Source organism: Musa acuminata, chromosome BXJ2-9 (genome assembly GCF_036884655.1).
Source record: "Musa acuminata AAA Group cultivar baxijiao chromosome BXJ2-9, Cavendish_Baxijiao_AAA, whole genome shotgun sequence".
NCBI lineage: Eukaryota > Viridiplantae > Streptophyta > Magnoliopsida > Zingiberales > Musaceae > Musa > Musa acuminata.
In genome coordinates this window covers 213,942-457,734 of record NC_088346.1, presented here as the reverse complement: position 1 = coordinate 457,734, position 243,793 = coordinate 213,942, and the positions used below count along the sequence as shown (strand labels likewise).

The 243,793-nt window shown below is 38.3% G+C and overlaps 31 protein-coding genes and 4 pseudogenes across 62 annotated transcripts in view; 19 read left to right on the top strand and 16 right to left on the bottom strand.

Annotated features, from left to right (window-relative positions):
- The first annotated feature begins 4,419 nt into the window (after positions 1-4,419).
- On the top strand, positions 4,420-4,893 carry LOC135623958 (protein NEGATIVE REGULATOR OF RESISTANCE-like). The gene has a single exon (XM_065127429.1). It carries the CDS (start codon positions 4,420-4,422, stop codon positions 4,891-4,893), a length of 474 nt encoding a protein of 157 aa, XP_064983501.1.
- Positions 4,894-10,344: 5,451 nt separating this feature from the next.
- Positions 10,345-11,720, bottom strand: LOC135623926 (LOB domain-containing protein 40-like). The gene is made up of 2 exons (XM_065127391.1): positions 11,231-11,720; positions 10,345-11,138 (listed from the first exon to the last, which is right to left on the bottom strand). The coding sequence occupies exons 1-2, from the start codon at positions 11,418-11,420 to the stop codon at positions 10,519-10,521; spliced, it is 810 nt and encodes a 269-aa protein (XP_064983463.1). The 5' UTR covers positions 11,421-11,720; the 3' UTR covers positions 10,345-10,518.
- Positions 11,721-14,337: 2,617 nt separating this feature from the next.
- LOC135623957 (protein CUP-SHAPED COTYLEDON 2-like) lies at positions 14,338-15,503 on the bottom strand (annotated as a pseudogene).
- A 2,281-nt stretch (positions 15,504-17,784) lies between these two features.
- On the bottom strand, positions 17,785-20,050 carry LOC103996677 (transcription factor BEE 1-like). 2 transcript variants are annotated; one of them, XM_065123846.1, is made up of 6 exons: positions 19,664-20,050; positions 19,458-19,559; positions 19,223-19,288; positions 19,074-19,142; positions 18,906-18,983; positions 17,785-18,224 (listed from the first exon to the last, which is right to left on the bottom strand). In XM_065123846.1, exons 1-6 carry the CDS (start codon positions 20,021-20,023, stop codon positions 18,156-18,158), a joined length of 744 nt encoding a protein of 247 aa, XP_064979918.1. In that variant the 5' UTR covers positions 20,024-20,050; the 3' UTR covers positions 17,785-18,155. The 2 variants fall into 2 exon arrangements, with proteins under 2 accessions (XP_064979918.1, XP_064979917.1); XM_065123845.1 differs by lacking the exon at positions 17,785-18,224 and having other exon boundaries at positions 18,399-18,983.
- A 3,018-nt stretch (positions 20,051-23,068) lies between these two features.
- Positions 23,069-31,159, bottom strand: LOC135622251 (uncharacterized). 15 transcript variants are annotated; one of them, XM_065123928.1, is made up of 13 exons: positions 30,390-31,156; positions 30,178-30,241; positions 30,003-30,075; positions 28,526-28,658; positions 28,220-28,338; positions 27,673-28,129; positions 27,067-27,111; positions 26,840-26,987; positions 26,703-26,772; positions 26,550-26,598; positions 25,882-25,979; positions 24,001-24,139; positions 23,069-23,426 (listed from the first exon to the last, which is right to left on the bottom strand). In XM_065123928.1, exons 6-13 carry the CDS (start codon positions 28,039-28,041, stop codon positions 23,268-23,270), a joined length of 1,077 nt encoding a protein of 358 aa, XP_064980000.1. In that variant the 5' UTR covers positions 28,042-28,129; positions 28,220-28,338; positions 28,526-28,658; positions 30,003-30,075; positions 30,178-30,241; positions 30,390-31,156; the 3' UTR covers positions 23,069-23,267. The 15 variants fall into 15 exon arrangements, with proteins under 15 accessions (XP_064980000.1, XP_064979992.1, XP_064980002.1 ...); XM_065123920.1 differs by having other exon boundaries at positions 28,220-28,658; positions 28,780-30,075; XM_065123930.1 differs by having other exon boundaries at positions 26,703-26,742; positions 27,673-28,658; positions 28,780-30,075; positions 30,390-31,158.
- On the bottom strand, positions 30,007-31,031 carry LOC135623956 (uncharacterized). The gene is made up of 2 exons (XM_065127427.1): positions 30,390-31,031; positions 30,007-30,102 (listed from the first exon to the last, which is right to left on the bottom strand). The coding sequence occupies exons 1-2, from the start codon at positions 31,029-31,031 to the stop codon at positions 30,007-30,009; spliced, it is 738 nt and encodes a 245-aa protein (XP_064983499.1).
- A 5,425-nt stretch (positions 31,160-36,584) lies between the features above and the next one.
- Positions 36,585-37,423, top strand: LOC135622250 (18.1 kDa class I heat shock protein-like). The gene has a single exon (XM_065123915.1). It carries the CDS (start codon positions 36,609-36,611, stop codon positions 37,176-37,178), a length of 570 nt encoding a protein of 189 aa, XP_064979987.1. The 5' UTR covers positions 36,585-36,608; the 3' UTR covers positions 37,179-37,423.
- A 2,923-nt stretch (positions 37,424-40,346) lies between these two features.
- Positions 40,347-41,255, top strand: LOC103996583 (16.9 kDa class I heat shock protein 2-like). Its single transcript, XM_009417510.3, has one exon. It carries the CDS (start codon positions 40,550-40,552, stop codon positions 41,021-41,023), a length of 474 nt encoding a protein of 157 aa, XP_009415785.2. The 5' UTR covers positions 40,347-40,549; the 3' UTR covers positions 41,024-41,255.
- A 2,837-nt stretch (positions 41,256-44,092) lies between these two features.
- On the top strand, positions 44,093-44,882 carry LOC135622249 (16.9 kDa class I heat shock protein 2-like). Its single transcript, XM_065123913.1, has one exon. It carries the CDS (start codon positions 44,247-44,249, stop codon positions 44,718-44,720), a length of 474 nt encoding a protein of 157 aa, XP_064979985.1. The 5' UTR covers positions 44,093-44,246; the 3' UTR covers positions 44,721-44,882.
- Positions 44,883-45,578: 696 nt separating this feature from the next.
- Positions 45,579-51,792, top strand: LOC135622246 (putative metallophosphoesterase At3g03305). Of its 3 annotated transcripts, none has more exons than XM_065123910.1 (4): positions 45,579-46,451; positions 48,360-48,601; positions 49,817-51,358; positions 51,458-51,792. In XM_065123910.1, the coding sequence occupies exons 1-4, from the start codon at positions 46,151-46,153 to the stop codon at positions 51,608-51,610; spliced, it is 2,238 nt and encodes a 745-aa protein (XP_064979982.1). In that variant the 5' UTR covers positions 45,579-46,150; the 3' UTR covers positions 51,611-51,792. The 3 variants fall into 3 exon arrangements, with proteins under 3 accessions (XP_064979982.1, XP_064979981.1, XP_064979983.1); XM_065123909.1 differs by having other exon boundaries at positions 48,330-48,601; XM_065123911.1 differs by lacking the exon at positions 45,579-46,451 and adding an exon at positions 46,495-47,671.
- Positions 51,793-51,927: 135 nt separating this feature from the next.
- LOC135622248 (uncharacterized) lies at positions 51,928-56,184 on the top strand. Its single transcript, XM_065123912.1, has 8 exons — positions 51,928-52,345; positions 52,504-52,629; positions 52,709-52,867; positions 53,789-53,907; positions 54,022-54,213; positions 54,297-54,387; positions 55,300-55,416; positions 55,811-56,184. Exons 1-7 carry the CDS (start codon positions 52,094-52,096, stop codon positions 55,390-55,392), a joined length of 1,032 nt encoding a protein of 343 aa, XP_064979984.1. The 5' UTR covers positions 51,928-52,093; the 3' UTR covers positions 55,393-55,416; positions 55,811-56,184.
- Positions 56,185-59,549: 3,365 nt separating this feature from the next.
- On the bottom strand, positions 59,550-64,429 carry LOC135622245 (protein cornichon homolog 1-like). The gene is made up of 4 exons (XM_065123908.1): positions 64,096-64,429; positions 60,935-61,116; positions 59,936-60,058; positions 59,550-59,851 (listed from the first exon to the last, which is right to left on the bottom strand). The coding sequence occupies exons 1-4, from the start codon at positions 64,159-64,161 to the stop codon at positions 59,818-59,820; spliced, it is 405 nt and encodes a 134-aa protein (XP_064979980.1). The 5' UTR covers positions 64,162-64,429; the 3' UTR covers positions 59,550-59,817.
- A 2,256-nt stretch (positions 64,430-66,685) lies between these two features.
- On the bottom strand, positions 66,686-69,423 carry LOC135622244 (uncharacterized; annotated as a pseudogene).
- Positions 69,424-69,473: 50 nt separating this feature from the next.
- LOC103996576 (probable ribosome biogenesis protein RLP24) lies at positions 69,474-72,638 on the top strand. Its single transcript, XM_009417500.3, has 5 exons — positions 69,474-69,609; positions 70,017-70,125; positions 71,874-71,987; positions 72,086-72,222; positions 72,341-72,638. The coding sequence occupies exons 2-5, from the start codon at positions 70,045-70,047 to the stop codon at positions 72,510-72,512; spliced, it is 504 nt and encodes a 167-aa protein (XP_009415775.2). The 5' UTR covers positions 69,474-69,609; positions 70,017-70,044; the 3' UTR covers positions 72,513-72,638.
- Positions 72,639-74,956: 2,318 nt separating this feature from the next.
- Positions 74,957-76,190, bottom strand: LOC103996575 (uncharacterized). The gene has a single exon (XM_009417499.3). It carries the CDS (start codon positions 76,084-76,086, stop codon positions 75,115-75,117), a length of 972 nt encoding a protein of 323 aa, XP_009415774.2. The 5' UTR covers positions 76,087-76,190; the 3' UTR covers positions 74,957-75,114.
- Positions 76,191-83,385: 7,195 nt separating this feature from the next.
- On the top strand, positions 83,386-93,042 carry LOC103996574 (uncharacterized). The gene is made up of 9 exons (XM_065123907.1): positions 83,386-83,604; positions 83,678-83,895; positions 85,091-85,578; positions 85,658-86,386; positions 87,192-87,207; positions 89,989-90,061; positions 90,135-90,352; positions 91,546-92,033; positions 92,113-93,042. The coding sequence occupies exons 1-9, from the start codon at positions 83,472-83,474 to the stop codon at positions 92,873-92,875; spliced, it is 3,126 nt and encodes a 1,041-aa protein (XP_064979979.1). The 5' UTR covers positions 83,386-83,471; the 3' UTR covers positions 92,876-93,042.
- A 1,026-nt stretch (positions 93,043-94,068) lies between these two features.
- Positions 94,069-97,065, top strand: LOC135623897 (G-type lectin S-receptor-like serine/threonine-protein kinase At2g19130). The gene has a single exon (XM_065127359.1). The coding sequence runs from the start codon at positions 94,297-94,299 to the stop codon at positions 96,913-96,915; it is 2,619 nt and encodes an 872-aa protein (XP_064983431.1). The 5' UTR covers positions 94,069-94,296; the 3' UTR covers positions 96,916-97,065.
- A 2,208-nt stretch (positions 97,066-99,273) lies between these two features.
- Positions 99,274-107,346, top strand: LOC103996572 (uncharacterized). Its single transcript, XM_065123905.1, has 9 exons — positions 99,274-99,497; positions 99,577-99,660; positions 99,798-99,907; positions 99,991-100,041; positions 100,589-100,732; positions 100,808-100,897; positions 104,060-104,166; positions 106,815-106,899; positions 107,040-107,346. Exons 1-9 carry the CDS (start codon positions 99,386-99,388, stop codon positions 107,136-107,138), a joined length of 882 nt encoding a protein of 293 aa, XP_064979977.1. The 5' UTR covers positions 99,274-99,385; the 3' UTR covers positions 107,139-107,346.
- A 12,618-nt stretch (positions 107,347-119,964) lies between these two features.
- LOC108952824 (phosphoribosylamine--glycine ligase-like) lies at positions 119,965-128,207 on the bottom strand. The gene is made up of 5 exons (XM_065123904.1): positions 127,988-128,207; positions 126,981-127,276; positions 124,468-124,841; positions 122,840-123,370; positions 119,965-120,564 (listed from the first exon to the last, which is right to left on the bottom strand). Exons 2-5 carry the CDS (start codon positions 127,267-127,269, stop codon positions 120,151-120,153), a joined length of 1,608 nt encoding a protein of 535 aa, XP_064979976.1. The 5' UTR covers positions 127,270-127,276; positions 127,988-128,207; the 3' UTR covers positions 119,965-120,150.
- Positions 128,208-132,044: 3,837 nt separating this feature from the next.
- LOC135622243 (uncharacterized) lies at positions 132,045-137,905 on the bottom strand. The gene is made up of 4 exons (XM_065123903.1): positions 137,765-137,905; positions 137,288-137,506; positions 137,059-137,202; positions 132,045-132,431 (listed from the first exon to the last, which is right to left on the bottom strand). Exons 2-4 carry the CDS (start codon positions 137,465-137,467, stop codon positions 132,288-132,290), a joined length of 468 nt encoding a protein of 155 aa, XP_064979975.1. The 5' UTR covers positions 137,468-137,506; positions 137,765-137,905; the 3' UTR covers positions 132,045-132,287.
- Positions 137,906-137,925: 20 nt separating this feature from the next.
- LOC103996569 (pentatricopeptide repeat-containing protein At4g08210-like) lies at positions 137,926-141,244 on the top strand. Of its 2 annotated transcripts, none has more exons than XM_065123900.1 (5): positions 137,926-140,208; positions 140,293-140,366; positions 140,482-140,653; positions 140,760-140,847; positions 140,957-141,244. In XM_065123900.1, exon 1 carries the CDS (start codon positions 137,926-137,928, stop codon positions 140,086-140,088), a length of 2,163 nt encoding a protein of 720 aa, XP_064979972.1. In that variant the 3' UTR covers positions 140,089-140,208; positions 140,293-140,366; positions 140,482-140,653; positions 140,760-140,847; positions 140,957-141,244. The 2 variants fall into 2 exon arrangements, with proteins under 2 accessions (XP_064979972.1, XP_064979971.1); XM_065123899.1 differs by having other exon boundaries at positions 140,747-140,847.
- Positions 141,245-141,795: 551 nt separating this feature from the next.
- Positions 141,796-144,181, top strand: LOC135622242 (uncharacterized). Of its 2 annotated transcripts, XM_065123902.1 has the most exons (3): positions 141,796-142,714; positions 143,429-143,660; positions 143,739-144,181. In XM_065123902.1, exons 1-3 carry the CDS (start codon positions 142,117-142,119, stop codon positions 144,019-144,021), a joined length of 1,113 nt encoding a protein of 370 aa, XP_064979974.1. In that variant the 5' UTR covers positions 141,796-142,116; the 3' UTR covers positions 144,022-144,181. The 2 variants fall into 2 exon arrangements, with proteins under 2 accessions (XP_064979974.1, XP_064979973.1); XM_065123901.1 differs by having other exon boundaries at positions 143,429-144,181.
- Positions 144,182-147,517: 3,336 nt separating this feature from the next.
- Positions 147,518-158,713, bottom strand: LOC135622241 (protein trichome berefringence-like 7). 6 transcript variants are annotated; one of them, XM_065123892.1, is made up of 5 exons: positions 158,523-158,711; positions 157,461-158,420; positions 156,910-157,068; positions 152,188-152,465; positions 147,518-147,863 (listed from the first exon to the last, which is right to left on the bottom strand). In XM_065123892.1, the coding sequence occupies exons 2-5, from the start codon at positions 158,255-158,257 to the stop codon at positions 147,841-147,843; spliced, it is 1,257 nt and encodes a 418-aa protein (XP_064979964.1). In that variant the 5' UTR covers positions 158,258-158,420; positions 158,523-158,711; the 3' UTR covers positions 147,518-147,840. The 6 variants fall into 6 exon arrangements, with proteins under 6 accessions (XP_064979964.1, XP_064979967.1, XP_064979968.1 ...); XM_065123895.1 differs by having other exon boundaries at positions 157,461-158,292; XM_065123896.1 differs by having other exon boundaries at positions 158,546-158,711.
- Positions 158,714-162,353: 3,640 nt separating this feature from the next.
- Positions 162,354-170,796, bottom strand: LOC135623295 (chromatin assembly factor 1 subunit FAS2 homolog). 2 transcript variants are annotated; one of them, XM_065126090.1, is made up of 12 exons: positions 170,548-170,796; positions 169,638-169,749; positions 168,163-168,189; positions 167,987-168,059; positions 167,812-167,915; positions 167,514-167,728; positions 167,330-167,432; positions 164,507-164,579; positions 164,072-164,160; positions 163,859-163,997; positions 163,620-163,720; positions 162,354-162,766 (listed from the first exon to the last, which is right to left on the bottom strand). In XM_065126090.1, the coding sequence occupies exons 1-12, from the start codon at positions 170,659-170,661 to the stop codon at positions 162,552-162,554; spliced, it is 1,365 nt and encodes a 454-aa protein (XP_064982162.1). In that variant the 5' UTR covers positions 170,662-170,796; the 3' UTR covers positions 162,354-162,551. The 2 variants fall into 2 exon arrangements, with proteins under 2 accessions (XP_064982162.1, XP_064982161.1); XM_065126089.1 differs by having other exon boundaries at positions 163,859-164,006; positions 170,548-170,787.
- Positions 170,797-171,483: 687 nt separating this feature from the next.
- Positions 171,484-181,113, top strand: LOC103996564 (uncharacterized). 2 transcript variants are annotated; one of them, XM_065125456.1, is made up of 5 exons: positions 171,484-171,933; positions 172,035-172,140; positions 173,110-173,270; positions 173,363-173,569; positions 179,574-181,113. In XM_065125456.1, the coding sequence occupies exons 1-5, from the start codon at positions 171,745-171,747 to the stop codon at positions 180,777-180,779; spliced, it is 1,869 nt and encodes a 622-aa protein (XP_064981528.1). In that variant the 5' UTR covers positions 171,484-171,744; the 3' UTR covers positions 180,780-181,113. The 2 variants fall into 2 exon arrangements, with proteins under 2 accessions (XP_064981528.1, XP_009415758.2); XM_009417483.3 differs by having other exon boundaries at positions 171,485-171,933; positions 173,059-173,270; positions 179,574-181,112.
- A 2,116-nt stretch (positions 181,114-183,229) lies between these two features.
- LOC103996563 (ABC transporter G family member 5-like) lies at positions 183,230-185,619 on the bottom strand. The gene has a single exon (XM_009417482.3). The coding sequence runs from the start codon at positions 185,401-185,403 to the stop codon at positions 183,391-183,393; it is 2,013 nt and encodes a 670-aa protein (XP_009415757.2). The 5' UTR covers positions 185,404-185,619; the 3' UTR covers positions 183,230-183,390.
- Positions 185,620-190,708: 5,089 nt separating this feature from the next.
- LOC103996562 (uncharacterized protein At4g06598) lies at positions 190,709-197,498 on the top strand. Of its 5 annotated transcripts, none has more exons than XM_065123888.1 (5): positions 190,709-190,826; positions 191,479-192,196; positions 195,471-195,550; positions 195,646-195,768; positions 196,962-197,498. In XM_065123888.1, exons 1-5 carry the CDS (start codon positions 190,769-190,771, stop codon positions 197,150-197,152), a joined length of 1,170 nt encoding a protein of 389 aa, XP_064979960.1. In that variant the 5' UTR covers positions 190,709-190,768; the 3' UTR covers positions 197,153-197,498. The 5 variants fall into 5 exon arrangements, with proteins under 5 accessions (XP_064979960.1, XP_064979959.1, XP_064979962.1 ...); XM_065123887.1 differs by having other exon boundaries at positions 190,710-190,826; positions 191,464-192,196; XM_065123890.1 differs by having other exon boundaries at positions 190,715-190,998.
- A 1,724-nt stretch (positions 197,499-199,222) lies between these two features.
- LOC135622239 (ABC transporter I family member 6, chloroplastic-like) lies at positions 199,223-209,574 on the top strand. Its single transcript, XM_065123886.1, has 7 exons — positions 199,223-199,603; positions 199,693-199,743; positions 201,185-201,406; positions 205,203-205,325; positions 207,415-207,591; positions 208,982-209,079; positions 209,168-209,574. The coding sequence occupies exons 1-6, from the start codon at positions 199,283-199,285 to the stop codon at positions 209,066-209,068; spliced, it is 981 nt and encodes a 326-aa protein (XP_064979958.1). The 5' UTR covers positions 199,223-199,282; the 3' UTR covers positions 209,069-209,079; positions 209,168-209,574.
- Positions 209,575-213,576: 4,002 nt separating this feature from the next.
- Positions 213,577-214,542, bottom strand: LOC103996560 (glyoxylase I 4). The gene is made up of 2 exons (XM_009417478.3): positions 214,217-214,542; positions 213,577-214,086 (listed from the first exon to the last, which is right to left on the bottom strand). Exons 1-2 carry the CDS (start codon positions 214,387-214,389, stop codon positions 213,783-213,785), a joined length of 477 nt encoding a protein of 158 aa, XP_009415753.2. The 5' UTR covers positions 214,390-214,542; the 3' UTR covers positions 213,577-213,782.
- Positions 214,543-217,238: 2,696 nt separating this feature from the next.
- On the top strand, positions 217,239-219,651 carry LOC135622238 (multiprotein-bridging factor 1a-like). Its single transcript, XM_065123885.1, has 4 exons — positions 217,239-217,471; positions 217,576-217,659; positions 219,169-219,251; positions 219,325-219,651. Exons 1-4 carry the CDS (start codon positions 217,330-217,332, stop codon positions 219,442-219,444), a joined length of 429 nt encoding a protein of 142 aa, XP_064979957.1. The 5' UTR covers positions 217,239-217,329; the 3' UTR covers positions 219,445-219,651.
- A 2,812-nt stretch (positions 219,652-222,463) lies between these two features.
- On the bottom strand, positions 222,464-224,546 carry LOC135623648 (E3 ubiquitin-protein ligase ATL42-like). Its single transcript, XM_065126842.1, has one exon. The coding sequence runs from the start codon at positions 224,529-224,531 to the stop codon at positions 223,158-223,160; it is 1,374 nt and encodes a 457-aa protein (XP_064982914.1). The 5' UTR covers positions 224,532-224,546; the 3' UTR covers positions 222,464-223,157.
- A 1,251-nt stretch (positions 224,547-225,797) lies between these two features.
- LOC135623955 (probable ubiquitin-conjugating enzyme E2 24) lies at positions 225,798-230,644 on the top strand (annotated as a pseudogene).
- Positions 229,903-232,350, top strand: LOC135622237 (probable ubiquitin-conjugating enzyme E2 24; annotated as a pseudogene).
- Positions 232,351-233,104: 754 nt separating this feature from the next.
- LOC135584865 (putative ubiquitin-conjugating enzyme E2 38) lies at positions 233,105-240,712 on the top strand. 2 transcript variants are annotated; one of them, XM_065123883.1, is made up of 8 exons: positions 233,105-233,291; positions 233,398-233,506; positions 234,927-235,064; positions 235,187-235,624; positions 235,718-235,781; positions 239,484-239,623; positions 239,726-240,037; positions 240,220-240,712. In XM_065123883.1, the coding sequence occupies exons 1-8, from the start codon at positions 233,239-233,241 to the stop codon at positions 240,508-240,510; spliced, it is 1,545 nt and encodes a 514-aa protein (XP_064979955.1). In that variant the 5' UTR covers positions 233,105-233,238; the 3' UTR covers positions 240,511-240,712. The 2 variants fall into 2 exon arrangements, with proteins under 2 accessions (XP_064979955.1, XP_064979956.1); XM_065123884.1 differs by having other exon boundaries at positions 233,109-233,270.
- Positions 240,713-241,513: 801 nt separating this feature from the next.
- LOC135622236 (large ribosomal subunit protein eL43z) overlaps positions 241,514-243,793 on the bottom strand; it is a 2,729-nt gene continuing 449 nt past the window's right edge. Inside the window, exons 2-5 of the mRNA XM_065123882.1 lie at positions 243,013-243,052; positions 242,841-242,929; positions 241,993-242,075; positions 241,514-241,906 (exon numbers count right to left, since the gene is read on the bottom strand). Coding sequence (XP_064979954.1) covers positions 241,843-241,906; positions 241,993-242,075; positions 242,841-242,929; positions 243,013-243,052 — 276 coding nt within the window. The 3' untranslated portion in view covers positions 241,514-241,842. The remainder of the gene's footprint in view (positions 241,907-241,992; positions 242,076-242,840; positions 242,930-243,012; positions 243,053-243,793) is intronic.

Below are 243,793 nucleotides of genomic sequence, written 5' to 3'. Positions count from 1 at the left end.
GTTGAGTGCTCGAGATTTACCCCTTGGCGTTGGCTAGAGGATCGGCACATAGGTTGTTAATGACTATAAAAAATCCAAGCGATTGGTTCATCTACGTCGGACGACACGGATTGACTGTTCTGGTTCCGCGCTACACTGGTTGCTTTGTACGATCTCGGGCACGACTGTGTATTGTTCTCGAGTCCGTTGTGTCGCTTTAAGGTCGTATCGAGTGTGTTCGCTATGTCGACTCTGAGATGCCATATTGATTCCAAGATAACTATCGATTGTAGTTATAGGGTGATATTGAAATACTCCCTATCACCCAATTCTTCACTTAAGAGAGCACACTACCATGATTGACATGAGTTGGTGGTCACGTAGGGCACAAAAGAAAAAAAAATTGTTGATGTTAATATAAAGGAGTTGAGGTGAATACGGAAACGTAAAACGTGGTCATGTATCACCACTCATCCTATATCTCTTGTGCCTTAGGTCGAGTAGATTTTGTCTTCCATGAGGTGCATAATATATTATATGGATTTGCCAGAGTGTTTGTATTGAGTAGATTAGAAGTGATCCCTTACTCTACAAAAGGTTTTATCGAAACTTAGGTTTTTTTATTTTTTTAAGATAATATCCTCGTGCCTCTTAGATTTTTGAATGTGGCCTTAGAGATGACGAACTAGGTCGATACACAAGGTCACGAGCAAGTGGATCCGGATGTTATCTAAGAACCAAATGAGATAGAAAATAGTTTTTTTTTTTTCATGAAGATTGCATGACATGAATTAGAATCTCGTCCATTGTTTCTTTAATCTCTTAATTAAAATTTTAGTTTCTTTTATATCTAAATGAATTGTCTGACCTTTCACGTTAATTTTGCTATATATTAAGGAAGAAATTGAGCGAAACAAAACCTTTCATGATACATGAGATGAACATGGCATATAGGACTATCATTGCAGGAATATTTTTTAACTTTTTCGTGATTTTTATTTTTTAATTATATTAGAAGAGAAAAAAAAAAGTATATCAAACAAATAAATAACTACCGATGGGATTCCCTCTTTAATCTTTAATCTTGTTTATAGCGACATGCAAGTTTCCAAATTGGCTGGGTTGAGTTGGGTTGTGTTGGGTTGGGGGTCGAGCTCTCTTGGCTTTTGGGAAACCAAACCGCCGGTGATGATGATGGTCGTTCTTCGATGACACCACCACCCTTTCTTTTCCGTTATTTCTTCTCCTACGTATTTTCTAGATATATATATTTGCTAAAAACACTCTTTGTGACACTATATTAATGCCTTTATTGTAATAATATTAATATTTATTTTCGGTAGCATTCGTCATTCGGAGTCCATGATCGTGTCGTATCATACTGACACCTGTAATAACAACAAATATTTGCCATAAGGCTGAAATGAAAGAATACTATATTATATTAGCGATCATCGATTTCTTTAAGTAATTAATAATTAATTCATTCGTTCTCTACTGTTCTACCGCTCTCATTTCGACCCCACAAGCCAATAAAATCATCTAAATGACGCCTACTAATTAATTGATTAAATAGTGTAAAAGGAACTAAAGCAAATGCATGGCAGCCAAAGCAAGATTCAAATTTCCAAGGGATTAAAGGGAGAGAGCACCTGACCGACCACTCACTCACTATATGAGTTAATTACAAGGGAAAAGACGGCGGTAGGCTCGCCTCGACTCCTCTCTGTGTCTTCCACGACAGTGGTATGAAGCAGCGTTGATTTCGACAAGTCTAAGAAATCGCAAAAGCCTTTCGTCATGGTTCGGCTGCTTGTGCGAGCAGCAAAAAGAAATGAGAGGATGATGATACCAAGGTTTTGTGCCACGCGGTACACACGCATGCATGAATCCCACCTTCCACGACTCGATGATTGATTGATGGGCGTTTGTTTGGATCTCATCTATCTACCTCTTCTGCCATTTTTTAATGCATCGCCCAGCCAACTTGAGCTTATCATGTACTCTGAAACAACAAAAAGCAATCTCATGTAATGACATCACAGTGCATGCGGCTGCCCTATCTATAAAGTCCCATAAATAATAATAATAATAATAATAGAAAAAATCACTATATATGCTTGCATGGTGTGCCTCCTTTCTTTGAGTATAGCAAAATATAGAATGGCACGCCCTTGGGATTGATTCCTCATCCCTTGTAGCCATCCAAAAGCCGATTTGGTGTCTCCGCAAGGAAGAGGGAGACAGCACGCAGTAGTGACTTGGATTCCTCGTCTCTTTTTATCTTTTTGGTGGAGTGGCTCTTGGCCGTCTTCTCTAAATTCCTCATCGAAACATGAACACTATTGGACACGTACGTGTGTATCTTTGCTCGCTCGCTTGCTTGCTGCGACCGGCCGATGACAATATTAAACACGGCCGACGACCAATTAAGCGTGCTGCCGTGAACAACAACTACCTAATGCTGTGGTGGACATAATAATAAATGCTCCTCACGTCTGGTCTCCATCGTGTCATCATCATACTAGGTGAGCGATGATAAGATGCCTTGAGGATAGATAGATAGATAGATAGATAATAAAGGAAGGAATCGCGTTCTTGCTTTGCCGTCCAGAGAGATGACGCTTGTGTTATCAGGTCTCGAACATGTGTTGCAAGTCCAGTTAAACCCATAACAGGGCACCTCGCATCCTTAAAAAGATGTTGAAGGAAGGACATCAGCAGTCGTCGACCTAACAAAAACCAAACACGCATTCAAGCATCGTATTTTGTTGGTTAACTACACACCCAAAACACTGTTTCTTCGCTTCTTCCGAAACCCCGCATCATGCGCCTAGCGGCCACCGATGTGATCATTAGCGAATGATATCACGAGTAATTGTGTTAAGAAAGGAACACAGCCAGCATTTTGATGAGGTGCTCATCGTAGAGCAGTGCGACCTGTGCTGTCATTTCATGCGTGATGCACTAGTTTTACCCTCGCTCGTTTCGCATCGGCCATAGTTTCAGGCAATACGTTTATTTATTGGCAGTGCACGGTTTGGTATCAAATCAAAACAAATTAGCTTTGGAGGTAAAAGAAAAAGGATGGATGAGCACGCAGGGTTCCATAAAATATTGAAAGTGCTGCGTTCGTATGGTTGGGATCGAATCACTCAGTAGTAATGTAATGTGGGAAATAATGTTGGTGTGAAGCTCCACTAATACTACCTTTACTTTTCCTTTGATTCTGATGTTGCAGATGTCCATCGTTAGAAATAACAGCAGGGAAGGGAAACGGGAACCCACATGTCATGGATCCGTGACTCCACTACTGACTATATATTTAGACCATTGGGAGGGTACGAATCAGTTGAGAATGAATTGGGCATATTATAAAGATAAGATGTAATTATTGCTATGGAAAATATATATCTAATCTATAAATACATCATCGTTCGATTTGAAAGCTACTATGATATCAATCTATAATAAGAACTAGACTCAATCTTTTTTTTTTCTTCCTATCCCTCACGGGATCGTTATAAACGACGAATTAAGGACTAAGAAGAGATGAGAGAAGATATATAATCTCTCAATAACATCACGTAACTATGAAGAGATAAGAGAAGGTATATTCTATCTTAATAATATCACGTCACACTATGCATTATGTTATATTGAGTCTATAAAAGATCATTTTTATTTATAGATGAGAATAAAGGGTATAGAATAATTAATTGAAAAAGTTCTTCCTATCAAGATTATCTTCTAAAAAATTTTATTATAATTAAAATTTTCTTTTATTTACTGATAATCATCTTCAAGATCTAATCATATTTATAATATATCTTATTCAAGATCTAATTTTATTGATCGATAATCGTATTCTCCTACTATATAGTCTAGGATTCTCCCTGATGTCCCACTGTCGAAGGTAGGCTACTACTGTATGATGCAGGAGAGGAGAAGAAATATGTTAAACCTTTTAACTATATTTGTGCTTTCCTAATAAAACAAACAAAATTTGTCATCCTATTTTTGATCGACATAGAATGCTAAAAAAAAAAAAAAAGGTGACTCATATGTTGGGTTAAGCAGAACCGTCTATGTTTGAATGAGAATAATAATTAGACTCAACCAATCAAGATTGGGTTTCTGGCTTCGTGGGCTCACATTTCATCAAGATTGGGTTTCTAGCTTCGTGGGCTCACATTTTTTGTTGTTGATATTATCTCTTGATGTCCAAAACAGGTTTCTTTCTTCCGTCATTCCATGTGGAGGCGAAGCTATCCCCTCCTCCCCCAATGACGAAACTTTTCATTCGTCATCGGCCCCGGTCATTACCCAAGACTCACCACTGTCGCTTTTGGTGTCTGCCCTCCCCTCCTTCTATTATATATATATATGTTCTCCATTCATCGTCTTTACCTGCGGATTCTTTTCATCATCTCGCTGAAGATGGGAGGGAGAGAAACTGAGAGGAGGATAATTATTCCTTCGTCCTATCTTATGGCGACGGCGGCGGCCAAGAAGAGGCCGGGTGGCGACGGCGCCGAGGAGGAGAGGTGGACACGACGGTGCAGGGCCGAGGAGGCTCAGGTGACCGACGACGAGGTCGAGGAGTTCTTCGCCATCCTCCAGCGGATGCGGGAGGCCGCCAGATTCTTCGTTGCGACGAGGGGTGGTGCTGCTGGTCGTGAGGGCGTCGGCGGCGAAGCCAAGGGGGAGAGGGTGAAGCAGACGGCTCGGCGGTGGCAGCCGGCGTTCGAGAGGGAGGACTTCGAGGAGTCGGGCGCCGTCGAGAATGCCGCACCGAGGGGGATGGATGCGGCGGTATCGGAGGGGGTTGAAGCGGTGGTGGAGAGCGGGATCCCGAGGGACTCGCTCGATCTGAACGCCGTGCCGGTGACGGAGGAATTAAATCGAGCGTGACATGACGCGCTGTTCTCCCACCCATTTAGAGTCTCAGTGGTTGTGTTCTTTCTGCATTCAATTTGGTGTAATCTTTGAGTTGTAAACCATATTCTAACACAGGATTTGGTATTTGCGACATATATAATATATATTGGGGTTTTTGGGTAACCGTGAGAGGGTTTCTTAGTTGTCTCATGGCCCATTATTTCTCATCTGGCTTGCATTTCACAATCTAAATGTCGTCTAAATGTATGATGCTGCTCAATATGTAGCCAGACATTATTATTATTATTATTATTATTATTATTATTATTGACCCAAACAAACACAGATTGTTTAAGAAAAAGGTAAGTGGAGTCAATTTGTGGTGAGCGTCAAACATGGCAACTCGGAGCATTATATTTATTATCCACCGCGCGTCAACTTTGAAGTCGGCATGCATGGGTTCTTACCTCCACAGTCAAACAAATGCTATGTATGTCATCGACGAGGAAAATGAGATCGAAAAGATGGAATGCCTTTTGTCGAAAACAGATTTGGCAGCCAAGACTCCGAACCAGAGAGAGATAAAAGACTAGTAATCGTTCGAGGGAAGTCGGAGTTGCTTGCTTAAATGAAAGATGGTGTTGTTCTATGTATTCTTACTAACTTATTATACCAATAAAGAGGTAGTGCTGAGAATGTTCCCGGAGACTTCCAATCATCTCCAGCAAATAGAGACAAAACATTAGCAATTAAACAAGTGATCCGCAGCAGGGAAACTACAAGGAGGCTTCGTTCCAACAACCAAGTAGTGCAATTATTCTATGCACCGATCGACCGCGGCTTCTTCGTGAGTTCGCATGATGATGATGACGATGATGTGTGGTGGCTCGACAAGGTCCGAGGTCTTTCTTTTTTATTTGTTGTAGACAGGAGACCTACGGAATATTATTGTTGTTATGCTCGAGACACGAAGGTCGGACGAGAGTATTGTATCTTTCCTATATTTTGTACATAAAAAGACTATAAAAGTGTTTCCATTACTCGCATCCAAAGATGAGAGACAAAAATCTAGTTTTCCTCAACGTGATTTATAGTGTTCTTTCAATAATTTTCATCTTATGTTTTTCCTTTAATTTATTTATGCTGCAACATCTCATGCCCACAAACAAACGAGGAGAAGATTTTTTCGACGAGGGCTGCATGAAAATGGGAAATACATCTTAGGACAATGATTCTTGTCTTTTTTTTTTTTTTTAATTTATTTCAAAATGGCATGTTTCTTAATCTTTCTATTTACCATTTCTTTAACAGTCGGTTAGTTGATTAATAGAGCACGGCCCAACAACTCAAAATTTGTGGTGAAGTACGTTGATATGGGCCCAAGTTTCGGGCCCGTTTTATTAGGCCCATTTATGACACGAGGGGTGTGTTTGAAGAAGCTCTTTTGTTTTCACGACATCAAACGGGATACTGACGCATGCCAAATACTGCATGTGAACAAGCCAAAAACAAAAACAAGAATTAGGGTTGTGTGCTAGCAAATCAAAGCATGGGAGAAACTATAAGAGTTACTAATTAGTGCGACCTTTTTATGCAGCCATACTTAGAACACCACGTCCGGCAATAACTAGCTATCGTACTACCTTAATCTGCTAAAGAATCAACCCCACGTTATTCTTTGTTTTCTTAATTCGACTCATGAAATATAGCATTCGCCGTGTCGAAAGGGTCGAGTGGCCACCACGCGCCCTTTTATTAAACAAGTGCAGGCGAGTAGGTCCTCGGCTTGATTGTTGGACTTGCACGGCCTCCTGGTACTTAGAAATCTTATTTGTAGCAGTAGTCGTTGGACAGATCTCACAGATTCCAGCGAATCCAAGGATTAAGATAATGTTGTGATTACGTCATTGCTTAGGTTTACGAGTGCTATATATTATTGAGTATACAAGAAGCTCAAGTGTGAAGAAGGGGGGGGGGGGGGGGGTGGGGGAGGGTAGAGATAGCGGATAATTCCGCCCTAGGTTTTGCTACCCAAACCATGACTCGACTGCAGTCGGAGGTGTAGATATAATGCGTACGGCAGAACAATTATTACGTCGGAGAAGGTTTAGTAGCTCGTCTGTCTTTCTTAAGACCGGGATGCACTTCAACTAATGGCGCATTGGGGGATACAAATAGCATCAAGCGAACGAATCATTTATATAGAAATCCTGGAAGAATAAGAAAGAGCATCATTTCGATAGGGCACGTTTTGGTAACCCGTCCTTCAATCACTGTTTATAACCACATCATGTCAACGTAATAGACCCCACCCCCCCGATCAACATCGTCTCACTAAAGTCGGGACGATATTAACCAAGTACAACGCCACCCCGCAAAGGCCAGGACGATGTCAATCGAGTACGATGCCACTTTGCTAACGTCGAGACGGTGCCAACCGAGTACAGCTCTGGCCCGCGAAGGCTGGGACGATACCGACCAAGTACAACACCGCCCCACGAAGGTCGAGACGATACCAACCAAGTACAACGCCGCTCCGCAAAGGTCGAAACGACGCCGTCCAAGTATAGCATCGACCCGCAAAGGTCGGGACGATACCAACCAAGTACAACACCGCTGTTCGACGCCATGGCACCGAGGATGCTAGATATCTACTCCAGGAGTAATCCCGCCATTCGATGAGTCGACAACTGTAAATATGTCAGGTACGACTAGTCCCTAGGGAGAGGATAAAAACCCATCATGGGGCTAGCGATAGGAGATCTTTTTCAATCCATTTTCAATCGAGTACGATGCCACTTCGCTAAAGTCAGGACGGTGCCGCCTAAGTACAGCACCACCCGCAAAGGTCAGGACGGTGCCAACCGAGTACAGCGTCGACCCGCAAAGGTCGGGACGATGCCGATCAAGTACGACACCTCTCCACAAAGGTCGGGACGACGGCAACCGAATACAACGCCGCTCCGCAAAGGTCGAAACGGCGCCGTCCGGGTATAGCGTCGGCCCGCAAAGGCCGGGACGACACCAACCGAGTACGACACCGTCGTTCGACGCCAAATATCTGCTCCACGAGTAAGCCCGCCGCTCGACGAGTCGACAACCATAAATATATCAGGTACGACTAGTCCCCATGGAGAGAGATAAAAACCCATCATGGGGCTAGCGATAAGGGATCTTTTTCGATCCATTTTCCACCTTGTTCTAACAAAACCTTTAGAAGGGTTAAGTCGGGAAAGCCCCTTCCTGACCCCGACCTGTGTGCAGGGACAGGTGATAGAAAGAAAGGCGACTGACCAAAGGGGGAGTCTCCATATCTTGAAATCGAAGTCCAAGCTCGACCCCTCCAAACGACGACTTCCGCTGCCCGAGTACCGATATAAACGATATTACGCATCGGGACCGAACCAGGACGTGCTGACCCCTCAACCATGGTGTAAAGGATCACAATCACATTGGAACATAAATACAAACAAAATTGACAATCGATATATCTCAAAAGAAATTGTGAAACATCGCCTTGTCATTTCCTATTAGCTGAAAAATGTAGACATAAATAGGTAGGTTGAATTCTCGGGTCAAAGTTGACTATCTTCAGAAGTTGCAAGGCAGAAGACGTGATCATGGGGGTCTGCTTCCTAGCTGAATCCACCGATTAATTGATTTGTTCAACTCGTTTTCCTTTTCTTCCCCCATAAATCCTGACTTGCTTCCATCTTAATTTTGTAGTAGAGCAGTATGAACATTAGAGTAAGAATAGTGTGCATGTAAGATTGGACATGGAGATTGCAAATTATGTTTTTGCCTCTTAAATATGTTTGTTCCATGAAATACCGCTATTGCAGCCACATCACAGATGGGGCAGACCACGAGACTACTGATCTCCAGAAATTGTCTGCTCCAAACACGGTTTCCTTCGTCAAACCTTTGACGAGATAAAATCCAAGTGCCCACGACGATAAAGACGGGAGAACGAGAGAGAGAGAGAGAGATTTGAGCCACCGGATGCTGTAGGCCGAGGAGGCTTGTGTCAGCCACGCGCCAGGTTATTAGAAAATACTTGAGGTGCATCCGCGTAGGCGCGGAGCGGCGACGGCGACAGCGACTTTCTCCTACTCCCAAGTCTCCTTCTTACTAGAGATCTCTGGAAGAGCGTTTACTTGATTGATTAAGCAAGAACTTGAGAGTGCGGCGGATCCCACCCACTGACATGCTAATAATCTAAACCTTTGATCCTGACTCTGCGTCACCGATGATGTGTGTGTGTGTTGGGGCTCTACTCCAATCTGTATAAAATTAGATGGACGGTGGGTTTCTTTTTCTATCGTCGGTCCGTATAATTAAACAAGGCATCCTCCGCTCCATATTGCTTTCACAAATGGAGAGAGCAGCAGCAGGAGAAAAGTAAAAAATGGGAGCACTCATCAACCAAAATGCAAGAATTACCTGCAGATATACTGTCCGATTAAGCTTAATCATAAAAAGTATGCTTCTCCTGCTCAGGAGAAAAAATAAAAATCATCACCAACTTGGACATGATGATTACGATAGCACTTGCCATTTTGTATTGTTATATTCCTAATTTTCTTCTGCACTCGACCATCAGCACGAAGCGTGGCTGCTGACATCTCACACCACACCAGTGAAACTGAACACACACCCTCTCTCTCTCTTTTCTTATTCTAATTAATCGTGACAGGGATTTTTATCACGGTTTCCATCTGCCTCGCCCTCACTGTTTCTCCTTTGTAATGGAATACGGTCTCTCTTTTATCCTCTTCCTCTTCGGGAAGCTTAATTTGCTAATTGCAGTGAACCCTCGAAGCCGCTGCCTCGAAGAAAATAAAAAAGAAACTTGCTAGATCTTAGCCTCGGCCGCCCTTCTCCATCCTCCTGCTTCTACGTATCTCACCATTAATACAAGTCACAGCGCCTCTGTTTGATTCTACAAGTTTGCATTGTATTCACCAATTCCGTGAAGTCTTCCATTATATTGGCTTTAACTATATATTTCCTGCATGAAGTGCGAACTGCTGCTGCGCGATGTAACCATGAATTAGATGATACATTCCCTCTTTAAAGGTAACAAATATAGACAGACCTTCACCGTATATTCTCACACAAACGTTATCGCATGAAATCTACTGGATTAATCACTAGCGTCCAACTGCAGATGCTGAGCTATTACAGATATGTCGCCAGTTTCATCCTTTTGATCCATATCGTGGAATAAGCAACCGCGAACACAAGGGCGGTGGATGGAGACTACATGCGTGCATCCGAGCGTTCTCTTCTTACCATACATGATGTTACTTGCGCACTGGAGCTGAGCTGGAGAGAGCGAGTGAGAGGTTTAGAATTTTAGCAAAAGACCAATTGCATCCGCAAGCAACGGCGAGTACGTTTGCCGTCAGCAGTTCTCCTGTTGATCACACAAACCGCCAGTTCGCATTAGAAACTATGTAGGGACGAACCGTAACACGCAGATGAAAAATGGGCATGTCTTATATAGATAGTACGCATGTATAGTACACGACGCATGGAAAGAACGGCATAAGAGACAATCGCAGAGCCATTGCCACCGTCAAACTGATGGTGCCTCGCTGCTGCTGCGAGCGGCACATGGTCAAGAGCACGGGTCCAAACGCGAACTCGCTCACTTCACGCAGCCAAGCTGAGGCCCAACTCCACTCGGCACGGGTCCGCTGCCGATGCTTTCCGCCTCTCCATCTGCGGTACTACAGCCGGCTCGCCCCCTGCGACTCCTCCCCCGTTCCGGCTTTCCGGCTCCAGCCCCAGCCTCAGATCGAGCCCCACGTCGGCGGGTTCCGCGTCCGGCTCCCCCTGGCTCACGTGCGACCGCTCCGCCGTCTCCCCCGAGAACGCGCTCCCGTTCTCGCGGCTCTCCTCCGAATCATGGCTCTCCGCCCGGCGGAAGAGCCCCGGCTCCGAGACGGCAAGCCCCCCCGCAGACAAAGCAGCTGGCCCGACGGCTGAGCGCTTGAACCGGGTGCGGGATCTGGCTGCGACACTGTGGAGACCTCCTGGAACGGCAGCAGCGTCGGACTTCTTGGCCACGTGGCGGATGTCGTAGGCCTTGAACGCCGGAACAGCAGCGGCAGCGGAATTTGAGGAGATCTGGGTGACGGGCGCCCCCTTGAGCACCGCCTCAACGGCCGCCTGGCAGAGCTGCCAGCTGCCGGACCAGAGTAAGCCCACGGAACCATATATCGGGTTCACGATCCGCCCACAGGCCTCGTACAACAGCGACTGGAATATAGCTGTGAGAGGAACACAAGCATAACCCTATGAATTCCCATCCTTTACTGGAGTTCAATCATCATCATGATATAAGAAACAAATAAATATATACCAGGGCGGAGATGCTCGGGGCCAGCGTCGATAAGGTTGGCGAGTCCTGCGCGGCCGTAGAACTTGGCAAGGAATACGGTGGCGTTGGCCTGGGCTTCGGGGCTCTTGATCCACTGCAGGCAGGGGCGGATGGTGCACCCGTCGCTGCAGCCTTTCCGCAGGACTCGACATCCATTGCAGCTCATCCGCATCTTGCGCTGACAACTCGTATGCGACCGCAATCTCCTCTCAACAGGCTACTAGAACTAGACTACAGCCGGCTAGCAGAAACACCAGAAGAAGTAGAACAGAAAACAGAGCATAAAAAAGCACCGAACGCGATGGAGTGATACAAGTCAATGGAAGAGGAGGGAGAGGGGCGAGGGGGGGGGGGCGCGGAGGAGCGAGGATGGCGGAGGAGGGAGGGGAGCTATATAAAGCTCGGAAGGTGGGGTGGTGCTGCTGCGGTTTCTGAAGCACTGGAAACGATAAGCGGTTTCCTCCCACAAACAACAAGGCACTTTGCTCACGTTCACCAAAATCCCCTCCCTCAGCCAAGATTTACGTATCTTACCACACCGCAAACTGATGATGTTGACAGGGGCATCTCGGGTATTTCAGGTGAGTGGGAGAGATTCGATGACCCCGGGGGCGGTGGCGGAGGAGATGAAACGGAGATGGCGTGTGGCGTCCACGCTTAACGGTGAGCCCGCGTCCCCTCATCTTGCGGAGGAGACTTGGGGACGGCTCCACGCTTCGGGTGCGGTCGTCGGCACGGAGAGCTCGCCTCGACGTTGTGTTAGGGGTGGGGGGTGGAATTCCGGAACAGGCAGCCCCAGTCCGGTTTCGGGGACCGTGGGCGCCCTACGGTGCGTAGCAAGCGGTTTTCTGATGGGAAACATGGACGGCTCAGCTTGGGCTTCTAGGGAATGGACGGTGGATGTAGGATCCGGCGTGACGTCCGTCCCGTTCTACCTCACGCGCAGATGAGCTCCGTCGCGACGCGGGTGACGTCATACGTGACCTATAATAATGGATGAGTTGGACGAGAGGGGATAAATCCCCAAGGATGCATGCACTGGAAAATGATGGGAGTTATCCTGCAGCCTCCTGGTTGACTCCGGACGAATTATAATCATTACAAGAGCTCGTTGCTCCGTGTTTCACGTGAATGGTGCCGAGAGCGAAGGGAAAAATCGAAACAATTTTAAATATTACTAACAAAACCAACAAGAGCTTGTGAGTCTCTCTACTATCTGTTTTTCTCGTTTTATTATTATTATTATTATTATTATTATTATTATTATTGTTAATATTATTATTTCTCTTCCCAGTAGGGGAGGGTTACTATTAAGCTTTTCTGTGAACGTAATTGAGTTGGTAGATCCGATTCTGTCCATCGTGCGAGCCAAATCGGAGGCCTATTTCTTTGAGGACATGGTGGTGTCATCTTAAATTATTCATCGAGTGGCTCTATTAGAAGCGAAATCATCGTTGTTCCTCGCGCTGGATAAGTTCACAATAATATGTAGGACCCCAAAAGAACCTCCCCTCCCTCTCGGGGGGGCCTTTAAAGAGGAGAAAGCAAACTTTGTCATGTCTGTCCAATAAAGAAGAGGAATATTAGGCATGTAGCGTGTGTCGCCCAAGGGGGAATGCACCGACGACGTAAAACCTCGGTGCATTTCCTTGTCCATGATCTGTTAACCGGAGAAACCAAATTAAGGTACCAAGATTCATATCCTAATGATTCTCTTAAAGGCAAACGGATGTATTGGAATAGACATGAAGCATGCGATGGATGTCCCCCGACACCATGTTGCTTTCAATTTACCGTAAATGGTCGAATCATCCGCCAAGTTCATTGTTTTCAATGAACTCCACTTGCGATGAGATCCTTTTATGTTCCGATCCATCAATCTCCATCAAAATTGTCTTCCCCTTTATTATATACTCCCTACGACAAATCTACTGCGGCTGAGACGAAGCACGAGAAGGCCACCTCCCTCATTCATTGCTTCTCAGCCGTGGGTCGCACCGAATCCAATCACCTGAGCATTCTGGAACCTCCCGTGTTGGGCCGAGGCATCCTTGGGTCGCCAAGAGAGCATCAGGCACACGTCTAAATGCATGCAAATTTAGGGGAAAACCGGTACGTCCAAATGAGCTTTTCCTTCCCAGTCGGGCCATGTACTACCGCTACGACTATTATTACCACGTCGCACGTACCTGACCTGTACCGCATGTTCATCTTGAGCCTACGGGTTTTGACTCCCTCCCCGGCTGTGCTGCGCGCCGGTGTTTCGTCCAAGGAGGAGGCACCTAAACCGTACGATCGTAAGGTGTTAACACATGATCAAGACTTGTTCCGGGATAACTATGATTGACCTCGTTCGTGCCAAAGGTTTGGCTCCCTTGACACCAATGGTCGCGTAACTAGCTGTGTAGGTTTAGCATTTCAGCTCTGAGTTGAAGCTGACCACAGTTGCGTTATGTAATCGGCTTGAAAGCTCATATATAGTTCGACAAACCTCGTTTTTCTTTGTCTCATTTCTGGGTGCCGGTCGCTGCCCTTCCGGACTCAAATTTCATACTACTTCTTGATCATGGATTGCTGCTGTAATATATCGATTAGTTCGATTGATCTCGTATCGGATGCATCCGACAGTCACATTTCTTCCCCCCATAAATTACCGACTTCGGGGTATTCAAGCTGGCGTTGATTACGTGTTCAACTTCTTCTGTCCAATCTCCTTTTTTCCCCTCCTTTATTATTTGTATGCAAAATACAATATCTATGTGTACGTTGACAGAGAGCAGAAACTACATTTCAGTCAAACTTAGACGCCATAAACGATGCACAGATCGATGCCAGCTTCGAGCTTACGTTGCCATCGATATATCAATTGCGAAGCGGGTACCTACGATTGCCACACTTGCACCATGAAACCAATACCGCATACATGAGCTATTAGAAAAGGGAAATAAGGTTACAGTAGCTTTGGTTCTTCGAGAGTGGCACATTTTTTTACACTTGTTTCCTGCCAGTGACTCCAACCAATCTTATGTCAAGGGGCTCTTGAATCTTGATGGTTAATATAGTTTTTCTTCAAACAATTCCTCGCCAAATTGGTTCTGGTTCTTGTGAACCCTCCGCCACTTAGTTGGAAGAGGCAGGGAAGCTCAACTTGGATTCGATTCCTAATGAAGTACCCTCTGCAGAAGAGTTCAAATCAGCTACCCGTCGCGGATGATTGCCATTGATCAGCGGCAAAGTCCTCGGAATAGCTGGGCTTGGTGAGAACGCCGCAGAGCCTATGATCCCCGAAAAGCATGGGAGCAAAGGTTGGCTGGTGGCCTCTGATCCGGACAAGAACCAATTCCTGGACAAATCCGCCTTGTGATTGATGTGGATCTGATCATTAGCTTGCGAAGCGTAATGAGAGTTTGAGGTGTTAATGAGATCGTTTCAGATGAGATGCGCCCAGGCCTCCTAGCTCGCTGAGTGGGGCAGTCCCGTTGCATGCGGATTCCATCAGTGGATGCATACGTGGCTTTTTTCCGGTGCAGCTATTCCTGAACACCCCACACACCACCCTTTCATCCTGCGAAGAAGATACCAGTTAGTCGACTCACGAGGAACATGAGACCGTTGCGATGTGGTGGTGCGTTGATTGCCTAGTGACCTTTGTAGATCGGTGGGGGAACTCGCTTTGGAGCCTATATTCGTGCATCACCCAGTTGGTCCTCTCACCCCTGGGAGCCCGTCCTTTGTAGAACACCAAGGTCTTTGTCATGCCAACCGACACTCCACGGCGAAAGATCTCTTTGTCTTTCCCGGTGGCTTTCCAGTAGCCGGAATCCGTGGCTCGATTGGTCCGCAGCCCCGTCGGGTTCTTGCGATCCTTCATGCTGAAGAAGTAACACTCTTTCTCCCCACGGCCTGGCCTTCCCTGCAGAGGACATCAGCAAAACACCGAGTAGGCAGTAATTCCTTACTACGCTTGAGTCTGTCATGGAGTCGAAATGCTTCGGAGAAGAAATTAAAAGCTAGGATTAATCTTAAAGAACAACAGAGTGCATGAATGAGAAAATCATGAGTGAGTACCCGGCAGATCCCAATGCTCGCACTTATTAAGATCGTCATCAGCATTGTTTCTGGCCACAAACCCCATATCTGTTACCTTCCGGGTCAAATAGTAAGTGATGAGCTCTTCATCGGTGGGGTTAAATCTAAATCCTGAAGGAAGGTAAGGTTCTCCTCCATTTTGAGCTAGAATTTCTCGAGCGTACATGTCGCTGTAAATTAACAGTGTGTAAAATGAATAAGATCATCAGTGATGACAGAACGACGTGGAAAGACGAGTATTAATATATGTAGGAGGAAGGAGTGGCACTGACACCGGAGATTGTTCTTCTGGGACCTTCTCTGTGTCTCATCCAACTCCAAGCAAGTCAGCATTAAATAAGGCGTTCGTAGGGATATTACAATCCAAGGAACGAATTTGGATCAACGAATGGAAGTTTGGGTCATTCGGATCAACAAAGTTGGAGTATGGAGCGGACTCCGCTGGATCTCCTCATCCCCTTACCCTTCGTACCATTCCCGACTGAATTCTACCCACTAGGAAAAGGTCGTGAGCGCAGTACCAACGAATGCAAACGCAACACGTACGTTCCCTACGATATAATATTTTTATGATGCAGAAAGCCTCTGCCGCCTCAAGTATATCGACAAGAACAAAGTTTGGGGTCCCCAAGAACATTCCTGCCAACACTAATTGCTCCGTGAAGCAGCACATTGGCTCACCTAACAACAAGACCTCTCACTCTTATCCCGATCCATCCTTTCCTATTGGATTCGAAATAGTGGCTTTATAGATGTAGCTCTCGGTGACGGCAATTAACGACGCGGCTTAAAATATTGTTCTTAGCGTACATCGGTGTCCTTTATGTAATAAAAGCATTAGTGTGCATTGGTGTCCTTTCTCTAGAGGAGGTGGAAGTTCCCTTGGATGCAATTCAACATCGGTTTCCATCAGAATTGTGCTCGCTTTACCGTTTGGTAAGACCGACTGCAACGAAGGGCAACCCTGTTGCTTTATTTTCCGAGATCACCATGTTATGAAATGATATGGATCCAAATAGCATTCACGTGTGACGTGCGAGACGGAGCGATAGCGAAGAGGATCTTTTACATACAGTCTTCGTTGATGCAAAGAGTGTACATACAGTCTTTTAGGTGAGCAGGTATAGCGATGAGAGGTAAAAAGGACAACGCAGAGTAGCTCATACATCCGATGCCTTGGAGTGCTTCGCATTATAACCAGCTTTTGCTGTGAATTTAATCGACACGGCAAGAGTTCCACGAACGCGAAGCTTAATGGGCCTTTGCAAAGCATAAAATAGGCTTTAATTGACACAAAGGTGACAAGCTATTGATGGATCAGCGCAACCGGTTTCCGATGATACAACATTAGTCTCCAATCATATGATCGATCAACACCACGTTGGCAAGAAAATTTTGTTGAGAAAATGACCCAAAGCTTCGCATTACATGAAATATTACGCTGCATATCATACAAAGGCTTTATTGTGCATGCCAAGGACAAATTACTTAACCATTTCTGGCATATCAACTACTCTCAAGCTAAGAGTACCACAAATTAAAGATGTACCAAAAAAGTTGAGTTACAGTATTCCTGGAAAGAAAGACAACATGGCGTGGCGCTCTTATGTGAATAAGACCTCATGCTTTGGATTCTAGTGTAGTCCAAAATAGCATGTTGACGCTCTCTTGACTCGGTCTCCAGGATTAATGAATAAATCTGGAATTGCATTCATGATGTACTGTGTTGGAGCAGCGACAACAGAGTGCTGTCTTCCTCACCGCGCGTTCCCCACCGCGGCCCGCGCGCCTGCACTCGTGCCGCCCCGTCCACTATGCTCCCTGCCGCAGTGTTCATCGCTGCAGCCGTCCGCGTGCTGCTCGCCGCAGACCGCCCATATGCAGCCGTACCTCTCCGCTCGCGGGTAGCGAACCCTCCAGCTTCCCTCACTCCAATAAATAGAGCTTTGGGCGGAACGGCAGAGAGAAGGAAGTGGGAAAGAAGACGCAAGGAAGAGTGCAGGAAGACTTGAAAAGGCTGTGTGAAGTCTCACTTCATCACCCAAAATCGACCAAAGTTTCTAGTCCTCGTTTCCAAAGTCCGGTCGTCGATCTCCGTCGCCGACCGGCCATGTGCTCTCGACAATAACCGATAAGAGAAAGAAGAGAAGTTAACTAGTCAACAGGTCAACATTAGTCAATAGAAATAATTATGTAATTTTCTGTTTTATTATATTTGAATAAATTTTTAGATTTTCTTCGGAAAAATCATTATCGACTCCCTTATTGCTGTATAATTTAAAATTTTTATTAAGATTTTTTTCTTTTCATAGATGTAGGAACAATATTTGTGTCGTAATTTGAATCACGTTAAATTACATATGTTTGTTTTGTATTTTATCATCGATTCGATAATATTTAATCTATTAATTTTTTATTATATATATTTATTTAGAGAGAGCGAGAGAGAGAGAGCGAGAGAGAGAGAGAGAGGGCGGTCGGGGGTGGGTGGAGAACGACGATGACAAGAAAGAAGATGAAACACAATCAGATGAAACCGACAGAGAGATTGACTACAATGATAGACTGACAAGACGACAAAGGAAAGAAAGGAAGAGATTGGGTAGTGTTCGTATTTGGCTGAGCCCCACACATGTGCGTAGGGAGAGCATATAGCCCATATGCACGTGCGCCATGCATGGGTGCCTGCCGGGGCACACACTTCCTGAGCTGGATTTGGGAAGGGAGTGAGAGGTGCAATGTATGTGGTCAGAGACATGGCAAAGCCAAGAGCCGAAAGCATGCATGCAGCTGTGTCAAAAAGGAGGCATCGACCAGTCTACTGCAATCCCCATATCCCTCCCTCACCACCTTCTCTGCCACTCGGGCAAGCTTCGTATGCTTCTGCCTGCACAATCATGAGAGACAAACATGACATGATGATCCCTCCAATTATTGACCTCCGTCACAGATAAACATATTGACATTTCAAACATTTCATCATATATATATATATATATATATATATATATATATATTCTATTTTTTTTTCTTTTTCTATTAAGGCAAAGTGCCGTTGTACCTTTTTTTTTCTCTACTTTACATCTTCCACGGATCTTCTTTCTTTAATACTTTTGGCTTAAGGATACATGAAAGAGAATAAAGCATGATCGAGAACTATGTGTGTATCGTGCAAGCCCCATCTTCCATGGTGTTTGCTAGGCCACAGAAGAGTTGTGCCGTGTCCATTCAGCTTCAGGTCCAGTTATGCTTCCTCCTATGGATACTCGCAAGATTTGAGGATTCACAACCTCCATAAGTTCACTTTTCAGCATTTAGGTGTTTGGTGATTTCGGAACTAATTCAACTTCCTTCACATAGGATTCTTAGTATAGCAGAAAACTGACAAGACGGTGAGAATCTTTCCCTCTCCGACCATTCAAACTGGACTCTATCTACGCCAGATTTCGTGAAGGAACAGTCCTTCGACTGTTCTATTAGCTTAGGCAGCATAAGAACAAGAACAAGCTCCTCCCCTATCGACATTGCACATGAACAGACAATTTAAATGTTCCGTGCAAGGGTTCACCTGATTTGTTGTGATCGCTTCGACTCCCATGCCGTAGTCATAAAAAGAGCTGGCGGCAGAAAGTCTCATGGAAAGAAACTGTATCGTCAACACCAAGAATCAGATATCTAAATTGTGCCGATCGATTGCGAAGAAAGACGAAAGTTTGAGGAGCGAGAGATGGCTTACCTCAACTTGGTTCTGCAGTGACTGCACATAGTTGATTATCTCATCCAGCACCCCTGCCATGCCCATCGTCTGCAAAGACAAGGGTTTATTTCAGAGAACCGAGGAGGAAATAACCGAAACCTTGGTAACTAAGCCATCGCCAGGAGTACCTTGTAACATCCAGGAACAAGGTCTTGTAAGCATCGCATTCTTTCATTGATCTTCTTCCTTCTCACCTGATACCATATCTCAAGTGTTACATCCTAATGAATTTAGTCTGTTAGTAAAACAAGTTTGTCTCAAGCGAAAAGTTACATTTAATCTTTACGTACGGCAAGAACCGTTGGCACAGACGCGAATAAGATGATCTATCAAATGCAGTCATGTTAGTGTTTGCTTACGTACCCTCTCGGCTAGGCTGTGGCTGTCAGTGGCTTGCCCTCTTCTCGCCCTCACGTGAACCACCTCCTTGGAATTGCTTTTGTGTGTCTTCCCACTCTCCGAGCCCTGAAAGCCGAGCTTCGGTAGAAAATAAGGCAACCTTAGACAGGTATAATCTCCATGTCATCCATCGTATGCAAACAATCAAACCGTTCGCTACGAGATACAACCTTACATACATTCTTCTTCCTCCTTGTGACCGAGCAGAGACCTGCACAGTTCACGGAACTTGTATCGGGTGCTGCGATCGCCTTCCTTTTGCTGGCTCCATGACTCTGTTCTTCGGTAGGGCCCACAGGCTGCGGCTCCGCGACCGGCTTTTGGCATTCCGCAGGCACACCGGACGAGTCCTCCATAAATGGCACCGAGAAGTATGGCTGATGAGGCAAGTAGTAATCATCGGAGTTGTCCATCAACAATCCCATGCTTGGGCTCTCCGTAGCACACCCGTCGAGCTCTGCAAGCTGCCTCATCAGCTCCAAGTCGGGGTCCATTTCCACGAAAGGGAGGATAGGCGCAAACTCCCCCATGGATGCGGAATAGCAGACTCCTATAACGGAATCAGAAGAGGGTTTAACGAAGAAATGGATGGGAGGCGGGGGAGGGAAAGACTTCCCCGGAAGATCCCCTATATATCTTGGCAATTCCAACGTGAAGCCGTGAGGTATATGAACCGTATCAGCAGCATCTAGAAATTAAGCGGGGCACGCGGCACCTCCTGCTCGGGTCACTACTTCTCATGCGGGCCCTCCTCGTTCCTCCCCGAGAACGTCCACCACAACCGTCGGATTCATAATATAGCATTTTGCAAGCCACTGTGGAGAGTTGAGGCGGAATGGCCTGTAGAAAATTTCCCAACAGTAAGCATGCAGGTCATAATCCCAAATCGACATATGTATTATCATTATTAGAAACAAATTATTAAAAATATAAATCATGATAAAATTATCATGATCTTTTTAATATTTTAATAATATATTTGATAGTGTCATGAATACTATCGATCAGTGAGTTGGTCCGATTGGTTCACTGTTGCTAGGGATGATTTTATTCTATGTCAGCTCAACCAAGATCGATACCTAAGTAAGGCTCTAGGTCACCAGCCTCAAATAGCATTGTAGTACGTCCCGATATACCACACATCAATGATTGACGATAATAATTTTTATTAAGATTAGAAATCAGAATGATCAAATGGTTAGCCTGATCTTATCCCCAATCAATTAGTAAGTAGACTTAGGGATTAGGTATAAAAAGCTCACGCTAAAGGGGGGTTGGGGAAGCTCTCTACACACTAACTTAGTCATATAACTTATACTGTTGTCTTTTCTCCTTCGCTAACTTAAGCATAGGAGGGGTTATGTCGGGCAACCCCTAGCACCGGCCTATCATGTAGGGTTATCGGTCACCTACAGACACTCAGACGACCTAACCCTAAGGAGAAACCTCGCAACCAGGAAGATCCTAGTCCGCCTACGTGGCCATCCTAAGCCGGGTCCTCACCAACAAAATGACTTCCAACTAGGGAGCCTATGCGGTCTCACATCACCAAGTTTCCCATGTCAGCCAGGAACAGACACCCGAATGAGCTTGCACCTTTGGCAATGGACCAACCATGCTGACTCAGTAGTCGACAGTACTTATGACATCATCATTTTGACACAAGAAGGATGACTAAATGTCGTAGGCATACCCTTCTACCGCTCTTCTTAATGAACGTTTTGGACAAGGTGAGCAATATGCTTACCTCATTAGAAGTGCCCCTCAAGCTTCGACGTCAGGCGGCTAGGCATTTGTGACTTTGCGCTCTTGTCGCACCCTTGGCAACGCCAACCCATAACCCCTTCAAGCCAGCACCCAGCCTCCCTCGCCTATGAGAGAGTTGGAGCCAAACCCTTAACAACTCTCTGAGAGATACTTCGATGACAACCAAGACTTAAGGGCTCCTGCCCCACGAAGTAGCAAGATGAATCGAGGAAAAAAGATTCCAAAAATTATCAACCCTGTTCAAGAATCATTCCAAAGGCAAATAATATATTCCAAAGATGTTTTTATTAAACCTAACAAAACGAGTTATAAGCGAGATGACTTTGATGGGAGAAACTTTTCTAATTACTTATCCTGAACCCTCTACTCTCGTCTATAAATAGATAGGACATCCTAGGGACTAAAGACAAGAAATATAATATGGAGACATAAGACCACGAGACAGTGGATACGTGTCAGTCATTGAGAGATTATGGTTCCTTTCTCATATTTTTTTTTAATCGATCGATCATTGTGATCCGATGAAAGGATACAAATGTGAGTCTAGTTCTTTTTGCACATCGATATCACTATGATTTTCAAATCCAAGAACGATGTCCCTGTATATCAAATAAAGATTTTTTGAAATAATATGGAAAGATATGCATCGCCAAATATGATCTATTACTATTTGATTTTAATTTAGATATTAAAACTTTTCAACATATTATAGTTTTTTATAGTTACACAGGTTTGATCTCTATAAAGATACAAGTACAGGTATTCGAGAAAGAAACATGAATCAGTATAAACTCACGAGAAAAAAAATAATTAGAAGGTGGATAGTAACAACTTGTCTTCTTGGGTTTTAATCATGTTCATGAGTTTAGAAGTACTTATTCTGCTCCTCTGTCCGACACACCAGTCAAATGTCTGAACAAGTTGCCCACAATCTTATTCTGGTGGGAAGGGCTCATTACACCCGTAAGACATGCATGTAGTGCCTGAGAATTTGATGAAAAAAAGAGTCCAGTTTGGTGAATCTCAACGAAAAATATTTGCAGAATTCCACACTAGCTAGCTGTTCTCTTTATTTTATTGTACAGAGAGATGCAATTGGAAATTGAGCTCTCACAATTCTGCCATGACTAGCCACTAACTGCTGCGTATCAAACTCGCTTCATCCACATCTAATTTGATGAATGATTGCTTTTATTCAGGTGGATTGGATGGAAAGACGCAAGCACGAGCGACAGGACTTCCCATAGACTTATTATTGAGTGGGTCCCGTGTGTGTATATGAAACATTTCGGGGTGGGGTGGGGTTCGTCTTGTCACCTAAATGTCATTTTCGATAGCGTAATGCATGGAAAATGACCGCATTACTTACATACACTTACACAGGACGATGTGTTAAAAGTCCGCAGCAGCTTTCACATCTTTTGCACAACCTTTAGAAACCGAGACATTTTCCACAGGACCCGTTTGGCATTATCGTTTATAAGAGCGTTAAATGTTCATAAACTGCACTGGTATGTCTATTTCCATTTTTGGTTATTATATAATTTACTCAATTAATTTATTAACTTTTAGGTGAAGAAATTGTTAAAAAGAATTATTAATTTGTTTGGTGAAAATTGAAAGAGCCAATTAAGAATTAGCTTATATATATATATATATATATATATATATATAAAATCTTATATAGCATAAATGCAAGCAAATAGCAAACTCAATAAAACAGGTGTATACTCTAAATAACCTTATTTTAGCAAAAAACAACCTCGATCATGATAAACATGTCGGCGACTAGAGATTGCAGCTCGAGGTTTGAAAGTATACTAGTCATGGAAATTTTCAACTGTCATAACCACACATGAAACAACAAAAGAACAATAATAGTTTGGCTGAGAGGTTTGAGCACATTTTAAGAGGTACATTGAGGCAAAACTTCCAATAGTTACATTTTTTTAGAAGATTCTTTCAGTGCACTGAGATGAAGAAGCTTCTGAAGATTCATCAAAAGAATCAAGAAATCTGATCTCTTTGCAATTCCTGCAACCACGATAGAAACGTTTGTGCACCTTTCTCCCACCTAGAGTCTAGCATCACATCATGGGCGACCCCTTCCACGCAAACTGCTTGTACACCATAAAACGTAGCCGTCTCCTGGAGCCCTTCTGTGTCCTGCAATTAGGAAGCTTTACTTATAAAAACATAATGGATTCAACTTAATATGTTACTAGTATGACAAGTCACAAATTTTCTTTGTTTTCCTTTACTCTTAAAAAGATTATTCAAGGCTACAGATAACCAGGATCATAAGCCAAAATTTCACTGTTATGTGCTCCTACCCAGTCATAGAACGAAAATATAAATTCAGAACAGATTAATTACAAAGCACTTCTTGTGTAATAATGTGTTTCTAACCTATCATCATCATTGTGAAGTTGTTTCTTCAGAACATCTCCAGGGTAACATTCACTTAATTATCAATATACGATCGAGCCCATGCAACAAACTCCCAATAGGATTCTATTTTCTCATCAATCCAATCACCGTTCACCTTTTTTCTTTTTCTTATCAATGCAATTCATCCCATTGAATTTACAGGAATCAAATTTCTCATCCCTATGGGATTAGATCCTGAGTTATTGCGAAGTAACATGATCCTTCATACGATTTCCTGTTCGAGTTAGTAAAGTTTTATAAAACAGGAAACAAAAATTAACATCCTTCAACAGAAAATCTAATAACTCACAACTATAAAGTCATCACTTGCACCCATTATGAGGAGCTTCACTGTGCCTTTTGCTGGTGGAGATACAGGTAATGATGCATTAAGCTTCCTCAGGTCAAATAGTGGTAGCTTTGAGCTAGCTTTCATGAGCTCCTGATACCTGTAATACTGGGCCAAATTACAATACGGAACTAGCAGCAGAAGAAGTGTCAGAAATTTACATTACTGATAAATGACTGATATTCCTATTCTTTGTAGAACTTGAATTCAACAAGAATATAGACAACCAAGAAATCATGAAACCAATTTAAAAGTTAACATATATTGTCTATTATGCATATTACTCTAAGCTTGTCATTATGCTTATGCTTAATTGATTGTCCAAAATAGTAATATTATGATATCATGATAATTTTTTCTCCTTGTGTCTAAGGAGATGGTTTTCCTGTGTGTGAGAGTTTGTTTGTGGGCATTTGTCAGTGTTGCTATACATGTCCATAATCCAATATTCACTTTAGAATTCGTCATTATTATTTTTCTCTCTTACAACTATGGCAATGCTGTAAAAGAAATGGCATAGAAGATCGGTAGTAGAATGTTGAGCCAAGTTGTACAAGTCCAGTCATGTGCCAGGCATGCTACATCAGACATCAGAAACATGTTGTGGACAGTGCAGGCATACATGGTAGGAACAATACAAAGTCATGCATCCCTGTATTATGCTTGTGGCCTACATGTCCATTCAGATATTGACAGCATGCTACAGTAACAGTTGAGCATTGATGTATTGGTGGTGCATACCAGTTTTACAAGTGAATGCCTGGTGCCTATCATACTAGACACATATCGGTTAAGGTACTGTATTTATGGTCGATATAAAAGTTTTGGCTGAAACCCAATAGTTTTAGTTGCATAAAGATCAACATTCCAGAGTTTTTTGACTGGATCTAAAGATACATACTCTTGGAATCCCACATGAAATTTGGATCATCCATAATCTCCCTTGTCGTAACTCAGGTAAATGTTCTGTCTAAAGATGTATTCAATCTTAAACTCAAAGTTTAAGGCTTAAGAACTCAGGTAACAGGGATCCATTGTTTATTCTCTCTCTCTCTCTCTCTTTCTCTCTCTCTCTACAATTTTACCTCTCTTCTCTCCTTTTCCGTCAATATAAGGCTTTGGGAGGGCAAATATATGCAGTCTTACCCTTGCAAGATGTCATAGCCATAATATGAAGGCTGGTCACTCAAGTCACAAAGGTAACAACTTTTCCATTGTGCCAAGACTCGCTCTCTAATCCTTTGTAATATATATTTTATTCAATTTTTATCCTACACTGACAACTAAATGATGCATGTTTACACAAAATACTAGTTTCAAGTATGTGAAGTTGTCAACACAAAATATTAGTTTCAAGTATGTTTACACAAATACCAGTTTCAAGTATTTCCAAGAAATTTACATGGAAAGATTCATTGGGACAATCCATATTAAGCCATGTTAACACTCGATGCTATCTACTGCTTTGTACACAAAGATAACTTACAAACTTGCACAAAGATACCCTAGTCAAATGAAATGTTACAAAAAATGATGCAATTTGAAATTTGTCAATAATAGTTTAAACATGTACACAATTTCAGACAAGGTAATCTTCCATTGTCGAAGAGAAATGAGACTCCTTTGGGCATATGACCGTGTGTATTTTGTAGGTTAATGAATTAAGCCAATTAGAGGTTTTTCTTTCATGAAATTGGAGACTTGAATTACTACAAACTTGAAAATATAAGTAAACAAACATTATCCAATATGCAGGAATTATTTTAATCATGCAGTCAAATGAAATGTTAACTGAATGATGCAATTTTAAATTTGCCAATAATAGTTCAAACATGTACACACTTTAAGACAAGGTGATCCTCCATTGTCGATGAGAAAAATGTTTCTTTGCACAGTGGCAATGAATTTGCAAAAGCTTTGGCAGCCAAGCTGAGTGTCACCTGGTAAACAAGGCCAAAAATAATTAAAAACCAGTTCAGCACCAAAACTAAAGCCATGAAGAAGACAATTACTATCCATGGAATATATGATGTAGTAGTTAAACTACAAATAATTTTCATTGTCCATTCATAATGCATTTGCTTTAAGCAATTTTATGAATGCACAGGCTATATCTGGAAAACCTGCATAAGATGTGTATACATGTGCATATTGTAACTTAAGTAAAACGGACAGCACTAAGGTTGCTAAAAAGATATCACAAGGGTTTCGGGACATGCAGTCTTGAACATTAAGGTTCCATGGTTTAGGTAATTCTAAAAATATGACAAGTCAGTTGTATTTGAACGTAGTGTAATTAAGGAGCCGATAAAAGGTTAATGCAAACCATTACTTCCATGACGGCAATATCCTTTGTTCTAACAAAAGAAAGGTAAGATCACCACACAAGGTCACAATCAACTAAAATGGTAAGACAATACGATAATATAACTGCATCTTCACTTCAGATAAATTTATGATATGCGCATACAGAATGCATAAATGTCGCAGATTAATTAGACATGTCATACCTTGATAGCAGCAATTGGCTTGGTTAAAAGATATCGCCAGACAAGACCACTGGAGACAGAAAGAATCAAAAGACAAGTCACATAGTTTCACATGAACAATTAAAAAAATTCACAAGTAGATTAGATGACAATGTAGCTGCTTCGGATATTTACCTGTTGCCTGTAGGAGGCACAGAACATACAAGTACAGCTCCTGCAAGCAGTGGATGTGCAACGAGATTCTCTACAATTGACAGTCACCAGTTAAAAAAAGATCAGGAAATTTAGCATGGAGTGAGGTGTGTACAAACCAGAAAGAGATGGTTGTTCGGAGGAGTAGCTATATGTCATGTTTGAAATATAAGACTGAACAATGAGGCCACCAAACGAATGCCCAATTAAAACAGGTGGTGATCTGACTTCTTTTCGGATAAAATCAGATACGTCACTTGTATGTGTCTACTGCAAAGATTTTTATTGGCCCTAATAAGTTTGCATTAAACTAATTTTAAAAAAAACATATATTACGAGAAATCACCTTAAGAGTACCAGCGGCCGCCCCTGATGGAACATCACTTTCACCCTGACAATGTAAAAAAAAGTGAACATAATCAGCACATGTGACGACTTATTAAGCTGTACAAGATCTTTGGGCATATGTTGCCAGTCACTATAAATGAGCACCAGAATTTTCCGTTGGCAGTGAGAATACAATAATCCATAAAGAAATGGCAATTAGTTGCTCATGGAAGTATATGCATCCCAAAAGAACCTAGAATTATCTAGATTTTATAAATTACTAGAAATTGATTTATCTAAGCAACGAGTAGCCCGAACAGAGGGATGGTTTCAAGGACAATAAGGATATGTGATGGGATCATCCTCCGAACTATCCCATTCTTGTCAATTCTACACGAAAAGATTCAATATTAAAGACACAAGCACAACAAAATACCAGTTGCACTCCATCCAGCATTCACATTGTGAATCTATTCACTGATGTTCCTCTTACTCAAAAACAAAAAAAGAAGCTGTTTTCATGAACACTTTCAGGGAAATAGCGTAATTCATAACAGCAAGAACCCAAACGAAATATCAACTTGTCGAATAGTACATCATTCAAGCAACACCGCAGGTGATTTACCTGACCCAAGAGACTGAGGGCGTAGCAGTCGTAACCGGAGTCGGAAAAGAAAGGCAGCCAATGCTCGACCCAGCACCAGGCCGCGTGGAAGCTCCCATGGATGAAAACCAGCGGCGGATTCCGGAGACCTTCTTCTGCCGCAGCCGCGGCCTGAGCCTCCTGGAAGATGACCTCTATGGCCAGGCCAGAGGGCAGGCGGTGGAAACGGCGAAATTGCCCTTCCCTCAGCTGGTACGAGCAGGCCTTGGCTCTCGCGGAGGCGGAGGCAGAGACGGCGGCTCGGGGCACCGCGGATCGTTTTCTGGGTGGTGGGAGGAGGGAAAGGAGCGGGGATGCGCCGACGAGAGGAGGAGAAACAGCTGCTGCCATGGCGGTGGAAAGCAGTCGCTAATCCCTACTACCCTGCGCCGTCTCCCATTGCCGTATGCTGCTTCAAGACACGGGCAACTGTCACGTGCTGAGGGTAACGTATAACGCGAGATGTTTAGCCCAATGGAAAACGGGGAGTGGCCCATCATTATAAGCCCATCTGTAGTCGGAACCCCACCTTGAGTTGTTGTGGTCACTCAAATTAGATCTTTGCTGCTAGAATATGCTACCAATCCGATGCTATTATGCATGCAATGACACTTAAAAATAAATCTCCATCACTTTGCACTATGATCCCTGTTGGAAGCATCTCCCAAATTCCATGTTAAGATGGAGGTTAATAATAATAATCCTTGACTATTGATAAAAAATAAAAAAAGTCATGGGATGGAATCCTGTACTCACCGCTTATCATGTGTGAAAGAAAAAAAAAAAAAAAACACAGTATTTCCCATCAGTATTCAAGATGAGTTTTCATGCTTACAGCATATTATTTCCTGCTATGACCATTGTGAATATTTATACAAGTATTCTTTAGCTCTTTTCTTCTTCTCATTCCACAAAACTTTGGTCCATTCACCTGGTTTCGAAATGCTGCAGCAGCAAGTTGTCAATCCCTGGAATCGAATTAAGAAAGTTTTCTGTAATGTCAGAGAAACTAATTTTCCTTGGAAGCAGAGAATAGCTCCACAAGAAAACAATAAATTTAGTGAATAGCATCAAAGAAGGTGCACTAACATGTAGGTATCATAGGAGTTTGAAAACTATGGCCTTTTTGTGTGTGTGTGTGTGTGTAGCACATTCATAATTAGACCTCAGGAAATTTAATTACTTTTGTACCTGCAACAGGGAAGAAAGAGATGGATCCGGACAAGAGTATTCCTTTTTTTTCAAAAAACTGTATGTTAGAAGCTAGAACTACTAAAACACAATATAGCAAACTCAATATCAAAAGTCAATCACCGGAACTTCATTAATTCTTGACAGGCATCTTTAAATAATGTCCATTTACAATCCAAGTTGAGCCCAACTGAAGAAAGCCATAAAAACAAAAAGAACTTGAACATGCACTAGTAAGAAAGCTAGACGTTAGAGCAACCCTCACCTTAAAAATACTGAAGCAACAATGAGTTTGTAAGAATGAATAAGGCAGTCATATAAATCATTATAACACAGAACCAACAATCCCACTAGGTGTCACTCAGCAACAAAGACAAAGCATTCAGATCCTAGAACTCAAGGTAATGGTAATTTTCCTTTTCACAAATAGTTTTCATTTAAGTGCTAGTACCTGTTCCTCTGGCTGTGACCCATAATTACATAGTAACAAATAATTGGCATCCCATTGATTAATCTTCCTAACAAATTACTTACCATGTCTACTCATGAGCAAATACAATAAAATATCTTGAGCATTTTCATTTTGCAAGATATCATCATGGAGTTTAGCGTCACAGGTTTGAATATCCCAAGTTTCTAATAATGAACTTGGCCTGAGGACATCAGAAGAAAGAAAATTCACGAAAGAAAACTACATTCTCAACGTTAGAGAATTGTCTTAGATTAAAACGAACCCACTAGGAAAACATTCTTACCATCTAGCATCTTTGATAATGGCCTCATTCCTAATCTTTACGACTCTTCCGAAATAATTGAACAATGAGATAGATACTCCGGTACCAATGAGTATGAACTCACACTATAAAGAGCTAAAGACAAATTTCATCGAACAAGAAGTGGAATACATTATACATGATTCCTAACTGTTCCATGATACTTTTTTCTGTTAAAGCAAAACAATTTTAAAATTTCAAAGAAAGCTAATAAAGAAATAGATTGAAACGGACAGCCTTGCAACGTAGACAAAAAATAATAATAATAATCATCATTTAATCTAACCGTATAATTTACAGAGTAACAAGGTGTGCTACATAACCAAGTTGCCATGATTGCAAGCGTACAGGATTAGGCAGCAATTGAAAACCTTAAGGGTTTTCCCGGAAAGGCGCCTCTCTTCATCAGGTTCTTCAAGCTCTGCAGGAAAGCAATTGTAGCTTCTAGCTTGAAAATTCAAATATAATTGAAAAAGACATTGTCTTTGTGGATGTACTACTACCAGAAAGGATTTTGCACGACCTTATTCAACAACTTCGTACGAGTCGGGGGTTATTTCTGACAACGACAAACCAGGGAAAAGTGACTGCAGATGAATCCATGGGCGATGGGGAATCAGAAATTAATTAATAGGACAGAAAGCACAAAGAAATGATCGAATGATTACCAAAAGGAAGAAGTCGATTAAAGATCAAATGAAAAAAAAAAATATTTCTCCAAGTAGAATCTCTTACGTCTAGTTCTCGCTGAACAATCTTAGCCCTTTTCTTTGGTCGCCGAGAGGGCTTCGTCCCTTTGATAGCGAAAAAGTCCTCCTCAATCTCCGAACGAGACAGAGAGATCGAGAACTTCTCCATCCCACCCTTCTTCGACTCATCCGATTGCAGCCTCACCGTCTTCATCGGAGGATCAATCGTCTCCATCGCTGTAGCCCCATAAATAGAACCATGATTACCATACCGGTCAGCTGGGAAATTACAAGCGGCCCTTCTCGTCCTCAAGTTCCAGGGTCTTGTGGCCTCTGCCACGGTAGCCGCACAAGAGGATGCCTTGTCCGCCTCCTTTCCTTCCCTCCCTCTTCTCGCCTCCTCCTTCGGATCCCGGGCGACCGGCAACGGCCTCTGCGGGGAAGATTTCATCTGGGAGGTCCGGTGGTCCTGATCGGCCGATCTAGCGGGCTCGGTTGTGGCGACGTCGGAAAGTTTGGAGCAGCGGAGGAAGCGCTGGCCACGCCAGCTGAGAGTCGGGAACGAGAAATTATGGAGACGTCGGTTTTGGGAGAGCAGCGGAGGAGAAGGCAAGGCGGCCCGGGGATCTGCCGCTGCCGGGTCTCCGGCGTCTTCGGCGATTCCTTCCTTCTCTGCGGCGATCATCATCAACCACAAAGGTTTCTTTCGTTCTCGATCCAAAGAAAGAAAGAAAGGGAGACGAAAGCAATTTCGAGGGCTTCCCCTAAAAACGAACGTTCAGATGAGCTTTCCGTTTCCTTCTCGCGGGTTTATATAAACAGACAACTTGCACAAATTAGAAGGAATTGGGAATGGGAATTAACGTAAGGGGACCACCCACCCTCCCTCACTTGGCTCGTATCGTCTCGGACGTACCTTTGCTTTTGTTATATTTTGGGGAGTTGGGTACGATTGCAGGAGTTATTTATGGGGTAAAGCCATGGATCATTGTAGAGAAGGGTCACCACTTGACGGTACTAATTAAACGGCACCCAATACAATACCTGCCTCATGATTGGATCCCGTACACTTGTCATGAGTAAAACAATTCCTCTCGATTGTAACGCGATTAGTTTGTATTTGGTTGAGATCCAGAAATTGACAATGTCAAACATGTTAAATCATTATGTACTTTCCGTTTTTGCGTGCCACTTATAATGCACACACGAAGGGCTTCCACTTCTTCTCACGTGTAATTAATGGAAGCTGACAGCTACGAGCCTTAATAGGCCACGTTAAGCTGGTGGACTACTTTTGTGGATTATTTATCGGCAAATCAAAACTGTCAGATAATCGTTATGGATTCTTTTTTTTATTTTGTTTTAAAAAAATAAAAATTATATTACTTCAATGAGTTCTAATGCCTCCCAAACCTAATTTCTCGGAGCTTAACAATAAACATAAAATTGTTACCTTCGATATGCCATTTCAATGATACAGGAACCCAACACCGTAAAAGCTGTTTAGCCTAATACTAAGCCGAGGCTAACTTTAGTGTCGGGTTAAAACCCATTTCCGAACGTGGTGGTCAATCAATTAGTCCGTCCTCCTTAACGGATCTACGTTCGAAATGGAACAGGGGTTCAGGCTTTCAGACCCATTACTTGGTTCCATCTTTGCTGTACACTGTGCAGTATTCTGTTCGGATATTATTGGGTCGGACCCGATAATCTGATTATCAGCATCCGAATTCGAACCACAAGACGAAACCAGGTCCTGTCGAACAACCTTCTCAGTGCTCCTCTTACGTCTCCTTCCTCGGCCCCTTCGCCTTTGTCCGACTACGATAATGAAACTCTAATGTTCCTCGATCCCGAGGACCCTAATTTCCCTCTCCCCTCTCGGTCTCCTCCGACGAGCCTTTCGGAATCTCCCTCGTCATTAGCCCAGCCAGCATTCATCTTGCCCCTCCCTCTATTGGCGTTTTCTTCCTTTCCCGCCAACGTCGAGCCCTAAACCTAGCCCTTTCCCTAATGATCCTTACGCTTGTCCTCTGGAAACCTCATTGGCAGAATTTTCACCCCTCCGAGCCCTTTCAAGTTTTTGTCCTTCGTTGTGATCTCTGACGTCAGGCAACGGCGCTTCTCTTCTTCTCCAGTTAATAAGTCATCTGCTGCGCCCCTCCCTCTTGACGCGGAAGCCACTGCAAGTAACCGTGTTCAGTAGAAGAATCTTCATCTCGTGTTTGTGACTGACAAAGTCTCCTTCTGCAGCAGCAAGAATTTGATCGCTTTCAGCAATCCTTCATTCTCCTCCGGAGGCCCCCTTCAATGCTGCAGGAACTTTTGTATGTTGGGCCTGGTAAGCAAGTTAGCACTACAAACAATTTCTTTATCAACATAAGATGAACACTTCCTTTGTTTATTGAGGTCTTGGAGAGAACAAAACGTATGCCATGCAAGTACATACGGGATGGAAATTGTTGTACCGTGGTCGTCCTCGGCGGATTCTAGAGTCGAGGGGGTTCGGTGCCAGGTTTGGTTGGGGCGCTGTCTGCTGGGTCGACCCAAGTTAGGGCTGGGAGTCAGCTTTTCCATGTTGGGCCTTCCTGCGCCGGAATCCTGTACACAGGCCGAAGTTAGGGGTTCCGGCTTGGCCTCTCTGAAGTCGAAGTCAGTGTAACGTGGAGTTTTAGGGTGTTGTTTAGTGTTTGAGCTTCCCTAGCATCGGCCGGGGGTCGGCTTTTATACCTATTGTCGGACCGATCATACGTGATTCGTTAATGGCCGCCAATGTCTCGGGCGGTTGACTCGTACAATCCATGCAGCACGGGTCGGTCTGCATGGTTCCGTGCTGTGCGGCAATGCCCGTGCATCCTCGCGCGGTGCAAGAATCGTCTACTCTACGCCCGTATGTCCTATTTACTCCGAGGTGCCATGTCGGGCCGAAGCGCTACGTCGGCTCTGAGGCGTCATGTTCGGTCTGAGGTGTCTGCCAGTTGTTGCGTCGGAGGTGCCAAAACGTTCCCTATTAGAAATTGTCAAAACTAGGAAATTATGATATTGCAACAACTCCGTTGAATGAACCATTCGTCGCTCTCATCTTCATATACAGTTGCTTGGCAGCATGTTTTATTATGGTTTTGAGTCATTTTGCTTGTAAAAATATAAGTTCGAACAAGTTGCAGTGCTACAAAGCGATCGCTCACCGAACCGAGCAAAACAACCCCAAAACAGCTCCGTTTTTGTATGCCACGGGCTGTTTTCTGCAGTCCGCCTCCGCTCACAAAACGTCAGCCATCTCAGCCCCTTGGAACCACCCGTGTGGCACAAGGCTGGCTGGATGGGGCTTCGGTATAGTGTCGGGCGTTGAACAATCTTTCGCAAGTTTCCACGTTACTTTGACGGGAACTTGTTGTCGCGTCCGGCACCCGGTGAGCAGCTGTTTGTAGACTTGCAACTGTTCGTTCAACCTTCTAAAGGCCTTGTTTTCTCCCTCTCCCTCTTTTCTCTTGTGCACGCAAGGTGCTTGCTGAATTGCTTGTAAAGCTTCCTCTTTTCGCGAGACGTCGGGACTTGTCCGTCGCTCGTTCTTCGAACTAATCAACTTTCTCTTTTTACAAGTCCTTCGGGACCTACGAGAGGTTGCAAGTTGGCTGATCTTTGCGGACGCAAATCGCAAGGGCGAAGCGCGACTTAGGCAACGCAAGCTAAGTTCGCATCTTTGCCGCAAGGGTGCCTCGTGACTTAGGCAACGCAAGCTAAATTCGCGTCTTTGCCGCAAGGGTGCCTCACGCTTTAGGCAATTCCAGCTAAGGCCGTGACAAGTTGTTACGTCGGAGGTGCCAGAACGTTCCCTATCAGAAATTGTCAAAACTAGGAAATTATGATATTGCAAGCATAAATATTTGATGTTTTATTCTTCACAATAATCTATAGGCCTGATCATGGTTGTGATGAGAGTGGCTTAGAGTAGCACTTCAGGCTATCTGTCAGTGCCACCTGAGCAATATGATGATTTGGTTACTGTATAGAAAAGAAAGCAAAGAGAAGCAAAATTACTAGGAATTTTTTTATCACAGAAGGAACTACATACTTTAAAAGGCTGTGACTATATGAAATTTTCACAAATAAGTATGATTTGACAAACACTGTAAACAAATTTAACACAATGTATATACATGATCTTTTCTTACATCCTACAGGTGGAGAGGTTTGTTGTGGAAGCGGCTGTTCCATGAACACTGGCTTTGACTTCATAAGATTGCATCAAGTCAGACCTGTAAGTGATATGAAAGCCATTACATAAGCGAACAAAGGGATCAAACCATCTTCTTCTTGGAACAGAGCTCTCGCTTCCCCTCCTTCCATTCTGTCTCTAGGCACTTTACTACGTTTCCTTTTTTCCTAATTGTACATGTCCTTATTCTATTCCGGCTGTTCCCTATGAGTAAGTCTCTGACTACCCTCCCGACTACCTACCTACCTACCTTCAGATTCCCTGGTGCCCCAAAGAGCTCTTCTAAACTTGTGCTTTTCCAAGACCAATTGGAACCCCCTCAGTCTCCATTCCATCTCTCCATGGAGAAAGCACCAACGTTGGCAGCCAATAGGTTTCGTGACGACTCCAACAAAGAGCCTGAAACCTTGGAGGTTTCGTGACGACTCCAACAAAGAGACTGATGCGTCGCCTATCTTCATTCTCGACGTAAGTAATTCTAAGTGCCTTTTTCTGGTGTCTGCTGAATGGTTCTTTGTTACAAGAGAGGAGCAAGAATTCAAAATCCATGTTATTGCAGATTGTTGTATGAATGAGTTGTTAATGTGTGATTTAATGATGAACAAAGAAACTCTCAGATGACTTCTGATTTAATTTACATTGAAGCTTTAGCCTAAAATGAATTTTCAGCAAGCTAGTCCTACAAAACTCATTTTGTTGTGTTTACCATGTGCCAGTTCTTTAGAAATGATATCGATGGTTATTAACCTCCCCTTTCCTTTTGACAGGGTGATCAGAGAGGCTGCGATGACAAAACCTCTGCAGAACCTTTTCGGAGCCACTGCTTTGCATGGTGGTATGGTACGATGGAATATCTCTCAAGGCATGCTAATATCATGGCAGTATTTAGACTGATCACATTCCTGTGATTAATTACTCCATGAAAACTTCATGGATTTCTGACAGCAGGGGATCGGTTATTGTCATTACAGTCACCAAATGCTATCACCCCATCATCCTATTAATAGCTAAAAATCGAAAATGTCCATAAAAATAACAACAAAAAATTATGACAGTATTATTTGCTTATTTAGTGCAAAGGACCTGAACTAATTATTTGTTTTTCTCATGTGAATTAGGTGCAAGAGGAGGTGGAATGAGGAGTATTCACAGCTTGCGCTCGCTTCAGAGGTAAGAGAATGTGTGTATGGAACTACAGGGCTTGGCTGATTCAACTTGTAAAATTTAATCCTTTTTCTATTACAAAATTAATCAATGCCAATAACATGTAATCTCACAGGTTGACAATTAGGCCTATATCTGCTGGGTCCAGCTCCAAGGCAAAGACTAGACGAGTCTTGTTGTATCTTGGACGTTTTGGCCTTCAAACTTTGCCAGGGTCTTCATACTTTGCTTAGGAAGACACACACCTTCCTAAGCAATCCTGTCCGGGTGATTATGAGTTTGTTCCCCCTTCCTCTCTTAACGGAGATGCATAGGGAGATTTCCAAATAGATGAAGTATCAAGATTGTATATTTTCCAAATCTCTAAGCTTTGGCAGTCGTTGCTGGGTTTGAGGGTGTAGGTACTCCTCCGTGCTCATCATCGGACATCCATGGAAGGCAAGTTGTTGAAAGTCACATCAACTATAATTTCCTTATATATTAAAGCTTCATTGAATACGATTAAATGAAAGTTTTTAGAAATACTCCTGGGTATGTGCGTGATAACTTACAACCGTGAGACTACCACGGCACGAGTTTTTGCTCATCTATTTTGATCAGAATATTGAAAGAACTCAATATAGTGTGACTGATTGATTCTATTGAGTGTGTATATATATATATATATATGCAGATAAATGGGGCAATCTACTAGTATTATTCGATATCTGATTCAAAGAAATGAGCACGGTGGAAGAGGTTGGAAGCTGACTTCGCATTGCTTCTAGAGTCATCCCGACGTGTCCAGGCACCTTCCGGTGATATTTTCACCTCAGAAACGAGGAGAACAGTCTGGAGACTTCAAGCCCCCCGTCCCACCCGAGAGAGACATAAGTATTCCACATGACCCTCCTTTTGCATCCTCGTCAAGAACGGGAGGAAGAGACGATTTGCAGCTTACAGCTTCTCGACAGCTTCCTGATCCTTAAAGGCCCATTTCCAACCATGTCGATCGTGAGGCGCAACATCTTCGACCCCTTCTCCCTCGACGTCTGGGATCCCTTCAAGGGCTTCCCCTTCGATGCCTTCCGTTCCCTCTCCGAGACGCGCCCCGGCTTCGTGAGCGAGACTTCCGCCTTCGCCAACACCCGCATCGATTGGAAAGAGACCTCCGAGGCGCACGTCTTCAAGGCCGACCTGCCGGGGGTGAAGAAAGAGGAGGTGAAGGTGGAGGTGGAGGAAGGCAGGGTCCTCCAGATCAGCGGCGAGAGGAGCAAGGAGGAGGAGGAGAAGAGCGACAAGTGGCACCGCGTGGAGCGGAGCAGCGGCAAGTTCCTGAGGAGGTTCAGGTTGCCTGAGAATGCCATGGTGGATCAGGTGAAGGCGTCAATGGAGAACGGTGTCCTAACCGTGACAGTGCCTAAGGAGGAGGTGAAGAAGCCCGAGATGAAGTCCATTGAGATCTCCGGTTGAGTTCCGAATGTAGCACAATCCTCTGCTTTCGGCCAACTGATCCGAAAAATAAGCGTGCTGTGAGAGTTGGGTGTCATACTAGCTTCTGTTTTCTGTGCGAGTGTGCTCTCTGGTGTGTGTGCTATTAGCCCATAGTCAACGATGGTCTTCTCGTCAGTCTGATTCCGGAACTGCGTCTGTTTTTGTATCAATCACTTATGTAAGTGAAGCATTCTATTCCAAAATACAAGTTGGTGTGACGCCAAGCATAGAGAATATTCTTCTTCTGCCTTGCTCTCTGCTATTGCTTGCAGAGGTCACAGATCTTTTGCATGATGTGTCTTCTTGATTGCTCTTCGCCGGCAAATTCTCGAATGGAGCCATGTAGACTCTTTTCTTAGAGAAAAAAGTTACATATTTTTGCAGGAGCTCTGTGGAAGGTTCAGATGTCTGAACATGCCAGAAAAATTGATGAGTCTAGCAGTCATCAAACCGGTTGGCTCGTGCTCGGATATTGTTTCTGAGGGTTGGGCATACATCACGAGCGGGGTGTATAAAATAATCAATTTTATTAATGGAATTATCAGTTTATTATTTATTTTAATATTTAAAAACTAATTTGTACGAGAATTTGAATAGTTTTGACTGAAAATTAAGAGGGTTTTGATATATCTCAAAACTAATGAGATAATGATTCATATATTTTTCTCATGTAAACCTGTGTTCATTTTATTAAACAAGAATGATAATAAATAATAATTAAATATTATTTAATTATAATATATATTATAATTATATTAAAATATATTATAATTATTTATATATTACTAAGTATATGTAGTTATATCCTCTCAAACATACATACCAAGTGTTTATAAATTTTACTTACTTTAAAATATTGGTCAAGATTTTTTTCAATATATCATTAAAATAATTTATTGGAGGAAATAAATATTAAGTCATAAAAATTTATATTTCATTTTATGATATATAATATCTTAAGTCCGCATCACATACTTTTTAACTAGTTGGATCTGAAAATATCGATATACAATTGAAACTAGTCTTACCCTTTTACACTAAACCTTAATATAATCAATCTTTTGGTTAACAACCTTGTATACTAATCTTTTGGTTAACAACCTTATATACCGTTAGAAACGAGTTGGCACTAAAAAGAGGGGGTGAATTAGTGTAACGGTAAAACCTACGTCGATTCTAAAAATTCTTTCGTTTTGTACGATTAAAACTAAATCGTAAAGATACTTAGATTAACTTGAAAGTGTATGTGAGCGTAGACATGGTAAAAGCATAGTAAGGAGGAGAGACAGTTTGCTATAAAAGTAAATTGCTCAAAGTAAATGTAAATCAAGTTTATAGAGGTTCGGTCGTCGTGACCTATATCTACTCCTGATTCCTCCTTCGTCGAGGCCATCGACATCCACGGTCTTCCTTCAATAGGCGAAGACTAACCACCTTTTACAGCTATTTATCTTTTTATTGGGTTTAGGAGATAACCCTTACACCCCCTCTTAAACTTCTCTCTTAAACTATTCTAACACAGTGAACTTTGAGAGAAGTTTCACACAATTACAATAGAGTTTTCTTTCCTTTTTGTTCTCAGTTATGTATTGTTCAATCAGGGATGAGAGGGGTATTTATAGACTTTAAGTGGATTCAAACTTGGAGCCTAAAAAAGTTTCATTCCGGGTTTCTCGGGTACAAGCGGTACCACCACCTAGCACCCTGCCACTAGGTGGTACCACCGCCTGACAGTCTTTCGGAGATTGTGTCTAGACGGTACCACCGCCCAGACGGGTGGTACCACCGACCGACAATCTCGGAGACTGTGCCACGACGGTGCCACCTCTTAGGTGCCTTTTCATTGGGCCCAACATAGTTCATACATGGGCCCAACTAGCCCCTAATTGGGTTGACCCAATTCCAATCCCAATTACATGTAAACTACGATTTCTAAGATATTTACTAAGCTAAACAAGTCTGTAAATCTAGTTTCTTCCAGCGAACTTCCGACGATCTCTCGACAATGTTCCAACGGACTCCCGGCAAGCTCTTGGACTTCACGATGATCTTCTTGGCAAGTTCTGACGAGCTTCTTTGGCAAGCTCCAGGACTTCTTGGTCAATTCCTGTAAAACTTCCGATGAACTCTCGAGCTCCCAACGAAATCGCGTTCTTGACTTCGAAACTTTATTTTGCTTTATATCTTGCTATCGTAGTTAATCCTGCACACATAAAATCTACTTCGATCTAGACAATTAATACTAAGCTAATCAGATGTTGTCCAACATGTCATTGTTTCATCGATACTTCGTGCGATTCTTCGGCACATCGTCCTCTCTTGTGGCCTATTGCCCAATCGGTCAGAGAACCTTTGCAACTCCGATTTCCTTGGCATAATATTCGCTCTTGTTGGTTTGATGCTCGAACTCATGGCCCGAAGCCTTCTATCGATATGTCGACCGATCCTTCGACGTGACATCCAATCTTTTGATATATTTTTCTCCAGCCCAACATGATTCTTCCTGCTTTAATTATCTCTCACCGATCGAAGCATTCTACGTCACTCAAAACACAGATCAAATCATAAGCACTTACTAATTAGTTTCATCATCAAAATTTAAGATTCAATATAAACTATAATCTATCTTATTAATCCTATACTATAATAATATATTGAATTAAGAAAGAAGTTGCTAAAGATATGATCTTTATTCGTTGAGGTAATAAATATTTATATTGGAGGGTGAGATTTTTTTCAATTAATCACTTAAATCACACGATCAAATCAGTTATTCAAATATGAGATTATTTTTACGTTATTTAAATTTAAAATTATGTCTATTATGACCTTCGATCTTCTATCATCATGATGATTTAAGGTAGATAGTTACAAGTTATTTTTTTTTATTGTCCGCATGAATAAAAAAACTAAAAAAAATTATTGAAGGTGATTAGAGATTCTTTTAAAATATTTTTTTTTTTAAATCATCTTAAATTTATCATTAAAAATAGAATTTTCGTTTTCTTTTCGGTACACGACAAACAATATCTGGAGTCTTCGAGATGATGGTGGAAAGATCATGAGTCTTCGAGAACATGTGGCCCACCGCGCATTTCAGGGATTCACTTCTTCTCCTCTCATTGGAGCTTCCTGCGTCGTCGAGCAGCTTCCGGAGGCGAGAGGAGACTCGGAGCCCTCTGCATCCGACTCTATAAGTACTCCACACCAACCTCTCGTCGTCGTCGACCAGCAACACCGCGCCATCAGCAACAACACATACCACCAAACTCGTCCGATTCCCTCTCCTTTACTTTCGTTTCCTTTTCTGCAGCCAGCCAGCAGCAGCGGAGCATCATCTCATAACAGCAATGTCGATCGTCAGACGCAGCAACATCTTCGACCCTTTCTCCCTCGACGTCTGGGACCCCTTCCAGGGCTTCCCCTTCGATGCCTTCCGTTCCCTTGCGGAGACGCGCCCCGGCTTCGTCAGCGAGACCTCCGCCTTCGCCAACACCCGCATAGATTGGAAGGAGACACCCGAGGCGCACGTCTTCAAGGCTGACCTGCCGGGGGTGAAGAAGGAGGAGGTGAAGGTGGAGGTGGAGGAAGGCAGGGTCGTCCAGATCAGCGGCGAGCGGAGCAAGGAGAAGGAGGAGAAGAGCGACAAGTGGCACCGCGTGGAGCGGAGCAGCGGCAAGTTCCTGAGGAGATTCAGATTACCAGAGAATGCCAAGGTGGATCAGGTGAAGGCGTCCATGGAGAACGGTGTCCTGACCGTGACGGTGCCCAAGGAGGAGGCGAAGAAGAAGCCGGGGATGAAGTCCATCGAGATCTCGGGCTGAGCTCGTATTGGAACACACAACCTGTGTTGTCAGCCAATCTACGTAATGTGATTGGAAAAATAAGCTTGCTCGAGACTTGTGTGTCCGTATGTCCAAGTCAGCCGTCCGATTTGTGTGTTGTTGTCCGTAGTCGACCTTCTCGTGTGCAGTCCGCTTGGAATTGAAGTCCTCATCAATCGTCTTTGTTAAAAGTATTAATGGTTATACATCATCATCATCATTATTATTATTATTAATGGTTATACATCATCATCATCATCAATCGTCTCCGTTCCATCTCATCCTTACTAGTAATTATTAGCATCATCAGCAGAGCCTGGAAGGATTCCTTCTTTTTGTTTGGAAGACAAACATGATTTTACCCTCTTAACTCTTTTAAGTCTTTGATGATGTAACATTTATATGCTCGCTGGATATATTTTCATAGACTTATTTTATTTTTTTTAAAAATCTTTAGCTAACGTATATACACATCAATCCAGCATAATAAAATGATTAGATTTTAATTATTTTTTTATTTTAGTATTTGATAAGGAATATATCGTCAACTTATTCCACATATGATTATCAGATAAATATATATATGTCATCTCCTCCCTTATTGCTAATCTGGATAAGAGATTAATGAGAAGCTATTAAACATGATTAACGGCTACTCCTCCTCAAAATATTTTATAAATATTTGTTATATTTTATGATCAAATATAAAAAATATCTTTAATATAATAAAAAAGATATCATCTTTTGATTACTTGTGTCCATGTTCACAAACCTTAGATTATTAACTTAGGTGCAGAAATTTCTTTCAAACTTCGATTTTTATACAAGTGATAAATCGGAAGCTTAATATTTTTATCTTGAAAATATTTTGAATAATCTTACGCATATATGTCTGAATCACATTCAACTGATCAAAATATTAATACCTTTTTCCCTTAAAGATTTTATGTGCCTATCATAATTCAATGATGCATCGTAGTTAATTAAGAGATCTAATATACAATTTAGAAAATATCCTATTTCTCAATCATGGGCTTACATGTCAGATTAAGTCACATTTAAGTTTCATTGGTGCGATGGGCTTGCGAGGGATTATTTACTTTGGGCGATGAGTATATCTATACGATTTTGTCCTTTCGAAACTCGTAAGTTTTAAAAAACATATTTAAGGATAAATATGACCCGATAGACTTAAAGGTCATTGGTTCTCCTACTCAATCAATGTGGGACTAAATATATTTATCTATGCTCTCTCTCGTAGAGAAACCAATGACTTATAAGTTTACCGGGTCACCATTACCCTTAGAGGTGTCTTTTGGAGCTCACGAACTTCGAAAGGGCAAAATTGTGTGTGTACATTCATCGTACAAAATGAATAATTCTTCACGAGCTTACGGGCCGCACCAATGATGGACCGACAAAATGTTGACTTATCATGTACTAAAATTCTAATTATTTATTAATATCATTTAAGTGCTAAAGGTAACATTGAAGAAGGTGATTAGAAGAAATGGTGGCAAACTAATCCAACTCAATTAGATAATTAAATAATATACAATGAAATCTCAACTGACCTTTGTTTACTTGTAAATGTCATGGTTATGCAAAGGCATACCACTAATATGAACATAACAAATATAATATCTAAAACATATATTTGTTAGATTACGTCATCTATCTATCTAATTAATAAGATATATTATAGATTTGATTTGGTTATAATAAAAATTATAAACAATAGAAAGGAAGTTTATATTATAGTAGAATTTCTTAGGAGATGTTCTTCATCGGAGAAACTCTCTTAATTGCTTATCATAGATCATTTATTCTCGCCTATATATATACATGACTCATTAGGGACTAAACGGTATATGACACAACGTGTGACGATACGACATATGTGATAGTTATTGAGATATTATGATTCCTCTTCCTCTCTTAGCCTCCTTAGTCCCTAAAATATCGATCTAAGCGATCTCGTGAAAGGATAGAAAGAGAGGAGAAAGAGACTCTAGTTCTTCTTGTAGATCGACATTATTATGATTTTGATGATGCGCTTGTAGATTAGGTAAAGTTCTTTCCGACATCGAAAAGTACATGTCATAAATCGGATCCATTGTTATTTGATTACAATTCTAATATTAAAAAAATTTCACATAATATATAGCATATTATGATTTTATGTTTCCAATATTATGTATATCATATAAAATATAATACGTATGGTGTGGCTTTTCCATAAAAACTTTTCATTCTGAGTTTTTTTTATTTATATATATTTTAAAATTTATTTTTCAGTACTCTTATTTTTTTCTTCAAAACATCCTTCCTTCTTTTATTATTTATTAGGGATCTTATATATGTATTTTATGTGAGTTATAATATTTTTTAATATTATTATGGTGCTTTTGTCACATGTATAAAAATACTATAAATTGATAAAAAGTTGGTGGAATAGAAAACATCCTTTTTGTGGGTTTCAAATGTTTACTCTTATTGATTTGAGAACAAGACATAAGCACTTGATCCTAAAAAATTTGCTATTAACCAGACTAGTTAGTATCTTAGAAAATATGTTGGATGAGATCTTGAATTTTCAACCTTTAATATATACCATTATCAATATATAGAAAACTTATATGTCAATTATATTATTTTGGTATCTTCCTAAAAATATTATAGACTTCTGTAAAAATACCAATCTTATTGATTGATCGACTGATGCCATACCAAGAATGGAATACTACTTTAGATATTCTCTCAAAAATATTTTCAAGACCAAAGAAAATAAGATCATAAGGGAGAAAAAAAAAAAGCACCTTCATGCAAAATCCAATAAAAAAATTCGTCCATACAAATTTTTATAGGATGAAAGTAATCCTGAAAAACTAGAATACCTTTTTCTATCCAGATTTTTCTCCGTAATTAAATATTTTTTTAAAAAAATATATTATTCTTAACATATCCCAACAAGATCGCGATCCTTCGAGAAAGTGATAGAAGATGATAAGCCATCTTCCAAAACCCAACAGGACTACTCCTACATCGTCGAGCGACTTCCAGAGGCGTGACGACACTTGCGGTCCTCTCCATCCCGGTCTTTATAAGTGCTCGACACCGGCAACGGCGACGAGTCATACTAGCAAATTCTTCCGATTTGTTCGTCCATTCGTTTACATCTCTGCATTCAGCAGTAGTAGCAGAACATTACCTCATAACAGCCATGTCGATCGTGAGGCGGAGCAACATCTTCGACCCCTTCTCCCTCGACGTCTGGGACCCTTTCCAGGGTTTCCCCTTTGATTCCTTCCGTTCACTCTCAGAGACGCGCCCCAGCTTCGTGAGCGACGCATCCGCCTTCGCTAACACACGCATCGACTGGAAGGAGACGCCTGAGGCTCACATCTTCAAGGCCGACCTGCCGGGGGCGAAGAAGGAGGAGGTGAAGGTGGAGGTGGAGGAAGGCAGGGTTCTCCAGATCAGCGGCGAGCGGAGCAAGGAGAAGGAGGAGAAGAGCGACAAGTGGCATCGCGTGGAGCGGAGCAGCGGCAAGTTCCTGAGGAGATTCAGGTTGCCAGAGAATGCCAAGGTGGATCAGGTGAAGGCGTCCATGGAGAACGGTGTCCTGACCGTGACGGTGCCCAAGGAGGAGGCGCAGAAGAAGCCGGAGATGAAGTCCATCGAGATCTCGGGCTGAGCTCGTAATGGAACACACAACCTCTGTTTTCAGTCAATCTATGTACTGTGTGATCGGAAAAATAAGCATGCTGTCTGCTCTTTGGTTTGTGTCTTTGTAGTCTGTCGTCGATCGTCTTGTGTTCAGTCTTCTTGAAATCGAAGCGTTAAGTTGGTATGTCAATTCTTCATCCTCGCCATTCGTTTTGCCAGCATAATAATTGTAAGTCGGTGTCTGCTATCTATACTCTTTTACTTTCGTTTTACCCATTTGATGCGTTATAATGTTAATTGTTCGATGCTTCATCCCCATGCGTCTGCCAAGACAGGATGCAAAGTAGTTCGTTCGTCCCGGTCGCTTATGGTTGGTTGAGCAAAAGCACACGGACAGTGTGTAAGGAGATCCCCATAAACATAAAGAACCGCAGAGTTTGTCATATTAATCATCGTACTCGTGATATTATTTAAAACTTCAACTTGATTTTAACATTTTAAGTATTTGGAGAAATTTAAAAGGGAGGGTGCTATCTAAGAATTATTAATTAGTTTAAATTTTTATTAATCTTATTATATGATTTGATGTTCCATAAGATGGTTTATCTTATAATTTAGATTGTTTTGGATGAAAATTAAAAAAAAGATTTTGATGTGTTGAAAAAATAATAACAAAAATCTTTTTTTTTATTTATCACATTTGCATTAATTTATAGTAGAAAAATGAAATTAAATAATAATCTTAAATAGGTAAACAAGTCCTAAATAGTATAAATCATTTTAATTATTAATTTTTATTATAAATATGAAGATTTTAAAATATTTTTCTTAAAAAATATCCTCATTTTAATTTGTTTAAATAATATCCCTAAATATAAAAAAAAAATCCTTTCTTCCTTCTCCTCCTCTCCTCGCCCATCTGCCGTTGCCTTTCGCCGCCGTCGCCACCTGTCCTTCATCCCTTCTCTCCCACGCCCGTCCTTCCCCGTCATCTCCTCCTCCTTCCTTCTCTGTGCTCCTCCTCCTAGCCTTGCCCCTGCCATCTCCTCCGTTCTCTCCTACTCCCCTCACGTTCATCTCCACCAGCGATAACACCTTCGATCGGAGCAAGGCACGGAAACGGATGAGGCGACGATGACGAAGAAGGGGTAATTTTGGATATGTCGAGTTTATGGGTATCGTTTAGGAAAAGAAAAACCAAAAGAGGATACTGTTTAGAAAAAAAAATATATTTCTCTAGAAAAATCGTCTAAGATTTTATGAAGTAATGGATGTGGGAAAGTGAATGATCTTCGACGGAAATTTGGAAGGTCTCCTTTTTATGATACGATCGGAGGACGCGATTCGGAAACACTCGAAACGGCACGTGAGAAAATCATCAAATAAATTTCCGTTCGCCATTCGCATGTCAAACTCTCCGACCGCCCCTTGTCTCGTCGCTGTCGTCAAGAAAGAACGATGGCGTCTCCGATCTCCTCCGCAATCTTCTTCTTCTTCTTCTCCTCCTTCTCCTTCGCCTTTGCTCTCTCATGGTCGTCCTCAATCGAGGTGGAGAGCAAGGTTGTCGGAGGGGAGGGGGCAGAACCGGTGGCGAGGGAGTCGTTTCCAATCGACGGCGACGTCGCCTGGGTCGTCCAAGTTTCGGACCTCCACCTTAGCACCTACCATCCCGACCGCGCCGACGACCTCGTTCGCCTCCTCGCCCCAGCTCTTCGCGCCATCCGGCCCTCGCTCCTCCTCATCACCGGCGACATCACTGGTTTGCTGCCCCTCACCCTATTCTCCCTATTTTGATTATTTTCCTAAAATTCTTTGTCGTCTGGTAGGTTCCGGAATCAGTTCGGCATAGAGTTTGTGTACTGCTGCCTAGTCTAATTTGTTCTTTCACAAATAAGTTAAGCTTTGATACTAACATCGAGGTTAAAATGCAGCAAGTCCTGCTTGTTTACGACTTCTTAGATGCTGCAATTGTTCAAATCTCCATTATCTTATCCTAGCTCCCTGAAACTTAATAATTATTGTTCATGATTTTTCATGTTTTGTCTAAAGTCATTGTACAATTTGACTAATTATTTAAACATATGTAAGAATGATCGATTAGGCTAGAACCCTGAACGTACTATGAAACTGCCTATTTACTAATTAATATTGTGATTTGCTGATTTATGTACCTCAACGTGTAAATCATCCAACTTGTTATGATCCACGTTCCAACAAGGATGTTTGTAAGTGTTCGAATGAAGTCGCTCTGGCATCTTTATACATGTAGTTCTGTTGTGGGAAACAACCTTGAGCCGTGGTCCCGGGGCCGATGTGGCTTAGTTCGGGTCCGGATGATGGGGATCTTCCCAGGACGGCCCTTGAGACCGCTAAGGTGGCCGACTGCTGTGGTCCGATCGGTGCGCGGTCGCCTTTTCCTCCGGGGGGAACTCCTCGCCTGGACGTTTAGTGGGAGGCCTCTGTCTTCGCACCTGCACACAGGTCGGGTCGGGAGAGCTCGGCCCGACCCCTCCGACGATCAAGTCAGTTGGTAGTCACAGAGGGTTTTTCTCTTTGTTTTTCCTCCTCCTCTTTTTCCTTGGAGCACGAGGGTTTTTATAGTGAAAGTTACTGTTCCCTGAAGTTCCTGCCTGCAGGGAGCAGGATCGTACTTCTGGTAGCATCTGACATCGACGTTGGCATGGCGTGAGGGATCGAGCCTGAGCAGGATGTTAATGTGCCTCGGTCGGTGTTCCGGTCCGAGTTGACCAGGTGCTGTCGTGAGGTGTCATCTGGGGCAGCTGACGTCACCCGAGTCTTATCGCCATTATTACCCTCATCAAGTTCTTGGTTCTTTTAGCCTAGAACAAACTGTGATCTGAATGATATAGTAGACTGTTTATGCATGCTACTTCAACCATGCATAAGATCAGTAATGCTCTGTGCCAGACCTTCCAAAGTATCGGTTTTGAACATTCACAATCTAATACCCCTTTCCAGGTATGCTGATGGCATGTCATGCAATAATTCAAAGCTTGTTTGAAGTGTCATGCAGCAGATATAAAGTAAAAAGGAAAAAGGAAATCTGCACCAAGTTTCTAAATTCTGTAGTTAAAAATTAAAAGGATATTCTTTTTATAAGATCCTTAGGTGGTTAAGAATCAAATGTACAATGAACTTACAAATGTTACAATGTCATGCCATGTGTTCAATTTCTGAAGGTGACATATACTAATTACATGGTTCTTGGGAAATGTGTTTTTTTTTTTAATGTACCAGCATCGTTTCATGGCTCAGGAAGGCATTGGTTATGTCCTCAAACAATTGAATGTAAGAATTGATAAAAGTATTTCTGCATTATTTCACTATCACTTTTTGTATGATGCCCTTGGATTTGTTAAAGGTATTTTTCCTGTTTCCACCCTGATTTCTCATTGGCAGCAAACATATATAACATGTACTTAAAGGAAGCTTTGATGAGAAGTCACTAGATTTGTTGTGTGCTTTCCTTTACAATAAATATTGGTGTGGGCTAAAAGTATCTTGAACGGTATCATTGTATGCTTAAATAAATTGATAAAGTTTTCTTAACCGTTAGGTGATTCTATATTGAGGATAAATGATTGAACAATGCTTCTCTGGCCTTTTCTTTATACAGTAAGACTTTTTCTTCATTTTCTGCAATCAGATGCCAAAAACAAAAGACGAACAAGCACAAGGCAAGATATATCAGAATGGATCCAATACAGTAACAGCATGGACGGAATTGTCAAATATAGTGGCATAGACAAGAGAAGAATATTTGATATAAGAGGCAATCATGACAAATATGGAGTTCCATATGTTGGTCATGAATTGGATTTTTTCTCAACTTACAGTGTTAGTTCGCAGCTAAGAAGGCAGAGTACTGTTCAGAGTATCTCTCTTGTGGTATTATTCCCAATCTGGTTCTCATTTTTTGGTTTTTGAGTAAGTGGTGATGTTGCTTTAGTGGTTAGAACAGAAATTAGGTGGAATTTCGCTTGCGAGTGGAATTAAAATTGAAATATTATCCCTTTAATCTGCATTTTAAACTGCCAAATCTGGAGCTTGAATGGGAGTCTAAATATGATTCTTCCCAGCCGGTCATTAAAATTGAAATTGCTCATTCTAGTTTCCAATCATTCTTATGCAGAAATCCCCTGAATTAAATACCTTATAGACAGAGTATTTGTCATGACTGATTTAACAATTTGCTTGCAAGTTCTCGTAAATCCACATTAATGCCATATCTGCATTTCAGTAACCACCATAAGATGACCATTATGCTATATCCCATGTAATGAAGGCATTTCAGTTATCCTTTTATCTTCTAACTTGTTGAAATTTATATTTTCTGGTTCATATGGAACTTCTGGGATTTTGTAAGATAAATGTTCAGCATGTTACGATGAGCACTAAATGCAAAATTTTATAAGGTTGTTGATGATGTTACAAATAATTGTTAATGTTTTGTAAAACGAAATTAATGTATAAGCAATTGATAGTGTTAGCACATAATTGTTTAAATTTTATTGTGATCAACATGACATTTATTGCATTATTCTGCTGTACCATATAAATTTTTTTACAGTTGTATGCTTATTACTGTGTTTTAATCATCATGCAAACCTTAATACATAATTGATCTAGTTGGTAGTAGTTTTCTCATTTTATGCATATTTTAAGGAGGTTCATGTATTACAGTTCCTTTCCTAAATCTCCTCCATCATTTGTGAAGGTTGCTCCATGTATTTTCAGTTAATGAAATGCTTTCTTGGTTAACAAATATTTGTTTTATATCCTTAATAATTTAATCAATAACTTTTAACATGTTTTTGGCCAATGTTAGTGCATACGTAGTTATGAGTCCAGTTATTCTATATGGGTTATCATTATAGAAGGATTCCCAACCATGTTATTGTAGTTGGTTGTTACAGTTAGAGCTTGTTGACCAATTTGAGATTGATGCTGTATTCAGGTTATTTATCAAGTGACATCACTTCTAATGCTTATAGACAATTATTTAACATTCTTTATATGTTCTCGTATGTGTCTAGACAGATATTACGTATATCTATTTTTCGCATATAAAGTATGGGTTGACATTCTTTTGAGATTCTCTAGGGTGATGATAGAAAGTACATCTTCATTGGTATAGATGACACACTTAGCATCGGAATTCGTGGTCCATCAAATTTATTTGGTCATCCAACTGAGAAGAGAATGGCTGTTGTGGAGTCTGAACTGCAATATTGGGATGTTTATCCCAGTGATTCAGTAACAAAAATATTATTTGGGCACTTTCCAATGTCTTTTACAGCTTCATCTGAAAAAGGACAGCGTTATGAAAGTTTATTTGCAAGGCAATCAGTTTCCTCGTACATTTGTGGTCACCTGCATGGAAATTTCAGCAGACAACTTTGGAGACTCCATCCGTCAAAATTGTCATCTGATGTTTTAGTTCCAAGAAAGGCTAAAGGCTTTTGGGAATGGGAACTAGGAGATTGGAAAGAGTCCAGATTGATCAGAATTTTGTCCGTTGATGGAGGGGTGGTCTCTTTCCATGATATCGAGCTTCTGAGAAAACATGATGTCCGGGATGAATTCCAAACAACTATTGTCATAACATATCCTGCTGACTCGAGAAACATGAACAATATGGAGCAAAATAATCAGTCTTTTAGGAATGATATCAATGCTCTTGTCTTTTCTACTCAGCAAATAATTAATGTGACTGCTAAGGTTTTTGACGCATTCAGGGAGTACAAAATAATGGAAGAAGTGCCGCTGCAGCTTATTAGTGCAGTTGACAAGCCCCTCTTTCATGGAAAATGGAACGCTGAAAGTTATCGGAGCGCATCAGCAACACGTTACCTTTTGCAGGTGTCTGTGGTGGACTCTCAGGGCAAGGAGACTAAAAGCAATCTCCGACCATTTTCTGTCGAAGGTAAACTGGCACATTATGCAAGTACTTGGCTGGCTTATTTGGTTTTCCAAGTTGAGTGGCAGAGTCTATATATGGTTCTTTTGTGGAGCAACTTCTCCTTTCTTGTTGTATTTTTGTGCCTTCCAAAAGTACTAAATTATCTTATGGAGAGAAATGCATCATATCAGAAGTGGGCTACGTCTCACGTCATTTCCTCGCCTATCAAGCGGAGGAAGAGCCTATTTGTGTTATTTTGGTTCTTGATGGAGGGTTCAAGGAATAGAATTTTGTGGTTTTCCATGGTGATGTATCTTCTTTGCCTGCTCAAGTTACCATGGTTCTGGGGTTATGCAACATCCGAGAATGAGAACATTTCTGCTATGTATTTGTCTGGCTGGATGGTGCAGTCTCCGGATAGTCATGCAATTTTAGACAAGCTGGGCAACCCTGATCTGATGGTTATCACATTGCCTTTCATGTATTTGGTGGTCACACCTATGTTTATTCTCATTTATAGTCTCTTTGCAGAAAGATCATCATTTTATTTACAGTTCTGTAGGAAACTGAGGCACCAGAATGGGCCAGTGGCTTCTAATATTGAATTAGAACAGGTGACTCAATTTGTTCCACCGAATTTGACGAGGGGCATAAGTACATCTTCAACATGCAAGTTTTGTCAGGGTTGGACCAGAGGGTCTCTTCTGTCGGGGAGTTTAATCATTACTCTTGTTCATTTCAAGGTAATCAATTACCAAGTTGTGCAAAATATTTCTATATATTTGGAATTTTGTTGGTTGATGTGTTACATACATATGTGCTACATTTCTGGTTCTGTACAGATATGTTTGGCCCTCATGCTTGCTTATGGAGTAGGACCTGTTTCCTTGTCACCTGCCTTGTCATGGGCACCACCTGTATTTTTGGTGGCAACCATATATTCTACGAGTGCCAACATGAATACCGAACAAGAGATGAGAACCAAGAAGGGATGAGTCTACATGTAAATAAATAAATTGGATTGTAAATCATTCTATGATTTACATCTCGGCCTTGAATAGCTTTGGTGAGTGCATCACAGGACAGCCCGATTGGTTCCACTTGTGGAAGACATGATATTGTACAAGACATTGTCCGTTTGATACTTGGTGCAATGCTAAGACTTCGCTTAAGGCTATGCTGTGATGATTGCAATACTAAATCATTTGTTGTTTAACATGGATTAATTAGGTTGTTTATTTAGCTGTGAGGTCTATGTTTTGGTCTATAAGATCATCCATGGATGATGCTGAATAGTAGTAAGCACAGTGTCCTCAGCAGCATCACCTCAATCACCTTTAGTTACTACCGGCCAATTTTTCGTGGTCATCAACGTCGCCGCGTCGGCGGGTGAGGGACCCACTCAACCGCACAAGGACGCTGCAAGTCCGCACCCGCCCCCGCCCCCGCCCCCATCCCCTTTCCTCCGCAAATCTGCCATGGCGCTCCCCAGCCTGACCCTCCGCTGCTTGTTTTCCTCCTTCCAACGTCACCCCACCACGGCCGCCGCCACCAACGGAGCTTCCCTCTCCCCTTCTCCATCTCTTCCATCCCCTTCCCATCTCCAACCGTCCATCCGTTTCAAGCCTAAAAGTAATTTCTGTTCCGCTGGAAGACTCAGGTCGTCCTCTTCAGCAGTCCCTGCCGCGCTCGCACAAAGTACCAAACCCATCAAACTCACGTATCTGGAGGTGCTCTCTCTCTCTCTCTCTCTCTCTCTCTCTCTCATCACCCCTTTGATGCGTCTCCAAAAGATCTACCAGCAAGTCGTCCTCAACACCAAAACGTCAGGTCGTCCCCTTCGGCAGTCCCTGCCTCACGCGATGCTATCTGTACATTTTATGCTTAGGGCAACAGCTGGTTGTGGGATTTGGGCGGGGTCAACATCTTGGTGGACCCGATTCTCGTGGGCAACTTGGACTTCGGTCAACCTTGGCTTTTTGATGGAGCTAAGAAGATCCTGAAGAACTTTAAGGTGATGATGATTTCTTCTGCTCGTAGCAAATATTGTTGATATGACGATTAGGGTTGATCGAGTTGATTTCCTGAGGCAGCTGCAGGACCTTCCCGACCTTGATTGCTTGCTGATCACGCAGAGCCTGGACGACCACTGCCATGTCAAGACCCTGACACCCCTCTCGAAGATGCTTCCTGGCTTGCCCGTCATCTCCACTCCTAATGCAGAGGCCATCCTGAGCAAGCTATTTAAGAATGTAAGTCTCTCGACCTTTCTTGGACGAATTAAATTAGCTGACATGGTTCCATAATTGTTGACATGTGCCTCGGTTGTAACTTTCACCATGGGTCTCTGGACTTACTGATGATGGACTTCATTCTTGTTGTTAGTGATTGCTAGTTTGCAAAGTAATGAGATCTTGATTCTGAATGATACCCGACAGCCAAGATTGTAATTTTCATGATTTGTTTTGGTCGGGCACGTTGATGCAAGAACAGGCCAGTGAAGTCTGCCAAGCCGATAGCCAATAGAGTTTAAAATTTTGGCTAATATCATCTGAATCCTTGTTTAAGTTTCTGGATGGGACGTCCCATCCAGACCAATTATTAGATCTGTGTTACATTAACGAGGCCCAGTGCATCACATACTGAAGTGGCATTAAGCTGCTTGGCTCTACTTAATTCCGTTGCAGAGCTTCTAAAGTCTCTGGAAGATTAATGGGGCTATCCACGATGGCTTTTGGGTAGTATGAAATGTCTGAACAGTTTCATGCTAACTGATGGATTGCATTAGTATATGTTTAGAATAATTTAGATTTATGAAATAAGGAACAGTTATCGTTATGATGGTTAACGATTGAACTTTATTACCTATTTTTTTAGCTTTTTCTGTTGAACAATCAGTCTCCACTTTGAGTTCAGCACTGTTATCATTCTTGTCTGTTGGTCTCCTGGAATTCTTCAACATCACATTCTCAAAATACTTCGAAGCCCTATATACTTTGTGTAACCTGAATGAATTATATATTGCTATCAAAGTGAATCACCACAAAGACGATCTGGAGATGAAAGCAGTGGCACCATATAGATAACTTCATCTATGGCTGAGTGAGCATCTTGTCATTGCATGCAATTTTTTTTTTGTGCTTATTCTAGTGCATTTGAATTTTTTTTTACAGGTTACATATTTAGAACCTGGTCAAAGCATTGATGTGGAAGTGAAAGATAGAGGTATGGTCAATGTCTGTGCAACTGCAGGTCCAATATTAGGGCCTCCTTGGCAGAGACCGGAAAACGGGCAAGTAGATTATATCTTAGGCTGATGGTTGCTACTCTTTTACAATTTCCTATAAATTTTTAGGTTTTCAAACTTCATTTTAGCAGGAGTGTTTTACCTGTAATTTGTGGACAGGTACATAGTTGAATCTGGCCAAAGTCATTTAACTGTATACTATGAGCCGCACTGTGTATACAACCATTCCTTTCTACAAAATTACCAGGCTGATATAGTCATCACACCAGTCATCAAACAAATGCTTCCTGCTTTCACTTTGGTCTCAGGACAAGAAGATGCAGTGCAGCTTGCTAAGTTGTTGAAAGCCAAGTAACTTACTACAACCGAAATTGTTCTTTTACTGTCATATACATCAATATTGACTAGCAGAAAATTATGTCTCTCTTTTTTAGGTACATTGTTCCAATGAAAAATGGTGATCTGGATACTAAAGGAATTATCACAAGTATACTCTATGATGTGGGTACAACAGAATCTTTCAAGGTAAATAAACTGAAACCTTGGGAGTCGAAGCATGCAAGACTATATTGCCAAATGTATGTTTGCACCTTTGTGAACAGAACTAGATATGACATCGAGAAACCTCCATAACAAACATAAATCATACAAATGAGATTTTAACTAGGCCATGAGCTTTTACATCTAGTTTTGTCTCTAGGAAAATTTTGCTTGAACTAACATTTTTTCCCTCAAGGAAGCTTAAAATAATATCTGAGATATGTAAAGCAATAAACTGCTATCAAAGCTGTCTCGAACCCTCGAGTAGTACCAGTCTGCTATCAATTCATAAGGAATTAAATAAATTCACATATTATGCTATATCTCGATGCTTAACCATTAGGGATCAGGTAGCACAGTGCTAAAATTTGAAACAAACAAGTGATGATTAAACTTCCAGGAAGCAAACTTGGCCTTCAACCTCTTCAATTTTGTTGTACATGAGAACTCCAATAGTGAGTATTAAGTGTTCTGTAGTTTCTTTATATAACACAAGACCTTTGTTGATACTTGTTGGTAGGCTCGTGATTTGGTTTATCATAGCAATAAGCTTATGCATGATAAACCTGGTACCTAACTTTGAAGTCCACGATGTCTGGGTTCAACCATCTGTGCTAACTCTATTTAGAGTTTAATTTTCTGGAAGATGGTGCTCTTTATTGAGCATAGCAAATTTGCCTGTGCTTAATAAATGATTACTACAGTAGTTGGGAGGAAGGATCAAAAGAGTTGACCTAGATAGATAATCCTGATTAAGCCAACATCAACCTTTTTCAGGTGTCTGTAACTAGCTATCTGGCAAAATGGAATTCTTGTTATACCCATGATGCACTTCTATCATTAATCTGAAACAATATTCTTTGGAACATGTTACTGATATCCACCAGAATCATGCAGGAATTGCTGTCAAGGGAGCTACCAAATGTCCGAGTGTTGGAGCCTACCCCCGGTATCCCTCTGGAGATACCTGTGGCTTCGGTTGTCTCATAGTGTAGAAGGAACTAACAACGACATGTAAGTGTCTTCAAATGTTTCATACCTCTGTCATATACTCCGGAAAGCTCTTGGTCAGAAGAGAATTAGAATTTTCTTGGCATCATTACTCTGACAAATAATGATAGGCTTCATCACTGCACCCAGCAATCTCATTTCTGCAAGTAGGACAACTGTGTGTCTGTTTTCAAACAACTTCCAAGTTTCAAGTAAATAACTTAATTGCTAGGATGGTTTTGCACGTTGCAAGTAGCCATTTAATTTGTATAAATACACAGAGATATCATTCCTACATAGGAACCTACAAACAAACAAGTCATCCACTGCAGAATTCTAGAGCTGTAATTTAATGTGTGTATTTTAATAACTGGAATAATCAGGTAAGGAATTCTAATGCAAACTTTGGTATTTGCAGCATCCGATGTTTTCAGAGCGTCGATCCTATCCTAATTCAAAGAAATATGGGAATTCAAATTCCAGTTACGAGTAACAGAGAACAGATGACCGGTCTTATGACAAGAAGCTGGATATTGAATGTGAAATATACAATTTGACCATCATTAATTGCATCATGACATGATCTATTGGTTCTACTGGCTCGAAGAATTTCTCTACCACCCAAGTTGTGGCAGCAATTAATGATTGTAACGTGTCATATCTATAAGCATTCCTCAAATTATTGAGCCTTTCAATTATACAATAATTCAACATTTTTGATGTAAAAATCCGACGTTTCTGAATTGTGAAAGGAAATGAAAATATAGTGCTAAAAAGCCATGCAGAGTTTCATTGTGACTTTCGTTGCAAGAACTCAAGTTAAAATAATTTTTTTTAAAAAATCATGATGACTTTCATGGTAATAATCATGAGTTAATGTCATCAAAATAGTTATACATCTTAGAATAAATATAATAAATTATCATTATTTCTCTTCCTTTGTTATAAGAAAAAAAAAAAAGAAATGTGTAAACTATTACTTCTTTCTCCTCCTTTGGCATCATAAAAAAGATTTTGTCATCATAAAAAAAAGAGAAGGATCATGGTGCTACTTCTCTTCCTTTACATCAATTTGTCAATTATAAAACTATTTTGATATCATAACATCACGGTTATTAATATTAAAGATAAATTCCACCGTTCTCTTCCTTTACATCAATTTGTCAATTATAAAACTATTTTGATATCATAACATCACGGTTAATAATATTAAAGATAAATTCAAAGAGGTTAATTGATGATGGGGTATTAAAGTCATGAATATAAACGAGTCATATAAAATAAATAAATATGAATATCGAGAAATCAAAAGAAAGATTATGATTCATTTGGATAAATCTCCTCTTTAGTAAATAGCAAAAATAAAGAATCATAGAATCATAGAAGATCAAATAATAAAAGATCTTGATTCAATCTCAAGTAATGAATATTGAGAAATTAAGATCATGATTTATTTGGATAAATCTCCTATTTAGTAAATAATAAAAAGAATAATCATAGGAGATTAAAAAGTAAAATGTTTTTTTAATAACATCATCAATACATTTAGGCTCAATTCAAGATAAAAAAATAATATTTACATAAATTTTTTTAAAGAAAAACGAGTTTGAATACCTTTTAATGTATCTCTAATAATAAGCTCCTTGGGGTGTGCATCTATATATTTTCATTCCTCGGGTAAGGTTTCTATCGAATAGATGTGTCCAAGTTATTTTGGAAAGAAGAATTCTTATTTAAATTCGATTTATCAAATCTAAAATCATCATCAAAATTATTTTCTTAGTTAAAGAGATTCATAAAAGATAACATAAATAGATTCATCATTGACTAATAATCTTTTATTAAAAACTCGTTAAGCTTCATAGAAATTAAAAAAAAAAAATATTCCTGTTACAAGTTCTTTAGTTTCAATTTATGATATTGATTTCATACTAACATGCCATATTCTTTTATGCCAAATCCATGCATCATCGTTTAAAATTAAAAAATAAGTTTCGCCATGACAATCATCAAGATTAATAGTACAACCATTATTGCTCCTTAGAGCGATCATAGATTTATTATTATGTTATATCTTTATGATACAAGTATGAGATTTAAATTTAAATTTATATCATTTATCACATAATTGACTAATACTTAATAAGTTATATTTTAAACCATCTACTAACAAAAAGATTTGATTTGTTACCAAGAATTTCAATACCAATAATCTTTGCTTTATTTTTGTTATTTTAGTTAGTAAGCTTTGAAAAGTGTGTTGGATCTCCAATCATATGCTTTGAGCATCCAATATCAAGATATCATCTTTTTCTCTTAGCTCTTATTTAGAGATATACCTACAAAAAATGATATGTTTGTTTTAAGTAACGATTTAACTTTGGGATCTTCATGATTATATATATTTTTCTTGACTTTTGGCATCAAATCATTTATTTATGAACCCAAATTAATTTATGAGAACTATATTTTTTAAAAGAATATGTATAAGTATACTATGCAAATCTTTCACAAAAATTATATTTATCTTTTAGGGGGACATGTAGTGTAGGTCCTTTTATGAATTTTATTGTTTTTGTTGAGTATTACTATTCACAAAGTCGATTTCTTTCTTTGTATGCACATTATCTTTGTTAGCAAGAATCATATTTAATGATTTATTTCTAATTTAAAATTTTTCTAATGTTTATTGTAATAACATATTTTCTTTTTTGAACGAGTCTAACTCTTTAGATTTAGCACCAGATGTTAATATGCAATTGTCATACATTTTTTAATTTATCAAATTTATTAGAGAGAGAGAGATACATGATCATTTTTTAATAATTTATATTTTTTACTAATTATTTTAAATTCATCATATAAATTATAAAATATATTAAATAATTCATAAGGAGATTTTAGGTGAGTCACGTACCACGGTTGAAAGCCATCAATACGTAATTAGTCACTTCGTTTCGTTGGCTTGCTCTTTATCTTTTGATGCTTACTTTATAATCATGGATTACTAAGGAAGTAGTCTTTGACGTGGAACCTTGATCGGTTTTAGTTGGTAAACTTGTGGACTGAGACGTCATCATGGGCACTTTCATTTATCTACTCATGAGCAAATTAACTATTTCTAGGTGCTTGTAATGCAATTTTTGTAGTTATATATATATATATTTTTACGAAATAACATCTATACTATTTCTCTATTGTTGTATTATTGTGCTGAAGAGAAATTCTACCTTTTTGAGACTATGCAGTAAAATAGCATTAATTTTTCACTTCATTTTGTTATTATGGTGTTTTTTCTAGCAAAACAATATATGTTCTTCTCTGTTAAATTTTCACCAAAATTCTACGTTGTTGATGGTATTGTCGTTGTGCTTAGAATTAATTTGCTTTTTATTTAATATGATACGTCAAAATCACACCAACTTTTCACTTTTGGTCATGTATTTCCGTGAAACGATCTAAGATTTCGCTCGTGTCATACTATTAAGTCAAAAAGAAATTGAAATCGTGCGACTTCTTATAAGATTTTTTTGGTATCTCGTTTTCTACTAAACAATGTGTACGACTTCTTTGGTAACGCATTGTTGGGTCAGGTGAAAATAGTATTATTGTTGCCATATTATTACAATTTCAAGTCGAGATTGCTTGAATTTTTCATTTTCGATAACTTTTTATTTGTCAAACTTTTTTTTTTTTCTGTAAAACAACATTCATACGTACTGAATAAATTTATATACGTACGAATTTTCAATCCATGCAGTTTAATTTCATAATTTTGTATGCATACCAAACGAAACGAAACGTAAAAAAGAGAACATAGAAGTTGCTGCACCCACAATTGTATAAAACAGAGGCAATTTTCGATCATAAAATTAGGAAAAAACACTGTTGAAACTTGTTGCCGAAGCAAGCTCTCAGATGGATGACGATGAGCTTTTCCCTCGCTGCGATCGACACCGCATTTGCATTGGATGTCGTAGGCAACACCAAACTAACACCAAAATTCAGAAGCATCTACCAGAAATTTTCTTTTGTAGCATAATGTAAATTACTGCGAGACCGAATCTTTCAGTTACAGAAAGAAAATGGTGAGTTTTACATCGTTCTAACGACGGAGATCATAAAGCACAATGGGCCATAGGAAAGATAAGTTCCCATGAAGAAAATAAAATCAGAGTTGCTAAAGAAGAGCTTACAAACCAATCGAAAGCTTGTCCTTGTTTCTGGTTTCAAAAGTTATTTAACACCAGCAAATTTCATATAGAACAAGAGATAAAGAAGCTAGCTTATCAAGGCTACTACAAAAGCAACAACCAAAAAAAAAATCTTCCCTTATGCTGACACATGGTATATGCATGAATGGCCAATATGATACCTAACAGTCGACCACCCTTGCAGAGGAAATAATCATCACGTAAGCACCGATTATTCATCATCCTCCAATATGCTCCAGATCATCCTACACAATTTTACGCAAGAAAGCAACAGTTAGCCTATTTTGCACTAGTCAGGATCTTATTTGAACAACATATTTCATTTTTACCAAAACAAAGTCAAGAACAGAAGGATAACAAGAGTGACGAGCTTGAAAAGGCGCCGTTTCTTTTCTCTATTGAGCTGATTAAATATCTCAGTTACATCTATCAGATGTTGCCGTCGCTGATACCTGTAAAATGGATCACAAATCAGTCAGTGATTCCAAATCTTTTTAATCCACATGATACATGCAGCAGCTTTGAACAATAATGATTAGATCTTCATCACTTTTATAGTTCATTTATTTAAAAATAATATAGGTGGAAAAGATAGTTTTGATTCAAAATTGCATAAAAGTAAGATATACAGCTTGTTCCGAATTGAAAAGGATATATTGCTTGTTGAGATGCATGAACGTGGACATTTCATCATTTTTTAGTCAAGTTACATGCTGGTGCCAAGAGTGTTTTACTGGTAAGATTCAAATATTTATCCAACCATTCAGACTGACAAGGAATCTAACTATGTTATATAAAATCCAATAACTTAAAAAAATTTTACCACTAAACTATTATTTAGGTTTAGTGACACATCTGTCTCGTCTCTAATATTGGTTATTTCACATAAGGTCTTGACAAGTTGATGCCTGAACAGTTCTAAATCTCTGGATCCTTCTTGACTTGGAGTTATGCTCTATGACAGACGTATATAGAACAAGGCTTTGATGATGATCTCCTATTTAATTTGCTCTGCATGGTTGTAGTCCATTGAGAAAAAGCCATCGCCTTTAGTCAACATCTATATCTGGATACTATCTATTAAAATAATCTGTACAAGCACGGAAAGGAACGGCATTGGTGCACAGCGATTACATTGTTCGAACAATGTACAGTACAACCACATACCACATAAAGAGGGCTTTCAGCCATCTTTTCAATATTACACTTACACTATAAGATATTTAAGGATCATATGACATGGTTAACAATAAGTTAGGAATATTTTTTTATTTATCTTTCATGCAATGACATATTATATGTATAAAAAAAGTATGAGAGCAACTTACAGTCTCACATTGTAGTAAAGATTTGGAACACAAAGCAAGAACATCAACCAATTTCCAGATAAGAGAAAGAGTAAGCACAAGGCTCCTTGTAAGGCAAACTCTGGATATATCACTTTATTTATCCGTGAAGCTGAATCATATGGATTGATATAATCAAACTCTAGGTCTGCAAGGCACATGAGCTGCAAAACACAATATAAAATACATAATTATTCAGCAAAAAAGTGATTCGGTGTGGTATCAAAAGGTAAGCAAAGCATACCAAGTTATCGAACACAACTGGAATATTTTATAGAAGCTAACTACTACATGGACAGGCAAAAGCCACCTTATTAAAGGTAGGGATCATCAATGTCCAGTTCACAACTGATGTTTCAAAAAATAAAATGATACAGAATGTTATATGAAAATTATAATTATTCTTATGCTTTGAAACTTAATCTCAGCAGTAATAAGTTACCAACAAACTAGCACCTGTTAAGTTAATCGTAATGAAGCACAATATTATACAGAAACTAATCTCAATAGCTTACACTACTGGGATCCATCCTAATTTCCTGTGATCACAATTGCAAATGAAGCAGACAATGACAAAAACAAAGTCACATAAGGACAAGCACAAGATTTTTGTGAAATCTGGACTGAACTTAAATGGCTGAATCAGATGCTTGCTATTATTTCAACCTATGCAACACTATGAAATTAATTGTGGCTCTTGCGAATATGGAAGTGTGCTTGGAGAAGCCCATAGTGATGTTAAGAGCTAAAAGAAGATGGATGAAGTAACAAATTACAGTTTTTTTTTTAAAAGATCAAATCACTTTTCTACTAAACAATTTTGGGAAAAATATTTGGCTCTGTGAGCCCCATCAATTTTAGTGTCACATATGATCATCATCATTATCATAATTAACCGATTTAAGAAGAATACATTTGCAATCAGCATGCTAATCCTAAGAATTCTGGTGTGCATGATAAAAGATTATCCTTGTAACTTAAAGCAGCATTTTGGTCTTGTAAATATGGACAATTCATACTAGTTGTGACACTTGCATGACAGAAATATACGTTGGATACTTCCTGGATATGCATTGTACACTTCATTGTAAGTACTCAATATTTTAATTAATTTTTAAAATGCTTAATAATTATAAAATTTTATGATACTTTGGATACACTTTGTGGATCATCCTTGGAAAATATTTGTTTTCCTTTAAGTGTCAAAGTTTCAAGATAAATGATGAATAGGTATGTACTAGATAAGTTATTTCTAAGTTGTATAAGGTATCAGATCATGATCAAATCCATCATCAGTTACTATCTTACCAAATATAATTTTTCACAAAGAATTGTTTAGGTTGCTAGTTCATTACTTCTGACATCTAACTGCATGTTCCAACACTACAAAAGAAACATCAAGTTTTGTCATATAATAACTTCATATGTTGTGTCCATGGGGTATCTTACATTGGTTTTCCATGTTTTGATGTATCAATGTATTTATATTGTCATATCAGTATCAGAAATCTGTGTCCATGCCTCATAGTTTCGGTTAATCACATTCAAGGCAAAAATCATCCAAAACCACCATATCCAAGGAATCCTCCATCAAGGAAATGACACTGATAGGGAACGATGACAATGGGCATCGATATGAGGCTTAGGAGAAGGTAAAGGTAGACCCTAATAGCTGAGGACTATCAGATCCAAATCTTATAATAATAAGATAGTTGGAGGAGATGAGTAACTAATATTATGGATGTTGTTAAAAGCGACAAAAGTTATTAACTTCCACAAGGAAAAGATATAAAGTAGTTGTCACAATTATCAAGGATTGTTTGTAATGAAGATGTTTGATGCAATGTTTGTGCTTTTTGATTTTGTTCATGCCTTAGACAACATGTAAGGGTCTTGCAATAGGCTTGGGAATCCTATTTTGGTTGAGTTTTATGATCCTCTTTGCTTGTAAGTGTAACTTGTGTGTGAACATCATGTGAAAGCAAAACTATCCAAAGCGGAGCATTCAGCCCACAAATTGTGAGGTTTTTCATATGCAGAGAGTGGGCAAATATGTCAACCATCCTCGGGAACCTAAGATGGCATATGGTTCGATGAGGCTCCTCGGTTGTGTCTAGGGAGGGTTTGTTGCTTGGTTCCACAAAGATGTCATTAAGGACACTTATGCACGGGGACTTTTGTGAGCGACGGGCTGCCTTGGACTCTTTTTTACACTATGCTCAAAGCTTGTGATGTGATCTTTGTAACTTTGCATAACCTATAAAGTATTCGCTTTAATATCTATCTGCTTGTGAGATCTAGAGCAATGATGATTGTTTTCCCGTGCATTTGATCGTTCACTAACCTCTTTTCTCTCTTGTAAGTTCTTAGGGAACCGTTGAGATTACAAGGAAATTGACCCTTTACAGACATATGTAAAGGTGTCACATGACCAAGGCAACATCAACCAAGTCCATGACAGGATACTCCACAGATGTTTCATAAAATTGTCAAATAACTGAAACTCTCTCTCTCTCTCTCTCTCTCTCTCTCTCTCACACACACACACACACACACACATTATCCAGCATAAAATACTTATTTGTTGCTAGCATATGTCACTAGGTAACAATAGACGTAGGGCTCCATAAAACGAAACTATTTCAAGAATTTCATTTGGATTCAAGAAAACAGAATCCTTTTGCAAGCAGTCCATATAATCACCGGACAACCAGCATTAACATTTAGGAATTTTATATCTTACACCCCAAACTAAATAGTAGATACCAAAGATCTGGCTCTCAATAATTCTATTGGGAGGTCATAGAAAAACTGAGCCAACTGATTCTTCTCGTAAGAAAACCCACTAATTCTGAAAAACCCAACTAAGTCGAAATCAAATTGACCCAAATAACATCGTGACTAAACCCAGGACATATAACTGACCTTGTTACTTTAAGGACAATCATTCGATTCCAAATTGACTCAAATTTGGCTGGCATCGAAGCGACGACGAACTAAAGATTACTTTTCGAGAAATCGATCTGAGAGATAAATTGAAGGATTCGGATCTATCGCGTCAGATCGGCTTTTTTTTCTCTTCTTCCAAAGGTCAGAAAGGAGGTCAGTGGGGCTAATCGCCGGGGCAATAAATGGAGAGATACCTGATAGATGACGAGGGCGATGAGGACCACGACGAGGAAGAAGGCGGTGAGCCAAACGAACACCATCACCGCGCGCGCCCCTCCGCCGTCGATGTATTCACCGGAGACCGAGGCGGTGGCGGCAGCAAATCGGCCACTCGCTTCGATTCCGACGAGGGTTGGTTGGTCAAAACGGCAGCGAAATCAGCGTATTATAATACTCCCGAGAGAGCCGAGACCATCGTCGTTGCCTCGCATCACCGCGCAGATAAAAGACTCGGGTAAGCTATCAATCGGTAGGAGTTCTTTTTAGGGTTTGTCGACAAATTAAAGGGCAATTTACTAAGAAAAACCCACCCTTAAATCGTTTTCCCACTGAAAATTATCCAAGACACGTTGTTTTTGTTTGGACAAACATGTCATTATCCACGACACTTAGTTTTGTGGTCTGACATTAATTATCTTCACATCCTAAATTATGTTGGGGTGATTTGGTTGTCTGACATTAATTTTGTGGTCATATCCACCATATATTATTATCTTTTTGGGTGTGCATGTACAAATAATTTTGAGTGTAGTGTTAATAATATTATTATATACATATAATCAATCGTACGATAATAGAAGCTAATAATACAATTAAAAGTAGATGACGAAGATTCATTAATCATTTACCTTTTTCTTCTATTACGATGCACGATTACTAACTTTCACTCAAACAGTTGAACTGTCAACAAATGCAGAGATGATTTCATATGAGCGAACATTTTCTTCTTTCAACCTTTGCTTGAAACGTGTGCCCGAGTAGTTCAATATATTATATCTTTACAAGGAATTGATCAAACCATGTGGATTGGATGATCAGTATGATGCTTGGCCTTCAATTGTCTCTTCATATTCATATTCATATTCATTGGGATGAACATTTGGAAATAAGTGAGAGAAAGAAGTTTAACTCTTTTTACATGTAATTAAATACGTTTGTTTTGGAAGCTACATTGGTTGGGTTTTATTTATTTATTTATAATATTCTTCTAATTTTATTATTCATCCTTTTATCCTTTGCACAAAGTATATTTTATTACAATTTGAGAAATAGATGGAGATATTGGTAATGTTTACGGTGTGCACTATTTTATTGGATTTACACTTTAGGAAAGAGGAAAATTTTTCTGACCTCATCATAATTCAACACATACTATACTAGGTGTATATTAGTTACCATGATATGATATTAAAGCTTGAGAGAACATTAGAGATATTATAAAAAAATGATTATCATAATTACTAAAAAGAAGGTAGCTTTTTAGAGAGTCTTTAAATTATTTTACCTAAGATATAAAAAGATGGACCAGAATAAACCTTTATAATGCTTCATGATGTATCTTTAGATAATAATACACATGAAATTGATAAAAATACTGAAAACAAAGTAAGCGAAAAAAACAAACACACAAGGGAGGTCCAAATGTAAAATACTATTTATTTGAGTTGAATGCTTCACTACGCATCGTTGACTTTAGTCAAACTATCTTTAACATAAGATTTTTATTTATTCGTCTATAATATTGCACACTCCATTACATTATATTGAAGAAGCTCTCAGCTTCCCTCTTATGTAATACTTGGGAGTGAAGAGGGCCAACTCATTTTCTCGATTCAACTTTAAGCACCCTAGAGATGCGGTGGTGTGAGTTTATCAGCACCTCTACGACTCCACCCAAATGGGCGTGGATTATTTTATTCAGAAAAAAGGGACCCTCTTGCAGTGAGCAAAATAATGATAATTAGCCAAAGATGAAAGAAAGGAGTGACTAATCCAGTTATACAGGGTTTGCGGGGGGAAAGCCTTTACCGAGAGGTGAGGTCTGCAAGGCTTGGTGGCTTCGATGACTCTTACAAAGATTGTGGTGGTGGAACCGACCGGCTTGAAAGAGAGGAAATCTCGAAAGCGTCGAAATGCAATAGGGGTTGAAACAGGATCCACCGTCTTCATTCAACAGGGAAAAAGGAAGGGTATATATATATATATGCTGCTGCATCAGCCTTCAAAGAGATTATTGCGGAGAAACAGTTCCTGGAGAAAGAAAACTGAAAAGGGAATTAAAGCATCCAAAGCAGAAGGAGTGCAGCATTTTATGGCGTAGGAAGGGGATTGATTGAACCCGTTGCTTCGTTTGCTCAACCCGAATAACGCTGGACCGCTTCAGCAGCCAGACCGGTCCAGTGCATTTGGCAAATAGATAAGATTTACTTTCTGCAAATTGAGGGGCTCTCTGCAGAAAAAAACTGGAAATAGAAGCCCAATCAGAGGAAAGTTATATGCAAAATGATGGAATACTACAATGAAAAGCAATGGATTGTTTAAACATGTTACATATGTTCATCCGATGAAGACAATGAATGGTGTAAGTAGATACACCTAGAAAAACTACATCGGATTTAACACTGTATCTGATTGGATAGTAATAAGTTATTAGGCACAAGTATTCACCTGTTGAATAGATTCATTTTTTGGGTTAACTATGGTGAGCAACCTTGAACGATCAGTCAATTTGGCCACAGCTTATACACAAGAGAGCCATGATGGCAGAGTCAACAAACACTGGAAAAAACATTGCAAAGTGCATGATGAAGTTTCTTACCCTTTTTTTCTGAATCCAACTCAAATAAAATGTTGCAAGCATCCTTAACTGGCAGTGAAGTGATTAGAACAAACCTCGTGCAGTGATCAGAACAAACATCAGGGAGGAAGCAAAGTGGCTGCTTAGAAGCAACAAACATCTCTATCTAATCGGATGCCTCTGCAGGTTTTGCAGTTTCCATTTCCTTCTGATTTTCCAAAGCTATGACATGCCTGTGAAGGGCCTTCATAGCATTCATCAAATTTTTCATAGATGCCTTTCACCTGGGAAAACAAGCATCTATTCATCATTATGAATAAATATAAACTATCATATAACAGGCAAGTTCGAGAATGAACTAAATAGACCAATAGCCATTGCAAAAGCAGCAGTTTTCTTTTGTAGTTACTGAAATTATTAGTCTGCAATTGAAAAGTAAATGAATAAATAGAATCTATGTTAAAAAAAACACTAAGAATTTAAGCATTTCTAGCATATCAGAGTACCCCTTTCTTAGGTCGGAATATCAAAAGCAAAATTGACATCACAAAGGTCAATTTTAAGTTATTAACATATCAAGAATATGCTAAACATAGCTAGCATGATCTTCATAGCAACACACTATAACATGGTTTTGAAGATGAAGCGGAAAATAATAAATCACTTGATGTCATGAATTTCCCATTCCTAGAGACATGCACTTCCACTGCTCAGTACTCCAGTTTGGTTTTTTTTTTTTTGTCAGGGAATAGGAGAATGTGATGCAAAAGCATAGGGTTCTTATAAGGAGCAAGCATATGATCTCTCCTCTTCTCTTTTTCACATCCTTAGCTTCAGATTCTGAACATAAAAAGAGACTGGTTAAATCAAAGCGTACAGAGCTTTTTGCGAAGATCTTTAGATATTTACCTCTCGTTCAAGCATAATGCAAAAGTTCCCACTTATCTTTATTAATTACCACACAAATGCATGTCATCATGTGGCCACATTGCATAAAATCTGATGGTCTCAATATATGCAACCATATATGCAGTCACATAAGCATAATAACATATTTGAGCATGTAGTTTGTGTTTACTTTGCATTACCATTTTTCTAATACTGGTCCACGATACCAAGGTTTTTAATCTCGACCAGTTCAGCACAATTTGGCTTGTATTTATTGGACTGATCCACAAATGGGATGCAGATCCTAAAGCAGGCATGAAAATTAAGTACTTCGGCCAATTTAGAGTATTTAAGCAAAAATATCTTATACGAGATTAGGGAAGATCAATTATTGTCGATTACTAAGGTACCTTGGTATCAGACCAAGGTATTAAATATTAGTTGAACTAATACATACATACAACAACAACAATTAAATTGTAAGTTCTAATTATTTGGGGATGACTATATGGATCTTTTGCCATCATTGAGATATGTAAAATAATCATATGTTTAGTTAAGTTAAGAGTATTTAAATATTTATTTATAGTTTTTATTAAGGTCTTTTTAGGTCATCCTTTACCTCTCCTCATGCCACTAACGGTAATCATTATATATTTTCTAACTACCTCATTCATAGATCTCCTAAGCACATATTCATATCATCTTAAACGATTCTTGCAGATATTTATTTATCAATCTGACCAAAGATCAATAGTAAACCACATAGCTCACTACCATTTGATATACATTTTTTTATTTTTTTTAATGATGTTTAGTGTTATACGTTGACATACCACCTGGTGTATTGTCCTATGCCAGCCCAACAAATTGTGAAAAGACAAGTATTTAAACCTTGAAACATCTAATATGGGGCTCATGGAAACAAATTTCACTATGTGAATCATCTCAAGAAGACATGAGAAGAACCAGAACATAAATGCACATAATCACAATGCAATTGCGTTGCAACTCCCAACATCTACCCATATAACCGTTGCTAAACTATATTAAATACGAATTATCAAGCACCAACTCGTTTTCAATGCCGTATAACATGTGAGGTGGACATCTTGCCAAAGTGATACAACCTTGCCTTTGGCAAGGTTTCACATCTTAAACATTTAGGTTCTCCTTTTCAATTATTAACTCAGGCACAAACTATGAGTCCTAACCTACGCTGATACAGAAGGAATCACATTAAAAGTCAGCCAACCGATTTCTCTATCACATTAAGCTCTCCAAGGCCTTCCAAACTAATCCTGCTTTGGAGTCAACCATTCTTCGTGATTGATGGATCGATAGGTAATGGGATGTTAAAACACGATTTATAGCATTCACAGAGGTCTTAGTGGAGATATAGAAACACAGGATTTTCGCTCTATCAATCTATCACCTCATAGAGTACGCGCGAGCAAAAGATCTGAATAAGGTGCGAAGACAAGAAAGGAGAACCTGCTGGGCGATGGCGTCGTGGGCGAGCATATAATCTTTGTCAAGGAGACAGAAACCAGCAACGGACGCCGAGGCGGCGCCCGCAAAGAAGGACGCCAACCTCACCCGGAAGAGGAATCCCATGTCTCTCGTCACGCCTTCTTTTCTCTCTTGGGATCGCCTTCCTCGCCCGCTTTGCTTTCCGCCGATTACCCCGACAACGACGGCGAATCCTCGAACTACGGTCAGCCAAATATTCTTGTTCTTATGGGTTCCTCTCATTGAGAGACACTCGACAGATCGAACCAGTTGGGGACAGCTGCGGTCTCTTTATGTATTTGGCCCATTCCGGCTCAACGCAGTTGCGCTTCAACTCGAACGAAACTTAAACCCGAATGGAACGGTCCAAGTGGCCGTGTCACCTGAACCGGTTGTTCGAAAACCTACTAGATGTACCTCGAGTCGCTCCACCTCGTCCGCCGCCTCCCTCTGCCCCCTCGGCTGCCGCGAGAGAGCCGTGCCCTCCGTCCTCTTGCCGTCATTCTCCAGAGTTACTTCTCTCCATCCTCTTCTATTTGTCTCCCTGTGTCTTGCTTTTGCTGTCTCTTTCCGCATATCCTATTCTGTATTGCCGTCACTGGGTTTTTTTAGGGTTTGCAATGCCGTTGGGTTATAATCTATGCTCGATTAGTTGATTGAGGTGGCAAAAATGTTTTGGTTTATGCAAATTCTTTCGTTCTCCCGAGTTATCGTGCTTTGATTATAGATCTCTAGAATGTTAGTTACTCTCAATTCTTTGGCGCATTGCTAAGTGATCATCTGTGAGCATCCTGGTTGGGAAGTCTATAATCTGGTTGATGCTATCTTACTTTACTATAAATGCAGTGGTATAATTCAGGCGATGGCTTAACCTTTGTTTTATTTCTTATGTTTATTGATTTATCTTTTGATACTCAGGAAAATTGGTCCCTGAGTTGGATTGAAGATGAGAATAGAAAAGTGTTGGTTCTGCTCATCGACCATATATCCGGGACATGGAATTCAATTTGTTCGAAATGATGCAAAGGTAAGTTTTTCTTTTCAAATTTCATAAGCTGATTTTCATACAATGACATCGACCATATATAGACGATTAGTTTTAAGCCTTCTTTCATACAACTAGAAAGATGATTTTCATAAGCTGGAGACTTTCACCCCATGAGAATATGATTGTTATTCATGGTATAATAGAATTGGTTGTTTTGCCCTGGTGCTTTAATCTTCTTTACCAGCTGACAGACATACTTCTTTTTGGTTGTTTATTCCAAATTGGTAGTGCATTATTTGTGAAGTTATGTCGATGTTATTTGGATCTATTATGATCAAATGAGAATGGTCCTAAATTATCCTGGTCCAACCCTTGGATCATAATTACATAGAATCCTAACAATTAGGTCTCTTTTATGGGAAAAATAATATTATAGATGACAAAGTTCTGTGTGATTATTCTATATTTGTAGGTCTTAATTGCACCACTGATTGTTAAACCTTTCTAATGATTTTTATAATAGTTAGAGAGAAACTCTGATACTTGAAGTTACTAAAGTAGGGAAAATCGAAGTTGCTAGTTTAATTCTGGAGTCAGATTTGATGTTTGAGAATATTCTCGAATTTTGGCAAAATAGGATTTACAATGGTTTAATATATTGTTCAAAGAGGTTTTAGCTGAATCTGATCCATCAATGTGTGGCTGGTACTGAACATTTTGCCGGTAGCTCATCTTGATCCTGATTTTAAAAGATGGGCTTTTGTCAGAATTCTAACATGCATTATGGTCTTTAAGGTTCTCAGCAGTCTATGTCATTCCATGTACTCCATGTGGCAGTTCAGCACTTATAAAGATAGATTCTATTCCAATGAATTTCCTGTAAAACCAGTTAAATGGTAACATTTTATTCAGTTTTGTCAAAATAGATGCTATACGAAGAATTTCCTAAAAGATGAGTTGAAATTTGATGTTATCATGTTTTATCTTGGTGGTGCATGCTAATATGGGAGGTTTAGAATCTTATGTTTGTGAGCTTGGCCACCAGACTTTGAAGGAACTTCCATCCTTGGGTCCATATCAGGTTGTGGTTGATTTGGATCTAATCCGAGCCAAAGAAAAACTGATCGTATCCTATCCAATAATCCCATTGGATTGACAAAAACCAGTCAAGTAAGAACAGGAGTTCTAACTTGGAACCTGATCCAATCCGGTTGATCTCGACAATATTTGTATGTTTTTCCAACATTTGGATTATGTTGGCTATACTAAGATAAAATTTCTAAAACATTCTATGTATTAGTTCATCAAATTGGGTCATTAGTAGATCAAATTGATGTTGACAAGTATCCTGATCCAATTATATATTAGGTAATTAGAACAGATAATTAGTTTGGTAGACTATCGGATAAAGATTCAATCCATATGCAGTTCTTATTTGTTTAGATCACATCGTATCTGGTTCATTGGCAGCACATATGTAGGGGAACAATATGAAGAACAAACTATATAGGATCTTAGAGCTAACACATCCTGATGTTCTATAGCCGTTTTATGTGGAAAGCACAAGACTAAGGTTCTGCTGCTTGTGATTATTCATGATTCCCTTGTTTATACTCGTGTAGTTTGCTTCTGTTCTTGTGGAATAGCTTATGCTGGTGCTCCATGTGTTGTCCATTGCAGTTTGTCAAGTCTAGTCTAATGCACAATTAACCATGAACCTTTACTGCATAATGGTGAATTTCCTGTTTCTTAGCCTCCTGTGATCAATGGTGAGTATTTTTCTGCAGATATTCCGATTCTGCCGTTCGAAATGCCATAAGAATTTCAAAATGAAGAGAAATCCTCGCAAGGTGAAATGGACAAAGGCATATAGACGATTGCATGGGAAGGATATGACTCAGGTTAGAAATGCTAATGAGAGACACTTGTGTGTTTGTTTTTTACATTGAGAAAAATATATTACATGATTCACTATCAATGACTCTTTATCATTATCAAGGACTCAACATTCGAGTTTGAAAGGAGACGTAACAGGCCTGAAAGATATGATAGAAATGTTACAGAGATGACACTGAAGGCTATAAAGAAGATTGACAAAATCAGAGTGGATAGGGAGGTTAGACACCACAAAATGAGGTTGGTATCTGCTGCAGAGGCAGCATCTGATTTTTGTTGGCAGTTGATGCATGCATGATTTTTTTCCTCTTTCAATCTGCAATTCATATTTCTGATCTGTCATTTTCATATCTTGTAGGATGAAGGGTAAAAAGACATTTGAGCAGCAGGCAGCAATTAAGGAGTTGGAGAACAGTATTGATTTGGTCAAAGCGCCTGTTGCCCTGCAGCAGGATTCACAATTTACTCTTGCAAAGATTAAAGTCAAGGTTTCTCAATCACAGCCTGAGGGAGAGCGCATGGAAGAATAATGCATCCCTGAATCTTAGGAGTCTCGTTGAGTTTTGTTTTGTGTTTTTTGTGTGCTTGACTGCTTGTCATGGTTAATATGTGGTTCCTTGAATATTCTTATGTGAAAAATGGATGCTTTGCTATTATTTTAGCTCACAAAGTTATTTTTCTTTTGGTAAACAAATTAGTCACCTCACAAAGTTATTTAATATAAATCACTTATAATTTTTGTGATGTACCAAAATTTGGATGCTATTATATCTCATATCTAAATCAACAACTCACCTCTTCCAAATTCGCTGGTTCCATTGGATGGTGAGAACTCGAGCTGCCTCAACTCGAGATGCTGATGCAGGAATCTGTGAACTGGAAAGAACCATAGCTTTCCCATGCTAATGGGCAAAGAAACATCTGAAATCTGAAATCAATTTATTTGTGAACTCGAGCCTCAACCATGGCCTTCGCCATGACCTTGAGTTATATATGCAGCTGGCCAAAATATTTTAGCTCGTGCACTCCAATATTTTACCCATTATCTCGGATCGATCAATTGGTTAATACCACGTATAACTAGATTCGAGTGATACATGAGGATAATAAAAATACTTCTTTTATCATAGAAAATAATATATATTGCTATCGTATCATGCCCAAGGATTGAAGAATGTCGAAGCCACCTACGAACGAATGATAAATAAAATGTTTAAGTCATATATTAGATAAAATATGAAGGTTTATATAGACGACATGATCTTCAACAATTTGGTTGAGACTTACAAGACTCTCAAGAGATTTAGAATGTGCCAAAATATAACTCAGTGTACCTTTAAAGTCCAATCGAAAAAGTTCATAGAGTTCATCATTCACAACTATTTGCCACCCCAGCATAACTCACCTCTCCTGACCGTTATCTCTACTTGGCTATCACCTCTTCCACAATTAGTTTGGTTTTATTTTGAGAAGTAGAAGGTGTCTAGAATCCAATCTAACATGTCAATCATATGGTGAGTGAGGAGGAGGAGTTGTATCTGACCTATGCCCTAATACCGGCTTGAAAACTTCGACCATACTTTCAAGTGCATACCATCTATGTGATGATCAACCAACCTCTTCGATTAATTCTTTCGAAGCTTGCTTGATGTCTCAAGAAGGCTATTGAAGTGGTTAATTAAGCTCGAAGAATTCAACACCACTACGCTCCAAGGATAATAATCAAAGCTCAATGCAAATCAGAAATAGGTTTTATTCTATAAGGACCCAACAAGCAGACCTACAAGCACACCCTCTACTTCGACTTCAAAGTCACCAACAACAAGGACGAGTATGAGACATGGCTGAGGTCAAAAAATTAAGTTGTCTTTTATATACGTACAATTATGATAGTACTTTTTTTTTAACTTAAATATCTTGGAAACTTATGAATGTTATTAATAGATAGCAAATTTTCAATTTAGTTACGTGGGGTCATTCTTAAGAGCAGCATCATACAGTAAGCACCTTTTTGCCTGGAAAATGTGGAGTCGGGGAGGGCCTAACGAGGAGGTTGATATTAATTATATATATATATATATATATTGATAATTAAAAAAATAGGTGAGTGACTGAACTAGATTATGAAGGATTACCCTTCATAATCTATTGTCTTTAGCTTATTTGAAAGGCAGGAAATGAGACTGTCTTAGATGATGTTAAGGGTATACATATTTGAACTAGTCCGATGGAAATTCGAGGGAATGTCAAATCTTTATAATAACATGGGCTAAGCTAAAAAACCAAGTGGTTAGATGATCTTATGATTTGTGGGATGATCTAATCATGCCAATATTGGATTGGTATTGTCGAGAGTTGAGACCCAACTCGGCCCTCGGGGCCCAATCGACACCACCGCCGTCTGGTGAAAATGAACAACACTACTTTATGGTTTTCACTTATATGTTAATCCTATCGTATGTATGTAATATTTAATATATGACTCCAATGAGAACATGCAAATATATCCTTCTATATAGTATAGTATAGTACAGTACATAGAATAAATAAATGTAGAAAGAATTCATCCATTGTCTCCGTGTGAATTAGACGACTCGGTTGCGCACCATCATTAGCGTGTTGATGAAGTAGTCATGCTATCACCATCACATTACGTTCTCTGTGTGACCCATTGCATTGCGTGGGGAAGAATAGTTTAATGTACCTTAACACTAACTGTACTACGTGGAGATCCAAATGCACGTAACGTGGGTGATCGGAAGGAAGTCGCCACCAAAACTAGTTTCGAGTCGAGTAATTCTTCGCTTTAAAGATAAGCTTACCAAATAATGACGTAAAAGGAAGAGGGATTAGAGGTGGAAGTAAAACGAAGAGGAGGGATTGTGTTTCTTAATCCGTCCAAATTCATGTGCTCATACCATACATCAACCGACCTCTACAAGCGCTACATCATCAAAATAAAAATATAATCACATCTCATTCAATTGTACAACTTCACATTAATAATTATTATCATTATACATACATAAACATATGGTGTTGATCAGCAGCAAATCATACACTCTTTTTATCACACAAATTTTTATCTTCTTTTGAGGAGAAGATAGCAAAAAAGAAAGCAGTAGAAGCAGATTAATAAGAGATGGGTGGCTTCGGGGAGAGGACCCAGTGCTGACCGTGCGGCCGGACCTGCACGCCCTTAACGCCGGCGAAAAGCGTGACGGCGCGGCGGACGCCGTGATCGTCGGCAGCCGTGTGGTAATCGTGGCCGAAGAGGACGCCGCCCGGTCGGAGAACCGCCCAGGCCATGTTGATGTCCGCCCAGGCTGAGTGGAAGTCGTGCCCCGCGTCCACCTCGATCAGGTCTCCGTACACCCCCCACTCGCACAGAGCCGCCAGCGCCGACGCGGTGGAGAACGGCACCGGTACCACTCGCCCCGCAGCCGCTGCACCTGCCGCCGCCACTCCGGCCATGAACTGGTGGAGCAGCAGCGCATCGCCGTGGCGCGGACGTGGCAGGTCGCGAGGGAAGCGGGCCCGGGCGCCCGGCCACCCCCGGAAGTCGTCCACGCAGAGGATGACGGCAGGGAGCGACAGATTGGCGGCCACGGTCGCCATATGGAGCGCCGACGCCCCGAGGAAGGTGCCGAGCTCGATGATGGTGAGGGGTCGGATGGACTCCATCAAGTCGCGGAACACCGGCATGGTGGAGCCCCACCCTCGGGGCCGCGCCGCCGGGGGGAGGAGGTGCTCCGACGTTTCCGGCGACGGGAAGCCGTCGAAGGGCGACTTCCCGTCGTGTACCCTCTCCAGAATCGTCTTAAGCACCTCGGACTGGGGAATGGGGTCCGCACACTGGGTTCGGAATCTTAGGAGATCATGCGGCGGAGGAGGAGGAGGAGGAGGCGGCGCTTTCACTATCCGCTCCGCCGTCTTCGTCGGCGCCGTGGGCGAGAGCGGGGCGAGCGGAGAGGAGTTGGAGGGGGCAGAGAGGAAGCCGAGGATGTAGCCAAGGGAGAAGACGAGGAGGAAAGAGATGGCACCGGAAAGGTGGCCCCGGAGCTTCTGCGGCAGGGCGGCGGCTGATGGAGGAGGGGGTTTCATTGTTTTCGGTACGGTGTTAAGCGATAGATAGATCAAAGTAGAAGAAGGGAAATTTGGGCGACTTGTAGGCGTGGACTACAATCGACATGTTTTAAGGATCATATATGTGTGTATATTAATTATGTTTTTACTCGTTGGATGGCGACTCTTGAGGTTATTATTATGCTTGGAAATATGATCCCGATAGGAAATGTTTTCCCATGTTTCCGATAACAAGCAGAATTATGCTGAACCTATAAAATATGAACGAAAACCGCAACCTAATAAGGGGGATGAAGAAAGATCGCGGGTCCTCGTAATCCGATTTTTGCGTAGCGTCCATCATGATCATGACCATGATCATGATCATGGTCATGTTAAAATTGATCGGGAGCCGTTCCCATGGTTTCAGGTAGACTACTACTACTACTATACGGGGCAAAAACCAAAACAGTGATGCTAAAAACGAAGACCAAGAGTTTTTTCTTTTTCTTTTCTCCAGGAATTCATCTTATATATTTTATCATTAATTCTCTTGATTATTATTTTTTAAATCAAAATCTTGTTATAAGAAAAGGGTCGTGTCGTGCTTATCTCTTTCGGTATAAAATCTCGGACATGTTTTGCGTCGAGTATTGTATTTTTTTTAATATGACCACAAGTCGTAGTTGGTCTCTCTGCTCATGTGTCTTTTGTAACATCTGTAGCTCGTTCAAGTGCGGCGGTAACGATTGCTCATCCGACCGGTAGCTCAAAAGTTCCGTTAGTTCGCTTACACCTATTTTATTAAGTATCTCTTCGTTACTAATTTATTGTGATTTAAAACGCCAGAGGAGTAGTAATAGCCACATTGTTTTTAGAACATGAGGTTCAATCTGAAAGTGAATCAAAAACATATTCAAAAAATATTCGAGAGTGACAATTTCTTAATTGAATAGATAAAACAAACATAACTTAGCTTAGAACGTGAGGAATTCAAGTTTCAAAACATCGCAAAAGTTGCTCTTTAAAATTCTGTTATGCACCTTTGTGTCGTGGCCTAGGGTCGGCCCAGCTTAGTCCCGTCTCGAAGACACAAGGTCAATGCGAATGAGTGACAGAGTGAGGTCAGATCGAGAGATTGACTATGAGATGGGATCGAGTCATGCTCGATTTATGTATCGTACAATGTCATGTCAGGAATGCTAGACACATTTGGACATTAGACGTACCGTACAACGACATCTAGGCCTCAAAAGCCATGATGTCTTATCTCGGGTCCGAGCTACTATCAAAAGCTTTTAACGTCAATAGGTGGAAGCTGGTTGGGATGGCTCCTCCTCGATATCTTAGACGAAGGGGGAGCTACTCGAGGTAGATCACTAGCCTTTCCTTTGGTTTGTTGGAATTCCCTTTGCACTATAGTGCTAATTTACTAGCTATAGCTGGGCCTTGAGCGAGTCATCAATTGAATTTGTCAACTGTGTATTTGTCTCGGGAAGGGTTGAGATAGCAAAGCGATGTGGGGGAGCACTATATTCCACCATCGAGGATCACATATCCTCGGGTTGCCCTCGGTTGATTGGGGGCAATCTTGGGCTGATCCGTCGAGGTGGCCCTAGGGGCATGGTGATGAGCAGAGGTTGGACCACTAGTTGTAATTACGGAGGGGGTGCTGCTTGCTAGGCCAGCTGAGATAAAAGGAGAGCGATAGCTTGCATCATCCCAGCCAAGTTCTACACTTGGTGGGTGAGACTCAGAAAGGTCTCGATGAGGATGACCAATGAGGATGACCAATTGCCCTTCATTGGCTCTTGGACGGGAGAGCTCGAGGTCATTGAACAGGCACCAATAGTGGCTTGAGGTCTGGGTTGAGGTGGTCCCATCTACTTGCATGAGGATAGGTAGTTGCCCTCCCTAGCCAAAGGCATGGTGTGGGGGTGGAACCTCCTCGTTGAAGTGCTCGTTGAGAGGATTCATCAGCATACGCTCTTACGATGTTCGACCCTTTTTCTAGCCCCAAAAATGTTATATACCTTTATGCCGTGGCCCGAGGGTCGACATGACTTGGTCTCATCCTAAAAGTGCAAGGTTGTTCGAATAGGTGGGAGAGTGAGGTCAAGATTTATGTCAAGATTTTGCACAACATGTTGATGTCCGGGGGGATTCCTGACTTGATCCCTTCGATGCTTAAGTTAGTAATTAAAAATGTGTGAAAAGTTCATCCCTCGTCCCGAAATGGGGGACCAATATTTATACCTATGGAAATGGCCCAAGGGTACGATGGTCAATAATGACTGCCAATACCTCCCATGGCGTAGTCATGGAGGCGACTGACTCGTACGTCCCCTGCGATGTGGGTCGACCTTTTCGGGTTCTTGTGGCAGGGTATCGACTCATATAGTCTCATGCAACACAGAGTCGGTAGGTGGGGCACCGTTTGCCATGTCAAATTTCTTTTGTGTCAAACAGATGTAGGGTTATATTCAACGTCGACTGTCCACCGACAACTCGGGCTGATGTTGGAATATTCACTATCACTATATATAATAATACCTTGGTCTATGTTGCCTAAGAAAAATAATGTATGTGTGAGATGTAGATTAGCTTGAAAGAGAATTTTCTTCCTTCTATTTACTATTATTATAGTTATTCTTGATGGATATAAACAAGCTTTTGAACATAAGGCTTACTATTATTATAGTTATTCTTCATGGATATTACTATTATTATTGTTATAGTTATTCTTCATGGATATATTTACTATTATTATAGTTATTCTTCATGGTTCCTCTGCTGTGAACCATGATAAGCGATGAACCTGGAAGCATAACTGGTCCCTCCCCTCACACAAAAAACCCACCTACCGCAACCCCCCCTTCACTGGTCTCATTGCCAACCTTTTTGTTGGATTGAATATGAAAGCAGAGCTGGTCCCTCAGGTTCGTTGGATGGTATATTAAATTGACCGGTGGGAAAAGTCCACACGGTGCAAAACGTTTCGAATCTCAAAGCAACAATTTACACAGATGTTGACCGTAAGTTGTGATCCAAATCGGAATAACAAGCAACTCCTCGCTCGGCGTTACCCGTTCGGTGTTGCATTAGCTTATGCAAACTTTGTCATCTCTAATGGTTGCAATCCCCTCTTAGTTGAGCTTCACCAGCAGAGTGGTTGGGGAGAGACTCTTTTGCTGTCGATGAGAAAGAGACAATGTCTTGGCTTGTTTAAATGAAGCCACTCTTTTCCCACACTGACTTTATAGATGAAGGTCTTCGTGTCGGTCATATTTAGTTTCATGATAGAGGAGTCAGCCGGTCCACATCAACGGTGACATCGTATAGCAAATTTTTACTCGAAACAATACCCAAAAACAAGAGATGCATTAATATCTGAGTTCATAATGAGAATTAGATATATAACTTAATCTGAAGGCAAACGAGGACTACTATTTATACAAAGTTAGGTGTAATGTCTTACTTCACAAACAAGACAAAGGTTGCTTCTGGTGAGGGACTATATAATATATATATATATATATATAGGACATAAGAACATTAGATTAAAAAAACTCAGCCTCCTGGCATCATCATTTAGAATGAAAACAAGCATAACAATTCGAGCAGAAAGATCTATCAACTTAGCTAAGCAGAAAAAAGATAATACTTGTTCTTTTTTGTTTCACTTTCTTTATTCATCGATGACATCCATTTTTTTTCCATCTTATTTCTACTGATCATTCATTTTATTCTTTCAAAACTTACAATAGAACCATTTGGGATCTTTGGTCAACCAGTATTTGTAGTGAAAAGAGTGTGAATGAAATAAGATTTCAAACAAAACAAGAAAATGCAGTACTACCAACACATGCCATACGTTTCAGATAAGTAAATATATAAATGTTCTTTTATGCCTTCTTCCAGTCGATTAAAATTAATCCATTCCTTTAGGCCTTTAATTATTTTATTGGCATTCAGGTCGTCCTGTCACACTTGCTTCGATTATTTATTGGCAACACTATACAAGGATGCCATTGCATGCATCATTTTCGGAATCACGGGCCCTAATATCAGTCGTGATGATTTGAGTACCACTGGTTGTGACAGTATAACCAGTGAGAGTTGTTAGCCAAGCTTTCATCGAATGGAATTAGGAAAAGATTTGTGATGATTCGAGTACCACTGGTTGTGACAGTATAACCAGTGAGAGTTGTTAGCCAAGCTTTCATCGAATGGAATTAGGAAAAGATTTGAGGCCATGGAGGTCACCAGCGCATCCTTTCTGGTGCCATTTGCTGCGAGTGTTTGGTGTCCATTACGTTGGAACATTTATGGGGAATTGGTGATGGGCCTTAACATATCATATAATAGAGTAAAAGAGATAGCATTCGAAGTGTTATGTTAGCCTTTTCAAGCAGTGGAACCGTTTTTGTGTATATCAGTTCAAGCTTGCAAAAATATATTCTTGTAATAAGATTTTAAATTGCCCGATTGCTTCTTCTGCATGTTTATTTACCAGTGATCTTATAGCCCACTCTATCAGTTGCAGACAAGAACTGCATGTGTTTCCATCAAATGAGAGAGAGAAAAGTAAGAACTGCATGCTTAAGTTTCCATCAAATCCGAGAGCTCTATCTAGTCTTATACCACTCGAGGGGTTTCAAGATGTTGAAATAACTAACGTTTTCCCTGAGGTCACTGTAGCATAAAAAAAACCAGCCCAAAAACATGCCAAAACAAATCATTTTTTATCGTCCGAGTGAGCAGTGAGCAATAGACATAGAACCCTGTGTTATATGAGAGCTTCATAGAACCCTGTGTCACCCGGGGGGCTTCAGGTTGACTGACGTTTCGTGCTACTCACGGTGGTTGCCGCAACATACAAAAACGAAGAGATGCTATGCAATGAGAGTCTTGGTCATCTTTTGAATGTGAAAGAAGGAGGTCAACAACAAGACATGGTGTAGGCGACTCAAGTGGTATTTTAGGTGCTAAGATCTTTTCCAATTTCTGTTTGACCTATGTTTATTAGTGATAAGTTTATTTCTGTTCGATTTGAATGTCTTTGTTGGCGATGAAAGAGGTTCTTTGTTTGCACTAGAGCTTGCTTTAAGAACCTATTTTCCTTTTCAAGTTCAAGATAGGAGGATTTTGAGTTTTCACGTATAGTACCAGGAATAAAAGATTTTGAGTTACATTTGTCATTTGCTTTTTTTATGTATCAAACTCATTAATGAGTAAAGCATATATCAAACTCATTAATAAGTAAAGCATGATCCTTTTTCAATAAATTATATTTTTATCAATCTTTTTAAATTTATCGCATAAGTCATGAAATGCTTCAGGTAATTCTTTGTACGATAAAGGAGTTTTCAACGAATTAGTTACCTCATTGTTCTTCTTCAATAATTTGCTCTTCCACCTCCAACCTATCAGAGCTTTCTTAGTTTAAGCATTCCTCTATTAATAAGTTCTCTTGTTCTTTTTTTATGTACCTTGTATATTATTTCATAGATCATTAGTAACCTTTTGAATTCTTCAAATGAAAGATCGTTATTTATATCTCTAATTATAGTTATCATTGCATCTTGGAAAGTGACTTAAAATTTTTTTCTTAATAAATTATTATTAGAAGAAGATATACCAAGAGCTTTTAATCCACAGTAAATATATATTAATGGATTCTTTTGGCATTATCATAAAATGTTCAAGTGTTCAAGTAAATTGATGCCATTGGTAATTTTTAAAGTATGTCAAATATCAAAAGTGATTTCAGAAATTCTATTAAACTTATTTCGATCTAAAGCATAATATAAAATATTCATCATTTTAGCATTTAAGTGAAATAATTACCTTTTAGAATCCATCCATTCATTAAAAGTTTGCCATTTTAGAACCATCTATTATTTTAGAAGATTTTTTAAAATTATTTTCAATAATAAACCATCAATCATGATCGAGTGAATGCAAAAAAAAAAATTATCTTTCTAATTTTTTTAAAAGTATAATCGAGTGATCCTCTTGATTATTTAAAAATATCTTTATTTCTCTCTTATCTCTCTTGGGTGGTAATCCAAATGAGATAATCGAGCTATGATATTAATCATTTGGATTTTTATAGTACTAAAATGAGGAGTTGCAGGGTGAATTAGTATTATAATAAATTTGAATCGATGTTAAAATTTAATTAAAAAATATATATTAGAAACATGATCAATCAAATATGGAGTGTGAATAAAATTTGCAAGTGAATGATCATAAGCAAAAAATCAAAAGTAAGAAAAATGATATAAATTAATTTATAGTGATTCAGTCTTATTGACTTATCCTCATTCCTCTTCTCCTTAGGTTATCAACTTTCACTAATGATATTTCTAATGATCGAAGATCAATTACCATTGTTACAATTTTTAACTTTTTCAGGCTTAAAATTTTTTTCATACGAGAGACCTTTTACCTCATAATATTTAATATTATAATTAAACTAAAAAAGAAAGAAGAGACTTTAAAAACTATACAAACTTTATAAAATTTATAAAATATAATTAAAAAGGGAGCTACAAAACTATACAAATTTAAGATTAGATACTCCATCAATTAAGTTTGAGTGGGGTATTTATAGTCTCCAAACAAACTCTAAAAATAAAACCAAAATTAACTGAATATCAGATCGAAAGATTAAACTAAGTTAATGAGAAGTCAATGTTTCTTTTTGTTAACTATTAAAGATGGCAGATGACGGATGATCAAATAATTTGATCGCATAATTTTAATTTGAGGATCACATTGACATAAAAATTAAAAAAAAAAACTTAAATATTGTAACCAAAGGCTTCTATTTGTGTTTGCTACTTATGCTTTGAATGGGTCGGTTTGCTTGGCAAGGTGCTAGTTTGAAGTTTTAGAATTTATTTTTCCTAATAGTTCTTATAAAAGAAATAAATTTAAAATTGAGTGAGAATTTTTTTTTTATTTTTTTATCAAAAGATAAATGATAAAAATCAAATTAAGTCATATTACTAGTATATCTACAGTAAATAACTAAGTAAGCTGACACTAAGAAAAATGATTCTTCATCCAATAAAATTTTGTTATCAACCAGTTGAAACTTAGCCTTGTACGGTGGGTTTAACGAAGCCTGGCTGATGGCTGGTTGCCGAAGAGGCCGGGTGAGAAAGCCTCCAACCTTTTCGTATTTGCGTAACCGGACGTGTAACCGGAAGTGGTGCACGAATCTCGGAGAAAGGGATATTTGGGATATTTTCCGGTCTGCACGGAGGGAAGTGACGCTCACTGCTGCGTCACTGCGATTTCACATGCTTCGGCCTAATTTATCGCGTCCCTCCCGGAGCTAGCGGAAGTGGTGGCGTGCAAGCGTGGTATGGGCGAGGAAGGGAGAGATTAAAGCGAGCAAGGGAAGGGGTGCGATGGGCAACACGGATCCTCTCCTTGCCCTGCGTCACCGCCCCTCAGATCTCATGGTGGACATCGTCGACTACCGCGGCCGCCCCGCTAACAGATCCACCTCCGGCGGCTGGACCTCCGCTCTCTTCATCATAGGTATTAATTCCCCTCTTCCCCTTCCTCCTCCTCGATCTCTGTCGTCCGTTTGATCTGGATCGGAGGTATGCAGGGGTGGAGATAGCCGAGAGATTCGCCTTCTACGGGATATCATCCAACCTGATATCCTACCTCACCGGCCCGCTCGGAGAGTCGACGGCGATGGCGGCGGCGGCGCTCAACGCGTGGAACGGTGTGGCGTCAATGCTGCCGCTCTTGGGGGCCTTCGTCGCCGATTCCTACCTGGGGCGCTACAGAACCATCGTCATCGCCTCTCTCCTCTATATCGTGGTGCGTGCGTGCTTCTACCCCTCTTCTTCTTCTTGCCCTCGCTGTGCATTTTTCGAGGTGCGAATCGTAGGAATCCCTTCTGCTTCTTCTTACCCCTAAATTCGAAATCCTTCTTTCCGTCGTGCGAGCCCTCGACCACGGTGAAAAGTAGTACACGCATCCGTCGGTTCTCCTAAGTGGCAATGCCTGGACGCATGCGCGCCTTGTCAGAGTAGTACAAAAATAGAAACGGTAACAATTAGGACGTTTCAAATTTCAAACTATCGGATTGGAAATTAATTAACAACTCCGTGCTTCCGCCTATTTCAAAATAGATAGATTTAAAATTTTAGGCAAATTTAAATTGGTCAGATGGATGTGTACATCCTAGAAAACCTTTGATTTAATACCATATAGCAAGAATAATTGATACAACCTCATGAATTCCATCCATCTTACATAATTCACTTGACAGGCGCCTGAATTGTTTCAAAAATTTTCATTGATATACCACTTATTCTTCTTTCATTCAAGTCCTAAGGTAGATGAGTATATATTTAATTTAAAATAAAATAAGATTAATAAATATAATTTATTACCATTCGAAGCCTCTGTTTAGTGAAATAATAGCAGCATCCGTCGATTTCCTATTGTCTGATATGTGATGGGATGACGGATGTCATATAAAACAAATAAGTCGTTACAGTTCCATCCACTACTCTTCAATTTGATGAGAGTTAAAACACTTGCTTGATTGTGAAATAGTGAAAGAAATGCAAGCATCTGATCCCATTGTCGAACCATATGATGTCTTGTACGACAACTCAAGTTGTTGTCTGATTTGAGACACAGCACCCGTTTTCGTATGGATGTACGGCAAAGCAGCCCACGGCCCACCTCTTCAATTGATGACTCAAGTTTAATAAAAAGCTATTCAACTGGGTCATCATATCGAACATCAAATCTCATATCAGTGGGTTATTGGTTAAATCAACGAATTGAATTTTTAATATATATATATATCCATAGAATATATAAAAATTATACAACATATTATATAAAATTATTAAAAAATTATTTTGATAATATAACGAAAGATCTTTGTAATATAAAAGACATGCTGAGTGATTGCCTTGCTTGTCTTCATTTGGACGCAGACGCACGTCTCATGATTTCTATCGCTTGTAAGTGTAACTATTTTCTTGTTCTTTAACAGGGTCTAGGCACGCTGACGCTGTCATCTATGCTACGTATCTTCCATCCGGCGAAATGTGGAACGGCTTGCCCACCTCCTCGGCTCCAAGTGGCAATGTTCTACGTCTCCCTCTACCTGGTGGCAATCGCCCAAGGAGGCCACAAGCCCTGCGTCCAAGCCTTTGGCGCGGACCAGTTTGATCAGAACGACCCCCAGGAACGCGTCGCCAGGAGCTCCTTCTTCAACTGGTGGTACTTCGGAATTTGCTGCGGCGTCGTGGTCACCCTCGTCGTCCTCAGCTACGTCCAGGACAACATCGGCTGGGGCCTTGGGTTCGGAATCCCCTGCATCGTTATGCTGTGTGCCCTCGTGTTGTTCGTGCTCGGAACCAGGACTTACCGCTTCTGCCTCTTGCAAGAGGAGAGCCCCTTCGCTCGGATCGGCAGAACGCTCGTCGCATTGGCAAGAAAGAGGCTGGGAAAACTTCCCATTACCGAACTGCAATCCGAGTAAGAGTATTATTCTGAAACCTGTTGATACTAGTATCCTCTGGTGGTAGATTAGCGAAGACTAATGATTTCTGGGCAGCATCGAACGTGTGGAGGAGACGAAGGGGCTGTTTCGACTGTTCCCCATATGGACGACGTGTTTGATCTACGCCGTTGTGTTCGCGCAGTCCTCAACTCTGTTCACCAAGCAAGGCGGTACATTGGACAGGAGGATCAGCTCCAAGCTTCAGGTGCCGCCGGCGGCGCTGCAGAGTTTTATCAGCGTCTCCATCATCGTCTCCATCCCTATCTACGATCGCATCCTCGTCCCCGTGGCTCGGAAGTTCTCCGGGCTTCCTTCCGGCATCACCATGCTGCAGAGGATTGGCACCGGGATGGCTCTCTCTCTCATCTCCATGGTGATAGCATCTCTGGTGGAGATGAAGCGGCTCAAAACTGCTCGAGAGTTCGGTCTGGTGGATCATCCCAACGCTAGGATTCCGATGAGCTTGTGGTGGCTGGTGCCTCAGTATGTTCTTTTCGGGGTTGCAGATGTCTTCACCATGGTTGGCCTGCAGGAGTTCTTCTACGACCAAGTCCCTGATGCATTGAGGAGCCTGGGGCTGGCTCTCTATATTAGCATCTTCGGCATCGGCAGCTTCATCAGTGGATTCCTGATCTCTGTGATCAACAAAACGACGAGCAGAGGTGGAGAGAGCTGGTTTTCCAACAATCTGAACCGTGCTCATCTCGATTACTTCTATTGGCTTCTTGCGGGGCTCAGCATGATCGAGCTAGTTCTCTACGTGTACTTTACGCAAGCTTACGTGTATAAGAAAAAGCAGGATACTGCAGTCATGTAGTTTATTTTCCAGGTCGATTATATAAGGTAAGAATGATGCTGCCGGCATGTAATATAGTTTCCGGGGCTTCAATAAATTGGACGCATTGTTACGGTTCTTTGGATTTTTCTTGTCCATTCCGTAATTAATTATTTAGGTGGAAAAATTCAAGCCAAATGGCAAACTCTTAATGCTAGGAAGGGAAAGAAAAAGAAAAAAACTCATCCTATTCATAGTGGCTTTTAAATATTTCTTTATCTTACCGTAGCACTATAACACTGCTACACTACAGTATAACATTGTAGTACTATAACATGGTCCGTCCGCCGATAATATGTGGTCCGCGTATCGATATGTCATCGGATCGGTACGTATCGATCATACAAAATCATCTGAAAAATTAGATTCCCAAGACTTGATTGAGCCAAGTTAATCAAGAAATTTGCTATATAGTCAAGCCTCCGAGGCGTATAGTATCTTTGAAGTGCAAGAGAGTCGAAGAGATCAATAGAATCTCCTTCGGTTCGTGGAGAAGAGGAATCAAAATAGGGAGTTTCATATAGATATCGGTAATAAGAGGTAAGAGAAAAGATTCAATTCCAGTAAAGTTTTACTGTGACATTCCTATCCTCTGGAACATGCGTATCAAGTTCAATTGTTCAATGATTTGTTGCACTAGGGGAGTTACTATGTGAATTCTGGAGTCTGAATTAATCTTTAAAAGGAGTAGGAACGAGTTTAATCATTTCAAAGAATCAGAATAAAATACTAGCATTGAAGCGATAATTGTAGTTTGAGAATCAACGGGATCAAGATAATCTTCAGTAGTAGGATCTAAAGCTACAATTGGGTTTGTCTGAAAGGGAAGTTTGGACAAAAGAATAAGCTGTCTATTGGTGCATTGAATACAAAGGGTAATTATTATAGGTGATTGGTTTTCTGTCGGTCGTGGAGAGAAGCTATTGTCTGACTTGCGCACAACCTTTGATTCGAGGTGTAGTCCTAAGAATGAATGGAGTTGAGCTCAAAAGATTAAACTATTTCTGAGGTTTGATAGGTAGGTAATTTGCCATTAGCAGAGTCACAAAGAGAAAGGTAAGATTGAGAATGTACTTCCTCAATGCTAAGGCCTAAAACAGAATCATTTGCTATGTGTTATAGAAGAATGGAGGCTAAAGCAGAAGCTGGAAAGTCTACATCGACAACAGAAGTTGCTACAAGATATTGTGTTGGCAACTCAAGAGGTGTTTCTTCAGTACTAACATCTTTTTCTATTTCTGTTTGACCTATATTTGTTTGCTATTTCTGTTTGATTTGAATATTGTTTTTCTTGGCGAAAAAGGTTCTTTGTTTGTACTAGAGCATGCTTTAAAAACTTATTAGATATTTTCGTATTTCTATTTGACCTTTGCGATGAGCCTATTCTTGTTGGATTTGAATATGTTTTTATTGGCCATCAAAGAGATTCTTTGTTTGCACTAGAGCTTACTTTAAGAACTTATTGCCCTTTTTAAGTTCAAGATAGGAGGATTTTGAGTTTTCACATGTAGTGCAAGGAATAAAAGATTTTAAGTTACATTTGTCATAATAATTTTTTAGTATATCAAACTCATTAATAAGTAAAACATGATCCTTTTTCAATAAATTATATTTTTATCAATCTTTTTAAATTCATTATATAAGTCATGAAATACTTTAGGCAATTCTTCGTACGATAAAGAAGTTTTCAAGGAATTAGTTACCTCATCGTCGAACACAGCAAGAGTATAATTTGTCATTTCTTCTTCAACAATTTGCTCTTCCAGCTCCAACCTATCAAGCTTTCTTCATTTGAACATTCCTTTATTGATAAGTTCTTTTATTTTTTTTCATATATCTTGCATATTATCTCATAGGTTATTAGTAACATTCCTTTAAAGATCGCTTAGGTCATTTATATCTCTTATCTTTGCATCTTAATTCCTTGAAAATGACTTAAAAATTTTCTTTAATAGATTATCATTAAAAGAGGATATGCCAAGAGCTTTTAATCTACTGATAATATCTAAGAATTGAGTAAATATATATCAATGGATTCTTTTGGTATTATCATAAAATGCTAAAGTAAATTAATGCCTTTATTGGTAATTTTCGAAGTATGTCAAATATCAAAAATGATTTCATATATAGAAATTTAATTAAACTTATTTCAATCTAAAGCATAATATAAAATATTCATCGTTTTAGCATTTAAGTAAAATAATTACCTTTTATAATCCATCTATTCTTTAAAAGGTTTTGTCAATTTAGAACCATCAATTGTTAGGATCTTCATAGTTCTAAAAGGAGGAGTTGGGGGGTAAATTAGTAATATAATAAATTTTAATTGATGTTAAAATTTGATTAAAAAATATATATTAGAAACATGATCAACCAAATATGAAGTGTGAGTAAAATTTACAAATAAAGTGAATGATCATAAGCAAAAAATCAAAATCAAGAAAAATGATGTAAATCAATTTATAGTGATTCTATCTTTTGACTTGATTCATCTTCGAGATCATTAGCTTTTACTAATAATCCAATGATTGAAGATTAATTATTATTGTTACAATTTTTAACTTTTCCAAATTTAAGAAAACATCTTCGTACATACTCTTTTACAAGAGACATTTTATCTTATTTAATATCATAATTAAATTCAAGAGGAAAGAAGATACTCAAAATATAATTAAAGAGAGCAACAAAACTATACAAACTTAAGATTAGACAGTTCATCTGCTAAGTTGGGTGAGGTATTTATAGGTTCCAAAAAATTTAAAAAATAAAGCTAAAATTGATTGAATATCACCTCGGAAGGCTAGACTAAATTAACAAGGAGTCAATGTATCTTTTTGTTGACTATTAAAGATGACATATGACACATGATCAAATAATTTGATCCCTACATAATTTTAATTTGACGATCACATCGACATAAAAAATTAAAAAAATCAACTTAAATATTGTACCCGAAGGCTTCTATTTGTGTTTGCTACTTCAGCTTTTAATGGGTCGATTTGCTTGGCAAGGTGCACAGTTTGATGTTTTAGAATTATTAATTTTCTTCTAATAGTTCTGATAAAATAAATAAATTTAAAATTGAGTGAGAAACTTTTTTATTTTTTTTATCAAAAGATAAATGGTAAAAATCAGATTCAATCATATTACTATTCTATCTACAGTAAATAACTAAGCAAGCTGACACTAAGAAAAATGATTCTTCATCCGATAAAATTTTGTTATCAACTAGTGGAAACTTAAGTCTTGTACGGTGGCTTTAACGAAGTCAGGCTGATGGATGGTTGCCGGAGAGGCCGGGTGAGAACGTGGTGCACGAATCTCAGAGCAAGGGATATTTTAATTGGCACTCACTATTCATTGACATCGCTGCGTTTATCACATCATTACATACTTCGGCCTACTTGATCGCCTCTCGTCGAGAGAGCTAACGGGGAAGTGGTGGCGTGCCCGAGGAAGGTAGATTAAAGCGATCAAGCGAAGGGGTGCGATGGGCAACACGGATCCTCTCCTTACCCTGCGTCACCGCCCCTCAGATCTCATGGTGGACATCGTCGACTACCGCGGCCGCCTCGCTAACAGATCCACCTCCGGCGGCTGGACCTCCGCTCTCTTCATCATAGGTATTAATTCCCCTCTTCCCCTTCCTCTTCCTCGATCTATGTCCTCCGTTTGATCTGGATCGGAGGTATGCAGTGGTGGAGATAGCCGAGAGATTCGCCTTCTACGGGATATCATCTAACCTGATATCCTACCTCACCGGCCCGCTCGGAGAGTCGACGGCGATGGCGGCGGCGGCACTCAACGCGTGGAACGGCGTGGCGTCGATGCTGCCGCTCTTGGGGGCCTTCGTCGCCGATTCCTACCTGGGGCGCTACCGAACCATCGTCATCGCCACTCTACTCTACATCCTGGTACGTGCGTGCTTCTACCCCTCTTCTTCTTCTTGCCCTCGCTGTGCCTTTTTCGAGGTGCGAATCGTAGGAATCCTTCTCCTTCTTCTTACCCCTAAATTCGAAATCCTTCTTTCCGTCGTGCGAGTCCTCGACCATGGTGAAAAGTAGTCAAGCATCGGTCGGTTCTCCTAAGTGGCAATGCCTGGACGCATTCGCTCCTTGTGAGAGTAGTACAAAAATAGAAACGGTAACAGTTAGGACGTTTCAAATTTCACCCCATCGGATTGGAAATTAATTGACTACTCCGTGCTTCCGCCTATTTCAAAATAGATAGATTTAAAATTTTAGGCCAATTTAAATTGATCAGATGGATGTGTATGTCCTACAAAACCTTCGATTTATTACCATACAGTAAGAATAATTGATACAACCTCATGAATTCCATCCATCTTACATAATTCACTTGATAGACGCCTGAATTGTTTCGAAATTTTTCATTGATATACCACTTATTCTTCTTTCGTGCATGTATTAAGTTAGATGAGTATATATTTAATTCAAAATAAAAGAAGATTAATAAATATAATTTATTACCATTTGAAGCCTCTGTTTAGTAAAACAATATCTGCTCTAGCAGCATCCGTCGATTTCATATTGACTGATATGTGATGGGATGACGGAGCTCACTTGAGATGACGGATGGCATATAAAACAAATAAGTCATTACAGTTCCATCCACTACTCTTCAATTTGATGAGAGTTAAAACGGTTGCTTGATTGTAAAAAAGTGAAAGAAATACAAGCATCGGATCACATTGTCGAACCATAGGTGTACGACAACTCGCGTCGTTGTCTGATTTGAGACACAGCACGTGTTTTCCTATGGATGTACGCCAAAGCAGCCCACGGCCCACCTCTTCAATAGATGACCCAAGTTTAATAAAAAGCTATTCAACTGGGTCATCATATCGAACATAAAATCTATCAGTGGGTTATTGGTTAAATCGATGAATTGAATTATATATATGTAGAATATATAAAAATTATACAACATATTATATAAAATTATTTAAAAAATATTTTGATAATATAACGAAAGATCTTTGTAATATAAAAGACAATGCAGATTGATTGGACGCAGACGCACTTCTCATGATTTCTTGGCCTTTCTATCGCTTGTAAGTGTAACTATTTTCTTGGTTCTTTAACAGGGTCTAGGCACGCTGACGCTGTCATCTATGCTACGTATCTTCCATCCGGCGAAATGTGGAACGGCTTGCCCACCTCGTCGGCTCCAAGTGGCCTTGTTCTACGTCTCCCTCTATCTGGTGGCAATCGCCCAAGGAGGCCACAAGCCCTGCGTCCAAGCCTTCGGCGCGGACCAGTTCGACCAGAACGACCCCCAGGAACGCGTCGCCAGGAGCTCCTTCTTCAACTGGTGGTACTTCGGAATTTGCTGCGGCGTCGTGGTCACCCTCGTCATCCTCAGCTACGTCCAGGACAACATCGGCTGGGGCCTTGGGTTCGGAATCCCCTGCATCGTTATGCTGTTTGCCCTCGTGTTGTTCGTGCTCGGAACCAGGACTTACCGCTTCTGCCTCTTGCAAGAGGAGAACCCCTTCGCTCGGATCGGCAAAACGCTCGTCGCATTGACAAGAAAGAGGCTGGGAAAACTTCCCATTACCGAACTGCAATCCGAGTAAGAGTATTATTCTGAAACCTGTTGATACTAGTATCCTCTGGTGGTAGATTAGCGAAGACTAATGATTTCTGGGCAGCATCGAACGTGTGGAGGAGACGAAGGGGCTGGTTCGACTGTTCCCTATATGGACGACGTGTTTGATCTACGCCGTTGTGTTCGCGCAGTCCTCAACTCTGTTCACCAAGCAAGGCGGTACATTGGACAGGAGGATCAGCTCCAAGCTTCAGGTGCCGCCGGCGGCGCTGCAGAGTTTCATCAGCACCTCCATCATTGTCTCCATCCCTATCTACGATCGCATCCTCGTCCCTTTGGCTCGGAAGTTCTCCGGGCTTCCTTCCGGCATCACCATGCTGCAGAGGATTGGCACCGGGATGGCTCTGTCTCTCATCTCCATGGTGATAGCGGCTCTGGTGGAGATGAAGCGGCTCAAAACTGCTCGAGAGTTCGGTCTGGTGGATCAGCCCAACGCTAGGATTCCGATGAGCTTGTGGTGGCTGGTGCCTCAGTATGTTCTTTTCGGGGTTGCAGATGTCTTCACCATGGTTGGCCTGCAGGAGTTCTTCTACGACCAAGTCCCTGATGCATTGAGGAGCCTGGGGCTGGCTCTCTACATGAGCATCTTCGGCATCGGCAGCTTCATCAGTGGATTCCTGATCTCTGTGATCAACAAAACGACGAGCAGAGGTGGAGAGAGCTGGTTTTCCAACAATCTGAACCGTGCTCATCTCGATTACTTCTATTGGCTTCTTGCGGGGCTCAGCATGATCGAGCTAGTTCTCTACGTTTACTTCACGCAAGCTTATGTGTATAAGAAAAAGCCGGATATTGCAGTCATGTAGTTTATTTTCCAGAACATGAATAGGTTAATTATATAAGGTAAGAATGATGCTGTCGTCATGTTATATAGTTTCAGCTTCAAATAAATTGGAAGTGTTGTTACAAATTAGACGTATTGTTTATTTTATAATTAATTTAATGATATCGAGAACGGATGATTTTTTATCAATACTTACTCTTATAAGATTGATCTGATGATCGACTATACTGGAACTTTCAAACTTATAAATCTGAAAGAGATTAGTACTGATACAGAAGGTCTCTCGAGTCTAATGGTAACATACAATATGTCCAATTATCTCAATATTTTTTTTGAATAATCTATAATCAAGATTATTTAGGGTATGTGTTTAAAGACGACTCGATCTCGTTATCACGATATCATCATGATCCGATTCTTATTGATATTACTCTTAAGTCCATTAGCATTTGAACTCCTAATAAATAAATCTAAAATAAATCCCTATCAAATTCTTAATGAACTAGATAAATTTAATAAAATATTATTCAAAACTCAAAAAATAAAAAAAAATCATAACATAATGGTATAAAAAAATATCAAATCTTTTAGTTGATTTGAAGCTGTAATCTAAATTAATAAAATTCTTAAGAAAAAGAAACTAAAATCTTTACAGACAATCTATATTAGACTGTTACGAGCAACTCAAATTTAAAACGGCATAATTACACCAAGAATCATTTGCTTCATCCATCCAGATATGATATGGTTTTTATCATGAAAATAGCAGCGTAAAACTGCTCACGTGAAATAAAAGAATCATTTGGCCTGCATTTAAATCCATATCGGATGGAAAATTCGTCTTTAATCTAGCGATCAAAGAACACAAAAAAGGAGATCCGTTGAATTCTGACATCAGATGTGACTAAAGTTTTTGTTGATATATTTATAATTCAACCTCAAAGAGAATCTTCAACTGTGCCTACTTCCTTCGTGGACAATGATTTTGAATTGCCATATAAATGTTCTACTTCTTAATCCACACACATAAAATAAAAAATCATTAAACAATTTCTTGACTATTCTCGTTTCGACCCAAATAAGAGGGTATGTGGAATCAGTGTTTTAGACCGAGTCCTCCTCGTTGACTTCTTATCGCGTTTCTCCGTTCCACGCTAAGTCTTCGAAGATGCCTTGAAGATGATGTGCGTGGAAACAGTGCTTTGGACCAATGATACATGGTGTTAATCACAGGTGGGCTTCTGTAAATAGAATCACTGTTACCATGTGATTTGGAAGGCGAATTAGTCCAGATCATGGATCATCAGAGAGAGAAATTGGGCACTATCACTGTCTCATCATCTAAAATTACAGCTTTTGGTTTGTGCCGTGACTGTGTAGCCGCCCGTCGAAGACGCCTTTGAAGTCCATTCCACACAAAGTCTTTGAAGACTTGGAAAAATTATGTGGTGGAAATGGTGCTTTGACCGTTTCAACTTCAATTCCCAGATTGAGTTCACGGAGAGTTCCCCCATGAGTTGTAATGCTCTCTCCCTACCTCGTTTGTTACTTGAGTGCGTGATGCCCGTTAGCTTTGCAGCCATGGCTCTTTCGAGGTCTGCATGCGCCATCCCCCTTTATCTGTCTCTTCTCGTCATCTCCTTCTTAGCACTCCACCAAGCCTCTCCTTCCTACGCATCTGATACCATCTCCCCCAATCGCTCTCTCTCAGGACACCAGAATATTACCTCAGCAGGGGGCCAATTCGTGCTTGGCTTCTTCGCTCCAAGTACCTCTTCCGAGAACTACTATGTTGGCATCTGGTACAACAAGATCTCCCTGCTCACTGCAGTATGGGTGGCCAACCGAGAGATCCCAGTCACAGACCCAAGCACGTCAGAGCTCAAGATCTCCGATGATGGCAACCTGGTCCTCCTCGATCAGTCCAAAGGCATTATTTGGTCCACCGGTACCAGTATTCCCTCCAACTCCACGGTAGCTGTGATCCTTGACGATGGGAACCTTCAGCTGAGGGACGAGACCAACTCCTCCCAGGTCTTCTGGCAAAGCTTTGATCATCCCAGCGACACTTGGCTCCCCAGAGACAAGCTTGGGTTGAACAAGGTGACCAACCAGCTGCAGCATCTCACAGCCTGGAAGAACAAAGCTGATCCTGCTCCTGGGATCTTCTCCCTCGAGATCGACCCAAATGGAACCAGCCAATACTACATAATATGGAACATGTCTCAGATATATTGGACTAGTGGAGTCTGGAATGGCCATATTTTCAACTTAGTTCCTGAGATGACCAAAAATTACATTTATGACTTCCAATTTGTTAACAGTAGCACGGAGACCTACTTCAACTACACCGTTAAGAATGACAGCATCATCTCCAGGTTCGTATTAGATTATGCTACAGGTCAGATCCAACAATTGACGTGGATGGAGAATCAGAAATCATGGATGCTCTTCTGGTCTCAGCCAAGACAGCAATGCTTAGTGTATGCTATTTGTGGGCCTTTCGGAAGCTGCAACGACATCAGCAAGCCATTTTGCAAGTGCATCAAAGGTTTCAGTGTGAAGAACCAAACCGAGTGGGATTTGGGTGATCAAAGCGGGGGGTGTGAGAGGAAAACTCAGCTGAATTGCGGTCGAGATAGCTCGGGCAATTCTGAGACAGATGATGTGTTCTTTCCGTTGTCGAATATAAAGTCACCCGACAACTCTCAGATTTTGGCCACGGTTGGGAGTGATGAAGATTGTGAATTGGCTTGCTTGAACAACTGTTCTTGTACTGCTTATTCCTACAATGCTACCGGGTGCTTTGTGTGGCATGGCGCCTTGCTTAATCTGCAAGATCAGTATGGATCAGATGGTAGCACCCTGTACCTTCGTCTGGCTGCCTCAGAGCTGCAGAGTTCCAGAAGCAAGAAGGGAGTCGTAACTTGGATCATCGTTGGAGTCGTGGTGGTCGTCGTCGCTTGTTTGGCTATCATACAGTGGAGGCGTCGAAGCAGGCGGATGATCCGTAAGTCAAAGGCTGTGGGAGGCACTATGGTGCCTTTCGATTACAGGGAGCTGCAGCGTGCCACAAACAACTTCTCGCACAAACTTGGGGGAGGAGGCTTCGGATCGGTCTTCAAAGGATCGTTGCCTGACTCCACTGTGATCGCTGTGAAGAAGCTAGAAGGCCTTCACCAAGGAGAGAAGCAATTCCGATCGGAGGTCAGCACGATCGGGACAATTCAGCATGTTAACCTCGTTCGCCTTCTCGGGTTTTGCTCTGAAGCATCCAGGAAGTTACTAGTCTACGAGTTCATGCCAAAAGGTTCTCTCGACACTCAGCTCTTCCATAGCGATTCCACAGCTCTGGATTGGAAAACAAGATACCAAATCGCTGTGGGAACTGCGAGAGGATTAGCTTATCTCCATGAGCAATGCAGAGACTGCATCATACATTGTGACATCAAGCCAGAGAACATAGTGCTGGATGCATCCTTCGTCCCGAAAGTGGCGGATTTCGGTCTCGCGAAGCTTGTGGGACGGGACTTCAGCCGAGTTCTGACGACGATGAGAGGAACCAGAGGCTACCTTGCGCCGGAATGGATCACCGGCGTGGCCATCACCGCGAAAGCTGATGTATACAGCTACGGGATGATGCTGTTTGAGATTATATCAGGAAGGAGAAACTTAGAGCAAACAGAGGGCGGGATTGCTGGTTATTTCCCTAAACTGGTGGCTACCAGGCTCGACGCGGACGGCGTCGAAAGCTTGCTGGATCCCAGGCTTGGAGGCGAAGCTAACTTGGAAGAGGTTGAAAGAGCGTGTAAGCTGGCTTGTTGGTGCATTCAGGATGGTGAGAGTTGCAGGCCTACAATGGGGCAGGTGGTTCAAGTTCTGGAGGGCTTTCTTGATGCTAGCATGCCTCCTATTCCAAGGTCGATATTACTTGCTGAAACCCCAGAGGACATTAGGTTCTTCTACGAGTTATCATCGAAACAGAGTTCCCAGAGCAGGAGGAGTAATGCTTCGAGTAGCCCTCAGACCGACAGCACCAAATCAAACGGTTCTGGCGTCTAAGGAGCTTCGACACATCTCATGTTCCTCCTGCATTCTATATAGTTCACATAACATGATTTGCAGGTGAGGATTGCATAGGATAAGCAATATGTATGGCAGTTCATATCCTTGTCGTAATAAATAAAATCATCCTCCTACTTGCACAATAAATTCTGGTTTCCATTGATATCGGTACAATTTGATTTTATCCTTGTGCGCAAATACATCCGATCATCATCATCATCATAAAAGGGATGAGAATAATAAAAGAACTAGGAGTATTTCTAATATGTAGTCATTTAGATTGATTCAAAAATATCTATTTATATTAATCAAAAGATAAAATATAAAATTTTAAAAATAATTAAAAAAAAATCATCATATCCTAATAAATATTTTCACCCTCATCTATTTATTTTAATCCAATTTTAATCTTTTATTTTATCTAATCTTGATTATTTGAATTAATCTTATCACACCCTCTTAATTCAAAATATTCAAAAGATATCGATAAGCTAATCCTTAGTTGTATAGTAGTCCATTAAAAAAAAAAATGTATTAACTGGTTGACAGTTGAAATGATATCGAACTTCTATATGTTTGGTATACCCTTGGAAAACATGAATATTTGTAATAGTAGACTTAGTATCATAGTATATTTTAGTTGATTCATTTTGTTTTTCTTAGAGATCTATTATAATTTTTTGAGGCTAAATTGTTTGGCATATCATACTTGTAGTCCCAACATATTTTGTCTCAGTTGAGTACAAATCTAAAATTATTTTTTCTATTATCTGTCCAACCAGCCCAATCAATATAAGAATACAATTTAAAATCTTTTACCTGCCTATAATGAATGCTATAATTGAAAGTTCCCTTGATGTATCTAAAAATTCTTTTAGTTAGTTTTAAGAACTTATTGATGCTCAATGGCTTTTTGCTTCATTCATCACGGTAGGTATTTTTCTTCCTTTTTCTTGAATCCGTACGAGAACCTAACTTAATAACTCCTTATCAATTTCAACCTTTTTCTCCTCAGATTTCATTGTAAGGTCTTTTACTTCTCTTTCTGAATCTTTTCATATTCTTCCAAAGTCATCTCTTTATTCTATTCCTTTTCTTTTGAGTCATAATTACACGTTCCTTATTATCCTTGTCTATAATGTTGACTTTTCCTATTCTTGTCATTTCTCAGTTGTAAGTTTGTTATTATCGGAGTTTAAGGTCTTATTCTTTTCTTGTGCATTCTTCTTATGAATAACAATTCCTCAATTATCACAACCTGTGCCATGACATTTCATCTCATATCTATCATAAAAATTCAGATGATCATAACTTTTATATCATAATATCGATTCATCAATAATAGTGAAGGCATGTAAGAAGAAATTCAAAAATAATATGTGAAATACTTTTTTTTTTTTGTCATCCTTTGCTATCAATTTTTTAATTTTCTGATCATAAATCAAGTATTTTTCATCATAAAAAATAGTATAATATCCTTTTCTCATTAGTTGTCCTTTACTAATGAGATTTTACTTTAAATCAAGAATAAACATCACATAATCAATAAATTTTATTTATCATATTTAATATTTTAACTACTTCCCTTCCTTCCACTTGAACCTTATTATCACATTTTAATCTTCTTCTACGATGATAGAATAAATGTTTTCATTAAAAACTAATATGAATTAAATAAAATTTATATTATTATACTCAGTTCTCCAATCTAGGGTAATATTATTCACAAGATGTATAATATCATAAGTTTTATCCTGTTCAATAAAAAAATATGATAACAAAAATTACATAAAATCATTTTAAATTTTATTATTTTTAGATGTTTTTATAGTTAAATATGACACATATTCAATTTAATTTTGTAATCACGTGTGACATGGTAAATTTACGAGTGCAGCACCGCAAAAGATTATATAACTCACGTCTATCTTTGCCGATCGAAAAAAGATATGATATAAATAAGTTCGATTTGATAAAAGATACATTTAAATTGACAACTATTCGAACTGCTTTAAGAGTTTTGTTAAACATTTGAGCATATTAGAATTATTATTATTATTTTTTGACAAGCGAAACAGTTGTATACAAAGAAGCCCATTAAGTTAGACTTAGTGAATCGCTCTTTAATAAGTTCTCACGACAGTGACCAATTATATCTATTGGGTAAATCGGATCAAAGGGTGCTGTGCGTATTTTCTTTGATAGAGGGGCATTCATTATATGATAACAATTGGCAATTGGCAATTGGCAAGGATTTTTATAGGTAAAATTGTTTTCTCATATGATTTTTTCTTATAAAATTAATCGGTCACTTTTTAAGGCAAAATAAAATGTTATATTTTACCCGCTCAAGCCCTACGGACTCCTTTAGCCGCCGCCGCCTCTGTCTCGACCCGCCCCGCCCCGCCCCGACGCACGCAATACCGGCTCAAGTCTTCTCCTTCGAAGTGCCCTTACGGGGAGCGAGATGTTGCGGCGGAACACGAGGCTGAGGAGAGAATATCTCTACCGCAAGAGCTTGGAGGGGAAGGAACGCGAGTACTACGAGAAGAAGCGGAAGATCCGAGAAGCCCTCGAAGGTTATTGTTCTTTCTCGTTCCCTGTCTTAGATATGTGAAGCCCTTCTTTCCTAATCCTAAAGCGCCGATTACATCGCAGAGGGGAAGCCCATCCCGACCGAGCTGAGGAACGAGGAGGCCGCTCTCCGCCAAGAGATCGACCTCGAAGATGAATACACCGCTGGTACTATGTTTTTCTTTTTATTATCTTTATTGGAATTTTTTTCATATTTTTTCGTCTATCACTTATCTATTTAGAATGCTTCTATAAGTGCGTGGTCGTTCAAAGCTCCTCGTTGTTTTGTCTCTGTCTTTGCCTAGTACCAAGAACGCACATCGACGATGAGTACGCCACAGCATCAGAAAAGGATCCAAGGATTTTGTTGACAACATCTCGTAATCCAAGCCAACCTCTTACTCAGTTTGTCAAAGTAAGTAGCTGCATATTTTTGTGGTTCTGTTGAAGTACTAATCATATATCTGCAAGTTTAACTTGGTATTGTTGTTCTTATAGGAACTCAAAATTGTCTTTCCCAACTCAACAAGAATGAATCGTGGTGGTCAGGTGTATTTTTTGTTCTTTTCTTAATACATCGTGGTACTATTACTTTATTAATGGCAAATCTAATGATTTAGGTAATTCATGCCTAATTTTGTAGGCTTGAATTTGTAGAGTCTTTACCTTATAGGCAAACTTACCCAAGCTTAATTAAACCCTATTACCCCTCAGCAAGTTGAGCCTGTATAGGTGTAGGTTGTCATGGATCAGCACATTTACTTTTGTAGTGCTGGGGTTGTTGTTTGGATGGATTACAGTAATGCTAAAATCTTATAAATCCTTTGACCTAGACATCTTTATATTAATATTTTAATTTCATTAGAGAATGTCCACTTTGTGGTTGCACAGATTTATTTGTGTGTTTATTCATGCATGTACTAATTCTTATGTTCCTTCTCTTCCACACTGCTTATGTAATATGTTAGTTTTTCCTGTTTGGTATGCCCTGCAACTTGATAATTGTGTATCTTGATGGGTTGCACCCACTAATGATATCTTTGGCATAGCTATTTTCTTTTATGTCAACTTATAAAGATAACATATTCTGTCATAGGTGATCTCGGAAATTATTGAATCTTGTCGTGCACACGAATTCACGGATGTTGTTTTGGTGCATGAACATCGGGGTCAACCAGATGGTTTGATTGTTTGCCATTTGCCATTTGGTCCTACTGCATACTTTGGCTTGCTCAATGTGGTATGTAGAAGTATTTTTCTTTTCTAGTTATTTGAAGATTGTTGGTACACCCATATATTTTCTTATTATCTTCAGGTGACGAGGCATGATATTAAAGATAAAAAGGCAGTGGGAACAATGTCTGAGGCTTATCCGCACCTAATTCTTGACAATTTTACGAGTAAGGTATGCCTTTTTATTGTGTAGCTAAATTTATTTGCTAGAAGAGTTTTTTGCTTGGTTGGTGGTACATTCATGTCCTATCTTTTGTTCTTTATTATAAAGCTGGGAACTATGTGTGGAAATGGAAGGACCTCAGAACCTGTGACCCTGGATAAGTTAATATCTTTGACTTTAGTGGTCAACTAGTTCTAAGGTTTTAGCCATAGTTTGTGGCATTGGTCGATTTTATTATCATATACTTGGATATTGATATCACAGGCAAGATTGATCCAATTTGGATCAGTTTCTTCACTGTATAGTTAGCAACGTTGGAAATGACTACAATCGGTTTAAGTCAGTTGGAGTTGTCTGATTTTAGTTGATTTCAAAATATCACTAGGAGAAAAAGATGGGAGGAGGAGGGGAATGCGAAGAAGTGGAAAAGCCATCATAGAGGGAAAAAAAAGTATGTGACCATGATCATGAAATAGATGAAGAATTGTTTGCACTGTTTGTTTTTGTTGCAATCATCACATTTGAATTTGTCAATATTTCATCCATCATCTTGTAAAATATAGAGAGAAAAGGTGATGGGAGAGCATAAAGAAGGTATAGAGTATAAACCATAGTCTCTTAAGAGAAAAAGATACTATCATAGAGAATGATAGATGTATAGGATTAGGAACTATCCCAGATCTTTTTTTATTTATTTAGAATTAGATGAGTTGCATGGTTATAAAGTTGGGTGTGCACATGGATATACAAGTGTATCGACATTAGTGTGCATCATGATGATATTGCGATGCTTTTTGTAGACTAAGTTGGTAGTGACCTTGACCTCATCTATATGCATGATGCATTTGTGAAGAACAATATTTTGCATGAGAGACATCTAGAATGAAGTCTTGGATTTTTTTGGCTTTTTCTAGACTAGTAATTAGCGTCTTTTCATTTATTAATTGTTTACCCAACAATTCTTCCTTTACATCTTATAAAGTTCACAAATTGTAATAGGTATTAGCAAGGATTGTTGTACCACCTGAAACGGTATAGTTAGGGCGATATGTATCAGTTCGAGCATGGGCCGATATGCAGACCACCCCCATTTCAGGCAGTCCGGTTAACATAACAAAAAAATTGAGAAAGTGATGGGCTCCTATCCAACTCAGCTTTAGAAAAGAAAGAAAAAAGCAAATTAGGGCTTGTTAACGTGAGCCCTCTTCTCGCGTACAATGCCACTGCCGTTGTCGCTGCTACTTCTGTTTGCCATTGTCGTTGCTGTTGCTGTCGCTTTCTTGTTACTGCTGCTTCTACTCTTCTTTCTTCTTCATCTTCCTTCTTCCTCCATCGCTTCCTCTTCTTCCATCTTCCATCTTCCTTCTTCCTTCCTTCTTGTTCCTCCATCACCCATTCCTCTTCACCGTCTTTTTCTTCCTTGTTGAAACACCAGTAAGTATCGGTTCGATAGAGTTCCAAGATGGGTCTGGTACAAAGTACAGTCTTAAAGTCTAATTTGATTGAAGTCTCTCAAGTTATATTAGATTGGATCTATTGGACCCTTTACCAATCTAGAATAGTTTGCCGAATACTTGAAGGCAAGGAAGCACGGATATAGTGGTTTGGGTGGCGTACCCAAGTCTGACACATGTCGAACACGGATTCATCACTGACACGGTTGGACACGTGTTAGACATGTTTCTAGTCGTGTCTTTTTTTATTTTTTTAATTTTGTTAGATACGATGTTTGTGTGTTGGAGTTGGGATTTCTCAGTGCTTGCGTGTGGAGGCATCGTGAAGCCTCTGGAATGCTTTTTCCTCATGAATTTAAGGAGGATTTCTTCCTCATCGATTGCGTCCTGCCTTGTCCAAACCTTGTTCCTCGTCAATTTCTCTTCTTCTCACTTGCTTCCTCACCCGCGTCCTCAGTGTCGTGAACCCTACATCCTGCTCAAAAGCAAAGCCTTTGCCCCATCTCGAGCGCCCTTAGTCCACCATTGGGGTCCAACGAAGCCTACGCCCCAACAGAACATCCTCACCTGCCCCGAGCACCCCACTTGCGACCCGGTGGTTGCTGCACACTCTTGGGCCCTCCGCCTAATTGCCCTTCTGCCGTCATCAAAGCTTCTTCTTCAATGGCCTTTCGTACCGAGCGCCTCGATGCCATTGTGCACTATCGTTGCGTGAAGCTTCTTCCTTAGTGGTGGCGCTTCTTTCTTAGCTGTCGCAAGATAAATTACTGTTTAGATTTTTTACTACTAAAAACACCTATTTTGATTATTAACATATTATTAACCTATTTTGGTTTTTTATTTTTTAATCTGCATTTTTTACTGCTTTTGTTTAAATTGTTAACATATTATTAATGTATTTTAGTTTTTTATTTTTATTTATTTAATCTAATTTTTTACTGCTTCTGTTTAAATTGTTATAACAATTTGAGTAATATATCAAGATTCTGCTCCTTCCTAGTTTCTTTTTAGTTTATTCTGATTAAATTGTTAAAATATTGTTTAAATATAAATACTATAAAACTCATGTTAATCGAATATATATATATATATATGTGTGTGTGTGTGTGTGTCATCATGTCTGTATCTCGTGTCCGTGTCTGTGCTTCTTGGCCTAAAGGAAGATAGGACAACTTCTTGCCAACGTGATTATATTTTAATTATATTATATGATCATCAAATCTTATTGAAGCATTAATTAACATCCGCCGCAATGAAGTGGTAGATCAACTGGTCATCCCATAATATTGAGTAATGAGGACATCTTTTGATCACATACTTCAAAATATTTTGGTTACTACTCACTTCGTTTTGTGAAGGAATTTGGTTCATGTTTATTCCACATGCTCCTTGCGGCCTGCAGCCATTTCTCATTAAGGCAGGGTTTCCATGTAGGCATCTATCCCATCTGAAAATTCCATGTAGGCTCTTAAATGTAATGTGGGAAAAAATGGTACTTTTGTGACCAGGAATTTGCTAACTTACATTTTTGTACTTACCCAAAAATGTGTTCTTTCTTTGTGCATTTTATTGAAATTTTATTGTTCTGACTTCTGAGTATAGTCGATCTTACAACTTACATTTTTCTTCGCCTTTTGACTTCTATTTGTTTTAGCAATTAAAATACTTCTTTTCTGAATTTGTCTTGAACACACTTTATTTGTACATTTGCTTGTAGCTTGGCCAAAGGACTGCAAATATCCTTAAGCATCTCTTTCCAGAGCCTAAGCCTGACTCCAAACGCATAATCACATTTGCCAACCAGTCTGATTACATCTCCTTCAGGTAGATGCCTTTCTTTTCATACTTTGTCACAGATTTTGATATTTATCTGATCATGGATGTTTAGACACATGATGTTATCACATTATCTGACTCTTGGATGTTTAGGCATATGTTTTTTAAGAACTGCATTTGATGTAATGCTCAAATGGATATTACATCAAATACATTCAAGCAAGGTTCGGCTTCCCGTGCGGTTGGCAGTTCGGAATGTCCTGTTCTATACTGGAATACCGACACATGGTGTGCCGGGGCGTGCTGATGGGGACTCATGCGATCTTCTTGATTGCCTGACAAACTGGTACATACCGCCCATACAGTACTTATTCGGGTGGTACAGCAAACCTTGCAGACGAGTAAACTGTATATCCTGCTGAAGGGCAATATATGGGTCATAAATCTGACCCCCCTTTTGACAGAACAACACTGTTTATCTCACTATGTTCCATGTAGATCTAGAGTAGATTTTTAATCTCTCAGTTTGCAGATAGGGGTACGACTTTCTGATTACAATTGCTGGATATATGTGGTGATTTTTGTTTTCATATTTATGATATAATATTGAGACACTCTAAATGCAGTCTTAATGGAGTAAAAGTGTAGATAAGGATTGATTTAGAGTTTCTATTGGTACATGTTTGTTCTTATTGATTTTACCTCTTTAGAATCTTTTAGTTGCTTAGTGAGGTTTGTCTTGATTACTAGGGTAAGCAGGATAAGTAGTCGAAGGAGACTAGATCATTTTGTCTTTGTAAGAATCAGCATCTTAATTCATGATAAATTAGCTTAAATAATGAGCTCATTTTTTTTTATATTTTGGGATCAAACACAAGGATGAACTGGATGATATTAGTGGGACCTTTAGGCAGTAAAAGGAGTTGTTAAATTTCACAAGGATTTTAGATAATTTTTTACTTTTTCTCTTTTCATTCATTTTAATCAATTTCTGGTGTTCTGTATTCACCAACTTTTATCCATTGGTTGTGCATTTCCAACAATAAAAAAGAAAATTTCTTTTTCTTTTTTATTTCTTAATTTGATATGGATCAAATTCATGTATGTTCGTGAATAATATGTGGTGTTCAATTTTACATCAAATTGGATAATGGCCGATACAAATTTAAATGGTAGTCCATATGATAATAATTGTGTTTTAGCAGATAACTTCTTCCGTAGGAATAAAAGGTGGAAACACATAAAAAAATGTTGTCTTTTTGATTCAGTACAGGCTTTTCAAAGACTAATGCGGAAAGCTGGATCAAGTTTTGGTTTGCAAGTGGCTTTGGATCAAATATAATAATTTCATGTTATTTCTAAATTCAATAATCCTATTTAACTGACACTCTATTTAAGCAACATGATTCTGATTTAACATCAAAATAGAATATTATTGTAAATGATAACGACTAACTTATATTCTTATTTAAACAAGGTTACTGATATTCTGGCAAGTGATAACAATTAACTCATCCATGTCAACATGATTCTGATTAAACATCAAAATAGAAAACAATACAAATGCACACCAAAATAACATGGAATTGGAACAATGTTAACCTAAAAAAGATGAGGTGAAGGCCATAGTTTCCTTGTATATGATATGGCAGAATATCTCACTATTATTTGATTCCCTTTGTAAAATGATCATAATATATTATTAGCAGTTAATTTTGTCTTGAATTTTTGTGATTATTATTATATCATGGTTCTATGGATATTTTCTCCTCTGTGCCCATGACTAGTTGTCTTTTCTTCCTTGGTACACCCAAGTTTGTGATTCTAGGAGCTGAATTATATGTGGACATGCATGTAAATTATAGCTTCATCAAATTCTCGTGATAAATTTGTATTTATTCCCTAATCCTCCTTCTGAAAGCCTCTTGACTTCTTATCCCTGATGATAAATGGAAACTATGTTCTCATTAGCCATAAATTATTGGCGTCAACTTTTGCCATACTATGGCGTATTTCTCGATACGAGTGGTTTGTACTGGTCCGATAGGGGACCAGTAAGGGTGTTATGTATTAGTTTGCCAGTATGTCCCATCGTATCGTGTGTTGGTACATCGATATGGTTTGTATGTACCATACTGATGGTAGGTTGGTACATCGGTACAGATCGGTAAGACGAACCATGATTGGCGCCATGATCTACAATGTGTCTAAAATCTAAAATCCGTCTCTTGTAATTCTATGGCTGTCAATGCTTCACTGCCACTTATGGTCTAATGTCCCACCTCTTCTCATTATACACTACATTTCAGATCTACCACACAGAACTACTACATTTCAGCATCAACATCTTGGTAACCAACATCCAGAATTGAGCTTTGGATTGAAGGATTTATCTGCAATATTGGCTTGCTTTTGCTAATTGTGACTTTAGTTCACTCCTAAAAGGAAATGAGGATTTTGCAATATTTATTTTTTTGATCATTAGATGTTGTAGGTATCTATTGCTTGCCATGAACAGACATCCCAACTAATTATTTGACCTCTACTTGAAATACATTTTTGGTGGATAACTTACACTGTGCTCTGATGGAGTTGGGAGTATACCGTCATAACAAAATCTTCACATTTATTTGATCACGATTTTATCAGCAAGCACTTTATGTTGACATTTTATTTTCTTGTGTTATTTGACCTAGGCATCATGTATATGAAAAACGTGGTGGTCCTAAGTCTGTTGAGCTAAAGGAGGTTGGTCCTCGGTTTGAATTACGGCTTTATCAGGTGATCATACAGTCCTTTTTTACTCAACTTTGTTCGAGTTCTAATGAAGTACAAGTCTTCTAAGCATAGCATGGATATATGTATGTGTGTATCTCTTATCTGATCATACTTGCATGTTCTTATCTTCACTTTGGTGCCAGATCAAGCTAGGGACAGTTGATCAAAGTGAAGCCCAGAACGAATGGGTCATAAGGCCGTATATGAACACTGCCAAGAAGCGAAATGTTCTTGGAGATTGATGGCTAATTTGATACGGAGTCTATCTTGGTTGTTTGATTGTTTAATTTTTCTCTCTTTTTACCTAAACATTTGTCATTTTTATCTCCAGTATTATCTATGTGATGCCCGACTTCAATGTCGGGGAGTTGTCATCTAAGCTAAATACTGATGATCATATCTGCTAATTTCTGAAACAATTTAGTTGGCTTTTGTGGCTTTGGTGGAGCACTCCTTCATGTAATTGATCATGATAAATCTCTATGTCACTCCCTTATGTAAAAGGGAAAGCAACCATGTTCATGCTTTTATTATTAGGTGAAAATGTCATGGTTCACCTATAACATATCCTTTACAATATACAGCTTTAATCTCTTTAGTTCTACCGATCAAGATGGAACCTTTTACGGGATTGCACCCTTGAACAAGTATTTACTTGATGTATAGTAAATATGGATGTTGATGAATGAGTATTGCATAAGTGAATTTAGGCGTCATTATTATGGTAATTTGCTTGGGTTAGACCCTTTATACATAGGCACAGGTTGGTCTCATGCTCATGCTTGAAGTCGTTTGTTCATTCATTAATTTGCATTGATAATCTTGTGCGGATGGGGGATTTGCACTTGGGTTGTGTCTTCTTCTGAGTGAGAGCTTCGGCAAGAACGGAACCTAAGTTGTTGAATGGGTTCTGTGCTGAAGAGAAAATCCTCTTTTGGGGCTTGTCATTTGTGGAAGGCTTTGGGTATCTTATTGAGAGTTCAATTTTCCTTTGATTTGTTTTTCTTGATCATGTTTTCTTGTTCTTCGGCTTTTTAATAGATTGTTTATATCTTTGAGCAAAATTGATCATGTGCTTTGGCTAAAGTTACAAGTCAAATTTGTTTATATGATGATAATTGTGTGTTGGAATGTGAATGGACCATACGTGACAATTTTGAATGTGAATGTAGCTTAATATTCTCAGTCATAATATTCTCGTAATCATATTAGACCTGATTTTTTTTTTTGTGTTTTATGTTTCACTCAGTTTGCTGCTTTGCCATCCGTTTAATGAATTCATTTTACAAACAAGTCAAATTTGAGATAATTTGATATGATTAGTTTGATATATTTTGACTTGCATTTAGATTTGTCGAATTAGTTTAAAATTACTGATGAAAATGAACTGGTTTTTGATTTCACAGTGACATTGTGGTCTCAGTAAGATCTAGCAACTTGGTTCAATCCTTGTGATTGTTGTCGGGTCCAAAATTTTATTACAGATCATGTACCAATGACACCCTCGCATTTTTAGAACATACCATATAATTAAAAATAAATAATTTGATTGGAACGGGAAATGTATGGATTTTACTTAATTTCTTTAATGTTTAAAATAATTAGTTATTAGAGTCCGGTTTCGATTCAAATTAATTAATTAATTAATTAATTAATTAATTAATAATAATAATAATAATAATAATAATAATAATAATAATTTTGATTATTGTCATTAATATTTTAAGAATCACGTAGGAAATTGGATCTCAATAGGTCGATGGATTCCTTTTTTTTTTTTTTTGTCTAAAATAAATCTATTAAGATATAAAGATTTACAAAAGGAGGTCACGGTTCAAAATATAAGATAACTCAAAGGATAAAATATCCTCCCACAAAAAGGAAGGCCCATCTTTTCCAGCATTGTGACTTCGAGTAGTTGAAGTCATTAATTCACGATAGCAATATAAAATTTATAAACATTGCGATGAGGGCTATTTAGATCTTTGGTTCATTCTAATGAGTCTATTTAGATAAGGCATAACATTTAGTTGACTTCATACTAAGACGTAAATAAAAAATCATGCATCATTATAAATCTTAATATGAAAATCATTATAACTTGTTTACTGAAAGTTCGATCATAGAATAAACAAAAAGCTAAGATTAAGGATAAATAACACTATATTTGACATACATGATACTGCATTATACATTCATACTAATATATGTTATATGCTCGAAGGATATTCTCAAAAAGGGTTAGATAAAAGCTCCTTCCCCACCCCCTCATATCACCTAAAATGTTTGCGAGGTTTTCTTGTAGGCATCAAGGCACATCCAACTCTAACTCGAGGCATGACGAATGGATCTCTTAGGTGTTGTTTTTATGTGTTAGGGTTTAGGTTTCTCATCCTCGGAGGGTGCCTCGAGTGTAGTGTCTCACTAAATCGAAGGTGAAAACTTTAGACACATTATTACATTTAGCCTAAGAGAAGTGTCTTAGGCACACTTGACATGCCTAGCCTGAGGGAGATATCTCGAGTGCATTTTTCATGCTTAGCTTAAGGGAGGTGTCTCGAGCACATTTTTCATGCTTATCTCAGGGAAGAGTCTTGAGTGGCTCAAGGGAGGCGTATTGGGTGTATTTTTCATTTTTAGCTCGAGGGAGATGTCTTGAGAATATTTTTCATGCTTAGTGTATTTTCCGTACTTAGATTAAGGGAGGAGTCTCGCTAATTTTCCATATGTAGTCCAAGGTGCATTTTTCATGTTTAGCTTGAGGAAGACATCTCATGAGCATTTTTCTTAGCTTGAGAGAGATATCTTAGGCATATTTTCTATACTTAGCTTGAGAGAGACATCTTAGACGCATTTTCCTTGCTCAGCTTGAGGGAGACATCTCAAGCACATTTTCTATGCTTAGCCTATAGGAGACATCTTAAGCGTATTTTCCATATTTAGCTTGAGGGAGGTGTCATGAGCACATTTTTATTGCTTAGCCCAAGGTAGGTATCTTAGGTACATTTTCAAATAGATCTTGCCCTATTGGGTATTGGATCTTCATCCAACTACCCAAGTCACTTAGATTAATGGATCTCTATCCAATAATCTCTCATTGGCTCTTATTGGATCTCATCCATAGGATTCAATGATTCAAGGGCTTACTGATATATAATAAAATAGGGGCTCTAGTGGATATCTCATATTCGAACCTCTACTTGTCGTAATACCTACCATATGTGTGTGACTCTCTAGGCTCAATATAGAGCTAGCCATAAGTCATATATGTCAGAACTCCTTTTGGCTCAATGAATTATTTTTTATATAATAATTCACTCGACTAATCGACTGTGGATGTACTATGCCACTACATCACAATCCACAGACGATACATGGAAATTCAATCCATTAGACATGTCTATTCTCAGTTATCATGTATCTATAGTCCCTCATTCATCTAATATTCTAAAGACCGTATTCCGGGCATGACACTATCATGCCCATACGGTTTCTACTTGAGCATCGCTTTAATCGGATTCTCCCAGATAACTCTTTTTTTCTCAATCCAAATGACCATAACTAGGGAATTATCTGAGCAAGAACATATAGAATATTCCTCTCATGATAGTAAGAGTGGATGATCCTCTATTGACACTCAATAGCCATTATAAGGTTGGTTACCACTCCCGATGATCGGTTGTACTAGATTTGGAATTTCTAAACCTATAAGTTCGATATCAAAAAGTGGAGTACTCATATAGGACATCTTTGGTGTTTCAAATCTAACGACTAGATTCAACATTGAGACGATAAAATTGTTGTCTGATAATGAGGTATCATCAACTATCCAACATTCCGTTAGTAGATCAATCAGTAAACTCATTCTCCAATGAGCATCTACATGATATCCCTAGTGTCCCCACATAAGCAACTATGAGATCAGTCACCTCTATCATATGGACGGGTATATAGTGTACCAGTATATCTGGTTATCTCGATGTCCCTCTCGAGTAACCTATGACCAAAATCATTTATGGTTTATGTTTAAATGTGAACCGGTTTCATTATCATGATCTCATTATGATCTGATTCTTATTGCATAGATTCATGAACATCACAATATATGCAACTAGCAACATAAAGTGAGAAAAAATGCTAATAAATAATTATAAGTAAAAAGAGTGTGTATCATGTCACATGTGTCATCACTCGTATTATTAGCTTGTAGGACATTTATGACTAGTAGATTCAATGCGAGACGCCCAGAGTTGGAGGTTGAGGAGTATTAGAGATCCCCTTCAATGATAGCCTAGAGTTATTCCCCATCTTCAAATCTATACTAATCAATTGATTTATAGAACTTCATGTTGGACATTCTTCAAAGTTGGTTGTCGACACATCTTCTCGGTATATCTCCTTGGTCAAGCAACTCACGTCGACACTTCTTGAGCTAGGGTTAGAACTTTCTAAGGTTGGATATATGTCACATTAGTGGTAATAGCAAACCCTCCATCGTTCTAAGATGGTAGGTCCCATCTCAGACCACTTTGATGACTTGATAAGGTCCTTCCTAACTAGGGGCTAACTTTTCATGGGGAATGCATCGAGTTATTTATCTCAACCTTTTAGAGGACCAAGGCTGGATGTCATTGTCATAGAGTTGTGTGATGACCTTTTTGTAGTTAAGCATCTTCAAATGATTATCAACTTAAACTTTATCAATGAGGTCTAGTCTTACACGAAGTCCCTCCTTGGATGTGGTATTGTCAAAACTTTTAACTCGAGGGGTCAAGAACTTCATCTTGGCGGGTAGGAAGGCCTTTATGTCAAATGCTAGGTTGCATGGCAATTTGCCCAACCTAAACTTCATCATCATTTATGAGGCCCATTGGATCCTAGGCAACTCCTTGACCCAAGTGCCCTTCATGCCTATCACTTGTTTCTTGAGCCCCTATAATATGGTTTGATTTATCACATCAGCCAAGTTATTGGTCTATTGGTGGACTATTGAGTTGAATCTCAATTGGATGCCAAAGGATCGATAATATTCCTTGAACTTGAGATTGTTGAATATCCATTGTCGGTGATAATGGCTCTCAGGATTCTGAACCAGGTAATGATATTCCTCAAAATGAACCCTTCGACTTATCTTTCAATAGTAGAGATGAGTACTTCGACCTTAACCTATTTACTAAAGTAGTTCACCCTGACTATTATGAATTAGCGTTGCCTTGAGGCTAGTGGGAAGGGTTTGAGGTGGTTCATTCCTCACTGAACGAAGGGCTATTTGTAGTCGATTGAGCTGAGATATACCACCAACTAATGCTAGATTCGAACATACCTCTGATACCTATCACACTTCTGAGCATAGGCCATTACATCCTCGTTAGTGTTGATTAATAGTATCCTTAACGTAGGACTTTGTAGGCAAGCATCCAACCTTCAATGTGCTCGCCACACACCCCCTCATGCACCTTGACCCAGATACTTTTGGGCTCTCAAGGGGATAGACATTTAAGAAGCATTTGATTGAAGCACCTATGATACAATCAGTCATTTATTATGTAGTACCATGCCTAGTGGTACTTAATTCACATTGTCGAGGCTTGATCGGTCTAGAGCATGTCATCTCTTTTGTATCACAGAATGTTATTCATCCAATATGACCCACCTCTGGCTTGGGAGACTTGTAAGATGTTGATGCTTCTCACTTATAATATCTCAACTTGCATGTGTCTGTCCTTCATTGTTCAAGCCGAGGTCAACCTTGCCAACACGCATTGGCTCGGGTGTTCTTCTCTTGAGGCACATGGAAGATTTCAAGCTTTAAGTAATAAGGAGCTCATTTTTGAACCTTGGTGAGGTACTCCACAATTGCCATTTCTCGAGCCTTCAAGTCTAGCTAGACTTGGTTTACCACTAGTTGGTAATCACTATAGAATGCTAATCTCAAAACAATGAGCTCCCTTATCAATCAAAGGCTAGACAAGAGAGCCTTATACTCTGCTTCATTTTTTGATATCTTAAACCCGAAGCAGAGGACTTACTCATAGACCAACACATTAGGGCTTTTGAAAATAAGTCCAGTTCCACCCCCTTCAATGGTTGTCAACCCATCGATGAAGAGGATTATGGTCAGGTGAGTAGGTTCATCAGTTGGGTAGGTGGAATAAACTCAGCGATGAAGCCCTCTAGAGCTTGAGCCTTTATCATTATCCTTGGAGAATATAGGAGGCCAAACTTGTCGAGCTCGATCATCCATTTAAATAGCCTGCTTGACATAGTGGGTTGGACCAAATCTATCCATGTAGCTGATTTGTAATCACTTGCACTATATGTGCTTGGAAATAAGTTGGCTCAACTTTCTCACCACCATTACTGGGATACCATAGCTTAGCCCTAGTGAATACATAGTTGATATAGTAGATCGACATCTGGGCTCCCTCCTCTTCTAGAATTATGACCAAACTAGTGGCAAGCTTAGTCGTATTCAAGCATAGGCTTGGCAACTCGCTAGGGTTCCGAGACTTGAGCTGCGACAGCTCGACCAAATGATCATTAAGACCAAACGATCATAGACCAACACATTAGGGCTTTTGAAAACAAGTCCAGTTCCACCCCCTTCAATGGTTGTCAACCCATCGATGAAGAGGATTATGGTCAGGTGAGTAGGTTTATCAGTTGGGTAGGTGGAATAAACTCAGCGATGAAGCCCTCTAGAGCTTGAGCCTTTATCATTATCCTTGGAGAATATAGGAGGCCAAACTTGTCGAGCTCGATCATCCATTTCAATAGCCTGCTTGACATAGTGGGTTGGACCAAATCTATCCATGTAGCTGATTTGTAATCACTTGCACTATATGTGCTTGGAAATAAGTTGGCTCAACTTTCTCACCACCTGGGATACCATAGCTTAGCCCTAGTGAATACATAGTTGATATAGTAGATCGACATCTGGGCTCCCTCCTCTTCTAGAATTATGACCAAACTAGTGGCAAGCTTAGTCGTATTCAAGCATAGGCTTGGCAACTCGCTAGGGTTCCGAGACTTGAGCTGCGACAGCTCGACCAAATGATCATTAAGACTATTGAATGCCATCTAGCATTCTTCTGTCCATACAAATATCTTTGGGTTCTTTAGCATCTAAAAGAAGAGTAGACACCTATCCCTCATTCGAGATAGGGAGTGATTGAGGGTTGTCACCTTACCTATAAGCTATTGGACCTCCTTGACTGACTTACAAGGTCATATATCAACGATCGTCCTAACCTTCTATAGGTTACCATATATTTCACGATAATGCATAATGAACCCGAAAAACTTTCGTGAGTTCACTTTTTGAAAGTGCATTTTATGGGATTGAGATGAATGTTAAATCTTTTTAAAATTTGAAATGTGATTGGCCAAGTATATATCACTCATTTTATATTATTTTCATTAATAACACGTATCAAAATATAAGTGTAAAGGAGAGATGAGAATTTTATCATGATTGTCCTTTTCGAAATTTGGTTTCCTCGGGAGATCCAATAAAATATTTATTAATGAATCAAGGTATGTTATCAATTAAAATTATTTTATAATAATCATTAATTCGAATGATTTATGTTATGCACTATAATATTTCCTTTGTGCATGAATTAGACAGCTAAAGTTGTGATGCATATTCACGAGAATTAGAGAAGAGACATTATGACAATAGAGAAAAGGAATGAGAAATTTTCTTATGGAGAAAGTCATCAATTTGGATGAAAAATCCCAAGTCTTTATATACGTCCATCTTAAATTAAAATCATAGCATCTATTCCATGATGATGATGCATAATGAACCAAAGAAACTTTTACGAGTTCATTTTGAAAGTGTATATTATGGGGATTAAGATTAATGTCAAATATTTTTAAAATTTTGATTAACCAAGTATATATCTCTCATTTTATATTATTTTCATTAATAATACGCATCAAAATATAAGCGAAAAGGAGAGAGATGAGAATTTTATCCAGATTGTATTTTTAGAAATTTGGTTTCCTCGGGAGATCCATTAAAATATTTATTAATGAATCACGAAATGTTATCAATTAAAATTATTTTATAATAATCATTAATTTGAATGATTTATGTTATGCACTATAATGTTTCCTTTGTGCATGAATTAGACAGCTAAAATTATGATGCATATTCACGAGAATGAGAGAAGAGACATTATGACAACAGAGAAAAGGAATGAGAAATTTTCTTATGGAGAAAGTCATCAATTTGGTTGAAAAATCTCAAGTCTTTATATACGTCCATCTTGAATTAAAATCATAGCATCTATTCCATGATAATGATGCATAATGAACCTGAGAAACTTTTACGAGTTCATTTTGAAAGTGTATTTTATGGGGATTAAGATTAATGTCAAATACTTTTAAAATTTTGATTAACCAAGTATATATCTCCCATTTTATATTATTTTCATTAATAATACGCATCAAAATATAAGCGGAAAGGAGAGAGATAATAATTTTATCGAGATTGTCATTTTAGAAATTTGGTTTCCTCGGGAGATCCAATAAAATATTTATTAATGAATCAAGGTATGTTATCAATTAAAATTATTTTATAACAATCATTAATTCGAATGATTTATGTTATGTACTATAATGTTTCCTTTGTGCATGAATTAGACAACTGAAGTTGTGATGCATATTCACAAGAATGAAAGAAGACATATTATGACAACAGAGAAAAGGAATGAGAAATTTTCTTATGGAGAAAGTCATCAATTTGGTTGAAAAATCAAGCCTTTATATACGTCCATCTTGAATTAAAATCATAGCATCTATTCCATGATGATGATGCATAATGAACCCGAGAAACTTTTACGAGTTCATTTTGAAAGTGTATTTTATGGGGATTAAGATTAATGTCAAATATTTTTAAAATTTTGATTAACTAAGTATATTTCTCTCATTTTATATTATTTTCATTAATAATACGCATCGAAATATAAGCGGAAAGGAGTGAGATGAGAATTTTATCGAGATTGTCTTTTTAGAAATTTGGTTTCCTCGGGAGATCCAATAAAATATTTATTAATGAATCAAGGTATGTTATCAATTAAAATTATTTTATAACAATCATTAATTCGAATGATTTATGTTATGCACTATAATATTTCCTTTGTGCATGAATTAGACAGCTGAAGTTGTGATGCATATTCATGAGAATGAGAGAAGAGACATTATGACAACAAAGAAAAGGAACGAGAAAATTTCTTATGGAGAAAGTCATCAATTTGGTTGAAAAATCCCAAGTCTTTATATACGTCCATCTTGAATTAAAAGCATAGCATATATTCCATGATGATGATGTATAATGAACCCGAGAAACTTTTACGAGTTCATTTTGAAAGTATATTTTATGGGGAATAAGATTAATGTCAAATATTTTTAAAATTTTGATTAACCAAGTATATATCTCTCATTTTATATTATTTTCATTAATAATACGCATCAAAATATAAGCGAAAAGGAGAGATATGAGAATTTTATCGAGATTGTCTTTTTAGAAATTTGGTTTCCTCAGGAGATCCAATAAAATATTTATTAATGAATCAAGGTATGTTATCAATTAAAATTATTTTATAATAATCATTAATTCGAATGATTTATGTTATGCACTATAATGTTTCCTTTGTGCATGAATTAGATAGCTGAAGATGTGATGCATATTCACGAGAATGAGAGAAGAGAAATTATGGCAAGAGAAAAGGAATGAGAAATTTTCTTACGGAGAAAGTCATCAATTTGGTTGAAAAATCTCTAAGTCTTTATATGCATCCATCTTGAATTAAAATCGTAACATCTATTCCATGATGATGATGCAGAATGAATTCGAGAAACTTTTACAAGTTCATTTTGAAAATGTATTTTATGGGGATTAAGATTAATATCAAATATTTTTAAAATTTTGATTAACCAAGTATATATCTCTCATTTTATATTATTTTCATTAATAATACGCACCATAATATAAGCGGAAAGGAGAGAGATGAGAATTTTAACGAGATTGTCTTTTTAGAAATTTGGTTTACTCGGGAGATCCAATAAAATATTTATTAATGAATCAAGGTTTGTTATCAATTAAAATTATTTTATAACAATCATTAATTCGAATGATTTATGTTATGCACTATAATGTTTCCTTTGTGCATGAATTAGATAGCTGAAGTTGTGATGCATGTTCACGAGAATGAGAGAAGAGACATTATGGCAAAAGAAAATGAATGAGAAATTTTCTTATGGAAAAAGTCATCAATTTGGTTGAAAAATCTCAAATCTTTATATACATTCATCTTTAATTAAAATCATAGCATCTATTCTATGATGATGATGCATAATAAACCCGAGAAACTTTTACTAGTTCATTTTGAAAGTGTATTTTACGGGGATTAAGATTAATGTCAAATAATTTTAAATTTTTGATTAACCAAGTATATATCTCTCATTTTATATTATTTTCATTAATAATACGCATCAAAATATAAGCGGAAAGGAGAGAGATGAGAATTTTATCGAGATTGTCTTTTTAGAAATTTGGTTTTCTCGGGAGATCCAATAAAATATTTATTAATGAATCAAGGTATGTTATCAATTAAAATTATTTTATAACAATCATTAATTCGAATGATTTATGTTATGCACTATCATGTTTTCTTTGTGCATGAATTAGACACTGAAGTTGTGATGCATATTCACGAGAATGAGAGAAGAGATATTATGGTAACAGAGAAAAGGAATGAGAAATTTTCTTATGGAGAAAGTCATCAATTTGGTTGAAAAATCCTAAGTCTTTATATACGTCCATCTTGAATTAAAATCATAGTAAATATAAATTTCAACAATTAAAGTTTCCTAAAATAAGATAAAAACACCAATTATATAAATTCCAAAAATTAAAAACTTCAATGCCTTATTATTAAAGAAAGAATATTTGCAACAAAAAAAAATGAGTTTCCAAATGAAAAAAGAAACACTAACAAGATGCAGACCTATAAAAGGGGCACGCTTCTCCTCATTCTGATCAACATAAGTCTCATATTATAGCACCCTCTTCTCCTCATTCTTCTCGACATAGCTCCCCTCCCTCATGGCCAAGTCGAGGATCCTGCTTGTGGTGTTTCTCCTACTGGTTATGGTGGAGGTGAGTCTGCATAATTTTGTTATTTTGTGGAATCTATCTACATGTTAAGATACATGCACTCCAATGCCATGTTGCTTCTGCTTTCTCATGCAATTTACTAGCATCTGCATCAGAGGTCTCCGTTTTGTATATTCCTGTTAAGTAATTCTCCATGATCTGCAGCTTTACACCTTCAATGGACAACATGTAGTTGATGCACAAAAAATTGGTAAGTCAAAATTTATGATGATATATGTAACCTTGTTTGAAGGCATCTATCTGATAAGATTATTCTTATTGCGCAGACTGTGGTTCCAAGTGTGCGTACCGCTGCAGCAAGTCAAGTAGGCCGAATTTGTGCAACAGGGCGTGCAACACATGCTGTAGCCGCTGTAACTGCGTTCCACCGGGCACCGACGGCAACAGGGAAGTCTGTCCTTGCTATGCTAACATGAAGACCCATGGCGGTCGTCCCAAGTGCCCGTAGAAGACATGCTATCTATCATGCTTTAGTTACATTGACTTTCCAGTCTTGCTATGAGATTGTCTTTTATCTTAACAATTGACAATAAATGAAATGGTGTTACGGAGCATCTGTGTTCTTGAGAAACAGTTTATACAGCACTCCTGTGCTAATGATACGAGCTTTTGCTGTTTGTGTTTTGGATACTGGAATTAATAAATGCTAGGTGAAGTCACAGTCGTAAAGTGAAAGCCAGTGCATAGTTGGGTATTAGCATGCATGGAACTAAATGACTATGTAATAAATTATTCGATACATTCTCGACGACAGATTAGCGTTAAAGTGCTGTGTAAACTTTTCTTCATGAACACAAATGCTGCATTGCTGAAAGATCAAAGGAGATGTTGAAACAGCGAACAACATATCAAAACCTTTAGAAAGTGTCGGATGAGTGATTGATGAGTCAAGGTTTTTACTGAAATCATTTTAGATCAATTTAAAATGATATATGGTTAAAATTGAAGTCAGTTAAAATTGAGCAATATTTGTATTTCATTAATTTTTACTTATGGTAGAAGATAAAATGTGTTTGAAATGTATGAGTTAAAAAAATCTGATCCGTATGAAGAAAAATATGTCATGATAAAGGTACAAGACCAAATATACTGGAGATGCATATCGAGAAAATCTAACTCATGTAAAGAGAAATTTGTCACAACACAAAACAAAATATGTCCGAGACATATGAGCTAGAAAAGTTTGACTCTCATAAAGAGATATAGATGAATTAGAGTAGGTGAAGATTTCTCAAAGATGTATAACGATCTATCTAATGATCTTCTTGTATCAAAAACACATATAGTGAGTGAAGACTCAAAAATCTACACCAATCATCCTCCCGTGAGTTTCTTGTTCTATAAAGGAAACCTATGTTTTCTCCAACCTTCTCCCATTTTATTTTTCTTATTATTTTTTATCTTGCATCATAAGTTAGGATTAGAATTTATTTATTTATTTAAATCTTGACACGTGTGGGACCATCCCAACAATAACATCTCTGCTAGGAAAAATCACATGCAACATATTCCAAGATTTCCCTTTTCCCATCCAAGTTTATTATGTATAAATATATTAATATATTACCAAAAAGGAAACAGCAAGTCTACAACTGAACCTGCTCTATGGTGTGAGAAAAGATGCGACGACACCGTTCAAGTAGAAGCTCAGCAGCAACAGAATAGCTTCGGACTCGATGGAGAATACTTTTCTACTCATGTCGACCCAACTTCTGCTGCGCGATGCTTAGCCACACCTTACAAATCCTAATGGATAAACACTTGAACATAGGACTTATTCCTCTCTCTGTATCTTTTTGTTATACATACTTGACCCCTAAAAAGGGAACCACAGAAGCCAGCGATTGGGAACAGATCACAATGTCATTTCACACAAAATATAAATAGAGTTTCCTCCCTCCCACAACTTTGGATTTCATCTAACCATGTCAAACAAACATTTGCATGTTGTTGTCTAATTTCAGGTTGACAACATTATTGAGAAAAAAACAAAGAACAAAAAAAGTTCAGAACACTTTCCTGTGACATTAACCATCAGTCCCAAATCTCTGAGCATCATCTGCTAATCAACTAGTCTTTGTGTATATATGAGAAAGTGCTCGCCAACCTATATCCCGTCGAAAGAACCCCTCAGGCCAGTCGATTACTTCAGATGCTTTGTAAGCTTTATCTCTGGCTTCTGCTAAATCCTTTCCTTTTGCAGTGACGCCAAGCACACGCCCACCGTTGGCAATGAAGTTGCCCTCTGAGTCTAGTGCTGTTCCTGCATGAAATATCTTAACCATTGGGCCAATAAGCTCAGCCTCTTCAAGATTTTTAATGATGGTTCCCTTCTCATAAGACCCTGGATAACCATTGCTTGCCATCACAATTACCATAGCTGATCCAGGTGACCAACTAAGTGACACCCCACCCAGCTCTCCTCGACAAGCAGCAAGCAGTACTTGTGCCAGGTCGGACTCCAAACGCATCATGAGAACCTATCCAAGAAATTCCATCAAGGAGGCTTTTAGTAATTTAAGAATATCCAAGTAGATTTAAAGAATGTCACTAACACGATTTTGCTGTAGTAAAACACCATTAGTGAGGAAGAGGCTGGAATCTAACTTCTACATCAACAACTAATTCAATCTAAAAACATATAAATGCAATATCAGCCAGAAAAGCTCACTGGAACAAAATGAAAAAAAAAATTGAAGAGACTTATTCATTTTAGGAATCTATATAATATCCCAATTACTACTCATAATTAAGCTTGGGAACATCAAGTTTTATAGTGCACAAAAATTGTATCTAATTGATGCGAACGATTTTGCCCCATGCCAGCTCATCTGTCACCGAGACCGACACCTAAATAGGGCTCTAAGTCACCAGCCCCGAAATAGCGCCGCAATGCGTCCCGATGTGCCCCGCATCAATGACTGTCAATAACCACCCTACCTTATCAAGATCAGAGATCAAAATGATCAAGCGGTTAACCTAATCCTATCCCAGGCTATGTGCTCCCTAGCCATGCACATCGACATGGAGACCCGAGGGCTACACCTAGGCTGAGCCTACGAGTTCCCTAGCCGTGCACCTCGGCGAGAAGCCCCAAGGGCTGCACCTAGGCTGAGCCTACGCGCTCTCTAGCCGTGCACCTCAGCGAGAAGCCCCGAAGGCTGTACCTAGGTCGAGCCTACGCACTCCCTAGCCGAGCACCTAAGTATAAAGACCCAAGGGTGGCACCTCGGATAAGTAAAAGTTAAAAAGGACTCACTCCCGAGCCATGCACCTCGGCGTGAAACCCCGAGGGCCACACCTAGACCGAGCCTATGCGCTCCCTAGCCGTGCATCTCGGCATGAAGACCCGAGGGCTGCACTTAGGTTGAGCCTACACGCTCCCTAGTCATGCACCTCGGCATGAAGACCCGAGACCTGCACATCGAATGAGTAAGAGTTAAAAAAGACTCGCTCTCGAGCCATGCTGTAACATCCCATTAGTCCCACATCGGAAGTGGGCAATGTGTATAATTAGCTTATATGGGCTTGATGAGTGTACTACGTTAACTCCCGCTTAAGCATTTTGGTCCGTGGTTGAAGGACCAAAATGGAGTTATTGGCCAGTTGGCTCATCAGACTCGAGTCGTGACACATGCACCTCGACGTGAAGTCTCGAGGGCTACACCTAGGCCGAGCCTACGCACTCCCTAGTTGTGCACTTCGACATGAAGACCCAAGGGATGCACCTAGGCCGAGCTTACACGCTCCCTAGTCGTGCACTCAGCATGAAGACCCTAGGACCGTACCACGGTCCTATCGATGCGATCTCGACACGGCAACCAACAGACTTCCATCAAAGCACGCACCCAACAGAAGAGCATGCAAATGCGCCCTCCGGAGAAAGGCCCTGAAGGACGCCCTTTCAAAGGGGGGCAAATGATAAGGACGATTTTGCCCCATGCCAGCTCATCTGCCATGGAGGCCAATACCTAAGCAGGACTCCAAGTCACCAGCCCCGAAAAAGCGCCGTAGTGCATCCCAATATGTCCTGCATCAATGATTGACAATAATCGCCCAACCTTCTCAAGATCAGAGACCAGAATAATCATCCGGTTAACGTGATCTTATCCTACAACAGCCAGTAAAAAAGCCCAGGGATCAGGTATAAAAAGGAATCCATTAACTCACGCTTAACTCACGCTGAGGGAGAGGCTCTCTCTCTCTCTACTCTCTCATTTACACAGATGATATTATTGTCTTCTCCCCTTCGTTAACTTAAGCATCGGAGGGGTCGCACTGGGCAACCCCCGGCGCCGGCCTGTTATGTAGGATAGCCAGCCGCCCAAGGACACCTGGACGACCCAGCCCCAAGGAGGAACCTTGCAACTAGAAAGATCCCACTCCGCCTACCCAGCCATCCCGAACCGGGTCCTCACCAATAGAACGGCTTCCAACCGAGCAGCCTATACGATCTCACCTCACCAAGTCTTCCACATCAGCCAGGAAGAGGCACCTGGATAAGTTTGCACCTTCGGCAGTGGACCAACCGTGCAGACTCATCAGTCGACGGTACTCATGACACCATCACTAATAAATCACAATCAAAACATTTGTAGATACTTAAATAACATATTTAACAAATTGTAATCTTTGGAAGACAACAGACGAGAACAATATAACATAGCTAACAAAACGCATGCTGCATGTGCATGATACCATATATCCAAATAATGAAACTAGAAATACTTCAGAAAATTTCCAGCAGCTACGAACCTGACACTCTGGGTCTCCAAAACGCACATTGTACTCAATAAGCTTGGGCAAACCACTTTTCTTCTCAATCATAATCCCAGCATACAGCACACCAACAAATTTGCAACCTTCTGCTGCCATTCCCTTCACTGTAGGATGAATTATTGATTCCATCACCAAAGACTGTAGCTCACTTGTTAAGACTGGAGCAGGGGAATATGCACCCATTCCACCCGTATTTGGACCAGTATCACCATCACCAACTCTTTTGTGATCTTGGGCTGACTCAAGAGGTAAGGCAGTTTCACCATCCACCAGAGCAAAGAAAGAAGCTTCTTCGCCCTCGAGGAATTCCTCAATAATAATTCGTGAACCAGCAGAACCAAAAGTATTGGCCACCAACATAGAGTCTATTGCATCAAATGCCTCTTGTATGTTCATTGCCACAATAACTCCCTTCCCAGCAGCCAATCCATCAGCCTTAACAACAATGGGTGTTCCTTGCTCTTTAACATACTCTTTAGCTTCCAATGGGTCTGCAAAGGTCTTGTACTGCAAACAAACCAAGCAACATTGATAATGTGTACCTAAAAATAAGCACACATCACTAACCCAAGAAAGTTCTGAGGTTCCACCTTAATCCAAGAAAGACAGTATTTAAAAGTTAAGAAAGAGCAATAACATTGAAAATGAACTTAACACAGATATATGAACATGAAAATTACCCATTGTCTCCATCAAAATGGAACTCTGAAAGAAAGAAAGAAAAAAATTAAAATATGGTAGAATAACTTGGGACCATGAGGTGATACTCTAGAAAAGGTTATCCGCTGTCTATGATAGTGCTGTCTATGATAGTATGAAGAATAAGCATTCTGCAGGATTTCTTATAAATGAAACATTTCATTTCTAGCATAGTCATCAGCACTGTAACATGCACAAAACTCCCCAAAGCTTGGACATGCATATATATGCAACAGCTATGTACACATGCATATAGATGAATATATATATATATATAGAGAGAGAGAGAGAGAGAGAGAGAGAGAGTTGTGATAGAATCCCAATAGGAGGATTAAGATCTCGATCCTCAAGATCAATCATCAGATTCAATTTGAAAACCAACTTCATTGAACATGATATAGATCATTTAAAAATGATAGAGACATGAAATTTCATGCTTTGAAGTATTCTCATGCACCAAGTGGAAAGAAAAATAAGTAATTTTACAGTATAGGTATATATTAATTTGATTAAAAATAAAGAAGTAAAAAACAGTTGGTTTTTGTTTGCAGTCATCTAATAATATTTAGATCAAGGTCAACCGTTCATAATTTCATCAAGAGATGCTCGCTTTGGGTTATTTGATAAACACAAAATATATACAAATCAAATGAATTTTGGTTTCTAAATTGTTAAGTGTTATATATAATGTTCAACAGATCTAGTCAATATGGGGCTGCCATGATGGATTTTAAAGTGATAGCATTACGTGAGTATTAAGGATTCAATCGTCTTAAGAGGACTCAAGATCAACTATATATAACTTGGTAACATTTTTATCTATTAGTAAAAATGGTTATCATTTTTCACGAGACATTACACCATTAGACAGGGAAATGGTATTCAAAATCTAAGTAACTATTAACCTTTGCAGTGGGGATTCCATATTTGTCACACAACTTCTTTGTGAAGTCTTTCGACCCCTCCAGTGCTGCAGCCGCAGCTGAAGGGCCAAAAGTTGGGATTCCAGCCTTTGTAAGATCATCAACAAGTCCAGCCACAAGAGGAGCTTCTGGGCCCACAACAACTAGCTCAACTCCCCTTGTATGGCAACATGAGATCACAGCCACATTGTCCAAGATGTTTAAGTCTGATATGCAAGTAGCATCCCCAGAGTGAGCAATCCCTGCATTACCAGGGGCACAAAAGACTTCACCACAGGATGGAGATCGCTTCAAGGCATAGCAAAGAGAATGTTCTCTTCCGCCACCGCCAATAACCAATACAACCAGCCTCCTTTCTGCAATAAAACATAAAGTAAATAAATATTGCAATAAATTTTTTATCCCTAATGTGCTTGCATGTATTTGTAATATAATTTATGTCCAGAACATGTCCATAAAAGCATCTCAGCTGTTAAAAACATGAATAGGAATGCAAGCAGATGAAAGAATGTTAAATTCCTTTTTCTTCAGAAAATAGATTCACTTTGCTTCGGCCATAGGTTTGTTATCCTAAGTTTACAATTTCATCTTGAAGTTTCAGATTTCGCACATGGCACTTGCATTATAAATACTGACTGCATTGTCACGGTTTTAGTAAAAACATAATTTCTCTTAGTTCTCAAAGAAGAACAAGCATTAACAGGTAGCTTATCTGTTTGCATTTCGATATGCATAATATTGGATGCATTTTTGGATATATAAAAGTCCATTTCCATGCATCTTGTCTTCCTGCTCATTCAAATATACACTGCATGATAATCAGGTCAACTGGAAATAAAATTTTCCATTTAATGCTTTGCACAGTGTGTTCGCATTAGCAGGAGCTCCCATTTTTTCAATGCCTGGGACCTTTAACCTAAGAAGCATATACACGGACACGAGACATAAACATGACATGACATGAAAATGGCAACAAATCATTCAAAATAAATTAGGATACGAACACGACGAGGACACATATTTTTTAATATATATATATATATATTTATTTATTTATTTACATGAGCTTTATATATTTCTCAAATTATTATATTTTACAATTTATTCAAATTATTATAAAAATTACAGTTTATTCAATTAACAGATTATTCAAATTATTATAGCAATTTAATCAGGGATTCAGAATCAGTAAAAAAATCAGATTAAAAGAATAAACTAAGATTAATCAGAATCAGTAAAAAACTAAGATTAAAAAATAAAAAATAAAATAAGTTAATAATATGTTAACAGTTTAATCAGAAGCAATAAGCATCCCAGATTAAATAAAACAAAAAGAATAAATAATAATAATATGTTAAAAATGTTTTTGATGGTAAAAAAAGCTAAACATTAGTATACGGTATACCTTCGGCTTGCGATGCCGCATGGTTGAGGAAGAGGCTCTACAAAGGGATGATGACAATGTGCGACTCTGCCTCTATAGAGAAGCACTCGGGGCAGATGGTCTAACAGTGCACTGCACGACTTTGCCTCTACAGAGGGGCTCTTGAGGCGGATGGTCCAATGGCAATGCACGACTCTGCCTCTACAGAGGGGCACTTGGGGCAGATGGTCCAATGACAGTGCACAACTCTACCTCTATATAGGGGCGCTTAGAGCGGATGGTCCCACGACGCACGACGACAGAGCGTGACTCTACAGAGGGGCACTAGGGGCAGATGGTCTGACAACGCACAACGGCAACAAAGGGAAGCCAAGCTGATTTGGAAGGGAAGCCCATGATGTACTAGGGATCGATCAGGACAAGTGGTATTTAATGTCGAGATCCTCCTTGAATCCGTGAGAAAGGATTCCGGAGGTTCCTGACACCTCCGCACATGACCACCAAGTCTGACACGCAAATAGCATATCCGACGAATTAAAAAAATAAAAATAAAAAAGACACATGTCTGACACATGTTCGATCATGTCAAAGACGAATTCATGTCCGACGCACCCAAATCACTGTATCTGTGCTTCCCAACCTTTAACTACCAAATCCCAAAAATCTTATTAATTGCTGCTGCCATTTTCTAAACAAATGTGAATAACAACTCTTGATTACTCAACAACCAATCCTCATCTAAAGGCATACTAGTTTCTTATATTCATCGACAACAACCAAATACACAAATTACGAAAGCATACAGAAGTTTGATGTTGCTTTGAGAGATATCCATGGTGATGATGAAGCCACATGTTTATTTTCTACAACGGGTTTTAAGAGGCAATTCTCCAGAAATTTTTTCTCATTTTTAAAAATAAAATAGACTAATAAGTATTGTAGCTTCCTTAAAAACATACCCAATTTCCTGTATAAATGTCAATAGTATTATTGTTAAATAGATAATAGATGCACTTCCTGCATCATATATTAACATGTTCAAAGTCTTAAATCAAGTTTATTGTTGCAGCATAAACACCAACATTATTGGTGTTTATGGTAGTGATATTACCTGAAGAATTTGCATCGCCATTATTATTGGTAGTCAATATGGATTGCCCTGGATCTGAATTGGAACAAGTAGGAGCCCTCAAAACCCTTCGAAATGAGCTCAAAGGCGAGGACAGGAAAGGCCCCTTAGTTCTAAATGATGAAAGTGAAAATGTGTTCCATGTACGAAAGTCTTCCAAAGAGAGATTATTTTTCAAGCTTCCTTGGATGTGATTCTTAAGAGATACCTTGAATGCTTCTCTGTTCAATAAGTTAAAAGAGCTTCCAGCATTACATGCAATGGAAGCCATAAAATGACTGCAAAAATCAAATGAATCAGATTATGGACATATTAAAATGGATTTTGAACTATTACAATGGAGAAATAAATACATCTTTCTCATTCAATATTTAACATGAGATAAAGGCGACCTCAAACAACATGTGATAGAGAACAAGAAACAAAGGTTGCTACAATATGCACCACACTCTACTCTCCACCCTCCTATAAAAAATTGAGCTCCATTCTGTGAGTTAATACCACCTCATATCAGATAATAAAACCCAGTTCAGAATTCGAACTACTTGAAATCTTATGAATATTATATTTGTTAGCAAAACAAAGATCCATACCTGCCTAAACTTTTGCAAGATGTATGCTCTCCGATACTGAGTTCGACAATACAATCCAAAACTAAACAACATGTTTTACTTCTTTCATCCAGATAAATCAGGAGCTCCTAGAAATCGAGGTTTAAGCCTCGAACGTTACGTTAAGTAACCAAATCTCCCATAGTAATAAGAACCCAGAATAAAACAAACAAACAGAAACTATTATTACCATTTGAGTGACCTAAAATTTAAAAAGAAGCACTCGATCGATTTATTTCCCTCCCTCATATCTACTCTTTCTCTAAAACCCTAAACCCAGCAGGCAAGTTGCAAATTCCCAGCCGGAGCCATTCATCTACCCAATCAGATAACAAGGAGAAAGAAAACAAGAAAGCGTGACTTCATCTCATCTCTTACCTTATGCCCCGGAGCAAGAAGGAACACCAAGAGACAACGATAAGAAGGAAAGATGCGCTTTATCGCCTTGAAAAAGAGCCGGTCGCGTCGGATTGTTTTCTCCCGGGGGGTCTCCCCCGAGTCAAGTACCAGGTAAGCGCCCCTTTAACCCGAGCCTGGCGGTGACCTGCGTGTGCGCCCGCTCCACCCCTCTGCCGAACTACTTGGAAAGCGGACAGGAGGAATCCGAGTGACAATCCCTGCGAAAATAATGAAAGATATTACTATTTACAAGCCCACTTTCTTATTTTATAAATTTTAAATTTTTTAAAATTATTTTTAAAATAAATATAAATATTCTTTTCTTTTTTATCCTTCCCCCTCCTCCTCCTTTTCTTTCTCGTTTTTCTACTTAGTGATAACAAGTGAGATCGGACAACATCGAACGATATCGAAATGTAAACTAATATAGCATGAGTCTGAAGAGACGATCGATAATAGGAAGCGTGGGCCAGGGGAGCATTAGCGACAAGGAGCATAAGTTATGGGAGCAACAATAGTAAGGAGCGCGGGCTAGGGAGCAATGATGAGCAATGAGCGTGAGCTTAAGGGTGGTAAGAAACGTGGGCTAGGGGAACATCGACAGAGCGATAGATTGTATATGTTTGTAACTTTTTTATTATCGACTATAAGAGGTGAATTTTTATGTATAATATACTTATACAAGTTTTCATCAGATTTGACATAATACTATGAAACATTGTAAACTATTGTAATTTTGAATATGAAGTTGTCATTGCACAATTGATCTTAAAATCCTTATTATAATTATGTTTTAGTTGAGTTGTGCAAGTGGATTTTAATTAAGTTAGAATCATATTTTATTTGAGTTAAAATTAGGATAGGATCTTACAATCCTACGTCCAGCCAAATTCCATTAATTATCATAAATTCCTCCAAAAATTATAAAAAAAATTATTATCAAGCATCTTCCAATCTTGACTAGATAGTTTGGTAGAAGTTTGAGTTGTTTTGCTGAATTCTGATTAAGTTACACTCCATCATAGAACCTATTAAAAAATATTTAATTTTGATAATTAATTATAATTTTTTTTTTGAAAATAAAAAGATGGTACTAATCATCTTAGAATCATAGCTAGGTTATTATACATGTGCTATCTATCCTCCATCCATCTTAGAATCAATACCAACGGGACCAACTCGGCTTGATGACACTGTTCTCGATTGACTCTGCCACTTGTTGCCAATTTCTTCAACCTCCAAAACTGAGTTCCTGTACTTGTTGAGATTCAGTAGTGGTGCATCAGAGATTAGCTATATTTTGTGCTCTACTGATGAGTTATTTTTAGTAAAATAGTTTGGATACCTATTGATGAGTTTCTGTAACTTTCTATCATCCTCTTTCTTACATGTTGCTAATAAAGCTAGGCTTATATTCTTGGATGATTAGCAACAATTTTTGGCATGCCTTCTCTATCCTTTTTACAAGGCTGATTGTCATGAGAACGATTACATATCCACTCTTTTCTCCCTTAACAATGAAATTTAACCTATCCATTAGGAACTACTCATATTATTAGTACAAATTTTTGAAGATTACTTAAACATATATTAGAGAGTACCACTTCATACAATACATCATCGATGTATTTGCTGGTGATGGTGAAGCAAAATTTGCAATGTCGATATATCTTCATCCCATATCTTTTCTGATCCAACCTAACTGATATGAGTTCGAATGAGGTGTGGTTTGTAGGCTAAGCTTTTGGATCAAGCTTATTGAGATGGAGTTCTTTTTACTGTCATTGTTGATTATAGTATCAATGACTGCTTGCTTCACTTAAAATTTTTAGTTGAATAACTCTTACGCAAACCTTTAGATTCAATGATAAACTCGAGTCTGTGGCCTTTGACCTCACCATATGTAATAGACTTGGATCCACATGATCAATTGGTGCACATCGACTATGGTTATTTTCTTTAACTATTTTGAAAAGAGTTTAGAGTGAACTTTCCAGCACTTCTCGCTTATATGTCCTATAATTTTATAATAATCATATAAGTGGTTCCTTTTCTTTTCTTTGAGCAAGAAGGATTCTTGTTATTTCCGAATTTTTTCTTGGCCTTCGAGGAGTCCACTTCGGCCTTCGCTATAGTTCTCTCTCTCTCTGAGTTCAGTTCTTTCTTTTGATTGTTATAGTTGTCTAATAAGCACTTGAGATATTATGAACCTTGAAAACGCTCAATTCAATGTTGATCTAGGCATGCAAACTAGCGGTCAACTTTATCATCAATTGACTGTCGAGGAATATTCCCAGTGTCGTTGTTTATTGTCGAAACTCGTTTGTATACTCTTCTACCAATTGATCTTATCCTTGATACAAGATATGTCATCTTTTTTACTTTTCTTCAAAGTATCCCATTAGGTAATTTTTTTTATCGAATGGGTCTTTTAAATTATCCCCATGTCAACTATTCATCATCGGCTCACAAGTAATAAATCCATCGAGCTCGGTCAATTTGAGTCATCAATGTAAACCTGGAAAAAAAAAATAAAACAATAAATTTATTATTTATTTAATAAGACAAATTATAATTTATTTATACATTCACTTTAACAAAAATGTAATTATTAAATTACAAATATATGAGAGTCACTAATTCTTACAGGTACATTTATGTATCTTAAGATTATTATTATTTTTTTATGAATTTTTGGAGCTTATGATTTTACGGTCAAAGTTTGCAACTCCCTTCACAATCCTTTGTAAGAAGAATACAAGTTCGACAACCTTCTCTTGTTTGCTTGCTTTGGAATGATGTACAACAACATAGAGCCAAACAGTTCACCGAAATGAATGCAAGCGAGTTTAAACGAATAGGAAATACTTTCTTTCTCATGAATTGCGATCTATCACATGTTGGGCTTAGTACACTATCTATCACTCCAAATTTGCTGCTTTACAAGCCATGTTTGGTGTCCATTTTGCAACTAAAAAAGTTAAAATTAATTTTGTAGCTATTAGAGAGGTGAACCAAAACTTGCAATTGGAGAAACTTAATAGTTTTGTTTCCTTGAAAACATCCACTGAATTTTATTTTACAATAATGACCACAAGCATTAATATGCTGTTCCCATATTAATAAATATAAGTATCTATGACATGCATGCTTAGAGCATCAACAAAGAAGATTAACAGATTAATAAGAGTATCACAATAAATAATTCATAATTAATATGTATTAATCATATGTAAAAAAGCTAACACATCAATCATTCATAATACGTACTTATTCAAACATTTACTCTACTTGCATGTCATAAAATAATAATATTCTAATAAAGAGCATAACATATTTAATGCATATTACATAACCATAACAAGAATCATATCACATTTCACAAGTCACTTTCTCTTTTCTTTTCTTTCGTATTATTTTACGGTACTCCACCATTCATATAGGAAATAAAAATAACTATGAAACTCAAGTATGTACTAAGCTTAGGGAACCAACGCCATCGAATGGACAATATTCTTAAAGTACATTTCTTATAGGATAATAGTACACCACTATTATTTATATAATATTCATGAAAATCAATCCATTTTAATAAAAATGATCTTTCTAATTCTCTTACTAAGACTATTATCAATATATATATATATATATATATATATATATATATATATATATATATATATATATATATATATATATATATAATCTCATAGCCTGTCTTGGTAGACTTAAATGTCAACCCTTCACAGGTTTGAAGATTCACAATCTTTGGAATCTGCAAATAGGATATAAGCCTATGGTAAGAGAACTATTAAGAATCTAATTTGACATTAAATTTATATAATAAATATATAATGCTCAATCAATATACTACTATACATCTTTAAGAAGAATCAAATCATGATTCATGGTTTTTGATACATGACATAAAACTAAATAATTAATTATTAAACTATGTTAAATCTCACAACCCAAGTCATGCAAGCCTTCATCATAGCACATGTCAAATAAAATGAAAAAAACACAAGATTCACCATAGTCAAATAACTCATTAAATGTATGAAAAAAAATACTAATAATATCATGACAATATCAAGTCTTTAGACATTAAATCATAACCTACTTTATTCGTACAGTCTTTAGACACTAAATCATATATTACTTTATTCCTACACAACAACGTACTTAGAACATGGGATGTTAAACCCTACAACAATGTATTTGTTACCAGCATTTAGGTGACGATACTAGTATCAAAAGAAAGATTAGTTAAAACACCTCATAAATTACTTGATGGAGCAAGATACTTGGTATAACGTGCATTTGCCACGATCTTTCTTGTCTTCTTCTTTCGAAGCTCTACATTGACTACCCCAATGGCCTTCCCAGCTCGCAAAATCTTGGCCTCGATCTCAATTTCTTCCTGGTAACCAACCAACCAACCAGACATTTTGCATCAATTACTAAAGCACATAAATCACATAAAGAGTTCAAAGCCAAGGTAGAAATCTAAACTTGCTGCAACTAGTAACAAATCCAGCATAGTTCCTTCCAAAATAGAATAGCTTAATCCAAGAAAAAAAAAATCAGGAGGTAGAAGACTGAAATCAAGAATGTTGAGAGTCATTCACGTGATACAAAATCATGAAGGAATTTCATTTAAATTAAACAACTAAGTTTTTTTATCAAATTTGACAGAATAACCCTCTTACTAATACTGAGTTTCAACTTCAAGAGCACACATCTAATCATACATAGCAAAAATGTTTCTCCTCATATGATTGAAAATAATGGAGCATATTCTTTTCAAAAAACTCAGAGTTGAATTTAAGTCCAAAAAAGCACACCTTATGGACCTCAAGGACAGCCTTTGGTTCTCAAGTAAATCAGATGATTATGGTTTTACCATCTACTAGGTTTTTAAATATCTGGACACTGAAAGCTCTAAAGCTCTGATACTGAGAGAAGATACCAGGAGCAGCACCATACCCAAAGGATAGTGAATAGATGGATCCAACCTTAACAAATTCATCCTAGCTCTTTTCTTAAAGTTATTTGTGAATTAGAAAGTCCGTCTGGTTAGGTGTGACTTTCAGAAAGGCACTTCTAGCTGGATTACACAACTTTATAGCATTTGATTAATTTAAGTGAAATTGGAAGTGGATTTTCAGAAGCTACCTAAAAAAATCTGAAACAACCATAATCCTGATTCTTCTATCCCTTCTCTTTGTCATTCCCTCTCCTCACTTCTAACTCACCCTCCCTCTCTCCTCTCTCACATGCAAGCAGTGTAGTTACTGGTCATTACAATGTGTGACAGAGGACATGCAGCAGATGGAGAGCAGAAAGAGGGCACCTCAGCTGCTACTGCTCTATCCTTTACCAGTGAGGATCATCTGGAATCGTCAAGGATCAATTAATTACAGTTGAGTCCAGCTGATACCAACCAAGTCGAACACAATTTCTGTATCTGCAACTGTCCCATGGTCATGCAAGCACAATAAGAGAAAGTACTGAATAAGCACTATAGCAACATATATGGGGAATTAATTCCTTAAAGGTTGCTTTGGAGGGACTCATTCTAGCTACCTCCTTCATTTGTGCTGAACCAAACAAGCCCCAAACCGTAGTATGCATCATAGTTTCAAAAGCCTTAAACAAAGCCACGAAGCACCACACAAAAATTAATGTAAAAGGTCCAAAATTCTATTGAAAACTACAGATCACAATATATAAAAAAATACCCATCAGAAATCAAAGTATAGAAGTGGTTTACGAGGAACATAAGAACTCTTAATATTGTAGCCATGCCCCATGTATCCACCTCTATCAGTGCATTCAAAAACATCAACACTGTTCTCATGATCACTCGTGAACTTGATTCACAAGTGAGCAGTCAAATCTACAAACAAACGCTAGAGATACATGGTCTGAATGCATGGAATTTAACCTTATAGATCTGCATCAAAGAACATTGGAAGAATTTGGCGCAAAGAAAGAACTGCTATGTGAACATAAATGAAACTTTTGACTTCCCTCCCTGGAAAAATGCGCTTTGGACCACTCTAAATGATATGCAAATACCACTTGTAAGGCCTACAAAACAAGTTAGTTTATACAGGGTTTGGATAAGAAGAACCCTGAACCATATAAGAAAAATAAGAGATTGAGACTCATTAGGATTCACATTCAGCTCCAACAGACAAATTAACTGGGCCAAATGGTCAATCCAAAAAGAAAACATACCAATTGAACTAAAGGGGACAAAAACCACTAAGGGCAATACCAGCAAACCATTGATCAACATAATTCATATATACCTAACCAAATCATGCCAAAACATCTACAAAGTTAAACTTAAATCAGCATACTTCAAACAAACGTAATTCAAGTCTCGATTTCTATAGTACACAATTAAACTAAACTATATACTGAAGCTACATGAATGCATAACCTGTTTTCCACGTAAGTTGTGCAAGTAATCAGCATGTTTCTTAATAAGTCCAGAGATCCTAAAATGAATGTTTTATGTTCAAATCTCCAGCACTGCTTGAAACATGAATTTCCAAATAGACTTGACACAAAAAAACTTGTTCTTCCATGCAAAAAGAATTACACTACTAAAATTTGGACAACATAACCCATGGAACAACTTTGACCAAAAAGAAATTTAATTTTCAAGTAAAAGAAATTTGCATATATGCACTAACACATCAACAATAAAAAAACTCACTAAGACTAACTGCCAACAACTAACATTACATATCAACAGCTAGATACTCAACTAGCTATACATATACTAAACAAGACAATAGAAGAAGAGAATTTCCCATTTCTCACTTTTGTTTGTATGGCAGAGATCAAGACTCTAGAGATCTCTGACGACTCCAGCCAGGTCATCCTGTTCGAGAATTTTGGATTCAACCACCGTGGAACCGTCGCAATTGCTCTATCTGGCGTGTCCATCTCCTCCTCCGTCGCTGCCCCTGTCGTCGACCCCTCTCTCCTCGACCTCAGGCCGCTAGACTCTCTCTTCTTCTAGGACATGGTCCATTATTCCAACAACCAGCCAATTTGCCCTCTCCGGCTCCTAGCACGACGATCTCCGTCTTTAGGATCTCTTCGTCAGTGTCACCACTCCCAGCGGCAACTCTCTTTCTCCCTAGTGGTGAACGACAGCTGTCTTCCTCGATAAATGATGGTTGTTGCATCTTCCTCTCCATCGACATAACGGCAGAGGTGACGTCTCTGCCCCCTGCCCCCCGCCTCCTTCTCCCTACTGTCACGGACAAACTTTTTAACAGGATGTTTGATGTAATGCTTATGTATGTCCGTGTCTTTTGGTATGTTCATGCTTTGTACAGCATGTAGAGGGACGGTCGAAGGCTTAATAGTCTCATTTTAGTTAGGTTGGTGTCCGCTTTAGGCTTATAAATAAAAGGTTGTGTCATGAGGACACGTGTGAGAGATTTTTGATCTGTAATGGACCATTTTAACCCTTTGTTGTGCAACTGTTCAGAGCTTATAAAGTTTGTTTGTAATTTGCATTGTCTATGAAGTGTTTATTCATGGAATGTTTGCTTGTGGATCCCGAATGAGGCGTTTTCTCTAACCCGTTCTCTCTTTTGTGGGTCCTAAGGGACCGTGGGAGGCTTCGAGGAGGCTGACCTTTGCGGACGGACACGCAAGGGTGCCGCACGACTTAGGCAAAACCAGCTAAGTTCGTGACACTACGTCGACGTCTTCACCTCCTCTTCCTTCGGCGGCTGCTCTCTACCGTCGTCAATCTTCCTCACCGGCGGATCGCAGAAGGTGAGCGTCGTCAGAGGCGAGCACAATGAAGAAGCATCTTGCTACTACCATCCTCTAGTCGTGGGCCAATCTTTGTCGAGTTCTCTGGCGCCCAGGTTGCACAGTGCTTGATCTTCGTCGAGTTCTCCAGCGCTCAATCTTTGAGGCCGAGCGCCCGCTACCTCCTCTCAGCCCCCTTGTCCTCGGAGGTGTATAGTGTTGCCAATTTCGACGACCCTCCCGCTGCTCACAGTGCTCCAGAAATCAAGTTGACGAACTTCAACCAAATCACAACATCCGCCTGCCATCTTCCTCAGTACCAATCCAGTGTTCCACTCATGTATGAAACGCATTGTCATCGACTTCCACTTCATTAGAGATCAAGTTGTCAAACATCAACTTATGATCAACTAGCAGACTCCTTCACGAAGCCTCTCGCCCGTAAGATATTTTAGTTATATCGATCTAAGATTGACATCTTTGATAGAAACTTAATCTTGTGGGGGCATGATAGAAGATCATGATAAAGGCACATATAGAACAGCATCCCTGCTTCCTTATATCCTCAATCAATCACAGATTTGAGGATCAATCTCAGATTTAAAGAACTAATATGATTAAATGATTTGAGTGCATGATTAAGAAAAATCTCTCCCTCAAAACTTGTATAAATACTTATCTCCTTCGTGAATAAAATCAATCATTTTCATAACCTATTTCTCAATTCAACACTTTCTACTCCTTACGGCAGACAAGGATTTTTTTATCTGACTATAGATACTTATTTGAATACGTGTCCGAGGTCCCACTAATATAAGATCTCGAGATGGTTGTAGCCTTACCTTTAAAACATCCAAAGAAGTTTTTTCTATGACTCAAACCCTAGTCTTTCAGGTTGCCGTTGAACCCGTTGTATTAAAGGAGCAACGATAATACTTGCTTTCAGAAAAAAAAATTTCCTTTTATCTTTTAACCACATATAATAAAAATTCAAGCAAAGCAAGTCCCAAGAACTTGTTAAACAGAGAGTCCTCTCATCACACAGTCTATACTGCAGCCTTCTCATAAAGATTTACAGTTGAGCACATACTGCAACAAAGGCACAAAACAATCCAGGAGGAAAAAGAAATTTCAACCCCAAACTGAAGGGATCCTTCCCATAAAGAAGGAATCAATCACAAGAGAAGAGTTATAACACCATCAAGTACCAAAATTCTCATAAAAAACGAACAAATTAAGCTTGCGATCGACGAACTTACGTTGGCAAAGGCGGCATCCAAGTAGGAGATTCCGATCTCCATAGGCACACCCCTCGACCGAGCTCCGGCAGTATAGAAGGCAGCGGAGCCGACCAGATCCACCAGGGACGCGGTGGCGCCGCCGTGCAGGAAGTTTCCCGTGTTCTGCAGAGACGTGGGAAAGCGCATCGGATCAAAATAGGAGAAGATTGCAACGGAAAAGGAGGAAACGAAGGGAGGGGTGGCTCACGAGGAGACGTGGAGGAACGGTCATGGAGCATAGAAGGTGGCCGGGCTCGACGAGGTCGACGCGGAGGCCGCGGAGGATGAAGGCGTCGTAGAACTTGGAAGGGAGGGCGTCGAGGGCGGGGGTCGGGAGGATCTCTTCGGCCGCCGCCTCCAGTGATCTCTTCGCGGAGTCCAACGCCATTAGTTCGTCGACAAAGGGGGGAGGAGACGACGGAACGGGCTGTTGGACACCAGTGGTGCATATTGTTATTATTATTATTATTATTATTATTATTATTATTTTAATAGTCGCCAAATTGAAAGCCAACTGCTGTACCCACTTCTCGGCCTACGTACAACAATTCTATACTAAATATATGATAAAAATAATACACATCAAACTATTTCATAGGGGTTTAAATACGATGCACAATATTACCGATGACCCAAGAAATAACTGGTTTCCTTTACAAAATCAGCTATTGAATTAAATATATACTGTGTTCGCGCCCAACGGAACGAGACATGGCGAGCGAGAGATCCAAGTTGATGTCGTCTCGAGACTTCATCTTGGACGTCGTCCGTCCATGGTGCCGCCCCTCGCGTTGCCCATAGAGAAAAGACGTGCCCACGAAGTCGTCGGGGCGTGGAAGTTGGGAGATGCGTTCGATCGGACTACCAAATGCCTTGAATGCAGCCAGGAAATGGAGCTCTTCGGCCACCCGCCCTCTCGGGTTCTTTGGACGGGTCTTGGACGTTGACGCAATCACAAGCGCTTTACGCCACTGTGGTCGAGTCCTGGCCATTCAGGAAGGTATGTCGATCCACTCGCAGCTATTGAAACGGGGCCTCTGTCCCGACGTCCTTATCGCGAATCATCTCATCGATATGTACGGGGCCTCTGGGTTCCTTGATGGCGCACAGAGGCTGTTCGGTGAAATGCCTCACCGGAATGTGGTCTCTTGGACCACCTTGATTTCAGCACAAACTCGTGCTGGCCATCCTGACTTGGCTATCGAAACTTTTACCCGGATGTTGAATCACGGATCTGAAGAACCCAATGGCTATACTTATTCCGCCGCCTTGAAAGCTTGTGCCGTTGTTGGCAATCATGAGTTGGGCAGGTGGATCCACAGACATGTTTTGAACAATCGATTGCAATCAGATGTGGTCCTGATGAACGCTGTTGTTGATATGTACATCAAATGTGGGAGTTTCAGTGAAGCCCGATTTGTGTTTGATGAGCTCTCTCAGGCCAACTCTACCTCATGGAATACGATGATTGCTGGGTATTTCAGAAAAGGCAGCGCATTCGAGGCAGAGAACCTATTTTATCAGTTTTCTAAACCGGATGCCATCTCATACAACACCATGATCTCTGGGTTTGCAGAAATGGAAAGCCCAAAAGCATTAGATTATGTTTATTTGATGCACTCAAAGGGTTTTAAGCTTGACCATTATACGATTCCCTGTGCTCTAAAAATATGTGGGGTCTTAACTTTTTTTAAAATGGGAAAGCAGATTCATAACTACATCATTAAATCTGGTTTTCTCTTCAGATGCTTTATTCTCTCCTCGCTGATTGATATGTACTCCAAATGTGGCCAAATAAATGAGGCAATAAAGCAATATGACGAGTGCATGAACTACAAAGGTCTTACTGACAGATTACCTCTGCTAAATTCCATGTTTTCTGGATTTGTTGCTAACGGATACACTGTACATGCACTTGATCTGATGTCAGAGATCTACAGATCAGGCACTCAGCTTGATCATTTTACCTTTTCAAGTGCTCTACGGCTTTGCATTAACTTACAGAATACGCGAATTGGTCTTCAAGTCCACAGTTTGATCATTATTAGTGGATTCCACAGAAACCATATTGTTGGCAGCAATCTGGTAGATCTTTATTCAAGATGTGGGAATTTAGTAGATGCATTTAGATTGTTTCACGATCTCTCTCACAAGGATGTAATTGCATGGACTGGACTAATCACCGGCTGTTTGCGAGAAGGGTCAAATGAGTTGGTATTTAATCTGTTTAGAGAAGTGATTCGCTTGAAAATCAAGGTGGACCACTTTCTGGTATCAAACATTCTTAAAGCTTGTTCGGTTATTCTGTGGGTTCAAGGTGGCAAACAGGTTCATGCATATATTGTTAAGGGAGGGTTTGAATCAGAAAGCATCACTGTTACTTCGTTAATTGATATGTACTCGAAATGTGGTGAGATTGATGATGGCTTCAAGGTATTTGAGTCTGAAGTTGAAAAGGATACTGTCTGCTGGACTGGGATAATAACTGGATGTGGGAGTAATGGGAAGGCAACAGAAGCACTGAAGTTTTTCCGGGAGATGATAAAAGCAGGGGTGGAACCAAATGAGATCACTTTCCTGAGTGTTCTTTCAGCCTGCAGACATGCCGGCCTGGTTGCAGATTCATGCAGGATTTTCAAGTCCATGGAAGATCGGCATGGCTTGAAACCATGGATAGAGCATTATCATTGCATGATAGACATTTTATGCAGAGCCGGATTGTTTGAAGAGGCTAGGGAGATGATTTCTGTGATGCCTTATCGGCATGATGAAACTGCACATAACTCTTTGCTTAGCAGTTTTCAGATTCATCAAAATTCAGAACTTGGCAAGCTTGCTCAGGTTGACTTGTTTCAATCTATATCATGTGATACATCAGGGTACATTACATTGCCTAATATTTATGCTAGCCAGGGTTTTTCAGATGTTTCAGCTAAGTTTAGAGAGTTAAGCAGAAGAATGAATATTAAGGATGCTGGAAAAAGCTGGGTCCAAGTTAGGACTCAATGATATCTATATCTCGTTGCCATCCTGAATATTGTGGATTGCATTTGTTAGTTCTGGGAAGAATAGACATGTTTAGAAAGCCTGCATTCTGGAACAATGCTTTACCCAAAAGCTCTCAGAAAGGTACAGAATTTTTAAGTCAAACCAAGTAGGTCTTAGTGGAAATTTTTTTTCTTTCAACAAGTATAGAATTTTATATATCTACAGGACGCTTGAATCTTCTGAGGTGTGGAAAGGATAAAGGGTATATCATGGTGATGGCGCGTGGAACAAGTAGACAGGCAAATCATACTCTTGCTGAATATTTTGTTTGCACTAATAATTTCATCTATATGAACACTAGAAATAATGCTATTTTTTCTGGTATTTAGTTTCTAATATCTCTTACCATTGTAGGTTAATAGCCACTCGAGAAATGATGCGAACGAATGGGTATAATTGTCAATCATGCCCAAAGATTTTGACTTGCATAAGAAAAAAGTTTTGGTACTTCACGTGTGGTTGCCAACATTCTCGAGTAGCCTTCGTCAGTTGGAGTTGTCCTACAAACTTTTTGAACATCGAAAAGGTTCTATTTTGTTGCATTTTTCTTCCTTTCCAGAGAATATATTGGCCATGAGCTAAACATGTTCACTGACACCAGAAAATTGTGATCCGTAAGAACATCATTTCAGGGCATCCATGGTGTGAAGCAGGATGCATCTCTTATAATTCCAACATCGGCATCATCGTTTGAATCTTCTGATGTCTATCATGTCTAAGGTACTGTCATTCTCTTGACTGCTTAGTTTTTTCAACATCATCAATGACTTACCCTATGTATTCAACATTTGAACACAAGAAATGAACTGACTGGAAGTACCTGATCCAGGTTTATCAAGTGGGAAACAACTAAACCCCAAGTCTCTGTACAGTCTGGCCGTACTACTGCTGAGGAGAGGTTCCATGAAGAAGATTGTCCGGTTATCATCCCACTACTATATTATCCAGCTTGTCAATGATAGACTTGCCTGCTGGCAGGGATCCTTTTAATCTCAGACTGGTAGGATTATCTTCTTTCGCCGTTGCACTCTCTTAGTGTCTCTTGGATAGCTAAGGTAATCTGGGTAAAATTAAATTGCTATTATTATTTTTTTGGGCAAAATAGTCATTCTTCTAATGGTAAGCACTACATTGCTTGGGAGGGATACTGTCACCCTTCCCTTCCTGAGGACCTACCTAGATGGATTGGGTATTCATGGCTATCATCTTACTAGCTTATCATCCTTCAAGCCAAGAGAGTAAAATTATCTACTAAAATAAAATCAGGACGGAAATATAATTATCTACTAAAATATTTTTAATATAAAAAAAATCAGGACGAAAAAAGAAAAAAAAATAAAGAAAGAAAGAAAACGACCAATCAGTGCATCGAATCTTGTTGCCTATTACAAGCAACAAAAAAGCAAGTTAAAAGAAAGTTTGAAGAAGCCATTGACTGCTTTTGCACGACATCAAGGATCTAAAGATCATACATATCCTCAAGGAAACATACATTATGAATGCTGAAATAAGGACGGCAAGTTGTCACTTTGAATTGAGTAGCTAAACACCAAGTGGCACCTCGGGAATTGATTCCAGGTTTCTAAAGAGGTAGAATTTTTCTGAAAGAAAAGCTTTCTCCCTGCCTGCTTTATTCCCTGTGCTACCCCCCGGTGATGCCTGCAATGAGTAAGCACATGAACTTTAACAGGCAAAGCAGGTCCCATGAGGACCATTCCCTCCCCTCGCACTCTGTTCCATTTTGGATCCCTGAGTTGGATGCAGTTTCCTAGTGTTAACCTGCAGAAAGTTATGTAAGCAGCTCGAAGAAAACTGTAGAATTACCTCCTTTGAAGCTTCACCATTAAAAAAAAATAGTAGCACCCATCACTCCTTGCATCGAAGCCCCTCCTCCTCCCTGACATCACTCCACCATCCACTACAAAGGCATCAGCAGGCCACCACCAGCACTTATTTTGCGGAAGAATAACTCGAGCTTCCCCTTCTCTAATGGCAGCAGAAGCCAGGAGAGCCAGGGAGAAGCAGACCCGGAAGGAAGAAGAGAGAAGCCTCCAACAGGAAGCACAGAGCCCGTTTGCTAAGGGAGCACTTAGAAGCTTCTTCACATGCAAGCATCACCAACCAGGAGAAAGGAACAATGGGCACAGCATGCGGATGGGATGCTCTGGATCTATTTGCAAGCTGAGGGACATGCAGAGGCCAGAGACGATCTTAGCTGAGCCTTGCAAGAAAAATGCCGCAGCATCAGGTGGTGGTAGTGGTAGTGGTAGTGGTAATGATAATGGTGGTGAAGGAACCAAGAAACAGCCCTTGAGTGAGATCAATGGAGTTGTTTCCAAGCCCTCCTCTCATTCTGCTGCTTCTGTGGCTGCCTCCTCTTCTTCTACTTCTTCTGTTGGTGGCTCTTTCAGGCGAATGCATCGTAGGAGGCTTTATGGCTGTTATGAGTGTCACATGGTGGTCGATCCCATAAGTATGCTGTCAAGGGATTCCTCTCTGGGGACGACAATCTGTACCTGCCCTGACTGTGGAGAGATTTTTGTGAAAGCTGAGAGTCTGGAGATTCACCAGGCGGTGAGGCATGCAGGTAGAATGTTCTCTTCCCCTTCTTAGTTTGCATCATTTAATCACTACATTCTCTCTTTCCTTTGTTCCTTTTTCTTTATTTAGCAGTGTTTCTTTTGTTGTCCTTCTCAAGCCTCCTCATCCCTCTTTGCTCAAAATTAGCTGTGAATCTTATAAAAGTCTTGGAAATTGCACCTTTTTTGTTGCTACACAAATTTAAGATCCATGTGATCTCAAAAGTCTGTGTGGAAATTGATGACTGATGATTTAAGAAGAAGCAAAATGTTATTTCCGAACATAAAAAATCTATGAGCTACCTGCCATACTCTTATGAGTTTCTGGGGTTGCCATGCTTGTCATGAAAATGTGCTTTTGAATTCTTAACATAGGAGGTATACAGCATATCTCACAAACACAGCATACTAAATCTTTGCTAATAACTCGATTCGAATTCTGAGGTTCTGGCCTCGACTGCTAGAATGTTGCTAGTTCTCTGTTCATGGAATTTGATCAACTTACTGGCAATGCCCTTATACCTATTTAGGTTCGATTTCCTTTCTTCCCTAGCATCTCAACTATTCTCCTGGAAAGCAAACTATCCATGTATATTTCTAATTTTCTTCGCTTCATCCACCTGTGACCAATCCAGGCATACATATTATCCATGTATATTTACTTTTGGCTATGAAATCAACTTGGTATTTATTTGATCTTTCTACCTTTTTGGCCCCCTCAGTATCAGAATTGGGACCTGAAGACACTAGCAGAAACATAGTTGAGATCATATTCCAATCGAGTTGGCTAAAGAAGCAAACACCAGTTTGCAAAATCGACAGGATCCTAAAGGTCCACAATACCAACAGAACACTGACAAGATTTGAAGATTACCGGGACTCCATAAAGATCAAGGCCAGCAAGCTAGCAAGGAAGCACCCGAGGTGCACCGCAGATGGAAATGAGCTCCTGAGGTTCCACTGCACCACTTTTATGTGCTCCATCGGCCTTGATGGGGCCACTAACTTGTGCAACTCTATCCCCAAGTGCAGCTTGTGCAGCATTGTAAGGGATGGATTCAAGATCGATTCACATGGAAGAATCGGAACGATGGCTACCAGTGGGAGAGCACACGATGCCGCTGACAACGTATCGGATAAGACTGCGATGCTGGTGTGCAGAGTTATAGCTGGCAGGGTGAAGAGGAAACAGGATGATTTGGAGGAGTATGATTCAGCGGCTGGCATGGCAGGAATCTACTCAAATTTGGATGAGCTATTCGTGTTCGATCCTAAAGCTATTCTGCCTTGTTTTGTTGTAATTTACAGGAGCTGATCTCGCATCTTTCTCCATGCTTTTGTCTCTGCTGAAACTTCACAGACCTCTGTGCCTTGCTAATTGAATGATGTAGCATCTGATATTGGTCCAAAAACAAAAGCTGTAATCCGAGTTGCCCTTGGTCAAGTTATCTTCTAATCGAATGACGTACGTAGCATCTGATATTGCTCCAAAAACAAAAGCTGTAATCCAACTTGTGCACAAGGAGCAACCTTATTGTTGAATATTATATGAATACTATATCTCATACGAGACGATGACAGTGGGTCTTTATTTGCATTTAGAGAATCATTATGAAGTTATCTTCTAAACAATGTCGAGACTTTCTACCAAAAACTAGATGGATTGCCTGGTGCACAGTATCCATGATAACTGCAACATGATCAGGCTTGCCGAAAAGAGCACACAGTATCCATGATAACTGCAAGAGAAATATCAACGGTTGCACAAGGTGGAACCGGAAAAAGTGGAGGAAAAGCTAGTGGAATTAGGATTCTTTCGTTGATAAACATCCTCGGAAAAAAGGAAAGACAAATGTCTAAATGAGAATGTTAGAGAACTTTAATTTCCAAGTCAAAAAGACCTGCCTGCGACGAATCCCAAGTCATATATCTTTAGATAACCAAGGAAGGGCCTAAAGCAGATATCGAAGAATTGAGCAGGATGAGGCAGAAGCAGAAACCACATTCAAATTTGAAAGATTCGTTCTACCAAGGTTGCTAATCTAGCTTTACATTTGTGCTCGATTTGGAGTCTAGGTAGTAATCTCCCTGCTGCTCTTACTTCTAGAGACAAGTAAGTGTTTTGTCTTTACCTTTCTTGTTTAGCTTTGGAATACAACGGAAACCAGTCTTTCAAGAAGATTAAAGCATCAGATAGAGGAGCTGCAAAAGAGCCAAGAGACAGACTCCTGGGTTTGCAGGTAGCCTCAAGATAGATGCTTTGCCCCCCTCCCTAGGAAAAGAAAACAAAGATGAGGGTGGGTCATTCTGAAAGCAACATAGCACGACAGAAGCCATAAGCCAGCTGAAGAAGGGTTATCTTTTGGAGGGTAGCAACAAGAGTAACATAGGCCCGATTCCTCGACGCTAAATCACTGGTCGGCAATAACTGGGATCGCATGTATCTATCTATTCTCTTAGATTTGGTTTTAAGAAAGGTTAGATTTGTTTTGGCCCACATGACGAACAACTTCTCGTTTGTCCTATTGTTCTACTCTTTTGACAAAGTATCTCGAGTTTTAGGTGGTCCTTCGACGGTTAATCCATGAGATTATTATTCCCTTGCAAGTGCTAATTGATCAAGTGATAAAAGTTACTTATACGATAGATATTAAATTGGCTGATAATTTTGATAATTCCATCCCTTCTGAAACCTTAATTTGGATAAGGAGCATCGTTAAGCCTTCTAATATGGTGCATGCAAGCACCACATTTCTTTTTTAGCTCATGATTATCATAGCAATAATATATATATATATATTAAGGATCATTTTATGCTAAGATTAATATTGTTTACTACTCTATAGATCGTCTTAAACATGACTAATGGATTAATATCATTGTCTTGCTCTTACTCCGGATGATGAACCTTCTTCACCTAATGCATCCCCAGTATATTATTTTGTTTTTGCTGAAATATAATCAATCTACACTATCCCTCTACAAATATTTTTGAAGTTTGTTATTGATAGCCCCTATAAAAATAATAAAATATAATTTTATTATTTATATTAATGCATAAGCTATAACTCTGTCATTTTGCATCAAAATACATCATGAATCCTCCAAATGAGACAACAAGAATTGGAGCTAAAATCAATCTCCCTTTTTAGTCCTTCGAAACTAATTTCAGTTCATTCTAATTAAATATTTATTTTTGCTAATTGGGTGAGGGTGGATACTAACTTAGATAATTTTTGCATATAATTTCTATAATAACATGTTATCCCAATAAATCTCCTTACCTTAATTACATTAGTCAATCCGAATCAATTTTTGCAAATAAGATTCTTTTCTTAGATACATTAAATTTAAAGAATATTATCTTCTCTAGCTAAAATTCACGCTTGTTAAGCTTTGCATACAATTATCTTTCATTCAAGAAACTCAAATATATTCTTAATATTCTACATATTACTCCTTAGAGTAATATGTAGAATATTATCACAAATATATCTATATACTTCTTGAATACGTTGTTCATTAAGTCTGGTTGGTGCATTTGTTAGACCAAATGGCATTACTAAAAATTTAAAATATACATATTTGATCTTGAAGGCGGTATTAGGAATCTCCTTTTCAATTGATGATACCCTGATCTTAAATCAATTTTTAAAAAATACTAATACACCTTGTACTTAATTAGACAAGTCATCAATTTTAGGAAGTAAGTATTTATTCTTAATATTATTTCAACTCTCTCCGTATAGTCTATGCACAATAGTATCATCCAATCATTTTTTCTTTAGAAATAGGATGGATACGTCCCATGATAATAAAAAAAAAAAAAAAAAAAAAAAAACTAAGATGAATGAATCATTTATCATAATTATATCTTTAACCATTAAGTTTTAGAGGGTCATTCTATTCTATTGTATGAGGTGGTTTGGAAATAGATTCTATAACAAATTCAATCTTCCTACTGAGCGGTAGGTGGTAAACGACGATGATCCTTTAAAATATTTTTAGAAATTTATTTATAATTTCGCTAACGACGAGACAGAGAGTGCACGACAGCGCCAACTTCTCCGACGAGCACTGGAATCGCAACGTGACCGATCCAAGGCAAAACTGGGGCAAGCCACCTTCACCACCACCACCTGAGAGCCAACACAAAGGGAACTCCAGCGGCTCCATCGACTTAACAGAATTGCTCAGTCTTGCCGCCATTCTTCTTCTTCAGTGAGTTTGAAGAGACATGACAATTAGATTCAGCATTAACGGCCCAAGAAAGCAAAGAGAAAAGCAGCTCAAACATTTCACAGAAACCGACTTCAACATAGAAACATCGTTCTCGTAATGCTGCTTAGAAAAGCCTCTCAGGTGAATGAATCATCGAGCTGATAGAACAAAAGGAGAACTTATTGCAATACATCTCTACAAGAACAGGCAGATATGACATAATGCAAATCACATCAATGGGCATTGGCCAACCATTACGTATATATATGCATAGGGTTTCCAACAACCAACAGGATCTAAAAAGCAAAGACGCACAAGTATTTGGAGACTTCTGCTACTTCATGGACATCCTAACAAAGAAAAAAGAAAAAAATACCTACCTGTACGCAGTGAACCTATTAAAAGTTCTTCAAATCCAATTTGCTCGTTTCTAGCTTAGTAAATTGTATCATTGTTGGAGTTGCAAGTCCAAAAGAAAAATAAGCAAATAGGGGCATAACAGCTACAGGTTTGTAGTTTTCATCTTCTATGAAACAGATAACGTAAAGAAGTAATTATAGAAAAAAAAAAAAAAGTTATAACATAGGAAGAGAGAGAAAATAGCCTTTCAGAAGAAATTGAAACATGTTCTCATTACTATGGTTTATTTACCATAGGAATTACATGTAAAACCAAAACTCACATTCTCAATTGTAAAACATCAAGTGTCATTACACACATGTTCCAAGATAATCATTTCCTCTTCCTTTGAGAAAAGAAACCGAACAATATGCTACAAATAAAAGTAACAGTTAAAGAATGGATGAGAACCACGTTCCCTGGCATTCTGCTTCATCTCAGAGACAACCTTGCACTTCCAAAAAGAATAACAAATTATAACAAGGAAAAAAAGAAAAGATCATGATCTGGAACATCATTTTTCCAACTTTCTCCAGCCTGCACATATAAAATAATCAAGAACTTTTAAGCATCACAATTAGTTAGCAAATGACCTACACGGTTTAGTAGCACTAATAACAAAATCATAGTCAACACCACGAAGCCACTGTGCTACCTAGACATTAATCATTATCAACTTATATGTAGTTGTTATTAAGATCAGTTTTAAGTCCCAACCTTATTTAGTAATGGATAAATATGCACGCCATATAACATATAGACTCCTATGATGTATATTATTTACTGACAATATTTTTTTTATTTTTGCTGGCAATAAAATTCTAATTGATATGCGTTTATATTAAGTTAAATTTAAAATTTAAACTTGAGTTTAAGGAAACAGACCCTAGAAGATAAAGATAATAGATTAAGTAGGACCGAGATTAAATATATGAAATGTAAATTTGGTAATACTAAGAAAAGAATTGATGATGTAATTAGGATGAATGGACAATAAGATTTTGTGAGTAAAAGTTTTAGGTATCTTTGATATGTTATTTAACAAAATGAAGAAATTGATGAACATATTTTTCATAAAGCAAAAAAAAATAGTGGTTAAAGCTGCGAGAATTATTGACGGTTATGTGATAATCAGGTGCCCCCTTTAATTAAACAAAAAAGTTTACCAATCGGATCCAAGTACTGGATAATTAGTGAACATCATGTGAAAATACCCTTATGTAGCTGAGATGGAAATGCTGAAGTGAACCAGCAAAGTTACTAAGAAAAAGAATATCTCATTCGTGCGTGCTTAGGTGTAATTTCAATAGAAAATAAAACAAGGATGATTATCTAAGATGGTATAAACATATTCAAAGAATATATGTAGATGTGATCAGATAAATTAAGTTGATTAGTATTAGTAGCACAAGAAAAATAGAGGAGGACTAAGAAAATTTTAAGTGAAACAACAAAAGGAGGTAGAATCCTCATAATTAAACAAGAGACTTTGGTACAGAATTGAATGGTAGAAAAAATCTAGTCAGCCTCAAACAGTTAGGACATTACAATTTGTTATTAATATTGTTACTGTTGTAGAATCCACCAAGGACTGCCAAACCGCTTGAAATTATATGAAACGGGTGCTACTTACCGACCAGCCCAACAACAAAGCTTTAATGCCACAATGAAGATTCATAATCAATGTTGGAATGGATCGAAGCAGCAGAGAACCAAGGGGATCCTTTACTTGATGAGGTAGAAGATCATCTACGTCCTTCTCGTTTTATCACCGAGACAATATAAGAAGCGGAACAACATCCCTAGTAGGAAGAAGATCCCCTTCGGTCAAAACGTGACGGAAGGAGCTGAACATCCTCGAGTCAGACTACTCGAGGTCATGACACCCAACAGTCACAATCGTCCGCCCAGTGTGCAAAAGCAAAGGGGAAGGCAATAGCATCAGTCGAACCATTAGAAAAAATCTGAGTCGGGTGACGAGACACCTTCTCAATCACATTCAACAACCTGCTCGGTCCGTAGACATACCAGTGACGTGGACAGTAGTATCTCAACCATCAATGGTGGCGACGGTGAGGAGTCGATCTACTCAGTTTTCGATTAATACATATACCGAGCAGCATTTTATGCATGCCACCTAAGATTCATATCATGAAGATCGAGGTAGTCATCATGTTTACACACGAAAAGGGAAGGGAAAGGCAATTGATGATTTTGAGCAAATGCAATAGACCCTATACAATGTAGACATAAAGTGGAGCTCATTGTATTCCTATATTATGGATTATCTTACAGCCAACAATACGATGATAGTTGGTCCTTTTTCGAGGTAGATAGGTTTTATAATACGAAGCAACAGGACAATGGCAAAAGTAGAAGTTTCAGCGTTCTCCAACGTTCGCACCAATACATGCCACAATCATACTTGCTTGAGGAGTCGCCTCGAACACATTTAGTTCACAACAATTAGGCTACAATCGTCACTACATTGATAAACCAATGGCATACGGTTTGTCAATATACCATGTCGTGGAATCAATTTCAGGATTGGGTCCAACAAACATATCATATTGATATATAAATATATAAGATCAAGGACCCCGATCCATTGCTTGTTGACTCCCACTGTTCATTTTGGCGGTAGAACTAAGTATATCCATCGACCAATCCATTTATTGCTTGATTTATTTGAATCTTAAAGTTTTAACTCATAATCTAACAATTTAAGTCATATCTTTGTTGAATCTTAAAGTTTTAAACTCGTAATCTAACAATTTAAGTCATATCTTTGTAGAAAATTGAATATCACTGGAAAAAAGGTTTGAAACGTGCCGCAAAGCTACTTAAAGCCCGAAAAAGATATATGCCGCTATCCCTTCCTAATTTAGATTATTTTTTATGAAATTAAACTAAATTTTCATTTAGTTCCAAATTAAAAACCCTAATCTATGTTTTTCCTACTTTTCAGGTATTTTCAAGGTTTTTTGGAGATTTTTTGGTGCCATCAACATGTCCTGTTGTACCGACACACGACACGCCAATACAGGGCAGTATGTGTCGCACATTGGTCGGTAGGCACGAGAAGTCGAACCTTGGTCTAAAACACTTTAAACTTATATATTTGTACCCACATATGATTGTGACATTTATCCATGTACTGTTTCCATTTTTGGAGGATTTTAAAAGAATTAAAATTTTGAATTTTATAGAAATATTATTTTTGGAAGAAGAGGAAGGGGGGGGGGGGGGGGGAGTGGGGGGAGGGAGGGAGGCGGGGGAGAGAGAGAGAGGAGGATGCAGTGGAGGAAGAGGAGAGTGAGGAGGCGAAGGTGGGCGAGGACGGGTGGAGGTGGAGGCGAAGGAGGATAAGGGTAATTTGGGGTGCACATATATAGAATAAATCAGTTAAATTATTAAGAACGCACCAAACTGGTTTAACAAAAAAGAACCAAATCATGAATTTTTTTCCTTCTTTCCTATACTAATATGCTGCATGGATGTTGCAAGTGTTGACAGTAAGCCATGGCCTCGGCTTGCTGCAACAATTTGGTTTTTTTTTTCCATTGGTCTAGATTGCCACCGCAAGCCACTCATATGTTGCATGTTTAGCACGCTATGACAGATCCTTTCTCTCCTTTTTTTTCTTTTTCAATCTATCATACACCCAAAAATCTGATCAAGATCTTATAAACAATTATCTTTATGACATCATTCAAAATTCAAACCAGACAAAATATAAATTTCTCAAAGTATTCTAAATCATGACTTATGAATATATCTAGATCCAAGATGTTCATCAAATCATGGATCCATAAAAAATATTCATGGATCAACTCATATATTTCTATGATAGGCTAATGACCTACATGCTCTGATGATTAATAAAAAACTTTTTACAGAATATGATCTTATCCTCCCTCCAAAGCTGTTCTCAGGTTCCTAACACAAATCCATCAACTAGTGGATTCCTCTTTTAAGGCATAGAGATAGCTCACACAATGATATTTTGATGTATGATGAGTAGCAATGGATTTCCTTTTGATGATAGAGAGCTATAGAGAGAGAGAGAGAGAAAAGAAAAGAGATAATAATAGGAAAATAATTATAAAAAAAGGATAACAACCAGACTTGCTTTGGCTCAAGAAGCAAAACTCCTAGGATGAAGGCCTCGCACCTCCGCATGTCTCACAATTGGACGATGAAATCATACCAAAGGAAACATAATTGTGATCTCACACTACTAACACATAAGGTGGGAAAAAAACATGATTCATTGATTTATCTCTCATTGATGCATTATAATATTCTAGCCCCTTTTTACAGGCCAAGTACAAGAAAAGAAAAAGAGAAAAATTTATAATTACATCACATCAAATATATGATTTGATTTTCCCTTCGAAGAAAATAACATTCTTGATTAATATACTTTCATCCTCGTAGATATCAATTTTCATAAAATCTTCCATCAGGATTTGGAATCTTCAATCACAATCATAATATGACTTTTTTCAAATTCTTCTCACATTTTCTTCTTCCTTGAGTAAACTCGGTTACTAGATCAGAATTATTCAGTATGCTGCCATGTGGTAACTTATGATATGCAAAAATAACCTCTAAAGTAATCAAATTTATTTAAATAAGAGACAGATAAGATTGATTCCGTGTCATATTTATAGATTATACTACTTAAGAAACCCTAGAATTCCTTCTTGCAAGAAATCTTAGGATTCTGATTTTTACAAATAAGCCCTTCATAAAACATAATTATATGTACATCCTTAAGTAGAATATGGGGACACATATTAACTAAAATGATATAACAGGAACCAAAAACTCAAATTGCAGCATGTGAGAAACTCACCCTTTTTGAGCAGACAGGAGAATACAAGTTCATTCCAAGCATCTGGGACTCCAGGGAGACACCAATGGCTGCAATCGACAATAGTAGAAGGGTGGCTCCAAGTGCCAATATGGGCATCACTCCTAAAAGCCCCCATTGAAGTTACATTAAGAACAGCGATAGGGACTGTCATCCTTTCTACTACCTCAGCTATGATATCTGCAAACTCACTTTTGTCATTCACTTCGGCCTCAGACAAGGGCTGCTGTGTTACTTCACAGACCTTCTCGTATGAGCCACTGTAACACCAAATGTGCAGATTTTAAATTGTAAATTTTGAGAACAATACAAGGAAAATCAATGATGCACCTTTAAATGTACATTTAAATATAGAATACGTGATTGACACGATGGGACATAGTATCCAGTAGCATTGTCAAAAAGAAGGAAATGTGGTTCATGTCAAGTTCGAGAAATGAACACCAGAAGAAATTATTACTTTCAACTGGTTGAACTCCATTGCAGTAATTCCTTTAAATCTTAGATGGACACAAAAAGTACCGAGAACCATGGGTAACAACCTACTGGTTTACAAATCCATGGTCGTCTTCCTACTGTTTATAGAAACTGTGGCCACGATTTCAGGGATTTATGAAAACTTGTGCGCTAGATACAACCGACAATTGCATGCTTTATGGAGGTTGAATTCTGATTGAGTGAAATAAAAACCAACAAATATATTTCAAGAGTGAAGGGGAACTCAAAAGCATTCTGATCTCCACAAAAACAGTAGCACAAGTTCAATGGGGCAAATGTCTTGGGCAGAAAAGTAGCTTTGCCAACACCAAATGTTAAACCAGAAGGACCAAGGATAACCAAGATGGATTAGTACAGAATAATACCATATATCTAGGATGCCATAATTTACTTCCAGGTTTAGGTAACTTAGTTGCAACATGGGCCCCAGATGGATATATGAGTTTGATCTGATAAGCAGACAGCAAGAATGGAACATAAGTTTTTGCTTACAGCAAAGGCATGAATTATTTTATACCAAAATCATACATGTACAATGAAGATCAACAATGATAATGCTAAAATTGCATATCTAGACTTCTTTCAAAACTTTATAATGAAGTATGACTATATTTTTCAACATTTAGTATTGCTCATCTAAAAATATGCATACACCAACAATTATTTTGAACCCATGCTTTATGGGCTCAGCCAATTTGGTAGTTTTGGTAAGTTCTAATCATGAATACCAATTCTTTTTCTTTCTCCTTCTTTTATCTATTTGAGGTCTGCCAGATCAGCCATGATCCTCAAGAAATTAGCTGTAAGACAGTCAAGTTTTGTTAATACTAGACAAGTCTGATAGGTTATAACTTATATCAGAATCCAAAATCAAGGATTATTGTTCTACAACACATGGCATGCTAGCACCTTTATGGGACATTACAATTCTGTGTCATCTAGGTAAGAAGACACTATTGCCAACCAGCACGAGACAAATGCTATCCTAGCCATACGTTGGCAACCTCCAACACGAATTGGCATGGTGCAAGCTAGGACCTGGCTAGTGTTGTGTTTGCCAATATGTTTCTGTATGGTACATTTTGATTGTGCCAGCATATTCCAATTGCCAAGATATCTCTTAACTGAAGATTTATTACTTTTTTTTTCTTAAAAAACATGTTGTCATTTTGAGAGTGGCCAAACCATGATCTGACCGATGTGAGCCAACCTATATTTAAGTAATATAATCAACCAGAATTTGTATGTGAACTTGCTCAAAAGCTACCTATATGTCTTTTCAGCATGACTTCAAGTATGACACTACTACTATTTGCTACAATATCTACAATCAAATGTTTTAGATTGCTTTTTAGATGGTAGAGCATGACGACAATTAAAAAAAAAGAAATGTCAATGAAATCATTACCGAATGAATAAGCACACCCCAACTCTAAATTTCAGTGAGGATAAGCTACAATTGCCAATATGGAATTGCACCAATCTATTAACAACTAATATACCTTATGTTGTCAAACTTACCATGCTTATGCATGGATGAACTCACTAATTGAAAATATTTATCTTCTTTGTTAGATTAGTAATAATCAAGGTATCTAGAACTGTCATGGCAGATGGATGAAAAATAACACTCGATCCCAAGATTATTATGTTTTAATACTTAATCTCAGGATTAATATGGTTTATTTCGGTGAAGCATTCATATCTGGGCAGTGACTTGTTCAAACCGATTAAAATGGTTGCCATGTGAACTAAAAATCTTTCAAAGGACAACTTTTCTTGGGAATGTAAGATTTTGATAATCTATGTCAAGCTAAAAAAATCTAATATCATATTTATGGATCAAATCAAGATTCTATTAGCTTCAAAAAAATTATTATCCTGAAATTCATTATAACTTAAAGAACTTACTACAAAGAATATATAGTTTAAATTATACTATGTCCCAAATCAAGCTAGTAAAAATTTTTGCTATTGTGAGATTCACATAATTGATTAAAAGCCTTATCTTGAATGCATAAGTATGTGCCCTAATTCCATCATAGGTGTTGGGGGTACAGTCTGGGCTACCATATGACATCCATGCAATGCATATGGCGTTGAGCTTGAGATCTTGGATGCAGACCTTTGATCATTATCCCCATCCACAGGTGTCAACTCTTGGTTGGCTGAATCCAACACCTATTTAAAATTCCCTTAGAGTAACCATGACCATATAAAGGATAGAATGTGACCTTTGTATCTCTTTCTTTTCCTCTCCTTCTTTAACTTGTTTATTATATTTTGACCATCTGCTAAATTGACCATTGAAGGGAACTTTGCTGGAGCAAATTCTGATGCCCTGCTGGTCTTCTTATAGACCATAAAATCAGCAAGGAACTCACATTAGCACATGGGAATCACAAAATAAAACCTAGGTTTCCACCCTAGCCTCCAGCTTGGTAATCACCAGAAAACTATTCACAACATTTTATATATAAATACTTACACGCATGGCTAAAATTTTTATGAATAAAATTTTGTTTCTTTATGCTCAATGACCTTAGTCATCTTCCCTTTCTCTATGACAAGCATTTTTTTAGCTTTTAACTAATTTCACAGTTTTTGGCCCTTGTCTTTTCAACTTATCTCAAAACTTTAGCTGCTGTTTGGATTAATAGCTCTCTAAATTTGTGACAAATTTAATATAAGATTAAAGTGTAGTTTGTACTATCATACTTGTCTGTCTTGTGTCAATTTACTGACAAACAAAGAGGACATTGTTGTAGCTAATGGTTCCCTTTGTCAAGTGTCTTTGACTAAGACAGCTCTAGAGATGATTTGGGATGGATCGCAAGGTGTACCACAAGGTGAATTCCAAAGCCGAAAGGATTTCTACATCAATTTGAAGAGGTCATGAGCTTTACTTAATCAAACTCAGAACATTCTACTCAAACTGTGATTATAAGCTAAAACAAGAAAAGGTAGATTTTTTCCCATTTCAAGGCATGAGGAGGACCCATAGAAAGAGTAGGCTTGGCCTAGTTAGTCCTACTCTCATTTGGAAATAGGTTGATCAAACCTACACTCGATGTCATTGGCTTATTAAGCTTTCAAAAAAGGGTTATCAGCCAAGGAGGAATGAGAGGATTGATCTTAGTAGCACTAGGACTTAGGTACTTAGTTTTCAATGGAGGACGATCATTATAGATATTTTTTGTTATAATCTTTTGATTTATATCTCTAGCTGTACTGAACTTTTAAATAATTAAATTTAGGTAAGAAAAGATTCTTATATTCTTAATGCCGAGAGTCAAACTTTAATTAATTGGTAGGCGACAAAATAAGATTTAATTACAATAAAAAGAGCCATAGAATTCAAGTTATTGTTACTAGTATTGACTGAAAAAAAATTTATTTTTGCTGTTATATGCATTAAATTAATGATCATGTATTGAATAATGCACTGTCATCCACCAGTACCCCTATATTATTCTCTTTCATGTTGCTTTTGTCTCATTAGACTTGGACTCTTTCCTCTCCCCTACTCCAAGATTATCTTGATTCTCTTGGTAATATGTATCTTCTTTATCTTCATTATGAATTTGTTGCTTGTTGTTTTTCTAATAGAATATTGCCTCACTAGAACCATGATGATAATTCTTAACATTATATTTTCTTATTTAATTATATATCTAACTTGAACTTGGAATATTTCTAGATCTATTTGTCAAAATAAAATTATGCCAGATTCAATCTGATTAAATTACAGTTGAAGATGCTAAAATGCTCTCAATTTAACATCTCTAACCATCAAACCTATTCAAGATTGTCCTTTCTTACTTTCTGTGAGCAATATATCAAATTCCACTAGAGGCCCCAATTGCATTCTGTGACGTGCATAAATTTTCCTGAAGGCAAATTCCAAAAAGAAAGTGACTGTTCATGTCTACAGAATAACATACAAATATAGGAGGGAAGATGAATTAGAAATGGTTAACTAATTCAGCAAGAAAAATAAAAGTCCACGTATTTCACAAGCTCCATCTGACCAGCAACCTTTATCAAACAAAACTTGAAAATATACTATTATTATTATAGGTACTTGCTCATGCAAAATGCTGAAATTAAAAATTACCAAAGGAAATCATTTCTAGTTCATTAGGAAATGCAGCCAAGCCAGCTATTAGGCTCGACTACTTAATCAGATGAGGTATAAATAGATACCTCCAATGGGAGGGCTCATAAGTCCGAAAGAAGACATGAGTTCTATTTGTGTCAACCATTGTCTCGACCCAAGAAGCCCAGGTGTTTAAAGCAACTCTAAATGCAGAATTGATGGACATTCCAAGCTTCAGGGTTCCACCAATCTGGAAATAGCAACCCCTGAGAAAAAGACCATTCAAAATCCAGTATTAACACAAGAAAAGGACAGAAGATTTGTTCTAAATGCCAATATGCATTAACTCTATAATGATATTACTCGAACTCAAAGCGCATAGGGAGTAGAGATTGCACATAAATATTCCCTTTGAAGTCCAAATTCCTCTGCATCATTTAAGGCCACCAAAATTCCAGCATATGGAAGGAGTTAATTTTGCTAAACTATGATGACAATGAATTTATGAAAGCTATAAGATGGTGATGACAGAGCTATCATAGACATTCTTCGACTTTCATTGTTAAAAAGCTTTAATGTTGTTCTGAATACAACACTAATTTACATGTCTAATACAACTATAACTTATGGACATGAAGGGAAAATTTAAATGATTTACATGTCAAAGAGTTTGCTTGAAGTCCACCAATGACCAGAGTTGAATATAAGTACATCTGAATCAACCCACTTCCTGCTTATGTCATCCATCTTGTCCAGCTGTAGTGTTGTCCGAACCCGTTTTGGCCCATGTCTAGGTGGAAAGCCTTGCTGTACAAGAAACACCGAGCGGAAAAACTCTATGCTCAAATTGAACGATTGGAATTGGACACCTAAGAAGCGAATCGTTTTCGAGATCTGATTACTATTGACTTCATAAACAGTCTTGGGATCCTGCACTCCAGTCATGAGCATGCATATTAGAGACTCCCACTGTGTGCGACTCATTGAATCACCCACAAAGACTACCCTTTTCCCTCTCAGCCTTTCCAAGATGTCATGCACATTGAATTTAGGTACATTACATTGCCGTGGCTGCCACCTCCACTTAAGATAGTCGATATCCTTCCTCCCATTTGCCAAGCAGTTAAACCCCCTTTCAGCAAATGGACATTCCGAACTATTGTACAGAGGGTACGAACTATCCGGCACCCAACTACCATCAAAGACATTACAAACATTAGCGTCACCGATTAATCCTGCAACAGAATTCTCACTGTCAAAGTATTGGAAAACATAGAGATAGACGATGCATCCAACGACGAGAACGAGAGAGGCCAGACAGAAGGCTACTACGAGATCACTGATTGAAGGTCTCGGCGCCACCCACGACTTCCTGCGAACAGAAACCCTAGGTCTGCTCGCAATTCTAGGGGTCAATCGAACCGACATCCTCCTACTAAAACCACCACTCTCCATTTCATGCACCGGTAATTGAAGTCAAAGAATTCCTCCTGCGAAAAACCATCCCACCTTTCAGCAGCATATCAAGACGAATCTCAGGAAGTAAGATATCCCGCAGTCCCATCCAAGATCAGCAAAACGGCAACCAAATTACAAGCGATTGATGCCAAACCAACATCTAGGAGCAACAAAGAAGAAAGATGATATTTTTCTCATTGAAAAGCTTCAAACTTGATCTTGGCCGACAAAAGAACTACGAATTTGGATCAAAGAACAAGACCTCCACTAGATCGCAAAACTCACTGGTGCAAATCGAGCCAGAGACGGGATTCAAACCAGATTCTTGTTTACTCCCAAAGCTCACTCCCCTCATTAAAAGCCCAAATTCCAGCTCGAGATCTCCTTCCGACGGCTTCTTTCGCGCGGCGGAGTACTCAATAGGTCGACCGTCTGCGAGAGGTGACGACGTTGGAGGAGGTGGGAGATTAAATAGCTGCCGAACAAGTGCGCGTTACAGTAATTGTGTGTTTAACAATGTAAGGTTGTGAGTTAATTGTACGACGCCATTCTTTGAAGTGACATATATATATATGAAAAAATTTCTATATTTTGGTACTTCTTGCAAAGCGTCGCTACTTTAAATTTTTTTCCAACAGCACCTATATTTTTTTAAAATGACAAAAGCATCGTTATATAATCGGTTGGGTTTACATATACGAAATCGAAAAAAATATTTATTTAACATAAATCGATTTATATATCGTACATTGTTTGACAATATGCCTGCATAGTGTCTGACCTTTCATCTCTCACATTTCATCCGTATTCATTCACAATCATCGTATATTTCGGATCCAGATCACGTCACAGTCAATGCTACGCCATACTACCATCGAGTGAAGAGTACCCCAACGTGCCGAACCAAAATCCATACCAAGGCATTGCTCGGTACATTTCGCCCCGAAAAGCTCGGGACGATGTGGTATGGCGTCACTCCGCACGTCCTGGGACGACGATCGCACAAAGGTACCATCTCACCCCTTGAGGATCATTCGTCATGCTAAACCCACATACGACCAACCCTCGTATAGTAGTATAAAAACCTATGACCGACATCCGATCCAATGGAGGCAAAAACAAATTCTCTCTCGTCGGAGGGACCAAAGTCTGAAATCACCCGACGACGGTCATCCTTGCAGGAAAGCGACCATCCCCGAGCCACGAGTATTCCGACCAAGAGTCACCAACCAGCATCCTGACGGTGAGCCACCAACCAGTGTCCGGACCGAGAGGCGCAAATCAATATTCCGACACTATCACTCCGTTTTGAGGACTTGACCGACCTCGGCAACCAGTTCAATCGACCAAAAACTCCCAACATCGATCCGTAGATCAAGTCGTGCTTGACTCATCAGCCACAACATATTAGTTCATCAACACTTAGGGGTTTAGGATTTCGATTACCAACAGAAAAGCATCGAGATCTAGTGTCACCGTTGAGTTCCAATGCATCTATCTATCTATCTATCAAGTTCCAACATCATCGATATAAATTCCAACAAAGTGGCTTCTAAAGTTCCAGCACCCTTTATCATCGACTTCTAGTTTTGCTGTCGCCAAATTCGCTATTCTCATCGCCGACTTCCAACATTGTCGCCTTCGTCGACTTTTAGGGTCAAACCAAAAATAGTATATTTTAAAAGATTAAATGTTAAATGTTAGAAAACATTGTATGGATCCATCATAATTCAGTGGAAATAGAAAAAAAATAATATGAAGAAAATAAGAAAATGATACACTATTCAAATGTAAAAAATTCAGAAAAAAAATACCTTATAGATTCTCTAAATTAGAAAAATTAATATAGAAGGTCAAACCAAAAATAGTGTATTTTACACGAGGACTGATCCAAATCATTTAATTTTTTTTTATAAAAGCCTTGAATTATACCTAGATGGACATAAGTCACTGTTTTTCTAATTTACAATTTTTTTTATTTTTTAAATTTTTAGAATTTGAATAGTGTGCCATTTTCTTATTTTTCTCCTTTTTTTTTGTTTTCACCGAATTAAGATTGATTGGTTCAATGTTTTTTTATATTCGACCTTCTAAGTAAGTTGATAACCTATGGTAAAAATTTTATACAGAAAATAAAAGTCATGATATACACTCTAAATCATATGAAACTTTCATAAAATATTGCATTTATATCTTAATTTTTCTAATATAGAAACTTCTTAGATATTCTTATGAATATTTCAGCATCTCTATTTTAAAAAAAATCTATTCTATTTTTTTGACTAATATAAATAGATGTTCTTGATTAATCTAAAGTACTATAGATTGAAATACTCTTGATTCCACTGAAAAATATTAAAATGTATCTTTGGAGACACAAACAACATAAAAACTTCAAGGCTTCAAATTCTTCGACATGAATTTGAAACTCTTATCATAAAAGATTCTATTATTAATTTTTTTTCAAAAGTCTCTTCTATTATCAATCATATGAGATCTTATGTTGAAAACCTAAAAGATCAAACTATAGTAGAAACGGTTTTACAAAATTTTATCTTCAAATTTTAATATGACTTTTATGACCATAGAAGAAGCTAAAGATACAAGTACACTATCAAATAATGGGCTTCCTTTTAGTTCATGAAAAAAAAGTGAACGGATCTTCAGATAAAACTTCAAAACATTTCTTCAAATGAAATAGATATCTAGAGAGATCAAAATTTAGAAAATCTGATCTCAAGAGAGAGATCAAAATGACAAAGGAGAGGAGGAGATCAATCAAATGAGGATTAGAGAAACCCAAATGAAGGTAACAAAGAAACTCATCAATGTTTTTTTTACAAAAAAATAAACATATTGAAAAAGATTACTAGTACAAAAATAAAAATCTAAATATTCCTCTTTGCTTTTACTATAAAAAATGACCATCTTGAAAAAGATGGTTGGAACAAAAATCAAATAAATTATCATGAGGAAAATAATAGTGAAGAAAAAGATGAAAAAGAAATTGTTTTATGAACAAGTGTAATTTAGTTTATTTTTTAATATAACATAATCAATTTCAATCAGACCATCTCAAACTTTCATAATTATACAAGAACATGATTCTAATTTATATTAAACTATTTTTAGTTAATAATAAATTTTAAATAATTAATAATCAAATTTGGCATATTTTTGTATAGATTTTGTGAACAAGTGTAAATTAATGGGTCAATTTTTATAATGAATTTAGGATAATTAATTATCAAATTTGATTTTTTTTTTTTTATAGGTTCTATGAGTGGGTATATTATAATTCATTTTGGAGTGTAATAGATGACCATCAACCAAACTTTAAAAAAAAAAATTCGTAACTTTTACAATTTTACTATAACATGATTCTAACAAGGATCATATTGATTTTTTTCATTTAATGATAAACTTAGGATCACTTTGTACAAAAAAATTAGTACTTTTTTAATAGGTTCCATGAACAAATGTATTTCAATTTATTTTCAAGTGTTATGAGGGGCTTTTCTAGATAAATTGTGAGAAGAAGGTGAAAAAAGAGAGGAGAGAGGAAGATGATCATATAATGATTTTTTCATTTAATGATAAATTTAGGATCATTTTATACATAAATTGATATTTTTCAATAAATTGTATGAATAAATACATTTTAATTTATTTTTGAGTGTAAGGAGATTATCTTTTAGGCAAATTGTGAGAAAAAAAGAGATGGAAGAGGAGAGCTAGGAGGCAAACAAGGAAAAGAAGAAGGAAAGAGAAAAAAAAAAGAAAAAGGAGGATAGGGTAGAGACATAAGAAAATATCATGTAATAAAGAATGATTATGCTTATTCAGTAAATTATCTTCTTTTTTTCTCGATTCAAAATGGAACGTCCGAACTACGGTACAGACTCGCGGAGTTTCATGCGCAAAGGTACACCCAATCACGTTGTCCCTCCCATTGAACTGTACAATGATGAATCATTACAAAGATTAATATGAAATGCTTTCGTTCATTGAATTGATCAGCCAAAGATTAATAAGATTGCTGCAAAACTATCATGAATAAATAACAATATTGAGTACCAAAAAGCTCAGACAATGGAACAAGAATCGCCTTGTACATTTATACAAGGATACACCCTGCAACAAACAGCAACAACACAGTTTCAAGATTTTGTGAGAGTTTTCCCCATCTTTGCTAAGAACAAAAATGGAAATAAAAAAAATTACAGGACAAATCCAAAGCAGGTACAACTCTTTTTAACCTACATATATTCTGAAACAACATCTTTGCCATTTAGTTGATGGCTGTTGGAGTTATGCGCTTCTTGGTAGATTTATTTGCGTCTGAGTTCTTGGTGACGGTAGATATTGGCAGTCTCCCTTCCTTGATCTTTGTAACTGTTTCACTGTTAACTTTAGCAGCATTCTTCTTGTCAATTTCCATATGGTCTGTCACCTCAGTTTCCACATTGGACAAATCGGCCTTCCCTTCTGAGGCCTTAGATGCTTCTACACAATTGTGATGATATTTCATCATGAAAAACCATGAGCAGAGATATAGATTTCTATAGTAATCATGATTAAGATCCACAAAATATAAGCGAATTTTGCCTGGGTTCAGGTCCATCCTCTGCACAAGTTCAATGACAAAAGGAAAGCTGCAAAATATGCAAACTAACATGGCTTTATCACCAGTCAGAGTTAGTAAGTCCTTCAAAAACAAACCTATCCAACCCGTCAATCAGCTATTATGAATCCCATTTCTAGATGCATCAGAAAAAAAAAAAAGTTAACGCCCATTCACCATGGTTGTCATGAGATTGCATATGCTTTTCAAAGAGGATTCGAGTACCCACTGATCAGGTGTGCTGACCGGTCACCCAAATGGCACATGCCAGAATACTTGTCTGTATTATAACTTAAAGCCTGGCACCATCGGCAGTAAACAACAAAAAGGAAGAAATAGATTGACACATCAACCAAAAGAAACCCAAAGTTAGGCAATAAAAGGGAAAAACTTTGTGCCCCAACTCGTTAATTAGGCAATAGAAGGGCCTATCATGAAGCCTAAGGTGGCAAGTTAATTAGTCAGGAATCTTACTCTGTGATCATGGTTTGTTAGAAGTTACTCGCACAAAAAATAAGCAATTATCACAATGAAACCTTGTAATGAGAGGAAATTTCAAAGGCGTTCCCGTTCTCACTAAAGTTGCCAACGTCAGAAATGGAGAACCAGTTAAACATTTTATATTAAATAAAACCATGCATATAATAGTGTAGCAGAAGATATTAATTCTAGTCAAGTGCAGTTTGCACGTTAAAATGAAGCATTAGCCAACAAAGAAACTATTAATTGACATACCTGAGGGAGAAATAGGTTCTCCGAGTTCATGGTCCTCGAATTCTATAATTGTACAGTATCCATCTCGTGAGGACAATGACAAATACTTTGCATCAGACGACCTTGCAAATAAAGTATTTTGATAAGGAACTGGAGAACCACAAGAGTTCTTGAAAGTAACACTAAAAAATAGATGATTCTAGGGATTTTTAATCCCAAGAAAGTTTGCTAAATATAAAGAACATTTAAATGACACCAACCATGAAATATCTGTAATGGCTGCATAGTGTAGTCCAGCAAATATCGCAATTGGAGGCAAGCTTTCAGTGTCATAAATGTACAGAGAGTTCAAGGTTGCCAGAGCAAAAATAACCCTATATGGAAGTTTAAAGAAACCAGCTGCAGATACTGAAAGCAAATTAGGCCCTGATATGATTTTGTACAACAGCATATTAGCTACACAAGACACCAACCTGAATTAGAACCTCGTAGAGCAAAAAGAACAGGGCAGAATCTCACAGCAACTATTGGTTTGTTAGCCCCTGGGAGTTGCACAGCAGGTCTGTAAAACCAAAGTGGTTGTCACAACTAGAGAAACATCTACTTCAACTTCAAAAGTTCTTTTAATCACAACATTTTTACAATGTAACCATGAAAGTAAGAACATGGAGCTACAATACCAGGGTAATTTAGAACTAAATGGACTATCAAGGATGTAGGTACATATTGATTTTCTATGAATACAAATTTCAAATGTTTTTTTACATTTTTAAAAATTTGAGAAGTGCAGCTTAACCATATCAGTTGCAGAATGCTTTGGTTGGAGCAGTAGGCACAGTTCTATTTAAGTATCCATAATGACAGTCGTCAGGATTGATATAATCATCCAAAATATTTAGCTATCGTACCTTGAAAGATCTCTCCTTGAGAGAATATATGCAGTATTGACAGTTTCGGATGAAAACGAATATCTATATGTACCTAAATATGAAAAAATAACCAGCAATAGTCAGAAAATGTTGCACAGAAATGGTGGATTTTTTAGATTTTTCATGACCAATCAGTAACCAAAGGAAAAATAAATAAATGAAAAAAGAAAACAATAAAATGGCCAAACAATCCTTGAGAAAATATATGCAGTATTGACAGTTTCAGATGAACATGAATATTTATATGTACCTAAATATGAAAAAATAACAGCAATAATCAGAAAATTTTGCACAGAACTGGTGGATTTGTTGTATTTTCCATGATCAATCAGTAACCAAAGGAAAAATAGAAATGGAAAAAGAAAAGAATAAATTACCCAAACAATGCACCGTTAATCCCATACTCTAGCTAGAGAGAGTTCAAAAAACCAAGCAAAGAGTAAAAGCATACATAGCACAAAGACATGCTAGACACTTGGAAACATTCACAAAATGGAGAAACTAAATATAAACTGGAGACATCTCAACCTAAAAGCTTCAAAATATATAAGAATATTGATAAAATAACTGAACTTTAGGGTTTCTGTAAAAAATTACTACAGGAATATTTACATTGTTAGGTATCATGTTTTACTTATTGCAAATTACAGCATGCACATTACATCTCAAACAGGTATGGTCTTACAACTTGCATGCACCAAATAGAAAGTATTATGTGATTTTATTTACTATAAAAGTAGCCATTGCTACAATCAAACTTTCAAATTAGTTTAATTTTATAACAAACATGATCATATTCCTTGATGAAAATTGCAATTCTGTGTGCAACAATAGAAGAAAGAAAAAAAGCCTATAAGAAAAGTTGCAAAAAGGACTGGAGAAAAAAAAAACAAAAACAATTAACAAACTTAAAAGATTTAACTTTATATAGATTTATGTCTAATTTCATTTATTATGAGATACAATCAGCAGAATTGAACCCCAGATAGCCTACCCACAAGGTGTGTCTTGGTATAACAGTTGTTTCTTCGCAATCGGGTGACCGGCAATTGAGTCATGGAATATTGTAATGCCTCAAATTGAACCCACGTATCCTGCATTGCAGGGAAGCTCGACAGTAAATCTTCCTTTTTTATCATAGCCAGTATACCTATAGTGGATATATAGGGGTCATATGTATGCCCATGAATGCCAATGAATTACCAAACAAGGTCTGGCAAGATAGATTTCACTTCTCAGATGTGAAGAGTTTATTTGTAGATAATTACACAGCTGTTTTGCACAAAATTTGATACATCAATCCATTTAATTAAATAAATATCCATAGTCTCTTCTTCTAAACCATATGTAACAAAGCAACAAGAGAAAACTGGATAGCTCAATTGAGATGACAACTGGGAAGAGTTTGAGGAGACATCATGATGGATGATTTCACTAGACGGACAGGGTCACAAATCCATGGCGATTAATAAATATGTGATAACTGATGGGAAAGAATCGACTTCAAGAAGTTTGGTGTCTCCAATGTGGTGCCAGGCTCAACAAAAGTCCAAAGTCTTTGTTTCAGCAAACAAATGAAATAAAAAGTTGCCAGCACTTAAACAACCACGGGTCAAATATAAGAAGTTTTGTTTAAAATCACCTTCTGCATAACTATGTAAAGTTCTCTTTCTACAGAGCAAAAAGGCAAAGAAATAATACATATAGAGACATCCCTTAGCTTCAACCTTTTCTGTTTACAGTCATTTGGCTCACAAATGATAGAAAGAGATTAAAAGGAGATCTTATGTCTGAGAAACTCTACCAAGAACTCAATGTCAAATGCTTTGCACAGCCAAATGCTTCGGAAAGCATGCACCTAAGTATAAACATCTTGACTATAATATTTGTACAAACATTGACCAAACTCTCAATGCAAATGTTTTGTTGACATAGCAGAACATGAATTCTGAAGCTTGAACTGAAGAATAGTATGTGTTTAAAATGTGACAGAACAAGAACAATTAGATGAACATCAAAAAAAGACTAGTGCAAGGCCATATGGCTTGAGATTTTAGGGCCAGGCAATTTCTCATGAAATCAATTTTTTGTGACTGCCTAAAATTTAGCAATGAAAAACCAACAATGATAGAACTTCAAATGACCTTTAAACATTTTTGAGAAAAAGGTCAACTCTGGTTCGTCTCTCACATTCATTTGCCTACAACAACAGAGTCAAGCCTAAATCCGCTGAAGGAGAATTTTTAATTGAAAACTATCCTACGTCTTGGTACAATGGATCCAACTTTGGAAGGTTCTTTTGAGATTCAAACTGTACTGCCCAACGGAGCCTATTATTTGATGGATATGGATGGCCAGTCCCACATCTGGTCCACAAATGGGAATTTTGAGTGGTGTGACAATAATTCAACATACGAGGCAAAGAAAGAAAATTGATGAAAAGCAAGAAGGCTAAGTACTGTTCTGGAAAGACTTCTAAAACAGGGTAGGGACAAAAACTATTAGCATAATGGAACAGCTTAGCAGATATTCACAAATCACTATCTAAAGACTAATGTTATAAGAAACCAGTAATCTGACTGTCAAAAAAAAAGTGGGTTGGAATGGTCAGGCATTGGTGGTTTCTAATTCTGGATGACTATTTATTAAAATTTCATTCAAAGAATTTCAATGGGTTAGCTGAATGTAAGATAACGGAAGAAGACAGCATAAAAACTAAGGAAATTGAAAAAATATGTAGAAACAAGGAGAGAAACTACCATCACAAAAATTATTCCATAAGTGGTATGCTTACATCCATACCTGCTGGCACTAGTAAAAATGTTCCATCTGGTGACCATGCCAATCTCCTGAAGAAGGATGGCAATGTCTCATCATGGAATAGATGTGGTTTTGATGACACTGACTGAAAATAAAGTGATATGTATTAGCAGGGTCATGTCAGTGATAAAATAAGGAAACAAGCAACATTTTCCAAGTTACTAACCTTGGAGTCATCCAACCTTTGTGAGTCTGATTTTGTGAGAACGTGCTGGCAAACATAATTCAGTTTCTCATTGCCCTTATGTTTACTCTGAGGCTTATTAACATAAATCCGACATGTCCGATCAGAGCTAAGGGAAGCAACATACTGACCCAAAGGATCCCAAGCAACCCCTTGAACATAATGCAAATGAGCATCCAAAATCTGATGGACCGAGCCTGAATTGTTGATGCATAGGTTTAACCCAATGCCCACCCAGACAATGAAGTGAAAAAATTTAGGCAACTAAAAGGTGGCATACCTTTAGTAACATCCCATATTATGCAAGAATTATCAACTGAACCAGAAATCATGTACGCACCATCAGAAGACCATTGGAGGTCAAGAACATCTTTGCGATGAAATCTAATCAAGATAATAAAATCAGGGCCACTAGTAAACAATATTGTATCAAAATTGTTTATGGAAAGACCTACAATAATGTCTTTAATACTTTCCAAGTTTGACCATCATCTGTCAAGTGTAGCTTCCAAATAACTAGTTCACCACCTACAAATTAGAAGAATCAATTAAATAAATCTATAATGTAATGTCACAACAAAGAATCAGCTAACATGAATCAACCAACTAATTGGACTATCAATATGCATACCATCAGCACCTGATGCAAGGTGATCTCCTGCACAGACACACAAAAAGAAATCAAAAAACCAAAATTTATGGCTGTTATCAGGCATCAAGTACAAGGAATTTGTGACATCAGTTGTGGGAATCAAGTACATGGAATATAATGGACAACAAGAGAGAGAAATGTAAGAGGTCAAAGTTTGGATAATAAAAAATATGCCATCATGTAGGTCTTTCAACTTTGTTAAGTGACATTTTTTATTTATATCAAAATCTTATTCCAATCAGATCTCCAAGCTAAATGTCACACTCAAAATCTTAAATATCAGATGTACCATGAAACATTGCACCAACAACCTATAAGGATACTTGCAGTACTCTATAAAAGTTAAACAGCAGCCCAATACACAAGCTCCTGTTAATACTGGATCTAGGGAGGGTCACCAATGTACACAATTATACCACCACAAGCATAGAGGTTACTTTAATCATTCAAACCCTGGTCTTCTAGATCACAAAGGCTAACCAGTATTCTAAAAGTTCTGAGGAACGGAACTCCAAACACAACTTGTAAAAGTAATAGAGACATAAAGAACACTACAAATAAAGTACCATTTCTTTTCCCTTTGGAAAAATATTACAGGATAAAAAAAGTTGATGAGACAATGCCCTAGAGAAAATTTTAGTATTTTAGAAGTCATTTGGCAAGGATATCAAAATCTGTGGAATGATGATGGCATAAATAATCAAGAACCCAAGTGATTCATTCAATTAAAATAGTTAGGACTTAGGACAATAAATGAACAACGACAATAATAACTAGTTTGAGTTCTGAGACCATTGAGCCCTTATTTTGTTGAATACAAAATTTTCTAATTTTCTTTCTTGTGGAATAAGCACACATTTCCCAGGGTGTCATGAAGATAATTACAAACAAGATAAATTCAAAAGTTTCAGGTAGATCAAGTATGTTAAAGGCCATAAAGTTGTTACTTTCATATTTCAATTGCTGAAGAGAAGGCTGGAGAAATGGAGAAACGAACTTATAAATCAAGAATACAATTAGTAGCTGTCTGACCTTAGCAATACTGTAAAATGTATGGCCGAAAACACATACACAATATGGACCAGGAAATATTTGTCAATTAACAAAAGTTCGACCTCCAGCATGAACAAATCATCTTAAAATATGACAGAAATAAAGACAAATAGCCTTTAATTAGTGGAAGCAAACACTATGAGAAAAGTAAACATGTGTCCAACTGAAAACAAATATTTGGTCAACTATAAATAAATCTTCAAGCTCATAGAAGAATTGGCTCCCAGTTATCCTGTGTCATTATGAGAAACTGGAAGCAACTGATCATAAAGCATCAGAAGCAGTTTCACTTGATGGATCCTATCCAGAAATTTGAAAAAAAAAAAAGAAGGTATGCATCAAGCATTCTAAGGATGCCTATGTAGTTTCAATAACAGGAATATCATAAACGATATTCTTACCAGAAGGAGAGAAGCGCAAGATATTCACGCCAGAACTATGGTAAGAAAGGCTATTTTGATACAAAACTGTTGGATGACTCCTTTGTGATTCATCTGATCTTATCAGCCAAAGCTGCAAACAAAATGTGATAAATTAAACAATAGTTCAGAAAATTCAGAAAAATAAAAATAAAAATACTACTCAACAGACTTTGCAAGGGTATAACAACATGGTGTGATACGACAAGCCCAAAAAGGTACAGTGATCATCGTATTGTGGATACTGTGGTAAATCTCTTTGGAGTCTGAGTACTCTAGAGAAGATTAGAGAGAAACTTGGTGATGATATTAGTGTTCTGAAAAGCTAGCTAGCGAGGAACAAGTCATGCTATCAACGACAGTATAAATAAATCTTGCCTGTCTTCCAAACGATGACTGGGTGTGTTGCCCCAACCCATGAATAATCATGCAGATTAGGGAGGGTTATTACCTTTTGCGAGGCAAACACTAACCTAATAGCTTTTCTATCCATATTCACAGTAAAACTTGCAAACTTTCAAGCTGAAGGGGGAAAACTAACTTTAAAAGTGTGAAAAGTACGAGCTTAAATGGCAAGGATGCGAGGAAACAACTACCACTAGTTTATTATGACTACTATAGGATTAGAATGGCGTATTAGATCTACCAAACTGAAGACTAACCACAAATAAGCTAGTAAATCATTACGCAGATGTAATTCTAACGTATATTTCTAAACACTAAAACCTCGAACTCTTTGCAAAGGAAGTGCTACAATTGTATCAAAAGATCGAAACCCGATTCTTTTCAGACTTAAGAAAGCAGTACAATCGACTGTTCCGCGATAATCGAACAAAACTCCATCCTTTCAGGTCCGAAGAAAGAAAGCCCAGAAACAATACGAGATCGGAACCTTGATGTCGTGGTCGGCGCCGCCAGTGGCGAGAAGACCGGTGGGGGAGTGAAAATCTAGTGTGAGGACCGGCTGGGTGTCGTGCCAGATGACTTGCACCGTCCCTCCTCGCATCTTTCTCTCGATCAGCTTCGTACGGTTCCTCGCTGCCGCCCGGGGTCCGTCCGAAAGAGCCGGGTTAGGGTTTCGAATTGGGACGCAGAGGAAGAGGCTTGGCGCCCAACCGGTGCTGTGATGGCGGGAAACAGGGTTTAGGGAGGTTCGGTGGAGTACTAGTGGTGACGTAGTGATGAAGCCCGAAATTTGGCCCGACCCGTGTCTACTCGACCCGACTCGACCCGTTCTTAGCGGAGTTCGGGCCCGAACGTGGATCGACAGATGACCCGGATCCTATACATTGAAGTGTCGGCACATGTTAGCCTCTCTATCTCTGAATATTTGGATTCGAGTAACCAACCAACCATTCTCATGCAACGGAATGGTTCACATCTGAATTTTGATTTGATAGTAAGTCCAAATTTGACATGTGCATTTGATTAAACAATAAGACTCACGCGTGATGTTCAGTTGGTCAGAAGGGCCTGATGAGATATGCTGCGACGATATGAGCTTGTTAGTCGAATCTAAATATGATTTCGTACCAGCAAACATGATTTCTTTAGGAAAATATTTCATAATATTATCAGTGGCATACGAAAAGGATGATAAGCTATTTGTTAGCTTAAACATCGAAAAATATCTTATGAAAAATTTATCAATTTTTTTTTAATAATACTATTATTTAAAATAATTAAATCATAAGTCAACTCTCCTTAAAAACACAAAATTATTACATTTTTAGTTCATGATGTATACAATAAAAATATAATATTAATTCTGTCTTATTATAAGGATGGGCGGGCGGACGGACCGCCACCTCTTTCTGTTTTCTTTTCCTAAACGATCCATATAGATGGGCATCGTTCTGCAGGGATTGGGATCAACCGCGGGATCCATAATCCAAACTTAAACCACATCCAAACTCGACGAGGAGGGAAAAAGGATGTCACTCTGTAAATTCGCACTCTCTTACCATCCTTCCTCTGTCCCGTTCCTTCCGCGGCAAGGAGCCACAGCACAAACCCGATATATATATAATCCACCATAGTTTTGATCCATATCGAAGTTTAGGGCTTAGAAAGAGAGAGAGGGATCGAGATGCCGATCGAGATGCCGATAGGGCTCCCCTTCTCTGTGGACACATGGACACCGACATCCCTGCGGAAGCGTCACCACTTCCTGACGCACGCCCACAAGGACCACCTCACCGGCATCGTCGTCCGCGCCTCCCGCCCCATCTACGCCACTCGCCTCACGAAGAACCTTGCCTTGCATTACTTCCCTCGGGTCTTCCTCCCTTTCCTTTCTTTTGATCCGTTGATCTCTGCAGTTTCTCTTGGCGTGCTTGGTGTTTGACTTATGGGTTTTGGTTCGTCTTTCGTTTGTAGCTTGATGATTCGCTTTTTGTGGAAATCGAGGTCGGCGAGTCGGTCGTTGTTGATGATCCTGACGGCGCTTTCTCGGTCACCGCATTCGACGCTAATCACTGTCCAGGTATGTGCACGATCTCCTTTTTTCTTCCATGCCCTTAATACTATTGTTTAGCGAAGTCTTGGTGTTTTGTTTTTCGTATTTCCAAATGTGTTTTGGTATGATAATCTCTTTTAATTACCTCGTGATTCTTTGTTGGTTGAACTGACAGTCTCCTCTCGACCAATTTTTTTCGAGTAAAGCTTATACCAAATTTTCTTCTTACAAGGGCCAAATTAGAAATGTGTAAGAAAGGGGTCTCCTCTTTATTGGGAAATGGATGGCAATAATTTTATGTTCTAAAATCTTGTTTGGCCAAGAGATAGCAAAGAAAAAGTTGAATACACTGATAACTTGAACATCTTAAAGATACTAGCATATATTAGGACCAAACTTGCTTGATGGTTGAACAAGGAGCAGTATAGAGAAATGACAGAGATAGAATACAACGTGTTTTGTGATAAGTTGGAAGTAGCACTTGCTCAATTTAGGATCTCAGTAAGTTGTTTACGATTGTCTTCAAGAGATCGTTAATCGTCTTGTGTCTTTTCAGTGGTTGAACTAACAATTTTTTACTGCAATCATCTTGAACTTTCTAACCTAAATTGGGACCATATTTGCTTTATGGTTGAAGAATGTTTTAGGTGTTGGTATTTGTCAAAGTACCTAGTATCCTGTGACAGATTACAGTATTGTCTATTGCATACTCTTGATTTTGTCTGATTAAACTCTATACTTTTGACTCTCTATCTTCCCTTCTCAAATAATGCAATATTCTTTTTGAATCCTTTACTTGTTTGCGTGCATGCAACACTGCTAGAAACAGTTATTTCTGGTTAATATCCACTTTAATACATTTGTTAGTATTTTATATCCATACAGTATCATCATTAACAAAGGATCTGCCCAACATCTCAGTTCTTGTTTGGGGGTTTGTAACAGGAGCTGTCATGTTTCTGTTTGAAGGCAGATTTGGTAATCTATTGCACACAGGTGATTGCAGGCTTACCCCTGATTGTCTGCAAAATTTACCGTTGAAGTATATAGTCAAGAAAGGAAGAGAAACTCTGTGCCATCTGGATTATCTATTTCTGGATTGCACTTTTAGTAGATGCTGTCTCAAGATGCCAAACAAGCAATCTGCCATCCAGCAGGTTTTTTGAGTCATTTTCTTTATCTCATGAATGGTCTGGCATATACAAGCAGTACCACTATTAATAGTTGTCAGATAACCTGATTTTTGCAGGTAATAAGTTGTATATGGAAATATCCTAATGCACCAGTGGTTTATCTTTCATGTGATCTTCTAGGCCGGGAAGAGATTTTAGTTGAAGTATCCAAAACGTTTGGATCCAATATTTTTGTTGACAAGTCAGAAAATTCTGACTGTTTTCAGGCCCTTTTTCTTGCTGCACCAGAAATTCTCACAGAAGATGCTTCTTCCCGTTTTCAGGTCAGGGTTCTATCTTTTTATCACTCTTTAAAAGATTCTTTAAATCCCATTCTTTTGCTAATTGTTTATAAGGAACAATTACCAAAACCTTCATCATCAAGTTTGGTCTTTGATTATGGGTCACTTCCTGATGCCACTTAATGCAGATATATAGTCCATACATGCTTCACTGGACACATGACTTATTTTAAAACATATGATAATTAATATATACGAACTAGCATATGAGGCATCATAAGATGAAGGCAAGTGATGTAGAGGTGAAGAATGAGGATAACATTGGTATGAGGTCTACATGTGGGATCGTAGGTGGAAGTATGCATGTAAATGATTCAAATTTTGATTGTGCATAATTTGGAACACTTAATTTAAAAAAAAATAATTTGATCAAATCTGAGTCTAATGGATCAGTTATAAAGCAATTACATTATTAAGTTTCTTTATTTTCTCGCCTTAGCCTATTAAATTCTTGATTATTTTGTGGTTTGTAATCCAACAATTTCACTTGAACAATGAATTTTCCCTAGATAACTTGATAAGGTAAATCAATGATACAATAGGAAATTGCAAAAGTTGCATAAAATATAGTATTGTAAGTCTTTTTTTTTCATCCACTTCAATTTTCAATTTGTGAATTTGTTCTAGTAAGGCCAATTGGACCATACAACAACATCATGATCTAACATGGATCTTTTGCTGCCATTGAGATATGTTAAATTGGACCATATGACAACAGGACTATAACATAAATCTTTTGTCGCTATTGAGATATGTTAAATTAGACCATCAATTCATTATATATGCATTCCTCCTTAATGGATGTATTTGCAAGCAACCATAATGCAATTACCTTAATTTGACTATATTAGAGACCTAACACCTCTCTTGGGATTGTTCACTGAAGGCTCCATCTGAATTGAGCTTGCATCGATCGTTAGTTGGTTTAGTCTAGTACACTAGAAAGTGACATACCATACTTTGGTTTTCTTCGTACTTTTGTAGAGTATCATAGTTTATCATCATACTCATTGTGCTTTGATTTTTCTAAAGCACAAATCATTAGAAGCTTTCTAGATCAACTAAAGACTATAAACAATAAGGGCTCTTAGGATTGGGCCATTGTTCCAAGTTAAACAATCTCTTTCCCTGAGCCAAGAGCCACCCAAATGCGAAAAATATCTAATTTTTAAATAAAATGTTTGTTTATAAAGGCCCTACACTCTTTTGGCATTATACAAAAAAATAAATCTAAAACCTCTGATTATATTGACTTATCAGATATGTAAAAAGCTATATATCTTTAGTTATGTTATGAGTATTTAAGTCTGTATTTATAATTTCTATTAAGGTCTTTTTATTTCTTTATTTATCTCTCCTATACCACTAATACCATATTTGTAGGTTTATTGAGCACATGTACAAATAACCTTAAATGATTTTTGCTCATTTTATCCTTTATCGAGGTGATACCTAATTGTTTATGAATGAAAATATTTCTTTTCTTATTATTTCTAATATTTTAAAAATCTATCTTAACATTCTGATCTTAACCAGTGTAGTCAAATGCATCAAGGTGCAAAAATACTCGAATTGTTGGGTGCTCCCAAATATTATAATATAAAATATATATTATGATAGATAAAAATAAACTAAAATAAAAATAATACATCAAAGTTGCATTCATTTAAACTATTAAATTACATTATTCATATTTAATAACAAAAATGATAAAATAAAATAAGATTAACATCAAAGATCATTAAAATTCACTTTCATCGTTTTTAATCTTATCATTGTCTTCCTTTTCATGTGATTTATATTCCTCTTATTCATCTTTATCATAATAAATTTCCTGTTCCATAATTACAAGCGATGAAATTTAGGCTTTTGCATTCATCATTGTTCTCACGAGTTGTTTTGTATATGTCTTTATTTCACCAACACCTGAAGCGTTTACTACATCTCCCCATTTCAAATTATCATCATAAAAAACAATTTCATGTTCAGCATTTTTCAAATCTGCATCTATTTCTCCAATCATCCATTTGCTTGAATTATTTATATCTAATAAAATCAGATTAATATTGTCTCGCAAATTATAACAAGTCTTTAATGCTTGATTATACTTTATGTATATAAGATTATGTGGATGTTGATGCTCCAATCGATTTTTTTTCTTTGTATGAATCTATCATATCATATAAATTAAAGATCCATATAGTTGTATCAATAGCTAAAAAAAATATAAATTTGTTGAAATTGAATTATTCTTATATATTTACATTCTCGAAGACACTCTAATTTTGCTTACAACCTGTAGCTGTACAACTCAAACTTAGAATTTTTATAGTTAATTGTTGCAAGTTTGATGCAGAATTTTCAAATAGGCTTCACCACTCAATTGTAAATTTAAGTTCAACTATTAATAATAACATATTTTGATGTTAATTATATTAATTTACAAATACATGGAGATTTAGTAGCTCGCTATTAAATTGTCATAGGAATTCTAAAAAAACCCTTAACATTTTAATATGATATAAGCGATTATGTCTTAGCCGATATGATATTTTCTTTAAACATTTTAATTATGTTATTTTAGATTTTTAAATAACTATCAATTTTATTTTCCTCTTTTTTAGGAAAATTACTATAAGCAAAAAGGTTGCACATGTATTGGACTCCATGCGTGACACATTATATTGATTTTATGTTAGTTGATATTGGAAAGATTGCATATATCAAGAAGACATTTAGGGAAGATAATCTTTGTTGTGGATTTTATATATCATCATATTAGGGATTTGAACATGATGAGAGAATTTACAGGTAACAAGGAATTGATGAGATATGGTGTCACATAATTTGCCACTTCATTCCTACCATTGCATCATATTAATAGGCAAAAACACAATCTTAGAAGTATATTTACCTCAAATAAATGGGTGATAAATAAATGAGCAAAAGAAATGGGTCCTGATGCCTTCATTTTGTAATTATATGGCTTTGCATTAAAAGTAATGGGTCCTTTTATTCGTGTTCTTCGACTCATAGATAATGAGAAAATGCCAATGATGAAATTTATTTATGAGGTTATGTATAGAGCTAAAAAAATCATTCAAGAATCTTTTGGTAGAAATGGAAAAAGGAATAAAGATATTCTTTGCAGTCATCGATAAAAGATGAAAATGTCTTTATTATCCTCTACATATAGTAGGACACTATTTAAACCCATAATTCTTTTACAAAAACTCTTCCATTGAGTTTGATATAGAAGTTGTATCTGAGTTATATCAATGCATTGCAAGATTAGTTTCCAATATTGAAGTTCAAGACAACATCACAAATGAGTTATCTTTCATTTGTATTAGAATGTTGAGGGTCTTGGAATTCCTATGATAATTCAATCAAGGGTTATTAAGTCTTCATGTATTTGTAATTTAATATAATTAACATCAAAGTATGTTATTATTAATCGTTGAACTTAAATTTGCATCCGAGTTGCATGGGTTATTTAAAAATTCTATGCCAAACTTGCAACAATTAGTTATAAAAACTTTGAGTTTGATTTATGACATTGTAGCTACGAGCAAATTGGAGTGTCTTCGAGAATGTAAGTATATATATATTAGTTTTAACTAATTTATTCTGTTTTAGATATTGGTGCAACTAAATAGATCTTTAATTCATATGCTATGACAAATTCATACAAAGAAAAGAAATGGGTTGTAGCATCAACACTTATATAATCTTGCATACATAAAATATAATTAAGCATTAAAGATTCGTTATTTTTGCGAGATAGCATTGATCTGATTTCATTGAATGATATAAATGATTCAAACGAATGACTGGTGGAAGAAATATTCATCATTTTTGCGAGATAACCTTATTTTATTTTGTCATTTTTATTATTAGATATGGATGATGTAATTTGATACTTTAAATTAATGCAACTTTGATATGTTATTTTTGTTTTAGTTTATTTTTATTCATTATGACATATAATATTTAAATTATAATATTCAGGATTGCCTTGCTTCGCTTAGGCGAGCCCCTAGGTCAGTGCTCAGTGCCTCGGGTGTTTTGGCACCTTGACGCCTAGCACCTTTGACTACATTGTGTCTAAAAGTAATGAACATATAAGCCCTTATGATATCCCAATAATATTTGTAGATTTTAATCATGTACTTTTCGAGGCCAAAACTCTTACATAAACCTAAAGAGCTAAGAGCATTCCAAATCTCTTTGGTGGCAGAATATCTAATCATGGAACTAGTCTCCTTAGTGGTAATGTTAAGCAGTAATCTCTAAGAGAAACCACACCAATTAGTAACATCCTTTTCATTCTATAAATCATGATAAAATCTCATAGATCCATTAAGGATTAACTCTTGTTGAAGTATAGGAAGATTGTCAATCAAGACTTGTTGGATAAAGTTGTCTTATTTGAATAGTGATGAGGTTTTAATCAAGGTTTGAAATATCGTACCGTACCAACGTTTCGACATTCGCTCGGTACGGTACGATATAGTATATCAAGCGGTATATATATATATATATATATATATATACATATACATACATATACATATACATACATACATATACATAATTTGGCGACGTCATCGAAAAAGGTGATGCGACGTGGCCTTTATTTTTATTTTTCAACCTTTTTTCATGCTTTTATTCCAAACTCAGTATGTCTTGATGTATCAACACCGACTGCTATTCAACAGTTATGACTTCTTTACCATGCCAAGTGTTTACCCTGATCTTGGCATGATCATCCTTTTCCCTTAGCATAGATAGTCCCATTTTTTTCCTTCAAAACTAATTTATTCTGTCCAACAACGATGACAGTAGCAACCTTGTCAGCAAGGGAAGACAGAAATCGAAGGAATCCTTGTCACCCTCTCCATTGTCTTCTCCAACATCGATGATCCCAGCATCCTAGGTTTGTATCGCTTAATTGGTTTTCTCCTCTGAATAGGAATCCAAGGACCTAAAAGATGGTCCTTTTTAGAGATCTGAACCCCTTCATCATCTCTAACTGAGCCATCCACCTTAGAATGGGGTTACTCAGAAGGGGATTGAATCCTCATCTCTCTCTCATAGGAAAATTCATCACATGATTCCTGTTAGATCAGGCATTAATTCTATGTCCAATGCAACCACAGTTAAAAGATAAGGAATATTATCATAGGAGCTTAGATAGGTCTATTTTCACACAAATTCATGCAAATATTCTCCTTTCCATCGAAGGATCTAGACTCGAATCGAAGAGGCTCCCAAAGATAAAAGCAAGACTAAAAATGAATTCAGTTTTTTAGTTTTTTAAAATGGAAGATCAAGCAAATACACCCATAAATGTACAGAATTAAAAATTTCAAACAAAGATTGGAAATTAGATTTCCATGGATTCAAATCTAAAGTTTCACCTCTATAAGACCGAAGTCATTTGTAAGGATCCTAATAGCATCAGTTTCAGTAGTGAAGTAGAATAGTTACAAATCTTTGGCCATATTTAAGACAAGCAGAGGATTTGGAAGTCCTCAAGTCCAATTCACTATGGAATGGTCCAATTCTTTAAAAAATTCATGCAAGTATCAATATAGTCTTATCAAAATAGAGTCCATAGGTTTAGTGTCCCTATATCAGATACCGTTATCTACCAGGTAGCATATTAATAATGCCTTTCCTTTGTGATGCATGAACGTGAAAAGTGTCTCAGATGATGCACCATTACACAACTTTCTTCACGTGCTTATTCTTTGGACTCTTTAATGTTCATCTCAAACCTCTTATCATTATTATTATTTTGCAGTAGAAGTAAAAGACAAGTCTTCAAGCTATAAGGTGTGAGAACAAAGAATATGTTTCCATTTGGATTTTATTCTGACATAGACTTATTGCACCTTGTGTTTTTAAGCTGTGTGGCCACACTTTCACTAGGTTATCCAATTTTTCTCATAATTTCTTCTTGAATTTTTGTGCCCAACAGGTGCTTCCTTTATCTAAACTATATGATAAAGCAAGTGAAGAGCTTGCAAATGCACGTGCTAGTTTTCAACCAGAGCCTCTTTTTATTCGTCCCTCTGTACAGTGGTATGCTATCGATCCTAATCGCTACAAATCTCAAAAACGGAAAAAATGTCCAGCAGAAGCTGAGAGGGATGAGTTTGGGGTTTGGCATGTATGTCACTCCATGCATTCATCTCGAGAAGAATTAGAATGGGCCTTGCAGTTTCTCCAGCCCAAGTGGGTTATTTCAACAACACCCCCTTCCCGAGCTATGGACCTAGATTATGTTAAGAACCATTGCTATAAAACTCATATAAGTTCTGATGACCCATTATGGAAGTTATTCAAAGGCTGTCATGTGAAGTCCATTCCTTCACCACCTCCCTCAGCATCAGAGGTTCTCAAGAATAATGATGCCTCCATTTTTATCACTAAAGTATCAACTTCTGAGATCAATCAGTTGCAGCCAGAAACTTCATCTCAAAGCCAGTTTGAAGTAGAACTGGACTTATCTCCACCATCCAGAACACAACCATTTACATTATTTGGAAGAGCAAGGCTTGGACATAAAGAACTTGACATAATTAGAATTGATGAGAATAGTATTGTTGAGATAGAAGTAGAAAGTTTTGCTGCAAAACATGATACACTGATAGAACAACCATCATCTTGCCTTGGATGTGAGATTACATGTTCAGTAAAAGTATCGTCTGCAGAGATTGCAATTACTGATAGTGTATCATATTCAATGGAGAAGCAAATTGTTGAACAGAGTTTTTCGAACCAGTCAGATGACACTGTTAATAGAAGAGTTGAGTCATCTAATGGATATTCAAAGAAGGCTTTAAGCATCTGTGAACCTTGTATTGTGAAATCAGGAGTTGATGTCAAAAGTGACATATGGAATATCACAGAACCAGAGGATGATAAAATGGGTACATTACCTAATCTTGATAAGTTGGACGAACAGCTTGATGTTAGAAGGGACATGCTGTGTATTGGATCATCGTCAAGTTTTAACCCAAGCTTGAGAAATCTCTATAGATCAATGAATGTTCCAGTCCCCCGACCTCTTCCATCATTAGCTGAGCTCATGGAATCCTGTAAACGTGCTAAGAATGTTACTAGTTCAGATAATACTGGATCACGGCAATGCTATACTACAGCTGCTTTCTTGCCTTCATAGACCAGGATTCTTCTGTGCAGGTGCCATCCTTGGATGCAACGAGCATGATTTATTATCCCTATGATATGATGCAGATTCAGCAGTATTCAATTATACAGATTGTTTATATGATACCAAGTTGAGCGAGGATCACCCGGAAGTCATCATTTTTAATCTCTCAAGTCTCGACAATCTTATAAAAGGTTTTAATTCTCCTCCAATATTTTTCTTTCATGAGTTGATAAAAGCATCTTGTTGGTTGTCCATTGATGATTGTAGACATCATTAATGTATTAATTGAATTGTGTAAAATTAAAAATTGGAATTTGATTAGATGTGTGTTTAGTGGATAATTTGTTAGAATATAAACCAATTATGCACCATATTTGATTTAGAAATCTAATGAAATTATATGTTAAATAAAGGATAATTTATCAAATAATGCCTTCACTATTGGTTTTTTATCTAATGACATCTCCACTATTTATTTTTGTTAGATGGCGTCTCTTTTTTGATAAATATCATTTTTGCTTTGGTTCTTAAAATTTTGTGAAATTAATGAACTAGTTTTAGTCAATTGAATCAAACCAAATTTTATATATATATATATTTTTTTTTTTTGTCTTACTCTTTGTTATCTGATCACAACATCTATCATATGTGTTTAATTCTTTAGACTCAATATAAAGTTGACTGTGAGTTATACCTATTAGAATTTTTTTTGACTTAGTGAATTATTATCTTCGTAATAATAATAATTCGATCAACTCATTGACTACAAATGTACTAGACTATTATGCCACAATCCCTAGATGATACAGGAAAATCCAATTCATTAGACCTATCTGTCATCAGTTACCATGTATCTATAATTCATCATCTATCTAATATATCAGAAATCGTATTTCGAATATGGTGTTGTTAGGTACATACAATTTCTACTCGAGCCTCATTCTAATCGGATTCTTCTAGAGAATTCTTTATCTCTCAATGCGAATGATCATGATTAAAGATTTCCTTGAGCAAGAACACGTAAGATATTCATCTTATGACATCGAGAGTGGATGATCTTCTATCGATACTCAATAGCTCTCGCAAGGTTGGTTGTCATTCTTGATGATCGGTTGTGCTAGATTTGAAACTTCTAGGTTTATAAGTATGGTATCAAAGAGTGAAGTACTCATACAAGATATTTTTAGTATCTCAAGTCTAAGAATTAGATACACCACTGAGACGATGAAATTATTGTCTAATAATGAGGTATCATCAACCATATAACATTTCGTGAGCGAATCAATCAGTGAACTCATTCTCCAATGAGCACTTGTACTATATCCCTAGTGTCCCTAAACGAGCAATTATGAGATTAGCTGCCTCAATCATATGGACGAGTATACAACACATCAATCTATTTGGTTATCTCGATATCACTTTATAGTAACTTATGATCGGGATTATTTATGGTCTGTGTTTAATGGTGAATCAGTCTCATTATTGTAATATCATCACGATTCGATTCTCATTGTACAATGTATATAACAAATAATATAAAGTAAAAAAATATCAAATATATAATTAAAAAAAAATATATCATGTCACATATGTATCACTCATGTGATTAGTTTGCAGGGCACCTAACATCTTCTAGAGATAATTATGAGATTCATTAGCTTATAAATCAAAGAAAAAGACATCTTTATTTGGGTGCTTGCTTAACTCTATAAAGTGATAAGACTAACATGCTTTTTGTTTTTTTTTTTTGGCATAACAAATTCATTTGGGTGGGTAATATCACATAAGGTAATTTTTACATTCATTTGATGAACAAATAATTTATAAATAAAATTAAAGCAAGTAAACCTTATCACATAAGTCAATATTATTTGTTCGTCAAATGAATGTATATTTTTTACACACACACACACATTATACTATGATAAAAAAAAATATTATTATTTTTAAAGATAAACTATATATATTAACCATCTTGAAAAAAAAGTGATATATTGATTGGGTGATGATATATCATACACACTTAAAAAGGTTTATGGAATAGAAACAACATCCTATAATTTTTTTTAATGAAAATATCAATTAAGTTAGTTGGTAAGGATTTTGACTTTGATGTCAAGATTATCACGAAAATATCAATTGAGTTATCTCGTGATGTTTTTGACCTTGATAACAAGGTTCTCAAATCAGATCCCATCATTTTTTATGAAAATATCAATTAAGTTATCTCGTAAGGTTATCAAATTAGATCTCATCTTCATCATTTACCGTAAAGTCTCCTTTAATATTTATGATAGATCACTTTGGTCTTCTTTAATTTGTCTTTAAATTTGATTTATTTTCTTTCAACGAAAGAAGTTGACATGCAAATATACTCATATGTTTCCTCATTGGAAAGACAGTGAGTACAAATGCAAACATTATAATGTAAAGAAACTGTATATGTACCAAAAGGGAAGTAAAAGAAGAAAGTCATATTGTCTGTCAGTACATAACTATATTGACCAAATGACATTCACATAATGGATCACCATTTTTGCTGGAAACAACAGTATGATTAATACAACAAGGACACAAGAAAGCGTGAGTGTGAGGCTTGCATTACATGATGACTTAAATCTCAGGCCAAGGCTCCTTTGAGCCCACCTCTCTGAGCACACCTGCACCTGACCCTCAGTATGAGGTAGGAGAAGAACCTGTAAGCCAAGATGAAGCACACCATCATCATCACATTCTTCCACCTGCACTCCTCCTTCAATCCTTCCTTCCTCAGCACATCATCCCCTCTCAGCAGGCACACCCCAAACCCGTACTCCAAGCACTTGCCGGAGCCGGAGAACTCGTTGACGAGGAATCCCTCGAACGGATACTTGAACAGGGAAACGTAGTGCATGAACACCCAGTAGCTCGGCATCCACTGCTTCGATATGAAGTAGCCGGAGAAAAGGAAGAAGGTGCCCATGATTCCTGAGATAATGGAGTTTCCGATGATGAAGTTGGGGGCAAGAGCGCTGAAGCAGACTACCACCGAGTTCGCGGTGTACAGGATTAGCCATATTAACAGCAAGAAGTACATGAAGGCTGAGCAGCTCGGCCGGAGCCCTGCGAGCCAGTAGACCGGGACGGAGAAGAGTACGGCCAGGATGAAGAGGAACGGAAGGAAGACGAGCCCGTTGGCGATCACATAAGAGGAGACTCGGTAGCTGCCACTCGATGTCTCCTTCATTAGAATCTCTCTTTCCTGGAGGAAGATCGGCAGCGCTTCCGTGGTGCAAGAGAGCAGGAATGTCAAGATAAAGGCGAAGAGACCCACTCGTTCTCTGATGTTTTCGTCCTTGAGACGGTAGAATATCGAGCCGAGGACGAGGCCGGAGACGAGCATTTGGATCGTCCGAAACGCAAACAGTTGCTTGGTCCGCATTACGTTCTTCAAGAAGCGGTGGGTAAGGATGGCGATCTCTCGGGGCCTCGAGTTAGCGCACTCGTACGACAGCTCGTCGGGGTCGAGCCCCGCGAGCGACTCCTCGTCGACCACCTTGTGCTGCTGAAAGAGCTGCTGCAGGGTGCACCTGTCTCTCTTGTCGTCAGCTCCGTCAACTAATTTCTTGGGAAACTGGGGTGGTGGTGCTCTTGCCGGCGGTGGTTGTTGCTGGTGATGCTCTAATTGCCAGCGGCGGAGGGTGTCGATGGAGTCCATGGCGAATTCGAGGACGTTGGCGTGCCGGGGTAGCTCGAGATCGACGGAACGGAGATGGGAGTGGAGTTGGTCGATGGTGCCGTGGTGGAGAACGGTGCCATCGGCGAGGAGGAGGATGCAGCCGAAGAGCTTCAGAATGCGAAACCCGGGCTGGTGGATGCTGAGGATGATGGTGCGGCCGCGGGTCTCGGCCATGTCCTTGAGCATGTCGACGATCTGCAGCGCCGACGTGCTATCCAGCCCGGACGTGGGCTCGTCTAGGATCAGCACTCTCGGGTCGTGGACTACCTCAACTCCGATGGAGACCCTCCGGCGCTCGCCGCCGGAGATACCCCGGAGGCGGGCGTCGTCACCCACACGAGCGTCGGCGACGCGCCCCAACCCGAGCTCCCGGAGGAGGGACTCCACCCGGGAGCTCAGCTGAGACTGGGAGAGGCCGCTGCCGCCGCCGCAGCCGAGGCGGAGGCGGGCGCTGAACATGAGCGTCTCCCGCACCGTCAGTAGGGGGAACAGAGTGTCCTTTTGAGTCACGTAGCCGGAGATCCTCCGGAAATTGGACTTGTCCACCGGCCGCTGGTTGATCAGGATGGTCGGCGGCGTCGACGGGCTTATCTTCCCGGCGAGGATCTCGAGCAATGTGGACTTGCCGGCGCCGCTTGGGCCGACGATCGCCAGGATCTCCGACGGCTTGGCGCAGCAGCTGACGTTCTGCAGCACATTCCGGACTTCGCACTCGTTGCAGGGCTTCTCATCGGCTGCATCAACAACTTGTGCATTGTCTTCCTCTCTGCATGATGCAGGGCGGTGACTCGACGCACCACCACCCTCCTCTCCATCTCTACTCCATATCTTCTTCAAGGGGTGACATCTCTTTGAGATGGAGATCTGGTAGCTGATGCCCGTGGCCTCTATCTCACAGCCGGCTTGTGGCTTCATGAGAGCTCTCCCACGTCTCCTCTAAGCCTCAAACCCACTGCCAAAGACACTCCCCACCTTACCTTGTTCCATAAGCATGGCAGTGCAAGATACTCGAAGACCATTCTGCCCCTCGAATACTAGGGTAGTTTTACTAGGTCATTTTCCATGTCCCTGTCCTGGAAATGCGTTCATGTTTCTTGTCATCGTCCGTGTGATCCATGGAGGTGGACAATGGTGATGACACAAAGAAAGTTGGCAATGGAAGGGAGGCGTGGGGATTTGAAGAATTGAGGAGGGTAGCTCGGGGGGTTTAGGGTAGGAGAGATGCACACCACTGTGGCTGTCATAGATGATGATGGCCCCACGGTCTCACATGAGGACTTGGTGGCTGATATTTAATTGGGGGCCACAGCTTCTGTCGTAGCCCTGGCTCATGAGCTGATTAGCTGGATAATGAGCAGTGCTTACTGGCAGCTGTAGCACCACCACCGCCACGTAATATTCCTTGATGCCTCCCTCTGCCACGAATCTATTTAACTATACGAGTGCCCTCTGGAAATTGTTATTAACATGAAGAGAATCCTTTTCCAAAGATAATTAAAGGAACACAGTGGCAGATGTAACGAGAGCTGTATCATAGTTGTGCTTCTGCTGAAAACATTTGGTGTGATTGGATCCCCGGCCACCGGACTGGAGTGAGAAGCTTAAAGCAAAAAAAACCAGTGGCAGAGGTGCAGTTGCCGCCTTGCGAGTGGCGAAGCGCAAGTCGACCGGAGGGGTAGTAGTGCAAATGAATCAAAAAGAACTAGTGGCTGAGAGTGGAGGGGTGAAAATATCGGGGGGCCCCACCCTTTGGTTGGCACATGCTGACCTGGCTGTCTTCCTTTTGTTTGCTTCCCTTCTCTATATCTATATATATTCATCCTCTGGCTCGCCCGTGACTTGTTCTTCTTCTGGCCCTCGTGAGGCGACCCACCCTCAAATATACACGCACACCCACAACTGCTCTTAAAAAAATGGCATAGTTGTGCGCCCGTGAACTCCTTCCTCCCTGTAGCTTTCTTTAGATTGACGGCTGAGATATACACGTTTGATTTTATTGTAGGAAACTCGAGAAGGTTCTCGAATGATAGAGGAGGAAGTCCTCATGTCATGTTGTTGCATGTTTGCTCTTCTCCATTTTCTAGCTCATATACACTCTTCTTCTTTTCGTCTGCAACTAACTGTACAAGTGGGATCATAGAGGAACAAGTGGTCGAGCGTCACGTAGATAAGATTTGTTATCCAACGAAATAATAGAATGCGATTCGATTGCATTAGAGGACGAATGTAAGGTGGCAGAAATCGACACCCCCATAAATATCTACAGTCACGGGTGCATGGCAACTTCTCTTGCGGGTCAACCATGCATGGGCCAAAATGAATAGTGGATTCGTCTTCCAAAATGCAAGTGAGGGCTGTAAGATCACAAATAAATAGCATTTTGATATCTCCTTTAGATTTATATTTTTGACACGTAAGTGGACTGACTGGCTTGAATATGAGGGGGTAAATTTGAACGATCATAGTGCTCGAATGTTGCATTGCCTGCCAATTCATTGCGATTAACAGTAAGAAATCCTACTTTGGCAATCACATGGACAAACAGGTCTCCCTTCCCTGGCCTGCGCTGATGACTCTCTCTTTGAAGTGACGGTCAATCTGAGGTGAAACCGCTAGAACACAATGGAAAGTTTTAGAATGGTTTAAAGTGAAGGAAGGAGGTCATTATTTCTTGGCCATTGTACGTACATCTAGAGGGGTCAAGCAGTTCGAATATATTTGCTATAAAAATGTTATTGGATGCCATTGAACTTACTAGCGAGGATATTATAATGGATCTGTCTTCCCATTGAACTTTCTTCTAAAATGGATGCCTAGTTTTTTTCTTTTAAAGATCATCCTAAATTATAGGAACACTTTATAAGAGGAGTAAGATGCTTACCAACAAAGACAAGAGAGAAAAAAAAGTGTCTCTCTTCTATTAATAAAACATATGTAGACATGAACTTTCTTTGTTGGTGGTCTAATTGATTACGGTGGTTAGATAGGATGCTTCACATTCGTAAGCAACGAACCATTCCCATCTATTTGGGAATGATTCCCAACTTCCCATGAAGAGGCTTTGTAAGAATGTCGGTGAGCATTAGCTATGGCTATATTAAATGTGAAGTCATTTAACTATAATAGCACTTGGTGGGGCGCCTTCTCTAAAACTGTGCATCCCATCTCTCTCTCTCTCTCTCTCTCTATATATATATATATATATATATATATATATATATATATATATGAATTCCTTAAAAAAAATTAACTTTAAATTTTTACTAAATAGTATCTTAATTTCACATAATTTTTTTAAATAATCATTCTCAATTAACACCCTTGGCCCAAGCTTTAGTAGTGTCTTCGTTTTTTCAATCACCCCCTTTGCCTTGAACTATCATGTATCATTAATTGCTCGTGATACAAGCATAATAACATATGAATGTTGGGATAGTAAAGATACTAAGAGAGAGAGAGAGAGAGAGGGGGGGGGGGAGGAGGGTGAATTAGTATTTTTGAAATAAAATTCTTATTTGAAAGTTGGATCGAAAAAAATGTATTAGAAATACGTTTAATAAGGGTAGTGAGCAACTAAATCAGTTAGTAATAACAAGAAAAAACATAAAGAGAAATGCAAACCAAATTTTAGCAGTTTGATCATCTCGACCTATGTTTACTCCCGATTCCTCTTCCTCTTCCTCGAGGTCATCGTCTTTCACTATCGATCTTCTTTTTAATGGGCAAAGATCAACTACTCTTGTTACAACTCTTTTTTCTTTTCACAAGCTTAGGAGAGAACCTTCGTACTTTTCTTTTACAAGGAAACCTCACATCTCCCTTCAAATGATTTTTAAACTTAAGGAAGAAGAGATACAATATTTTTTAAGACAATTTACACACTTAAAATCATAAGTTTTTTTTATGCTTTACAAAGCAAGCATGTGAGAGGGGTATTTATATGCCCTAAATTGCTTCAAAAAATGGACCTAAAAATTTAAATCCCCGAGTTTTCGAAGTATTGGTGGTACTACTACTTGCGTTAGGTGATACTATCACCTGACAAAGCCTGGGAACTAGGGCTCTAGCGGTACCACCGCTTGCTTGGGCGGTTCTACCGTTGACCTGGGTGGTAGTACCATCGAAATTTCTAGAAAAGTATAATCCATACTTTCTAACTCACAAGTAGTACCACCGTATGGCCCAACCTCAAGTAATTGAATTGGCCTTCCAACAGGCCCAATTCGATCCTGATTCAGGCCCAAAGGGCTCTTAACTAAGTTGGTATGATTATGCTCTAAAACCAACTTAATTAGATTATAAATAACTTCGATCAAGATTTAACAATTACAATCATGAAACTTACGTTGTCCGGCATGTCATATATTCATCTGGCATTTCATCCGAACCTCCAATGCATCATCTTTTCATTCGGCATATTGCTTGATCCATCGGCATGTTAACTTCTCACAATATCCAATCTTCTTGGCGCAATGCTCGATCCTTCTGGATCGATGCCCAAACTCTGATATGATGCTCTCCGGCCTAACGCATGATTCTTTTGCTTCAATGATTTTCTTTTCTATAATTGAAGTTTCTCCTACGTCACTTATGCCAAACACTTATTAGTTCATAAACTCACCAATTGATTTCATCATTAAAATTTAAAATTTAATAATTTTTTTTCTTTTTTATGATGACAACCAATTGACGACGGAGCTTTAAACAGACTCCCTTTGTCTATGTGCTATTTTAAAATATAACAAACTCAAATTCAAAAAAGAATGATAACATTCTAATGCTAGTTATTGAATTCAAGTCGAAACAATCTTAATCATGAATCATAGTGACTTGTATCATTTTAGTTAAAATGTCAAAATAATTATTACATAAAATAAAAACATCATCATTATAAGTTAAAATATCATAAGTTAAAACATCATAATTTTTTCATATTATCAAAAAATGCAGTCGATTTCTCTCCATTTATCATCAACAAAATAAAAATATATATAAGTTTTTACTTCACCAAATGTGAAGTTACTATTTTTCTCTCTACCTTTGTCGTTATAAAAAAAGAGAGAAGGATATCATAGATTTATAGATTCAGAGTGTTATTTCTCTTTATTTACATCAATGTGTCAATTGTACAACTATTTTGATATAACATAAGGATATTAATATAAAAAATAAATAATTCATGCATTCCAAGGATTTAACATGTTTAATTCTCTTCTAATAAAATTAAATTATTTATCATTCAATAGTTTAATAAAAATATATACTAATTAATGTTTTGTATCAATGAAATCTAAAAATATAACATGATGATTAACATAATCCATAATAAAATAATATCTAATATCAATGTGCTTAGTTCTAAAATATTAAATAGGATTCGTTGTTAAACAAATTACACTAATACGAATACATCCAAATTATTTGTGTATATTATGCATTACCGTTGCATAAGGTAGATAATGTAACATAATTTTATTTTATTTTTAAATAAAAATCACGTGCATAACATAGAAACTACCTTCAACTATCATCCATCGTCGATTGCCAATGATGCAAGCACGATAACATACGAAGCCTCATTCTCGTCAAACCTTGGCAGTCACCTTCGTCGCCCTCACGCCCTTTGCCATATGGGTATTCCCCTCACTATCAATCATGGGTGAGAGAGGAGATAGGGCAATCCGTATCATCCGGGGGAGGAAAATTAAACTCAGTCAAACTAATTACTTTCTAATTGATGTATCGCTCCTTAATTTTGGAGATTCAACTTAGGCAACCATTTAATGTCATGAGACGGGAAGAAGACTATGTTGCAGATATGCCAAACTAGTGTCCCTTGTCCTCCTTTAGTATCTCCTAGTTGCAGATATGCCATCTTACACTAATCAGTCATTAAACATTAAGTCAAACTAAGTTTAAATAAACTATCTTACACTAATCATACATATATGTATATATATGTATGTATATATACATATATATATACATATAAATGTATATATACATATATATATATATATGCATATAAATGTATATGTATATATATACATATGTATATATATACATATATATATAATCCATTTTATTTACAAAACGGGATGAAGGTTGGTTGGAATCCCCGCCGGCCCGTCATCTCCACGACTTGCCGTAACGGTTCTGAGCGACAAGCGTTATGCCGTTATATATAGTCTTCTAAAACTCCGGTACACAGAGAGATCCAATTCAGATCGAGGGAGGAAAAGAATAAGGCGAGCTGAGCTGGTATTGTTTATTAATTAGGATGTTTATCGCAATCCGCGTCAAGGAAAACACGGCGACCGGCGACCAATTCGTCCAAAGTAGCTTCATTTCCTTCCTTGTTTTGTTTTGATTTCCATCCTCTCTTGTTATTTTCCTTGTTGTGGATTTTGGCACCGATTGCCTCTTCCCCTACTCCGATCCAATCCCCTCCTTCCTTCTTCTCCCAAGCCAAAGATTAGATTAAAACGTGAGGGACTTAATTCGCATTTGGTACGTGCATCCTCCAATTTCTTATATTTCTTGGTTTTTCTTTTTCTTCTTCTTGCAATTCTTGAACTATCGTGCTATTTTCCCTGTTTTCGAATCGCCGGATATTTGTCAATCTCTAAATGGATTCTCAGTTTTGGGCATATATATTGTCTCAAAATTCTAGCTTTTAATGCGTTTCAAACTATGCGTGAATGATGGTCTTTGTCAATCTAAATGTCCTTGATTTCGATGCAGTTTAGGTTAAGATCTGTGAATTTTAAAACGCAGACCTGGTATGTCTAATTTTATATCCTCTCGTGGTGATAAAGATTTGATCTTGTTCGTTCTAGTTTTGTCGATTTTGTTACGGTGTATCCGGATGAATTGATCGATTCCAGCAGTTTATAGTTAGTCAACATTTCCTTGAGTTTGTTTCCTGTTCACCAAATTCTTCTTCTTCTAAATCTTTGAACATGTATGACACAGTTGTAATGGTAACAGACTTGGATTGCACGATGTCGAACCCACAAGGTCCACCCAACTTTGGAAACTTGCAGTCTGGTGGATGGCATTCCTTCCTTCCTCCAAAATGTCCCATTTTTACTACATCAACATCTGCAGGTTTTGTAGGTACTAAAGAAAATTCAATATCTAGGGAGGGGTTAAGAACGCACCACCGTACTGCATCTGAGAGTTTTCTTCTTGAGGAGCAGCCCTCTTGGCTTGATGACCTTCTTAATGAGTCTGAGACGCCTGTGCGGAAAGGATCTCATCGGCGGTCATCTAGTGACTCTTTTGCATACCTGGACACATCTAGTATTTCATGGAATGGAGACAGTTTAGCCCAGGATGACCACAAGTATCGTACTTCAGCAGCAGTGCCTTCATGGGGACCTCAGGAATTTGATTACCTCAAAGACATGCAGCTTGCATCTTATTATAATGATGCAAATTCAACAGGAGGAACTCGAAGTAGAGGCTTAGAGTTTAGCAAGAAAATGGCTACCTATCCAAGCAACAGTCTTCCATCAGCAAAGGACAAGCTTGTACTTCCAGGTTCATCTTCTGCTACAAAGAAGTCTGATGCTTTATCATCTACTCTCATGGAAGGCCAAGTCAAAGAGGAATGTAGTCAAGATCAGGTAGGCTCTTCTGATACCAAGGAAGGCCCTCAGGCTAAGCACAGTCAATCTGAGATGGAAGCAAGGCGAGCTAAACAGTTGAGTTATGATCCTTATATTTCTCATGCTTATGATATATTTATTTTAAAAAAGCATTCATGCTCTTGCCAATTTCTGTTAGTTCAGAAGAAAATTACTGCCATTAAAATAATATAGAAAAATAAAAGAACACCTGAATTGATTAAGATGTCATCTACAGGTCCCCAATAAGGTGTTTCTGCATAATAGGACATCAGACTTATCATTAATTTGTCCTAATATGGAATGTAAAACTTTATAATTACAATTTTTCCATTAATAAATTGTTTTACATTCATCAAGGATTTAAATACCAATCTGACCAGAACCTATCGGCCAGTTATTACCGGTCTATTGAATTCCATCATTTAAAATTATGGTTCGATATTGATACATATATGGTGCAGTGTAGTCAAAGGTGATAAGCACTGAAAGTCACCAAAGTACCAAAAAGCCCAAGGTGCTAGGCGCTTGCTCAAGTGAAGCGAGGAGCTCAATAATATTAAATTTTAAAAAATTATGTATGATTAAGGAGAGAGGGAGCTATCATAGAGGAGAAAAAAAAAAGGGGTAGGGGGCGGGGGGGGGGGTGACAATAAGAGGGAAGGTGAGGGGGGAAGTGGCAAAGAGAAGGAGAATAGAGGTATAGCTATCGAGGAGGTGTGACAACGAAGGTGGAAGAGGTAAGGATAATCGAAGAGGAGGAGCTATCAAGGGGGAGGGAGGGGTACTGTCGGGGTTTAGGGAGGCTTGGCAAGCGATGACGATGAAGGAGAAGGTGACAATAGCATGAGGGGAGCTATCGAGGAGGAGGGTGAGAGAGGGGGGCCATCAAGAAGGCTCAGTGGAGGATGACAGTGGCGGAGAGAAGGAGAAAAATGGAGAGCAATAATATGTGGAAAAGAGGGAGAGTGTTACCATGAGAAAGACGAGACTAGAGGGTTGTTTTATGCATAGAAGTTGCTTGCTAGTCATCATAGGGCCACTTTTGTTAGGGTAATTAGTGTAATTTTGTAAAGCACTAATTTTAATTAGGGTAATTTTGTAATTTAATATAATGAGAGGAACCTAGGGTTGGCCGGTAGGGTTAGCCCCCCCTCCTTGAATTCACAACCACTAGCCTCTCCTTTTTGATCATGATAAAGATCATGACTAGAGGAGAGGATGACATCCAATATTAATTTTGTGTTAAGCTATCCAATATGGTTAATTATTAATTTATATGTTATGACATCCAATATAATTAATTATTAATTTTCCATGTACAAATATATCAAGTTATGACTTAGTGTCTAGAAACTTGATGTTGTTATGGTATTGAATTTTTACAAAGCATACATTTAACATCATACATTTAGTATGTTGTTTGAATACGATGAATCTTATTTTTTTTTTAAATAATTTTATTTTATTTGACATGTGATATAATGAATGTTTATATAGCTTATATTATGAGGTTCACTATAGTTAAAGGTTTGCGATTTCGATTCATACTGCCCGTATTGGGCGGTACGTATCGGTTCACGTACCGCCCGCTATCGGGTGATCCGCTCGATATAGCAGCTTAATTGCAGCCTGGCTGCAGCGAGGATGAGGGAGAAGTGTCGAAGAAGGAAGAAGAAAGAGAGGGCATTCAAAGAAGAGGGAGAAGAAGAGGGAGAATCGAGAGAACCTCGGTACAAACTTGTTTTCATGCCCTTTCTCGATCTTGATCTGGCGCCGCCCTCCCTCGACGATCCCGATCCAGGAGGTAACGGCGAAGAGAGTCGTAAAGAGGAGGATATGAAGGCGTGGGGATTAGGGAAGGCAACGACTAGAGCAGCGGAAGAGGCAGTCTCCTTCAGCGCCTAGTCTGCGACTCTGCGGCCTTCGCCGCGTTCTTTGCTGAAGGCCGGAGACGTCTGCGGCCTTTGACATCTTCGTCGCCTTTGTCAAATGCCATAGATGAGACAACGAGGAGAAGAGGAGGAGGCGATGTCGTCGAGGCTCCGTACGCCTTTTTTTTAATTATTTTTTTATATTATTTTTATATATTAATTTTATATATATATATATATATATATATATATACTGCTAAATACGACATACCGTACCATACTGAACAAAGCTTGATACATCGATACGGTACATAATTTCAAACCTTGGTTAAATGATTAATTATTTAGTTTTATATCATGTAATAAAAATCATGAACCATGATTTGTTGTTCTTATAAAGATGTATAATTGTGCATTTTTGACATATAATATATAATTAAATATTACATATTTGTTATATATCTAATTTCAAGTTAGGTTCTTGATAGGTTTCTTATTATAGGTTAATACCCCATTGAGGATTCAAGGCTGGTAAACCTTTGGACCTACAAAAGGATGATGTGTGAGGATAATTTAATATAATGAAAGGAGCCTAGGGTTAGGGTTAGTCCCACTCTTGTTATATTTACAATTACAATGCCAACCTCTCCTCCCTAATCATGCTAAAGAGCGCAGCCATCGAGGCGGAGAGGGATGACATTAAGGCATCATCTACAAGAGATAAATATAAAGATATGTATCCATAACTTTCATGGCCACTTTTCTTCATACCACTAATATTAATCATCTCATCCCTTGTAACTACCATTTTTATAGGTCTCCTAAGCAAATGTTTTTATCATCTTTATCTATTCTCTCTCTTTTTATTCTTTATTGAAGAAATATCAAATTGTTCATGAATAAAAATATTTCTTTTCCTATCTTTTTAAGTAACTCCATGCATCCACCTTAACATTCGTATCTCAACAACACACCTTTTATACATATTTTTTCTTAAATTTCTAATACTCAGATCCATAATGGGAACTGATTCATGCAAGGAACATACCTCATTAGCATATCCATGATGTTTAAATATTTGTTGATTCTGTAGCATCAGCATTTGACTTTTGTGCTCATGCTTATTCTGAAATTGAAAAGGATGTGTCAGCTCCCCTGAGAACTGATTCATGCACTTCAACTGGACATGCATTCTATCCCTATTTGAGTGGATCTTGTTTTATGTGGATGATATCATCTTAAATCACTAATTTATGGATTTATTTTCTAAATAAAATACTCTTGTTACATATACTTCTTCAGGTTTTATCAATATATGCTCTCATCAACCATCACTGACGATAATTATAGGAGTTGAACAATATGTAATTAATTTAGAAATATGTTGACTAATGTAATGTTATTATTTTTTAATAAACTATATAAATAAGGCTAAATTATTATGATTTGATCTATATATTCACTCTCTTTATCATAGGCAATTTGCTCAAAGATCTCGAGTACGCAAGCTTCAGTACATTGCTGAGCTGGAGAGAAATGTTCAGGCATTACAGGCAAGTTTTAAGCAGAAGCCTTTATATTTTTCGTAAGAAAATGTAGAATGTTTTAACAAGCATCTGATCCTTTTCTCATATATCACACTTTACAGGCAGAAGGACTGGAACTTTCAGCTCAACTGCAGTTTTTGGATCAGCAGAACCTTATACTGAACTTGGAGAACAAAGCCCTGAAGCAACAACTGGATTGCCTTGTACATGAGCATCTTGTGAAATGCCGTAAGTACTTAGATTAAGACACAAGAAAATCAGTATATTCTTGTCTTGCATATTTTTCCTTAGGGTTTCCTTGGGTAATATGTTCCTTTAGTTGTAAAGATGTATGCTGTCAAGTCAAGTAAATCATTATAGGCTTTGATCACCTGCTGAGATTAGAAACTTCCCAATAGAGCTGCTAGTGCCAAGTGAATTCCTATTGGTCAAGGTGGAAGATCAGAAACACCGACTTGATATGTAACTCATCAATGGCATTCAATACCACAGAATGTCCATGAATTAGACTAGGTTACACTCCTGACGTTAGATATGGACTTTCTTTTGATGAGTTAGGTATCAAGTCAGTCCATATTGAATGCTCGTTTTTCAATTCAACCCAAAATGTAAATGCTACTGACTTATGGAAAGGGATGAGATTTTCTAGAGGACTTTTGTTGGAGATGACTTCTTCTGATAAGAATTTTGTATGTGATGACATAATTTAATTTTGTGGAAGACTTTACTATAAACTAAAGCACTTCCAAAATGTTGATATTGGACCTGGCTTGTAAGCTATCAACAGTTGGTAACTTTTCATCTACCTGGTGATATTTTAGTTGCCACATTAGATGTGCTTGGGTCTGCTAACCTAGTATACTCAGTCATGCTTTTAAAATGAGTTGATTTACAAATATTTTTGAGGCAATATTTTACAAATTACTTAATATTATTGAACTGAGAGACTCTTAATTTAACTAGAATGTACAATGTGTTTGTTTGAAGACTCTTATTCTGATGAATTAATTAGCTCTGAATCCTTTGTAACCTAAATTTTGAAATTAAAGCATTAACATAAATTGAATAGCAACTATTAGCAAACTCTATATATCATGTATTGCTGGGAAAATTGACAATGAATTAGATAATGATGAGAGATGTACAGCACCACCCTCAAGACAATTTAATTTGACTAGGGCTACTCTTGCTGCTTCAGTGCTATTGTCCAAAAAGCAAAACCAGCTCTTGTTCTCTTGTTGTGGGAAACTAAAACTTATAAGCACTTCCTAAGTCGCCGCTAGTTACATTTACCGCAAAAAGTTTGTTATGAGAAATATTTGGATTTGCTCCACTCAAATCATTATGTGAAAATTCCTTATCTGTTCAGAACAGTCTCATACTAAATTCAAATTGTCTAATTTTGCTTTTGAATTTCACAGTTCAGCATGAGACATTGGGCCAAGAGGCTGCACGACTTCGAACTTTGTATCATCGTCAACAACAGCAGCAGCAGCAGCAGCCACCTCCTACTCACAGACGCAGTAAAAGTAGGGACCTTGATTCTCAGTTTGCCAATCTCTCCTTAAAAGGAAATGAATCAAGTTCAGGTCCTGGTCAGCTCCACATTTGAAGCTACACTTCATTAGCTGTCTGACCATGGTTTAAGTTCCACCACAGAGCAAGCTGGATTTTGCCATCTTGTCTGAGTCAAATACTTTTGCAATATGATTTTAATTCTTTTAATAGGTTTATTATGCTCACCTGACGGTCATCCTCAGTTAATGTGTCTGCTGGGACTCGACAAGTCGGTGGTGTTAGGTTTTGCTTATAGCTATGTTTTCCTATATAACAACAAGTCATTTGTTTACCTCTTTTCGCCCTATTTGGATCATATCTTGATCTCTTCTCAGTGAATGATGACCAAGAAGCTACAGTATGTGGCAAGTGACGAAAAATAAATTCACTTTTTGTTGTTCTTTGATGGTTGATAAAATCCTGTCTGATTCCTGAGCATGGAATTGGCTCAGTTGCTGTTCCAGATAATTTTGGGTTATCTCTTTAGTGCCTGCCTAGTTTCTTGGCACTGAGAAACATGTAGAAGGTATGATGATGATACAACCCTTGTATACCAAATGAAATTGAATCTGTCACTCTGCTTACTTAACAACTGGAACAATTATGGCTTCATCCTTTTTTTAGACAGAGTTTAAAGTCAATTTTCGTCTGTTTTTGTCACGTGGATTCCAGCAGACGAGAAGAACAATTGTCATAATTTCCTCTGTTCATTAATCTCAATGCTCCGTTGCATTGAGAAAATAGCATTATAGAAGCTGGATTTATGAAGGACTTTTAGGGAAGGTTATGTTGGCTGTTGAAGTCTATTTTACGTCAGAAAATATTTGTGTGGGATGAAAATGAAGATGAGCTACAGACTAGTCTCATATCATTGATGATTGAAAGACTTTGCTAATATAGGTTGTGTTTGTCTCGTTAAGTATTTGAATTGTGATGCTATCTCATTTAGTTCTTGTTCATTTTTCATTATATGGAGAAGGAAAGAAGGAGCCATTGAAGTATAAGCTGTTCATTTTTCATGATCGGGAGAAGGAAAGGAGGAGCCATTGAAGTAGAAGCGGTTCATTTTTCATAACATGGAGAAGGGAGTAGAAGCTGTTCATTTTTCGTGATCTGGAGAAGGAAAGGAAGTAGAAGTTGTTCATTTTTCATAATATGGAGAAGGGAGTAGATGCTGTTCATTTTTCATGATCTGGAGAAGGAAAGGAAGTAGAAGCTGTTCATTTTTCATAATATGGAGAAGGGAGTAGAAGCTGTTCATTTTTCATGATATGGAGAAGGAAAGGAAGTAGAAGCTGTTCATTTTTCATGATCTTGAGAAGGAAAGAAAGTAGTAGCTGTTCATTTTTCATGATCTGGAGAAGGAAAGGAAGTAGAAACTGTTCATTTTTCATGATATGGAGAAGGAAAGGAAATAGAAACTGTTCATTTTTCATGATCTAGTGAAGGAAAGGAGGAGCCATTGAAGTAGAAGCCCAATAGATATGTCGAGTGGGTAGAATATTTGGATGAATATTTAATAACTTTATATTTTTTAGATTAAATTTAATTTCTTAATCAATTAATAAACAATTTTTACGATTTACAATTTATTGATCAACTGTTTAGTCTTTTAGAAGAAATTCTATTTTAATTTATTTGAACTTTATCAATAATGAAACTTCTAAATAATACTCTAAATTCAATAACAATGTAAATTTAATATTTTAAAATTATCATTTATTGAAAAAAAAAAGTACTGAAGTAAACCATAACAATGCTACAAAATCAAGTTTGTACTAATATGTGCTTCAAATATAGTATTTAATATTCTAAATCAAGAGTTACATTTGGTCTAAAGTTAAGCAAAATTAAATTAGTGCTCTTTTGATTAACCGGCCAAATTTTCTAGAGCTAAAGTTATTAAATTAGCATAAAAATCAAATAAAACAACTCATCTATATAATATAATAAAATATTTTTGAATTATGTATTTATTTCTCAAACCTAAACAGTCTATCTTTTAACAATAACTATTACTATAATAATAATAATAATAATAATAATAATAATAATAATAATAATAATAATACTAATAATAATATATTAAAAGATGAAAAGGTCTACCACCGAGGCGATAACATAGTCTCAAAGAAAAAAAGCGTTACCACCGAAGGCGAACCCAAATTGGAAGTTTCCTTCCGCCATGGCTCTTCTCACCTATTCCTCCACCATTCCCTTCTCCTCCTCGTCTTCGCCTAGTTCCCTCTCATCTCGACGCTTTCCCGCGACGCCCTTCCGAACTCATGTCTCGGGACCTCTCAATCCCTGGCGGTTCCGGTCCCGCCCTCACGCCCCTACGCGGGCGAAGGCGACGCTTACCGTCGACTCCCCGGCCACGGGCGATGCCTCCTCCAGGAACGGTCCCCCGAGGGTCCTACTGGAGGTGAAGGATTTGAAGGCCGTCATCAAGGAGTCCGGGCAGGAGATCTTGCGGGGTGTCAATCTAACCATCCACGGGGGCGAGGTTGGTCGTTCTCCCTTTCTACCTCGTCATCCTCCGATTTGTCTTCTTGTTTGGGTTTTAGTTTATTGACTGAAGGAATTTCTAGTCAGGTTCACGCGATTATGGGGAAGAATGGATCCGGAAAGAGCACGTTTTCAAAGGTGACCCTGATGTCTCTCACAACTTTTGTTGTTGTTCTCGTATAAATTGTTTATATCATATAGAAATATCTTGATTTAGCCAATGTATTGTTTAATGAGGTCATTCTGAAGTAGAGTAGGATTCTTTTCATACTAAAATTTTGGATTCCTAGACACGGAACTTTGAGCTTATCTAGGTAACTAGATCAATCAAACTTGTACTATTTACATCTTATTGCTGTTATTGTTGTTGTTTTATCTGTAGCTAGTGATAAGGATTAAACAAGTGTCAAAATCTTCAAAAGCAGTAACATGAGTTGATGTAAGTTATGTTGAGGACAAGGTTCTTAATCTCGTACTATACCAGTGTACCGAGCTTTGCTCGATACGGTATGGTACAATAGTGTACCGAGTGGTACGTCAGGGCGTACCGAGTGATACACCTGAAAGAGGCATAAAACCCTTTGAAAATATTTGAAAAATAGAAAAAAAGGTTAGGATAGAGTTTTTAAGTTAGAAATAAATATACATTTAGTATAGTTTTAACAAAACTAATGTAAATTAGGTAAGAATAGTATTATATATATTTTTCGAGCTTTGAGGAATAGCCTTGTGCAAGATTCACAATTTCGATTCATTTCGAATCTTAATTCCTCTTAATCCTCCCAAATTAGCCTTCTAAATTTGATTTAATTCATAAATCGTTACTTTATTGAGTTTAAGAGAGAGAAAATGTGAGAATAAGAGATAGAATGTGAGAAAAAATGAAAAAGTTTAAGAGAGTATGGGAGTGAAATATATTGAAATAGGGGGGAGGAAAGGGTTTAAAAACTCTTGAGGAGGCCTCAAATGGTCAAATTGACCGTTGGAGGACTGTTACCATTCGATAACGGTCGAAATTTTGATCGCTACCGCCCAGTATGGCCATGTATCGCCTGATACGGGGCCAGATGGCTGATATCGCCCAATAGCGAGCGGTCCACGTGTCGGTCTGCTGGTGGACCGGTATATACCGCCCATACCGGATGGTACGGTATGGTATTGCAAACCCTTGTTGAGGATCGATGTAGCAGTTAATATAAAATCTCTTCTAAATTAAGCTGGATGTTAGTTTGTGCTGTGAGCACTAGTTTATTTTCCATAACTGCAAAATACAGTAAGCAATGACTATTGACTTTGATTGCTTGGTTTTGTTTTTTTTACTATTCTCCTATATTCAGGACATAGAAAACAAGACATTTTATTAATAAAAATCATTGTGCCCCACTTTTTTCTTTGTGGAATAAGTGCTCCTTGAATTTGCTTTGTTAAGTCCGCTGCATGAGAAATGATTCTACACTTATGTCAAGCAGATTGGCTATACTTAGGACATAGAAATGATTCTACAGTACATGAGCAGATTGGCTAGCTGTGATCTTTATGTTGCCTTGTACTTTTCATGGTAATGGTTTGCTTATTGCAGGTTCTTGTTGGCCATCAAGATTATGATGTAACTGGAGGTAGTGTGCTTTTCAAAGACCAGAACTTGCTTGAAATGGAACCAGAAGAAAGGTCCCATGTTGGGCTTTTCATGAGTTTTCAGACCCCTGTGGAGATACCAGGTGTAAGCAACTTTGACTTTCTGCTCATGGCATTCAATGCTCGAAGAAAAAACCATGGGCTACCACCGGTAGAACCTCTCGAGGTGTGTGAATTTTGAACGTCTGTTCTTTGGGTTGTAAGCTATCATGCTGTTGATGTCCTTCTTGATCATTCTTTCCGTTTTGAAACACTGCATGCCATATCTTGTAGAGAACAGAGGGTAACAACTCTGATTGGCACACATCTTGATGCTTTGTGATTTTATTTCACAGCTATTATCTTAATTTGCAGCTTTCATCAGAGATAATATGCTTATTAATAGTTTTGCTTATTTGCTTGCAGAAAAATAGAAATTTCTCTTATATATTTTCACAAATAAATAGTTGACCAAAGAAGTTGTGCATTTCTATGTATTTGACAATGGCTGTCCAATGTATGTTGGTTGATATTTCAAATATTATTTTGGTTAAATTTTTTGAACAAACATATATGGAGATGCTTAGTCAATTTAGTAAGCTGGATAAAAGTGGTTTCGATGTCATTGTAGTTGAGCTCGATTTCAGCCAGCTCAATCTTGCCAAAAACAGTGGGTTAATCAATTGAACCAAATGTTTAAGAAAATATTTGAAAGTAACCAATTAATGTAGAATAGGACTCTGGTTTTGTTCACTTACACTCAGAAGTGTGAAAAGAAATATGTTCTAAGAATGCATCAATCATCAAGATCACACATACTGTGCCATAATTCTTATGCAATATTAGAGTCATGCATTACATATCAATTTAAACTACAAATGGTGACCTGAATTTCTGATGAATTTTGATGCATTGTAGAAGTTATTTTCATTTCATGGTTCAGGTTCTCTTTTTCGACACAAATTCAAATTTTGTGATCCAGGGATTGTTCTGTCACCTCTTCCATTGAAGAGGTAAGGCATGCAATTGGGAGAAATGCTAATTCCATCTCCTATTGAATGGTTTAATGGTTCTTATAGAGCATCAGTCAGTTTTTGATAACAACGTGATGGCTGTTTAGTTTTCTTTCTATGTCGAGATTATGAAACAGTTATATTGGTTCTGTTCAAGGACCATCGTACAAGATTGACCATTGGTATCAGTCCCTAGGCAGATCAGTATGTATTGGTACCAATGTACCGAATGTCGATACATTGGTACATCCCCATGGTCCCAAAAAAAGCTGAATAAAAACCTGAAAATAAAAAACCCCTATTTTAGTGTGCTAATATAATGGTACTTTGATTGTATTTGAATTCAAATAAAGTGTATAAGGCATAAATAAATAGAAATTCTAGGTTGTGAGGATGAGATACTTAATTTATGATTCTTCGAGGAGCAACTTTATTGTATGATCTTTCATCGAAGGAAGTTGCTTCCATTGATCTTGAATCATCTACCAAGATACAAAGATACAAGTTGAGATGTTGGATTAAGTGTTGAAACTTTAGGATTTTAACAAAATAAACTATTGAGAATTTGAGATAATGTTTATATATACCTATACTTGCCTCTACTTAAAATGAACCATAGGATTCCTCCGTCGGTGGATCGGGATCCTTGATATTATGAATTTGTATATCAATATGGTAGGTTTATCGAATCCAATTTTGGGACTGTTTACACTACATATTGTATTGGTAAATTATGTTATTGATAATTTGATACAACGTCGTGGTAACAATCATTGCATCATCATTGACAACATGTGTCCGAGGAACCTTCTAAGGCAATCATGACTATGGCACATAGGATTGTGGAGGTTGGAGTGCATTGGGAGTTCAACCATCGCCACTAACCATTTACTCTATATTGTAAAAATGATTAGACTCGAAAAAATATCCATTGTCACTGTACCTCTGGTGGTGTAGGATCCTTGATGATATGAAGGGTATGAATACGCCGAGCTCTTATCGGTGTCAACATTTGCTTAATATCGTCGATTGTCTTTCTCTATCCTTTTGACAATAAATGATGTGTGGATCCTCGAGCTCCATGATCTAAATCTTGGATGACATATGTAAAGTGTTATTCCTTCATCGATGCTTCATTCTGAGATTGAGTAGCCAAAACAATCAAATGGCTATTGTTGCCATCATCGGTCGAGGCATTACTTTTAATGTCACAACTGTCTTAATGGACCTCATGGAGTGCTTATTGTGAAGGAGGTGTCTCATCACCAAATTGAAAGTGTCTCGTCATCGAGCATAGACTGTTGCTCGTCATTCCTTTCCAACAGATTGATTGTTGCTGCCTACCTTTTCTCCTTCACATGCTGGGTAGATATCTATGATTGTTGGGTGCCATAGTCCCTCCTAGATTGACTCCTCGATGTGTGACCTTCATGTCCTAGCTAAGGGCAATCTTTCTCTTGCTGGGGATGTTCCTATTTTATGGCTATAATGAAGAAATGAGATGGATATGGGGTCTCCTGCTTGTTCTGCCTATTATTTGCTGCTTCGATCCATTCCAATATTGATTGAAAATCTTTGTTGTAGAACTGGAGGTCAAAAGGATCAATCTCTGGCTTTTATGGTTTCTTATTGAGTTTGACACATTATATCATGCATGTTGTAGTGCAAATATACAAGCTTGTTTATATGATAGTCTGTTGTTGATCATAGTGTGAATCAAATCAAATGTTTGACCAATTATGCTCGATGATGACGTTTGTGAAAGCACAATGATTGGGTGTGGATCCTCCAAATTGTAGTTATCACTCGGTTGCAAATAAATATAATTCTTAGACAAACAAATCATTAAAGACCATTCGATTCATAATCGATGAAAATGTGTATTACTATATTGACACTATAGCATTAACTGCCTTATCGCTTTTTGGTAGGAGTCGATGCATGACATTCCTTTGAGTGTGCAATATATCTGATCTAGCGGCAACACTATATTTATACTGAAACCCGAGATCTAGGTAATATGTTGCAGTGTTCCAAGGGCACAGTTGTCAAAGGAGGTGAAGGAGTCATGACCCTTTCGTGTTTAATGGAGCAAGAGCATTATCTAGCTTAGGAGCAGCCACCATCTCACCTGGAGAGCCCTTGGAGGAATATGGTTGGGGAAGAGGAGCAAGGTTAGAGCCACTCTGTTCTCTAGGGGGGGAAGGTTGTCAAGAGCTGTCCTTTTGTGTCTCTCTTGTTATTCAATAGAAATAATATTATTTAACTGTCACAACTTCCATATTCAGATTGAGATCCTCCAACAAAGTTCAAAAAGCCTAGCCCAATCGATGAGTATCTTCCAGTATCTTACTAGTCCATGGCAAATGGACTGGGATAATTTGAAACTGTTCTTTTTTTTTTAATTTTTTAGATCTGGACAGTTGTTGATTGTCAAAAGTTACTTCTCCTCCTCGTCCTCTTCCCCTCTCCATCCCCTTTTCCTCCTCTCCTTCCCCATCCTGCCTCTCTTTCTCTCTACTGACTGATATGTTGGTATACTGTGTCTCGCATGCGGGACATGTATGGGTATTGGACACCTCGTCCTCCACTATCAATAATTTTCACTTTGCCATTATCAGAACAAAAAGCAAGAGACAGTTGCTTGTTCCAGTGCCAAAGCAGAGTACACCAAGCCATGACACACTACTGGAATGATTGTATGGCTCCGTTGGTGACTTTCTGATTGCAGGCTTCATTTGAAGACCCCAACGCCATATATGACAGGATACATGATCACTGAAGGTTGTCCACCATCTTGCATTACTTTTATTGTGTACCTTTAATTTTGTTGTATTAGCTATGTATATCATAAAAAAGACTCCTTTATAGATAGATATCACTATTGCTTATATGATTTGGTTTTCTGCATTCTCTATGTTGTTTAACTCACCATTGGCTAAGAATGTCATTTATATTCTAACCTTGCAGTTCTACAGTTTGGTGACTCCTAAGGTCGCTTCTTTGAATATGAATCCAAAATTTCTTGACAGAAATGTAAATGAAGGCTTCAGTGGTGGTGAAAAGAAACGGAATGAAATCCTGCAACTTGCAGTATGTATTCCTACTTTTCTGATGTATGGCATATAAATCTATGAAAGCACCTGTCTACTTTACCCTTTTTAGGTTCTATTGGTTTTAAATACCAAAGGTTAAGTAAACACAGAATATGCTTGATAAAATTTCCAACAAGTCACAGTATTGGTTTGATAAGTCCATAATGAGGGACTGGCAGATTGTTGTCCCATTATAAATGATGATTTGTCTCTTTTTATTCTGGTGTCATGCTGATCTTCATAATCTTTTTATCATAATGAAGCTGCTGAATTCTTTAAAGCTTATCAAGAAAATTGAATTTCTTATGTCTTCAAACTTCTTTTTCTTTTGCACCAAAAGCTTGTGTTTTGACAAATCAGATACATGTGATAACAAAGAGGCTTATTCATGGAACCATTTTTTCAAGATTTTACTTGGCTAAAGATTTTGCTTAACAATTTTTTTCTGATTGTTATCTTTACTAGTATGCATACATTTAAAACAATGTAGAACCATGTAGTTTAACATTCATTGTTTCGCCTGGACTAGTATGAAATGGGCGGCACGTACCTATCTGAGCATTGATCGGTATGCGGACCTACCCCGCTCCGGTTCATCATATAAAAGTGCCGCCCCCACAATGCTCACTAGCATCGCCTTCATCTTCGTAGGGCTTGCGAGCATCACCTTCGATGCTACGATCGATGGTGACCTCTGCTTGCTACGACCTCACTGCACTCTCACGTCTCATGTAAGGTCTCTTCTCTTCCTCTTCCCCCCGCTTTCTTTCTCCTTCCTCCGCAATCCCTTCTTCTCTTTTTTTTCTTCCTCTTCAAAACACTGGTATTTACCAGTTTATCATGTGTTGGTCAATTGGTACAGACCAATACATGCTGTGTCGCCAATCGGCATGTTGGCTTGGACCGGTAAGGTGAACCTTCGTCTAAATTGCAAGTATTCTAATGCTGAATTGCTTCTCTTGCAAAGATTGTCCCAAGGCATCAATGTCTCCATAAATTTCTGAACAAGCTTTGTCATGAGCCATAAAATCATGGTTTGTTTTTTTTTTTTTCATTTGATGGTCATTGACAATTTACTTGGATGTTTAGATTATTTCTAAAGTTCTCCTGATACTGTGCATGAAGCTTGTGTGGAAAACATGGCCTTCTTATCCCTTAACTAAGCCAACTTCTCTTGCTCCAAATAGATGGAGAAACAGATATCTGGTTTGAGTTCAAAATTAAATTCAGATTTGTAATCAACTTAAACTGGAATTGCAATGATCAGTATAGTTCAAAATTAGTACAGTATAGTTCAGAATTACTAAAACTGGAATAAACTAAAACATGGCCTTGTCCTTTTTACTTGTATAGTATAGTTCGGAATTAGTCATTAATTTTCAGTTTTACCATGATTTGAACCTCTTTACCTTTTAATTCCTTTGGGAATTTAAGATACATATTTATGAAAACACCTATAAAACATGAATTTGTATCACCACAAATAATTAAATATGAAGATTGTAGCATCACATATGACATCCAAAATAAGCATTTCATTGGTCACATATTATAATGCTCATGTCAAGGATGCCACTGTGAAGAATTCTAGGTGCAAAACACACCAAAATTAGAGAAGCACCATTGGAACTTTGGGGCTTTTGCAAATATTCCCTAAAAGTATGTGAGCTATTTTGATATAGCCCACTTACCCTTTGCATCCATCTCCTATCAATAAATCGTTAAAGACTTGAATGATTTGAACAGGGCCTAGGTGACTAATTGAAAGACTGACATGGCCAAGATATTATTTTTTGTTTCGCTTTCTCCTTTTCTTTCTTTTTCTTTTTCTTTTCTCTCTCTGTTTCTTTCTCTTCTTATTGTCCTCATTTTTTTCCTCTTCCTTTTCCTCATGATGTTATGTTTTGATCACTTAAACCATATTTGGAAAAGACATTGGGAAACTAGAATGTAGTCCATTCTGAAATGATTTTTGCTTTGGCAAATAAATGTGACATTTCTTGCTTATGTCGATATTCATTTTAGCTTTTCGTCTTCAGAAATATTCTCATTATCATCACTATCGTCTGATCTTTTTGTTTTTTCAGGTTCTTGAGGCAGATTTGGCTATTCTAGATGAAATTGATTCAGGGTTAGATGTCGATGCACTTCAAGATGTAGCAAAAGCAGTTAATGGGCTGTTAACACCGAATAATTCTGTCTTGATTATCACACATTATCAACGCCTTCTGGAGTGTATCAAACCGAGCTATGTTCATATAATGGTAGGAGCCTCATATCTCATAAGGATAACAGTCAAAGAGCTGCTTATATGCAGTCTATATCTTTTCTTTCAGTGATCCTATTCGATTTTTTGGTATTATTTATATCAGTATTCTTGTTAGTTATCCACATAATTACAAGAATTAGATTATTATGGTGTTTGCAGTGATTTAAAAAACGCTAGGTGCCAAAAGACGCTAAGGTCCAAAAACGTCCGAGGCGCTAGGCGCTCGCCCAAGCACTCGCTCGAGCGAAACGAGACGCTTATAATATAATTAATAAATATAATTATTTAAAATTTTAAATAAAAATATGCTATTAAATTAAGAAAATCTAAGATACAGTATATTAAATATATACTATTGTATACTGTTAACAGTGTACTGTATACTGTTAACAGTATACAGAAGGAGAAGAAGGAAGAGTGTAAGGGGGTGCTGATTGACAAAAGAGGAAGCGACAACGGCAGTGGCAGCGGGAGCAGGAGTGTAAGGAGACAGCGACAACGACAGCGGGAGCGACGAGCAGTGACAGCGACAGCGGGAGCAGAAGCGGCGAGCAGCAGGAGGCGCGAGCGGCGACAGCTGCAACGGTTGCGAGCAGCGGGATCGAGAGCGGCAATGAGGGTTAGGGTTAGGTTGTCACTGATATCGGTTTTAGTTAGTTCGATTGAACCAACTAACCACCGAAGATCGGACCAGACCTAAAATCTTGGTTCGGTCGCCTGGTTTAACCCAGGCGCTCGCCCGAAGCGCCCAGTGCTTGGGCTCGGGCGAGCTCCTCTTTGAAGCGCGCCGCCTGGAAGTTTAGCGAGGCGCTCGGGCCTTGCCTCGCCTCGCCCAAGCGCCTTTTTAAATCGCTGGGTGTTTGTCATCTAAATTCTGCTTGTCTGAGGCTTTCTACGTGATATGTCTGAGGTTTGTGATCTTATAGGTTATTATGGATTATATACTCTATTTGTGATGTTATAGTGCACATGATATGTGTGAGGCTTGCTACTTGTCTTAACCTATGTTAGTGATAATTTCACTTTCCTTCTTTAAAATTTTTTGGTAAATGTGTTTGTTTGCCAATTAAATATGAAATTTAACTAAATGAAGGTCATCAACAGGACGTAAACTACAAATATGAGACATTTACTATTGGACATGCTTTGTTTCTTTGGCTTTTTAGTTGTTTGAGACTTTTTGAGTTTTCATCTTACCACTGAATTGTCTTGGCATCAGTAGTGGTAGGCAGAACCAACAAAATGACATAGTATACTTGTGAAGTACCTAATTCACAGGACTCGATTCTCTTCTGGTCTTGGCCACTTCAAGATTGTATCTGGAACTTTGTGCATCATTTGTTTCTAAAGATTCCTGGTGTCTTTTTTGTGTTTTTCATGTTCAGGAGGATGGCATGATTGTAAGGACAGGTGATGTTTCACTAGCAGAACAGCTAGAGAGGGAGGGATACAGAGGCATCTCTATGTCATAATCGTAGAGCTGGTATGCAGATTGCTTAGTTTCAATCTATTCAGTCAGTATTTGTTCCCTTCTTTTTCTGAGCTTGGTTCATGAATGATTGTCGTGTCAGGTATATGATTCCAGAGGACACACATCGAAGCCGTGCCTGTTGAAGTGGTAGATTGCACATCCACATGCCTTGATGCATCATTTGAAATCACTACTTGCCCTCCTACTCCTGCCCCAGATTATCATTGCCATCCAATCCACTCAAAAGTAAGTTGGTTGCAATAGGTGTCCTCGTCACTTTTAACTCGGTTGTAGTCGGGTGGATGTTATCTGGCATATTACTGTAAATTTTCTTTAATTTGGAGGATCCAAATGGAGCTTGGACGTGTTGGAATTATTTTTGCGGAAAAAAATAATTCTCTGAAGACAACGAATAGTTCTCTATTAATGTTATGTGAATGATGAATTATTTCAGTCTTGTAATAATTATTATTTCAAAGGTAACATACATGTAAGTCATCCGTGTCAGTTTGCTTGGGTAATTATTGCATGATTTCCTTGTTTCGAGATGAGATAACTCTGCTTCTCATAAGACGTTGGTACACTCTACTCAAAACGTTATCATTTCTTTTCGTCGGAACGAGAGCACAAAGAGGAGCTATATGTCTCGGGTGTGTTACCTTTTGGGAAAAGTTGGATGCTAAAGGTAAGATAAAAGATGGCTCCGACCCTTTTTATCTGCTCCACATCTGATGTGTGAGTAGACATGTTTATCGTATCTAATTATGAATGAATAAAGTGAAAGAAAAAAAGAATTACGGGGACAAAATTTAGGATCATTTTGAAAGATTAAAGTTTTACCACAATGATTTGATCAGCGATCGTAATAGTGGGCAGTAAGTAATCAGACTAATTGTTCAACACTTTTTACAGATAATAAATATTTCACTGTCAGCATCTATTTGGTGGAACGAATGAATGCTTCGACAGGAGATGGAAACCCCCAAAGGCCACCCAGGTTTGAGATCAACGAGGGGGGGTCTTGCTCTTCTTTCGTTAGCTGCTCAATGATCTCCAAAACCTAACGTACTGTTTATTCTTTCAATATTGGACACATATTGCTGCTTCTTTTTTCTTATCAGATGCATTCTTCTGAGAATTTGGTGGTGAACTATTGAAGCTTCCATTTTGGCCAGAGTTGTTGATCAAGTGTTTCATGGAATTAGTGTTAATAAGCAGTGGATGGACCATGTCATGATATTGATTGTTTAATTTTGTCATATTGCATCTATGGGAAAAAGCAATAGCAGCATCGAGCCTCTCTTGTGCTCGATCTTCCTTCTTTCTTTTAAATTGACGCCACATTCTCATCATTTCAACTCAAAAGGAATGACAAGATTGTCATTTCTTTTCTAAAAATTTAAATTGTTTAAAAAAACTCAGGTTACTGCTTAGAGCCCAAAAAGAAAGATAAAATTACAACTCATTTATACCAGTATAATGTTGCACGTTATATCCCAAGCGGAATGCCTCTGACGAAAAAAACCACCTTCAACACGACTGAGTTTGACATTCAACGCGACTGACCTCGACGTCTTCGCTTTAGTAATTTCCTTCAAGTTTCTATTTTCTTTGTTCGCAGATCCAAGAGCAGCTCAACGGCTTGAACCTCGGTAGTGCCATATCTCGACATCCACTATTGGCAAAATACCATAGCAGAAGTCAAGGCGAATCTATTCCCCAACCCATGGTGGCTAAATTCAGACTCACCATGAAAGTTGTGCCTCCAATCACTATGTGACAATGGAACCTAAAGAAGAACACAGCCCCTAAACACACTCAACTTCTAGGCAACAAGAGGCTTCCCTCGTATATAAGCACCACAAGTAATATAGGTCCAAAGGGTAAGATGACGCATCACATCCTGTGTAAAGCACCTTAACAATAACAGGTGCCACCCGCCACAACATCATTCACCACCACTGATAAGGTATCATGGCAAGTCCAATCCATCGCTCCTACACAGTCAAACCCCTTGGCGGATGTAGCTCCCGAGTAGTTCGCCTTGGCGTGAAGACCCGAGGAAGTCCCTGCACTCCCTAGACATGCACCTCGGCCTAAAGACCCGAGGCTAATGTCTAGGATGAGTCCTTGCGCTCCTAGTCATGCACTTGGTTTGAAGACCTGAGAGTGACACATTGGATGAGTAAGAGTTAAAAAGGACTCGCTCCTGAGCTATACATCTCGGTGTGAAGCCTCGAGGGTTGCACCTAAGACGAGTCCCTGTGCTCCTTAGACGTGCATCTTGACCTAAAGACTCGAGGCTAGCACCTAGGATGGGTCCTTGTGCTCCCTAGCTATGTACTTGGTTTGAAGACCCGAGAGTGACACCTCAAACGAGTAAGAGTTAAAAAGAACTCGCTCCCGAGCCATATACCTCGGTGTGGAGCCCCGAGGGTTGCACCTAGGATGAGTCCCTGCACTCCCAAGATGTGCACATCTGCTTGAAGATCTAAAGCTAGCACTTAGGATGAGTCCCTATGCTCCCTAGCCATGCACTCAGTTTGAAGACCCGAGAGTGACATCTCGGATGAATAAGGGTTAAAAGGGACTTGCTCCCGAGCTATGCACCTCAGTGTGAACCCACAAGGGTTGCACCTAGGATGAGTTCCTATGCTCCCTAGACGTACACCTTAGCATGAAGACTGGAAGCCAACACCGATGAGTCCCTACACTCCCTAACCGTGTACTCGGTTTAAAGACCCGAGAGCGACACCTCAAATGAATAAGAGTTAAAAAGGATTCGCTCCCGAGCCATACACCTCGACGTGAAGACCCAAGGAATGCACCTAAACCGATCTTACACGCTGTGCACTCGACATAAAGACCCTAGCACCATACCTCAATCGAACCAATGCAACACCATAGCTAGCAGACTTCCATTAGAACACATGCCCAACAGAAGTGCACCCTCCGGAATAAGGCCCCCGAAGGATGCCCTTTCGAAGGGGGGCAAATGATAAGGATGATTTTGCCTTATGCTAACTTATCTACCACCGAGGTCGACACCCAAGCAGGGCTCGAAGTCACCAGTCCCAAAAGGATACCGAAGTGCATCCTGATATGCACCGCATCAATGACTAGTGTAACTACCCTACCTTACTAAAATCATAGAATGATCAGGCAGTTCACCTAATCTTATCTCGAATCAATCAGTAAGAAGGCCTAGGGATCAAGCATAAAAAGAAACCCATTAGATCATGTTGGAAGGGAGGGCGATAACTCTCTATACACTAACTCAATCTTATATTTTATACTATTGTCTTCTTCCCTTTGTTGACTTAAGCATCGGAAGAGCCCCGTCGAGCAACCACCGATGCTAACCTATCATGCAGGATCGCTAGTGGTCAGGAGCTGACCCCGTTATTAGGACATGACTACGTAACCACGAGACGGACCATCTCTCGAGGATGCTCGAACAACTCGTCTTAGAGAGCGAACCTTGCAACAAGGAAGATCCCAGACCACCTACTCAATCACCCTGAACCGGGTTCTCATCGACATGATAATTTCCAACCAGGCTGCCTATTCGGTTTCATCTTACTAAGTCTCTCACGTTAGATAGAAAAAAGCACTTGGATGAGCTTGCACATTTGGTAGTGGATAAATCGTATCGACTGATTGGTCGATGGTACTTATGGCACTATCATCATTTAAATCTGTTTTCTTTTTTACTCACTCCTCTTATTTAAAAACCTTGATTCTGATACCATGTTAAAAATTTATTAACGATGAATGAGCTAAATTAATTAGACTTAACATATATTAGGTATTTTTAATTAAATTATTTTTTATTTAGTTTAAAATTTTGATCCAATCCACAAACTTAAGTTATTGGATTATGGATAAGCTAGGATATAATGAGATAAATTAATCAGAATTAATATATATTAAATATTTTTAATTAAACTATTTTTTTTATTTAGTTTAATTTTTTGATTCAATCCGAAAACTTAAAGTTATTAGATTATAGACTAAGCTCGGATATAATTCATTCTATTTCCTTCATATTTATTAATATAAAATTATTTTTTAATTTCTTTTCACATATAAATATTTGCTAATGGAAAGAGCTTCTTGAAAAGAAATATTTCTTTTCACTTGGGAACAGTTTGCTGTGTCAGAATATAATGAATGCTTCTTCCGACTTAAAACTGCCTCGACGCCGCTCTAAATGGTTCGAAGCAAATTATAAGAAGAATAAAAAGTATCGAATAGAAGTAAATAATTTGCAACAAGAAGTAGAAAAAGATGCACCAAAGGAAAGGATTAATGGAGCGCTCGTCCGTCTGTTTTAGACTTGCCAAGCTACTGCTATTGTCAAACAGAATCATACCATACCTAATTGGTAGCAAGTATTTTCGAAGAGACTCATGTCTGCACGAGATCCATGCTTCATTTTTGTTTATCAAGCATCTTTGCCTGAAAAGCACTTTCGTTTAGTTGTGTTTGGAAGTGGATACGCTGTAGTAAAGACATGTAATGCTTTATTGCAGACTTTGCAGGTACAAAATACACTAGTAATTAAAAACGCCGAGTCATCCATCCACAGCGAGTGAAGTAACATGAATGATAGTGAAAGAGAAGAAGAAGAAGAAGAAGAAGAAGAAGAAGAAGAAGAAGAAGATGGACTAGTTGTGTTGTGGAGGAGGAGGAGGAGGAGGAGGGAAGGTTGTTTATCGTCTGAGACGGCATGGCGAGAGGGGGAGTACGGGGAGGTTGTCGCAGTTGCAGATCTCGATCATGTTTCCATCTGGGTCGTGGAAGAAGAGCTGGTCCACCTGAATGCCTTCCTCCTCCACCTTGGCGGTCACGTACTCCACGCCCATCTTCTTCAGCTTCAGCATCAAGAGCTTCATGTTGGAGCACTGGAAGGAGATGTGGTTGTCCTTGGGGTTGATCACTCCCTTTCTCTTGGGGAGGTTCTCCTCCGATGTGTTGCACTGCAGCAAATGAATGCCAATTCCGTAGTTGAACAACCTGAGAAGAAAAAGAAGAAGAAGAAGAAGAAGCGTCCAGTTAGTTTCACTGATCTCAGCATGCGGCTCCTGAATCCATTTGCTCTTCTAGAGATGGGTAATCTATAACAAGTTGTTGTAATTATGCTTACCAAGCGCCTTTGAAGCTGAAGGAAGAAGGCCTCTTGATGCTGACAAAGCCGAGCACCTCCTGGTAGAACTTCACCGACTGGCTTACCGATCGGCACATGAATGACACATGGTTCAGCGACATCAATGGCGGCATCGACGACATTGCCTCCTCTTGGACCATCTCCACACCCATCGATCGATCTCCTTGTCTCACCACGTATATCTATCTCGAGACTCAAGAGTTCACAAGTGACAAGGCGATGTGGAGATTTGGATTTCTTATATAGAGGTGAAACTGAACTCTCTCCTCCTGCGCTGTTCTCTCGTGCGTGCATCACTTGGTTCTTTCGAACGCGGTTCCTGTATCTATGTATCTATGATTTCGCACCCTTTTGGCGCTTGCATGCGAAGACCACGTTTAGCTCGTGGCTGACTACGGACGAGCAGGCGTGACATTATTTCCTAATATCTCCCTGTCCGCATTATTTATTCATATATGTGTGTGTGTGTTAGACGCTGTGAAATGGATTGACACCACCTTTCACCGTCCGGTAGCAGCTTCCCAGCGTTTTCTGGATGGGCATGTCGAGAAGACCAAGTACGTGGAACGACTTGATAATGAAACGTACGTGGTCCACCACATTAATCTCCTCTCCTTCCGGTTGTCGAGTTGGAAGGTTGGTGGATGCTGCTACTGCTCATGTGGATGGATATCTCTTTGAGCATGAAATAACACTAGTGAAGGTCTTCCGACGAACGTGCAAGTCCTTGCGGACCAGACGACTCTTTCCTCGCTTATTTCTGTGTTCTGATTACTACTACTATTATATGCTCACTCACTTGTGTTGGATGGACGGAGTATCGATGAGTCAGGATTTCATAACCCTGGCGTCGACGTTGATCGGAATTTTGATTTTATTATTGGGAGACCACTATTTTGATTTTATTTTATTTTATTTTTTCCATCAAACTCATTATTGCTTCTTCTTTTTTCTTTTTATGTGCGTGCTCTAAAAAAGATAGATAGATACTTCATAATTTTGATATTTACAAAAAGAAATATATTTTTTCAAATTATACAAAACATCAAAACCACGTGTTCTATGCCTCAATTATTTTTGTGTTTGCTTCCGTAAAAGTCCAAAAGTGTCCCTTTTTATTATTGTTTTTTTATACTAAAGCTATGAAAACTGCGTGTTGGATGACATTCGAGTCACCAACATATCAACGGTTCGTAGTAACCAGAAGAAACGCTAACACAATCTATAATTTATTTGAGTTATAAATCATATATATATATATATATATTATATGTAATCTGTTATTTAATTTCTCATCGATGTGACACGAATTCTATTCTCTTTTATTTCCATCTCACTCAGAAATATTTTCTCACGTAGGATCGATCATATTCGATTATCATAATATGAATGGAAACGACTTGTGTTATCGAGCAAAACGTCAAGTCATAAAATAAATTCCATGTATTTTATATTCTCAGTGACATTCGCATGGGACTTTTTTACTTGTTAATGTTCACGACAAGCCAGGAAGGTCTTCTGCCTTCAGTAATCTATTAAAACAACAAAGGAAGGAAGCATAATGTTTTTCTTATTTGGTTTCGGAATACGAAAGGCTATACGCGTTTCGAGACCCGGAAATGTAGTCAACCACATACTTCTCAGTCAACCACGAGCTAAACGTGGTCTGTCTTGGGAAGCTCGAAAGGGCCAAAAAAGTAGGAGCCGTGCGGGTCAAGGAATAGGCACTGACGAGTGGGAGTTCAGCGTCGAGAGGCTTTCTTCCTTCGGCTTACATTGTGAAAGGAGAGGATCGATCCATGGGATTCGAGATGGTTCAAGAGGAGGCAACATCGTCGATGCGTCCATTTGTCTTCCATGTAACGATCGGTAAGCCAGTCGGTGAAGTTCTACCAGGAGGAGGTGCTCGGCTTTTTCAGCGTCGAGAGGCTTTCTTCCTTCGGCTTCAAAGGCGCTTCGTATGTATAATTACAATTTCTTATAGATTACGATCTCTAATCCGACCAGAAGAGTAAATGGATTCAGGACCGCATGTTAGAGATCAGTGAAACTTACTCGACTCTTCTTCTTCTTCTTCTTCTTCTCAGGTTTGTTCGACTATGGAATTGGCGCTTGGTGCACGCCACCATGTCGCTGTCTATCACCAATCACGAACAACACTCGTTCTGATTCCGACGAATACCATCATACATTGTATGTTACCTCCCATGTGAAGCACAACATTACGAAAGTAGAGAATAAGTGATTGAGATATCCATGTAACCCTCTCAAACCTGCTCGCCCTCCTTGACTAGTTTGTCGAGGAAAAGGAAGTGGCGAAAGCCATAGCACCGGACGAAGGTGGAGACAAAGACAAAGAGGTTGAAGACAGAGAAGAGGGAGATCTAAACTACAACAGCGCGATGAGTGGGGTGGGGGCACAAAACGAAGTGGAAAGCAATGGGAACAAAAAAAATAAGATAATTGGACAATAAATATATTGATGATTGGACAACAAAAAAGATAATAGATTATTTGAGAGGGCAATAAATATTTATTTAATCTAGCAATCAAAGGAACAAGCAAAATATATAGCACTTTTGTTTGATTTAAAAGTTTTTTTTATAAATAAAATCCAATCATTAGATTGCTATAAATTGTTTATGAAATTAAAAAAAAAGAAGGTTCCAATTTTAAACTAGAATTAATTTAGGAATCGAAATCCATTAATCTAGAACCGATTCAGATTTTAAATTTGATAAAATCAAAACCGTTGGTTCCAGAACCTACCGTCACGATTACTAAACCCGGAATCTTTCTTTCGAACCATTGCTCGGATAACCCAATTTGGCTCACCATGAACCCAATCTAATTAAACTAATTGTACCGAACGTAATAAGTTACCCCACTTTGGGCCGAAAGACTTTGCCCAATCAACTTAACCAAGTTTGGCCCACAATAACTGAACCAATCAAATTCCTGACGTGGTGATATATATATATATATATATATATTCCTCCGTTGGTTCGTCGTTTCCTCCCAGAAAGATCATTTCTTCCCGGCTCTGTTTTTGGCCTCTGAAACCCTAATCCGAAGCAGAATCGTCGATCTCGATGGCAGGGAACGGTCCCATCACGCAAGACTGGGAGCCCATTGTGATCCGCAAGAAGGCGCCCACCGCCGCTGCCAAGAAGGACGAGAAGGCCGTCAACGCCGCCCGACGCAGTGGAGCCGAGATCGAAACTGTCAAGAAGTGTAATCCGTTGATTCATCCTAGGCTTCTTGTTTTCTTTTAGAGATCTGATCTATGTTTTTTTTATTGGGTTCTTTGATCCCTTTTGTTTTTTTGGGTTTTGCAGCTACCGCTGGTACGAACAAGGCCGCTTCTAGCAGCACTTCTCTGAATACGAGGAAGCTCGACGAGGAGACTGAGAATCTTACTCGTGAGTAGTATATTTCTATTTAGTATTTAGGTTTTGATTTGATCCTAACTATACAGATTAGGATATTTTCTATATGCAATTGTGTTTTGCTTGTAAATACCCCAAGTCCTGTTCATGTCATGGATTATCTTTCTTCGAAATAGGCGTTTCTTTTACTTACTAAGTTGATTTTTGGCTTGTAATATCTTTTAATATGTTCATGTTATTCTATTTACATTTATGTTTGATTGCAAATGTACAACTTAGGATCTTTGTCTATAGACATTTAAATTTGATTGTATATTTGTAAAATTTGTTCATGTCATGGATCAAGACCAATACATAAAGAACCTATCAAGAAGATGCCATGTATTTTATTTCTTTTTAATTATTGAATTTTTTTGTTTCCTCATTTCTCATATGATGTTTGAGTGCTCAATGAATGATGTATATATATTCCTATATCTCGGCTCATCCTAGAAGCACCTGAACAGTTGCAGTTGCTTGCTTCTTTAAATATGCCTAAGAGAAATTTTATGTTGCCAGCATATATAACTTTTTTTTGGTCATGCTGTATATTTTCTTCTGGAAGAAAAGTCATATACTTCTATGTCGGTGGAACACTTAATGATATTTTTGAGTCTTTTAGGGAAAGGTGATTTGCCTTTTTTATTTGTGTGAAAATATCCATTTCGCAAAGGGTCTAGTCCTAGACTTTGGATAATGAAGTTAGAATATTCCTATGGGTGTAACACAACTCAAAAGTATCTTGCCAAAGAAATTCTCTTCTAAAATTAAATTTCTTAACTTTCAAATACTTGCAAAAGTTTACTTCGATCAGCAAGGGAACATGAAGAAAAAAGACACATTTAATCACTTTGCATCTCAGTCCTAGCCATTTTCTGCCAGTATTAGCATTAGTTCCTCATATTTGCAGGTATCACTTTTGTTTATATTTATATTTATTATGATTATTGTTTTTGGAGGAGGGGGTAGGGGAGTGGGAGCATTAATAATTAATGTGGTCTTGAAGATGATCTATCAACTGAGAAAATTAACCTGAAGTAAGCATTAAATCGATCATATTGAATGCTTATTCTGATGTAAATGGGCAGATTCAAATATTTTTAAATGGTCGTGTTGTGGTGCCGATTCCATAATTGATCTAGTCTGGTCCAATTATATTACTGAATTCAAATATATTTAAGCTTGACAATACTTGTTTTTCTTCCTTCAAAAAATGGAAGAGAAGCAATAATTAAGTCTCATTTATGTTATTACTAGTTGCCACATTGTAGTTGGTCTTATCAATTAGGTTTGGCAGAGTTTGGCTTGGGGGGCTTTAGCAGCTGGGGTTTTATTCATGTCATCTTTATATATGATCCAAGCTGCAATGATCTATCTGCATTGACTTCTTCGATAGTAATTTATTCAGTTCTTGATATTGCACAATTATTTTGCTGGTTAAGTATTCTACCTTCTCTTGTTATGACATAACCCTCATATTTATTCTTTCATCTATTTCACAAGATGAGCGAGTGTCAAGCGAACTGAAGAAGAACATTATGCAAGCTCGACTGGGTAAGAAGTTAACCCAGGCTCAACTTGGACAGGTAACTTGTCTTGCAGTTGGATTGTTGGTCAAGTTTATTGCAAATTACATCTAAGACATCCATAATGCCTCAGCTAATTAATGAGAAGCCCCAAGTGATCCAAGAATATGAGTCAGGAAAGGCTATTCCAAATCAACAGATAATTACCAAACTAGAAAGGGTGCTTGGAGTGAAGCTTCGAGGTAAAAAGTAGTAGACACCCAGCATTTGCCTGCCTATGACGAGTCTCGGTTAACAGTGCTAGGGTGTTGTGTGTTTCAGTACTTTTGTCTGGTACATGCATGTGTGTGTGTGTGTATGCTTTGCAACTGATGTGTTTGTTTCCGAAGTTGTTATGTCCGACTTCCTATTTCTTTGGCATCGATGGAACATATAATGTAGCATGTTTTCGGTTATTTTAGATGTTTAATGTGTTTGGATGCCCCATATAAGGAACGAATGGTCCATGGAAATCACCCAGATATGTTGCATATTCCTTCAATTAAGTTGCACTCGTCCATTATGTTTCATGTTCCTTTCCTGAAAAATAAAAAAAATTAGAAAATTTGATGTAACAAAAATCATCTGCTACACCTGTTTATGTATGTTGCATTAAAGAACTCGAAACTTTTGCACCTTTGGGAAGTAGAAAGTTTGTAGTCCAAGAATTCTGAAAACAATTTAATCGGCTTGGCGACAATTGTTATATTATGCCATCTGGTGACTTAGATACATTTGATTGCCAATTGTGATGGTTCCATCTTTAGGTATTGGACGGCCAAATGATTCGTCCTGGAAATGGGACGAATAATTTGTCCAACGTTCTGTTTTATGTTTCCAGAATTCAACGTCAGCGTCAAACCACCAGTACCAGTAGTTGGGTTTGCAATGCATTAAGGTACATTTTACATTCGTACTCCAATATTTTTGTCCAGTATTTGATGTTCGGATCTGCCATATTTTACATTCGGGAAAAAAGGTTTCACAAGTTGGCAGAAGAAAAGGGGTGATAGTTACGACGAAAGATGAAGAAATAAGCCACTCCAACGAGAAAAGGGGTGATAGTTTACAATCAAAAATTTTAAAATATAAAATATTAAATTTTTTATTATTTCATAATTTATAAAAAGTTTTAGATAATAATGATTTTATGAGAATTTTGTTCATGACATAGTATGTTGTGTTAACGACAATTGTCATCTCTTATAAATTTTTATTTTTTATTTTCAATAATTTTATTTTGTTATAAATTTCTTAAAGTGAAAAATTATGGTCATATCCATTTGAATAACAATATTTTTTAAAATCATGATTTTTAAATTCATCAATTGACCATCACGATCGTTACGAATACAATAAATTATAAAAATTTTATTTTAAATTTATTTATAAAATTTTATAAAATATTTAAAATAATTATTTTTATACGTCAAGAAATATGTTCAAGTATATCTATTATAATCATTAATAATTATAAAAATATATTTACTATCTTTTAGACTTGTGATATTGTCCAAATAAATCCATATGAATTTAGAGGTACTTACTTCATTTTTAGGTTTAAAGTTACTCTTTATTTATTTATTTAACATATATCACAAATTTTATCTTTGATAAATTTAATTATAGTAATTTGTGAGATCAATTTTATATTTGCATAATCTAATCTTTTATGTCAAAGTCAAGCATCATCGTTAAACTGAAAAATATGTTTCATCATGAAAATCATCGAGATCAATAGTATACATATTTATTTTTATATTATATCTCTATAATGCAAGCATTAGATTCAAATTTAATATTATATCTCTTATCATACAATTGACTAATATTTAGTAAGTTATGTTTTAAACAATCTGCTAATAAAACATCTTTAATCAAAAGATTTAATTTGTTACTTTTTTTTTATCGATAATTTTTCTTTTATTGTCTCCGAAGGTGACATATCCTTCACCTTGACTAGTGAGATTTGATAAATATGTTAGATCTCTGGTCATGTACCTTAAGCATCTACTATCAAAATATCATTTCTTGCTCTAGCTTTTGATTAAAGACATATCTACAAGAAAGGGGTTGCTTTAAGTAACTTTGGGTCATTCATTGTTAGATCTATTTTTCCATTTATGATTCGGAACTCAAACTAATTTATGAAAGCTATATTTTTTAAATGAATATGTATAAACATATCTTTCATAAAAATTATACTTAACTTTAGGAGAAACATGTCATGTGAGTTTTTTTACAAATGTAATTGGTTTTTGTTGAGTGTTACTATTCACAAAAATCATATTTAATAATTTATTTTTAATTTTTAAAATTTTTTAATATTTGTTGTAATAATATATTTTTCTTTTTGAATGAGTCTAACTCTTCACGTTTAGTACAATATGTTAATAAGCAATTGTCATACTCAATTTTCAATTTATCAAGTTTATGAGAGAGAAATACATGATCCTTTTTTAATAATGTATATTTTTTACCATTGTTTTGAGTTAATCATATTTCATAAAATACATCAAATAATTTATTATAAAATAAAGTAATTCATAACAAATAATTATATTTTTTTAAAATTTAATTTAATTTTAGGATTCTTATCTTACAAATTTTTTTTATTTCTTTTCATAAATATTTTAATTTTTTTTAAAAGAATGTTATTGATGGAAATAAAATAGAAAGAAAAGAATGTTATTTCTTGGTTGTTGTTGAGGTTATTATCACAGGAGATCTTGACTGTTGTTAAGGTTGTTATCACGAGAGATCTTGACTGTGATCAGTTACGTCAGTTATGTAAATTATTTTATAGGTTATTAATGATCCTAAAGTACTCCCGAAATATCTGAGTGGATAGTAGATTGTTCTAGCAACAAGAAACATTGCAATCAATGTATGGAGGTTGGTGATCCAATGCTCATTTTGTTCATTGCATTATCACATGTACAAATGAACAACAAACGATCTCCCATTCTTTTTCTCCCTCCAATTCTCTTTCTAATCCAACAAAACTTGGTAGCAGTATATGAAGCATCTACAAGTTAGACGATGGCCCGCATTAGAGAGGGTTTTCTCGCTCTTCTTGATCCTTATTGTATGTGCTTACGCCCACTTGCTCAGTTCAAGCGACGCAAACCGGCATCGCCCCGAGATCACCCGATTGAGTTGCTGCACCGACCGAGCCGAGCTGATCTCCTCTGCTCCCTGGTACTATAACCTCCGCCTCTTTCTTCCTCTCTGATGTCTTGCTTGCACCTACATGCATTAACATGCGGGAGCGCTTGTAGAATAAAGATCCCGTACCCGTCGCAGTGGGGTGCGCTGGCACTTACGTAACGAAAGCCTTTTACAGGCTCGTCTCATGTTGACAATACCACCCATCCTCGTTCTCCCTCTCGCCTCTGCTTCTTTTAGCCTTTGGGAACTTGTCCTATTTGGATATCCTGATACTGATCCTTGACTACTCCAAACAATTCCCAAGCTTCTGATGTGGATATTACTTTTATTTTTGCAAATTACACATATGAACCTTTCTTAGTGCTTCCTAATTGTAGTTCCATCCCAAATGCAGTTTGATCTCTCACTGCGAAGGCCAATGTAGGGGACAATTCTTTACCTTGGTGTTCGGTGTCCTAAGACAAGACCAGTATTGCAGAACAGAATAATGATATGGTTATTCTTCTCAACAAAAACACAAGAATTATTAGCTCATTGTTTTTCCGAACTTGTAAATCTTATGATTTGAAGTCTCCAGTTTCAAGCTTACAAATCAGAGTTTCTGTGATGATACAAAACCATTTCAATCATTGAAAAGAAACCAAAAGAAGAATCATAAATCAGACAAACCATACAAAGAAGAACTCAGCCTAACTGTGCATTTGTGATTGAGATTATATCCATTACCAGATCAAACAATCTGAAACCCACGCTGAATCACACATTTGCAACTTCCTTTGTCCTACTGTACTGTGTCTGTGATCTCCTCTCTCTGCCGGCAAACCACTGCACTGTCCGCCTCGCAATCGGCAGCCAAATCCTCCTCAGCTTCTCATCTTTCGCCCCTGCGCATCCACTGCTTCCTGCATCCCTTATCATCCTGAATCTGGGGAGGTTAGTGATCTCCGACATCGATCTTTCCCCTGACGAGAGCACATCTCTCGAGTCAGCACAAGAATTGCTTGGCATGGCAACTGAGTTGCTGCTGTTGATTCGTCTGGCTTTGTTCTCGAGCAATCTCTTCTTCTCCATCTCCTTCTTAATCTTCAGAATCTTCTCATTCGTTGCGATCTTCCCTTCTGCGCTCTCTCCAGCTATTGCATCTCCAAAAGGCTCCATGTTGGCGTCCGGATCGGTGAATCTTTTGCTGGACACCATGTCCAACATGTCGGCACTCAGCGACAGCAAATCCGACGCGTTCACGTCGCTCCACCGGCGCTTGAACATGACGTCGGAGACTATGATCTTGTGCTTGAATCTGTGGAGGGGTTGAGCATCGTTGGTGCCTTCTTCCAGCGACCTGAGATCTTCCTTCTCCTTGGTGCTCCTGCTGATCTTCCTGAAGCTGCTTCCTATGCTGAATCTTGATGAGCAGCGGTGGTCGCCGTCGTCGAAGCGTTGTCTCTCCATGAACAGCTCGAGGTCGGGGAGGCCGTCCTCATGGCGGTCGGAGGAGAACAGGAAGCGGGAGCTGGTGGAGCACTTGAAGAGCTCGGCGTCCTCCGCGTCGACCTTGCATCGGCACAGCGGGCACGTGGAGTGAGCCTCGAGCCAGCGGTCAACGCAGTCGACATGGAACGCGTGTTTGCACCGCGGCAGCAGGCGGAGGACGTCCGCGTCTCCGAACCTCGACAGGCAGACGGCGCACTCGAGGCCGTCCCGGGCTCCGCGCAGCGTCGAGAACCGGAATAAGGGAAGCGACTCGACGGCGGCCTTGTCTATGCCGGAGAACCGATGCTGAGGGAGGAGGAACTCGCCATGGCCGGCGGACGCCGTGCCGAAGAACTCCGAGGCCGCAGAGTGGCAAAACTTGGCATATACAAGCAGGAGGAAGGTGACCGATAACATGATGGCGAAGATTCCGATAACCACCGCCACCCCAGGCCGGAAGGAGATGGTGACGTCCGGCTGCGACCATGTGTTGGCATCCGACGGCTGTGCGGCGACGAAGGCGGCCGGGACAGATACCAGGAGGAACACGAGATCCAAGGAAAGAAGGAGAGGCATAGCATGAGAATAAGGATGTGTGGGGAGCATGTTGGTCTTTCCTATGTTGTGTTGTGTAGGAAGATTTTTGGCCTCTTCCCTCATTTTTGTATTGGATTTGGTGGGAATGAGATCAGTAGTGGCTATTAAATTGTTATCATCGAAGACTAAAGAAAAGGAAGGAATCAAACCATATGCATGACTATTAAATTGTTATTCTAATAAGAAGAAAACAGAGATTCTTAGTTGGCAATCAAATGAAAGAAATAAAAGATAGCAGGTGCATAAAACTATACATGATGATTAAGAGATTATCAAGAAATAATCACAGTTTAGGAGGGGTGACATGATTGAAGGAGAGATTTAAGAAAGAGAAGGATTGATGGTGGAGAGAAGAAAGCAAACCAGAATGCTTTTTGTGTGCTTCAGCTTAGATGTGTTATTGTTGTTAAGAGGAAGACAGATTGATGGTGGAGAGAAGAATGCAAACCAGAATGCTTTTTGTGTGCTTCTGCTTAGATGTGTTATTGTTGTTAGAGGAAGACTTGGATATGTTAGAGGAAGACTTAGAGATGTGAATAGGTTGCTTCCTGTGGAGATACTTTATAATTCTGCAACAGCAGAAACTTAATTAGCATTCACTTTGTCAACCTAACCAGTGGAATTGGCAAGCACAAAGTAGCTGCTGGTCCGGAAGAATGCTAGCTTGATTGCATTAGTTTGATAATCCTGTAACCTATTCACCTCATAAACTAGTTGAAGTGCCTCACCATAAGATATTTCTGGATCCGCAAAGCGTGGGCACAAGTTTCAGAAGATGAACTACATGAATAGGTGCCCATTTGACTTCTGGAACTGGTGGAGCTCATGAATCTCAATGCTCCAAGCAGCCTTCAATTTTCTATTTCGTCGTTACTCGTAGAGTTTGGAGTTCTAACTTTGATTGCATAATATTGCAGGATATTTAATCTTAGCCAATAGGTTGAAACCTTTCCTCGATGATTTGATGCATCATTCATTTATGTCTAATAGAAATATTTATGATGATGAAGTGGCACATATCATATCCAATTCTCATAGTAGAATGAATGTTTGGCCCTGTGGATATATCTAAAGCTTAAAACTTAAAGCTTATGATAGAATAGATTGGTCGGTCAACACTCTTATCAATATTAATTTTTTTAATATTGTTTCTTTGACTTTTTCTTGCTTGATTAATAGAGTTGAATATAATTGGTTTAGGAGTCAATGTGGCATTAGGTAAGGGGATTCTATATCCCCATACTCGTTTGTTCTTGTGCAGCATAATCCTAGTAACCTATTTATTCTTGTGCAGCTCATGAATAACATCCAGTGTGGTGTGGTGTGGTGTGGTTTCAAAAGAAATATAGGTTTAGATGACAAAATAAATATTGTCAATGTTGATTGTGCTACCACTGATAGACTGTTTCGACTGTGAATGTTTATAGGTTCGGTGTACAGAGTGTGATGGATCATTTAATGGTGAATTATGTAATGCAGGGGTTGGCTACTTTGTCAACGCTGCAGAGGGCGACTGGTAGCTGCGAGGTGTGTCGATCGCTATGTGGATCGTCTGGCCCAAGCAACAAGGAATGAGCTTATTATGTCTTTGTTTTGCTTTGGATAATAAAATTATCAGTGTGATGGGTTTGGAGGCACTGTTTATGAGGCTGCAGAAACCAACATGGCACTTCAAATCTTGACATGGCTTTCGGAGGAAGGCACAGAACATGTCGGGAACCTGTGAATCTCGTAACAAATGATGCAGAATAGGCTTAGGTGGCGTTCGGCGAGGGATCGGCCCGCGTCATCGGAAGGAACCGAAAAGTTCTCTTCTTGGCTCCTCCATTTCCTCTGGCGCTTCTGGGGATGGGATTTGAGGTGCTGTAGTATGTTACCTGGCTTGGAATTTTTTTTTTTTTTTTGCATTTGATGTTCTTGATCCGTTTGGGGAGGTGATGGCTTTTGGGTTCCCTTCCTTCTGGAGATGTTGCCGCTGTTTTCTTATGGGATTTCCGAAGAGAATCGTCTTCTTGGGATTGGCTTTGTTTCTGTGGAGAATTTAAGGTTCGTATCTGTTCCCGTTTCGCCTGTTTGAAGTTTTATGGATAAAAGATAGATTTTTTTTTCCCCTTTCCGGGATAGATCAGCATGTTTGTGTGGGGAATTCGAGATTCATGCCGAATTCATGCTTCCGATAGCGCAGTGATGTGTCCTTCTTTTTGGGTAAAAAGAAGTTCATTTCCTTTTTTTACTTCTGCTGGTTATGTTGGTTTTCTGCTAATTATTACCTTTGTTATGTCACAAAAGAGAAAAGAGAGCTTATTATAGATGATTTAGAATTTAGTTGGTTCGGCTGATAGTTTCTGAACTGAGGGTAACACTCGTGCTGTTTTCTGTTGAAGAAAGGCCATTTTGCTCAATTCTGAATGATATTGCTATCCTTGAAGTTTACTCTTTTCTTCTTCTCATATGCAGGCTACTGGGTATCATCGAAACTGCTTCTTTCTGCTGAGCAAATCTTCTTTTGCAGTTCCTAGCACATTAAAGAACTTTTCTTAGAAATTATTGGTAACATGCTACTAGATTATGAGGCTTTAACAAGATTAAAGTTTGCTCCCTATGGTGTCATTCCTTTAATGTTCAACATACGTTTCATGCTAGGAAGTGTTAATCATACATGTGTGGGACAGGATTGTCTTGTTACCCAAAGATTGGCTGTGTCTTTAAAGTAATGTCTTACTAGGTTGCAAGAGATTGCATCCCTCGTTGATTAAAGAGGGTGGGATGATTAGCTTTCCTCGACTTTTGCTTTCTGGCTCAGAAATGATTTTGATGCTAAAATATATCAAAATAACTTGCCACAGGTATCTAAAACAATGGATGTACCTGTTATTGACTCAGACAGTGAGATCTTCAGTGAAATCAGTGATGGCGAAGACATAGACGGCAGTGAATCTACATATGGTGGACATGCTCAGAACATCCTGTCAAGTCTTGATGAGAGCATTGGAAAAATTGATGACAGATCCCTCAGGCCAGTTAGGTCAGGTTATGGATGTTGTTATATGGTTGTAGAACTGGAGAGAGTTTCTGGTGGGGTAATTAACTGACATAGACAGCAAGAAACTCACTAGATTCAAATCCTTTGCATCCTGGGACTATGTAGTTCATGGCCTGTGGCTTGGAAGGGTGGACAGGGTCTCTGATGTGGTTAATGTTCTCGTTGATGATGGGGAAGAGTATGAAATATTGGTCAGGGATTCTGAAATTTTGGTTCCTGTTTCTCCAAGATATGAAGATACACTGTTTCAGTATTATCCAGGACAATGTGTCAAGGTCAATCATCAACATGTTTCTGGATTTGCATCGTGGTTTTGTGGAATAAGGGAAATCGAGATGAAGGTACTATCATCCATGTTGAAGTAGGGTTTGTATATGTTAGTTGGATATCTTCTGTGATTATTGGACAGGGCATCCTTTCATCACCTCCTCCTCATTTCCAATCTCCAAGGGGCCTTGCTTTGTTGTCATATTTTTCATATACTAATTGGCAAATAGGTGATTGGTGTAAACTTTTAGCTGATTTCTTGGATGATCTGCATAAAACTGCTGAAAATAAACTGCCTTCTGCAAATAGCACCCATCTGTTCTACCGAAATGCAGAAGGATTCAGGAATGAGAAGTCAAGAGATGTATATGATCACAAAAACCAAGAGCAAGGTTGATGTCTTGTGGCAAAATAGTGAAAGGTCATTTGGCTTAGATCCACAAAGTTTGTCTCCTGTGAGTGATGTTGGTGATCATGATTTTTGGCCCAAACAGTTTGTCTTGGAGAAGGTGACATGAGAAGATGTATGTGCTCCAAGGATCCAAAGGCTTGGTATCATGAAAAATGTGGATCCGTATGAGCGGACAGTTAAAGTAAAATGGACAGTTCCTAATATTAAAGAAACTGTTGATTTTTCTTGTGAATCCATCGAGGAGACAGTTAGTGTTTTTGAACTGTTTGAGCATCCAAGTTTCTCCTATTGTGTTGGTGATATTGTGCTTAGATATATATCACCTACCGAGAATGTGGAAGTAAATCTTCCTGATATGCAAAGTAATGACCAAGACCCTAGGCGTAATCTAGCTACTCCAGGAAACAACTCTTTTTTTGGAGAAGATGCTATTGGAGAACTCATTGGTGGAAGGGATAGTGACGATTTTCAACATTATTTGTCATGTATAGGTAATGTTATTGGTTACAAGGATAAATGTGTTGAGGTGAGATGGGCTAGTGGTCATGTCTCCAAGGTATGTAATCTACCTACATGCTGCCCAACCTTATTTCTCGCTCTGTAATCCACTTATCTCATCTGTTTTTGGGCACTAACTATTTCAAAGTCATACCAGCTTCTTTTAGTTAGAACTCAGAGTGTTTTTAGTATGATTGTGTCTTTCTCACCAGATTACTATAAGTTGCAAAGTCAAATTTGGTACAGCGAAGAGTGAAGTTTGTTCAAATTATCAACCCTAGCATACTTTCTCCTTTGTTCCATTTTTCTCCTCCCACTTTAATGAGAGTGACTAGCATGCGAGGTTGCATGTGACAGCGAAGAGTGAAGTTTGTTAAAGTTATCAACCCTAGTATACTTTCTCCTTTGTTCCATTTTCTTCCTCCCACTTTAATGAGAGTGACTATCATGCGAGGTTGCATGTGTTGATCATACACCAACATGACATAGACATGGAGGCCTGCCAACATAGGGCAAGCCTGGGGCAGGCCTGTGTTGCCTGACACTGCCCACATTAATCTGTCACAGTTGACATGTGCCATTGGCATATTAGTGACCCAAGGTTGTGCCACAGAATTGAAATCTTAACTCCAAGTTTCTTTTTCAACGCTAGAAACATAGGTTTGTGGTGCAAGGTTCGTATACATTGAAGATCGGGAAGATTTAAGGGCTGTGTTCCGTAACATTTTCTAGAATGACATCTTACTGTCTCTAGGACGTAGATAATCTCACCATTGAGTTGTAGATCTTCATTTCGTGTATTTTCTTTGGTTTTATTTTTCAGACCTTACATCTAATATATTATTGACTTCGTAAAGTTGATGTAGGGCTTTTATGCTTTATTTGCTTTTGTTAGTGAGAGACTAATTACTAACACTTCCAAACATTAAACGACATTATAGTTATTCAGGACATCAACAGTCTCTCCATAACTGTCTTTACGTTTAATGTTTCATCTCTTGTTCTTGTCAGCATATGTGATGGTTTTAGTCAAACAAAATGATTATTCTACATACAATATATGTCAGATCCCACCTTTCGAAATATTTGGACTGGATATGATTCCAAGTCCTGCTTCAATGCCGTGATCTAATGAGGAAACTTTCCCTGCAAATGTTATCAAAGAGACACCTGATCAGCAGAAACTATCAAGTCATAAGAAAAAAAAGGTTTGAACCCCTTTTTTGCATATATACATGTGATCATTTGTGTGTGTGTTTCTTTGTTTCTTTTTATTTCTAAATAAATGCACAACTCTCACAGAGAATTATACTGAACTTTTTAGATTTTGTTTTTTCTAGAATGTTGAAAACAACAGCAATGAAGATTGCACAACAACTGTGTCGAAGTCCATTACTCCTTTGTTTCTATAAGCAACTTTCGGGTTTCTAGCACGTGTTACTAGAAACCTATTTGGTTCTCCGGATTCAACTTTGCTGGGTGACTCAGTTAAATTTTGTTACTTTGGTGACCATAAATACTTAAACCTAAATGTCTTCTGAATCCCAAAATCCTTTTTGTTTTGGCAGAAGCTTGAAGTCTCTCAGTACCAGCTTTTGAAGAAAGAACTTCAATTCAGTTGGGTCTACATGATGAACAGCTGGAAATTTTGAGGCGAGAAACCAGAGAGTTTAAACAGGGTGATGAGCCCATCATTTTACCTGAAGAGGATAAGCCAATAAAATTTAAGCAATTCAATGTTGTTAATGACTTCTCAGATCATCATTTTATCAATGGCATTGGTGATGGTATAATGCTGTCTCAGGTAACAAATTGGTTGATGTAAATCAAACTTGACCATCCTACTAGTGTAGTAATTTTGTATGATTTATCTTAGTTTCATTTCAGGTGAAAAGAGCTTGGTTCAAGAAAGTACAACAAGATTGGAGCTTCCTGAAAAGGGATCTACCAGGTTAACTTTTCATTCTTGATATTCTGTTTCGTCGATAATGCATGTCTGTCCATTCTTTTCATTATTTAATGAATCAGTTGCATACTAGGTTTGCTCTATTGGGATCTCATCATCTTTCATAAAATCAGCCCTTGATGATACTGTGGAAGAAACTTCTCACTCCTCGTATACTGTCTTTTTTTTTTAAATAATTGTACATGTACCTATTATCTTCAAATATTTTAGAACTTCAAAATTTAACATTTTGTCTCATTGAATTTGCTTTAATTATATAACCAGGGAGGAATGCAATATAACATACATTTCTCGACATACTGTTTATAGAGTATGAGATGGACTAGAAGTTTGCTTTCTATTTTCATTATACATGTCTGACATTAATAACTGTTAGTATGCATGCTGATCATTGTTTCATAATGTGCATGTCCAATTTGCACATCTGCATATACTATCTATGTTAGAGTATCTGAGGAAAGAAGGGAACTTATGAGAGCAGCAATTCTTGGATCACCTGGAACTCCATATCACGATGGTCTATTCTTCTTTGATATTTTCTTTCCTCCAGATTATCCTCATGAACCTGTGAGTATTATATTATTAGTACCTTACCTTTTTTATGCTTAATGATGACCTAAATATTGCATAGATCAAATTGACTTGAACATACATGGGCAAATTCAACTTCAAGCATTCACGATTGATCAGGTACTTGCATTAGTTCGAAATTCCACATTGCTTATAAGACTGTTTAATGAATCAAATATATAATTTGGAAAAATTAGAGGAACATTATTCAGTCTTAAGCGCATAGAATATTTTATGTATTATAAATTTTTGTGCTAAATCTTTGATGGGGCCCTTTGCGGTAAATGAGTAATCATCAATTTCTTGAGCAGGTTGTTCACTATAAATCTGGTGGACTGCGACTAAACCCAAACCTGTATGAATCAGGAAAGGTTTGATTAAGCCTTCAAAATACATGGATGGGGACTGGTATACTGAAGTATGGAATCCTAAGAGTTCCACAGTGCTTCAAGCCCTGATCTCTCTCCAAGCACTTGTTCTGAATGAGAAGCCATATTTCAATGAGGCTGGCTTTGATGAAGAAATTGGAAAAGTTGATGGTGATAGGAACTCCATCACGAGAATGGTTTGCTACAGTCATGCAAATCAATGTTATACATATTACGCAAGCCACCTAAGGTAACCTGGCATCTCCAACATGACTGTACTGCCGACTTGTAGATTTCATCAACAAATAGTGTATCCTTATGCCTGGAAGTTGCCTGCCTCGTTGATTTCTTGCAAATGCAGCATTTTGAGGCACTCGTCGAGGAGCATTTTGCACAAAGGTCACATCATATTCTCAATGTCTGCAAGGCTTATTTGGAAGGTGCACAGGTTGGTCACGCTTGCAAGCATGGAAGGGTTGCCTGCAAAACTTGTTCCACTGGATTCAAAATCATGCTTGGAAAACTTTTCCCAGAACTCATATCTGGCTTCAACCAAAATGGAACTGATTGCAGCCAGTTTCTCAACTAAGCCAAATGAATGATTCAGGTGAACGAACACCTGGAATAATTTGGTATCAGTAGGGGGGGTGGGGGGTGTGTTGATTGGTTAGTGTCCTAAAGGCACTTACTTGTATAGTTGTTCCAATGACTTGTATGATTACAGTAATGTTTATGACACTTGTGGGTGTTTTGATTTCTGTGTCTTTGCACGATTGCTCGCTAGATTTGTGACTGAACCTATTTGCTGAGGTTTGACCCCTGAAGAGCTTTGCTTGAAGACTGCATCATCATCACTTTCTTCTTTCAAGCAATACCTCGTTCATCAAACAACCTGGAGTGTAATCGAGGGCCAAACCTTGACTTCACTCGGTAGCTTAAAGAGTCTCTGTGAGACCATAGAAATCTGTATGCTCGGATAAAAACCTCTTTGCATACCCGAGTCATAAATCTAGTCAGTCTATTGCATGACATCGGTTTCTAACAGTTTCTGACACTGTTACACTTGCTAAACACCGACCGGATTCACTGAGTTCTATATCACCATGGATCTAATATAAGTATTTTAAATGGAATTTGACTATTATATATATATATATATACATGAAAATATTTCAAAGGAAAGTGCACTAATACACTCACTCCTAATAGTCCAACACCAACACCAACACCAACACCAACACCACAGAACAAAAGGAAGGGGAGAGTCCTTCCAAACCTGGAAAGCCGAAACCTTTGTTACTTCGTTTAGGATCCCCTGCAGGTACCATTTCCAATCAAAATGTTCATCAACCCCAATCTCACCGTCAGTATACCGGGGCCTACCTTCGCTGGAAGAAAAGAACAGTCGGATCAATATTCTATCGCAACGGTCGTTGTAGACGATCCCCTTGACCCCCTTCCTTTTTCCCTCCCTCGCCGCTCCCAGTTGCGCCGTTAAGTCTCTCTGACGCGTTCGATGATACCAGCAATTATTTCTACCCCCAATTCCTCCTCTCGCTGTCTTCCTCTCTTATATCCCCTTCTCTCCACGATCGCTAAACCCCTGGTGGAATCGGCGCCGTTCGACGCCATCGGCATTGGCCTCGATGGAGCAGCCGCCGCCTCCTCCTGCCGCCACGTATGCCATCATCGGCCCCGAGTGCGCCCTTCTTCCGCTCTCCCCCCTCTTCTTCCTTCCCCCCCTCCCCCCTCCCCCCTCCCTCCTGGTCCTGCCTTTCGATCACGGTATGTCGACCTTGTTGCAGACTTCCACTCTTCGCCGGGAGCTCGTCGTACCAGGATCCGGATATCGTGGAGGTCCCGCCGTCGTCGTCGGCCTGGACGCCCAGCCAGCCGAAGCGGAAGCGGAGCCAGGTGCAGGGATCTCCCTCCCCTGTCTTTTGTTTCTTTCGTTGTCCAATTCGTTGTCTCGATCGCCCGAAACCTCCCTTCCATTTGAATGATCGCGTAAGGAGATGTTGATGTCTTGAGTAAAAGTCCGATCTTCATGGGCGGATTCAGGTTTTGATGTGCCTCTTTCTTGATTGTGTCACCCGGTTATTAGTCTTGTCGACGTCGGATCCTGGTTGGAATTAGAAAAGCCCTAAGAGTGCAGAAGCATGACTTAGAATGAGTTTAGTAGTAGCACAGTAATCTAGTTGTGTTTATCTTGGAAAGCTCCCTGCTATGCTGATTATTCTTCTTCCTTGCATGTGGAACTTGTAGATAATTTAGTGCTTTCTTGGTGATTATGCCATCCTTTTTGCTTGCCGACTTCATAATTTATTTAGTGCGTTCTTGGTTGGATATGCATTGAATCCTGCTTGAAGAAATGAATGTTTGTTATTATATTAAATATGAGAAATAGATGTTCTCGGATTTGTCATTGAACTGAGATCTGATCTGTATGTGTGCTTCAAAGGTACTATGATAATGAAGAAGTAGTTTCTGATCAAATGAAATTGGCTGCTTGTGAAACAATTAAATGCTCTGTTTCGTTTGCCATAAAGGTTAGCTCTAGGATGTGGTTCTCATTCATTTTTTCTGTATTTGGTATCTAAGTTTGCATTCATGTTTGTTTTAAGGGGTCAAGCTGTTTTGGCCTTTCATAAATAGGTTTATGTGGATGCTAAGAAGCATTAGGTGTGCAAGCCTTGTGTGCGTGCACGATTATCTTAGTCTATGGGTTCGACTTCCTGGATCCTGATTGGCTATTTGCCATGCAAGGCTAATGTAAGGCCTGCATTGCAGAACCATTACATTAGATTTCTGAGTTTGAATTTAGCTTTTGCACGCACAATTGGATTTGTGTCTGGGCTCCACTTCCTGGACCCTAATTGGCCAATTGCCATGCAAGGCTAATGTAAGGCTTGCTTTGCAGAACCATTATATTAGATATCTGGTTTTGAATTTAGCTTTTGTGTGGTAATCTATATTTGTGCCCTTTTTTTTTCATGGAATAAGAATTGTATTGTTGTGATGTGTACAATAACTAACATCCTAAATAAATGATTGCTATGTGATTTTTTGTTATGTGACTCTCCCCTTTTGAATCACAATCTTTTCTTTCTTTTTCTTGATTTTGGTGTTTGTTGTTCATAAAATTTCTCTCTGTGCTACACAAAGTACATAAAACATGCTGCAGTTTCATCACTTAATTAGCTGTTAATTTTTTAGTTACCTCTAGATCTGTCTTTCATAGAGGCCATCTTTATGAATAGCAACTGTTAAGAAAGTGGATTGATAAAGGATAGCTTAAATGCTTGTTGAGGTTTTAATCATGTCTGCTTTTAAGGTTGTTCCTCATGATGTAATTGAGCTTGATGGAGATGATGACGACCCTGATGATGTCATGATACTTGGCGATAGTACTTCAGATTACAAGAACAAACAACCTGTTAGACATGATAAAAGCTGGCAAAAGCAAGTAAAGGTACAAAAAAAGTTATTCATATCTGCATAAAAGATTTATTTATACATGAACATGTAGTTTTCCTTCATACATTATGTAATAATCTAGATAAGAAATGATTTACTTCTTTTGTCTTCAAATAGGATGCCTTATCCAATGATCTTCTGAGTTCAAGTGCAAATAATGGCTCTGAACATGCTGCTCCACTGGATAGTTTAAAAATCTATGATTCAGGACCGCTTGATCTCAAGTATTTTGATGATCTTGAAAATGAGTATGCTTATGATGAAGATGACTATGATGATTATGAATCTGGTGCTGAAGTGATTGAGAATGTTTTCAATTTCAATTTGGCTGCAAAATTCGATGATTTGGACCTGCCAACTGGCATTGAGGCAACTGTACCATGGTTGAAGAATTCTGCAGCCGAAGAGCCAAGCAAGAACAAGCAGACACTAGTGCTTGAAGATGAAATTGATACGAAATATAGATTGTTTAAACAATTTGATACTGTTCGCGACCACTCAGATCATCATTTCACCAGACCAGGGCATCTCAAAATTGCTCCAACTGTTAAGAAAGTTAGTGAAATAGTGTGGTTCTATCATCATTTGTGTGTTTTTTTTTTAATTTGTAGTTCTAGATCTCTTGATAACTTATCCTGATATTAACAGCCTTCAAAAGATTGGGCAAAGAGGATTCAGCATGAGTGGAAGGTCTTGGAAAAAGATCTACCTGGTGAGTTTGTTACATGTTTTGCACAATATAGTAAATTCTGGATTTCTATGATTTTGTTGGTGTAAATCTAGTTGGATATCATTTTTACAGCATTGTGAATATACCAGTTTGTCCTGTTCTGTACTCAGTGACAAGTCCATCCATTTTACCAAAAATAGAGTACTTGTTTTGACTAGGACAGGTTTCATGTGACATAGATTTTGGAAAGAAAAGAAAAGGAGAGGGGAGGGGGGAATCTAGCTTCTTTACTTTTCTTGTCTTATGAAAAGTATCGTTAACCCTAATAAGTTGAAGTATCTAAACAACTACCTCCGTTATCCCCAAATAACAATGTTCTATCCAAGGTTCACCTTACCGGCCTATACTGGTGTATCGACTAGCTGTTGGTACGATATGTATCGAGGCACATCGACATATTGTATGTCGGTATGCCAAGGTGTATCGATGGTATGCCCAAAATCATCGAAAATAGCTCCAAAAATATCTAAAAAAAAGTTAGATTAGAGTTTTGAAGTTGAAAATAAATATAAATTGTATAATTTTAACAAAAATAATCTAAACTAAGAAAGAATAGTGATATATATATATTTTTTTTTCTGACTTTGAGGAGTAGCTTTGTGGTATGTTTCGGACTTTGAGGAGTAGCTTTGTGGTACGTTCCGGACTTTGAGGAATAACTTGTCTTGAAAGGATTTACGGACCATCGTCGGAACCTTATTTCATTTTGCAACATTGGGATATCTATCGGCCAAATACATCTTCACCTGGGTGATTCCTCCACCCTTGTCGAAGTAATCATAATAAATGCATTATCAACAATGACGGTTCCCATTTATCTTTCGGGCATGATCCCAAGCGTCACCATGTGTTTGTTCCTTTGGTGCCATCCTCCTACCAAAATTGAATCAAATAAACAAACTATGATTAGCCCTAATTTAAAATAATAAGGTGTGATTATACATAATGAAATATACTTTATCACTATAAGCATGTCAATCAACCTATTCGACATTAAATACGTAGAATTAATTCAATATCATTAAATTTTTAATTAAATATACTAATACAGTAATATAAAAACACTCTAATAGGCATTAAAGATATTTAATTGATTCAATGAGTCAAATTTCGATATCAACGTAATTAAATACACTAATCACAGCATTAACATAATTAATCTCCAATTAATCCTAACATGTCAAATACCCTAATATGTATTAAAGATATTGAATTGACCTAATATTAGTCAAAATTTGATTAAATCATCATTAAAACCACTAATCACAATATTAAAAATCTTAATTAAAACCTAATTAGACCTATTATACCATCACAAACATATAAATCACCTTAATATGTATGGAATACAAAGATTTGACCCATTAAGTATCTAATTTCGAAAAAATCAGCATTAAACACACTAATCATAACATTAAAGGCCTTATTACTCCTTAATTAATACTATTCTACTATTAAATAACATATTAGACATTAAGTCATCAACCACATATAATAGGCTTCGTCATCTTATAAATCAATAAAATCTAGAAAGATAAAATATACCTCTTGATTAGAGTGTTTTTCCTCTTAATCCTCCCAAATTAACTTGTCAAATTTGATCCAATCCACAAATCATAGTTTTATTGAGGTTAGGAGAGTAAAATATGAGAATGAGATAGATGTGAGTGAGAAGGAGTTTGAGAGGGTTGAAGAAATTGATAGAGTGAAATAAGTTGAAAGAGGGAGAGAGGAAAGGGTTTAAAAACCCTTTCCAATGGTTCAAACGATCAATTTGACCGTTTGAAATAGGGCAATCTTAGCCCTTAGTCAGTAACGATCGAAATGTGACCATTACTGACCTGTACTAGTCGGTAACGATCGGATTTCGATCGTTACGAACCGGTACTGACCCCGTATCGCCCAATATAGGGTCATGTAATGGTACCGCTCGATATAGGGCAGTCCGTGTATCGATCCCCTATTGGATTGGTATGTACCGCCCATATCGAGCGGTACGTATCGGTAAAACAAACCCTTGTTCTGTTATAATCCCATTGATAGTATCTGTATGTTTAGAACTTTAAGCTGGAAAGATTTATTCTCACTATTCACTTAATTAAACCCTAATTAACTCTATTTTACTATTATTAATTAAATACCTAAATATGATCTAATGTAGATTATGAAATCATCATTAAATACATTAATCATACCATTAACATAATTAATTACCCTATAATTATTCCTCTTTCATCATTATAAACATGTCTAACACTCTAATAGACATTAAAGGCATTTAATTGATTCAATATGAGTCAAATTTCGATATTAACGTAATTAAATATACTAATCATAACATTAACATAGTTAATTAATTCCTAATTAGTCCTCTTTCACCGACATGTCAAATATCCTAATAGGTATTAAAGATATTGAATTGACATAATATTAATCAAATTTTGATTAAATCATCATTAAAACCACTAATCAAAATATTAAAAATATTAATTAAAACCTAGTTAGACCTATTATGCCATCACAAACATATAAATTACTATGCATTGAATATAAAGATTTGACCCATTAAGTGTCTGATTTCAAAAAAATCAACATTAAACACACTAACCATAATATTAGAGGCCTTATTACTCCTTAATTAATACTATTCTACTGTTAAGCAACATAGTAGACATTAAATCATCAACCACATAGAATAGGCTTAGTCATCTCATAAATCAATAAAAATCTAGAAAGAGAATGCATACCTTGATTAGAGCGTTCTTCCTTTTAATCCTCCCAAATTAGGCTATCAATTTCGATCCAATCCACAAACCATAGCTTTATTGAGTTTTAGGAGAGTGAAAATGTGAGAATGAGAAAGAGATGTGAGTGAGGAGGAGTTTAAGAGAGTTTAAGAGATTGATAGAGTGAAATGAGTTGAAAGATAGGGGAGGAAAGGGTTTCAAAACCCTTTCCAATGATTCAAATGGTCAATTTGACCATTTGAAATAATGCAATCTTAGCCCTTGGTCAGTAACGGTAGAAATCTGACCATTACTGACCTGTACCAATCGGTAAATGTCGGATTTCGATCGTTATCAACCAGTACAGACTCCATATCACCCGATATGGGGTCATGTAATGGTATCTCTCGATATAGAGCGGTCTGTGTATCGGTCCCCTATTGGACCAGTATGTACCGCCCCGGGTGGTACGTATTAGTACAGCAAACCCTGATTCTGTTATAATCTCATTGCTAGTATCTGTATGTTTAGAACTTTAAGCTGAAAAGATTTATTCTCACTATTCACCATTATTAAGCCTGTTATCTGATAGTTTCCATCTTCTTGCATTTAGTGGCTCTAGTTAGATGAATTTTTTGATCTTGGAAGTATTTTAGTCACTTCCAGCGACAAATAGCGAACATTTTTTTTTTTTGGAGAAATTCATTTTGCACTCCTTTTGTTTATTTTTCTATAAGATTAATCTTGTTGCATAATATGCATGTCATCTGCATCATTTTCCATGCTTGTACGTGTTGTTATAAGATGGTATGGTAGAACTTCTAGATGACACAGTGCTTTTTCTTTGCCAGAATTAGAAAGCAAATATAAGTGATACTCTGGCTCATCAAACTTGCTTCCTTTTTCATTCTTATTCCATTTAAGATTGTAAACATTTTGGTTCTCATGTCCTAAACAGAGACAATATATGTTAGAATTTATGAGGAAAGGATGGACATTCTTAGGGCCGTTATTGTTGGACCAGCTGGAACTCCATATCATGATGGCCTTTTCTTCTTCGACTTTTTCTTTCCTCCGAATTATCCCCGAGTACCTCCGGTGTGTAACTTTTTTTACTATACTTATGTGTGAAACAATTAATGGTTACCATTTATTTCACAAGTCAAGGAAATAGATTAATTTTTTCCTACTATCATGCAGCTGGTTCATTATCACTCTGGTGGGCTCAGACTAAATCCAAATTTGTATGCTTGTGGGAAGGTTTGCCTTAGCCTTCTCAATACATGGTCTGGCAGTGGATGTGAAAAGTGGAATCCATCAAATTCAACAATGCTTCAGGTCTTGGTCTCTATTCAGGCTTTAGTTCTCAATGCCAAGCCATTCTTTAATGAGCCAGGATATGCACAAACAGCCAATACAGATTATGGGGAGAAGAAATCTCTGGCTTATAACGAAGATACTTTTCTCTTGTCATGCAGGACAATGTTATATTCGCTAAGGAGGCCTCCAATGGTATGGATCGTGCATCTTTATATTGATTTTGCAGTTTGCAAAGCATATCCCTTAGTAGCATCTTGAATACAACTAGAATAATCGACATAGCTCTTTTAGTTTTCTTGGTGATTTTCAAAGTTCTTGCAGATCTTTTTGGATGAATTTCATAGTCTCAGGTTTCAACCGTGTTTTTCTTACAGCATTTTGAAGACTTTGTAGCCGGACATTTCCGTAGTCATGGGCGTATCATCCTTGTGGCATGCAAAGCATACATGGATGGTGCTCAAGTTGGATGCATTGTTGGTGAAGGCGTGCAGGACGTTGATGAGGGCGACAAGAGTTGCTCAGCGGCATTTAAGAGCTCTCTAAAGAAACTATTTGAGGATCTTCTGATGGAATTCACGGTCAAAGGGGCCGATTGTGATGAATTCCTGGCTCAGAAGGTGAAAATTGGAACAGCCAAAACGGCAGATACTACACTAAGGTTATGAAGTCAAGTTTAAATTAACATGGAGCTGCTAAATAATTTTGCCCCGTGAGGCATCTAGGTTACATATTGACTTAGAGAGTCCAGAAAGAACTTAGCTGTACGGTTTATCTAACTTATCATGTAAATAATATTATGTAAATGTCCCTGGGTGGTGGTTTTGATCCTCTCAAATATGTTGTGCAGGTGGTCCTTTGCTTTTCTTCCTTCTGTTGTCAATGTTGATATTATTCTCCTTATCAATGTCTTTGATTTTGTGGATCGAACGAAGGATTTTTTTTGCTTTTGATGAAAGATCATGCCACACATTAAGTTTCTAATTTTCATAAGCAATTGGCTTCTGGCAAGATGATGCCTGACATCTGAAAATTGCACATAATTCTTTTTATTTTTTATTTTTTTTATGATGAAGCAATATCCCGAACTGAATCTCTGGGTATTTACTACCATTGAAAAGAAAACTACAAGAAGCAGAAGAAAAAGCATGCGAAATAGAGTTTTTTGTTTGTTCTCTTGTGCAGAATTGAGCAAAAAAAGGCTACTGGTTCCAAGGCTGAAAGAAGTGTGGAATTCTATCAGTCAACTTAAGAATCTTGGCATTATCATGTTTTGCAAATGTCATCAACATAACATTCTAATGATGTTTTCAGTTATTTCAAGTTCCCAAATTCATCAACATTAGTCCTCGTTGAATTTTTGTTATCTTTTTTGCTGTAAGTAATTAATATGGTCTTGTAAATGTCGTTATCTTCAGTTGCATTAATTACTGATGGCTCGCTTGCCTACTCTTACCTGTCTATCAGATTAACTTTTTTATATTTCGTTAAATTTCTATTGTGCATCTCAGTCGTAAAGTTGATTAATGGATGCCAGAAGGACGGACTCGCTGTTATGGAACCGTAGCATGTTAGTTTTATTGCTCCAATAAAGTATCATCACTTTTTAACCCGTCGATACGATGTGACATGGAATATAATGACACGTGCAAGACTGTCAATAATACCTCATCAGAAAAGAGCAAATGCCTCGATATCACTTTTTAACCCCTATAAAGTACCAACCAAGTTTGGAGATGCAAATACAATGATGCAAAAGTAAGTAACACACAATTGTTCTCTTAAGCGGAAGAGAGGAAAGAGCCACAAGAAAGAAACAAGCCCTGCCCTTACTACAAATGAAGCAGCAAAGCAAGCTCGCAATTCAAATGCCTCGATGATAAGACAAATTCGACTACATACATATATTGTCCAAAGCATCAACCCTCCTCAAGAATATGGCTAAGCCACAAACTATTTTAACTTTGTCAAGCACGCATTTCTACACCTGTTTGTGTGTATCACGCTTCAGTTTGTTCCCTCAACCGACGAATGGTGCTCCTCACAGTAACAGCACTAGCGGTGCTACAATCATCATCATGGGTCCAAGTTCCGAATGAGAAGAATAGCATAGTCAATTAGCTACTACAATGACACAATATAACACTTACTTCAAGGTATAGGCCCCACCGGCCTTGACCTTCCCACAATCCTTGCATCCCCAGATCCCCACTGCTTTTCTTTTCACAGCATACTGAAAATTCAGAAAAGAGTGTGAAGATACTTCGGTCGGTCAGCAGGAGCAATAAAATTCATGGAAGAGAGTGTAGAAGACAAAATGAAACACTATTACAGGAAACTGATGATGCAACTTAGTCTATATTATCAGAGAAGATAAACTTGCTTGAAGCCAATAATAACATTATCAATTTATACAAAATAATTAGGCGCACTCAAATATACTCGATCCACTATGGATGCATCTACATTAATATCACAAGAGCACAAACAAATTGTAGGTGCAAGCATATCCAAGCCAACAAGGGCATCAAATTATCACACGAATTGTAGGGCAGAAAAGAAATATCCCAACATATTGATTCACACAAATTCATACAACGTTAACCATAAAGTGAACATCTCGATATAAGATGTTAGGCTGATCAAACTAGGCACCACAATAGTCAAGGAACCATACTTTTGAGAAAACTCTTCATGATAACAATGTCCCACATGATACATCCAATAATCACAATCCATGAACAAACCACATCAACCAGCTAAATGGAAACAAGTAGGTCTTAAGACAACATAACACAAGCTAAGACAAAACTTATCTTCTAGCATGAAATTTGGAGGACATGACATGTACTGAATTATATAATCCAAATAAGAAAAAAAAAAGTCTACGAATTTAAATTTCATTGATGTGTCTCGGAGAGGATCAATGTAGAGTTTAATCAACTCAATTATTTTATGACTAGTATGTGAAATGAACCAAAATTAAAAGAAGTCATACCTTTCCACAGAACTCGCAGAAATACTTTGCATGTTGTGAAACTTCCATTTTCTTAATTTGTTTGCGCAAACTAGCACCATATCTGGTACCTGAAGCCAAGAAATGCAGATTCACAATATGTCTCCTGGGGGGGGTAAAAGGAATCATTAAGAAAGATCCGGGTGTAGCATACCATATTTTCCAACAATTCCAGCCTTCTTGGTGCGCTTAGTCTGCACTCAAGTCGAACAAAAACAAGTCAAATCATCAGGAGAAAAAATATCAACTTTCAAATATTCAGTCATAATTTTATAGTCCATACCAGGTACTACCTGATGCCAATCACCAGAAAAGGTGTAGAACCCACATGACTAGAAATGGCCACTACAAGAACTATGGTGAACAGACAATAAGTAACATATGGCTTATAGACTAATTATAAAAAAGTTTCTGCTGGGAGATCCTAATGGTTAGTGCACTATTGCATGATTATTGGGTCTCAGGTACGAGTCCATGTGTAAACATCTTTTATATGCTCTTTAATCTAATGAAAGGAATCCTTTTAAAAAAAAAAGACAAATGATTGATAGAAAAAAATGTGAAGGAAAACTGCTTAATTTGCCTTGAATTCCTACATTTTGTCTAGACTCTCAAAATCCAACATATTCCCCTCTAGTGATGCCACTTCAAAACTTTGGCTTCTACAGGATCAAATGATCAGAATCAGAGTCAGGATGTCTAAAGTAACTAATATTCATATAGTTTTTCAAAAGCTCCAACAATTACCATGGAAGTTTCATACATAGGAAAATGTGTGGTTAAAGAAGATTCTTGCAATTGCAGAGGCTCACTATCTCAGGAAAAATGCAGAGGCTCGATCTCTTAGATATCTATGATACTCACCCGGATTCAGCTTTACTGAATCTAAAATTCAGCAACTTTTAAAAGTATGAAGCTAAAACATAAGATTAATT

What these genes read in the sequence shown, in the direction of transcription:
- LOC135623295 (XM_065126089.1), bottom strand. Translation starts at nt 170,661, where the DNA reads ATGCGAGGAGGGACGGTGCAAGTCATCTGGCACGACACCCAGCCGGTC. An exon ending in AATATGGGATGTTACTAAAG is followed by an intron (nt 167,729 to 167,811) that starts GTATGCCACCTT and finishes TCAACAATTCAG; the next exon opens with GCTCGGTCCATCAGATTTTG. An exon ending in TCTACGAGGTTCTAATTCAG is followed by an intron (nt 164,007 to 164,071) that starts GTTGGTGTCTTG and finishes ATTTGCTTTCAG; the next exon opens with TATCTGCAGCTGGTTTCTTT.
- LOC135622246 (XM_065123909.1), top strand. Translation starts at nt 46,151, where the DNA reads ATGGCGTCTCCGATCTCCTCCGCAATCTTCTTCTTCTTCTTCTCCTCC. An exon ending in TTCAGAGTATCTCTCTTGTG is followed by an intron (nt 48,602 to 49,816) that starts GTATTATTCCCA and finishes GAGATTCTCTAG; the next exon opens with GGTGATGATAGAAAGTACAT. An exon ending in TTACTCTTGTTCATTTCAAG is followed by an intron (nt 51,359 to 51,457) that starts GTAATCAATTAC and finishes GGTTCTGTACAG; the next exon opens with ATATGTTTGGCCCTCATGCT.
- LOC103996564 (XM_009417483.3), top strand. Translation starts at nt 171,745, where the DNA reads ATGCCGATCGAGATGCCGATAGGGCTCCCCTTCTCTGTGGACACATGG. An exon ending in AGCAATCTGCCATCCAGCAG is followed by an intron (nt 173,271 to 173,362) that starts GTTTTTTGAGTC and finishes TGATTTTTGCAG; the next exon opens with GTAATAAGTTGTATATGGAA. An exon ending in ATGCTTCTTCCCGTTTTCAG is followed by an intron (nt 173,570 to 179,573) that starts GTCAGGGTTCTA and finishes TGTGCCCAACAG; the next exon opens with GTGCTTCCTTTATCTAAACT.
- LOC103996576 (XM_009417500.3), top strand. Translation starts at nt 70,045, where the DNA reads ATGAGAATAGAAAAGTGTTGGTTCTGCTCATCGACCATATATCCGGGA. An exon ending in TTGTTCGAAATGATGCAAAG is followed by an intron (nt 70,126 to 71,873) that starts GTAAGTTTTTCT and finishes ATTTTTCTGCAG; the next exon opens with ATATTCCGATTCTGCCGTTC. An exon ending in GTTAGACACCACAAAATGAG is followed by an intron (nt 72,223 to 72,340) that starts GTTGGTATCTGC and finishes CATATCTTGTAG; the next exon opens with GATGAAGGGTAAAAAGACAT.
- LOC135623897 (XM_065127359.1), top strand. Translation starts at nt 94,297, where the DNA reads ATGTGGTGGAAATGGTGCTTTGACCGTTTCAACTTCAATTCCCAGATT.
- LOC135622245 (XM_065123908.1), bottom strand. Translation starts at nt 64,161, where the DNA reads ATGGTGTTCGTTTGGCTCACCGCCTTCTTCCTCGTCGTGGTCCTCATC. An exon ending in TCGCCCTCGTCATCTATCAG is followed by an intron (nt 61,117 to 64,095) that starts GTATCTCTCCAT and finishes TGTGTTTTGCAG; the next exon opens with CTCATGTGCCTTGCAGACCT. An exon ending in CTGTTCTTGACTTTGTTTTG is followed by an intron (nt 59,852 to 59,935) that starts GTAAAAATGAAA and finishes AAAATTGTGTAG; the next exon opens with GATGATCTGGAGCATATTGG.
- LOC108952824 (XM_065123904.1), bottom strand. Translation starts at nt 127,269, where the DNA reads ATGGCTTCCATTGCATGTAATGCTGGAAGCTCTTTTAACTTATTGAAC. An exon ending in TGGCGATGCAAATTCTTCAG is followed by an intron (nt 124,842 to 126,980) that starts GTAATATCACTA and finishes GTTTTATTGCAG; the next exon opens with AAAGGAGGCTGGTTGTATTG. An exon ending in TTGGAGACCCAGAGTGTCAG is followed by an intron (nt 120,565 to 122,839) that starts GTTCGTAGCTGC and finishes TTTCTTGGATAG; the next exon opens with GTTCTCATGATGCGTTTGGA.
- LOC103996563 (XM_009417482.3), bottom strand. Translation starts at nt 185,403, where the DNA reads ATGAAGCCACAAGCCGGCTGTGAGATAGAGGCCACGGGCATCAGCTAC.
- LOC135622242 (XM_065123901.1), top strand. Translation starts at nt 142,117, where the DNA reads ATGGCAGCAGAAGCCAGGAGAGCCAGGGAGAAGCAGACCCGGAAGGAA. An exon ending in CCAGGCGGTGAGGCATGCAG is followed by an intron (nt 142,715 to 143,428) that starts GTAGAATGTTCT and finishes TGGCCCCCTCAG; the next exon opens with TATCAGAATTGGGACCTGAA.
- LOC103996677 (XM_065123845.1), bottom strand. Translation starts at nt 20,023, where the DNA reads ATGGGGGAGTTTGCGCCTATCCTCCCTTTCGTGGAAATGGACCCCGAC. An exon ending in GCCACAGCCTAGCCGAGAGG is followed by an intron (nt 19,289 to 19,457) that starts GTACGTAAGCAA and finishes ATATGGTATCAG; the next exon opens with GTGAGAAGGAAGAAGATCAA. An exon ending in CACTGCAGAACCAAGTTGAG is followed by an intron (nt 18,984 to 19,073) that starts GTAAGCCATCTC and finishes TTGACGATACAG; the next exon opens with TTTCTTTCCATGAGACTTTC.
- LOC103996572 (XM_065123905.1), top strand. Translation starts at nt 99,386, where the DNA reads ATGTTGCGGCGGAACACGAGGCTGAGGAGAGAATATCTCTACCGCAAG. An exon ending in GAATGAATCGTGGTGGTCAG is followed by an intron (nt 100,042 to 100,588) that starts GTGTATTTTTTG and finishes ATTCTGTCATAG; the next exon opens with GTGATCTCGGAAATTATTGA. An exon ending in ACTTTGGCTTGCTCAATGTG is followed by an intron (nt 100,733 to 100,807) that starts GTATGTAGAAGT and finishes TATTATCTTCAG; the next exon opens with GTGACGAGGCATGATATTAA.
- LOC103996583 (XM_009417510.3), top strand. Translation starts at nt 40,550, where the DNA reads ATGTCGATCGTCAGACGCAGCAACATCTTCGACCCTTTCTCCCTCGAC.
- LOC135622241 (XM_065123892.1), bottom strand. Translation starts at nt 158,257, where the DNA reads ATGGAGAGTGGTGGTTTTAGTAGGAGGATGTCGGTTCGATTGACCCCT. An exon ending in TCAAGCAAACTCTTTGACAT is followed by an intron (nt 157,069 to 157,460) that starts GTAAATCATTTA and finishes TCTTTTTCTCAG; the next exon opens with GGGTTGCTATTTCCAGATTG. An exon ending in TATGAGCCCTCCCATTGGAG is followed by an intron (nt 152,466 to 156,909) that starts GTATCTATTTAT and finishes TTGGTGTTACAG; the next exon opens with TGGCTCATACGAGAAGGTCT.
- LOC135622249 (XM_065123913.1), top strand. Translation starts at nt 44,247, where the DNA reads ATGTCGATCGTGAGGCGGAGCAACATCTTCGACCCCTTCTCCCTCGAC.
- LOC135622250 (XM_065123915.1), top strand. Translation starts at nt 36,609, where the DNA reads ATGACCCTCCTTTTGCATCCTCGTCAAGAACGGGAGGAAGAGACGATT.
- LOC135622243 (XM_065123903.1), bottom strand. Translation starts at nt 137,467, where the DNA reads ATGGCGTTGGACTCCGCGAAGAGATCACTGGAGGCGGCGGCCGAAGAG. An exon ending in CCGTTCCTCCACGTCTCCTC is followed by an intron (nt 137,203 to 137,287) that starts GTGAGCCACCCC and finishes ACGTCTCTGCAG; the next exon opens with AACACGGGAAACTTCCTGCA. An exon ending in TGGATGCCGCCTTTGCCAAC is followed by an intron (nt 132,432 to 137,058) that starts GTAAGTTCGTCG and finishes GTTGGTTACCAG; the next exon opens with GAAGAAATTGAGATCGAGGC.
- LOC135622248 (XM_065123912.1), top strand. Translation starts at nt 52,094, where the DNA reads ATGGCGCTCCCCAGCCTGACCCTCCGCTGCTTGTTTTCCTCCTTCCAA. An exon ending in AGATCCTGAAGAACTTTAAG is followed by an intron (nt 52,630 to 52,708) that starts GTGATGATGATT and finishes TTCCTGAGGCAG; the next exon opens with CTGCAGGACCTTCCCGACCT. An exon ending in TGAGCAAGCTATTTAAGAAT is followed by an intron (nt 52,868 to 53,788) that starts GTAAGTCTCTCG and finishes TTTTTTTTACAG; the next exon opens with GTTACATATTTAGAACCTGG.
- LOC103996575 (XM_009417499.3), bottom strand. Translation starts at nt 76,086, where the DNA reads ATGAAACCCCCTCCTCCATCAGCCGCCGCCCTGCCGCAGAAGCTCCGG.
- LOC103996574 (XM_065123907.1), top strand. Translation starts at nt 83,472, where the DNA reads ATGGGCAACACGGATCCTCTCCTTGCCCTGCGTCACCGCCCCTCAGAT. An exon ending in ATTACCGAACTGCAATCCGA is followed by an intron (nt 85,579 to 85,657) that starts GTAAGAGTATTA and finishes ATTTCTGGGCAG; the next exon opens with CATCGAACGTGTGGAGGAGA. An exon ending in ATTACCGAACTGCAATCCGA is followed by an intron (nt 92,034 to 92,112) that starts GTAAGAGTATTA and finishes ATTTCTGGGCAG; the next exon opens with CATCGAACGTGTGGAGGAGA.
- LOC103996562 (XM_065123887.1), top strand. Translation starts at nt 190,769, where the DNA reads ATGTTTATCGCAATCCGCGTCAAGGAAAACACGGCGACCGGCGACCAA. An exon ending in GAAGCAAGGCGAGCTAAACA is followed by an intron (nt 192,197 to 195,470) that starts GTTGAGTTATGA and finishes TCTTTATCATAG; the next exon opens with GCAATTTGCTCAAAGATCTC. An exon ending in TGAGCATCTTGTGAAATGCC is followed by an intron (nt 195,769 to 196,961) that starts GTAAGTACTTAG and finishes TGAATTTCACAG; the next exon opens with TTCAGCATGAGACATTGGGC.
- LOC103996560 (XM_009417478.3), bottom strand. Translation starts at nt 214,389, where the DNA reads ATGGGTGTGGAGATGGTCCAAGAGGAGGCAATGTCGTCGATGCCGCCA. An exon ending in TTCAGCTTCAAAGGCGCTTG is followed by an intron (nt 214,087 to 214,216) that starts GTAAGCATAATT and finishes TTTTCTTCTCAG; the next exon opens with GTTGTTCAACTACGGAATTG.
- LOC135623956 (XM_065127427.1), bottom strand. Translation starts at nt 31,031, where the DNA reads ATGATGATCGCCGCAGAGAAGGAAGGAATCGCCGAAGACGCCGGAGAC. An exon ending in TTGTTCAGCGAGAACTAGAC is followed by an intron (nt 30,103 to 30,389) that starts GTAAGAGATTCT and finishes TGAATTTTCAAG; the next exon opens with CTAGAAGCTACAATTGCTTT.
- LOC135584865 (XM_065123883.1), top strand. Translation starts at nt 233,239, where the DNA reads ATGGAGCAGCCGCCGCCTCCTCCTGCCGCCACGTATGCCATCATCGGC. An exon ending in CGAAGCGGAAGCGGAGCCAG is followed by an intron (nt 233,507 to 234,926) that starts GTGCAGGGATCT and finishes TCTGCTTTTAAG; the next exon opens with GTTGTTCCTCATGATGTAAT. An exon ending in CGCTAAGGAGGCCTCCAATG is followed by an intron (nt 240,038 to 240,219) that starts GTATGGATCGTG and finishes TTTTTCTTACAG; the next exon opens with CATTTTGAAGACTTTGTAGC.
- LOC135622251 (XM_065123918.1), bottom strand. Translation starts at nt 28,041, where the DNA reads ATGGCAGCAGCTGTTTCTCCTCCTCTCGTCGGCGCATCCCCGCTCCTT. An exon ending in CGGCCGCTGGTACTCTTAAG is followed by an intron (nt 26,988 to 27,066) that starts GTGATTTCTCGT and finishes TCTTTGCAGTAG; the next exon opens with ACACATACAAGTGACGTATC. An exon ending in CAAGTGATGACTTTATAGTT is followed by an intron (nt 23,427 to 24,000) that starts GTGAGTTATTAG and finishes TCCTAATTGCAG; the next exon opens with GACACAGAAGGGCTCCAGGA.
- LOC135622238 (XM_065123885.1), top strand. Translation starts at nt 217,330, where the DNA reads ATGGCAGGGAACGGTCCCATCACGCAAGACTGGGAGCCCATTGTGATC. An exon ending in GATCGAAACTGTCAAGAAGT is followed by an intron (nt 217,472 to 217,575) that starts GTAATCCGTTGA and finishes TGGGTTTTGCAG; the next exon opens with CTACCGCTGGTACGAACAAG. An exon ending in GGAGACTGAGAATCTTACTC is followed by an intron (nt 217,660 to 219,168) that starts GTGAGTAGTATA and finishes CTATTTCACAAG; the next exon opens with ATGAGCGAGTGTCAAGCGAA.
- LOC103996569 (XM_065123900.1), top strand. Translation starts at nt 137,926, where the DNA reads ATGCGTTCGATCGGACTACCAAATGCCTTGAATGCAGCCAGGAAATGG.
- LOC135623926 (XM_065127391.1), bottom strand. Translation starts at nt 11,420, where the DNA reads ATGCGGATGAGCTGCAATGGATGTCGAGTCCTGCGGAAAGGCTGCAGC. An exon ending in CCCCGAGCATCTCCGCCCTG is followed by an intron (nt 11,139 to 11,230) that starts GTATATATTTAT and finishes TTCCTCTCACAG; the next exon opens with CTATATTCCAGTCGCTGTTG.
- LOC135623958 (XM_065127429.1), top strand. Translation starts at nt 4,420, where the DNA reads ATGGGAGGGAGAGAAACTGAGAGGAGGATAATTATTCCTTCGTCCTAT.
- LOC135622239 (XM_065123886.1), top strand. Translation starts at nt 199,283, where the DNA reads ATGGCTCTTCTCACCTATTCCTCCACCATTCCCTTCTCCTCCTCGTCT. An exon ending in GAAAGAGCACGTTTTCAAAG is followed by an intron (nt 199,744 to 201,184) that starts GTGACCCTGATG and finishes TGCTTATTGCAG; the next exon opens with GTTCTTGTTGGCCATCAAGA. An exon ending in ATGAAATCCTGCAACTTGCA is followed by an intron (nt 205,326 to 207,414) that starts GTATGTATTCCT and finishes TTGTTTTTTCAG; the next exon opens with GTTCTTGAGGCAGATTTGGC.
- LOC135623648 (XM_065126842.1), bottom strand. Translation starts at nt 224,531, where the DNA reads ATGAGGGAAGAGGCCAAAAATCTTCCTACACAACACAACATAGGAAAG.